The 288,358-nt window shown below is 40.1% G+C and overlaps 2 long non-coding RNA genes across 2 annotated transcripts; both read right to left on the reverse strand.

The window, feature by feature from the left end:
- Nucleotides 1-14,818: 14,818 nt before the first annotated feature.
- LOC130266359 (uncharacterized) lies at nucleotides 14,819-111,559 on the reverse strand. Its single transcript, XR_008842850.1, has 12 exons — nucleotides 110,167-111,559; nucleotides 109,062-109,248; nucleotides 94,171-94,349; nucleotides 89,211-89,389; nucleotides 70,045-70,159; nucleotides 68,563-68,714; nucleotides 63,067-63,240; nucleotides 53,895-54,011; nucleotides 33,827-33,899; nucleotides 31,683-31,824; nucleotides 22,234-22,345; nucleotides 14,819-16,975 (listed from the first exon to the last, which is right to left on the reverse strand). It is a non-coding gene; the product is annotated as an uncharacterized LOC130266359 (long non-coding RNA).
- Nucleotides 111,560-134,320: 22,761 nt separating this feature from the next.
- LOC130266369 (uncharacterized) lies at nucleotides 134,321-220,580 on the reverse strand. The gene is made up of 3 exons (XR_008842859.1): nucleotides 220,527-220,580; nucleotides 180,768-180,905; nucleotides 134,321-134,658 (listed from the first exon to the last, which is right to left on the reverse strand). It is a non-coding gene; the product is annotated as an uncharacterized LOC130266369 (long non-coding RNA).
- Nucleotides 220,581-288,358: the final 67,778 nt, after the last annotated feature.

The following is a 288,358-nucleotide window of genomic DNA, read 5'->3' on the forward strand; positions in this document are numbered from 1 at the left end:
CTTTGCTTGCTTTCCCCCCTCCATGCAGACACAATTATTCAAGAAGCCCATTTGAGTCCTCATTAGACTTCATTCCTGCTCCTCACTGACACAGAACATTTCCCCAGTGAAAATACATTCTTCACTATCAGCATTATGAACATCAAAGCTTTCCTTCCCATTGGGCTAAAAATACATCAGTTATTCCATAAACAAAGGTCATAACCTTGCTAATCAAGTGGTTAACCCAAATATTAAATCCCCTCATGGAGAAAAAACAGTCTTGTTTTTAAGCCCTATAGGATTAAATTTCAAAGCACTGGTTTACACAAAATTTCTCCTAAGCAAAAAACCATTGTCTGGAAGCTGTGGTTAAACCTACTTTTCTTTACAGCTGTGTGAGGTCTTCAGACCACCATTATAGTCTGTTAATGTGACAATGGCAAAGCTGCAGGAGGACTGGAGCAATGGCATCATTATTTTCCAGTTGGAGTTAGAGTAACTCACGCTTATTTCCTGAAGCCAGAGTGAAAATGAATTCAAAGAATTCTGTACATTATAAACAAGTCAATACAGCCATATGAAGAGATGATTTCAGGGGGAAAAAAAAAAAAAAAGCTGTGCTAATACTTTAAATGATCACATTAATTGTGGCATGGTGGGGTAAATTTGAGGTTTCCTTACAGCCAACAAGTGCTGACTTGAGAAGGGCATAGAAACAATGCTATGCTGTTTAATTTTAATATTTCTCATTAAAAACCGATTAAATTATCATAGTTATGTAAAAAAACCTATGTTTGAGCCATTTATATGTTTTCTATTTAATACAAAAAATGTTGCTATATTTTTCATCTAGTAAACTCTGAGAATGGGGTTTTTCTGCTCTCTGTTGAGACTCGTTCAAAATCTCCGTCCTTACCTTCAACGTGCTCTGGCACAAGCCCAAGACACCCAATGGCTTGTCCTGCACAGATGTCAATGTGCATTAACAAAAAAAGATGTGAATTTAGAGTGAATATAACTGGAGCATATATAATTTCTCTATGGACACTCATTTAGGAGTCAGCTGGCCATAATTACCTTAATTCACACTCAAAATGAATTAAACTGAAGTGAACTAATGGTTTATCAACTTGGGAGAGACACTGTACAATAAGCTCGGTGTAAATTCACAATTCATCAGCTGCTGTGCTCTGACTTCCCTTGTGGAAATGCAACGTGCCCTCAAGGTGCCTTTGTATGAGGTAACTTAATTTTTTTAGGGGGAAAAAAAGGCTATATATGGAAGTGTGGGCTGATTGATGGCAGGTGCAGAAGTGATTGGATTTCAATGGTGCTACGCTGGAGAAAAGGTCAGCATACATCATCTGTGCAGTTGAAGTTTCTCTGCCATTTTGGGACCACAATGGCACCTTCTATGCTATGGTGTCTGTTTTGAACTGCAGAAAGCCAAATAGCATTTTTGATGTTTCCATAGCAGAGGTACCTGATGTACCATCAACTCATATTTTTAGTCACTATTCAGAAAATCACCATGGAGGAGTACAGAGAAGCCCTAGCCATTTCTAAATGAAAACAGCCAAAAGCAGCTACATACTGAAATTTACACTGCTACCCAGCTTGATTTAACTTTACTGAGCATCTTGGTATTCATTTCCCCCTAAATTATTTCCCACCTTTCTTTATTCGCTAGCATTTTCTGTTAGCAGAAGCAAGCAGTAAGAAATATAGAGAAATATCCCAACTTGCAGTACTCCTTTAAATGTAACCAGCATCGTCAGGCAGTCTGTGACATTATTATCCAGTTAGGAAAACATCCCTGGCCCCATTCATTCAGCCGTTCCTGCTCATTTTTCCAGGCACAGAACGTCTGTGCCGTAGCAGGCCTTGTCAGATTTGGAGCCCTTCCAGTACCTGATGAGCATATTAACAGTGCTCCCATTCATGGCCCAGAGCCTGCCAGCTCCATCTAATTTTAGGGAAGTTGCTATTTATAGTCGGATGGCTGCGCTGGCTCTGGTAAAAGCCTCACCACTGCTGGGCGTGGGGGGGAATTTTATATTTTTGTGCTGTTTTAGTTGGCACACGCAAAGTTCATGGTTGTAATTTACCCACGTCCAAAATAGTCTGCCATCCTCCCCAAGGAGCAGTGATGCTCTGTGTGAGGATTTACACCAGGAACACTGTGGCACTGTTGGCTGCCTGGTTCTCATCCAGCCCCGTGCTGGCTGTGTCCAGGCACAGGTGACCCAGAAGTCAGACAACAGTACAGAATCACAACGTTTGCTAAATTATTACATGCAGAAAGGTTTCAAGGTCCAAAGGGTGGGAGAGAGGGGGAGAATGTGGGCCCAAATCTCTCTGTGCTGTAACTACTGTAGTACAGGTCAACTGAAGTGAATTCCTTTTGCCTTGTTTCCCAAGAGTACATTAATAGCAGTAGTAAAAATACTCACCTTTGCACCACAGGATTTTATCAGAATTTATTCACTAACTTTGCAAGTAGCGTTAAATGCCAAGAAAAGTTACAGGGAAGAGATTCCCAATGTAGACTTGGTGGCCAAATTCACTAAAATAGGCTGTTATGACTTAGACATTGCATTAACATACCAAGAACTAACACTGCACTGTGTATATATGCACAGGTGTGTGTGTGTGTATGGAAAACTGTGAGAGCTGAGAGGAAATCAGCATTACAGTTCATTTTCTCTTGCAGAAAAACAGCCACATAAAACGTGAGAATTCCAAAATTATTTCATTTAGAAATACAGTGTTCAAATAATTTATAGTCTGGTGCTGTAAAGGTGTATAAGGGCCCTTGGGAAAACACAAGTTGACCTCTTCCTGTTTAAAATATACTTCAATTATGTGTTTTAGTAATTGATAATTTGTTCCCAGTTTTATTGGTATGACAGGATGGTGGTAGAAAAACTGAATTCAATTTTTGTAAATTGAAGTTGGGTTCAGCTCATGTTAAATTTTCAAAACGAATCCTGTCCTCGTAGAGGAAGATTTGAGTCACAGAATTTCACTCAGATTGTAGTGTTTTGGCTTTAAAACACCCAAAGTTGATTGTGTCTACTCTTGTTTGTGTCTACACAGGCCTCTGGTATGGGTAATATCCATTTCCTAGATTTGTAGGAGGTGCTTGCAAGGGTTGTTTGCTCTCTTTCTGATGTAACTGGCTGACATAGAATACATGTTCTGCTCATCCTTCATTCTTGCTGCTATAGACAGGAAGACTTAGAAGCTGGAACAGATACAACTGTGAGAGTAAAAAAATAATCCTTGTACTCATCAATCTTAATTGCATTCTGGTTCCTAGTTAATTTGTGTATCACAACAAGAAAGGAACATTGAACCAGCAGAGATTCTGGTTCAGCTGAAATTCATATTCAGCTTGGCTGGGATTCTGCTGAGGCAGAGCTGAACTGGAACTGAACCAGAAAAGCAGTCAAAGAAAGAAATAATGGCGTAATTCTGTGGCTAATGTGGTCCACAGGACAAAAAGTATTATTTTCTCTATTAATTTGTAGCTGACTGCTGTATGTGATAAAGCCCATGTCCCATGGTCCAGAGGCCATGGGCTGGCAGAGGACTGTCATTTCTCTGACATTCAGAGCCAGAAGTGTGTTTTAGTTGCACAGTAATGCCAGTAAGTGTTCTTCTCTTGCCCTCCTCTCCAGCTGAAAACAGATGTTCCAGGAAAACGAGGGGTTCAGATGTTACTGCAGATGAAAACTGCAGTGCTGCCTAATGAGAATCACAGGTAAAGCTGTAACACAGCTCTGAAAGGACTCTAGATGAACAAATATTTATACTGGTTGAAGCACGAGTTTAAGTCAATGAGGATGTGCCTTGTGTGTTACTGGCAAGGAAACACTGAGAAACCCTTGCAGCTGCAGGAGTATTTGGGGTGTTTTAGGGGTGTAAAATGAGGTGGTGTGAGTCCAGAGGGGCTCAAGCTTCCTGTCACCAGCAGCCCCAAACCCTGCAGGGTGGGTAGAGCACACACACACGTGTCCCACTGAAAGACACAGCAATGATGACATCTCACCTGCATCTCAAAACACATCAGGGACCAGGGGAGGCAGCCCTTGAGCCAGGTGCCCACTCCACAGGTTTTTCCTTGTGCACTCAGACCAAAGGGGCATCTCCTCACAGATAGATTTCCAAATCTATCCACTATTCCACTTCTGAGCCACTTCTGAGAACCTCCTCCATGCACAGCTTTTCACAAAAAAACCCCAACACAATTTGAGGGACTTCTCCTTCCTGCACAGATTGCCAAATCTCCCTCCTTGCACTAAATCAGCCTTTCTGGGTTGCCTGTCTTGTGTGGCATTATGATGCCAATTAAATAATTTATACTGTCATTGCTTGCATTTTACATACCTTTGCAGCCTTCCCGGGAAAAACTGACATGTTATTGCACTTCAATAAATTGTAATTTCTTCCACGTGTTCTTGTGACCCATAGAGACATTGTGCTGTTTTTTCATTGTTATATTCAGGCCCAATGTGGTTTCTCTCCAAAAATGCCTCCAGTGAAACCAAAAACTTCATCACCTGTTGCTCTGCACTGTGTAAGGGAGAGTAAAAAACTGTACATGGTGACCAACCCCAGAAGCTTCTCCTGCCACCACCTGGTGGGTTGGGGTTGGGTTTTGCAAGCACAGAAACTCAATGTCTCCATCCTTCTTCCTGGGTCTTATCTGGCACTGGTACTCCTACTCATCCCAGCCATTTTAGAGCATTGATGAGTTAAATTACAGTGACTTGTGGAATGATTTTGAATTAATCAGCCAGTATAAAATTAGTGGCTTTTCATATACCTGTGGTATTTGAAGAGTTGGTGAATTTTCCTTTATGGAGAACATCTGGGTGGTAGCAAGGCAGAGATTATAACTTCAAGGAAGGCTTTTGCTTATATACTGAAATAGACATTTTCCTCTACAGCTAATATTTGCCTTTTTTAGCTATTCTGAGGTAAAGCAATTGCTTCCATCTTTCCTATCCCCACTCCAACTCTTTATGTTTGAGGTGTATTGTAGTTTAATTGTTCCCAAAGCAAGAGCAGTAAGATCATTCTTCAGTCTGTGCCCCTAGAAAATTTAGACTTTTATAGTAACAGCCTTCTACTCCTTCTTATGGCAGTAATTTTGGGGTCTATAAGCACTGACATCTGTATCCAAAGTAAAAAGAAAATTTGAAATACTGGATGGATCCGTGTCTTCATGTCAAGGAATCCTGACAGCTTTTAATTTCCTTTTGCAAGTTCCTTGCTGCTGCAGGTTCTCTCTGTTGGTATGAGCCAAAACTGTTGAGTTGTTTTGTACTTCCTTGCTGCTTAGGACATTTCTGATCAGTGGCAGCCAGCTGGCCAGTGGCTTTACCTATCCATCTCATATTTCTGAACATTACAGCTGGGCTTCCTAATTTGCTCTGACACTGTAGCTGCCCCAGAGGTTTTATCTCCTCTAGTCTGCATCACCTGTAATTAGTCCTTGGGAAGCCACCTGATGTTAATGTTAATATTTTTAAAAACATCCAGTCCCCATTTAAGACTATTTTGGTGTTTTTGATTTTTGTGTGACTGTCAGAGTTCAGTTTCTTTAGCTGCAACAGTTAATCAGTTTTCAAAATCTTGCCTATTACTTCCATTGGGGAGACTGACAAAGATACCACCTGTACTTTCCTTTATTAGGTAAGGAGAACATCAGTTCTGTAACATTTTTCCCCAACCAGACCTCTTATGCATTTTTTCCATGAGCATCTCACTGTGCCTTTTAAGATTTCATGCTGTGTAATTAATTTCGAATAAACCCTTCCCCTGAAAGGTTAAAATTAAACCAAGCAGCTAAACTACTCACATCAAAGCCAATACAAATAAGCCTCCATTGGGGACTGAAGGAAGTAGTTTTGTAACTCAGATTTTGTGAGGGAAAGGAGCATGAAGTCGAAACAGAAGTATTTAGAAGTGCCGAAAAGGAAAGTAACTTCTTTGAAAGAGCAGCTTTATATTAAGTCAGTAACACTGGCTGTAAAAGAATTGAAACTTTGTATAAAGGCACTATTGTACATGGAAAACTTGCTAAATAAGTAGGAAAAAAGGACGGAAGATGTTAAGGCAGAATCATACAGGGGTTTCATACTAATGTTTCACTGCTTTTGACAGGGAGCTTCACATGCATATCCCAGAATTCTCAGACAAGTCTGGCAGCTGAAGCTCTACCCCAGATTCCCAATGTCTGGAAGCTGAAGTTTTATAGTTGGGATGCATCTGTAGATATAACACTTCCACAGCCATCCATCCCTGCTGTGGCTGAAGATGCCTCAGCCTGATCATTCTCCAGCTTCTCATCAGATCCAGTTGATTTCAGCTTGACATGTTACATTAATCTAGTATTTAATTTTCCATTCTTGCCATCTTTAATAGACACACTGATAGTCCTGCCAGTGCTGAAACATGATCTTCTGAGCAGCTTCCCTGTGTCTCTCCCAAGCCCTCCCTGCCAGCTGCCCTGAACCTCCATCTCCTGTGAATGTTTACACCTGCAAGTCAGTAACTGTTTCTGAAACCCCTTTTCCCCTGACTGTTTTCCACGACTGCCTCTTTTACACGAGGAACTGAAAAGCTTTGACAGCTGCTGAATATTGAATTGCAGGAAATCCTTCTGCTTGGTTTGCAGAATCTCACTCTCAAGAGTTCAGATACTGCCTAAGACAAGCTCTCACTTTGAAGACCAATTCAAGTGGAGTTATTTTAAGCTATCGTATATTCTGTTCACTAGGAGATGTCCTGCTGAGCAGGAGGGATTTGTATTTTGAAAAACTCAAATCAGATTGATCAGGCTCAGCTTCAGACTCTCTCCAGCATCAGATTTCTATCTCCTGACTAAGGCAACTTCTTCCACTAGAGGTTCATTTTGCTCCCAGCTCAACTAATTATTTTTCCAACCTGATCATGTTGCACATATGCAATCTCAGTTGAATTTCCATCACCTGTTGAATCATTCCCTGTGTCCTCCCTTCCTTCTGTTTTTAATTTTCTGTTCTCAGGATTCCCTTCTCCTTCAGGAGAGAATGGACAAGTGCCATTATAAGGGTTTCCTTCTTTTCTTGGCTGGCAGCACCTTTAGCCCACTAAAAATATGCATTAGACACAGTTCAGCATTCAGGGCATTAATTGCAAACACCAACTCATTAGCACACATTCAGGCCTCACTCTGCCTCTAGAAACTCCTGTACATTAGGCAATGCAAATTCCAAACAGATAAACAAATAAATAATAACTTGATAATTCAACCAGAAGGAATGTAAGAAGAGATAGGTATAGGTAGAATTTTCTCCTCAGAATGTCCATTAAATTTTGTTTTGTACAGAATTTTACTATGCTTTGAATATTGGGATTTCTTACATGATTTGAACTAATTTCTCACTGCTTTACTCTCTTTTTTTATTTTTTTTTAATTTTTTTTTTATTAAATAAGAACCTCACAGTAGGACAGTTAATCTCTGCTTCTGAACTTGTTTTGGTATGGAAAGAAATTATTCTGTATAATGAAGGTGAATTTTAGATTTTTTTATCCTTTATTCCAGTACGTGCATGAACATATTGATCAGACCACACCTACTCAGGACTTGTTAGGATGAACCTTTTGGCCACTTTTGGCTCCCCAGCTCAAAAGAGTCATGAGGCAAGTCATCAAAACTACAGTGAAGAAAAAAGGAGGAAGCATGTTCATATTGTACCAGATCTTGCCATATATCAAATTATCAGTGATACAGCTTATTCAAAATACACAAGATGACTGATTTAGATGTTACACTTAAATGTGTGCAGTAGTGTTAGTGCTTCCAAGAGGTACTGGTTTTAATGTCATGATAAATAGCACATATTGTGAGGATATAGGCATGACAAATTCAGTGACCAGCTCAAAAACAGAGAGCTGGGGATCCCAAGGTCACTGGGAGGCCACACATCTCCCCTTCTGGCAGAGTGACATCACTCACCCTATTTGGGATGCCACTTTGGAGGAAACCTGGAACCTCAGCACACCCATAGCTGAGAGCTTCTCAGGAAAAGCTCAGGCTCTGAGGAACTGAACCTGGGAAAGAAATGGCAACAGCAATGGGTGACTAACAAAGCACCAAAACTCCTGCAAATTATTTCCAGCAACTAGTTTAGTAGTTTTAACCATATTGTGTGTTGCAAACTAAAGGGGTGCTGCTTACTTTATACACGTGAGTCCCCTGTGAAATGGGTTAAGAGGAGGCAGTTTTGTGGTGACTGTCAGTGCTGATGTCTGCCTTGCATCTCACAGGAGTCCAGGCTTCTAAAAAAAAGTGCTTCAGATGTGGACTCATGGCCTGTGACATTCCCAAAGAACATCTGGGGACCAGCCTGGTTCAACTCTCCTTGCTCTAGAACGGGCTTACAGTGTGAGCAGCAGCAAAGATCTGGGGAACTGGAGATGATATTGCTCTGGAAGTTTAGAAGAGCAGGTGAACTATTATGCAAACTGTTGTGTGCCTTCCAAAAAGAAACAGATTACCAGCATCCCCCCCAAACGAACCCAACAAAATCCCCACACCATGGAAACTTCACTACAGCCCTAGGCTAGAAAAGAGATAAATTCCTTTCCTCAGATGGAGAAATAATGATAATAAATCTTAATGGAAGAGAGCACACCAGACCTCCTTTTATTAATGGAGAGAATGATTCTGTAGCTGGAGGTGATTACAACCCTTACCCAAGAGAGAAAAGGCTCCTGTTCCTCACTTCTGGTTCAAGACCAGGCTCTCAGTATTAGTCACTGGCTCAGTGGCTGTAATTACAGCTTCCCTCCCCATTGCCAGCTGTTTCACTTTGCAGTTTGAGGCAGTGCTTAAGGCAGGCCATGGTCCTGCAGGTGACTCCCTGCAGCTCTGCCCTTGTGCATCTGCTGCAGGTCTCACATTATCCATCTGCAGGCTAAGGGCAAGGCATGTTTTTCTTATGCACTACAGCTTAGGAACAACTGATGAATATCTAAATAAAGATATAAAGTAGAACAGCTTGCAGCATTGCCTTCCTTATCCCACAGTCCTAGCCATGGAATTGGGCACAGCTTTTGCTCCATGTCTCTGTGAAGGACTCTTAGAAATTATTCTCCTTCAGCACTGGAAACGAGGAGCTCTGCAGGACACCACTGACCCGGAAAACCCTCAGCTGCTGCCACAGCAAGAGATGTCAGCAGACAGAAAGCCTGCCCAGATGAACGTGGGGTTCCTGCCTGCCCTGATGCTGTGTGTCTTTCTGGCACTGTGTCTAAAGTTCATTTAAATCACCAGGGGCATTTTGGGATTTCCTACATGTTCTAAATCGTAATGAAAGACATCCGCTGATGGCAAAGTCTCTGGGCTCAGAGCACTACGTGGGGTAGGGCTGCCTGAGACAGCCCAAATCCACTTGAGACTGAAAAGGTGTGAGCAGTAAATAAAAGGAAATCCTGGATCACCATATAGAGTTCAGCTCCCACACTCTGACCTCCTTTGGTCCCTTCTATATTTTGTTAAGATCATATTTCTTTACGTGCTGCCTGGCTTAAAAGCCGCCATAAATCTGTGCCGTGCCGCAGGAATAACAGGGAAGGCACCGTGTAATACAAGGCGCTCTAATTCCATCCCAGGCGCTCGGAGCGAGCCGTAAATCAGTTTGGAGACGGAGAACTGGGGGGAAGGCGCCCACAGCCCAGCCCCTGCCACTGGAGCCCATCTGCCCTCGGGTGGGGTGAGCACACCTGCCTCAGAAACAAAGGGTTCCGATGTCTCCAGATTTGAACAGTTATCAAACGACTTTAAATGTCTTTGGGGAGAGGCGCACCCACCCGCCCGCGTGGGGATTCCCTGTGGGATGCACGCTGCAGGGAGAGTCGTGTGTGCCCAGCTTTGCCTCCACCTGGCATCACCTGGGGAAACCAAACACCACACCTGGCCGGGCTCACCTGGGCCAAGCCCCTCTCGTGTCCAGGGCAGACAGGGCTCTGGGGCAGGGAAAGCTGCACCAAGAGCGACGGCTGGCTGGGGGTGTGCACCCACACACTCACCCACACCAATGGGGATGTAGCTCCTCCACTGGAAATTCGGCAAGAGCTGGAGCTGGGGATCTACTGCCGTATTCTAGACAGTAAAATCTCTTTTTCTTTGCTCTAGTGGGAAAAAAATTTCAAGTGTGGAAGTTTTCCGAGGGAGATTTGAACTTCCAAACTCAGATGCTAAGTTTTGCTAAGATGCAAGAATAAAAGGTAAATCATTGAATCCTGGGCCATCAGTGGTTTTATTCCACCCATGGCAAAAAGCAAAAGAGGAGAGAAAAAGAAAATACAACCAAAGCTGTGACCATGTTGAAACTTTGGAAGAAAAAGTTGAATAAAAAGGAGGAAAATAGTATGTTGCAAGCATGAGTATCCTATGCCAAACCTCAGCGGAGGTCACTGGAATGAGCCAGCAAGCCAAGCCTAAATAAAAATAGGACCTGTGGGATTCCCCATCTGATTTTCAAATAGTCACTACTATCATCTGTCAAGCTTGCAGGGTAGTTTTTTACCAGATGTGAGAAACACAGTACCAAATCCAGGCTGAAGCCAGAAAGAAGAGTGTATGCTTCCACATGGGAATAATCTGCTCAGGAACGACCATGAAGTCCGAGACTGGACTGAAACCTCCCAGATCCCTGAAGTGTGCTTTAATAATTTCACCACAAGTGAGACGTTTTTGTCACCAAAAGCAAGATGTTCAAAGGACCTGTCTTAATGTGGAAAGGAAGGGTTGAACTGCCTTTTTTGACCAAAGGAAAATGCCAACTTACCATATCAGGAACAATTTTATCTGCAGTTTAGATGTTTACATTAAGAACTGTCTAAGAGTGGTACTTTTATTTGTGTTACTTCAAAGTGCATCAAGTGTTTATCTTCCAAGTGTTAATTAACACCAGAGATTAATGTGTAAACTGCTGCTCACTCTCAGCTGATTGAGAAACATTCTTAACACACTTAGTTTGCTTTATAAAATCTCACTCGAGCCACTTGAGGATGAAAATATTATTGTTTACATTTGTATAAGCAAGCTGGACAGGGAAAACCCAGAGCAAGAGCCTCTGGAACATGAACATGACACATCAGGGAACTCATTTGTGACTGCCTCTTAACCTGGTTCCTTGCTGGGTTTCTCTTGGAGACTAGGTGAGAACTGTATCCCTTAACCAAACAAGTCTTTGTACCATCAAATGCAGCATGACTGCTGCTCATTATTTTTAATTTTACACTTGAGCAATTGAAAGTGTCCATGTGACTTAGGAACGCAGATTTCTTTGAAAACCAGTGGATATTTTGGCTAGGTTTTTTGATACCTTTGTCTTGTTTTCTTAAGCAGTGCTGGTGCTGATCTTTTGGTGAAATCTGAGCATGCATGTTACTGAATCCCAGATCCCCAAAGACATCTTCCCAGGCTCTCATTTCCCAGTTTTTGTAATGGAAGCTAATACCTGGATACCTCCATGGATAACCATCCATGAGTCACATGGATCAGAGCTATGGCAATATACCTTTAAAATGCTAGGTTAATGTTCCTCTTATTCAAGATTAGAGTGCTGCTCTTAGGGCTGGGCCGTTTTGGCCACCAGAATAAGAAAGACCTAAAGCTGTTAGAGAGCATCCAAAGGAGGGACACAAGGATGGTGAAGGATCTGGAGGGGCTATATGAGGAGTGGATGAGGGCACTTGGTCAGTTCAGTTGGAGAAAAGGGGATTAGGGGGGAACCTCATTGCAGTCTGCAGCTTCCTCCTGAAGGGCAACTCTGAGCTCTGCTCTCTGGGACTAGGGACAGGACCTGGGAACGGCTCAGGGTCAGGGGAGGCTCAGACTGGATATCAGGAAAGGTTCTTCCCCCAGAGGGTGTTGGGCACTGCACAGGCTCCCCAGGGAATGGTCACAGCCCCAAGGCTGCCAGAGCTCCAGGAGCGTTTGGACAACGCTCTCAGGGATGCACAGGGTGGGATTGTTGGGGTATCTGTGCAGGGCCAGGAGCAGGACTCAATGATCCTTGTGGATCCCTTCCAACTCAGGATATTCTGTGATTCTGTGAGTCTACTGTTTACCTTCCAGTAAGAGCACAATGCTGGGACCAGTCCCCGTGTGGGAGCCCTTTCTGAGTCCAAAGCTGGGCTTTCTGAATTTCCAAATGAGCACCAGCTCTCTCCCTGCACCCACAACTGCCCCTCCTCTTTAGCAAGGTGGGGTGTGCCATGCCACACCTGTACCAGCATGGACTGGCACACCAGTTACAGTCTTACTGGGCTTTTGGATCCTCCCCCAGTACAAATACCCCTTTCAACTTGCCCTTTCAGCAGAGCACCCAGGAACCCTCCTGTTGGCTTTGCCTCTGCTGCAGCCATGGAGGAAGAGCTCCAGCAGCTGCACTCCAGGGAACATGGGGCAAGGCTGGATGTTCACAGGTGGGGCTGGCAGCTCATGTCATTAGACTAGTAATTGGGGTTGTCTGTAAATGTCTACCTTTGCTTTAGTGTTTTGACAAATGAAGTAAGAATTTTTACACTGGGTAACTGGTTTCAGAGAATAAGTTTTGCACATGTTTGAAAACGTAACAAAACTCTAAGAGCCTTGAAAAGAAGAGGCAGAACTTCACACATCCACACAGTGGAGACCCAAAGTTCAATGGTGGCTTCAGTGTCAGAGAGCTGCTTAATGTCTTTTCTGTGCCTTCTCTCAAAACACCATGCACTTTCTCCAGGGCACAGAGGGATAAGAACTGAAATCCTGGCCTCACAGAGAACCCCACACCCACCAATTTTTACCTAGCTGGTTATAAGCAAATGTACAGGCTTTGTTCCAGCAAGATGTATTAAGCTTCTGCTCTCCAGTGAAAACTTGCTGGCACACTAAATCAAAGAGAAATGTTTAAGCAGACACACACTATATAAAAGTGCACGTCATGATATACATTCCTCATGTGATGTTGTGTGTACTCACGATTTAAGTTCTTTCCTCACACCTGATGTGTGCATGACACCTCAAGAAGTGGTAATGCTGACTGGAGTTTTAAAAAAACCCAGCTGTTCATCCCTTGTGATTCCAGCAGGCCAAGCTGCTGCTTACATTTGGATACAAACATTTTCAGTATGAACTTCTGGGAAATATTCAGTGCCCCTGAGGTGTGCTTTCAAGTTTCTGGTGGAGTGTCATTAGCTGTAATGACAGCCACTGCTAAGGACAGGCCTGATTATCTGCAGGCTCACATGCTGCCAAGGACAGGCACATGGTTTTGCATTTACAGTTGATCCTAGAGAGGTGAACACCGTGGATATTTTTGGCCCTTTATTTTAATGGGATTGCCAGAATGACTAGAATCTGAAAACTCACAGCTCATTACCAAGAGCAAAATGCTGACCCAGGCAGAGCCAGAAGATTTGACAACTACTTCAGAGTTGAGATCTAACAGGCTGCTGTAGAATGTGGACAGCATTTTCCCTCTGTTAACCCCACTGTCCCAGAAAGAACATTCTCTCTATATTTACAGAATGCAAGACTGCAGTCCAGCTTGTTCTGCACCCTGGAGAGCAGCAGGATGCTTTAGGTTACACACCATACAATCACTATCCCAGCTTGTCTCATGTTCACTTGAGGCTGCAAGAAAGAGTTCAGGACCTGCAGTGCTGCATTAAGAGATGCACAGCCAGAGGAATGGAGAAGATTAAAACCAACCAACCACAGTATAGCCTGTTCTCCTGTGGGTGTTTCAGACATGGATCAACTTTTCCCCCTGTACCAACAGCCTTTATCCATCTCTGGGTACCCAAATCAAAAAGCCTTCCAAATCTTTGGTACAGGTATGAACAAAAGGCCCTGTTCAAAGTGTTGAATGACCTCAAACACCACCTGACTCCAGATAATGTGTGCTATTTTTGGACAGAGAGGCAATAAAATGCCCACTTTTGCTGCTGACTGCACCATGAGTTATTCCATTTGCTTTCATTATGCACGTCACAGCTCTCCCAGCTACAGAGATGAGGGGAAAGCTTCTCAGGGAAGGTAGGCTGCCCCTGTGTAGCATGGCAGACAGAAGCACAGGATTACAACTACCTTCAATTTTGACTCCACTCCAGAGTAACAGGCTGCTGTATAATCAAAATACATACTAATGGATATACAAAACCAGTCTGATACCTCTGGTCTCAAGGTAACCTTAAGATTTACATGACTCCTATTTTTGGGTCTATTTTGCATGTGGAAGAACAATTTCTATGTCTACAACCAAACCAAACTGTTGTTATATTCCCCTTCTTCCACAGATTTTTCTTGTAAGACTCTAAAGCTCATATTCTCAAAATACCTTTAATGACCAAACAATTTTTGTCCATAGTTTTTCAGATGTAATTTGTGCTTTTTAGATAGCAGAGAGTTCTTCTGGGGGCTCTAAACATCATTAAATGTGATTGTTATGAGAAACTAAGGGACTAAATAGATGTCTGGTTTAGGTTTTTAATTCTTATTCTTGATTCTCAGTGTTACAGATTTTTACTTGCAATGTAAACCTTACTTGCTGAAGAATGTTGTGTGACTTAGCCCAGTACTATCTGTAAAACACTGCAAGATTCCTGAGGGAGAGGTAAGGTAGAACTAAACCAGGGCATTGTGAGTAAAATTGGTTGCACTCAGATGTCAAGGAAATATAAACTTCCTGAATGCAAGTTTGCAGCATTTTTGGAATCATTTCCCCCCACTAACTTCATCCCACTCAAATGAACCAAAAATGAAACAGATCAAGAGCAGGCAAACTCTGAAATAAATAAAACTTCTTTAATTCAATTTTCATGATAAAGACTTAAAAAAGGTTAATTACTTTGCAGGCAGTTACCAAAAATCTACACTTAAAATCTAAATTTAGAGCTACTAGAGACAGGATAGCAACAACTGTATCTAGACTTACTTTGCTGGTCTCAGAAGCATATCTCAGGAGTGTACTTTAGCTCCTTTCTCTGTGAATTAAGACACTGATGTTGTTATGCTGCCTATCAGGGAAGGCAGTAGGTTGTATAGTTATCTCCTGATTGGGGCAAAATCACTACCCTGAAACCACACAACCTACTACCTCATCCTGTTAGAGCATCACGGGCATCTTCTGAAGGAAACATTTCACCACTTGTAAGTAAATTACCTTCTCAGTCTCCAGCCCACACATTTCTTATCCTTAGAAAGGCCCTGTGTGACCTCTCTGCCTTTCCCCACAGCTGTACCTGGGAGTCAGACAGAACTGGTGGAAGGACTCCAGAGGCAGGAGAACTGCACTAGCAAACACTGTCCCTCCCAGACCAGCAATATGTAATAAAAGTGAGTTAAATCAGTGCCCAAAACTAACTGAAGAGACATCTTACTTAGAATTCAAGAATTTACCAGTTCCAGGGCAGAACTCGAATGACTGAAGCCATCTTCACAGGGTTTTGTCCAGCTCATCCCTTTGTAGTTTCTCAAACAGCCTACACCAAGTGGATTTAAACAGCTGCTGAATCAAAAGTACCATTTTATATTTAATATGAACACAAATGCCAGAAACAAGGGGGAAAAGGATCAGCTGTTTCCAAGTAGCCACTCCCATTGCAGTCCCTGACAGTTCTGTGTGAGCAAATCTACTGTGGATTGGTACTTCTGTGTCCTGGCACTCATATCCCTCCTGCTCTCCAAAAATGCCAGAAGGAAATGGCTTTTGAGCCTGACTGGGAAATACAGGAATTGAAACACTCTAAGGACATCTGTGTACAAGAACCAAACATACAGACAGAGCCAGAGAATGGTACAGTTGAAAAATATCTGCATTGTCTTTCGGAGACATCCAGCGCTGACATCACAGCCACTTCAGGAAAGACAGTAGATTGTATAGTTATCTGACAGGCAGGGCATAGCCCTAAAACTATACAACCTACTACCTCACCCCAAAGGACAGTCACACTCTGATCACAGGAAGCACAGGCTGTATTCCCAGACAGTTGGATTGCTTGGCGACAACCTAGAAGACAAAAAACTCTGGAGACAAATGTTGACAGTCTTGAATTTGAAACAGTTTGCTCTATACCAGTCAACATTCTGCTTAATGAGCCCAGTTCCGTGCTTGAAATGTTTAATAGATTTGCAACGTGTGAAGTCATGTCAGTGACAAGATACACAAAGGAAACAGGATACAGCATTCATTTTTAATAACTGCACTTGTGTACTTCCAGCTCCTACATGACTCTACTTTATCAAACCAGCTTGTCACTTCAGGAAAGGCACCACTATGACTTGGAATGGATGCTGAATTAGAGGGATTGTTTAACATGCTTCCAGATACTCCTTCATTATCCTAACAGGGAAAAGCTGAGGTTCTCTAAGTGAATTTCCCAAGTTCTGCATAAGTAAACCCCAAAGACTGATCAATTAATTTGTCAAGACTGTGAGGAACTGTGGCCTACTCAGCAATACTCCTAACTGAGCAGTAACCCAGCTCTGAACTGATGACCACACTAAACACACCTCACTGTACCACACAGACCTTAGTCAGGGGGATTAGCAGAACTGCCACTACACCATCAGCTTCTGCAGCCTCAAACTTGTACTTGAGTTTGAGGGGGTTGTTATTGGCTGCCACCTGGTTTGATAGACAACAACACTTCCCATTCAGGGCAGATCTAAAGAAGGGGGAATAACTGACATATCAGTCTGTATTAAAATATAAACACTGCTTTAATAAATAAGCAAACTTTTAAAACAAACACCCTACCTTAATCAGTGAACTAACCTTTAAATTAAAGAACACAATAAATGCTGCATCCATCAGCCCCACATGGATCAAGGAGAGTTGTCTCCCTCGGCAAATCCCAGCCTGTGGGCAGCTGGTCACACTGCAGGGGGACAGGGGCATGGAAGCCCTCTGCCCTGGCTTTCAGCATCACTAAAGTGAGGATCTGAAAAGAGAGGAGCAAGACAAAACACACATACCTCAATTGGAATTCACTGCACACTGAAAGAATTGTAAGGTGAGTGAGAGCATGTGCAAAATCAGAGAGCAGCTTCTTTCTCCAGGAGAACCATGCACAGCACCAGCTTTCCCATTCCCTGTTACTACCACAATTACACCACAGCCCATGGGGACCCCAACTGAAAGAGATAGGCAAGAGAAAAGTATAGTGAAAAGAGAAAAACTTTTTATTAGTGACTTGAATGTTAGGAGCATTGCAGAGACAGGCAGATAGAGGTGTCAGGTACTTCAAGGAACAAACACTTTTAAAGAAAGCAGAGAAGGAAGGAGAATGCAGATATCTGACCAAATTTGATATCAGTGTGTTAATCTATAAAGGACAATGTTATACCATCAATGTCAAAGATAATTTCACTGTAGTGGGCTGAGATCACATAGAAAGAAGTCACTGGTTGCTGTTAGCTACACATGGTGCCATTTGTTGGACAAAACAGGACAGGTACAACTCTGACCATGCTGAGATCACTGCAAGGAAGGAAACACTGTCCAGCCCTGTATTTCACCTCTTGGAACCTCAAAGCCCCTGCAGGCCAAAAAGGGTGATATTCTTTCAATACCATATTGAAGGAATACCTTGAGAGAGTTCATTTCATCAATGCAAAAACCCCCCAAAACTGGTACCAGAAACCCTCTGCAAAGTTCTCTATAAAGAACCCCTCTGGAAAGCTCTCCAGCAGAAAGCCCAATAGTCTTCTCTATGTACTTAAGGGTTTTAAATCTCAGAATTTTCTGAGTACCAGCTTTTTGGAATGGTCAGTTACTCTCCCAATAATTCTCTGGAAAAAACCCTACCCTGTACCTCTGTTTTTTAGACAGAATATTAAAAAATAAACAAGTTCTTTATGCATGCAATCAGAGATCTCAGTATTTTTTCTAAGAGCCAAGAATGTGGGGTGGAGCTAAACTTCTGTGCAGTTTCAGCAAGGCTGCATATCTTGTACAGTCACCTCTCAGAATGTTTTCTGTGTAAAATAAACCTTATGCTTATATCAACAGAACAGCATTACATAATATAATTGGAGGAAAGCTAAGTATTGTGTGACTTCAAAGTGTGACTTTTTGTAAACATCTACTTTATAGTGGAAGGATAAAAACAACATAACTTTTCAGAATAGCAACTCTTCATGCTGCATGGTCCAGTGAAACCAGCTCAAAGAACCAGTCTGGCTCTAAAAGAATGCATTCACAGTACTGAAAAGCCCAAGCTACCCCACAGACCCATCCAACTCCAATGGGAGTTTTGGATGAAGAACCTACACTTACTCAGTGACTATAAGAGACAGAAATACAGACTGAAAGAAAAGCAACATTCTGGAGTATATTCTAGGAATTCACACTGCCTGCCTTTCATATATATGGACTTCACTTACACTTTTGAGGGCAATACTAGGTGGGATACTGGAAAATGTTCAACCCTGTTGAAAAAATGGCCAACTTTAATTATTCATTTCTAAAGGATGCTCTTATTTTCTATGATAATGATGTTAGAGATTCTTTTCTCTAGGTGCTGTGGTGATACAACGTATATAATAATATAATATACTATAATGTGATATAATGTTGCCTTAATGTGTATTTTCCCACAAAAGCAGTAGTTTGTTAATTCTTAATGATACTGAGATAATTACTTAGTAATTATTAAAGTACCATAAACTCTGTGTAACACTATTTTCTATAAGATCTGTTATTATGGGTATTAGTAATACTCATTAGCAGACAAAAATAGAAAAGAATGTGCTTTATCCAACACCTAAAATTAATTAGTTTTCTGCTCTCACAAGCTGCCCATTAACTTATTTTAATTGACTAGATCACCAAACAAGGATGAACTTTAAAATACTTAATGAAAGAAAAATGCATGTTCATTTTTTTTCTATGAAGATGACAGGCACAAGAAATTGCTATCTGGCAAGAGTTATGTTTCTAGTTTAACAACTGTTTAATACTAGGAAAAATATGACATTTCCATATTCCAACTCTCACTGAAAAATGTCTTGGAACTGATGTTAATAAGTACCTCAGCAGTCACTTTTCAAAGGGCAGGGGGCCAAGTCTGCTATTTCTGTGATGTTACAGGAAAGACAGTTTTAAAGCAGGGTTGTTATATAACCAAAAGCCTTACTAATCAACAGACTGGGACAGCACAGAACAAGCATTTTGCAGTTTCAAGGTACCTTCCCCAAGACCTCGTGAGGATTTACAAAGGCTCAGCCTCCCTGGCTCCCAGGAAGAAGGAAATGCCCTGGCTGTGTGCTCCTGAAGTGCACTGGGATTACCAGGGAAGAAGAGGGCTTGGAGGCCTCCCAAGGCAGGGACATTCCCCAGCAAGGGCTGGGGTCTGGATGCAGGCCAGACCAGCAGTTTCCAAACTCTCTGTACACAATGAGTGTCTTCTGGCTTCCCAAGTGATGCACAGTCCCCACTCTGCTCCTACAGAATATTTGTTCATGATTAGAAATGTCACTAACATTTTTGGGAAGAGCACTGTGGGGGAAATGGCTGAGGATATGCCAGGGTGGACACTGCAGCCAAGGGAAACCTCCTGACCAAATTCAGCAGGGCTTGGATCAGGCAAGAGAACTGCCACACCCTTCTGGGGCAGGATTGTGGCAAAGCAGTATCGTGGGAGATAACTTTCCTAGAGATTTCAGGTAGAGATTACTTACAGGAGGGAAGGATTCAGTTTCCTTGGATGTATGATACACTCCACACAGTGTATTTTAAAATATATTTTTAACGAAATGCAATGAAAAGGACACACTGCCTTCATACAGCATGCAAACTTCAGGAAGAAAAACACTCTACAAACACAAATGTTGTGACTCCTGTGGAATACAACGTATTCCATCTCACTCATTACTTAAATTACAGCTGCTTCTAAAATGGCAAACTACAGCTCTTTCCCCAGTTGTGAAACTTTCCTGTAATTTAATAATACAGGACAGATTCTGCCAGAACTTCAGGCAGGCACAATGGGAAAAACTCACAGGACCAGACCTCCACAGCCTTCTCCATTCAGAGGAGATGCACAGGATTTTCTAAGGCTCAGTCCAGGAGGGCTCCTCCTCTGCACAGGTGTCTGTCTTGGCTGCAGAGCATTAGCTGTGTCCAGCAGCTTGCTCACATCTTCACCTGGGCATTACTGAGGTCAGGCTGTAACTAGGGGAGCAAATTTATCTCTCTGTCTGTCTGATAAAGCACAAAAGGAGGGTGAACTTTGGCCATGACATTTGCTCATCCATGGTGTTCCTCAGTGCTGGAGCAGTCAGGTGTGCTGTCCTGCCTTGTACAAACCATAGGCACAGTGAAGCATTTTCCTCAGATTCGTCAGGGAGACTTCTTTTAAAAAGGGGAGCAATTCACACACTACTGAGATCAACAGTACATCCTCACTTGGCCTCAGTGGCTTTGAAGGAGGTCCTGATTATCCAATATAGCACAAATTATGAGACACAGAAGTTCAAATGACACTACTGGATGTGGAGCAAGTTTACACATCAAAAAGTATTTAGGGGCCAATGACTATTTTCATTATCTGTTAAAATCAGTTATATAAATTTTGTTCACTCTTTCTTTATTACATAGAACATCACTGGCAGTGCAACATGGCTCTTTATAATAAACAGTTTTATGTATTCAGTGAAGCCATTGTCATTATCAAACTGTTTGCAAGTATTTGGGAAAAAGGAGCAGCTGTGAAATGAGTCAGAACTCTCTTGCTAAATGTCTCTGAGCTCTGCAGTAATTTTTGAATATTTCTGAAGTCTGAACTTTTCATGAATGGGAGGAAATAAAAGAGCAATAGAATGTAAGAACATTTAAATACATCAGTTTAAGTAAGTCCATCTCCCATACTATAGCCTGACTACCAGCCAGACCTGCACGGGAACTTCCTCACTTCTGTGTGGAATGTACTAAAGTCAAGGAAATTCCTCCACAGAAATTACCTTCCAGAAAAGTTTTACAATTATTATCAGAAAATGGGATGTGCTTAATGTCAGCTGCTCTAACTCCTTGACTGGGTGTAGTGAGGTCTGACAAGCAGCAGATCCATGGAGCTGGGGCTGGGTGTGCCCCAAAGGTGTTCTGCATCACCATGGACATATTCTACACGTTGTGTTAGCATTTCATACACCTTCTGTTCTGTGAAATGCCTGGAATGTTAAACATGCTTCAAAATGGACTGCATTAAGGAAAATACTGTTTTCCATCAAAAATTTTTCTTCTCATTTTTCTTGGAGGTGGGATCATGTCTTCTGCTTAGGAAAACTGCAGCACCTACACTGACAAAATAGTTATTTTTCTCTTGCATCTATCTCTGCTTTTTGCTTATGTGCTACTCTGAATGCTAAAAAGCCACAAAAGCTGATATTCCAGAGAGTGATGAAACACTTGATGTCTCAAAGCATCCACAAATACAGAAATTAAATCATGGCTAAGCACTGGCAGCTCTGTATGCTGCACTTATGATCTTAAGCAAATAAACATTTAAGGAGATATATATTTTAAAAAGCAATCTGTGAAAGACACCACAGAACTGTTCAGTGTATTACAAGCTATTAGTTTTGTAGGACTTAAAAGATCTATCTCCTGTTTTCCTGGCATAATCTTTCCATCTGAGCTACTGTACTTGCCCCCAACCCTGTATCCCTGTATCCCTGAGCTCTCCATGGCAGAGATGAGGACCACCAGATCCTAATGTCCAGAAATCAGAGCTGAGGGAAGCTGCAGCCTGTGTGGAAATGGCAAATCCATCAGGTAAATGAGGTACATGTTATGAAAAACAAATGTAACAGATACACTTGCTATCTTACCACGTGTAAAAGCAAAGGTGCAAGGGCTGGATTATCTGGGAAATGAACCCAGCAAGAGGAGATGAAGCTGTGACAAATTAGGGGTTGTTTTTTATTAGAAGAGCAAAGAGAATGTGTCAGGTTTATTTTCCCTTGGAAGATTGAAATAACAAGAGTAAAAGGGGCATAGAACAGCTCTCTTACAGTATTCCCTAAATATTCCTCAGTTATCTCCATGTTCCTGGGAGGACTGTATTCATGCAGATCACACAAAAATGAAATGTTAATGACACCCCCCACAAATATTCACTAATTTTAGGATGTGGAGCAATGGACATTTTGCTTGAAAGAGCTGAGCTCACCTAACTCAGCTGACATCACCTGGACTTACCTTACCATCTCTGAACACAAAACTGGACACTTAAACTGATCACCATCATCTCTGACTTGGTATGTGATGTCCAGCTCTCCAAAACTGCACCTTTCCCACTCCCCCGAAGGCCCTGTGAAAAAAAATAAAAAAATAGGGCACAGTCAATGATGCAGAGAACAATCAGAATCACAGTCTTCCAGTCTCTCCAGCTAAATACTCAGCTATCTCACAAGCAATTATTTGAGTGATATTTTTAATTCTTTTTGGATGGAAAATGCCTTTACTTCACAGGGAATCTTAAATAAGCCATCTGAATTTTAAGCATCTGAAATTTAAGAATTTTAATTTTTTGGCTTTTTAGTATATGCAATTCATACAGTGTCACACCTAACCTATGTGACTCCACTGAGAAAGTGCTGTTTTTTTCAGTTCCTTATAGAAGCTAGGAAAAATTGAACAGAGTCACATCTTATTAAAAAATGTTATTCCCAATCTCAATCCACTAATTCCTTTTTGGGAAAACTGAATTTTCACCCTGAAATGGATTCAGGTCCTTTAAAATTGTTTTTCTTTAAAAAGACATGCAATAAACTAGTATGTGGAAATCCTAACTTAATTAAGCAACAAGAGGGAACGTCTGTCAGCGTAAGCCTCAACAAGAAAATAAAATTCATTTTTCAGATTGCAGCCATGCCAGTAATTATAGTTGGTAGAAAAAATGCCTTTTGGCCTTTCTGCCATAAGGCTTTCATTTTAAATTTTAGCCCTTAGTGAGATCAAGCAGCTGACAAGTAGGAGTGAATGAATTAGGGGTCTGGGAGCCAGGAGTAGGTCAAAGCTCCAAATAAGCTAGTGTTACATGGATTTAACCAAAAATTCTGTATTTACATCAATGTATCCTTACATTTGCCATCACCACAAACAGGATAAAGTTACTTGAGTGCTCATGAAGAAGGAGCTTTATATGATGGCAGGCAAGCAAAATCCATCCTTTACAAGCTCTTCCATTTGTGATGATCACTTTAGAGCCTGCAGCATTTGAAATTGTGGATAACATTGTACAGAAAGCTGCCATGAAATCACTGTTCTGTGTAGCATGTTTGTTTTAAAATATTGTTAAAAGCCTAAAGTTCATTTCTATTTCAGAACAAATGGAGTCTGGACTGCATTTGGGGTTGAGCCAGAGGGCTTGGTTCAACCTGACAGTAAGCCAGCAGAGGCCTGCAAGTCCACATGTATTGACACAGAGAAAGCATGTTACAGGCATTGCATGCCCAAGCTGCAGTTTGTTTCTGGTTACTTTTGGGGAGGGTGTGAGGGTACAGACTTGATCAGACAAGCCCATTTGCAAGAGTAGGTCTTGTCCCTAATCCTGCTAGGCAGTTTTGTGTCCCTATCAGGGCATCTCCATGGCAACACTGCCAATTATGAGCCCCCTGTTCTCCTTTAAGTGACTGTTTTCCTTTGGTCACCAGCACAGATCCCTGTGCACTGCAACAGCTTTGTTATCACCCCAGGATGGGATGCTGTCTCAAGCTGTGTTGTGATTTCAGAAGCATACACTTGTGCTTTGTCATGATGACCCTGCCTCTGCTCTGAGCAGTTATTTTCCATCCGGAGCATTCCAACCACACTGCCAAGAGGTTTGCACACACACTCGCCCAGCCCAGCTCTACATGAGTCTTTAAAAAGCAAAGGAGAACCACTGAAAACTGCCATTTTCACACTGCATATGCTGAGGGGGCAAAGGCTGTTGGTGCATTGGGATGAGTGCTGCCAACATGGCACTTGCTGGCACAAGAGGATTCCTCATGGATTCCAAGCTTGGGGCTTGGGGCTCAGACACACCGAACGCAGCCTGTGCTCAGCTCCACACAACCTTCTCTTTTCCCAGGTGACTGGGGCTCTCCACAGATGGACACCAGTGTAAGTTTTTGTACCTGAGACTAAAGCTTTCCCTGGTTAAACATTCATGAGTGGGCTGAAGTGGCGGCAGAGAGCGAGCAGATCTTTGCCAGAGCTCCAAGGTGTGCTCGACTCTCCATGCCCATTATTCATGATGCTGTTGCTACAGGCCCTAATTTTACATAAATGGAAGTCACAAGAGAACTGTTACAAGCAACAACCAGGAAAAGCACAGGGAAAGAGTGCCTTGTCAGTTGGTATTAAAAGCACAGTTTGGTATTACATTTTCTGATTGTGAAGCCTCTTGGGAGTCAAAATATGCAACACATTTCCTCTGAAGAGTAAGAAGCTGAAACCTAAAATTTTGTAGAGGGTCTTCACAATCAATTTCTTCATGTCCTGTGCACAACTCCATTCCAATTCCCTACATATGAAAAATACATAACCTCTTAGCTCCAAATTCATCTACCTTACAGTTCCATTTAGCTCTTATTTAAAATCTACTAAATTCTATTTTGGCTATCATGTAAGCTATTGTTCTGAGCCTGCTCAGGGATGACAGACTTCAGAATTTAAGATCTGTCGTGCCAGGAGCCAGATTATACTTCTCTGAAGACAGAAACATGCACATTACTAGTATCTACTGAGAAATACAGCAAGCAGACTTGGTGCAACTGAAATAATTGATTTCCTTCCCCTTATCAACACAAAAGATAAGAGCCATATAAAAGTACCTGTTTTTCTACCTCACAGCATTTGTAGCAAACACACTGGACAGTATTTCAATATTCTCCTGTTGCAGAAATAAGCTTTAGGCACAGAATCCATGACATGTAAATTAAGATATACTTCACAACACATATCTTAGTCGTGAAAGTAGGTCATGCATTTAAGGCATTTCTAGACTCTTGATGTAAATATTCTGAAAATATTTTTGTGTGTATAGAATAATATTTTAATTATTTATCAGACTTCATTCTCTAAGAACACAAAAGGAACAGATATTTTGGAGAGTCCTCACAGGGTAGTAAGTACTTCTTTGCAGCCTTTCACAATTTCATGTAGTGCACATTTTGTTCTTAGTGGAACTGCATGCTTGAAGCACACCTCAAAAAAGTTGATGTAGTAGAAAAAGTTATGGTGAGAAGATCCCAGAATGCACAGGTAGGGAGCCTGACTAAACAATACCATGACATTTTCCAGTGCTTACTACCTTGAATTATTTTGGGACTCTTGGAATTTCCTCAAGACTGGTGTTGGGTATTTGCTCACTGCCTATCAGCAAGTTATTCCATGAGCAAAGTTAAAGAGGGGGAAAAAAAAAGAGAAGGAAGTTAGAAAGCAAGACAGTCTATGTGTTTGTGATGTGACTTGAGTTTCCAGGCCAGAACCTTTATCAGGAGAACAAAAAAAAAACCAGAGGCAATTTAAATCAGCACCACTATCAATTTCTCCACTAGGTGTCACAAAATAATCATGCAACCAGACAAAAAGCAATTATATGTAAAATGTGTCAGTGTACTACATCAATGAAGTGCTGCTTTGAAACGAAATCTGTGATAAGAGCAGATGCAGGAAAATGTCATGGATCTCATGAATATGCATAAACTGTCAGGAGTGTATGGGAACCTGAACCATGACACACAAAAGCTGTTGCTAACCATGGTGTATGTCATGTAATGGATTTACATACAAGCATGTAAGTGTTCCATTAAAAAAAAAAAAAAGTCTTCCCAAATCCTAAAAGCAGTATTATCAGTCCTCAGAACTGCAAGATTTATGTTTCTTGCTTTTTAATGCTCCAGTTACTGAAAAAATGTATTGTAACAGATTCTCCACAAATATGCAAAAATTCCTCATGACTATAGGGAAAAAATGCCAAGAAAACAAGTTCTGAAGGCTAAAACATATGAGGAAGAAAAACATAAATATTTTATTAATATTAGTATAAAATCACCACAAATGCCAAACACTGGAATTGGCAATAACATGCGACAGACACTCCTTAGATCCAAACTGTTCTTTTGGAAGGGCAGGGTAGAAAATTACCAAATGGTTCTGTAGCCATTATTTTCCAGAAATGAACCTCTACTGCATGGGCAGTATTTTTGCTCTTAAATATTCGCAGACCATTTAAAATTTGTAATTCCAGGTACGCCTGCACTCATCCAAAACACTGAGTCCACGAAAGGATTAAGGCTGGGCTGTTGAAACAGGCACCTTGGTTTCCAAAATGGTTCTTTAATAACAGCAACTTTTCCTCAGCGTTGCATAAAATTTTTATGGGCCTAGTAGACTCCAGCATGAATTTATCATTATCTGTACTCACACATAATCCAGACAATTAAAAATGCTGTAATCACTAGCATATACAACATTATGAAGTAGAACAGGCTGGTTAGATAAGGAGAGGAAACGTATCCTAGACATTTTTTATCATCCAAACATAACAGTACCAGGGCTCTATATGCTTTGCTGCCAACTGCCATTGCATAAAGCCAGCCTAAGCAATGTCAGAACCCCTTCCCCCTTGAGAGAAAAGCAGTAAAGGAACATATGCCCTACCAGGACATTGTTTGTTTATACTGCAGTTCATATGTTTTATCCTGGCTGTCAAAAACAGGCTTTTTCAGGGTGTAAGCAAGCTACTATGATAAAGTTCAGATTTTTTACAGTCTTTCTCTGTAAGATGAGCTGTCTAAAAGTCAGAGCTGGCCAACATTTTCCAAAGCTTGGAAATACTTTCTCACTTGGTGATTGTAAGGAAGCTTTTCTTCCGTGCAATTTTCCCTCTTTTTTTTCAGCAACTCAGTTATATACTTGTGCTTCCAGGAACACAGGTACAAAGCTGAGAGAAATACCTTTTATTTGTTTGTTTGTTTCCAAAACTAGCATAACTTAATATGTATATGCTAAAGGAGTCTGATGTTGTGAAATACACTTTTGGAAAAACTCAGAGCTTTTCTCTCAAGCTCTCCCCACATTAAAGCCATTACCTGACTTTAAAGAACCCTTCAGTGATGCCCATTCAAGCTGGCAGAATTCAGAGCCTCCTGAGGCCAGTAAGAATTCTGATATTATGTAGCAAAGCTGTGATTTCCTTTTAGGCAGAGCCATACAGAAAAATGCTGAGGTAACTATTCATTACATAAACCCCCAACTCTTTGACACCAGAAGGTGAACGAGCAGATGTACAGTATTATTAATTCCACTTAAAGAACTTAAGTTGCTCCTTTTTGGTCTTCCAGTGGTTCAAGTCTGCAATATTTTTTTTAGTCCTTGTTGTGAAAGAATCAAAGAATGACAGAACCATCCAGGTTGGAAGGGGTCCCTGGAAGCATCGAGTCCAACCTCCTGCTCAAAGCAGGTCTAATTAATCAGGTGCTGAGGCACACATCCAACTGAACCTTGGACACCTCTAAGGAAGGAGAACCCACAAACTCTCTGGGCACCTGCTCCAGCCTTTGACCACTCTTTGATCAAAGGTTTTCCTTGTATCTGACTGGAATTTCCTTTTTTCCAACTTGTGGCTGTCAGCCCTTGTCCTACTGAGAAGAGCCGGGCTGCAGCTCCTCACCCTGTGATCAGGCAGTGCTGGCAGCACTGCAGGGCTCCCCTCTGCCATGCCCTCCCCTGCCTGGGCAGACATAGCTCTCCCAGCTTCTCTGTGCTCACCACAAGGCACTCTGAGCAGCCTGCTGGCACAGGTCACAGCTCATAAGATCTCTTGCTGGTGTCTCTCTTGGCTCCCAAACTGGACACATCATTGATCAGAGGGATGGAGCAGCTCTGCTGGGAGGAAAGGCTGAGGGAATTGGGATTGCTCAGCCTGGAGAAGACAAGCTTTGGGGTGACCTCATTGTCCTAGAACCTGAAGGGAGCCCACAGGAAAGCCAGGGGAAGACTACTTATAATGGCCTGAAAGGGGGAATGGCTTCACAGACCGAGGGCAGGGTTAGATGGGATATTGGGAAGAAATTCTTCCCTCTGAGGGTGGTGAGGCACAGGTTGCCCAGAGAAGCTGTGGCTGCCCCATCCTGGAAGTGCCCAAGCTCAGGCTGGACAGAACTTTGAGCAACCTGGGATAGTGGAAGGTGTCCCTGCCCATGGCAGGGGGTTGGAATGAGATGAGCTTTTAAGGTCCCTCCCACCCCAAACCCTTCTCTGACTCTAAGGCAGTCTCTCCAGTGCTGTGAAGAGGGAGGATCACTGCTCTGAGCTGTGTTTTGCTCATGCAGTCCTGGATGCAGATGGCACATGGCTGGGGAGCATCAACCTGTGCATCAGGACCCTGAGATCCTTTTCTGCAGAGCTGCTTCCTACATGGCTGCCCCCAGCCTGTTTCATTATGATCTTGCTGATGACAGTATTCACACCATTTCTCAAATTATTGATATCAAAAGGTCTCATCTTTTTTTTTTTTTTTTAATTTCATCTACCCTAGGCCTCACTTAGCCTTGAAGTGCCTTGAGTAGAACAGCTTAGGAATGTGAATGTACAGCAAATGTGCTTCCCATTAGCCCTTAATGCCATAAATCTAAAATCCTTGATACTACTGTTAGAGCAGTGCTTCCACTCAAATCTTAAAAGAAGCTTTAGACAGGATAGTAAGATTCAGCAGCCACACAAGACACTTACTGCTGCATAGGACAGGCTTGCAAATGCACATGGATCAGAGGTCCTGCCCTTCTGCATCACTATTTCACTTACAATGGAATAATTTTAAATTACATTAAGAACTATAATCATATTTGACTATCATTTACTTTTTCATACCCTCTGCCACTAGAAATACGCTTGAAGATATCCATCCAGCCCCAAGTGCACTATTCTGGGAAAGTTTCCATTTAGATGAGAACATTTATGCTCATAACTATATGATTTTTTAAAGATTAATTCAATATGAATAACTGGTTCAACTTGGTGTCTGCTCATGAGTGAGCAGTTGGAAGGAACTGGTTAATCATTGTTTGCCATCTGCTTTGGAATATCAGCACTGTACAGAACCTTTTCTGCAGCAAATAAATTAACACAGAGCACTAAAGGAAAATCCTGTTTTCAGCTATGGGGTGTTTTCTAGCACTCCCCATCAGATTTCTTGGCCAAAAATGAAGGCAGTCCCTTTCAGGTATTTGTTGTTCTCTCAGAAAGGCTCAGAATTCTCTAATCTTTCCAGTCCATTTTATTAAAACAAACTCTAAGTTCTTCTGAATAGACAATCCAGCACTTAAACTGCTATACTGAGTCAAAAAGCACATTTGCCTCCTCACAGAAAAACATCAACATGAAAATATAAAATTTCTTGGCTCATCTTCCCCATCTGGTGCAACTGACAAATGCTGTGTCATACTTGGAGAGGGAATGAAATTTCCATTTTTAGATTTTGGACTCCAGGAGTTCCTTAAAAAAAATAATTTGCTTCAAAATGAGGAAAAATAAATGTGAATGATGTAAAAATGTTCCACTTAAGAACAGAAAAATTGATGGGAAAAGGCACTCCCTAAACTGAGGTTTTCTTAAAAAACAGATTCCTAACAAGTGGCAAAAAATATCAGAAGAAATGTTGAGAAATTCTTAATATTGAGAACGCCAAAAATTGCAGTCTTCCAGCAGAAAATCAAAATGTGTTCTTCTAGGCCTTGCAAATACTGAGCTCTCAGTGTATTCAGCCATTCAAAAAACCTGCCAGTGAAAAATATTTTTCCTTTAGAAAACTTTTTAAAACAAACAATAGAGAACTTCTTGCTCCAGCCACACATTTCAGTCATGCTCCTTTTCTTTGCAGATCTCCTGGGGTATTGAATCATGGAATCACAGAATGGTTTGGCTTGGAAGTGACCTCAAAGATCATCCACTTCCAGCCCCTCCCACGGGCAGGAACACCTTCCACTACCCCAGGTTGCTCCAAGCCCCTGTCCAGCCCAGACTTGGACACTTCCAGGGATCCAGGGGCAACCACAGCTTCTCTGGGCAATCTGTGCTAGGGCCTCACCACCTCAGAAGGAAGAATTTCTTCCTAATGTCCAATCTAAATCTACTCTCTGGCAGTGGGAAGCCATTCCCCACTGTCCTGTCACTCCAGGCCTTTATCCAATGCTCCTCTCCAGCTCTCAGAAATCCTTTGGCACTGGAAGGGGCTATAAGGTCTTCCCAGAGCCTTCTCTTCAAGTTGTTTTATCTAATGGCTGGGGAGACCTACTGTTGCAGATTCCTGAGACTTGACAGTTGTTTGCTATGTGAGATAACTGGTACCAATAGAGGTCTTAAAAAGAGATTATCCAGTAAGCCTTTGGAGACTTTAGGGTTCCAGACCTAGTATGGTCTAATGAGCACAACAGGGCTCTCTGACAGTCCTATTGGGATTTTCCCTCTGTTACAGCTGGCAGTAAGAGAAAGATTTAATTAGCACAGAAGAGTTGCATTGCCTTCCAAGTACTCAGCAAAGGATTGCTGGAACAGGAAAGGTGGGAGAGAGGAAGGTCCTTTGGGTATGAAGGAATTTGAGTGAGCTGGATTAATTTACCAACTGTACTGGTATGTATGGACCACGCATTTCTGTCATAACCTTGAGCAAATACTTGGGACAAGTTTTCAGAAAAATAAGCTCAGTTCTTCTGGCTTCTTTAGATGCTGAAATAACTCATCAGACTTTTCAAAGGCAAACTGCAACTCAGTCTCCCTGAAAACATTACAAGCTGACCCACAGTGAAGGCTTTTAAAGATCTACCCCTATCTGTTGAGGTTATACATCTTAAAGGATTCAGAGCTGTGCTTCAATTCCACCCCTGTAAATTACTGTGTTCCTCCTCTATGTGCTGAGGAGAACAAGTTTGTAATGTCCATGAATCAGCTTTGAGAATCTTCAGTGCTATGATCATTTAAGTACCTGGACTGACACAGGGCACCTGTTTCACAGGGACCATCTCCTACTTCTGGCTTTGACAAGAAGGGAATTGTGATTCTACAAACCACAAAGTCATGATCACGAGATGCCAGGGTAGGTTTTTCTAAACTCAGTGACGAGTCTGGCCTTTAGCTATGGGATTGAGGAGGGCACTTTTCACTCCTTCTCTTAACAAGGACAAGTGTCCCTTCTAGCATGTGTCTGTATTGAGTTTAACTGTTTGCTGTGAAGGCTATTGGACAGTACCTCATTATAAAGCAGAGATGTTTAGATCAAGACCTGACTTTCCTTTCTAGATTCAGCAATCCTATCCAGGTTCTTTGACAGCCACAGGATATTTAACCAAACAATTCAGATGCTGGTTTTGAGAGATGAAAACTATGTCAATACAGGCATCTAGTGTATCTTCAGAGTCCTAAATGTGTCTTAAAATACCTTGCATTTACCATAAAGGTCTCTAGCTTGCTTAAAATTTAACTAAAACATTGGACTTGGATGCAGCAGGATTAACGGGCCCACTCAAGACCACACTCCTGGTATTCCAGATCACTCTTGTAGCATTCCCTCAGAAGGAACATAAGTATTTCTTGAATTTACTATTCCAGAATAATTTGCTTCTCATTAAAGTGAGATTAGTACAGGTGAAGACATGAAATACCTGCAAAAGTTCTCTCTTTGATCACTCAGCAGAAGCTGTAGGTCAAAGGCCTCACCAACAGGAATTTCACACAACTGATTCCACATTCTGCAGCTGTTTCTCCTCAGAAAGACCTGTCAGGAAGACCTATCAATAGTTTTTTCTGCAGGCATGAAAGAGCAGAGGGAAAGCAGATTAGTAATGCCAGAATATCACCCTTAAGCTGGCACAGTAAAACATCTCATGTGGGCAAGTACTATCAGCCTGTATCTATGCCAAGACACTGCATTCCTGTAGACACAAGCCAAGACAGACATAAGAAGTCTATACTCCGATTTTTTCCTATGGATACCTCCACAAGAATGTCTTTGGTTGAGGATCATGTATTTTTTATATATATTTTTTCCATAAAAATCAACAGCCTTTCTCTCGTATTCAACTCATTATCGACACTCCCCACTTCGCCACATCAACATTTTATTTGAAGTATCAGTCATAGCATCCCATCAAAATTTAATAGCCACTTTCTATAATTGAAGCATATTAACTCTTGGTTTCACCTATGCTAAGGTTTATCTTTCTCCTTCTTTTAAAATTCTAATGATATTAAAAATACAACACCTTTCTACAGCATGACTCAGAGTTGCATAATATTTCTTTCTTCAGCTCATGGGAAAGGAAAGAGGTACAAGCAAAGGCAGAAGAATTTTCTATCCAAGTCTGTAGCTTTATACTGAATCCTGAGTGTCAAACCAACAGGGCTTTTAAGAAAAATGTCAACAATTGTAACCGTTACATAAGACATAGTTAGAAAAATACTTTGCAAGGAAAAATGACAGTTTTTGTCACTTGAGAAGATGATTTATACTTCAGCTTTAGAATGCAAGCATGTGACCTGACATTTACTAAGAAATCAAAGAGATTTTGAGTAAGATTACAAAAGGCAAAGCACTGATTGCCCTCTACCAGCAGCTCCTCTCTGTACTATAGAAAGATCTGCATAGTCTTCCTCCCAACATTATGCAAAAAAATAGAAAGGGAGGTCACAACAACAGCTCTCCCTGTTGTCACTTTGTGCTGACTTGCTCCAGTTACAAAGGCCATCTGGTGCTGTTTGTGCTGCCTTTGTGCCTTGTGTCTCATGTTGTTCTTTATGGACAAGAAGGATTCACAGGTCACATCAGCTGTGTTTTAAGTTTCTCTGCAAGAGAACTCGATGGCTGGAACTGTGCATATAGAAGGTATAGCTGTTGATAACAGAACATGGTGAAAAGGATACCAGGTGCAGGGGTGTCCATACAGCTCAGGTGAGCTGGGCTTCCTTACTGGTTCTATTATAAGTGGTTACATAAGCCCTTTGGGGCTCAGTTTTACTGCTTGTTAAATGGAGATCATAACTCCCTATCTCACAGTGATACTGTGGGGCTTATTCATTAATGGGTTCAACTCCATGCTGGGCAGATGGTCAATACAAATTTTATGCATCACCAAAGTAACATTTAACCTCAGGACTTAAGTGGCACATAGCCTTGTGCTGGTCTCTGAGCAGTCACTGGATAAATATTAAGCATTCACTTTACTGAAAATATTTGAGAGTCAGGAGTTGTTCGTAGTGCTGATTTTGCATCCCCTAAGTTACAAATTTTCAGGATGACAAATGTAGAAGGACACATTCTTCAAATTCAGTGCAAAACAGGTACTAAGTGCATCTCCTTGTGATGGTAACAAATGAGGAAGAGAAAATGCTAACACTGCTGAACCAAGAGTACAGTGATTTAAATGTGTCCATGAAACAAGCACTTTAAGCCTCCAGAATGACTGTTGACAGTATCTGGAGGGATTTCAGTTTAGTGTTGGGAGAAGGGTTGTTTTTACTGGCCTCAGCCAAAAAACCAATTCATTGAATGTGATTGCCATTTACCTGCAGAAACACAGCTACAATTCAGCACAATAATGAGTTTAAAGGTGCATCTCAAAGATATTTATAACCATATAAATATTTGCTTTGCTTACTGTGGCAATCACACAGAAGAAAAAAGTTTTTTTCCAAACATCATTCTCAAGGTTTCTGAGGACTATTTTTAAACTTTATTGCCACAGGTAATGTACCATGAAGACCTAAGCACCAGCAAGAAATGAATCTCCAGTGTGATTACTATGCATACCTTGTAATTTCCTCTGCACAGATGACCAGTCTTCACTTCTTTCATTTTTAACTTGGTTCCTCAGTAATTCTTTCTGTTTCTGAAGAGAAAGAAAGAAAAAAAAGTTTTATGTGTTATCTTTGTGATGGAAAATGTAAGGAACAGACATACAGATCTTAAATACAGCCTTCCAAAGTCTTTTCTGCAGGTGAGGAATGTGTTTCAGAAGAAGGCCAGTGTCCCACTGCAAACTTATTTTGGAAGCCTTAATTGAGGGTAAGTAGGGCATGAATGGCACTTTGTAGAGGGATGACTTTACCCTCAGGGAAGCACTATGACAAGATTCCTGAGACCAGTCAATTTAACAGCTGCAAACCTTGAAATCTTTGAGTAAAAAAAAGTCTCCTCTACTTTCACAGCCAAGTGGGTTTAAAGAAAAGTTACCAGATAAAAATATTTCAACCTTTACCCCATAATATCAACATTTACCCTGTAACATCATCCTTTTCAGACCATTAAAATTACTATACCAATCACCAGTAGAACATTAATTGTGGTCAGATTAATTGACCAATCATGGACATCAATACATCAGGTATAAATCACTCCTAAAAAGAAGTATTCTGCAGTTTAGTCTCAGCAGCTAGGGCCAATGACATTTTTCATAAAGCATTTGTATCAATAATATCTTTATTTATGCTTTGTAATCATAGCCATGTACAGAAACCATCACCTCATATAAAAATATATAAAATATGGTGAAATAACAGTTCCTAGTTTCTTGCATTGTGATGGTGATAGAACTATGGGGAACATAAAAAACAACTCTGTCATATCCCCACCATGAGAAGGGGAGAGGAGCTGAGATTCACAGATTCCCACAGTGTGGATTAAGGTGAAATAACACTCAAAGTCCAAAATAACACTCAAAGTCCATAATAAGCAACTCTAATGGCACCAATATTATAAAAATGGTGACCCTGTCACAACTATATCCACATAAGCTATGCAGAAACACCAAATTTAGTGGAACAAGTATTCAGCTAACATTAGCCCTCTCAACAATTATATGTATTTACACAGTGCAGGAATGCCACCTGTAATGGAATAAATATTCAGTAAATGTTAACCCTCTCACAAGTAAGACTGACCCTGAAATGGGCTCAAGGGCATAGTACTGATAACACCAAAGTTGTGGGTTCCATCTCTGTCCTCCCTCTGGAACTCTCCCTTAAGGTGCTGACTGAACTCAAGTGCAATTACCTGGGTCTCATCCCTTGCACACTCCATATACATTACTCTGGGTCATTCCAAAGAAATTATGCTGTGATTGTTCTCTCTCTCATCACATCACATAGTATATCTATTCACTTCTTACTGCTTCTACTTTTTTAAAATCTAATTCTGCTGCTGTTTTATGAAGAAAGTTTACTTTTCACCATAACATCCTCAAAATTTTTATATATGTAATAGTCCATTCCAAGTCAATCCTCTTGGAATATTACTTTCCTCCAACAAAAGACTCCTCTCATTTTGGCATTTCTCAGTCCTTAACCACCATAATATCCAAGTGCTTCACAACTCCTTTAAAATGTTACCCCTCCAACCTCACAGGAGAAAAAATACTGCCTTTGTTTACAGAACAGAAGGGTAGAGAGGATACAGGGAGAGGATACAGCTCACTTTTACTATCTCAGTTAAGGTGATAAGATCATACAGAGTGTCCAGATACAGACAGGACCTTCAGATAGAAATCTGCAGTACATCTCAACATACATACCCTTAGGAACCTCTCTTTTCTCTCTCCATAGAAGCAGCTTAGGAATAACAATTACCTACACATGCACCTAAATTAGATCTAAATGCAAGTGAATATTCTCTTCACTGTCAATTCTGAGAGCAAAGTCCTATAAAGACTTAAGCATCCTAAATATTAGGATTGGGTTACCCACTGTGAGATGATACCTGGCCTTGGAATTAAAGGTGGTAAGGAATCAGAGTTGCCCACACAATCTACAAGGAAAGGTAACAGTCTGGTTTTTCTTTTTCAAATCCACCACCTTGGCACTACTTAGTTTTGCTTTAGTGGTCACAGACCACCCCCTCTTCCTCAGCTCTGTAGGTGATGTAATACTTTGCTCTCTATTTAACTCACTCTGAAATGTGCCAGTACATCTGTGTACCATTCTGAACAGCTGAAAGAATTTATTTTAAATTGTCATTCAGTTTATTAATAAAAAAGAAAAATGCATGTGTATATTTTTCCTTAAAATAGAATATAGGTACCGTACAAAAATGTACCCAAAAATAATCTTTAGCCTCAGTCAGACATCTAGCCAATGGGAACCTACAGGCAGAAAAAAGTCCAGACACAAGATGGGATAGAAATGGTACAGATAAAGAAACTCTTCAAACTTGACAGCCTTAAGGCTGTATAAAGAGTATGTGTTGATACAGTGCCACATTGAGATTTTATGGACATGGTTTTCAGACTATTCCATTCTTACAGTAGGCTGCAATCCTGCAGATGTTTAGACATAAAGGACTTTATTCAGTCATGTGAGTGTTTTCATGACTGGGTCTTATTAAATTTCTTCTCCAGAGAGTTCATAAGAAAGCCCTCTCTCTCAGACTGGCTATAGAAGAGCAACAGTTGCTGGATATATTTCTGTTGAAACATGAGAATGCACAACAAGAAACATCATATTAAACTTCCACCCTGACATGCACAATGCCTGTGCTCCAGGGCCTTCAGCAGATATGTTTATGTATTAGTGTGAATGGGGACATTACTGAACATCAGAGATATTGCTCCCAAATGACAAACATGATCTTCTTCAGCAAGAACTGTATTTTAACATTGTGGGTAAAAGCAGAAAGAGGTGAATAGCAGGAGCATGTTAACTACTGTCTTTGAGGCAGCCAAGAGACCCAGTCTGAGAGTCAGAGAATGATAATGCTGGTCTAGAAGAGAGTGTGGAATTTCCTTTGTACTCAATATCTACACACCAAGACAGTCTATGTCTAGTTTTGAACCAGAACCACCAGAGCTGGTTCTTCCTCACTCGTGCAGTGCACCAAAAAAGGGTGCTAATGACAACCTCAGCCTTTCATGGCTGACACTAGAAATCAGTGTACTTGGTTTAACTTAACCTGGGTAAGTACTTTTGAAAGTTAATGTCTTAAGCCACCCTTTACCATGGCAGGTTGCAATCCAGCACAATTGCTGTTTTAACTTATGATTGTTGAAACTGTGCTCTTCCACATCACGACAGTAGTGCAGCATTGAACACCAAATGCTGTAGAACAGACACTTGGGGTCTGCTAACATGGAAAAGTCCCAGTTTATTGTAGAGCAATGCAAGATGTTTCCGTTGTGGGAAGAAAGGAGAAATTATCCTTCTGATTGATTAACATCCCCCATCCCAACAATGTGACTGACTGGAACCCCACTGAAGTAGGACCTCCATGAAATAGCACCACTGATTCCATTTTAGGCTATTAACCGTTTCTGGAATACTTCATATTTGCAAAAGACATCCTAGGTGTAATAACTACAGTTATTTCCTTTGCCCATAAGCTCTACAGCCTGACTGCAACTTCACTAAAACACTTTTGTGCAAAATGCAAATTTTTGTGACATGATGCCACTTCAACTAACAATGGAAGGCAACTTCTACAATCCAAGTCCTCAAAACACCAGAATTACATGCTGAGTTGGAAGGGACCCACAAGGATGATTCAGTCCAATGCCTACAAAGAGTAAAAAAATGTGGTTTATGTTGAAATAATTAAAACAACCAAGTCAAATCAAATCCATTATTGAAAGAAGCAGGTTATTGAAGTTATTAAGAGTAAGTTAGTCATTAATTGCATTTAAAAAGTCTTGTACTTATTGTCACTGAAGACAAATGTCCTTACAAGTAGATTATTTGCAAATGGCTGGAACCCATGGGCTTAGTCTCAGACTTGTCTGGTGTTTTTGCTGTGCCAGTCCCTATGCCCAATATGTGATTGTAGATCCAGCCATACAAATGTAGGCTTTTGCCTAAGACTGCTCTGACCTACAGAGTAGGTCACCTGTAGGTTGCACCTACAGTCCAGGAGGATTTTCCACATGCAGTGACTGAGTTAATCAACCACAACACTTCTGCCTATTTATCCCACACACTTAGCACCTGTATTTTTTTCCATAAGCACAGACTACTAATCACTGCTGGAAACAACACAGTAGGCCAGACAGACCCTTCTCTGGCTCAGAATTCTTATGATTTTTAACTGTTAACTTATGATGTTTTAACTGAGGAGACTGTTCCTCTCAAAGTTTTGTTTAACATACACGCATATCAAAACTGCCACATGCTTCTCAGGCTACATTCACAATCAAATGCTGCAACATGGTCTAGGCAGGAGGAACATCACTCCTGACAGAGAAGTGCTGAAACTGAAGTAGAGCTCATGGAGTTCCTTCAGAGTCTCTGATTCACTGCAGCTCATTGCCACTAGAACTGCAGCCTCCTCTTAGCCATCAATACCTGGTGCTAGGATTCATACCTTACCCAAAATTTCCATTGAAAACTTCTAAAAACAAAACCAAAATGCAGACATTATCAATGAGGCTTTGTGAGAACAATTATGAAAACTCTGAATGCAACAGCAGATGTGCCTGCTTGCAGACATTTCAGCACTCATAGTGTAACAGGAGCCACACAACTACAGGGAGGGTGTTCCCTGGAAACCACCTGTGTGCAGGTAAGAGTACCTGAGGCTCCTCAGGACCTGCTTGGGGGAACAGTATACTTTCCTTAAGAGCTTACTGCTCCTTTACACAAAATATGGCATGGGCTGGAAGTACTGGCAGGAAGTTCCCAAAGTGTTTGTCAGGAAAACCAAGTGAGGTGGCCAGAAAATACATGGCTTACTGGGTATGCTAAGTTTTTGTGCCTCTGCTGAATCAGCAGCGGTGTATGACAATGATTTTGATCCTTTTTTGTTTGTCTTTAACAAGGAAGATATATAACTCTTGACATAAACTATATTGTAGAATGTGCTGAACAAATATTTCATCAAAGGGGAAAAGTTTATCTTAGAATCGTTTTGCTGCTGAATGATTTATTAGAACTCAGAGCCAAAACAGGTAAAAGCCCTAAGGAAGTGCTGGATCTTTCTAATAATTCAACTCTAAGAAGAGTTAAACTCTGCATACTGGAGGGCTGGGGTTTGCTAGGAAGCAGAGTCTTGCAAAACAAATAAAGATTTCCTACACATATGTCAACACAATTCTCTGCATCAATACCTGAAAAAGGAGCAGGCGTTAAAGAAATGCACACTCAAAGCCATGACTAATGAGGATACTTCTTTATCACAAAGTCTGAATTAGCCTGTGAATCTTTCAGACAATCTAAGCTGAAAAATAGCATTTGGCAAGGTCCACTGACATCTGCCACCACTTTCTTTAGGCTCCTGCATTCCCTGAAGGTACCGCCTGCGAGCTGCCCTGCAGTAGCACAGCACAGCAACTGCAGACAGCAGGGAATGCAGACAGACATGCAAAGTGTTTAAAATGGGAAACACAGGCTCTGTGCTGGGGGCTGGTACAACAGGTGTATATATATATATTGGGAGCTCATATTAATGAGGCTTCTGTTACACATGTTAGGGTGGCCGGCAGCCTTTTCAGAAGTAGATGGGTATTTTAGTTAAAGTCAGACACAGTAACCTCGTAGTAACCTCTAGTCTGGCTCACAGCCACAGGGAGGACTCTGAAGGACTGTCCCTTGGTGCTGCATTGATTAGATTTCTTCCCATAATACCCCCAGTGTTTTTGCTCAGTAAACCTTACTAACAACTGAATCAAGAATAAAGACTGAGAGGGGAAATAAAAGCTGATCTCCATGTGAAAATGGGCCATAAAATTAACAAGGTTCTCAGCATCAAGTAATTCTGTCTGCTCTATTGTGGCCAGAAAGTCAGAGCCTGTAAAATACACACGCAAGTACCAGAAGAAAAAACACCCACCCACCCAGCCAACCAAACCAAATCAAACCAAACCCGAAAACAACCTTCCCAAAAAACCCACAAATATCCCCAAAACCTGAAACAAACAAAACTCCCCCCAAACCCAAAACAACCCCAAATAAATATTACCCCACAATTTACACAGCAAGTCAAATATTTAAAGATATAACATTTTAGATATCTAAAAGCTTAACTTCTCCCCAACCACTTAACCATCCTCTTGTATTTTAAACATTTTCCTTTTATTTCCATATATTATACATGCATGAATTTTGGATACCAGTTCTGCTGGCAAACACATTTCCCCAATCTTTTATCATGCTGTAGAAGTGCTAATATACAGGTCTCCTAATTTCTATGTCTTGCAGCATCAACAGTCCACAGAAAGCACCTTTACAAAAGCAAACAAAAAAAGCCACACACTCTTAAATAAAATGTGGATGATAACGTGGGACATGCCGAGCCTACAGGTAATTTTTCCTCTAAGAACATATGGGGAGGTATGATAATCCCAGAACACTTTCTAATCTAGATATTGGACATGGAGAGTGCCCTGTTGTGGATCACCAATATTTTTTGCTAGAATGATCCTTAGTTGCTGAAAAGGAAACCAAACCCCAAATCACTGTCATTGGAAAGACAGCTGTAGCACTGAACATTCCAAATGAACAGCCCATTCCTTTAAGAAAGGAACACCACTTTCTATCAATAATGAATCATCTAGGCTCTGAATAACAATTACAACATTCATGTACTTGGTAATTCATCTAAGAAAAACTATGATCTTTATAACATAAACATAACCTAGTACCAAGTATTATAATTGAAAGGATGAACAGGATTGTCATGACTTTAGCTATCCACACTGCATAGTAACCAATAAAGTAAGCAGACTAAGTATTTTGCAACATCTAGAGTAAGATGGGAACATAACACATAGGGTTGTTTTAATAAGGCATATGGGAATACACAAATAACTCATTCCTACCTTCTGTAATACCACATGCTTTCAGGGCAGTGTGTTCCCTCGAAATGATCAATCTAGATATGAAGATAAGTATGGTGTGTAAAATAATTTTTAAAGGTCTATAGCTGTATCAAGATACCAGACTAAATACTAAGTAATCTATTCACAACTGTGACCTAATAAGTTGGAAGCAAAAGAACCCTTCTTGCTACATGAAAGCAGGTGTCTAATATCAAAGGGAAACAATGGTAAGGACCTTAAAATACTGCCATTTCTTTGAGGTTTTCTCCCTGAGATCCTTCAAATGTATGACTCTGGTAAAGTAATGTCAAGAAGCAGTAATCAGACACAAAACAGCCATGTAAAAAGTCAGCACTACAAGAAGCCTAACACAGCTGATGCTGAATGTTAGCAAACCTTTTTATTCTCGAAACATGGGCACTACGAGTTTTACAATTTTGTTTAAAAAGCTGGTATGACAATTTCTGACCCTTTGCTGTTAACTATGATAAAGGAATGAAAGCTGTCATCCATCTGGCAATAGCTTGTATTCTTACTGTCTTAGGGATATCTAAACACTGGGCAAAATAAATACTTGCAAAACCTTGCAATCTATGTTCAGAAGAGAAAGGCCTTAATTCAAAATAATAATAAAAAAGTCATTTAGAAAAAATAATCTCAAGAACTTAATGAAAGAATATGAGATTTTTCATGGAGATTCTTGATGTCTTTTGGAGCTTAAAACAATTGTGTATATAAATATGGTAAATTTTGCACAAATGGTGCTTCAAATATTGAAATACAACTGAAGTTTTTTCAGTGCCATGCCCTTCCTATATCCAACATCTCCTTTTTAGAAAAGAGTCAGTAGAGAATCAGATATTTAATAATTCCCTGCTGTGGCACTCTGTCCTCGACCACTCAAGCAAGCAATACATGGAACAGCAGGATAAATTCAACATGCACTAACCACAAACCCTATAAGAGATTCTTTCATTTGTGCCATATAATTATAGGGAACGAAACCCATATATACTTATAAATATATCTGACATAAAAATGTGCCATACAAAAGCCTGTATATCAACATCAGAATGAAACACGGAATGGGAGGAGACCTAAAGGACCAGACAAACACAAAATACAAGCCCTCTTTACTGCTACTTAAAAAAAAAGCCCTTTCAGATACTGTCTAATAACCACGCCAAATGATTTAAACAAGTCTTGGCTCAAATATCCTGCTTGCTGGGACAGCTGTCCCTAGGAAGGATGCACTTGCATCTGCAAATCACAAATTCCAGTATTGCTGCTATGAATGCATAAGGTTAGGAAGGACTATCATAACCTGCCTCCTACTTTCAAGGCAGTTATTTTGAATTATTGGAAAAATGCTTATTAATCCCCTAAAGAAGCCAGATTTCAGATACCACACACAAAAAGCTCTTCTGGAAGAGGAAAGTAAACCTTATTAACTCCTAGTTACACCTTCAGAGAACTGAATAGAAATCCAGATGTCCTAACTCGGTAACATATGATCTGTGTCCAGATCATCCGTGCTTTTGGCTCCAATTTTACCTCAACTAAACTTGCTTTCATTCAGCTATTTTTTGTCATATAAATACCTATTTGTGGAGGCTACTGTTAAAGTGAAACCAAAAATCTCTTTCAAAACTTTCTTTTATTTATCTTGGGACAACAAGAATGGTTGAAATTAATTCATAGCTTCTTGGTCCAGTGTAGTGCTCCTACCAGTTTCATGACTGAAAACACTGTTTCTTGCTGGTCCTATATTAAAAAAGCAAATCCTTTGATCAATACAAGACTGAAGGTCACTCTCAGAAAATAAGCAACCTACAAAAAAACTCAAGAGAAAACCCACGTGGAAGTGAAAACAGAGATGATGTAAAGGTTATGCTCTCACTGTAGCTGGTTATTTGTTGGAATATGGTGCTGATACTTTTATATTCAAGTTGTTTTAAAAATCCTCTCAGTTAATATGCTGTTAATATGTCTGAGTTATATATTTCACATTTTTATCACCAGCAACAGTAACAGGTATATTTGCAGCATACTGGAAGAACTTCAAAGTAATTTACAAGCACTAATGATAAGGAAGCATTAATCCTAATTTTGCAGATGAGGAACAGATGTACAAGACACTTGTGCTTTTGTGTGAACCACTGCAGCAGAGGCAGAAACTGAACTTGAATTACCTACAACCTCAATCACCTCTACATGAACAGCTTTCTGAAAAAGCATGGCAGACATGGGACACCTTCCAGAGAAGTAAACAGAGAGGAGCAATTTTCCTTGTAATCCCTTCAAAAGGCAGTACACAACTGCCACTTCAAAAGCCAAAACCAAACCCCCAGAACAAAACAGCACATGCAGTATTTTCAGAGAGAACTTTAGTCAGGAGGGGCAGTTTCTCTGTCTCTGCTCAGTTCATGATGGCAATCCCTGCCTGCTAATCAGTCTTGTTTGGAGGATTTGTTCATTATGTAATTTCAGATATTTCTTGCAGCATTGAGCTTTTACTGTACTTAGATGCTTAAGAAAGAAAGAAAGGAAGAATGACTCTACAGGAGTTTCAGATGCTTTATTTTTACTGGTGTACACATCATTTTCTGAGGTGTTTGGCATTAAGGGTGCAATGCATTAAAATGATTGATTGATTGCATTTTAAAAATAGAAGTACTGTTCTGACACTGGGATTAACTATTATCATTAAGATATGGCAGAATTTAAAAAGCTTTGAATGTACACCCTCCTGTGAATGTAAAGTGCCCTTCCCCAGCCCCCTTGCCCATGTTACACACACAAACCAGAGGATTTCACAGAGAAACAGAGTAAATGCCACTAACTTTGCTCCTTATATGGGTAGTACTGCATCCCTAAGACCACAGGAACAACACCACAGTGTCCCTTCAATTCCTGTCACACATTTTTAGTTTGCTTTCAGCATGTTTGTAGTCTACCCCTTTGCTTTTGTTTTTCCTGAGCAATGTTAAGTGTTGCTCTATGGGAGGAGTTTAATTACATGTCTTTTGAAGGTTCTTATTTTTAAATATCCTGTATTTTCTTGATCAAATCTTGGCTATTGAAGGGCTGCAAATAATATTTGGAATTAATGGCTGTGCTGGATTTGGCTGGGGTAGAGTTAAATTTCTTCCCAGCAGCTGGTAGTGGCAGTGTTTTGCATTTGTGCTGGAACACAGCACAAATGTGTGGTGATAACACAGGGATGTTTTAGTTACTGCTGAGCAGGGCATGCACAGAGCCAGGGACTTTTCTGCTCCTCTCCCACCCCACCAGTGAGGGCCTGGGAGGCACAAGGTGTTGGGAGGGTACACATCCAGGACAGCTGAGCCCAGCTGGCCACAGAGACACGCTGGACCATAAAGTGTCACTGCATTATACAAAGCTGAGAGGAGGAGGAAGGCAGAGACATTTGGAATGATGGTGTTTGTTTTCCCAAGTCACTGTGACCTGTGATGGAGCCTGGCTTCCCTGGGATGGCTGAGCACCTCCCTGCCCAAGTGGCGAACAAATCCTTTGTTTTGCTTTGCTTGTGCACACTCCTTTGCTTTATCTTTTAGTCTTTATCTCATCCCATGATTTTTCTCACTTTCACCCTTCTGATTCTCTGCCCAGAGCCACGGCAGGGAGAGAGCAAGGCTGAGCTGCACCTGGGGTCAAAGCACGAGCGTGCTGTAATGTGGGGGTCCAGGACAGTGTAAGCAGGGTCTGACTCAGAGCTGGGTGAGTGACTGCAGCTACAAGGAGACCCTGCCAGCAGAACATTCGTGCCAATAGAAAAGAACAGTTGATGGCATCTACCCAAGGTCAGCTCCTCAAATTTGGAAGCCTGTGTAAAGTCACTTGTTTAAACGCAGCCAGTCGGCAACAATTAAAACCCTAAACAAAACATGCAGATTTGGTGCTCCTTTTGAAATCTCCCCCACGCCATGCCACTTATTTTCTACTTCTCACAGTCTTAATTATCCAACAATCAGGGCACAAAATGGCAGTGGGAGTGAGGCAGACATTTTGTAACCGTCTCATTGAACAGGACAGTGGGACTGTGCTGAGGGAAAGGCAGGAACCCAAGGGGACGAAAGGAGCATGCAGCTCTATGATGGCCCAGCTTTTATGGCCTTTATCTTATTTTATAGCAAAGTTAAAGCCAAGCAGTGCTGAGGAGCCACCTGACTGCATTTGGCCACTGAGTAGGCAAAAACAGAGACCAGGGCAGCCCTTTCCAGCTGTTTCACTGCAGCAAGGGTAGCTCATCACCCATCTGAGCAGAGACTCTTTTCTGGGAGCCACATGGACTCAGGACCACCCATTGACACTGACTCAGTCACTGTAATCTTAACCACATTCTTCCCTTGAAAGTCCAGACACCAATGTTTTCTATTACAGCCCCAGGAACTTCAGAGTCTTCTGCACAGCTCTGAAAGCACTTGCAACATAACCAGCAAATGAACATTTAAAGAATGGAGCCTACATCTCCACCTCTGCACGTGACTTTTGATTCAAATTTCACCGTCCTGTGTGGAATAAGCCAGGGACAGTTAAAGCTGAACAAAGTAACACCAGAGCTGATAAAAGCTAAAAGCACCAAGAATTAATAAGCACATTTTTTCTTCAAGTGTGTCCATCAGTCTCCTTGTAAAAGTATTAGTACCTGATAGATCCTAAGAAGCAAATATGCAAATCTTCAGGAAAAACTGCAAAACACATGCTAGTCATTAAAGATTTAGGTACCTGCCAAATTACTGGTTTAGAGATTTAGATATTTCACATTGTTTCCTGAGAGGAGAAGAAAACAGAAACCACCTAAAAATAAACCCCAAAACCTACAACTTTCTAATACAGAAAAACTATTGTATAATTAAAAAATGGCTTTGGGGATTTTGTTTGCTTTTTTTAATGACACAGAATAAACAAAGCAGATGAACTACTGGTGTATTTGGAAAGCTGATAGATGTTAAAAAAACCCCAAACCCTGGGATTATATAATGCAAAAAAACCCCATCATCATTAATTTTCATGCAGCTCTGATTTTGAGGGATTTGTAATGTAGAAATGAAACAAAACAGAGATATGTTCCTATACAAAGACATGCTGAATACACAGGATTACACAGGTACACTGAGGCTAGAAGAGTTTAGGCCAAAGCATTTCTGTTCCCTTTACTCCACTCGTGCTCCAGTGTGATACTGCTACTTGATATCCAAAGGAACAGGAAGAGGCAACTGAATGGGAAGGGATGGCCCTCAAAAGCCAAGGACAGGAGATCCTTCCCAGAGTGCAGGTGGTAGAGTGAACCAGCTACCTGAATAATCAGTTGGAAGAAGCTCTTGGAAGAAGCTCTTGGAAGAAGTTGGAAGAAATGGTAGAAAGCCTGACCATGTTAAAAGAAGAACACTCAGCCCCCAGGGACAGCAGGGTAAAATGATCTCAGAAAAGGAAAGAATTCAGCCTATAGTCGACATATGACATGTTTCCCAGTTACCCATCTCTAAAGCCATGGATTTAAAATCAACCTGGATTACAGTTGTCTTTTGCTTTTGTTACAAACCCCCAAAATTGTGGAAAGAATTCTGAGTTTCGTTACGAACTTGAAAGCAGGTCAAAGTTTAGGAAGAATTCCCAATGGGTTGTGATCCTTCAGAGTTAAGATAACTCTAATCTGTGCTGTGAGAAAAGAGCTGTGAATTAACACAAGGCTTTATACTGGAAGTGTGAGAATCTTGTGGCTTGACAAAATTTCCTTGCAAACCCAGGTAAAGTTCAGTGGTTTCTGTGATATTTCACAAAGACTGTCTGGATGCCTTTGAACTTGAAACTCAGAGTGGAATCCAGCAGCTGCAAACTTAGACACAGCAAGACAAAGATTAAGAAAAAAATGTTTGCATGAGCTCCTGGGAAGAATATACTACATTTCACCTGCTGACATTGGAAAAGTAGAAGTCTACACACCCTCCAGTTCCACTTCAATTTAAATAAAGACAGTAGGGAGGGGTGGCAAGGCACATTTGTTACATTTTTTACTTCCGTAAGAGAGGTGGCATGAAGGAAACAAAGAAAAAGTAAAGGACTGAAAAAGAGAAAGGTAAAATGAGATGATTACAGCCAGATGAGAATAAGGATTAAAAACCAACCAGTAAATATTGGGAAAAAGGTTTAGAAATTATACTAAAAATCAGGGAATGGGTATAAAAAGACTATGCATGTTACTTATGGCACATTTCTTTGACATACTTTTTTTCTTAAGTGTAGAAAACTTTTTGAGCAGTAAAGAATTTTGACTCCACTGTTAAATCCCTAGAGAAAGAAATAAAAAATCCTAAGTTCTGTCAACACACTTTTGTTCTCTGGGGTTCCACTTCTTTGGTGAATTACCCCTTAGCCACTTGGAAATGCTGGAAATTATATATGCTGATTCTAGAATAATATCCCCTGCCTCCCCAAGTCTCCAATTATCCTTTAACTAAGCAAACTGTAAGAAAAGTGGCCGTTTGTATAAAATGATCGAGCACATCACCTCGGGGGCACAGCAGCACTCCCACTCTGCTGCCATTTCTGCCTATCTGACTGAGGGAAGTTTGGGAAAGAAGGAGCAGAAAAATATTTTGGTAAGAATCACCAAGTATCACATCTGTTTTTTTAATAATATAGTTCTCTGTCTGGTTTTGACTAATAGAGATCCTAATGGAAGAACTCAATACTTACACAGACTAAAAACTGGGATTGATACAGCTGTGAACATATAATGGCTGCAGTTTTTGATTGCAAACCTGGACCAGAACGCTACAGCAATAAATCACCTGGATAAAATGAACTACAGCAACAAATCCCAGAATACTTCCTTGTTAGTTTAAGAAATACTGGATTCACCATTATGACCTAATATATCTCTTTATATACATTCCTACTTTGTTCATCATTCATGTAAGACCAATTGCCGTGACAATTGAAAGAACTGCTTTACTAAAGGAATGTCCCCCTATATGGTAAATACTGCTGGTTCCTGAGACAAAGAAATCCACCCCACAACTCCAAAGACACAAAATAATACCACACAAAAGAAGCCAAAGGCAGAAAAAAAGAATCCTGCAGACCAAAGGAATTTTGTGGGGAAGGTGGTATTTCTGGCTCACAACGCCAAGCACAAGCTTGCTGCCTTTCATAAGCTTTATTACCAATACCTCCTACTCCTCTAACTAACTATGTCCCCATGACAAACCAATCCAAACCTGTGTCTTCTGACTGGGCTCCAATAAAAGCATAATGATGCATAATTTAAGTATCGCAAAGACACAGCATTAAGTGCTGAGAGCTCTGCACCTGAGAGAAGGAGAAATGTGTGGTGATAAAGGCTCACAAGGGACCCTCTGCACATCTGAGAAAACAACCTCCGAGGAGGGATGTCTCTGCAGGATCAGGTGAGTAACAATCCTGGAGTTCTCTCTTATTTACAGAGACATGGAGATGTATTAGCTGCAGATATAACCAGAGCCTGGTGGGAAATTCTGGGAATCTTTTTTCAGTGCAGTGGAACTGTTTTCCCTGCATACTGCCATTCTTCAGACAGAGACTTCACTACTGTGCACTTTGTGCTGGCCTGGAGGGACTTCTGCCTATATCAAAACATCACCCAGACCACTAAGAGTTAACAGAAAATGTACAAAAGAGAACAATCGCACATTGTCACGGGAGACGAAATTAAATACCCCAACAGACATTCCTGTTCATGTGACATTCTGGCCAACAGCCTCCTCAGATACTGCAGCGATAACAATGCAACTACTTTCATTACTAATGCAAATTCAATGGGAATTTAACGGGGTAAGTAGTTTAAATTAGCATTTTCTTTTAGGAATTCTGGGCTGGCAGTAGTAACATCTGTCTCTCTGAAGTGACAACAGAGAGCTTAAGCTTCAGGTCTGGCTGTTCTGCAACATGAGGCATTGCATTACTAACCCAGAGCTAGGTAATCATTCTCCTGCCAGCATTAATGAGTTTGTTGCTACCTAAGAGTCTTTCAAACTAATGGGCACAGGTAGCACTAATGGCAGAGCAGGAGGCTGGGCCCTAGTCCTGATTCCTTGTGCTGCCACATCCAGGCAGTGCCCTGGGGCCCACTCTGGGTGCATTCTAAGGTGCAATTCTGGCACGGACCTCAACCTAGTTCTTACTTGTGTGACAGTGACTGCCCCCAAACCCAGCCCTGGGCTCCCAGGGTAATTGACAGTGGCACAACCTGGCTGGATCAGCAGCTGCTGTGCTGCATCAACTCCAGTTTCTTCACTGCTTTGCTCATCTCAGCATTGGGACACTTGTCTTTCAAAAAAGGCTCCCAGAGGGCTTGCTGGCTCCCAGGGAAAGCATGCTCCACAGATGGAGAGCTTTCTGTGAGAGGATGAAGCTAAGGTCTCAGGAACCTTTGCATTGGGTCTGTAGTTAACACTTCATGCTTTCTTTTTTCTCCCCGCCATAAAGTATTTCTTTTCTGAAATCCTTTAAGAACTGTGCCATTAACACTGTATTTCTGATTTTACACAGAAGCTGATTTTTGAAGATACTTTGCAGCATAAATTCTGCACAACTTACTCCATATATGTTTTTTAATTTTAAAAGAATCCCTCTCATGCCAAACTACATATTTTTGAGTAGGAATTACCTACTTTAGAATAGATTACAGGTTGATGTTCAAATTTCCATCTTTTATTCCTTTGCAACTGTGAAAGAGTTAATTTCACATCTTAATGGGAGTTTGCCCTTAATAAGAAAGCATTAAAACAAGCCAATAATAATAAGCTAAATGAAGGTCATTCTTTTGCTTTTTGTCAATATTTTCATAGCGACAAATAGATCAAACACAAGATATTTTTTAAGGCTTCCCCCCACCCCCCTTGAAAATCATAAATGCTTTGGTATATTTAATTTCAAAATGAGTTCCCTGTGGATCAGGCTAACACAACAGATTAAGAAAACCTTCCCAAACCATGCTACATCTTAGATGGAAAAGTACAAAAAATGTTATCCCCTGCTCCTTTCTCAACTGTTCCTCTTTCCCCTACACCAAAGGACCAAGCTCTCAATGCTAATCAAATGTTTCTTAGTCCTATTCTGAGGCTTCAAAACACTCTAATACAGATTTTTTTTTCTAAATAAATGAAGGCTTTTAGACTATATTCAGAGGAAAATATTCGAGTGACTGTGTATTTGCTACACCACACTGATATAGCTGCTATATTTAGAGATAGAAAGATCTCCCCTGCAAGATGAAAAACAAAGGGAATACCTGTATTTTGTGAGTCTGCACAAGCACAATTGGTGCCTGTTTGTGAGACACCCAATGGACTGTTACTCTTGCATCTGCATCAGGTTTAAACTCTCCTAAGCAAGGTCAGGAGACAATTTTGCCAATGGAGAGGTGTTTGTAAGACCTGACCAACATTCCCATGCAAGGGCATTGGCCAGACTCCTTTGCAATACTTACTTGTCATAAGGGATTTTATTTGCAGACTGAAATGTCCTTTCTCCTGTCCTTCTGTCCTTACTGGTTACACAATACCAAGGGCTCCTCAGTGAAATGTAGAGCACAGCTGTTCACAGCTGCTTTAGCACATGGACACCAGCCTTGTTACTGGAACAGGTTGGGAATTGGTTCACTGCCCCACTAAATCTGTCTGATGGTAAATCCTGTTCCTGGAAACCGCTTCTGTAGGAACTGCAAGCTCTGGTCCAGCTGTGGGCAGATGTGAGGGCAGCAGAGGCAGGGGTGGCAGGGAGGGCCCTATGGATATGGCTGCACTACAGCCCCAGTGCAGAAGGGTCCTGCCTCCCTTCCTTCTGCAGCTGGAACAGAGAATGGAGACCTACAGCTAGAAGCAAAAAAGACAAAATAAGTTCTCTGTTTGATAAAGCACTAACTCTTCCAGCTGGCTCAGCCAGCTGTGATGTCCTGCCCACCAGAACACCACAGAAGCAGCCTGGGATCACCACTTCCATGGGTGTTGGGTGCCACACTTGGCTCTCATCCAAACAGAAAGCGTCCCCTCTAAAACATTTTTGCAAGAGTGGAAAAGGTAGTGACAAATTACTTACAAATGGCACTGCAAGATTTGACAGTGTCTTTGGAGACAGAGGCCAGTATGCAGCATGAACACATGAAGGCTCAGGAAAGCAAAAGCCTCGGTGCAGCTCTAAAAGACTGTGAATTTCAGCTTTAGCATGGACATGGTTTTGGTTACTTACCACATATTGCAAACAATTGAAGTGGTTTTTTTCTGTGTTTACTTTGGAGCCACCTATTTTTAAGGTCACAGTCCCTGCTGAAGGAGGAAACTGTGTCTCTGAGGTATTGGGAATTAAACAGAGGAAAGAAAAAGGCAAAGAGCAAGTAGCTGCCTTACAGAGAGAACTCAAGTATTTTGTTTCCTTCCTTGTTCAGTCTGTAGTCAAAAAAGAACCTTACAGTAAACACTAACTCATGCTTTTTAAAAAAAGTGAACGTAATTCTGAATTTAAAGGAATTCTTTATTAACTCCTGGAATCTCTTTCTGATAAACTGCAATACAAAGGGAAATTCCCACTTGCAGATATCTACTTGGCTTTTACAGTCTCAGAGCTGATCATTCCCCTCTCTGTGGTGACACATGGTGGCACCTCTATACAGTCAAGTGTTTTGTGCAGGAACTTTTCAGACCTGGAGATACAGATGAGGAGGTGGAGGGGAGACAGCAGATGTTTTGAGAGCCTTGGAAAAGCCAATCAAGACAGAGATCAGATGCTGCAGAGGGCACATATTGTGCTGTGATCACAAACTTTTGTAGCAGGAACCAGAGGAAACCAGTGCCAAAGGGATGGTGCAGGAAAGGATGGGAGTGAGTTGACAGAGAGGCTGCAAAGACAAGGAAGGAATTCCACTCTAGGGAAGAGCAGGACCTACTGTTATCAGATTGCAGCCTGTCCTCTCTCTGGTCCAGGAGGTCACACAACACTTCACCATAACAGAGCTGCCCTCTGTATCTGACACCAAGAATTAACTCTGGAGCCTTAGGTTTTAAATAATGCAGAGAAGGATCAAAGCCAGCAGCTATATGAAAAGAGGCTTCTTTCATAACTTAATTGCTCATTTGCAAAATACCAATGTTATTTATTTAAGTAACTATGACCTTTTTTGGTGCCTTTCTAATGCTCATGCTCATGTGCGGTTGTCAGAAGAAAATCATGATAATAAAACACTAATAATACCTTAGATCAGGACTTGCCCAATTAACTTTGCTGGGATAGCATCCCTATAGAAATGGATCTGCACTGTACCTCTTGAGGCAGGGGTTACAGCTGTTTCCAATTCTGTCCCAGGCTCTGCACTTGCTGAAGACAAATGCATTTGGAACCATTTTGCAGATGCTTTTTTCTCATGCAAGTACCATGAGAAACACACCAAGATTCTGAGAATCCCTTCTTCAGCTGGCCTCTGCTGATCTTGTCATATCCCAAATTATGGTGGATGCCTGTTTCCCCAGATGTAGTGCCAATAAATATTATTTAGAGGTGCAGATATCTTCCATGGCTCTGATTAAACAGTTCAAACACATACATAGAGGAACAGCAGGTGCATACCAGTCCAGAGGACATGTAATGTCAACTAGAATTGGAGCAGTTTCACTGGAACAACATCAGGAAGGCCAGAAAGTGAAAGAAGACTCTTCCATGCCTTGACAGTGGTGCAACACTGGACAACATCTGTTTCTTATGCAGATGTCAGCAGCAAGATACAATGGTTAAAGGAATGTCATTAGTATCTACTTATTACTTGGGCCAAATTGGGATACAGAACAGCAGTTCTTGAATAGTTAAGATGATAAACTCTGGGGAGAAAAATGAGGATGGGGAGGTATATACAAGAGATTTATGAATGGAAAAATAAGAATTTATACAAGTTACTCCTTCAAAAAGGGCATGCTCTGTCTCACACCCAGGTATCACAGTAAGGATATACCTTCTGTTTCAGTTGTTTCTCAAATCTGGGACATTAATAAAAATGGGACAGGAGCCCCTGACAATATAAGATACTTTTCTCTTCAGAAATTTCCTTTTAGACATATGCAATTTACCTTGGGTGATATCTACACATTCATATGGAGCCTCACTTGAGTAGGGTACACACCTGTATTTATTTTCCAGTGACACCAATGAGTTATGCAGCCTTTTTTTTTTTTTTTTTTTTTTTTTAATCACCTGCACAGGTACTCTATAACACACACGTGTTAATGTAAGAAAGCAAAAATACACATCAGAGCTGACTGCTACTGGTGGGAAGGGAAAATGTGTGACTTCTCAACCCCTAGTAAACACATTAGTAGGCTTTAATAAAGTCAAGCAATATTGTTAGCTGTATTAGCACCACTGAAGAATCCTCTAGGTATAAAAGAACCATCCATGCAGAATGATAGCATCAGTATATTTAACAACCAATAGTATTACAGTCATAAGGTTACCATCTTAAAAACCAAGCTTTCAAGGGTTCAAGAAAATAATATTTAAATGTAAATAACATTTACACAGTGAATACATAAGAGTTATATATATTTTTTGGGACTTGTTTTATTTAAATTCTGCTGCAATCAATATGTATTTTGGAAAGCAATGCAAAACCCCTCAAGCAGATGATATTCTTCAGTGTTGTTTGAACATGAGAATATTCCTCTTGATGTGCTAAGGTAATGCATGCTTACCAATAAAGATGTTCTAACTGAAATAGGTGAATTAGTAACTCTGAAAGAAGGTGGAAGTTGCATAGATAGGAAGAGCACTGTATCATACTTGACCAAAACCAGTATGCCACATTGAGGCACTGTGGAGTTTTCCACAAGCTTAGGCTGCAGCAGGATGTTCTAAGCCTTCCTTGTATGGGGGTTTGGTCTTCTAGGTCTCTGAAGGAAGAAACACCTTCCAAAATGTGAACGGTCTGCTGTGCTTTTTAGCAATGTTTCTTGAAAATACACTTCAGGTACAAAGAGCAGAAAAAATCTGTTACCACAAATGATCACTTGCTCAACTTCTTAATGCATGTTGTGTGACTTACCAAAATACATCTGGTTTTGAGTCATACTACATGAAGTCTCCCTCGTTGGCTTTGAGGTCATATCTGGAACAGCCAGTGGTTAACAGATTCTGATTTGCATGTTATCAGCGACACTGAAATAAAGAACAAAATTTTGTTCAGAATTACGTTTATTCTCCATGCCTCAAGGAACACAAGCACTTGTCAAACTTCAGTACTGATGCATTTGAAAATGCCAGGGAACTGTTAAAAGACATCCTGCTCATCAGAAGCCAGTACCAAATGATTCCATGCATGATGGACCTAAGTGAAGGAAATTTTAAAATAAGGTCTCATCTACAAAATCTTCTAACTGCTAACACTTACTGTTCAGCTGATGTCCAAGAGTAAGTCTGGAGCCCATTTTTAGCAGCGTGCTGCTCAAATTATCATCATTGCTTAAAAAAACTGGAAAATTTTCTATTTATGATTCTCAGGATTTTCACTGTGACCATTTAAAAAACTTAAGAAAGAATGCCAGACTTGTATTTACAAACAGCAGAGCTCACACACTCTCATACTGACTGCAATATGCTATTAAAAGCAAAAATCTTCAGCTTATTGTAGCTGAACCTTGTCAGAATGCAATGCAGCAACCCAAAGTACCCATCTCATTTAGCTCCATGGCCTTGATTTTATACATTAATAATCTGATCACTATTTTTACCAAAATCAAAACTGCGTCCATATGAGCTGATATTGGAATAACAAATCTCTGTCACTGCATGGCAATGTCAGAGAACAGTATTCTGGTGGGTTCTGCAACAGTTGTAACTAACACCTTGGGGCTTTCAAAACTGACTGTATTCTCAGCTGCCATAAGGTCCAACAAATTACATGATGCAAAAAAATCCTTTTGCATTGAATGTGAGAGGAGAAGAAGAAAATCATCTACCTGTTGCATTATGCTTTGTTATCTGGAAACAATCCCAAATTGTGTCTCAGGATTGTTCAAAGGTTGTACCAGAGTTTTTCAGAGCATTCCAGATGACATCATTTAGCTGTAAAATCCCATTTTGGATGCAATGTTTGCTATATCTGGAATTACTGCAAGCATCCTAGAAACAAAAGAACACACCATCTTCCTCTGCTAGAAGGTTGCTAAGGAGGAAGTTTTACCTTCAAGAAACCATGACTGCTCTTATTAAGCAGGACATACTATAATTATGGTGTTTTCTGTCATCCTCAGGTCTTATACCACAAGTATCCAACCTGAAAATTGTCACTGGCAAAATGTCTTTTAATCCAGAAGGGAAGTACACCCTTAATGGAATCTGAACTGTGCTTTATTGCTTCTAAAACTTCACAATGTACTGATTCCAAGAAGAGATGGGCCTCCATTTTGGCAAGCAAGGACCAGCTTTTAAACTTATTGTCAGCCTGCAGCAGCTGCTGCATTATTCACATGTTCTTTTACCTTGCTCAAGGTGAAGCTCATTATTCTTTAAGGATTAAAGGAGTTTTTATGGGGCTTGCTAGTAGCCAGGTAGGGGCCAGTCTCTTCTCTTAAGTAACAAGTAACAGGACAAGAAGAAACAGGATCAAGTTGTGCCAGCGGAGGTTTAGGTTGGATAACAGGAAAAATTTCCCCATGGACGATCAAGCATTGGAGCATGCTGCATGGGGTAGTGGTGGAGTTACCATCCCTGGAGGGATTTGGAAGGTGTGTAGATGGGAACATGTTTTAGTGGTTGCCTTGGCAGTGTTTGGTTAATGGTTGGACTTGATATGAGAGGTCTCTTCCAACCTAAAGGACTTTGATTCTGTAACACTATGGCAAAAAAAACCAAAAACTTTTCTTACCACAGAATCACAGAACTAGAGAATCACTAGGTAGGAAGAGACCTTCAAGATCATGGAGTCCAACCCATGCCCTAACACCTCAACTAGACCATGGCACTGAGAGCCACATCCAGTTTTTGAAACACATCCAGGGATGGTGGCTCCACCACCTCCCTGGGCAGACAATTCCAGTACTTCATCACTCTATGAGTAAAAAATTTTTTCCTAATATCCAACCTACATTTCCCTTGATGCAGCTTAAGGCTGTGTCCTCTTGTTCTGTTGGTTGCTGCCTGGTGAAAGAGACCAACCCCCACCTGACTACAAACACCTTTCAGGGAGCTGTAGAGAGAGGTAAGGTCACCCCTGAGTCTCCTTTTCTCCAGGATAAATACCCCCAGCTCCCTCAGTGATTTCGCAGACAGCTTGTGTTCCAAGCCCCTCACCAGCCTCCTTGCCTCCTCTGGATGTGCTCAAGAGTCTCAATGTCCTTCCTAAATTGAGGGGACAGAACTGGACACAGCACTCAAGGTGTGGCCTCACCAGTGCTGAGGACAGAGGAAGAATGAGCTCCCTGCTCCTGCTGGCCACACTGTTCCTGATACAGGCCAGGGGCCATTGGCCTTCTTGGCCACCAGGGCACACTGCTGGCTCATGTTCAGTCAGCTGTACCAGCACCCCCAGGTCCCTTTCTGCCTGGGCTCTGTCCACCCACACTGTCCTCAGCCTATAACACTGCAGGGGGTTACTGTGGCCAAAATGCAGGACTTGACACTTGGATTTATTAAACTTCATTTTACTGGACTCTGCCCATCCATCCAACCAGTCCAGGTCTCTCTGCAGAGCCCTCCTACCTTCCATGATATTGACACATGCTCCCAGCTTAGTGTCATCTGCAAATTTACTAATGAAAAACCTCAATATCCTCATCCATGCCATCAATAAAAATATTGAACAGAACTGGCCCCAGCACAGACCCCTGGGGGACACCACTGGTGACTGATCCCCAGCCAGATGCAGCATTGTTCCACTACTCTCTGGGCCCAGCCACCCAGACAGTCCTTAACCAGCACAGAGTGCTCCTGTCAAGTTGGGCTGCCAGCTTTTCCAGGAGTGTGCTGTGGGAGACAGTGCCAAAGGCCTTGCTAAGTCCAGGCAGACAACATCCACAGTCTTTCCTGCATCCACCAGGTGGATCACTTGGTCATCAAAGGAGACCAGATAGGTCAAACAAGACCTACTCCCCTAAACCCATGTTGGCTGGGTATGACACAGTGGGCATCCTCTAAGTGCTGTGTGGTGGCACTCAGTATAAACTGTTCCATTACCTTACCAGGTACTGAGGTCGGGCTAACTGGCCTGTAATTTCCAGGATCCTCCTTCCCACTTTTCATGAATGGGTGTCACATTGGCCAGCTTCCATTCATCTGGAACCTCACCAGAGAGCCAGGACTGCTGGTATATGATGGAGAGTGGCTTCACAAGCTCATCTGCCAGCTCCCTCATCACCCTGGGGTGGATCCCATCTGGTCCCACAGATTTATGAACATCCAAGCTGCTCAGCAGCTCTCTGACTGACTCCCCTAAATGACAGGGGGACCATTCTGCTCCCTGACACCATCTACCAGCCCAGGAGGACAGCTGAGGATAAGCTCATTGGTCTGTTCCTGTTTGCTGTGCTCCCTAGAGCCCTCTTTTAATCACCCTGACGCTCACTGAAGAAAAACCCTGCCCTACAACTGTGTGGCTAATGAGAAATCATATTCCTGAATTTCTAACGACATAAAGTGGCATTGATATAATAGTCTTATGGCAAGCTAGGGCAAGTAGTCACCAAAACACCAGAAAAAATATGTTCTGACAGCTTAAAATATATTAAAACCATTCGAAATTCAGCTGATTCTACCTCCAAGTCAAAGGGAGCAAACCAGCAGGGAAGGTTCTCAAGTATCATTCATGGTGCAGCTTTCAGTGAGCACCTGTGACTGCAGACACTGAACAGGCACAATCCTCAAAGTGCTGCACAGAGAATGCACAGATGAATGGAAGAATCACACCCCAGGATGTCTGTGTGCCTAAGCAGGCTTGCCACATGCACAGGGAGATGAGGAGAATCCTTGCCTAGGCTGTGGCAGTTGTGACAACACTCACAGTCTGGCTATGAAGAGTAAAACTCTCCACACAGTGCTTTATTGTGATTTAATCTTTAAGAGAGAAGTAGTACTTAATCTTGGTAATGACATTTTCTAGGAACTGCTTCAGAGACATTCTTTCATGTGAGAGACTGAAATGTTAAGGGTTAATGACTCAAATGATGGGCCATTTGCCAAAGCAGCTGGTGCTTTGCTGAGCCCCCCAGCCAGAGGAGAGCAAAGCTTTTGGAAGTGTGGTGGGGAAACCTCTGGTCTGCAGAAACACTGCCCAAGGGCAGAGGGGGTGAGCACCCACCACCTTTTTTTTGCAACAAGCTGGTTTTGAGGAGATAAGGGAAGAGGTCGGTAAGAAGCAGATCCTGTGAGGTGGAATAACGCTCTTCATCATGGCAATGTCCTCCCTTAGAGGAGCAAGCAGCTGAGGTGTAAAACTCCCCGACCCCGAGGAAGGCATTCACACAGAGGCCTCAGAGTTTTCATCCTCCTCTTGGGAGGGCACAACCAGCTCAGCTGCACTGACCTGAGAGGCAGGTTCATATCTTAGAGGGTGTCATAAACCATCAAAGAGCCCTGAAATGTCCCCAGACTTATTTTAGGGCCTTCACCAGAGAACTGTTCATGACCCACAGGGTTGTATCAGACAGTGTAACACTTCCCATGCCCCCAGGGGAGGTACCTGGGCACTCCCACCTGAGCATTGAACCCATTGCACTTTGTGTTTCATGGATCAAGACTGAGACCATCGCCTCAACCAACAGACACTGAAATCGCAACAATCAACTCTTGTCACTGGATCCATGGGTGGTGATACCTTTCCACTATCTACTCTCATCCTTTCTTCTTCTTTCTTTCTTCTCCTTATATGCTTTCTTAAGTGATATCTTTATACTTTTAGATTGCTGTTTTTCTGTAGATACTAACCAAAACAGCTACATACCTCCTTTCCATTGCAAACAAATGGCTCTAAAATAAACTTGCTTTCTGTCTCTCTGTCTCTCTAGAAACACAATGTCACTTCACTCTAATCCACCCCAATGGATCTATAAACAAGAACCTCAGTTACCCCACCTTCAGAGGTGGGTCATAACACTTCCCTCACCAAAATCATTTTTATTGTCATCAGTACAAATTAGGCTCCCAAGTCTTCTTACACACAATGTCAAATTGAACTGATCTAAATCTATTTTCTTTGCTTCAAAGATTTTTCTTCTACAATGGATACATAGGTATTTGTGTAAATCCGTATTCTAAACTGTCTTTATTATTTTAAATAATAGCTAGTAGTTTTAAAGACAAGGTAAAATAAAATACAATAAATTATAACAACCTCTTAAATTATAAATAATAAATTAAAAAGAAAAACAATATTCAGCTTCCACTGTCAAACCTATCATTTCAAGCTGCTCTGCTTCTATAAGGAAATTAAAGTTTTATGCCCCCAGTACTGGGAATCCAATAGGAACCTGATCCTTTGCACATGAAATGCCTGCCTTTGCCTCAAATCTCAAAGCCAGCTCTGTTCTGGTTCTCTCCTTCCCATTCCATCTGTACACTAAGGATTCCTTTCCACTTTCCTTGGCCCATTATAACTGATATACATTTAACTATGCACATACATATCCATAAAATAAATAACACGTTCTTAGTTTTTATCCTCTGAAATATGAATTAAGGAATTGCCTTTGGTGACAGTCTGCTCTTTTGTCTGTACATTACCAGCAAAAGAATAACAGTGCTCAATGGATTTCAATCAAGAATTAACAAGAGAAATGAAAAATATTTTACGCAGTTCCTTTTCTTCATATACACGACTAAACCAAGCGTGTCTTTGCATATTCGTGCAGGCAGACACAGTTTTCATACAATTATAAATAATCACTGACATTATCAGCACAGTAAAAAGTTAGTGGGGAACAAACATATAAAAAATCTTTCTGGTTTTGTTTATTTATCACTATTTCACAGCACTTTTTCCTATCATAAGTCAACCAGTCTGGCATTGCTGAAGGAACCCTTGTCCAAGAACAGCAGGATGAAAAAAAGAAGCCTTGGAATTATTTTTATTAGTTTTTTTATAATTTATTATTTTTCAATAAACTAAAAGCAAACCAAAATGGGGTTCAATACTCACATGACATTTGAAATTTTACTTCCCATATTTTACTGGGGGAAAAAACGGTTAAGCTAAGCACCCCCTGCTTTGGCTCTCCCATTTTGATAATTCCTCACTAGTGTGTGTACCTACAAAAGACTTCATCTGAATTCCAGTTTAATCTCTCCCTTGACTATCCTGGAGGCATTCTGTTTAAACATGTTCTCATTTTCTTCAAGTCATGCTTCTTCCCTGAAGTGCAGTGTGTTGTCCTGAGAGGGTAATACAGGTAACATTTAATACCTAACTGTAAAATAATAATAGCATTTATCAACGCTGAGTTCCACTGGCACTACTAATTCTCACAACATATACCCACATAACTGAGGCCACAAGCTTTGTTACTCCAAAATTCATTTTTAGATCCAGCAGCAGGGAAGGATGGAAACAGAAGTCCCCTTGCATGGAGACCAACAACTAAACCAAATCTCAGTTCTGTTTCTACAGTTCCCCGCAGGATTTTCTCTCACTCTCCCTAAAATACAGTGTTTTTGCAATCACAAGGAAGCAAGAAAAACAAAGAATCCATAAAACACATCTGAATTTCCCTTTCAATGGCAGCTCATTCTCCATTTGTAGTTTTGCACTGAAAATTCATTAATTTAACAACAAAAGAATGGATGATCCACAAAGTCTATGGGGAAGTCTTTAATTTCAGTTTCCTCTGTGTAACTGTTGATAAAAATATCCTCAGAGTACACACTAGACACAAACAGCTCTGCACCTGGCTACAGGGATGAAATATATAAATTAAACAACATATGAACTAATACATACCACTAATGCAGGTACAACCTTAAAAATCACAACTTCTGTCTAAAATACACAGAGTTTCACACTGTACAAAAAGATCACCACCCTTGCTAGTGGAATACACTGCTTTCACCTGAAATATTGCAGCATTTTCTAGATGCCTAGAATCAAGTAGCTGCTTTGCCACAGGCACTCCAACAAATACTATTTCAGTAAGAGTCACTGGGGAAGTCCTCATGTTAAACAGCTTACTGGAGGTCTGACACCCATAAAAAAGACCAAAGAAAGCCTTCCTATAGTTGAACACATATTTGCTTCAAATATTAATATGACGCACAAGAAGAGGGTGACATTTATAAACATCTGAAAACATTCTGGCCATGTGAAAATACTATGCCTGCATTCTACACTTTAAAGTTTTATTTTAAATATTGAAGGATCTAAGCATAAATTCATCAAACTTGTAAGTTTATTTATGTAAGCAGAGAAAACCAGGAAACTAAAAACAACTGCAAAATATTTTCAGTAATTGAAATGAAGTAACTGACATTAAGTAGGGAAGGGAAATCTGTATTTTGTTTTAATATGCAATTTTAATATAACACCTACTTAGGGTGGCATTTGAGAGCTCACATAAATATTTTAACATTCTAAATTGCATCTTTACTGAACTGTACGTAATCACATTCATTATTGCAATTTCCACTGAAACAGAAACCTGGTAAACATACATTTAATCTCAGTATCTCAAAGCACTTACAGAGCTGTACCTTTGCCTGCACTCTATGTCCATCTTCGCTGTGCCCAGGACTATTTCCAAGTGGAAATGACTCCTTAAGCTATAAATGCACAGTAAGATACACAACTGGCTGCATGACTGAAATGGCTTCCGGACAGAGGAGGCAAAATCTGAACTGTCACCTCCAACTCTGTTTCTCAGTGACACGGAGGCAGGCTCCCACAAATAGCTGAAAGTTATATTAAGAGGTTCTGTGATGTCCTGCCAGGGTCTTTACTAGGCTTCTAGAGTACAAAGATCATATATTGTTTATTTATAGATAAGGAGGATACTGCACAACCCATGAGGCTCAGGAAACCTTGTGCTTCTAAGCTAAATAATTCTGTGAAATAATGCAATATACACCACGTTTTGAGAAATTAATTAAAAGGTGTCTCCTTTAACTAATACACAGTTTTGATTTGCGAAGAAAAGACATGTCTAAATCTTAATCAGTTGGGGCAAAGCTTACCTTGGCTTACTATTGAAAAGAAATTTACGAGAGATTCCTCCTCCTTTAGACAGACTGAGCAGCCTCGTGATGAGGATTCCTCTCACTATGTATTTGTAGAGCATTTGGCACAGCTGTATCTTTTGTCTCTACACACAAAACTACTTTCTCCTCTGCATTTGAGGGTTGGACTTGATAATCCTAGAGGTCTTTTCCAACCTAAACAATTCCATGGTTTGTGTAGCAACTGTAGATGTTGTAAGTACAATTCTACGTGTTCACCTTCGGCTGCAGGGCTTGGTTAAGGGTTGATTCTCACCCCAGTCCTGCCAATCACTTGGTCAAATCACTCCTGCCTTGCCTCTGCTCCCCTGGGACCAGGTAGTAGAGTGCTAATGTTTGCCAGACAGCTGTTGTGTGCCTTAATTATCTCCACAAAGAGAAACAGAATTACTGCAAATTCTCGTCCAAGGACATTAAATGCATGCAGTGTCTGTCATTAACATCAGCAAATCAGCCAGTATTTTGAGTGCATACAAACACAGGCTGTTCTCTAACAAATAAACATTTTTTCCTCTTTTCAGTTAAAGAAAGGACTAAAGTAGCCCCCAGTCCTGTAGTGAACCCGGCTTTACCTCCCACTCCTCACTTATTAACAGGCTAGAAAAAGAAAGCATATTGTGCCTCTCTCTCCAGACACTGTTTTTATTTGAACATTTCTGATTTTCAAACCTGACAGAGCCTTTAATAAGACATAATAGGCAAGCTGAATGTCAGTCCCAAGAGTCAGAAAAACACTCCATTTTAACCTGTCTGAAATGCAGCAAACAGCTTCAAGAAAGAAAATGAACAGACAGAATTACCTCAGTATTCTGTGTTAAGACACTTCTACTGTATCAGTCCCAAAAACAGGTGCACACTTGACATATATGGCCTCTGGAAGATGTACAAAGTCACTGATTTTAGAAGTTTATATTCAGGCTTTTTGCTTAGGCTGCATTTGATTAAAAAGTATTTTCCCAATATTATTTGATTATAAAGTATTTTCCCAATTCAATTCAGATATTAACTGATTTCTTACCTTATCTGAAAAATACAGCTAATGGGCTGTTCCTAAGGCAGTGAAGCTGGTCATTGCTGCTCACTCCTGTCCCACAGTGGTGAGGGTTATGGTTTCCTGTGATGATGGGCAGGATCATTTTCTCAGTCTATTGACCCTCACAGTTTCCTTCCAATTTTTGCTCAACAGCAACACCTGTGGGAAAAATAATTCCCTTTTTTTACTGCTTCCAGCATCTCAAGCTACTTTTGACTACTTTTGATGGGCTGCATCTTTAACTGCCATCTATGTACTGTCCATGGCATTTTCTTCCTACACCTGCTATCCTGCTGCCCTTATTCCTCTCCATCCTAATGACTTTTAAGTCATTCTGTTTCTTTCCCCTTTACCCTCTATCTATCAAAAATACTTACAAAAACCCAGAAAGATGTTTTGCCTACACCCTGGGTTAAATGTCAGCATCCACATTTATCTCCTGCAGTAAAACAGATTTTCAAAGCAGCTTCTCTATTTTCCACTGCTAGGTTTTCAAGTGAGCACAGCATCAACCTGTTTCTGCTCCAATTCATATATGGAATACCTTAGGGCCAATACAGTTAAACATTTTTTCAAAGCCCAGTCTTCTGTCCTGCAGTCTAAACAGGACTTCAGAATTTTTGACATTGTGACCCTAATCTTTCAGTGCCCCATTATGTCATATAAAAAAGAAGGTGTTTTGTCTTCTCCCAAGCTTTATATTTTCCTAATGAATTCAGGATGTAAATGGATCAAATATTTTATTAAACACAGGTTATCTTGAATTTTAACCTGGAACTCTTCTCATGTAGAAATACCACTGTTATATTATGTAATGTCATGCATTATATTTATTATATTTATTATATTTATTATATTTTGCCAAAAGAAAAGACTTGACTTTTAAGACAGCTCAGTTTCAGTAAAGACTAAGATTTGCAAGTCCAGTTGCATTAAGAAACCTTCTCAAAATGAAATCTAGTAAGGAAAAATCCCACAGATAGCAAGACCCTAGTGCAATTTAGTTAAAATCAGTCTCTCAATTATTATGATTCTATATGTTTGTTTGGCTGGTCATTTGGTTTTGCAGGAATAATCTTATTAGTCTACAAAACCTGGTGAGCAAAATGTAATCTTAACACTTTTCTCTTTCCATTGTTTTCCATCTGAAGCTCTTGCTGTGTTCTTACTTCATAGAGGGTGCTACAAAGGGAAGACACAGTGGCTCAGGCAGCTGAAGTTACTGCTGTATTTACTAGCCCTTCCCAAGGAGATCTTGTGTCTCAATATGTAAAAACCTGCTGATCCATGTTCTTCCTACCTTCTTTAGATTTCAGTGCTCCTCATGCACCTTTACCTCTCTCTTCCCATTATTTCTCTGTACCATTCATCCCTCTTATCCCTGGCAAGCAGAAACATCCCAGAACACATTGATCTTGACAAGCTCCCAATTAGAATCAGGGCTGTATACAAAATGAACACTACCCAGCACAGGATAGCAAAGTGAAAAGCATATGGTGTTTACCCAGCACACAAACCCCACCATAAGTGTTGTAACAGGATTAAATTTTACAGAGAGGTACCTCCAGAGTACTCAGACTCAGTACCCCAGGGCAACTCAGTGTGAAATACCCAGAGGAGTTAAATGCATGCTCAAATGATTCATTAACTGGAACCCATCAGGGAGTTTTTCTGCTATTACCAAAAATGCCCATGCTTAAAACTTATATGACTGCTAAGACTTAAGTCCTCTTGAAGCACAGATCCTTATATAATAATTATTTCACTCAACTGGCAACCTGGTCCTGGATTACTTAACTGTGCTATAACCATCACACTAACCTAATGCCTAAACACAAATTACATTTCAAAAATACAAACTTAAGAAACCTTTTCTAGTTTCACTGTCAGATTCTATAAGGGATCCTTTCACCTCCAACTAGCACGAGGTAGTTCCAAAACAAACAGAAACGAAGTGGCTCTTCACAAGAGGTGTGTTACACCCTAGGACTCCTTGAGAGGGAGGCTGCAAGGCTCACAGGGAGGTCGGGCAAGTTTACAGAACAGAAATCCACTTCAGTTGCTAATGAGAAATAAACTATGCCTAGCTGCATGTTTCTCTGGGGTGGGGGAGCACCAAGAGATCACTTAACTGAAATATGATCGACAATTTCCTTGTCCTTATACACTTCCTTAGGCATTTGGGTTTGGACAGGGCTGAGGACAGGTGCCAGTCTGAGCAGCTGGACAGTCCTCCTGCTGCGGGATGAGTCCCAGCACCAAGCTCAGATGTTCCAGCCCTTCCTGAAGGGAACTCTCACTCCATGCACACTGCTGTGGAGTGAATGATCAGCAATAATTAAATAAAATGCACAGTGTTACACACTGAGGATTAACCAAATCCTGTTTCAGCCCACGGGCTCAAATTGAGCAAAAAAGTTTCACAATTTTTAAACTTTACCATGCTAAGGAAAAAGCTAGCCCTTTTTTCAATTCCACCCAAAACTAAATAGCTCTAGCTATAGTTAAAGAATAATAGAGGGTTTATGAATTTTTAATGCAGTTCACTTTTATATTCCAAATTAAAGTTCATATATCCAGCCAAGTCAAAACTGCTCTACTGATCACCTCAAGTTCTACTGATCTGGTAGCAAGTTTAGTAACTTTTAATTCAACCTGTCCACCTGTACAGATGAGTCCTTAGTATTCTCAGCTAAATCATGGAGCAAAAATTATTGAATCTGTGAGAAACATACATTTGCATCTTCTCCACTCCTATCAGAATCAGATGTAAGATGAAATTCCACCAGAAAAAATTTTTTCAAGAGGCTGCTAACTGATTCTACAGATTCAGCTAAAGTGCAGAATTCAGTGCATTTCCCCAAACAGATTCTCCTCATCTCTCTGCAGAGGATATAAGAACAAAATTAGAAAAGGGGCAGGGGCCATGGCTACATGGCTAACATAGCAACTTCACAGATTTGTACAGGCCTGTGTGAGCAGCTGAGGTCTCTTTTTCATCTTTCAGGTGAGAAATTTAAAATACTGAATCTTGTAATGGATTATAATTTTGACAACTGAAATTTCACCCAAATATAATTGGCAATCAATTCCACCAATTACAATCCATATAGCTGCCTTGGCTTCAGCTAGCACAAAGGATGTAGTTACTTAGAAACATGCTTTCAGTTTCAGGGATGAAAAGCAAATCTTGATGTTTTAAGAAAATTGTTGAACTGTTTAGATTGAAGGCGAAATTTTTGCCTCCTGTCTTTATTCTAAGCAATGCAACAGTTTTCTTAAACTGCTGAAAAGAGCCCTGCATTACCAACACTGAAAGCAGGCTGATATGATTTAAGCAGGTGAGACTACCCTTGGAGTGTGTGGTCTGCATGTACTATTGCAGGCTCAGGGTCATCCTAACTGCTGTTTCTTTGTTTTTCTAAGTGTAGGGAGAGAAAAGTCTAGACCCTCTGAGGTTTGGGATCTAACCCATCCTTGTATAATTTTTAACACTGATTTTCTCATGGCTTAAATCAATCCTCCCACTATGCACAGGAGGCTACTGGGATGTGTCCTGTGAGCCCCCTTTTTCCCCTAGAAGACTTCTGCCAGATGATGTCATTCTCCACTCATCTTCTCATCCCATCTGTAGGCCAATAAGTCATAAATCTGTCCCTTTTTCATGGCTTGTCTCATTTAATCTCATCCTGTCTCTCGTCTCTTCTTGGGTGTTTTGTTGTCAGTTACGAGTCACTATAACTCAGACTTAATTCACATCTGAAACTTTCTTCCCTCCCCACATTACTGGTCAATAAATGCTACTTAGTTCAAATGAATGCCTTCAGAAAAGGAAAAAAAAAAAAAAAAAAAGGAAGAAGAAGAAAAAAACCCAAATAAACAATTCATGTTTTTGAAATTATCATGAAAACCAAAATTATAGACCACATGCTCAGGAACTATAAAAATAAAGGCTGTCCTTAATTTTTTTCCCCTCCTCGGTGTCATCACTGCATTTAGATTTTACAGCTGACATTTAACTAACCACTCCTCCCTGTTCTTCATTTTGCATCAGGAACTGCTAATGTCTGGGCTGTGTAATAGGTACAAAGCCATAGTTGTGAAACAAAGGCTTTCAAACTTCCCCACCAATTTAATAGCACCCTGCTAACATCAGCACAATGTTAACACCATGGTCACCACTCAGTGCAGAACCAAAGCTCAAAACATGGAACTGACTCTCCTTGCACTGTCTGGATCCATTGCCTTGGTTACCAGACCCAAAAAACATCACATTCTCTATTAGTTACTTGATAATTATTCTTCCTCTGCTCAATGCAGCGTGTTTTGGAATGAGAAGAATCAGGGTTTTGAGAGTTCTGCAAAATTTTATAATCAGGAAAAGTTCCTTCTGAAGTGCCACCATCTTCTAGAAATACTGACCGTAACAAAATACTGATTGCAAGTTTCTCAGGTCTCAAAATTACACAAAATTTGGGAAATGGAAGCACTCCTTCTGTGAAAATAGAACCAAATTAAAAGCTGTATCTCTCAAACACAGCAACACCTTTAAGTAGCTTTGTTATACCTCTAATTTGTTTAGAAAATAGTGTATCAGGGAAGTGTTAGAAACATAAAATATTTGCAAAATTTAATGCAAAAAGCTTTAAGTACATTTTTCCCCAAAGAACGTAAAAAAAATACTTTCTAAAATAGCTTGTTACTCATTGTTACCCAAATCATATACAGACTGAAATCTCTAAGAGGAAAATCTGACTTTTAGAGTTTTCTTATTTTAAGGAACAACCACTGTCTGAAATTCAAAGTCTATTTTCCCCATAATGATGAATTTCCAGAACTTTAGGAAGGTCAGTAATTCTTATCTAAAATGCTGAATGTTTGATTTGATCACCACCAATGGGTACAGACCAAATCCATAATTTCAGTTTACAGAATGTTCTCAGGTACTATTCTTCCCTCTACTGTCAATAAAATTGATGTAAGGCTTGTTTCTCCTGCCTTTAAATGATAACTCTTTTGAAGGAACAACATAACTGAGCGGTAAAACATTTTTTAATGTCAAGTGCACTTATTTTTAAAAGTGTTAAAAGTATAAATTATTTAGATAATATTTAAATTTATCTTCTTACAAGAAAACAGTATCACTCTTCAAAATTGAAAAGAAACCTTTCTTAAGTCTACATCAGGAGATTCTGACAGCAGTTTCCTGCTCTTACAGAGAAAACTATAGTTCTAAAGTGAGACTGAGGATGTTTCTGAAGGCTAATGAGCTGGCTCGAGGTTCTAAAACACTTGGTAGAAAACCAAGAATTTTCACCATTGACTTTGCTTTTTTGGGATTCCATGACAAGCAACTACTTGCATTGGAAGTCCAATGCTGAAAAAAAAAAGTTAAAAAAAAAAAGAAAGAAAAAAGAAAAAAAAGGACAAAATACTGAAAGAAAAAGCAAGGAAAAGTACTAATAATACAAAATACTCTACCATCATTCACTGGTCCCATGTGTTACATCTGAATTATGTGCAGCAAAATCTGGTACTCTGGGATTTACTATCAGTTTTCCATGTAACTTATCTGAAGTTCTCTCAGATGAGGCAAACTGCATGAAGTCCCAGAAGCAGCTGGGTAGCAGAATCTGAAAGAGTACATCAACAGTGTCTATGAATACATTGCCAAAACCACAGAAATGCACACATAAAAAATAACAATGTGAATAAATATCTGGAAGCTCATGAGTGTGCAACTCAGGAAATAAAATAATACCCACAGTGACTTTGCTGTTTACTTGCATCTGCTTTTCAGTCACATATGATATAACATTCAACAAGAGTGGTTTTTCACATATCAGTGATATAACCATTAAATATATACCCTTAGGAGGTACCCTCCTTTTATGGGTTTAAAATACTTAATTATGAACAACAGTTAATTAGAACAGCTTAATTATTGCAATGAACTAACATAAGACTGCAATGACTGTGGAAATAAAATGTTTTCTCTGAATGCACTTTGGTATTAGTGCACTCTGCAAGCACAAGTCTTACCTTTACTCCCATTAGCAGCTCATTTGCTTCCCCCAATTAATCAGCTATGAAGCTATGTACAGCCAACCTCTGCACTTACATCACCATACAAACATGTATGTAATTACTTGCTGCCATTAAGTTGTCACTTTGCACATCCATAGCATGTCTATCATCACCTGCTCACACCGAGCATGGAAAAGGAATCACACAAGTGTTCCCCCTGCCTCAGAGACATGGAACATAGACTCAACAGAGCTGTGCTACTTTCTCCTAAATGCATTAATAAAACAAAAATCTATCTTCCTATTATCTAGAAAATCACATTTCTCTAGATTATTCTTGCTTTCCAACTTGGAAGTCTCATTTCTGCACTGAGAACTGTAAAAGCCTTGTTTTCTTTCAGCTGTATACAGGACATATACACCACCTAAAGCTCACAAAAATCCTTGAGGCTTAGCAAGTGACACAGGACCTCTGGCATCTCTGGGAACCAAAATGAATTTCTTCCTTACTGCAGGCCTAGACCAGGACCTAACTCCTGAGGTCACTGGGAGTGTCATAATGCCTTAGCCCATCAGTAGAGGAGGGGCTGTTCATGCTGCTCCAGTGGATGGCAGAGAAGGATCCTCTTTCTCCACCACTTCTCAGATGGCCATCAGTGCTCTGGGCAGTAACAGATGGTAAAATCTGACCTGCCTAACAGATGTGTTGGACAGCAGCATCAACATGTGTTGAACTTGGAGCTGCAACTCTACCTTTTCAAACCTGGCTCCATCTTCAAGTTGCATGGGAGCATTCTGACTAAACAACTTTCATCTTTCACACAACTTTTCCCTTATCTATGTAATTTTCTCACCCACTATCTGTGAGTTAACGAGAACAAGAACTGCAGAGCACACCATGTGTATGCACCAATTACTGGTGTAGGTTATAAAATACCTGAATACTTTGCAGATTAGTCTCCAGTGGCTCCACTTTGTGTGTTCTGAATTCATTCCGACAGATTATTGCTTCTTCTTTTTAGGGACAGCCTGAGACAGACATGCTGGAACAGCTGAAGAAAAAGCCATTTGAGTTTGAATTTAGTCAGAAAACACAGAAAAAACACAGCAAAAGTAAAAATATCATCATTAAAGTACTGTTAGCCCCCTTCAGTCTATTTGACTGATAAATGTGACATACCCTGCAGAACAGGTAAACAAGCAACAGCAAACAAACCATGTCACTTCACAGGAAAGAATGCAAAATATTTGCACAGTTCCTTTAGCAATTGTTTTGAAGCTCCTGAACAGACCCACCCTCAAGACTACCAGCAGTGATTGAAGCTTTGCTGGATTTAGTGGCTACTTTGCCAACGCTTCTCCTGCTTCCTTTCTTTAGTTGAACCAGAAACATGTTTTAGCTGGGGTACAACATCTGCATACACAGACACATCACTGGCTTAGACCAACTCACCTGGAGTGTGCACATTATAGGAAAGCTACAATCCAAACCTAAGGAAAACTTTCCACCTCTTGGTTACTCAGGAACCGGGGACAGATGATTTCTAATCAAGGCCATATCACTTTCCACAAAAACTGGCATAAGCTGGCATTGAGTAAAGTGATGCTGCACCAGTTCATAAAAGCAGAAAATTTGGGAAAATGCCCGGTGAAATTCCTCTAAATTCATCAGAATAAACACCGGAGAATTGTTTTCTCTCAAGGCCGGTAAGATAATGTGTGTTCTACATTTGTGAAAGACGAATGTACCTGACGTTAACATGAAGATAAATCAACATAAGTACACATATATTGCAACTTCACATAGAGCTGGGTGAGAACAGAAATGTTACAGAATGCCCAGAGTATATTTCATTTCACCTTCTTTGGTGTTTTGTTTGATTCTGCTCATCTTCCAAAACTCCAGGCAGCCCCACCGACCAGTCACTGCCATGGGTCATACCAGGTCTCCTCTAACCCCTGGTTCTCCAGGTCTCTGCCTCTCCTCACCATTCTGTCCATGGCAGATTGATGTGCCACCTCATCACAGGTCAGACAGCAGCACAGAGGTCCAATTAAAATATAGATCCAGTAGCAAAAGACCCACATGCTTGTTTCCAGTTTCAAACGCTTCTTTCTCCTAAGATTTTGCCTTTCTGTGAACATAAGGCTCTACACATCCATTTCAAACAGGTTCTAAAATACATCTACTGTGCATGTAAAGTACTTTCCATAAAGGTATTCTTTCATTAAATATCGCTGAGCTTGGCACTCTTATGAATATTGATGCAAGAGATTTTCAAAACTTGAGGCAATGTGATTTTAGAAGATACAATCTTCCCTAACAGCAATTTCTAAAGATTTTGGATCCCTCTGAAGATTGCTGAACCTGATCACCCCAAATCATTCATTATTTTCCAATATTAAGGTAAGGTACATTGTGAAAAATATACTATTTGGATGAGATTAAATGATTTACACATGAGTAACATCCCTTGGAGTTCAAAACCATGTCATTTCCTGGTAGGCAAATTTTGCCAGTAGCTGCAAGTACATAATCTCCCTATAGTAAACTGTAAGGCTAGAGTGGAAAATGATAGATAAAGTAAACTCTGGGCACTGAGTAACTGCAGGAAGTCTAAAGCTGAGGATCTAATAATTAATCCTACCTCTATCAAGGTGCAACAAGAACAAGCTGAGAAGTGCAAGAATGCCTGAGAAGGCCCCAGGGTCTCTGCAGCTGCAGATGCACCTTATTGTTCTGGAGAATTTTAAGGCTGATCTCACATGGAGGGAAGATGAGACGTTTCTTTTTGCTGCCATGCTGCAGGTGTCTGGAAGGCATATTTACCCACACATTTCCCTTCACACATGGCCAGTGCTGGGTTCCCCTTTTCAGGGCTGCTCAGGCACAGTGAGCAGTAGGTACACAGGGAATAGGGCAGCCAAACCTCTCCTGGCTTGTGGCAGGGAAAGCCCAGGGGAAAACCCTCTTTAAAAAATGAAATGTCTTCCTTGGAGTTCTTCCATTTCTCTGCTTTTCACAAGGAAGTATTCTAGACTTTATGACTTACTGGTGATTATTACACATTCAAACAGCAGCTGATACTTCACACTGCAGATTGAAGGGAACACCCAGGACAAGAAGGTTATCACTCCTTCTCCATGCTCTAACACACACTCAAACAAAACACTACCAAGCTGGAGGGCAGTTGCTCACTTTTTTCTCTGGACTTTTTCTCTAGATTTTTCTGGATGTGTGAGTACCTGAGTAACAAGCTTATGGGACTCCTCCTCCAAAACCAAGACAGTTTCTCTCTGAAATGTGCAAATGATATGGCACCAAGCTCTTTTATTTTACATTTGCATGGTACTATGGACTCTCAGCTTTCTCCTGCTCTGACAGAAACTTCATCATGGGTTGCTTGCACATTCCCACTGAAAGCAAGTGGAATGTTCTCACTGGCTTCAAGGAGAGCCAGAACGGCTTTTGTGTTCCTTGGACAGCATAATATACTATACTTGGTAGATAAAAAACTGTTTGACTAAGAAAAAGGACCCAACATTTCTCTTTTTAGTGCTTCAAGCCTTTTCAATGCCTATGGCCCTCCAGGAAGCTGCACTACTTTAACAGAGCAGTGGAGGAAGAGAAACTGAAAAAAATATAACTGAAATATAAGTAAACGACCTAATCTGCAACATAGATCTGTAGCAAGCCTGGTTTCATTGCCAGTGAAGTCCAAGACAAGTTTCATCTTCACAGCAAGTAGTAGAACATTTTTATTCAGTATTAAAAAGCATGAGCACTTTACAAGTTCATATACTTAAAACATGTTGCCCATAATTGGGTCAAGTGAACATTTATGCCACATGATTTTTCCCCCCAAGTTTCCTAAAGCTCTTGCAAAGTCCAGGGTCTTCTTTTTGCATTTTCTGAGAGAGAAAAAACAGTATAAGAAGCCTGGGTTGCTCACACCTTCCTTTCTCAAGCAGCAGACAAAAGTGTCATTCTTACTTCAAGATTAACTTTTATTACCTGGGATATTATTGTGGCTTTCAAGTCTAAATTAATTCACCCCAATGTCAACTGACAAAGCAAAAGCTGACCTTTCTTTACACAGCCTGCAAAAAAGTATTCCTGGTAGGCTGAAGCACACAGACAGGAACAAATACCTTTATCTGTTCCACAATTTGCACAAACACATTCTTTGCAGCCTGCAGTGCCCACTTGGCAATTCTGAAAATCCAAGCCTTGCTTGGTACCACTGCTATTTTTGCTACAATATTTGCTATTTGACTGGGGGATGAGCTCCACAAAGAATACCACTTAAAAAGAAATTCTCACTCATAAAGCCACTATCCTACTCTGTAGGTCTGTTCTCTGCCAAATGCAACTGGTCCAAGTCTGTCATCATGTGTCCCATCTGCCTTTCCAGTGACCCCGTACCGGCAACCTTATGCAGGTAAATCCCCAAGGAGCTTGTTCCAGGAAGGGCCTCTAATGCTGCATGTGGAGAGGGCAGATGGGATTTGCAGCAAGCCACAGCTTGATCATCCTGAGAAAATGCCACTCCTTAGCCAGACCCCTTCTTTAACTCATGTATGGAGGGCCCAAAAAGCCCCTACAGCAGAGGAACAGCCCTGCTTGGCCTCACAGAGGCTTTAAAGGCTGTGAAAAAAATCAAATGCTACATGAATGACATCCAAGAGTGACAGGTACAGCCTTTGTTTGTGCTGAATGCAGTGATGATGATGATTTGAAAAAGCCAAACTTTACATTAAGAATCTGACTGAAAGGATTTGGACCTGATTAGAGAGTTTAAGCTAGGAGATGTTCCTTACAGTAACCCAATCTAGCTCAATGAGACTGTCTATATCAAATCTATATTGCTATTTTTATTTCCACAGTGGAACTGCACTACCAAACATATTGACCTGAGCTGGCCACAAATGAAAGTGCTGGCAAAAACGATTCTGAAATAATTTTAATTACATAAAATGCCTATGCTGCTCTGGAATGTTCCATCAAGAAACAATTCACGAGGCTCTGCCTAGAAGTTTACTCTTATTACTTACAGGTACAGAAACCAGTACCAGTACCAGGAGGAATCATCTGTATTTTAAATACAGGGGACTGAGGCATAGAAAAAGAGTAATGTCTACCCTCTCCTAAGAAACAGTGCAAAAAACTATGCAAAGTAAATATATTATTTGTGAACTATTACTCATCAGACTTTTATTTTCAGTTAGACGCTTCTTTCCTAATCCTTTTAGGACTACAAGGTCATTAGTTGAATTGCAGACTATGTGTCTTTTTTTCCCCTCTTCCCCTCGGAGCAAGGCCACACCAATCAGCATGTGTTCATCCTGCAGATCAGCCTCTGGGAGCAGTGTGCTTTCCTCAGCAGCTGCATACTGGCTTCATCACTGAGCTCCACTCAGCTGCTCTGTTACTTGCCACTGAAATGCAGCACATCAATCACTTACAGCGCTCACGAGAATTAGCACAACACAAGACTAATTAGAAACTGAACACTGTTATCTGCAATGATTTGGAGATGGAGTAAGCTGATACGTGTTTTAGGAACCTTTCTTGCTGCACAGTAGTTCATGATAACACCCACCTCACAGCCCATTAGCAAATCAAAATATTATACTGTATAAATACTACTCTGCTCTTTTCCTCTTTACAGAAGCCCCAGGTCTCAGAAGCCTCCATTACTGAGCACATGTGACTTGGTTATATTGGAACATCGTAGGAAATGGAAAGCAGCCCTGACTGTCCAAAACCAGCAAAATGAAAGCCAGCATACTGTGTACTTTGGTCCTGTCTCTAGAGAAGTAGCCCCAGCTAGCCTCCAGACATTTTACACTGCAATACCTACTGGCAGAACCAAAGAAACTCTACACTGCATGATGCTGTGCATGTACTGTCAGTCCTGCATGGGGGTGATCCCTTTCACTGGCTCTTTCCTGGAGAAAACAATGTAACCCACTATAAATCCAGACAGCACTACTTCAAGCTTCTACCTGGAATCCAAACACGAGCAGGGGGAAGCCTGGCAAAGAGCTGAAGCCAGAGATGTACATGTTTAACAGCAAGAGAAGGATGTGAAGGGATATGCAGCTGTTTTGCTGCACGGCTTCACCAAGAGGGAACTGCAGAGCACAGACCAGGTTCTCACTTCTAGCTGAGATAAACATTTACAAGCCATTCATTTTAAACAGGAAGGTATAACATTAGGATATGACCTTCATTTCAGCGTGAAGGCAAGCCACCCCAGCTCACTGCACTGCAGACATCCAGGAGAGATCCACACTGTTCCACTGCTCTGTTATTGCAGACGTCCAGGAGAGATCCACACTGCTCCACTGCTCTGTTATTACAGGTGGACTGGATTTCAGATTCAACAAGGAAGGTGCAATTTTATGTCTCTATGGAAAAATCTTTAAAATGCTGGCGGGTAGATGTCTAATGATGCCATACTGGTGCTGCAAAACATCATATGCAGATAAAGCACTGAAGAAAACGTCTGTGTGCCAATGAATGAGCATTTAGGCAAATAATTCTAAACTGTGCATGCAGATTTGGCATCATTATACTACTATTACAGATGCCTACCCTGCTTTTCTTCTTTTAAAAGGATGCAATTCTGATGCTTTATCATTAACTTTCTAGCTGGAAGCTGACTGAACTTGAAAGACAGCAACAAAAGACAGTGGAAGATTAATTTACAGAGAAAATCTGCAAATTTTGAAAAGCCACAATCAAATTGTAGCTTGAAAGATGAAACATAGTTCTTGTTTGTATCACATCCCCCACACTTCCCATATGGATATATATGTGCAGACAACTTTTTTACTGTGGGAAACTATCAGTTATCACTTTAATTGGGAAGTAGATATTTATAGCAATTTCCTATAAAAATGGATGTAGGTCAAAGACTGAAAGGTGGCAAGTTTGGGCTTTTGTATCCCAGCCAGAGACAGTTTAATAGGTGGATCTAATAGGTGCACAAAGCTGAATGCTTCGAAACCTTTGAAAGGGCTATCAGTAAGTTTTCTAGATTAGCTCTTCAACACTGATATTTCCAGAATGACCATTGATTTTTAAACCTTGGCTCACAATCTTAAAAAAAAAATAAATTGTAATATCCATACAAGCCACAATAGAATCTAGTAATTCTGCAGGAAAAAAAAAAAATCCAAAACAAACAAAACTGTACAAATATATTAGATGGAAAATTCTTCCCTGTTGTGAAACTGGCTTATTACTAAAAGCCTTAAGTGGACCCTCAGCCTTAGCTTACAATTCCTCTCAATCAGGAGGAGACAGAGGAACCCTTTAAGAGGTTTAGTTCAGGGGAGAATCAAAGCTCTGGAACGTGCAATTCTGAAAGCTTGAGAATGTTTTTTTTGAAGAAGGACCAGACACAACCATGACTTGGAAATATGAGCTGTACCCAACTGGAAAAGGTCTTTTGCATTATTTAATAACCTGGAAAAATGCTAATGCTGTATTTAATTTTTGAAAACTGCAAACACTCCTCAGTGAAAAGCAAGTATACTACTATACTACTTCTGGTGAGACAGAAGTATGTGTTCTTTGTGAGATTCTAGCATTTTCAGATCGGCCACTCACACAAACGTGATTTTTACTAGAAAGTTTTTTTCCAATCTGGAATACTTTTATTGCCATTGGGTTTTCCTCATAATAATGTGCAAAACAAATATTTTGTGACTCTAGGAACTGCTTCAGACACTGAGACTGGACCACAGTCCATATCCATAATACACTCCACTGATATCTCAGATCCAAAAGCATATATGAACTTGAAAACCAAAGCTAGTGCTACTCTCTCATCAGATATAAAGCAAATAATTAGGAACATGTTTTAGAGCACCTGCTGGCACCCCATTGAAAAATGGGGTACAGATTTTTAACTTCAAACAAAACTCAGTTTTAAAAATTCTAAGTGGGCACAGGAATTAGCTTGGACCTTCTGCTGATTTTCAGTTGACTTCCAACTGAGAACATGCAAGAACTGAAATGACCAGGCCTGCCATGTCCTATCCATGAACTTTTGAAGAGAGAATATTTTATATACAGTTCTAGTAAGGAAAAAAAACAAAAGACAAAAATCCAAATTTTAAGCAATACTCAGTTGTTTGGAACCTATTTGAAAGCATTATGTCAGCAATTATATCAGCATTAACTTATGATCAACAACTCAGGAAAAAGTAAGATGAAAAGATGGAAAGAAAGACTTTGGGAAAGACATAAAACTCACAAAGTTTTCCTTACTTAATTAAAGAACGGTGCTGGCTGGCATTGCCAACGTCTGCAGTGGCTCTGGCCTGTGTCTGAATTTGCTGTAAAATTCTGATTTTAGTTTTGGGGTTTTTTTTTGAAATTTACTGTTCCTATTTAAAGGGGTTTTATTCCTAAGAGATTCATCTTCTGTTTATATGCAGATGAAAATGATCCAACTTGAGATGGTTGGAATCATGAATAGAGCCCAGAGACAGTTAGAAAAGGGGATGCCTCTTTAGTGCAGAAAACTAGTACAGTCCATTTGCAGTTAGACAAATCAGTAGGATCTTAGTGCAAGGTGTATAAAGCTGGATGTTCTTTTCGTTCTAGGCTTGCTTTCAGATTAGAAACATTATGAACTCGTTTTTTCTGAGAATACGTTGCCATAGATCCAGGCCAGTCTGCTCAGGTAGACAGCAGCACAGGGCAAGACTCAGAAATAAGAATTTCAGTAAAGAGTCAAAATACATTTAAAAAGGTATGACTTTTATTTAAAAAAAAAGTTCATATCTACACTACATAATGCATATATGTATGTTTTAGATTGTCCTGTACTTCTGGTAATAACTGTGGTTACTGCACAGAGAGCAGTAATTTGTCCAAACCAAAGCACAAATAATTAAGGCCAGGACTTTGACATCGGATCTGTGTGGGTGGATTTTTGCACCCCCGCGGATTCAAAGGCAGGATCAAAGATTAGGAAAGCCAGAAATACACTCAGAATGTGAATATTGCTCAAGTCCATCACCTGGCATTTCCAGTGCAGGGAAGGGTCTGCTTTCAAGGGCCTGGGACAGACATTTACAGAGTAACAAATGATGGCATTCTTGTCCCACCCTGCCTGTAGAAGCCAATTCCTACCCCATCCACCTCTTCCAGTTGCGAGTTAGAGCTAGGAAAACACAGAGCTGGTGCTTGGAGTTTCACTTCTCCTGACTATTCCAATAAAATAAATTTAGCCTAAAACCCTCCTCTCAAGCTATATATCAAGCTCGTATTACAGGCTTTTTTTTTTTTTTTTTTTTTTTACTTCCTAAAAAATAGTGTTCATTTTTACTGAAATGTTGAGCTGTTCTGAAAGCAATCAGAGAAAAACAACACTGATGGCTGGTGTTTATGGTGTGGGGCAGAGGCAGATCTGCTGCTCCTGCTGAGGAAGTTGTAGATGGCTGTCACACAAAAGGTAACTCGATGCTATCAAATACCCTGGTTTCCCTTCAGAAAAGAGAACTTGTTGCAGTAACATTTCGGAATCTTCATGTAAATCGTCATCAAAATACAGCACCCATTCATATGGAATAAAAGGGAAAATAATATGGCTGACATTAGGGACAGCATCAGCCCAGATTACGTTCCCCACTTGCCTTAATTTGTGGGAGAAATTCAAAGCTTATCAAAAATTCAGCTGATTTCCATGGAAACAGGATTTTAACTTGTGAATCAAAACTCCACGAGGGCCAGAATGCAAAACACAAATTATAAAAATATTTTTCCTCATTGGGATTCTCAAAATAAGAGGCAAATAGTTAAACAGAATAGAAATAATGAATTCACAAGGGACTAATTTTTCATCATCCACACTATCTTTTTCTGTATAGTGCACATCTACCTATATATGCATATGTTTAGAGTATTTAATTAAATGCCCTAATATTAAAATATTAACATATTTTTATGGTTTTAATACCTCTAATAACTTCAAAGCAGAAAGTATGTGGAGAAGACATATCAGTATTTAGTTCAGCATCTCACCAACCAGTCACGATCCGGACTTAAACTTTGCTTAAACTCAGTTTATGGAAACAGCTAAATATATTTTTACTGAGTATCCCAGTGGAAACATTATCAATAGCATTCTCTGCTTCAGAATTATCACTTCACCTGAATACTCACAAAAAATGGACAATTATTCCCCTGGAACTCGTTGGGAGTATATGATTTCTCTAAGCAAACAAGGCTCACTGTTGTACTTTTGTCTTTGAAGTAACTCAGGTTCTTGCAATAAATACTTACAGTAACATTTCACATTGGCAGTGACAAAGCAATGTAAGAACTAGATTATTTTGTATTTTTCAGTATTTCAGTGCAGGAGGTTTTACAGTCCTCTTTCAGTTTACACAATTTTTCATAATCTACAAAACAAACATAAAATGCAAATATCCAGTTCAACCCAAAGATACAGAGCAGCATGTGGTGTTCTGCATTATAACAAAACTGCTGAATTTTTTAACATCTGACTGTCTAGGAAGAGCCTTTTCAGATCACATAACTTGGAGAAATTTTAAATTCTCTATAAAGAGAATGTAAAGTGTTAAGGCTCTGACACAGCTCAGAATTTAAATTTGTGAAAATAAGAGAAAAAGTTTAGCAACATGGTTTTTCAGCTCTTAAAATAGTGAATAGATTCCCTTCCAAACTGAAGAGTAACAAAAAAACCCCCCCAAAAAACAAAAAAACCCAAAAACGAAACAAAACAAAAACCCCCCAAAACACCCCCCACAAAAAACAAAAACAAAAACAAACAAAAACAAAAAAAAGCCCCAAAAACCCACCAAAAAAAACCAAAACCAAAACCAAAACAAACAAACAAAAATAAAACAAACACCAAAAAAGGATTTAATTTTGTTTAAATTAATAGGAATCCTTCCATTCCATCCTATGACACATAGGTGGTGGTTTGTTAATTTGTTTTTTTTCTTCCAAATATCTTTACTATTTGATGAGATCTTCAAGATATCTGAATATTTATCCACGAATTTTTCAGCTTTATGCCCGATTTTCTTTTTTAATAAATAGCATGCACTGCAGATACATATTGAAATATATAAGAATACTTCAGAATTGTGTATTTTTTCTGCTGGGGTTTATTTATTCTTTCTACATAAGCCTGTGTTTAAGAAACCTTCAAAGCATTTCCAAAATACAACAGTAATGTTACACATAACTTTTCAAGTCAAGGAATCATGGTTTCCTAAAGATAGCTTCTAATGAAAGCCAGGGTTTTTTTTCCATCACCTTTACTGATGCAATTATATTTAATCACTGTTAAGAATCAAGATTTTTAGCAGCTAGATGAAGTATACTGGATTAGCTTAATAGCCATATCTTTCTCAGACTTTCTAAAACCTGTTTTTCTTTCCACTGAAGCAGAGAGCGAGAGGATTGGAAACTTCCAGTGATTCTTTTGTAGGCTAAAGTGGTTTAACTCTGCTCATATAAGAAGACAACTCTAATTCTCACGGGTCAAGAAAGAGAATAAACAAAAACTACATTCCCTCTCTACATTAGCCAGAAGCACATATTGTCAGAAAGAAAAAAGGACAGAAAACATTAGCTGCTGTACCAAAAATATACAGGCATAAAATAAAATCCTTCAGGAAATTTGAGACCCAAATCTTTTCAAAGTTTTATGAAAAGGAGAGCCTATGCATCTAGAGCTAAACTGGATGAATCCATCACTTGACTCAATACCCCAAGGAAAATGTGGCACGTAGTATATTAAGTTAATAAAAAACAAACAAATGTACAGCTAATAAGTCTGAAAATTCAAACCTTAAGTTCCTCATTATAAAAGCCACAAGTGACTTTCTAAGCAGGACTACCCAAACCACTATGCTGAGTCCCCAGGGACAATCAGTTTTCCTTCTCATCTTCTTTGCTGCTTTTGTACTGATGTATAAAAGTTCAGTTGTCTGGGGCTCAACCACTTTCAGGCAGCTTTGAGCAGTCACCAGCCTAGTGATGAGATGACCATACGTGATGAAAGGACAAGGTTAACTCACAGTTTCGGAGTTAGTGTTTTGTTGTTTCATGTGCCACATGATGAATAACAACATGAGAGGCCCCTATTCTTCTGAAATATAATTGGCTTTTCTTTAGAGAACGGCGTAGAGAAACACAAAAAACCGGGGTAACATTCAGGTCACGCTCAGACAGATTGACTTCCTGGTGCCTCCTTCAAACCTTATCTTCCTCCTTCTCTCTCGGAAATGCAAATGGATCACCCCAACTTTCCTTCTGACAGTTGTGCTTTCCATGCAAACATTTGGTGACAAACTCGACTGCTAACCCAGAAACCCATAAAGGCAGCTCTTTGATCCTGTTTTCCTTCAGACATGCTGAGCTCCAGAACAGCCTGTTGCTATGTCCACCACACCGATGCCCCATCACTGCCTTGCGGTTTTCTCCTGCCTCCTGCATCCCTGCCAAGGAAGGGAGAGCCTGCTCAGCCAGACACAGCACCACTGCACACTGCTGAATGGAAGCCTCGTGGCTCCCTTCCCACCAGTCCCAAATCCTACTTCACTTCTGTGCATTGGTCATAGGTTCATCCCTCTCTTCCCCCTCTCCTGGACTCTGCAGCATCCTGCAAAAGTGGCTGTTGTTTTGCTCTTTTTCCTGGACAGTTCAGCTGCTCTTATTCTTTGATTCATTCCTTTAGGGTTAAATGTTTTTTCTCAGCAATTCCTCCTGTAAACTGGAATCACATGTCCCACAAATGATCCTGTCTCTAATTAGGAGATCTTTTATGTCTCTAACGTACATGTGCACGCCAGAATTTTCCACCACACAATGCAAGCATCTATCCTCTTCTCTGCTTCTCGCTTTTGGGATTTAGAGAAAAGTATCCCTCTGCTACCTCCTGTACATTTTCCTCAAATATTTTTCCCAGCTGTTCCAGGGTTTGTGTATTCATTCCTGGCAATTTTATTTCACTCTTTCATTTTATCTGGTGAAAGCATAAGAAAGCTCTACCTTCACTTTGTCATTTTTATCCCCTTTGTCAGGCTCATACACAGACACAGCTCTTCCACATGGGTCTGAAATCTTGGTCCAGGAGTTTTGCATTCTGAGGGGTCTGGTTCCTTGCAGAAGGTTACTCTGCCTACTTCTAGGTGACCTTAGTTTTTTTTCTCTGTGTGGATCTCTCAGCCTGCCTGATGGTAACCACACTTCCATGCACACCATGCTAGATAAATAACATGAGGGCTCCATATTTTTGCAGCGAATTTTAATATGGGTATTCAGAGAGCTTTACTACCTGTAACATATGGATATCTCAGTTGGGTACAAAAACAGTAAAGTATCCAGTGTTTCAAACTATGCTCCTCTTTCTAAGTTCCAGTTGGGCTCCCACAGTCACTGTGACAAGAGTTTGCTCTCACAAGTTTGGCAGACACTTCCAAATCTCTTCACCTCTGTCCTGCCTAAGTAGTGAATTTCTTTTCCTGGACTTCTACCAGCCAAGTTTAAGAAAACAACAATATTCTCTAATGGTAGATGTCTTACAAAGAAGTAATAGTGTCCTTCAGTCCCAACTGCAGATAAACATTCTTGGTTGAGAAATTCTGGAGGCAATGCTTGATCCCAACAAACTTCCTGGCAAAACAACTTCTCTCTTCTGGAGCACAGCTACTTGACTCTGCAGCAGACACAACCTGTCTCTGCACTAATTCATGCCTCTAAGAGCTTCTAAGCTCCATAAGCTGAAGGGAACTTATGTTTTAATCATGTACATAAGCTCTGACAAATAGTCAGAGGCTGTGCTCTGGGAAGATGCTCAACCCCACAGGAGCAGAGCACCCCATGTCCTTGATGCTGGGAGGGGGCTTGGAAGGTGGGACCTCCTCACTGTCCCAGGCTGAGTCTCCAGCACAGATACACCTGCCTGAGGCATCCTGGTGCTCTCTGACCCTGCACCCTCAACTCAGGGCTGGAGGAAGGATTCCCAGTACAGGTGGCACATCCAGGCAGGTCCAGGAGGCTGCCACAAATGCTTCATTTGGCCACAAATACCACCAAGCCACACCAGCTAATGACACTCACATCCAGGAGAGCGAAGTGCTGGGATTCAATTTGCTGCCGTCCCTCTTGAAGCCTCAGAGAGAGCAAATTTTAAGAGCTGAGCTCTAAGATTTGGGACTGGTGCTGGCCTTTCTTTTTGCAAATGCAGTTTTAAGGCTCGATTTAATTGTTGCTAAAAATAAGGTAATAGAAGGGTTCCGGTCTTGCACTATAATGAACTACAGGCTCAATTGTTTGAAGAAGGAAAATTGCATTGATGAGACTGGATCAAAGACAAACAAAAAAATCAGTTATTTCCTCTTGAGGGTAAAAAATTTGGGAGGCTCACGCTTTTTCAAGCAGCCCTTACTGTGGTTTAGAGGCAGAGAGATCTTGTAGTCAGATTTGATTTATTAACAAAACAACAAGTAAAAAAAAAAGAGAAGTGGCACATGAAGACTCCAGTGTCAGAGAAGACTCAAAGAAAACCAAATGTAGCAGTTCCTATTACAAAGTGGAACATGTGCCCAAGCTCGCTTTGTTTCAGAAATGAGCTGCAATGCAGACAAGGGAATGGCATTTGTAACAGCTACAACTGCCTGCCATCCCCAGGCAGGAAACCTCCTGCTAAACTTCAGAGGCACCACCATTTTTAATTCCTTGCCAACATATACACTTGTCATGACTGTTGGGATGCCAACCATTTCATGACAGAATCCAAACAGCAAGAATTTTTAATCCAGGGAATACTCAAAGCAAGTTATGTCAGTTGCTATGCCTCATTCCAGAGTCTGAGAATAATACATGGCACAGCCATTACAATTAAATCTACATGCACATAAAATTATTTAGTCTTTCATGCCTTTTTTAAATGATTGTTTAATGAAGTTTACTATATCTGAATTTTGTGGACACAGTATTTCCTTACTAAAAAATTATTCCTGAAATTTAAAAAAAAAAAAAAAAAAAAAAAAAAAAGAAAGAAAGAGCAGAGAGGGTGGTAATTGCTCAAATCCAGGCTGTATGAAACCAGCTTTATACATGCATACATCAACCAGCTCAGGATACCTAAACTTGCCTGTGATTTGTGAAGCTCTTCAAAGACACCTGAGTGGTCACATGGTACTGACTGATCATGTCAGGCTGCTACACCATATCTAGAAATGGGAGAAAGATACACTGTACTTTCATTAAACTACTATCCTACAAGCAGTATTTGTAGTAATGCTGCATAACTTATGAATTTAGGGCAGTCTGTGTGGCAGAGACCAGCAGCTCCACATTTACACTGAAAACACCATGTCCTTAAAATTTACTTTTCAACAACAGTGTGCATTCACAGAGCACAAGCAGTTCCCTCCCATTAAAAACAAACAAAAAAAAAAAAAAAAAAAAAAAAAAAAAAAAACCAAAAAATTAAAACGTCAACCAAATATAAGAATCATATCCTGAGTATTGCATGCCTAGGTTTGATCAAAGAATACCAGATATTATTGCAAAAGGGCTCTGCTACCTTCCTTTAGCATTCCAGCTTTTCCTATTCTGCTGCCTGTCTCAAGAATAGATACAATCCCCTGACAGACACATTGGGCTAGAAGTGCCAGAAGTCTTTGAAAATGTGAGACAAGGGAGACAAAGACCACAGAACTGGTTGAGTTTTACTCAGCATCTGAACTGGGTTTCTTAAAAAGCCAGTGTCCTCCATCTCAGTCCACCTGAAGACAGAGAAGGGACAGGAAAAGGGGGAATGACTTCACACTGACAGAGGGCAGGGTTAGATGGGATATTGGTAAGAAATTATTCCCTGTAAGGATGGTGAGGCCCTGGCACAGGTTGCCCAGAGAAATTGTGGCTGCCCCATTCCTGCAAGTGTCAAAGGCCAGGCTGGATGAGGCTTGGAGGAACCTGGGACAGTGGAAAGTGTCCCTGCCCATGGCATGAGAATGAAACTGGATGGTCTTTAAGGTCCTTTCCAACACAACCCACTCCATGGTTCTGGGATCCTGTGGTTCAATCTAAAGGAAAATTTAAAGACTGACCAGAGGTGTCCTGAAACTGCCGTGTTAAAAACAGCACACCTTTTCCCAGCTAGTGTAACAGGCACTGGCTCCAGTTCCAAGCAATGTGGGCCTGTGGTTCATCTCCTGGGACTTCTTCAACCTGCTAGCCATGGGATGTCCAGGAGTGGGCACTCACCATACCTGATGAGGATACAGGCATTTCCAGAAACTCCCCTTCCACCCAGAGCAGGTTTGTAAAGTAGGTGGGGAAACCTACCCATCTCATTTCATCACTTACAGAGAAATTATGCCTCTAGGTGCTTTAAATACAGGAATATCAACTTATTTGATGTCTTTCTATCTATCTATCTATCTATCTATCTATCTATCTATCTATCTGTCTATCTATCTCTCTCTCTCAGTTCTGCTTTAGTTGGGTATGGAGTTTCCAGGGATAAGAATTCACAAATGTTAATCACTGTTTATTTAAAAATTTGGTTTAAGTGATTACTAATATAAGCAAGTTTTTGGAAATAGCAAAATAATATTATGAGACTACGAAAGTACCTGGTTACCTGTGTAGTAATTAAAAAATATTACATTTAAGAAAAATTAAGAACATAAGACATATACCAAAGTCTTCAATAAAGATCATGGTTTGCCCAGAATACTCTAAATTAACATTACTCCTGTTCTACCTCTCTCCTGGTTACCCAAAGAGTTTAAGCATTCTCTTATGCTACTTCTTGCCAGTTCTTTTTATTCCTTAAAATCTTAAAATAATATTTCTTTTTTTCCCACTGTTTGATAGAGCTTTTTCTCACAGGACCTCCTGCACAGGAATCCTGTACAGAGACAAAGAGCCACATACTGAAAACCACTGCTGCGTTTAACTAAAGCTGTCGGCGCTTTTTAAAGCCCATCAGAAACAGGACTGAATTCTAAAGAACATACACTCATCTCGTGATCATTTTTCAGCTGGAGATTGAATCAGCCAGCTGACTGCACAAATGAAGATTTTCTTTAGAGAAGAAAACGGTTATAGTTAAAGCACAAAGTTCTCAGAATTTAAAAGACGCCAAAGGAAAGGCTGTCCTCTGCTCAGGAAAAGCAAACTGTTATGACTGAACTTGCCTATGGCAGCAAATCTGAATAATATACTCAGCACTGAAAGTTCACCCCAAATATTTTAAATTTGGCAATATTCTAAGGAACAGAAAACAACAGTGAGAGGCAATCAGGCTCTCTCACAAGTAACTTCCCTTCTTTTACTATTCTCATTTTAGTTGGAGAAAGTCAATACCTTTACAATTATCTAACTTTTGGATATGTATTAATCTTTATGTTACATACTGGATTTCTACCTCAGCACATTCCTTCTCTGGGAAAAAACAAAGAAAAAAGGATTATCAGTCATTTCCTGAGGGCTGGAAAGAAATCCAGCTTGAAAGACTGGCAAGAGCAGTTTAATATTGGAGCAACTGCACTGCCCATTCTCTGTATTCATTGCTCACCACCTCAGTGAAGATCATTTGTGTACAAGGGCATCTGCTTTTCACAGGCGGGTCTGACAAGCCCAAATTATTCCATTTCTTGTGGAATTACAAAGAAAACTGCAGCTGAGAAAGAAATAATCCCACACAACCAAACCTCTTTATTCACCTGAACACGTCCAAATTAACTTCCAAGCAATTTAGTAAGCATGGAAGTCAGCCTTTCCTCTCAGCTATTATTTATTGCACACACTGATTACAAATTTATTTTAATTATTTGTGACAATATCATTGGGTATTACCTGATTTTATTGTTAACTGGGTTTCTTCCTCAAAAAATGAACTTCACCCTCCAGAGACTTTAATCTTAACAAGACTTCATACATTAGAGTTCTTGGAATAGACCACTTCCTTAAAAATACATGAGGATCAAGTTTTAGAAGATTTTAATTTCATTTCTGATCTTGCAATTTATTCTGAGGTCTAGTCCTAAAGAGGTACATGTATTACTAGACTTAGATATGTCAGAGGTAGCAGTAATAACTCACTGTTTTCTTTATAAGAACAACCACCTCTCAACCAGACTGATATTTTTTCCTTTCTCTCCATTTTTAAAAAGAAGATTCTTATGATATTTGTGTTTTAAATTCAATGTAAAATATATAGACACACAGATCTCAGGTTTTAAACACTGCTGTCACTAACTAAAGACATAAACCAAGACAAAAATCATCAAACCGGTAACATTTCCTCAACAGAGGTCATACCTCTAGATAATTATTAAAGGCCTCAAAACTCCTGAGCCCCAAGTACCTTTTCATCAGATACACAGCCCCAAACTCGTGATCCCAGGAATTGCAGAGATAAATGGTCTACACAGCCAATTAACACAAGCTGGTTTTGATCAAACTGTGAGAGGAATCAAATCATAGATTCTCTAAGGGGCCTCAGAGAAACTCTGTTGTGACAACTCTCACACCAGTGACCCTCCAAGACTGACATTTCAACTCATCTCAATTGCCTCAGAGCTGACATAAAAAATGTACAACCCCTGAAGTTAAAAGGTCTGCCACATACAGGGCTCTGCCCTCAGACACAGGCAACCCAAACCACTTTACATATTTATATACATGTATGCATGAACACACAGGTTTCCTATGCAAAACAAAATAATATCATTCTGTGCCAGGATTCCTGGGCAGCTTTTTCATGTGCTTGATGTAATCCCCAGTTGGGCCATGCAGGCTCCAGATCAGCATGATGGATTCCTCAGCCAAATGGTAATTTACAGTAGTCATTTCCAGAAATAGGACACTGATGTAATGGTTACACAAGTCTTTGCCTGTGTTCATTAATACCTCTGGTGTTCTGGGGTGCACAGTGTGGTACTTGTGTCCAGCTAGCGTTCTTATCTACAGCATTTGGAGTGATAGCAAAGAGAGAAAACAAGCATGCTTTTCCTTTATTGCAGAGGCACAGATGATGGGAGGATAGAGCATAAGCAGATTCAATAAATAAATAAACAAATGAATCTGCATGCTGCTGATTCCCCCACATTTATTACTGTGCATTCTACCACAAATATTCTCTTTGATTCTTACAAGAAAGATGAGCTCCAAAGGCTGCAATAACGCTTATGCCCATTTCTGTCTTATTTATAAACTTGTCTGTCTATACACAAATGAAAAATAATGTCTGTTTGTAGGTCCAGGCCAAATTCCTGAGGCTACAAAGTGAGCATTCCATTATTTGTCCTTTGTCATAAGCAGCATTTTATACTGCCCTGGATGTGAACACCTGCAACAGTAACAACTGTGCCCAAAACGAACTTTGTTTAGAAAACAAAGTTTCTGGAATGTGTTTTAGTTACATATTTGACCTAAAACAAGCCAGAGAAAAAAACTCTTGTATAAGAGAACATACTGATAGCCTCTGGAAAATGCTCTTTATATAAAATCCTATGACTACAATCACAGAGAAGGGATCATGATGACACCCCAGCTGCCTATTCTACATTGACAGAGAAATAAGGAAATACACTGCAAGAGTTTAATTCACAGAACGTAAGATAATGGTCATCACTACAGAACACAAACCAAAAGCACTAAGGACAAGCAATGGCATAAACTGCACAAAGTGCAAATATTGCAGCTATTTCTCAGGAGCTAAGCAAGACAAAATACATTGTCCTACTCAGTGGTTCCTACTTTCCCTAACACTTATTTTTCATAGTTAAACACTGCTGTACTTTGACATATATTTTCAAAAGAATAAAGAAAACATAATACATTCTTTCATTTTTTAATACTAAGCAATTTCTTTATATATATGTATATTTATATATATTTAATTCAAGTTGTTCTTTCTGCTTTGATTATTTAAATAAATATTGCATTGAAATTTTCTAACAATGCCATTGCTCCCACAGACAAGGGTCAACGCACAAACAGGATACTCTGCCCTAGAATTATACCTTCACACTTTGCACCAGCTTCTACATTGCAACTAAGTTGTTCTTTATTTTTAATATTACCTTAAGCTTCAGAAGATCTGCAGGAGTCCTGCAGACAGTGGGATGGTGAACTTCTGCTTGGCCACTTTCAACATGCATTTTGAATGTGGTTCAGATGAGTAAGAGCTTTTCCAGTGCTAAAATAATTTCTTCTGTAAATTTTACACTCCTGACAGGGTGACTACATCCAGGCTGATATGCTGCAAAAATAATAAAAATAAAAACTTTCACCACCCAGAAACAGGCAAATATGTATCAACTTAAGCAGTAAATGTCTGTAAGTAAATGTAAGGGTTTTCTTTTCTCTGCTTTTGTAACTCTGGGGCAGGATATCAATTAGCTGTAAGAGAAAGACTGCCTGCACAGTGCGTTTAGGTCTTGAACACACAAAGAGGTATGTAGACCAGTGAGAGTAAAGAAGTCAGAGTTTTGCAAAAACAACCTTTTTTTTTAACTGGGTCCTATGTTGGAGTTGTAAGCAGGGAAGAACAAGAAATTTTTTGTGTATATTTTAAATTCGCAAGGGCAGCGATTCTCAAACAATCCCCAGACAAGGAGTTTGTTCTTTTTGTGCCGCTCGCGGCTCCTCTCTCTCAACCCATGAGCTTCCCGACGGCACTGCACGGAGTGGTGCTCTTTGTCAGGACACTGTCCTGTGCCACCAGGAAAAGCAGCAGCTCTCCAGCTGCTCCCTGCACAGGCTGGGGAAGCAGAGCAGTTCCCTGCACTGGGACAAGGGACAGAGCAGTGCTTTGATCTGCACACTGCGTGCATTTCAGTGCAGCAGGAAGGACCCGCACCTGCTCTTTGACTTCCACGTCACACAGCCCATAAAATGACAGAGCAAACCTGACCCAGTGAACTGGCCGGTGTAGGGGTGACATCACGGCCTCCCAAGCATCTTGTGGAATATTTATCACCAAGTTTTTCTGGCTGGCAGAGTAGCCATGGTACAGGCTGAGGTGGCAGCTCACTTGGTAATTGCACAGGCTGTAAACTCACCCTGGAGACTTCCTCAGGACAACTGTGTCCCATGTCCAAGCTGGAGATGGAACCGACATTGCAAGCTTAAATCTAAGATAAAACTCATCAGTGGCTGCAGAATTTCTACTCTCTCCCAGCAGCCAAAGGCCTCCTCTGCACAGCTCAGCTCGGCACAAGCCTGTCCTGCACCCGGTGCTGCACGAGGGACCCGTTGTGGATGTGCCAGCCTGGCCCTGGGTGAGCCACACCTCACAGAGGCAGGAATTCCTTCTGCCCTGCTCACACGATGCTTGCAGGCACCTCAAAGACTCCTTAAGCAGTACTGGAGCATCTTTAGTTGTTATCACAGTGCAAGTTTTACCTGTAAAAATGCATGTCCCACACTGGATAAATATGTAATATAAACAACCCCACTCCGTATCTCGTTAATAAAATTAAATGTATTTTTGTATTTACATTTAATAAAACATATTAAATACTTAATGTAACTGTACCCATGTACAATACACAAATTCACAGATTTCTACAGCAACACATATGCTGTTGGATTCATCAAGCAATTTCTATAGGGACAGGGTGATTAATTTCAATCCATACTACTAAACATGTGTCTCAGAGCATTAATGTATACTTTAATTACTGTGCTAAGCAGACGAGCACATAAGAGCAGCTATCATTTCAGAACTTTACAGACGTGGTTCACTATTTGAAAAAACCCCTCTTACATGAACATTTGCTTTACAAAAGCAGCAGACTCTTGATCTTATTGATGTTGCTTTACTTTAAAATCAAATCACAAATTCATGATGCTCAGTATTGTTCTTAAAGTCTTGGGTTCTGCAGTTATGCAATTACATGACACCTAACAATGTTTAAGATTAAGTATCTCTAACTTTTGTGTTTTATGCTTAAAACCTATATCTCAGCAGCTCAAAAACCACTCTTCAAAGAAACTCTACAGTGCTTTAACATCTTCTAGCATTTAAACTATGACATGATTTTCAAATCCAAGTTAATATTTTTCTATAATACCTGAAATTAGCAATTAATCCAGGAATTTGCTGTGAAGGCCAAGGCCAGCCAACAACATCAGCTCCTGGCACTGCTTCCAGCTGATGGTCAGCAAAAATACCCACACCCCTTAAGGGGGCTGGACAAGAGTGATGTGTTTCTCAAGGAGCCACCCGCCTGTCCTGGTGCCAGCAGCCCATGGGACAGCATGGGTCAGCCCCAGCACTGTCTCCAGAGGCCACTCCTCAGCCTGCTGAGCGATACTGCTGTGTAGGCAGGATGAGAGAGACCCCCAGCATGACCATCAGCCCTGTGAGAAGGGGCTAAGGGACCTAAGCAGGCTCTGCTGACAGCCTCTCCACACCCAACAGGGGCTAGCAGAAGCCAGAGCTAGGTTACTCACAGAGGGGCGTGGTGGGAGATCAAGAGACAACAGACAGAATTTGAAATACGAAAGGTTCAAGTTAGAAACAATGGAAAACCTTTCTGCCATGAAGTCAGTCGAGCAGTGGAAGGGGCTGCACAGAGATGCTGTGCAGTCTCCATGCTTGGAGGCTTTCATGACCTAACTGAATAAAACCTAGAGCCACCTGGTCTCAGCTGGCCCAGCTTTGAGCAGGTGGCTGGACTAGATGCCTCCCAAGGTCCTTCCACTCTGAAGGATGAACCAATCACTGCCCTGTGCTGCTGACCACTGCTGCCTAACTGGAATGTTCTCTGGAGCTCATCTCTTCTCAAAAGATTTTATTTGCTTTGTTCACTTCCCAGAGACCCTTATTCTTGACACCCTTCAGGCCCTGGACAAGTGTCTTATCTGACACTCGTGGGACTTCTTTCCCTCTGATAGCCAAGAGCTTCAGACAATTGAACACCAAAGAATTTTAGCAAATACTCTACAGTTCATGAGTTGGTTTTGGACTTAATTGCTTCTATACAATGAGTAACAACACACACACACGCACACACCAACACGCAGCATTTAACATGTACAACAAAGTAGTGAAATACCTGTTAAAAATTTTTGCTCATCATAACAAAATCCAATTTAGTTTAGGACGTTTTTTCTTATCTTTTAAAACATACAATTCCATATCTCATCTTGACATATCTTTTCTCACTGGGGTAAAAACCACTGCTGAAACTGTCGATATAAATGTATTTCCATTACATTCCTCCCGCATATGTTCTACATTTTCAGCTCCCAAAGCACAGTGGAGATCAGGAAGAGCCCTGCTGCAGCTTCCATGCAGAACAGAAACCCAGAGCCCACTGGCAGCCTGGCCCATGAAGCAGATTTCCACACATGGACCTGTTTTTATGGCTACTGGAATGCAGAGCATAACACCACCAATACAACCAAACAAGGGAACTAAGAAGCAGTGGTGTTGAGCTATCTAGAACCCAAACTATCTGACATTTTGAAAACGCTTCTCAGGCTCTTACATGAGGTCCTGGGGACATTTTGGTACACAGACTTTACTGCTGAAGTCTGAAAATAGGACAGAGGGAACTCACTGAAACAAATCTTACAAGTGGTTTGAAATACACAGATGTAACAGGTGACGCCAAAACAGCTCACACACACAGTTAGCACAAATCCACCACACTCTTATTAGAAACCTACCTTCCTAAAACAACTGCTTTAGTTCCTGGAATGCTTCTGCTTAATTTCTTTGTTTTGTCCAGCTGGGCCCTAACTCCATTTTGCCAATGTGTATAATTTCCCCTTAGAAAATATCACATGGACAAATCAGGTTCCAGCCTCTGGAACCAAGATATTACTGATCTCCATAAGCTATTAAGGGGTTTCAAATTATGGCAAACAAATCCCTCAAGGCTCACTTAGAAAAAAATATAAAAACACAGGTCTAAGCTTGCCAGACTGTCTGCCTCTCACATTCACAGAAACCCGCCTCAGAAGAAAAAAAATCTTTATTATGTATGAGGTACAGACCATCTGCGATGGGCTTTGAGAGCCAACTTAAAAGTGGGGGGGAGGAGAGTGTTCCCAACTGCATTCACAGTCAGTGAAGAGCTTGAGACTCAGCAGCTGTCTGTGAGCAGGGAAGAGGTGGTGGGTCAGGATGAATGAGGCTGCACAAGACCTGCCAGGGTCAAGGATGGAAAGGCACATTGTTACACACAAACTGTGTGTAAAGGCATATGGAGAACAGCAGCAAGAACCAAGAAAACCTCGTGGAGACAGTAAGATCATCCCATAAACAAGGTATTCTAGGAATGCTGCTTCCCTGTCAGTGTAGAAAAGTAAGGGATGATAATGTTATTCCTGTGGTTGTTAACACAGACCACTGAACGCCTCATGCCATGGGAAGTAAGAATGGCAAGAGCTGTAAACTGGTAGCAGCAAAGAATATGGGAAGGCTTTCTTTTTCATCCTTTCTTTTAGAGAATTATGCACATCTTTCCATATCAGTCTTCAAAATTTTCATAATTCTTTTGACACCTCTTTTCACTTCTCCCCTACACCTATCTGTATTAGCCATTTACTGTTACGCATACCATACAGCTTAATAATGTTTCATTTCTGAAAAGGAAAAAATTACTTTTTTAAAAATTTTAACCACCAAAGCTAGAATTAGATTTAACCCTCCCTGCCCAAAAAACCCCAAATCCCATGAGAACATTTTCTAACATCTGGCAGATTGCTAAACCTTTGTGTGTTTGCAGCTCAACAAACAGGACAGTTCCTTCGGCTGCAAATGAACTGTGAACATGTAGATATAAGTAAACCCTTACAAGTGACTGTTGCTGATTCTGTAAGTAAGCAAATCTATTAACATCTCTACTCAAGCCAAAATCATCACAAGTATTTGTCCTGTTTCATAAAATTTTGCTGGCTTTTTAAACACTACAAATTAAATCCTGCATTCACTGATATTCCTGGCTAAAACTCACTCATGCCTGTGGGGCCAGGCTGTCACCTGGAATGTGAGTGTGTGTATGGGCTGATCCTGTAAATACTTACCAGTGGTGGAAGGGGCACTGGTGAATCTCGCTGTCACACACCAAAGTCCCTTTTCCCAGCAGTCTGTTCCACCTGGCTGCTGGAGATGAGGGCTCTCCATGCTGAATCCACGGGTTCAGACCTCGGGTGCTGCAGCAGCTCCGCAGTGAGTGACGCCCTTCTGAGGGCCAGAGCTGGACCTGTGGGTTTGCAAAGAGGCAGCTCAGGTGCAGGTTCTGCTGAGGAAGCACTAATCCCCAGGGAAAGGGTGGGGTGGGGAGTTTGGGGCAATAGGAACTCAAAGCAGCTTCCAGGAAGCTTGCCAGAGGTTGTCTGCCAGCAGCCCAGCTTTGCTCCTACACAGAGCCCGCACATGCTGGAGCCTTCAGCAACATCCTGCACAGGAGGCCGAGGCCTGGTGAAAACAGGCACCTTCCAAATGGGCATGAGGACATCACTCTCACTTTGCTCAAGCACTACAAAGACCGGGAGAAACAGTGCAGGAGTGCTGTGCTTAAATTTGCTCATTTATTTAAAATAAGGTCAATTCTGCATACCTGTGCAGAATTCTGTAGAATATGTAAATCTGTAGAAAATCTGGAGAGAATTTTCTGGCTATGCTCCTGCAACTCCACACTGGTCTGCACACACTACACATCAATTCAGATGAGCCCTTGCTGCAAGAATGCCTTTTTACCCACCTATCTAGGAATATGGTTATGCCTAAGCAGGGAATTTTAAGTTGTTTCCCAGACTATTCCTGAATCCAACTGCAACCTGTTTATTTTGACCTCAGTTCTTAGAAACTGTTGATGCCACGGTAGAAATATGCTGTGTGTTCCAACAGGCAACAAACAGTCCTAATGAGAGCACACTCCATCTGTGCTGCCAGCGCACACAGCCTCAGCCTATAGCTCGGATACGCTGGAGCGAAGCGCGCAGGGACGAGCTCGTGCTGCAAGGGACGTCCTGGCACAGCAGAGCTCCCCGAAACAGGCCTCTGGGAGAGTCCCGAGGCAGCCAGGGTAGGCACCAGCAGCACTTGAGCTCTCCCCTCCCTGTTCTGAGTTTGTAGAGTACAAGCTTTCACGTTTTTTAAACGTTTTAAAACTATAAAGTAAAGAAAGCTGACTTAGAAACCAGTGCCCAGTGCTCTCAAAAGGTAGGAGTTAAAGCGCGCAGAACATATGGCACTATTTACAGCCGGCTCGCACACTGAATTCTAGGGAATTTTCCATCAACCTCGTACTCTGCAAAAGGTACATTACAGAAAAATGCATGTGGGGATCCTTTAATTTCTCTTGCATCTTCTCTTACAAGATGCAGCTGGGGAGCAACACCCACTGGTATTGGTAGCATGAAACGGCAATCCTTTCCTGTTACCGAGGTCTGGTACAAATTACCATGGATTTAGAGGCACTATATTAAAGACAGTGCTGATTTGTTTCTAAATTTGTATCTTGATTAAACTGTCAGGCTATAGCACAAATGCAGATCTCACCTGACTTTAAAATTCTACAACAATAAATTATCCAAGAAGTGCAGCACAATTTGAAAATACTTATAAATGGATCAATACTATGCTTTATGTTTAGATTTTACATCTTGGTCATGCCAAATCAAATGGAATAGAAGTAGCACTTTACATTCAAACTGTAAACTCAGTGTGCTCCAAATGAAACTGTATGTGAGGGGAGACTGTGAAGCAAGATTTTAAAAGCCAACAAGGTGGCCAACAGAATAACAACTGCATTATTATTTTCAGAATTATTTCTAAGGGCGTTGCGGTAGTAAAAAAAAACAGATATAAAGGGCCAAAACTCCTATTCTCAGGAACTCCCATGCAAACTTGCATAGGTCAGAGCAGTGTTTTTCAGCATTTACCCCTGTAAACAGAGCAGAATTTGGTCTCATCTGTTAAAGCAAAGTCATTTACTCTGGAATAGTTTCAATGATACCGAATATACTTTTACTATCCTGAATTTCGGCATCTAAGATTAGTGCTGTAAACACACATAGGCATTGCGGTCTAATGAAAGAAAAAGTCAACACAAATACAGTGCAGCAAAAGTGAGAACAGCCATGCAGAACTTCCAAAAAGTAGCTAAGGAATTAAACTACTGTTATTAAAGCTACTGCTATTGAACTAGGGCTGTTAGAATTTTCACAGTTTATTGAACCTTTCTGCATAATGCAAATATTATAAAACAGATCAGTTTTCCATCATGATCACGAGCCATTGTTGCTCCTAAAGGTTTTGCTTTTTTAACTGATGTTTTTCTATGTTTGAACACAATTTTTCTACTTGCTTTTACATGATATCCATGTAAGAAAACAGCTATTCTAAATTAACACACACCCTTCCAGAGAGGGAATATATGATAAAAGTATTGCATAGTGAAGTTCAGGCATATTTTTGTACTCTCAAAAGAGGGTAATTGATCTTCCCCTCTCCCCAGTTTCAAATGTGGAACTTGGCTGCTATGAGTTCTTTCCCACACAAATCAAGCCCTAGCTCTTTTGAATTGAAACAATATGGGATGATTATTGTGGGAAATTTTTTACTGTTACTGTAATTTAAAACTTTCTGTACCCAATTTTGCATTTTCTATAAATCAAAAAACCCATTTCACTTAGGGCTACAATTAAACAGAGGAAATCAAAGACTAACTTCTAAGCAAGTCTTGCTATTAATCATAGGACAAACTAGTTGTACAACTACTTTTACTGCAATTCCTTTCTGCCTGAGAAATACATTTTCATCTGAAGCTTGAGTTCTTTAGAGGAGACTGTGCCACAGATGAGACAAATTAAATAGAGGTACAGGAGAGCACCATGTGCTGTTGAAGATGAGCCTGCCTAGCAGTCCAGCACCAGCACAGGGCTACTGCAGAGACAATTACTTGGGGTCTGACACTGCCATTCCAGAAGCTGCCATGCTTCCTCCTTCACCAGGAGCAGCCACGGAGTCACATCTGTTGCTTTACAGACCTGAAGTGAAATCAGCATCTTTCTCCTTTTAAAAGAAAAAATTACAAAAGCAGTGGATTTCAACACTGAAGTTCATATTGAAAACAGGACACGCAAGAGCAAAATTAAAATCGGAGTGCAAAATGAAACCGTGTGGAATATGGAAACATAGGTAATCTGTTTTTTCAAACTGGAAATCAGATGATGTATTTTTCTTTTCTAAAAGAAAAAAATGCATATTGATTGCTAGACAAAATAAAACAGGAATTCTCAAATCAACAGAAACATGTTCCACCCAGCTGTCTTTATTTTTTTCTCTCTCCTTCTCAAAGAGAAATTTTCATATCATTTCTTTCTTTCATATATTTTAGGGAGAGTTTAATGCCTCATGGTGTTAGTCTTTGCAAAACTCCTACAGAGGTACAAGTCATACAAGTCATCGCATTATTTACAGCAGTACATCTAAAATAAGGGATACTAGAAACTTATTCGTAAAATATATGCTCAAAACAAAAATTGGCTTCCAGTTAAATAGCCTGCAATGTGCATATCCCATGCTAAAGAGGAGCCTTTTATCAATTGCAAAGCAAAATTCAAATGCATCTCGTAAAAAATTCCACTTTTTAAAATCAGACACAAAGAAAACAGCTGTGAGAAGTTTGAGGAGTTAGGAAGGGCTTCTTATACAAACAAAACAAAACTTCCCAACACTGACTTACGACTCTAATGTGATTCAAAAAGACATGAATGGAAATGGCTTCACCTCTGAGCAGAATTTCAAAAGTAAATTACTTACTGAGGCTATAGATTGAAACATTGTTTTACCATTGATTTTCTTTCTAACTAAGATCTCTCACTTTAAACTCTCATCATCTCTGACAATGAACTCCTGCAGCAATCAACATATCTGCTTCTCAAAAAGTGCACTGAAACCATGTCAGTCTGGCTGTGGCACCAGGAGCTCCCAGGCCTTTGCTTCAGGAAGCTGAAATCTGCTCATCCCTTTGAGTACACCTTTCACTGAGGACAACAGGGAGGTGCTTCTGCCTTCCTCCGATCTGGGTATCACTCAAAGGCAGGCACTGACCATGCAGGAGGTGCACGAGCAAAACAATGCCTGCAAACACAGCTTTGCCTACCAGGGATGTTGGAAAGACTGGATGTCGACTTAAAGAAAAAAGAAAGAAAGAGTAGGGAAAATCCAAAAAATCAAACACAGAAGTTTGGAAGTCTCATGCAAGGAGCATTAAAAAGACGCAGAGCACTCACTTCATGTAGATAACTACAAACCCTGCCCAACTCCATAGTCCAGAATGGAACTTCTACACCTTCCCTTATTCTGTTTAGGTTTATGACATTAATTTCTCCCCTTTGATTTCAACTGATATTGCAAACAAGGGAGTGGACCTGCCTGCCCTGGCCAACTTACACTCCCCTGGTACTCAGGACATCCATATGCAGGTGAGCCTGGAAGTGGGAATGAGAGTTCAGGACCACAAGTCATCAAAAGCACTCCTGAGCCAGCTGGAGAGACCAAAATAAACACCAGCACCACAACCGAGGGGCCCAGCAGCACTCACTCGAAGATTTTCAGAGCCATTAATAATCAGACTATAAAGTTGCCAAACTGGGCAGAGGAATACTAGGAAACATTTCAGAGAAGTCTGGCTGCAGGACTCCTGTATTCCTACCTTTTGCTCAAAGCACTGGTTTGCCAGACAGCACCAACAGCTGTGGGTGAGGGGGATGCCATTGAAAAGTGGAGAGGACATGGAGCCAGAACACAGAGAGTCCCAGTCTGGGACTGTATGTGGGTGCACAGGTCAGTCCTGTACATAAGCACCCGCAGGATTTGGTTTTCACTGGCACATTTATTAAAAATGCAGGGAAAAACTAAACCCAAACAGCTTTTCCAGCGTTTCTGAAACACCCTGGCCTGCTGGAGCCATCCACATGGTGCAAACAGTGTGGCTCTGTGCACTCAGCTGCTCCCTGTTGAGCCCCCCGTGTGTGTCTGTGGCACTCCAGGGTGGCCATGCTCTTGGGGAATGGACACAGGACACAGAGTGACCCAGACATCTGCTGCTCCAGCCACTGCAGTGCCACAGTGCCAGTTTGGACAAACCTGCCTTCTGGCTCCCAGAAACCAAGCTCCTAGTGCAAACAGAGGAGAGGTTGCTGCAAAGAGAAAAAAATCCTAAACTCAATTACATTTAGGCAAGCAGTAGGATAAAAAGGAATAGAATTATCAGAGAAGGGAAAAAAAAAAAAAAGAGCCAGCAAACAAAACATGTAAAATATGCTTGTGTCTTTATTTTTAAAATTTGCCTCCCAGCTTTCTGTTCTCCAGGGAACACATAAATTGTTATGATTTGTAAATTCTAGTTTTCATGGTTTTAGCATGCTGTTTGGGGGGATTGTTTTGTTTCATGGATTTTTTAAAGCAATGATCTACCTAACCTCCCCAAATAATTTTAAAATACTATCAACATACCAGATTTTAATTACTTGCACAGCAGAATCCTAAACTGGAAGGATAAGAGACCAGGCAATTTCACAGCATTTTCTCCCAAGCAGTTCTGATCCGACCTGGACTTTGACTTTGGGTATATTGATGCAGATGCTGAGGGGGTTAGTCTCTCCTATTATTTATCAATGCATAAAACAGAGTGATTAATTTACAAGACAGTGGTGATGAAAGAAACCTCATGGCAAGCAATACATTCCTTTCCACTTTAGTAAGGAATACCAGTGAATTTTGGGAGGCAAGGCCCAGGCTCACTATGAGGAAAAACTCCATTCAAAGGCAGCCAAGGCCTAGAACAGCAGCTACACCCCAGATCTAGACTACAAGATGCCCCTTGTGCAAGAGCAGTGCTGCACCCCTCAAATTCTGCAAGCTCTGCATTCTGAGCAACTCTCCCTTCCCAGATCAGTGCTCTGTGCTGTGCATTTGCTGTACATGGTTTATTCGGACATCAGCTGTTTCTCACAGCAGAAACCTCATGGGCAACACCAGATTTATCTCCAAGTTAAAAGGGGAGGTGATTAGGCATGGAAAGAGTTGAGGAAACTAGAAGAGGTGCTTACTCTTATACTCAAGGCTGAATGAAAAAGAATCTCCCAACTTCTCACTCACTTTTCCAGATAAAGGCACCACAATTCCCATTTCATCAAGGCTTCATTTCTGAACAATAGCATGTCTAGATGAATATTTTACAAATTAAAGGATATTACAAGAAAAGATAGAAGAATGACTGAATAAACTGTGTGATCAAAATAATCTGCAGTCCCAGAAGTGTTAATTATTCTTTGTACTTTGAAATACTTTGTATTTCTTCTGGTGGCTTCTACAGTAGCAGCTCATGGTACATGACAGGGAAAAGCTGGGGGCTATATAAGTGGGCCTTAAACTTTATGTAGGCCTTGAACTAGCCATCAGCACGAAGGTGAAATCCACTCTGTGAAGAGTGGTTTTATTTTTTTAAATTGCATTAGAAGCAATACCCACACGACAGCCACTGGTCACCTGTGGAAACTATTTTGTCCTGAGTGCTCTACAGAAACGTTCACACAGAGCCAAAACAATGAAAATGCTGCAAATGCACTGCCAAAGTGGTTTTTCAGCTTGATCTCTTAAGTGTTAACTGAACTGTAAGACTTTTCTATTTGTTCTTCCACTACTTGCAACCTTAAAACTTACATACACAGTTAAGGTGTAGGCCTAGTTTATCACAGATTAATGTTGAGGAGAGGTCTTTAGCACTTTCTGCTGAACCTTCAATTGTTCTTCCATTTAATGTTTTAGGTTAGATTGTATCTCAGGAGGAACATACCGATGACAAGGAAAGTTACAAAGTTCAGGAACTGGGTTCAGGTGCACTTACCCCCTTTTTCCAGATGAAATTCAACCCACCACCAGGCCTGTGTGGACTCTGTGTCGTATTCAGCTTGGCATGCACCAAAAGTTAAAAAGCTTGCAGCAATTATTTCAACAATGATGGAATTTTAGTGTTTCTGTGTCCAGCCCAGAACCTTATATGGGTGCAAACCAATCATATCCAACTGACACTGTAAAGAAATCTATTTTGGGAAGAGAATTATGCTCATACTCCAAGTTCCTTCCAACTTGATAAAACTGATTGCAAGACATGGCCCGCAGTGCCATGGACCAAAGACCTGCACCAGCAAGGACATACATACATGTATGGTACCTTCCACAAACATGAAGGTCTCCTTAGAAAATAACACTTATTCCATGTTCACTCCTGATTTCCACTCTTGGCCTGCTCCTTACAACAGGTACAACCACCTTCCAGTTGGCTTTCCTGTCCCAAATAAGCCCTGTCCTCGACACTCCTTGCTCCCAGCTGGCTGCACCTGCAGCCATGTGCTATTCCTTAACAGATTTCAATTAATTAATTAAATAGAAATCTTTAATCTTCTCTTAAGCAACACTGTTGAGTTTTGATTCCTGAAAGCATTTTGAGAAAAACAAAATGCAAGCACCAGACAGATACCATTTTTATGCTGTTAAATACCACCCTCAAAACCATTTTTTGTTACAGAGAAGTAATCACTACTCTAAGTGCTAAACAGCATCTTAAATGTATACATGTGAATATTGTACATGCAGCTTCACTTTCGTTTACACCAAACAGGAGTGCATTCATACAAAAAATACTCAGATTTCATACATGAGACATATACATAGTAGAGTAGGTTATACTTTAAATGAAATAATTTTATAGAGACATTCAAAGATACCAATAAGACAGTAGAAATAATTGTTTTAGTATAATTTAAAATGTAAATGTCATGTAATATGTAATTTAAATGTAAATCTGCACCTTAAACCTTCAATCCATCAATGTAAATCTCCATTTAAGAAACAAAATTTCCATGTGATCATGTTAATTCCTCCTTCTATAATAATTATAGAATGAGAAACATATAACCTTCAATTAAAAACTGGTAACTAGCTATCTTTATAACAGATTGAGTTGAAAAACTGCTTTTATAAAACGGTTACTAATAAAAACAAATTTTAAAATGTTAATTATTTATTCACATAATAACTAAGCAATCAAAAAAACCCCTGTATGTCACACTGCATTAAACCAAAACTAAACCTTATGATGAACCCCTGCAGCAAAATTATATATGTGCTCTGGGCCTGTAACAGAGTTTCCATCTATTTTGGGATGTGATCAATTCCCTCCGTGCACCCCGCAATTCATAAATGCTCGCTGGAGTAGGAAGGTGCTGTGTCCCCTAAAACCAGAAAGCAGGACTGACACTCCTTGGGTTAAACTGGATAGAGCAAGAAGGTACAAAAGCTCACTGCCCAAATCTGAAGGTTGTGCAGAATGTAGCGTTCTTTAAATGCACTTTAAGAGTCATTTGAGTTCAGGCTTCCTGCATAAGGTTTTTAAATTAGTGTTAGCTGAGTTTGAGAGTACAATCCAAAACCCTCTGATACCTGTGGGAGACTTTCCACTGACTCATGACTGGATATACTATTTTGTTTCCTATGGACAAATTAGACAATACATCTCGTCTGCCAAAGGTAACAAAGCCATCATGAGAACTCGCCTTTCCTTAAAAAAAAAAAGAAAAAAAAAAAAGAAAAAGAAAGAAAAAGAAAAAGGGAAAAAAAAAAAAAAAAAAAAAAAGAAAAAAATCTGCAACCAGAAAGAAAAATAAATATATACATAAAAAAGAAGAAAATAAAGAATGATTTATCAAAGAGAAAAATCTTTTAAAAATGATACTTGCTATATATACAAATATAGAAGTAAATATACCAGAGCTCTTTGTGTTTGGGTAGCAAAACAAATGCAGCGATCAAAATCTCTTGGATGCAACAAAATAGCTTTCCTAGCCTTTTGCAGACTGCATTTCAATAAAAAGCAACAGCAGCTCTGAAAAGATTGCCAATGCATTTAGAAGTCCATGTCAAAGCTTTGTGTTCACCAACACAGAACTGCCTGAACTGAAACAACTGTCCATCTGAGACACTGTCAATATTTGTAGCTGCTTTATGGTTATTACATCCTGCAGATGAAAATGTAAATGAACTCTCCCACAGAACAAGCCCTCCTCGATCACCTATGCTGCTGTGATTCCATGAGACCAGTTACAGTGAGCAATGCTTTAGAAATAATAATATAACTTTGTGTCAAAAACCAGCATCTGCTGATCACTTTTACAGGCCCCTCGAACTGACTCCTCTCCAAGGAATTAACTCCAGTGTAAAACACCTTGGCCTAGCAGAGCTGTGAAAAACAAAAATGCTCTCCTCTCACATATTTCTTTAAGCTACTCAGTTCAGCATTAAAATAATAGACTTGATGTTGCTGCTACTTCTTTTCTAGCTTCTGAGATCAACTGTTTGCAGGGTACTTTCCTACTTCTGAAATTACATAAAATGAGAAAAAAAATCAGAGAAAAATAAAGAAAACGAGACCAGTCTAAATAGTACTATTTTTTCTAATATGGCACTCCAAAAATATTTGCCTCTATAGTTATAAAACCATGTGAACTCTTTTATTATTGAAATTGTAGCTGCCCTCTCCTCTGGAAATGTCTGCTTACATTGACAAAAGAACTACAGGAGCTGAATGAATGCCACAGCAAACATATCTTTGTGAAGGTATCTGAATAAATGGGCAACATGCTAAGTGTCCCTCAGATTTAAAGTGTGGCAAAATATCAGTCAGCAATTCAAATGCAATCAATCAAGGGCTGTAGAAAATGATGACTTAATTAATATTTGATAAAGGTTTATTGGTTATTATAATAATAAATTCATTTTTCCTTAGATCCTCCTCCTTCCCCTTTGCAAAATATTCAATCGGTATGCAAAGCAATTTACTTTTCTATTTGTGCTTTACACATTTGAAAAAAAGCAAATCACTTTGAAACTCCACACAGATTGGACAGGAGCTAAATGTTTTCCTTGGCAGATAACAGGATACGACGGTTGAGGTTAATTTAAATTTACGTGTGTAAAAATAAGCAGGCATTGCCATCTCAAATCTATAGACTCCTTCCAAAAAGGCTGCCCTAATTTAAATAAAGAATGCATAAGGTAATGCATCAGCTACATACCAAATATTGACCCAACATTCCCTCCTTTTTATTCATAGAACACTCATTTGGAGCACTAGTGAGATAAAGCTCTTCGGAGTGCCATCCTGGCCCCCCCCTTTTTTTTTTAAAGCAAAACAACAAAACGTGATTCATGCTTAGATATGTATTTTGGAGCATCATGCCTAGACAATTTTTTATAAGAGTTTTGTAAAGTTTTGTGGAAGACCCTGAAAACCACTGTAGCAGTCAGAATCTTTATTTGAAACTATTATGTATATAGTCTTAATCTAAATCCCATTTGAAGTCGGTGGAAAAACCCCCGTCGCCTTCAGAGGCCTTTGGATCAGATCCTTTGTTTCCAGAGGTACAGAACAGCAAATTTCAAAATATGCAAGAACGAGGAGTATACAACTACTAAATAAATGCTAACACTAATCTGTGAAAAAAGACAGTTTTTATAAAGGGCAATTCAAAATGATGAGATCTCATATTTGATAGTATATTTTTTTAAAAGACAAGCTGCAAAGGGCTTGATCCTGGGCATTTTATTCCTACATATCCCTCTACAACTGAACACATCTTAAACAGAATTACATTCTATTTTAGAGATCATAAGTCAAATTTAAATAGAATTGGAGATTTAAAATATCCTCTGTGAGTGCAGAGAAATACCTGTGGACAGATTTCTGCCCCATTCCTAAGAGAATCACAGGCTGGTTCGATCTCTGGTGAGAAGTTACAGGCCAGAATTATTAGCGACTCCACAAATGTGCACACAGACTACGTTAGTGAGTATCTGGTGGAGGGGGACTGCTTCAAAGCCCATCAAACTCAGCTCAATAGAATTCAATGTATTGTGGCTCAGGTATGGAGTCAGATGCATAAGCAAGTACAGATCTGCACAGCCCAGCACAGTTTACAGCAGATAAACTCAGGACTTGCAGAAGTACGTGTGCACTTCCAAACATCTACCCATCCATTTTCTATCTACTGGGATCACTGCTGGGGAATGTCTATTGTGCTGGCTACAGGGATTCCAACTTTTTGTCTTCTGGCTGCAAACGTGAGTCTAGCTAGCTGCACGCATACTGAATAAATGAACACTTATCTCTGCAACAATCAAACGCGCTGGGCGAGCACATGCCGCACGAACACGCATGCGGCTATGAAGGAACACGCTCCACAGTGTGTCTTATTTGAGAAACAAAAGACATGCAATCATATTTTTAAATTATTTCCCCCCGCTTCTCGGACAGGTACAGGCGCCATAAATCAGCATTAGAACTGTGGCAGCATGGCTTTGTTGTGCATCTCAGACCTGCACAAGCACCACCACGGTGGGGGGAGGAGGGAGGGCTGATTACTGGCACCTGCTTCAAGCTGCGAGGGACTGATGCAGTTAGCAGGAAAAATGCCTAATTAGAGCACATTTCCATTTTCCTGAGGGAAGGTGTCACCATCACAGGCCTGCCCCTGCCCTGAGCACCCATGTGCACGGCAGACTCTGAGCACCAAGGCCCTGCCAAGGTTTATGGAACATGTGGCACACGGACGGAGGCTGAGTGCAGCACAGAACCCATTCTGCTCGCAGGGGAGCTGATGAAGCACTGAGTGGATGTGAATTACATATCCCGCCCCCCCCTTCCCCCCAAAAAAATCTGTTGTTTTTTTTTCCCAGTGAAGAAAACTGGATGAAGTAAGGCATTTCTTCCACTCCTTTTATTTTTCCTTAGCTGGTACAAAAGGTGTATGAATACTTGGTGCGTACTGTGAGAAGACAGTGCTGTACCCATAGAGCCACACAAAAATACAATCCAGCCTCACAGTCCTACTCATCTCACATATTCAACAAAGACGAGAACCCCGGATTGCACCCGCATCTCAAAGACCTAACTCCCGCTCCATTCTCTTTCCCTTTCTCCTTTCCACCTCCTCCTCCCTTTTCCCTCCCCTTTACCCACAATAAAATCTTTCTTACCCTAAACCAAACCTGGCAACGTTCATCTGGACAAAATTACAATTAATTTTAAGAAGTTGAGCCAGACGGCCCACTTGCTGTCTCTGGCAGTAAGGATCCCACGGCAGCCCGCCTGCCTGCAGGTCCTGTTCCTGTGGGATCACTGCTGTGCCATGCTCAGAGCACGGCTCTGCCCAGCACCCCGCACCCCTCCCAGGCCTAGAACACACGGACCTTGCCCTTGTGTCCCCTCGTCCTCCACATTAGTAGGTAAAAGCCAGATTTTCAGCCAAGATAGGTGGGAGGTTAAGAAGAGACAGTTCGTTTATCAGCAACTCCTTAAATTTTCTTTTGGAGGACAAAACTGCATTTTGAGGATTGAGATGAGTGAGATACACTCATTTTGCCCTCAACTTGCTCTATCCTAGATTATTTTCCCTTACTTATTACCTGAAAATATGCAAAACTTTGTAATTATTATCTGAAAATATGCCAAACTTCATCCTAGCCAGCTATAAAAAATCTTTTAATTAAGCCAAGTATTGTCTATGCTTTTCATTTTTCATTCCACGCACCAAACATTTTGTACGAGAATCTTGGCACTCTAACACAAAACACTTTCAAAATGTAAATGCTCCAGCTCACATGCATAATTTCTGAAGACATTCATCTGAGGGCTGAATAGTTCCATCAGCAGTTATATTTCAAGTTACAGACTAAAAATAAGTTTAAATTTAAACCCTGAAAATTGCCAATCTAATGAACAGATTTTAATCCCTCTTCAATTAACATGCACGTGGTCTTTATACACTGCTATGTTAATTTTCAGCATACTTACAGAAACCCTCACTGTGAAATAAACCAGGCAATTCTGCTTCTTTTATTTTCAGAGGTAATTTCTAGCAAGCCTCCACAAAATAATGAGCTAATAAGTGAGAAACAATTTCATATTCCTTTAAGCTAGCCCTCATCAACAAAACAGCCCCAACCTAAGGATAAAAAAAAAAAAAGTCTTCTTTAGAGGAATAGCATAATTAGAAGCAATATCCGCTGTGTACTCTGAAATTTCTCAGTGAGAAGTGTTCAGCAGTAGTCTGTGAACCCTCAACTAATATTTTATTTGCATTGTACTCTGTAGCTGCTACAGGCCTCTAAAAACTACTTTAAATAAATTAATTTTAGCTATCACTAAGCCATATGCTCCTAAATTCCTTTCTTAATCTACACAGTTCACTAAAACATTCTCTAGTTACTTTGAGCATGATCAGCCAATAAATACTGTTTTACTACTTACAGTTATGAGTTGTATTTCAGTTTATGCTGCCATAAAACACTTCTAATGCAATGCCAATACTGAGATGGTTTTGATACAATGCTGTCAAATGGCCTGAATTTAAAACTATTTTTGTATAAGTCTCTAGGTATTTTCAAATTACTTTGGGTTTGGTTTTTTTTTTTTGGGGGGTGCCTTATTTGTTTGATTTGGGGTTTTGGTGGTTTTTTTATTTTTTGGTTTTCTTTTCTTTTTTTTTTTTTTTTTTTTTTTTTTTTTTAGAGAAAACCCCCAAACTTATTTGTATTTGGTCAGTTATTTACTTTAAATCCTAGACATAAATAAAATTAACAGGAAAATATTAAAAATTTTTATACGCGACTCCCATTTTTTCCTGGTACAGAAAAAGCCTTTTGGTTTAGAAATATATACAAAAGGACGAGTTTCCTCATAAAATGTCCTAAAATATATTTAATTTTCAGATACTTTAATTTCCACATAGATTAGTCTGTATAAAGAATTGAAAATACCTATTATCATAAGTCTGGCAATTTGACAGTAGTAATAAATCCTAAGTGTTTAACCGTCTGTCAAAATTGCGCCTAACTCAGTACATCTCTATCCACATGCTACTTTGGTCTATAAATGGCATTACTCTAATATTTAAGTATTCTACTTAAAATAAATTCCTTCATTAACACCCGAAGAGAGAGTGGGAGTGTGCGTGAGCATATGCCAGGGCGCACACGTAAAAGATAAAAAGAAAACACACTTTTGGCGCTTATGGACCTTTAAAGGCCTTGAAAAATAGAATTTTAAAAATACATTATAAAAATGGTTATTAGAAACAAATCCTGAACAATTCCAGGTAGTAAAAAATTTAAACATGAATGCTGAAAATATTTACGTTCAAATTCACGTTGCTAAGAAAATTAGGAGATGTAATTGTGATGAGATACAATGACTGAAGAGCATCAGATAGTTACCTGCAAAGCCAGGAGTTGAGCAATGTCACCAGGTCCCTTCTCTCGTATGTGTCCCTACAAATAAACCCCATGCACTGGCTGGTGGCTACGATACAGCTGCTCTGCACAGGGATGCTTAATAACGCTTCACACAGACTGAAATATTAAATAAATGTAAGAAACTTGCACCGCCCAACTTTGTTTCTTCTCTTAAGCTCCCTTCTATTTTTATTTTTTAGAAGGGAAGGGGGAAGCGCCATTCAGGAAAGCAGCTATATTGTGCTCAATGAAGGCAGGACTGGCACAAGTCCTAGAACATTTGCATTCAGAAATAAAAGCTGTGATCGACCTTTGTCTGCTAAGAAAATGAAGCTTGCTGGTTTTAAACAGGCTAGCGAAGGGAGGGGCAGACTCGATAGAGAGAGAAGAGAACCTAAAAAACAGCAACAATAGCAAATATTAGTCTATCACATCCTTAATATGCAGCAAAGCGATCCTCCCGAATGAGCCTGGACCTCGCCGGGCTGATAACGCACTCCTGGTTAATCATAAATTATCAGGCAGACGCGAGCCAATGTGCCGATCCCCACGTAGTTCCCGAAACTTGATTTTCCCACTTGGCATCCCCCGCGCTCCGGCGGGAGCAGCTTACCCTGGCAGGGCGGGACGGGGCCCGGGAGCCGCCGATGGATGCGGCGCTGGGTGTTCCCCTCGCAGCTCCGCAGTCCCCGGGAAGGCGGGCGGGAGGCTCCGGGCGAGGCGGCGCATCTGCGCGGCCGGGCAGGCCCGGGAGGCGGCCTCGCCCCGCGCCGCACCGGCCCCGCCGGCAACAATGGGCGCTGCGAGGGGTGGCAGGGACGGCGGCGAAGGGAAGGGAGCGGAGCAGGCAGAAGGGAAGGGAGAAGAGAGGGGAGGGAGCGAGGGAGGGAGCGAGTGGGGGAGAGACGGAGGGAAAGAGGAGGGGAGGGGAAAAAAGAGAAGCGTGTTAAGCTTGTCTGGTAGTTAACAAGTCTTGAATGAAGAATGTTAGCAAACAGACAAACAGCATGTCTGATGCATGCTAATAGTCCTGGCTTCACCACTGACAATATGAATAATTCAGTAGAAAGGAGGGAAAAGAAGAAGCGGTTGGGGGGGGGGGGGTGAAGAAAGATTAAAAAAAAAAAAAAAAAAGGCATCCTCCCTTCACGCTCCCAAACGTCTGCAGAGGAGACGGGAATAAAAAGTGTGCCGCAACTTTCTCCTTCCCACCCATCGCACAGAAAATATTCAGCAAAAAGGCCTGTCGGGCACCAGCCCTTTCGCCAGCCCTGCCTCTCGGAGATTTTCTATTCCTATTTTTGTTGCCTATTAATTTCCACCCCCCCCTCCCTCTTTACCGCCTATTTTACTTCTTTTGTCTGGGAGCTGGCACCTGTCCCAGAGACGGCATTTTACTGCACATCCCCTTTTCCCTCCTCAGCAGAGAAAAGGGCGGGGGGGAAGGTCTGCAAGGACGAAACTGCCTGTGCACCCCCTGCCTCCCCAGACATCCCCCCCGTATTTCCTTTTCAGCCATGGTCCAATTACAAGGGGTTTGGAGGGATATCACACGCCCTATTTCACATGGCGCAGATACCTACAGCCATTAAAAATATATTTCTATGAAAAGAGAAAGGCAGAGAAAGCAAGAGGCTTGTTCCCTGAGCAGCACTGTGCACTGGGACTCCGGGGAGGAAAACCACCAGGAAAAGCCCTTATCCTCAGAGCACACAAACCTGCAAAGCCCGAATCATTGCTCAGGCAAAGGAATCCATTTCCTTAACAGAGGGAAAAGGGAGTGAGGGAAAGGGATGAGCGAAGGGGCGAGCCCTCGGCGCTTTGCCCTCTGCATTGGGATGTACAGCGCAGGAAAGGCGAGAACCAGCCCCGCTCGGGAACGCTGGGAGAGGAGGGCTCAGGCAAGCAGAAGAAAAAGAAGATCCTATTTGCAGCATTTTTAAAAGTTCTGCTCTGGCAAAGGCCGTCTGAAGGGGAGGCCCTTGCAGCAGGAATGCGAGCAGCAGCCGCCTTTCCAGAGTCCAGCCTCCTTCTTGTGAGCGACTGGAGCAGTCTGGCGGAGGAGGAGAAGAAGGAGGAGGAGGAGGAGGAGGACGTGAGCCAGCGAAACGCAGCAGGCTGGAGCTGATGATGAAAGCGGCACGGCCCTGCGCGGACAGGCTCCGTTCCATCCCCCGCAGCCACGGGCACACGGACACGCACCGAGCCCGGCCCCGCTGCGACCCCGGCGGGTACCCCGCGGGCCGGGGGCTGCGATGGGGACGGCGCCGCCGGGAGGGGACCGGGAGACAGGCAGCGATGGGAGGAAAGGCGCTGCGCTGGAATGTAAATGCACCCACGCTATGGCAATATGCTTGACAGGGCAGTGCGGCTAATGAAGCTTTTAATTGGGGGAGGTGGGGGTGTGTGTGGGGGGGTGGTTTCTACGGAAATATCTCCCGGGATTAAACGGAGAGAAGAGGCTCCTCTCTGCATTCACACACCTACATTGCTCTGCGTAACACAGCGGTCCGCAAGGACCACGAACTACAGCGCACACACACACACACACAAAACCAACCCAAACCTACCGAGCTGAAAATGGCTATTTGAAAAAGTAAATACTATATGTGACAGAAAAACTTCGTGATTTTGTTTTCTCATGCCCTTACTTCCAAACCAGCTGCACAGCCAAACTCAGGCTGCTTGGCCCTTATAACTCTCTTGGCACCGAGTCAAAAGCTGATAAGCATTTGGGCGAGACAGCTCAACTGCTGTGCTGGAAGAAAAACAGCTGCCATGATTGCTGTTTGATTGAGAGCGCTCGCACACACTCACAAAAAACATACCAGGCTGCAAGGACGGGCCACAAATGCCTGAGGATTCAGCTTCAGAAGATCAACATACGTTTCCTTAAAAAAAAAAAAAAAAATTTATATAGTTTTGCCTCCATACAACCTCCCCTTCTTTAAAGAAAACGTGCTGCGTGGACTTGCTTTTCTTCTTCCCATCCCCCCTCCATAACCTCAAGCAAACTCAAGGAATTGTGCCAAAAGTCCCGTTGCTAGTTACCAAGTGCATTTTTTTAAACGTCCCTTTGATACTTCTTTCCCGCCTGCTTGCCATGGAATATGCAAGTAAGATAATATTTCCATTACTTACAAGAAGTAATTAAAAAAGAACTTCTAGCTCAGCGTTCCTTTCCCTCTTTCTCTCTTAAGGGGCAAGAGGAGGGAAGCAAGGGGGAGAAGGATGTTTTTTCTCTTTGCGGAGTCCAACATTTGGCTTTTTCCATTTGTGGCAGATCACTGTAACGCTATTGTAAAACAACTTCCTGCCCCTTTTGGCTCACGTTCCAGAAGCTGCTAGGCTAAGTTCATAGCACAAACTTTTTTCCCCCTTGCCGAAGAAGAGAGACAAAAAAAAATCCTGCAAATTATTTTCCCCCTTTTCTGGCTAATGGACTCACAAGGTGAATTTATTGCAGCTCTTTAAGAATGTTACACAAGAGACGTCGGTATCCCAGCTGGATAATTCATAAGATGAAAAGGTGGGGTCATTATAAATATATGTCTGTGTGTGTCTGTGTGTGCCTGCATTTTAATTCTGTCATTTTGAATTGTAAGTCTCAGTACCATCAGGTGGATAATGAGCTAAGCTGCTTCATCTGCCATACTAATTTGTATATCTATCATAGCACAGATCATTGGCTCAGTACATACAGCCTCCTACTTTCCAATTGCTTTTGTGTGCTCTAAGGTGACCTGCATCTCTCTTGTCTCCCTCCTCTCCTCTAAATGCTCAGCCTCATGAAAATACCCACTGGAAGCTCCCAAACTCTCTCTGCTAGAAACGGGAGATGTTGCAGTCTCTCTGCTATAAGCCAAAAAGGAAAACTAAGGCCTCCACAAGTTGCTCTCTCACGGTCTCTCCCTCCCTCCCTCCCTCTGTTTCTCTCATAGCAACAGCATTTCTTGGTGCGCCTGCTTTGGCATACATCAGCATTTCCACCGTCCAAGTGTCCTTTTGCGTCACATCTCGCCATTTCATTCAGCCAATGAAATCTCCTTCTTGCAATAAAAATATATAGACTTTTTCTGTTATTGGTATATTCAAAATTTTTTTTCATGTGCTTTCCTAACAAAAAACGTTGTCAAGCATTTGATTTGCCCTGCTGTTGGGGGGGGGGGTTGTGGGGGGGTGGAGGGTGGAGAGGGGGAGGAGACTGTACAAGATTCAACCTTGAAGAGTCTTCTTTGTGGAAAATATGTTACCGTAAAAAAAAAGGGATTACATAGTTACTTAAAGAAAGTCATAGTTGTCCCTCTCATTTACTACTGATTTTGCTTATGCTATCATTGCTTTCCTGATGTACTTTTAAATCAGGCAGGCAGCTTCAACTGATTGAAAAAGTCAATACCATATATGTCTAAGTTTGTAAAATATTCTTCAGGAAAAAGAATATATTAATTCATAATTTATTCCACTAAATATTGATCGTGAGGTGATAGGAAAAACTGCAATGTAAAAAGAAAACCCATAGACATAGGTTTCTATCCCATCCAGAGTGGCTGCTCTCCAACGCACTATCCTGCAAAATGGAGAGGAGGGTCTCAGAGTAGGAGGTTCTTTCCAAGATATATTTCCCTCTTCCATAACCTCACCAGCGCAGCATTTCAGTGCCCAGCTGTGGTAATGATGGACAAAGGCTCCGTTCTACGCCCCAGGTATCCTGGCTGGCGAGGCAGCTGTGGAGCTGCACGCCCTGTGCCTGGCACGGCCAGCCCTGCCCAGGCTGGAACAGCAGCCTGGCCTCGGAGCGCAGCTCTGGCCCCAGGCCTGACACCGAGCGAGCCCTGCTCTCAAAATGCACAGTCCCAGCCAGGTCCAGAGGGCACAGGGTGGCACATGTGGGTTTCTCGGAGCTGCCTGGCCGTGCCGCAGCTCCAACAACTCCTGCCGTGGCAAATCCAGGGAACCTCTGTTACCCATTTCCATCCAGCCTCAGATCTCCAGAAAATGTTCAACCACCAGCCTTCTGAGGAGAATACACATTTCTTCTGTAAGCAAAATAGATGTTTTATGGTTTTCCCTTACCAACTTTTTTTTTTTTTTTTTAATGGTGTGAAACCACAAAATGTTTCTAATATTTATTTTTAGGGGAATTATACTAAAAGCATACTAGAGACTATCAGGACACAGTTGACAATATATTTAAACAGTAACTTTCCCACAAATATTTATTTCAGTAAAATGGCACCTAGTAATTCTGACCTCTTCTAATAACTGGTCTCTATTGCATATAGACTGTAGATGCAGACAATGTGCATAAATTCTGGGTGGTTAAAAAGTAAAAGCAAAATTTCTGGATAACAGCCTTAGCAGCAAACAGCCATTATATCCAGCTAAAACTCTTATCATTTTGCTTTAAAATAATGGTATGACATTCCTGATAATATTTATTTTAACAGAACATGCACAGATGAGAACATTAACCCTGCACAAAAAAAAAAAGAGATTACACATGATAGTGCAGTCAACAACTTTTAATGCCAATGAAATATGAAAGACAGACCTATTGTTTAGGGAAGGATCAGACTTAAATAGACAAATTGCTTAGTTCAGAGTGTTTTACTTGTATTGAATCAGCTTCTGAATGACTTTCCCCCTTTTTTCTCAAATGTGATTTTTAGCTCTCTATTTATTTTTATGCTTTCTATAAAAAATATAGGTCGTCTTCTTCTTTACTCTCCATACCTGCCTCTTCCTTTCTCATTATTTGTTAATGCCTTTTGCCTGCTCCTAATGGGGATAATTCTGGTGCATTTGGAGGGTTAAAAGTGCCTTGCCTTTACACAATTATGGCTCGTATTCATCCACCCAAAGCTACCCTCCCTGAAGGAGACACATAAATGCATTCTGTCTGTCACCACAGTCGTGAAGTAAGATTGAAAGTTGTCTAACTTTAGGTTACCGCAGTACTAAAAAACTAGGGGTTTGGGAAACAGGAAAACAATTACCTCAAGCCCAACTTGTAAGCTTCACTTAACAGAAATGGAATTTAAAAAAGGGACGTGGAAAAATTATTTAAGATTCATCATGTCTGAATAAATTCAAATTATGCAAATAGTAGTAAGCCAGTATTTTCACACCAAAGTTTATACTATTACAGAATTTGATATCTCCTTTCTTTTCCTTTATCACAAGTTCTGTCTATTAGAAACTCATTATAAATACTCCTACTGAACACTAATTAATTTACTTGTATTTTAACTCTGAGTGGCATCTCTTGTTCTTTCCTCTCAGTTTGGTATGATAGAGACATACACATTGAGGTCACCTCTAAGGAGACCATGATTTTTTTGCTCTCCAGATAATACAGCTCATTTGCAATACAGGGTGGTTTGTAATCTAACAGCCTTCAGAAATATTTAATACAAGATGATCAGGTACATATTTAGGTTTGTTTTTTTAATAATCAAATTAAACATATTTCTTTTTTTTTTTTTTTTTAAGATTAAGTTATCCAGAAAAGTATAAATTCCTCCTTTTTATTTTATTGTATCATTAAAATATTTCCAGTGCAGATTATTTAAAAAAATCACCAAGAATAATTTTACTTAACATTTAGACAGCTTTTGTTTCTAAAGGCACTCTCTAGGAATTAAAAATAATTAAAATCTATCTAGAAAAGCAAAGCAGTCTTGTGCACCATTCCCTGAAAGGACCAGGCTGGGGATTACAGGGGTGCACACTTCAGAGAAAGGACAGCAATTACACATAGTGCCATTGTGCAGGTCACTTAGGAAAGTTCCATTTATTGCTGGATAACTTGCATTAATTCCAAAGGATCAGTGGCCTATTAAATTATGGGCGAAAACACTGAAATACCAAACAGACAATTCTGAAATTATCTAAACTGTAAAAGCAAACTGAATGAGGATGTATTTCTACACCCTTCCCCTCAAAATATAATGAAGCATTTTGCAAAAACACTTCCTCCAGTACACTGTACTTTAACAATAGTGTTGCACAGAAAACTTGGCATTAAACTGGTATCAACAAAATTGAAACTCTGGCAGTAGGACAAGAGGTTTATTTTTTTAATTTTTCTTTTTCATCAAGAAAGAAGGCGTTAAAGGGAGTGGTTGCATCAGCAGGTTTTTAAGGGTGCTACCGACCACAATTTTGTTTATCTTGCAACATTTTTCCCCTGTTTTTTTTATTTTTTTTTTTTCCTTGCCTTTGGACCGCAGGTGAGCGGCGGCCCTTGGCCGCACGGAGCAGAGGCTGGTCCCAGGCGGCATTCCCGACAGCCGGGCTGTCCCGCCCGGAATGCGGAGAGAGCCCGGAGCAGCCAGCCCTCCCTCCATCCCAGGGCACCTCTGCTCACAACACGGTGCCTCGCACAAACAGCTGCTGGAGAGCTAAAAAAAGATCTATACCTGCATCTATATATCTAGGAAAAAAGGAGTGAGGAAAAAGAAAGGAAAAGTAACACACCGGGGAAAAAAAAAAAAAAAAAAAGAAAATGTTTGGTTTCAGAGAATGATAAGCCTGCAAAAATAAGCAAATATACATGATGAAATCTTCACTGAAAACTTGCAATTTCTCACATCTAAAAAGGGCTTAAAATCCCTTTACATTATAAATTACTTAAAGGTTTTTTAAACTACCCAAGACCTGTCCAGTGACGAAGTTCTTTTGTATCTAGGTTTTAATTACACCAGAGTGCAACAATCCTGAACAAAGCCAATTGCAATGCACAAAAAATTTACATACAGCACAAATTCCTTTGTGGATTTTTTGGTAGTGAAATGTTAGCAAAAATGAAAAATTTGCATAAACTTTAATAAAAAAAAAAGGGACTTCCATTACAGTATCACTTTCATAGCATAGCTGCAATTTCTTACTACACAGAGACAATCTAAAATGGTTGTAGATACAGAATTCTGTTTGTGAGCTGAGGGTTAGTATCAGATGTATTTATGTGACCAACTTCAGCTCTACAGTTCAAGTTGCCATTTCTTTTGAGCCCATTAAAGGTAAAATATATTGTGCATAAGGGGCACCTTAGATTGGCTATCCAAAGGATAACTGGAATCTCACACAATAACAGTACACTGGCACTGGTAAATTTAAATCCCTCTCCAGGAAAAAACACCCCTCCTAGCACTAACGATATTGACACATTATTGTTACAATCAAATACAGTATCAAGAGAATAATAAAACTACTGAAAGTATTCATGTATTTATCCAGCCAGATAAATACAGACTTCTACACTCCTGGTATAAGCTACAGGTATAATATATATAATTATGAGAAGAAGACAGTACTTTATAGAATTTGTGTTCCATGAATGGCATCATTTGAGCTTTTTTCTGTGTGTCATGTCACACCTATTGCAGTTGTCACACGTGCATTATTAAATTTCATGTATTTCAAAGGGATGCCTGAAGTTATAAACTCATCTTTAACACGATTCTGCTACGTCCCAGTTTTAGTGAACAAAATGTCCTGCACACATGCTAAGGTTTTATAACTAAAGGTCTTTTCTTTCCCTGTGGACAGAAAGGGCCAGTTCCAAGGCTTGGGATGAGGCTGTGCTCCTCCTGGGCTGTCACTCCACACTGGAGTGTAAAATGGATTTTAGAAAAGAGGGTCATTTTGGTATTGCCAGCAAAACAGAAATTCAGTGCAAAAAGTATTTCCGCCCCCTAATTTCCCGCTTTGCTGTTTCAAAGATGAACCAGCATCTACATGATTAAATGTATGCCAAAATTTAATAAAGGTGTTTTTACTGAAGATTATTACCAACACAAGAGCCCTTATAAGGAAAAGACCAAATTAAGTTTTTGCTATGTTGTCTACACTAATAAAGTGCAGCATGAATACTAAAACTGGCTTTGCAAAAAAAGAAAAAGGTGGGGGGGAGTTGTGAAATTGTGAAAACCTTATTCCAGACTTATTCAGCAAACTGTTTTCCAGTTTATCCCTAGGGATATCTGTGACTAATCCATGGAAATTTCAAGTTTCAAATTTAGCATTTTTTTCTTAGGGCCTAAAAGCGTTTTACTGAATATTTTAGATGGCTGATCAAAGCACTGACATATTAAAAGGTCAACTCTTAAATGTATATTCCCAGAAAAAGTTACAACAGTAATAGAAGGCAATGAATATTTTTGATCCACCAAAATTTTCAAGAAAACTGTACAGCTTTTTTCCTAATGCAAACAAGTAACTTAGTAAGAAAACTGTAGAGGGAGAAAAACCCGGACCTTTTGTCTCTTGGCAACAGAAGAATGTGACTGGGTTTGACGTGGAGAAGTCTCCCCAACTCAATTAGAAATACAGCTGCTTTCTAAAAAAATTTTAAAAATCAAATACCAAAATTAAAGTTGATGTCTGAAGCTCATATTACTTCTGTCATTTATCTGCAATAAAATTAAACAATTCCACCATCCCCCAGCAATCATTTCAACAATATCACATACTCTGTCTCTTCTGTACATGGGTACAGTATGGGACACCTGGATACAGGGTGTATGTATGCAGTTACAGTCTCATGCTACCACAGTCCAGTAAGTGTAAATACTACCAGAATAAGACTCTAAATTAATATTGTTTGTGTAATTCTGCACAATAGAAATGATAATATTTTTATAATGCAGCCTATAAGATTACTAATGAAAGGTTACATTTGAATTACGGCAGGAAAATCAATGGAAGGCACAGTTCAGGACCATTATTTTTCTAGTTATATAAATAAATGCAACATTTTAAAAACCTTAACACAACTTAAAAACAGAGTAAGAACTACATGAAAGAAAGATTGTAATAACACTACACCAGCAGGAATTTCATCCCTCGGTGTTACCGTAACAACTCATCCCTCCGTCCAGAGAACAAGGCTCTCCCTGCTCTGGGACTGCCTGGATCCAGGACCTGGAAGCACGAGGGAGACTGACATAAACACCAGGGATTTCACTGAATAAAGCACTGCATGCACAGACCAAAATGTTCCAGTCTTCAGCTGGCAGTGCCCTGAGTGCTCACCTCAGAGGGGAAAGCAAAACGTACTTCAGGCTCATTGTGGGGACAAGAAAAATCAGTTTTACTTTAAAACTGCACTTACATGACTGTTTTTGTAGCAAATGGGGATCCCATGCTCACAGTAAAACATTTCTATAGGAGTATGACATTTACGGTATTATTGTTCATGTTTTACTGGCTAAAACACTAAGCAGTCTAAGAAAATTATTGGAAATCTATTAGAAAAGGCCCTTTTGTGACTGAACTACTGCACAATTCTACCTCACCTTTGCCTTTTCCTAACAGAGAACACCATTTTGAGGCTGTCATGCATTTTTCCTTCCAAAGGGGTTAACGCCAGTGGAAAATGCAAGGATCCCCTTACCACAGAAAAACTGAGCAGTGCAGTTTCCCAGAGAAGCTGCCTTTTTATTTTCACAGGTGCAACTGACGTCTGTCTTGTATTTTCTGCTCACCCAAGTATTAATTTAAAAACCACACACACATGGATGTATGATATGTAGCTATCTGCATCCAGGTAGCTTTTTTACACTTTCACATACTTATTTTTTTCTCAAGTATTTAATGGAAAGAGGCAGAAGAATAGATTTTGACATAAGACAAATAACGAAAATAAGCATTCGCTTCAAATGAATTTTGCTGAATTACACTAGGCCTGAATATATATCCTAGAATTTAGAAAAACGTTTGTCTTCAAAAAGTAAAGAACAGGCTTTGTAATTTCCATAGCACACCTAAAACCTGACCAAATCTCATGTTCTACAGGACTATTTTTTAAATTTTTCATGTTTTCCCACCTTAAACTTATATATTTCAATGGTCCAGAGAATCAAGGAAATCAACAGGGAAACAGAAATGGTTTCATATTAAAAGCAATGCAGACAAGTGTACACCAGTTGCTAAAGAGAGAAGGCTGTTAAATATGAACGGTTCTTACTTGGTTTTCACTGCAGGGGTCACATTTGGAAACAATTTTGATACCAAAATTAGAAGCTCATGTTTTAATTTGAGCAACATCTTTGTCTAGGAAATGAGAGAAATCTTACCCACCATTAAACTTTACCAGGTACACTAGCTAGAAAAATCAGTGCCAGAAATAGTAATGCTGAGGAATCAAGTTCACATAGTAAAACAGACTATTCTCTGCTCATTCTATCAATCTAAACCTTGCCACAGATAAAGCTCTTTTTAAACAGTAAAAAAAAACAAAAACAAAAAACAGACTAAACAAAAAACAATGCTGTGAGGTTTGAGTCAGGAACATTCAAAGCAAAAGTATTCCAAAAGGTTTCCTTCACTAAGGGTCTTTCAGAAGAGGCACTTCTACAATGGCATCCTAAATTATCATACTGCATGCTGAAATGTTTAACACACTCTGAAAAAAATTAGTTTTCCCTTTCATCAAGCACCTCCTTATAGTTATAGTAAGGTTCCAGTATCTTTCTAAAGAAAAAGAAGTATTTCAAAATTTGAATATTGGCCGAGTTCTTTTGAACTCCACGCTGCTATCCACATTTTAAAATTCTACTACAGCTCATTAACTCCAAAGAAAGCACAACCATATCAATGCTTTAAGGCAAGGAAAAAAACCCCAAAATAATGCAAATAGCATTGCCTTGAGACTCCTTTTAGTCTCTAGAATCTCACATGTAACAGAAAAGCAATACTAGTACTGAAAAAAAATTATGAAAGGAGATGGACTTCGTATTTTTGTTAGTAAACATATTAATTATAACTAAGTAACATGAGGGAGTAGCAGACTTATGTCAATCAGACAATATTATTTTTAGTGGAAAACAGGTAAATATAAATTTCCACTCTATCTTCCAATAAAAAATCTCAAGGTAGTGGACTTTGTGAATTTGCTGCAACAAGTAAGAGACACAGAAGAGCTGGTTTCAGTATTGCTGCAGTCAGCATTGCTGCTCACATTTGGTTCAGCTCTGAATGTAAGTTTTCACTCAAAAGGCACGATGGCTCAGCTGCTTGGCCACTTCTTTGTTAAAAGAGCTCATTCTGCTGTATTACAGAATGTACTTTTAAGTCTAGAAGTAGATTATTAAAAGTGTTTGTTTAAATAACTCAACTGCAAGGAAACTTAAAGAGGGACATAACATTTTACTCAAAATGACTGAGTGCAAAGATACATTTTTACCTTAATGCTATTCATGTTGACAGCCACATAAGTCTCAAAGTTTACTATTGTAGTGTTATTTATTTTTGTAATGGCAACATTATAAGCTCCCCCCAATACACTCAGATCCCTTGTGCTCAGTTTTAACCCTGCTGTGTTTTACACAAATTTGCTGTCATCAGCAATTAGGGCTTTTTTAGTTTGGCTTTTTTTTTTTTTTTTGATAGAAGGAAGAAATGTGGAAAAGCCGTATGCTGACTGAACTTATGTGTTTATAGTTTAATTATTTTTTTGATCAAAAATTGGATTTCACAGATTTTACTGCTGAGCAAAAAGAGCATACAGATGAGAAAGAACCAACTTTAGATAAAAGGTGGTGGTTTTCTGTAGCATGTCTTCCAAATAATTTCTCTCAGCTTCCATGTTTATATACATTCCCTAGTCACAGCAACTAAAAATGAGATGCATCACATTCTGCCATCAGTTACTTTCAAAGCCAAGGAGAAAAAAAAAAAAGAAAAAAAAAATCCCAGCCTTTTTGCATAAAATTAGTGATAAAGCTGAGGAAGTTCTAGTTCTCTTGGCTCAGTACCCCGTGCTTGCCATGCTTGGCCTCACAGGGCCCTGTGTGTGCACTGCTGTAACACACAGAAGTTAAGGAAAAGGTGCTGAATACAATCTTCTGGGACACAGCACCATGTTTCCTGACAGGCTGAGAAACAAGGCTCGTTCTGAGACCTCAGAGGCCCAAGTTCCATGCTGCAATTGTCATGTGCTTTCTCACTTTCTCTTAAGGGAAGAAATCGCTATTTTTCACTAGTCTGTGATTCTTCCCTTGGAAGAATCCAGTCAGGGATTTAAAAAAAAAATAAATTTAAAGGCTAAAAAGTGAGCAATTGAATTACAGGGGGAAGACCCAAGCAATATATTTAGTTCAACGAGGTTTTAATTGCCATGGCCACTGGTAATTAAAGAGCTAATACGTCCTCTTGGAAATGGTTTGACTTTTCCTGTCTGCGAGCGCGGCACCCTCGGAGGTTCGGCTGAGGCAAACCTGATACTCTGCCATTCTCCGCCAGCACGTGCCGAAATTAGTTCTCCATTTTGTGGTGGCCCTCGGAGAGCAATTCCCATTGAGAAGTGAACAAAGGCCGTGACCCCCGGGTCAGAGTGTAATGCAGGAAGCATGACCTCCCCTTTGTTCAGAACAGCTCTGTTTACTCTGCCTAAGTAAAGATCACCAATACATTAACTAAAGAGGATTAAAAAGGTCATATCCCCAGGGATGGAGCTCACGCAAGTGGCAACTCTCTTCAGTCACTAAATCACTGGACTTCCCCACCTACTCCCCCTTCAAAAAAGAGACACCTCAAGCTGTCATGGCTCAGTGGCACATTATTTTCAGAGCAAAAGTCTCTAAAAATTCATGTTTCAGAACTGGCTTAATTTCTGCAGAGCTAGCCAGCTGCTTGAAATTTATTTTTAAAGTTATCAAAATATTCTAAGTGATAACTTAGCATCTCATTACAGTTTTTTTTTTAATTTTGTATCTCCTTTTGAAAAATTCTGAGTTGATTTATAAAATTGATTGGATCTTAAAGTGGCTATTAAAAAGTGTAAGTAACTATTATAAATAAAATTCTTAAAATATCCTGTAGTCTGTGGATGGACAGAGAAGTTGTCTGCTGCTGTAGACAATTGCTAACTCCAAGATGGCTCACTTGCAAAGAGGAGAACAAGGAAAATAAATTGAAAATATGCTGCCTATAAAATTTCACTTATGCTGATTGCTAAACTTTATCAAGCTAAATAAGCACTTATTTTGGCTGTTAAGATTTCTCTTACCAACTTCTCATAATATCTTAGAACATCATTATTAATATGGATATTAAGAGAAGCATCTCTTGAAACAGCTGAAGTAATATTGCATTGGTAACATACAGCTAGACAGCATCTTTGAGTGTTTTCTTTCCATTCTCATCTCCAATCCACTGGCCTGCTGAATGATCCCAAATTGCCTTGTACCTTGGTTTCCTCATCAGTGATGATGTGGCTCACTGGGATGCAGATGTTACCATCAGTTAGACAGCCATGATAGAAGGAAAAGAACACATAGAAGGAGAGTGGTCCGGACTAAGATATTTTCACTTCTTTCTCCTCAGGCAGAAGCACCTCTGATTAAGCTGAACATTATGTTAGAGCTTCCAGAAGACAATAATAGGAATCAGGCCAGGCGAGGGTTTGATTAAAGTCTTTGGTGCAGGGAGCTCAGCTCCAGTCAAATCCCACACAGGGTAAATGAGTAAATCAGCACGAGATCACCCATCACCAGCAATTTGGAGAAGAGGACCAGGAGTGGCCAAAACTCCAAAAATCAAGGTCCTAGAATCCCACAATACATGAAGCATACAGGGGGAGGGCTGACAGGGGCTTCCATTCTCAGATACTTTGTGCAAAATATCTACTTTTGGATCCATAACAATAAGTTCACCTTTGTAGTTTCTAGCAGCATGAACTACTGACGTGCAGCAAGCTGGGATCTCATCATACCCAGCCTGCACTGGCCCTTCTTCACCCACCACAGTTCCTGCTCCTGTGGTTTCTGATCTTTTCTCTCCCCAGTAGCAGGAGTCAGAAACTTCTAACACAGCCAAGAGCAAAGAAGGAATTTCCAACATGTCCAAACCGTGTGTCTGCACTCTGATGAGTGGCATTCCTGCTGCAGGTGGGTGAACAACTGGCACTTGGGGTAACTCTCACCTGTCCAGTTCTGTGCCTGAAACAACCAAGCCTAGTAATCAATTTTCCTGTGACTACTATTCCCTGAAATCTGATATGATAGTACTGGGCTTTTTATTACATATCAGGAGTCAAGGAGAGAAAGTTGAGTCACAAAGCCTTGACAACAGGTTTAGAAAGGGTTGTGTCCAGGACAAAGCAAAAATGTACAGCAGGTATTTAAAATAATGTTGTGTGTTCATCAGATCTTCACACCAATTCCAACGAAACACTCTGCTTTTTGGCACAAAAAATTATGCAGAAATAATATATCCATCAGGAAAAAAAGGGTAACAAAATCTCTAGACACAGAAGGAGCAGGTGGGCAAGAGTACTGAGCAAAGCTTTGTATCAAGCTGAAGCAAAGGGGTACCTTTTCCAAAAAGCACTGGACTGAAACAACCAGAACAAAGAATATACTTAGACATTAAGATTTAAAAATGGATTGGGAGCATAAGGACTGAACCAGTGGCATAAGGACAATTTATTGACATACATTAGAAGCAGGAAGACTGCACAACAATTGTCTGGCAAGTCTGTAATAGTACTGGGAAACAAAGAGACTGAAGAAAGAGGACAAAACACACCACAGAAAAAATAATGGCTGATTATGACCTTGAGCTATTCAGTTATGCAAAAGAGGAACTCTGCCTTTTCTCACCCTCTATGACCATACTAACATTTCTTGTTAGCTGGGTTCCTAATCTGGGATATTAATAAAAAAATACCCAGCAGAAAGCCCTAGTCTTTTCTTTTTCAGTTCTCTTTCACTTTCACACCAGCCAATAGCATTCTCCCTTCAAGATGGGAAGCAAAAATAACACTCAGGAAAGTGAGGAAATGAGACGCCTCTTCTCTCGAACAGGCCAACAGAGGAAACATGATTCAGCAACACAAAATCCTTGTATTGTCCATCTTTTGGGGGGATGGAGCAATCTTGACCTCACTTCATATTCTAAGACATGCTTCTTCTCTATCTCCTGATGCCCAGAAATCCAGACAGACCAAAAGGTACCTTTTAGGCTAAGAAGAAGTTTTTAGGCTTCATACAGATGGAAAAATCTATGATATTCAAGTCACAAAATTGTCCCCTATGGTCCTTTCAAATATCAAATCCCATTAATCAATTCTTTTGCAAGTAAAGGCTAAAAGAACAGCAGACAGCAAAACAGAAAGTGCTGAAATAGAGGGATAAATTAAAGGCAAGCCATTCTGAGGACACACACAGCCTTTCGGAACCAGCCAAAGGTTGGAGGCAGGGCTTCCAGCAAAAATCTGCACTCTTCTATCTGGAATGAAAGGACAGCAGTCCTCAAAAATAGCCACAAATGATGATCCAGATTACATGCCAATGAATTCCGTGATTTAGTAAACCGTCTGGAAGGCTACTTTAAAAGATTATAACTTTAATGCCTGAGCAGGGATTACATAATGGGGAGAAAAACAACACTGATAACATAACAAAAAATATGTCCTTTTAAACTTTGAGTGCATCCTCAGAATTCATTATTATTTATTTGGGCTTTCAAAAGGGTTTTGACAATGTGACCCATGAAGAAAACACAATAGTCATGACTGGAAGTTGGAATCATAATTAAAAACAAGCTAAGGAGCCAAAAATAAAACATACGAATGAAAAGACACTTTGACAAGAGAAATGTTAAAAGTTGAATGCAGAGGCCATTCTGCTATCAGTTTTTAACTTTAGTTCACATTTAGAAAGAGTGGCAAAAATGACAAGCAAGAGAAGAGTACTGAGGCTACTGAAGGGTTTAACCAAGCTGAGTGAACTTGAAACACAATAAGTACTTTTTTTTTTTTTTTTTTTTAATAATTGGTAAGGAGATCATACTGCAACATTCTCCAAGGGGAGGACCTGGGTGCCATGATAACAAATCAACAGAAACTTTCAGGGATATGCAATAATCAGGTAAGTCAAACAGGAAAACAGAGTCCTGTATTGAAAACATTATCCTTCTAATATCTGCCTGCTAAGGAAACAGCTTCCTGGGGAATGCCAATGAGCTACAGAAGTAACAGGAGTGCAAGGGCAGGTGTCTACAACAATGTCACTTTTAAGAGACTGTCATATATGAAAACACAAAGTGATCAAACTACTTTTGTCAGTGAGCACATGAGCAACAGGGAACACAAGAGAGATACAAAGTCTTAAAGTCAGGATCTGTAGTTCAACTTTCTCACCCGCTTCCAGTCTTGGAAGGGAAATGATTCAGCTAAATTCAATAAACAGTAAATTCAAACTATGGGAATATATTATTTTTCAACGTGCAGCCTGAGCATGTGAAAATCAATGCCTTGTTAAGGGACATCAGCAGGAATCAGGAAGAATGATTCTAACCATAGCCTACAGAAATACAGCATTGGATGGGACTGTTTGCTGGAAAGACCACATGGACCTTTGTGCAAAGCCAAGAGACCTGCATGCTCCACTTTCTGATGAGGACAGGGTACTCCAAAAGGATCTGATGCTGGCCACCTTCACTCTCTGACTTAATCTCTCTTAATCAATCCTTTATAAAAAATGCCAGGGTAGACTTGGCATTAATTACATCATGAGCCTGTTCCAGTGCAGCAATTTCTACTTTTGTTTTCTGTGGCCAAAAGAAATGGCAAAAAAACCAGACAAGCTCACTTTATCTAATGCAAAATGCCTCATCCTCTAAGCTAGCTATGGTGCCTGTCAATGCATCATTCAAACATTACAAAAACACGTAAAAACATGCATGTTTACTTTGCCACCTGCTCTTCCCCCTGCCACCACAAATAATTAGCAAGAACCTGAATTGTAGGACTTGGTTTTACTATATAAATGTTGCATATAGTGCTCTTCTTTGTAACATATAAATCCATTTTCTTTCTTTAATCTTACTATCTTTTTTCCCATCCATGCATCGTTATTTGCAAAACCCATTTAATAATTACAAGAGAGTCCAAGTTGTGTGTCAGATCCTGGGATATTGCCACTCATATGGTGGTTTGCTACACTCAGCCTTTGGTCTTGTGGCTAACAATTCACCCAAGCTGTGAGAATACCTCACCACAACCCACACACTGCCGCTCTTCAAAGGAAGACAAGGATACGTAATTAAGAGATGATGAGCTCAAATATAAGACATGAGATGTGGGAGCAGATTCTGTAACCACACCGGTGAGTGGTTTTGCTACTGAAGTTTCATCAGCTCTGTCTTCACTTATGGTCTCAGTAGAACTCACATGTTTTCAAACTATACTGGCAGCAGCAAAGGGAAAAAAAAAAAAAAAGGAATGCTTAAACTGTACCACTGCATAAAAATAATTTTAACATCAACTGGTCAGATCCAAAATTGTAAATCAGCATTATTAACAAACTGCCCTTGTAACAAATGGGGCCTATGTCTCAGAAAAATAAGCAAACCAGCATCCAGTTTTGCTAAAAATACAGTCAAAATTTCATCCCACAAGAACTGTAACCTGAAAATATTCTCAGTCTAATTTCAAGACTTTATGATGGTGTAATTGTGGCCATAATATAAACAGCTATAGACAGAAGCATCTGTGTGTATATGTGCCAGCTCAGGGACTAAAGGCACAATGCAGAGTGGAAACGAAAATTCAGATGTGGGTACAGATCCACTCCAGCAGGCACAGGATCAGTCCCTCACTGGCTATTCAGAATAAACAAAACATCAAACCACTCTTCCTACTACTCTACAGAGCTGAAAGAAGTTTTTGTTGTTGTCATGACTGATTAAGGAAAGAGTTGAATAGTCTGGAGTGGAACAAGATGTGAATAAAGCTACCAAACTCCAGTGAGGACCACTGATCACCTTCAGAAACAGGCATAAGAAATGGCAGGATTACATGCTCGCCTGTTTTCTGATTAACAGCAACAAAAAGAAGAATTCAGTTTTACCTATGAGAAGTCTTTGTTTTGTGCCGATGCAGGACTACATCTCTACAAGCCAGGGAGCCTTTGAAGGGCCAGAGCCTCCCAGTGGCAGCCACACCCTCCTCTTCCTCATTTCTTTCTACTGACCATTAAATACTTTCCAAGCCAGGCACTGAAAAAAATAACCCAAAACAAACCCCATATTTTTAATGGACATCAGATACCATGTTGCTGATTTAATTAGGCAGATAATAAACAAATAAATATATTTGCACACACACACATATTTGTATTTTCTGTTTCATTTCAAACAAATTTGGTAGGCCTGATTTGAATATCTATTTAAACCACAGGAGAAAAAAATAATGAAAATGTGTTCTATGCTGACAGCAGAACTAAGCCCTCTGGCTATCTCTTTTTAGAGTTTTGTATGACATGTCCATTGGTACTGGAAAAATTCACAGAACTGGGGCTTTTCAGGAATCTTTAGATGAACTTATATACTTTGCAGCAGTAAGATGTCAGCACAAAGCAAAATGAAAGAGACATCCCAGAACTTGTCTCTTCAGGAATTCTATAGATTTGACACTTAGGCAGATCTACGGCTTTATATTAAAAAAGAAAGAAAGGAAAAAAAAAAGTTAAAAAAAAAAAAAAGAAAAAAAGAAAGGAATACTTTCCTGGCTCATGTACCACTCAAACTCTCCCAGGCAATAACGATGCTTCATTGCAAGCATCAGACAACATGTCCTTACTCTTATTATATTTCACAGAATTTATTTTATCCATAATTCGGCAGTACACAGAACTATCTGGAAACTGATTGTTGCTATAAACTGTTTTGCATATTATGTCATCTTCTGGCTTTAATTCATTATTTAAACAACACTGTAGTTATACTACTTTTAATATTCTATTTAACCAGAAAATAGTCAGTTCAAAGTGAGAAAGCAAACTTCCCCCCATCTCAAAAAAAACCTACTTATTTTCAAATAACCAGGTCCAGCATTCAATAACAAAGCAGAAATACAATATTCAGGGTTCAGTAACTTAAGCTCATTTTTTTTTGCAAATAACTGCACAAAGATACTTTTGTTTAACTATCATTAGGACTGTGAAATTTCTATTAAATTAAGCTGCTTTTTAATTTAAATTTAGAATTACATTTATAACCTGTATCCACAGATTCACGCTATTATTCTTGCTGAAAAAACTAATTAGTATTAAAATAAGAACAGAGGTTATGTTGAGATGTGTGTTGGGGGATGGCAACATACCTTACAGGTAGTATATAAAATAATGCCAAATCCAAAATTAGTTTTTAAGACCAGCATCTTCTACATATTTATTCATGTAAGTTGTACACCCACAGAAAAAACACTGCTATAAGTAATTGATACACTTCACTACCAGTCGAGGTGTTTGCAGTTTCATACAGTCCTACATACTAACAGGTTTCCAATATACAATTCTGAATTCTCAAAGCCTGCATAATGTTGTATTTGCACATACAGTAAAATATGTACAACTGACAGAGTACATCAATACTGAAGTCTTTCAGACACAATTATTCCCAAAGAAATCTTTGTTCTCTATACTGCAGAATATTAGGTAAGACTGTCATTTATACAAGAGTGCTCCACTACACCACTGACTTCTAAATCCAAATACACAATAAGGGAAAATGCTAGCACATTAGTATTTTACTGGCCCACAAATTCCAACCCTTCCAAGCCCTCCCATCCATGTATTCCATATCAGAAAAGCACACTTACTCCAGACTGTCTGCATTCTTATTTACGGAGGTGCTCTGCAATAAAGGAAGTGAACAGAAATCCAAGGGTTAACAGAAGAAACAAAACCAAACCAAACCCTAAACCAAAGCAACAAATCCCACCATCAAAATGCCCAGCCATGCTGCAGTCCTTGCAAGAAAAGGAAAATGTTCAGCAGACAAGTGCCTAACAAAAAGCAAACACAGAATTTAGTGCCGCTATTGCCTGGATACCAGTTTGGGATTTAGGCAGCCTTGGATTACAAGGACTATTCCCTTGAAAATCCAGCCCACAGTTCCTGCACTGTTTTCTACAAATACCACATCCAAACTGTGACTAAACACCTCATTATGCTTCTCTGGCACTGTCTGAAGCACACATATTGTACAATTTTCTGGGGCACCTAAAAGCAGAGGGAAAAAAGTGTCTGGTTTTTACTAACCGTAATGAAATGATAAACAAGTTCCCTGCAAAAGCTTGCATGATCAGTCAATCTTCTTTCCCCCCCACCCCTTTTGTCCTGTGTAGGCAACAGGTGACAAAATACATCCCCAGTCTTCAGCTTTACAAATAAGATAATGTATGTAGACTATGAGACATCTGCACTGTAATATAGTCTTTTAAAATAAATTTAAATTGAATGAAGAGACTTAACGAGGCCTCCACATTGGCTTCAGAAGTAAATGCTTTTCTTAATATTTATTTGTAGAGGTTTCATTTAAAGAAAATACAGTCCTCACAATTACAAACAATAACTAGCGACTTAAAGTAACAATCATATTGACAGATCTTAAAAGAGAAAATCCAAACTGCATTTTAAAAGGGACTAAATGCCTCCAATATTTCAGTACAATCTCTTTTTCCTTTTCTTGCTAATTGATCTTAAATATGTAGATGAATTATGAGCCAATAGCCTCCAATTTTCTTAGCTCTAACTCCGGACAAACATTATATTCTGATTTATGAACATCTGAAATATTTAATTTGCTGTTCATGGCATTTAAGCAGTTAATCTAATTTATGGGAAATAAGGATTCTACATTAAAGACTCCTTCTACTTTCTCCTTTAAGCTTCACCAATTCAAAAGCCTTTTCCCCATCCTTTATTATTAAGGAATAGTGTCCCTTTGTGCACTGGACATACTATGGTAGTTCAGGAGGCCGTGGCAGTTACATGGTTCCTTTGCCAGTCCCCATATTGCTCATTAAATAATTTTACTCCCATATATACACACGCAGCTGGTAAAAGGATGACTTTGCTGCATTCAGCTACATCTACACTTCCAGAATGAGCCTCGAAATAAAAAAAAAAAAAAATCACGGTTATAGAAATGATCAGCTCCCATCAGTGTACACTTCCCGAGTCTCTCAAAGCTCATGCTCATGCAAAGCTGTGATAGAGCAGTACACCTGTGTCTCTTCTGGCTAAAAATCCACAATAGGCTAAAAACATTTCAGCTCTGTTAATACCCACTTCTCAGTCCATAATTAAATAGACTCTTTCTTTAAAGAAAGGAGTCCCTAAAATATTTTACACGCTTACAAACAGTTTTCTATTTCTGAAAGCTTTGCAATTTCTTCCCTTTGCAAAAATTCAGCTGTGCAGCACCAGCGAAGAGCTCCGGGTACAGCAGATGGTTAAAATTCTGCATGATTTTTAAGAGCCCAAGAGAAAGCACTGCCTTTTTTCGGGGGAGGGCGGGGGTGGAGGAGAGGAGAGAAAAAAAGCTGAGAACAGCAATTTGCAGCCCTTTTTTTTTTTTTTTTTCCTTGACAGCAGCAAGCCCCGCCTCAGTCTGGCCCTTCCTCCCAACCTCTGCTAACCTAAAAACCAGCGCCACCCTGGCAGCGGGCCAGGGATTCAAAAGTAAACATTATCCTCCTGCCATTTTCCAGTGCTGTTTATCATATCCTGATCCCCCTTTTTAATTTTTTTCTTTTCTTACCCCCCTCCCCCCCGCCGCCTCCCCTTCGCCATTGCTGAACTCCCCGTCCGTGCGCCCGCTGGAGTCCCGCGGCGCTGCCCGGCCCTGCCGGAGCTCCGAGCGCGGCTGCGGCCGTGCGCACCTTCCGCGGCTGTCCCGTGGGACGGCCGCCCGTCGCCCGCTCCCCGCACTCGCCTCTCCCAGCGCCGCAGCCGCCGGCACCAACGCGGCTTTTGCCTCCGCGGCTTTCCCGTTCTCTTATTTAATTGTGAGGGGAGTGCTTAAAGACCAGAGCCGTCCACGAGCGGCCGGGAGGGCGCCGTACGGCGCTGCACCTGACTCTTTGTTATCCTCACCGCTCATCCCCGCTCCCTTCCGCTCCGCGCTTCCTCCTCCCACCTTGGGCTGCTCCTCGTTTACCGAGGCTCCGTAAAAAAACCAACGCGACTAATTGAAGCAGCTGCCCGTTAGGGGTTTTTACCTAGTCGTGCACTGCATGGTGTGGATAGCGGGCATACCGGCAGGAGGAGGAAAGGAGATTAAAAAAAAAAAAAAAGAAACCCACCGTCCACCCAAAAAACAGAGGGGTGGGTGGAGTGAAAATAAATAAGAAATAAATGCGTAAGGAGAGCGGGGTGGTGCCGCGGGAGCCCCCGAGCCGCCGCCGAGGCTGGGGAGGAGCGGGAGCGGGGCCGGGCGAGCACGGCCATGTTGTGCGCGGGGTCAGCGCGGGGCACTGCGCGGTGCGGCGGAGCGCTGCATCGGCGGGGACTCGTGTTATTGCCCTCTCAAATCCTCCACCCCTGCACATTCCCGCTCGGCAGAGCTGGATCTGGGGGTTATTTGTACTATTTCCCTTTAAATCCAACCCCCCGTTCCCCCTCCTGGCAGGGAACGGCTGGCAGGCTTTGCCCGCGCCCCCTGCTTTCCCCTCTCCGGGCACAGCGCAGGGACACGGCGCAGCGCGGCTCAGCCGCAAGGTCATGCGCCAGCGGCCCGACGAACAAAAGCCCTTCCCTCGTTATTTATTTATGGATTTGGGGCGTGTTCCCGGTGAGGAGGAGCCTTTGTGCGCGCAGGTTTCACACCCACCGGGGCGCAGCGGCCGCGACTCGTCCCGAGGCGCCGCGGGACAGCCCGCGGGCTCATTAATAATTGCTGGCCATCTCCATATTGAAATCGCGGAGCAGCGCATGATTAATTAAGGAGGGAAAAAAGAAAGGGGCGAGTGAGGGAGGCCCGCGCGGGCCCGGCCGCGTTAACCCCTTCGCGCCCGGGAGCTCGCCGGGAATATTAATTAATTCTGCTGTTTGCGCGTCGTTAGGCGACCACGTGAGGCCTCTGGCACAGAGCCGCCGACTAATGAACAGAATTTCCTGCAATCCGCTCATCATCAGCTCTTCTTTTGGGAAAAAACCCTATAAAAAAAAAAAAGTGTAAATCTTATCGCGATTGTAAATTAATGTATTCCCATCCAGTGAGGTTAAAAGAGTATTTACAAGGTTATTTATATAAAGAGATATTACAATTAAAATCCCACGAAGTGTGTAATTTAAACTCATCCGAGTACTCCTATAATGAAAGTATTTCCCACTGCAATGCTGTGATTAACTCGCACGCGGCATCGCAGATCCTCAGACAGAAATGGGAGTAATAAATACGCTCTATACAGTAATCAAAATATTTAACAACTGTTTTTCAGAGCGCTCCAACGTCTGACGGTTGTGTCTCCCGCGAGGGCTCGGTCACCCGGCTCCCCCTGTCCCAGGGCCGGGGTTTGTCTCGGGCAGAGCCGGGCGGTCCGAGCGCTCCCGGAGGCGCTGGCTGGGAAGTGAAGCTGCGAAGCTCCAGCACAGCGCCCGCTGCTCGGCGGGGCCGCGCCCGCGCCCGAGGGGCCCTGGCTCGGGGCACGCGCGTGCTCAGGGGCCCGGGGGCGCGCACAAAGGCGCGTGCACGCGCAGGCCGGACCCGCGCTCCCGCGGCGCTGCGCGAGACCCCTACCCCGGCAAACTTCCCTTCCCTTCCCTTCCCTTCCCTTCCCTTCCCTTCCCTTCCCTTCCCTTCCCTTCCCTTCCCTTCCCTTCCCTTCCCTTCCCTTCCCTTCCCTTCCCTTCCCTTCCCTTCCCTTCCCTTCCCTTCCCTTCCCTTCCCTGTCCCAACTTGCCTTCTTAACTTCTTTTGTAATCCTTCCCTTGTTTTACATCCAGCTGCTCCAAAATTTCACCTGTGACTGTCTTGCCATTTATTCCCATTTAATCTTTACTTATCATCACTTACAGTCTCTTCTGCAGACGAACCCTTTATTTGGCTGGGGGTGTGTGCACTAAACTAAAGCACCCTCTTTTCTGAAGGCAAGCATACATTCATTTGACTTATTAACCACCCCCTGCCCTCCCCCCTCTCCCCTTTTTTTGCAGACTATGAATTCTGGCTGTCACCTGCTGGGTGGCTCCAGCAAGTCCAATTGATCCAGGCACGAATCAGGCCAGGTATGCTCCATCTCCTCAGCATGCTCAGTCTGCAGCATGGTACTAAATTCATCCTGAGCAGCTATAATCTCACTGGCACTAATCAGCACATCCATCGACATTCTGCCCAACAACAGAAATGACAGGCTGCAGACACAAATTCCTTTATAGAGCCCCACTTTTAGGACCTGCTAGTTAATAACTTGTCTTAAGAATTTTCCCCATCTGCATATTAACAGATGTGTGTTTTTCAGACTCCTCCCCTTTCCTCTAAAGCATTTGGTGACTCGGAGAGCTGATCAGGGATGACAAAGTTTTGTACTTTTTCTTCCTACTACTGACATTCTATAAAAGTTTTTACTGGCTATAATCTGTTTATCCTTTTAATAGGTGAAACCACATTGGGCAGCTCAACGAAGTCATACTGTGACTACGACTGTCAGGAACATTTTCATCCCTTCACACATCAGTATAAAGCATACTCTGCTGTGCAACATGAAGAACAACTTGTTACACCTGAAAGTTTTGCATTTGAATTGGCATCCAATAAAAAAGCAAAGTGCAGACCAAGCAAACCACAGCCCATAAAGTCTTGAAAAGGCAGGCCCCAGTTCTTTAGATACATGTTTGGCTTCAGAGGCTAGAGAATTCTTTGGAGGATATAATCCTTTAGCTACAAAAATACTAATAGTTACTTAAGTCAAAGTGAGTAAAAGCCTTCTCCTTTCTTCCAAAGTAAAAACATGCTTTTAAAATAATTAAAGGTATACTGAGAGTATTCAAGATGGGAAAAGTAAGTAACAATTTTAGCATATTTTTTCTTTACATGTTCAATTACAAAATTCCCAGTATTTTGAAGCCTATGGGAATTGCTAGTGATTCCAAACTCCACATGCTGGTTTGATATTCTGTCTCTACGGTTTGTAGCTCAAAGGAGTATGAGGAAGCAGCATGGTTATATATTATTAAATTCTAATGAAAAAAATACTCCCTTAAAATTCTTCATTGCTTTAATAAATGATCCAAAAAATGAGAGGTGGGGCTGGCATAACTGCCAGGTGGAATGATTGCCAGATGCCTTCTATTGGAAGACTACATTTTCAGTTGGTTAAAGAGTTTGCCAAGCTTCAACTGTTTGGCTGAAACCAGGTGTGCGCCTCGGGGATGACTTGTTTGAAAATCTTCAGCCAAACATCTCAGGCCTTTCTGAAAAGGAGCATATCAAAGACTGTTTGGACATGCTGCCAAATGATGGAAACCTCTTTGAGAAGCTCCTGCTTGCCCATGTTTGGAGCAGGGGTTAGGATGGGAATGGCTTGGTAAGGAGGTGGAGTTTGCTGCTTCACTCTGGCCAGGCTGCCAAGGTGAGAAAGCCTCAGCTTGTGTACACCAGCCAGGGGCTTCCTGAGGTTTGACAGAGAAAATCTGAAAGCCCTCACTTTCACAAACCATGCTGCTGGGGAGATGGAGACAGACCTGCCTGACACCAGAGCTCTGTCCTTCTGTCTGGGATGGTGGAACTGTCTGCCTGGGCACCACAAAACCACCATCCTCTGCTCTTAATGATTCTCCTGTGGCATCCAGACAGCCCAGTGCAAGTTGCTTGATTTCAGTACAGAAAAACTAAAACTTTTAAACCAGAATAGAAGGAAAAGAAGGGAGAAGGGTGTTGGTAAAGTGATGGAGACTGGTGCAAGGGAGGCAAGCTGTGTGCAGAAGGTGGGAATAGACTCTTTCTGAACAGGGAAGCTAAAACTGCAAAAAGAAACTGGGTGTTTTGGCTGGGGAGGCAAATGGGAGCAGGTAGAGAATAGAGTGCTGACAAGGCAGGGCATTGTCAAGGGAAAAGAGGGAATCACCAACGACTGTGTTGTTTATGGAGATGCTTGAAATAGAGAATTTTCTTATTGCCATCAGATGGCTCAAGTACCACTCTGGGATGGTTTGGAATTTTCAACTCCTCCTGATGACTCATTTGGATCTTAGCAGACTGCTACAGGATAAAATCTCTGTTCATGCCATTTGCTATTAACCCCCTCACCTAACTTGCAAAAAACAACTTGCTCAAGCATGTGCACTGACACACAGACACATGCACACACATGTCAAAACTATATTGAAACAAGGGTTAATCTTGTTCAAAGAGGATTAAAGTGTATAGAATCAAGTAGAGAAAAACAGGGATAAAATCTGCTGTGAAGCAAGCAGCATTTCTTGTATACAGCCCTTGTTTGTATGGTACAATTCTCACTCATGGGCCTTCCCTCTTTCCTGCTGGGGCCCAGCTTCAGGAACTGGATGAAACAAAACAATGCCAATATTGGTGGCTACCCTATTTTATACTCTCCTCACCAACAAGGTGCAGTGCCATGTCTTGTTTGCTGGATGCTTCTCAAACTACCCATCAGAGTCTGAATGACAAGGTTTTCCTGTGGCACTATTTACCACTTGGTCCTTGGACGCTTCTCAGAGATCCTCTAATTCATATTCATGGTAATCCCATGAGCTAAAGGAGAGATACTACCCTCATTTTAAGAGTAATATTTTGGCACAAGTACCCCCTCCACCCTGGGAGTCCAAACTCCTGATAAAGCACCGCAGATACTGGCACTGTGTGCTGGAAGCAGCCTTCCCCTGGATCCCACTGGCAGGGGCAAACCCTTGTCAGAGTTCACAACCAAGGAACATGTGAGGAACCAACATTAACCGACTTATAATTTCAGTGTGTTAAAAACAAAAAGTCAAACATCTGCCCTCGTGGGTTTCTGCCAAATACACGCCCTTTGTTCCATACAAGGCACAGTTCTAAAGCAAAAACTACCAGGCACTAGGAGATTAGGGAGCATTTCCCATTATCCCAGGTTAATAAAACTGGTTTTCTCAGCATTATAGTGCTAGAACACAAAATAAAATCAGTTTTAAAACCCGTTTTCTACCCCTTAATATCTTCTTTTTAAGTATTAAGATTGGGGAAGGTTTGACTCATACATTTTGTACAGTTGGCAATTCCAGCAATGCTTTGAGGGGGTGTAATGGGCTGCTGAGCATTGCTGGTTTGTTTCCAAGCAGACACAGCGGGCACTAGCTGAGCTCCTGTAACTAGTGACAGCTCAGGGTCCACATGGGCTCTCCTGCATGTGCTGAACTGAGGGCAAAGACTACCAAGTGACCACTGAAATCACCTGACAGGCCAAAGTCAGGTTTCCTTTTCCTTTGACACAAAAGACTGGGAGGCTGCAGGGAATGCACATTCCTTTCACGCTGCCTGAGGCAGGAAGATCCATGTCAGGGCAGCAGGGAAGGACACAGTGCATTTACTGGCTGTCTGAGTTTGTGGTTATTTTGGATTATTGTTCCAGTAACACTTTTTTTCAGCTTCTTCTGAATTTTCATCCTTCTTGAGTATTTTCAGTGTTTTTAATGTGCCTAGAGCTGAAACTCATAACTCAAAGAAACCTGTAATAAAATAAATGCTTGTGCTAACTTTTACAGGAGCCTTCAGACACCTCTGGAAACAAACCTGTGAACGGGATAAATCCAGAAATCACAGGCAACACGCCTTGCACAGTTAAACAGGAGAGTATTTAGGAAGAAAATAGTTTTTCAAGGTGAATGAGTCTGGCAAGAACTCACTGCAAAGAGATTGCACCATGAATTCCTTCTTGAACAGCACAGGAGATTTAGAGCCCCAAAGGGCAGCTGAGTCTTTGGCACAATAAGCTTCTATATTGCATCATAATGATGCCAACAGCAACGACCTTGCACTAAGTGTGGTCAGATGCCACCTTCCAGGATGACACACGGTATGTTTTGGTGAAGAGCAAACAGTTGCCTGAATATATGCTAGACACAAATTACTGAAACTCTGATAAGGGGCAACATGTTGTTATTTCAGACACAAAGAGCAGCATCTTCCCAATGGAATGGTGGTGGCCTTTTGGGGTGAAATATTCTTGGAACACTGTTAATAAGTTGAAACCAGCCTCTCTCAGGGCAAGCTTGACCAAGGCTGAAGAAATGATTCCAGGAGAAAAACAGTTTAAATACTCCAAACAAAATCTATAAAGGATTTGAATATTATTTTGAAGGCATTCTTCTGATCTGGAGAAAGGAAAATTCAAGTTTCTCCTTATAAAGTATTTTTTCCATTCTTGCCTCAGTTCAGGACTTCTATTTCATGAGAAATATACTTATAAAAAGCTGCTATAATCACATTCTGGAATCCTAAATTACCTAGGTAGAAGAAATGTCCTAAGTCAACTGGAACTGTTGGCTAATATGTGAGCATTTTCAATGAAAAAAAAAACAACAAAAACAAACAGAAGAACCTGAATGTGAAAGCAGCTCTTTCATTTTCCTACAGAATGATGGATTGCTTCTGATAAAATCTGTGATTTACAGAAATCTGTTTTTTTGGAGAAGGTACAACTCATCCCCTTGTACCTTCATAATTAATAGAAAAATGAACCTGGTAAGTGATTTATTGATGAAAATGTAGGGAAACTAAGAGTTAAACTTCCTATGTTCACAATGGACACTGTTAATTTTGAAAGAAAAGGCAAGTGGATAAAAAAAGGAGCTTAGGAGATGAGAAAGTACTGCAGCATCTTTCTTAATGTAGTTTCCAACACTCAGCTGCAGGTAATCCTCTGCACAAAAGCCATACTCTTCTTATGTAAACCTTGTAACAGCAGTATTCATATCTTCCAGAACAAGACATACACTCTTAGAAAGTAAGGCTGATACCAAGTAGAAAAATAATGCAAGAAGTGGGATAAACCCCCAGACTGTTAAATGACTCTGTTAAATGGATTAAAAAAGTCAAAATCAACCACCCCCAAGTGTAAGCCAACCTAGCCAAGTGTTCTTTCCTAGCTCTGGTTTCTTTATGTCACAACAAACATGGATTTTGGTTGATGAATTTACTTGTAGCATAGGACAGTAGGACAAGCCAGGTTTCTGCATTTTCTCGTATGACATTAGTTTCCTCCCCATAAACCATGCACTCAAAGACACCTTCCATGGATTTTTTAAAGTTTCAATAGATTAAATTTTGAATTGTTTTAAAGTATAGAGTGAAAAATGAGCTGGAGTCGTGAAATCAGGGTTAATTCAATTGCACTTTTAAGGGTATCCTGACATTAGAAAAAGTGGCCAAGTACATTCTGCCTGCTTGTTTTGATACAGATATATCTGTCAGGAATTCGTGCAAAAGCTTGTATGGGACTCCCAGGATTGTGTGTTTTGTAAAATAAATCTGTATTGGTCTTCTCCCAGTTTAAATACACTTGTGACTAAATCTCTCACATGGAGACAGAGATCTGCTAAATCAAAGTATGTTTCCAGGAGCTGTAAGTTATTAAATTTACATACAAAATCTAACAGGTGATGGAAAAAAAAAAATCAAAGATTACTTGAACTCTACTGTAATACACTCCTACCATTAGATCTTATTTTATTGAATGATTCATGCCTTATTGGGTTTTCTAGATTTGCTTTTAAATTTCTGCCTTGCTATTTTAAGATGCATTATCTTTAATCCAAAAATTGCCATCCTATCTAAACCTATTTAGAATTTTCTATGATTGAATCTCATTGAATGAAGATTAGTGAGAATTGTGGCTCTTTCACAGCACAGTCTGAGGGAACCCACCAAACACAGCTTGGCATAACCCAAAAATGCCTTGCCCACCTTTACATTTTATAGCATCAAGATGGGAAGCTATAAAATGGGAGGGATATTTTTCCTTAACTGAGGAAAACCAATGGGAGACACACTGATTTGTGTTCAGCATGTTCCTCACAGCAGAAAGCCTTGCAGTTTTCATACATTCATGCATTATTTGCTCCACATGCAGAACACAGGACTTGTTGCTTCTGTCGAGATGCTGACAGAGACCCAGATCTCAGGGTGAGAGGGAGCTCAAACCAGGACATGCCTGAACCACAGACCAGTTCCTCTGGAACTTGACTGCTTTGCAGGAAATTCTCTGAGTTGGAGCCACCACAGAAGGCTCGAAAATCCGTCTACACATGCAATTAGCAGAAAATGAATAGAAAATTGGCATTATTTGGGGAAGACCAGGGCAAGAACTGAAAAAAAAGTCCATTGAAGCTTTTATAGCCCATACTTTCTGTTCACTTCAGACAAAAACCCACTCCTCATTGAAAAACTCCTAGAAATTATTTCCTTGGTCATTTAAAGAACCTGGAGCATACTGAGTAGTTTGAAGTTATCCGAATTCCTGAACTTCGAGGTGGCAGCAGTGGACAGGGACTCTGAACTTGGGCCTGACCATGTTGAGTGCTTAGCAAAAACAAGGACTTTGATTCTAATGCCTTTTGAGCAACAGCCCTTTTTGCAAATTAAGTAAAAATCTCACATATTTGTAATATACAATCTCAAATTTTAATTGCAGAAATAGCATTTTAAAAGTTATTCCTCTGCAGAGTAGTTAACAAGTATCAATTAAAAAAACTCGCACTAACTTCATCACCTTATTAACTAAAACATTTTTCTTAAAAAAATACATATAACAATTCAATCTGATTTTCACCCCAAAGTTCTGAGTTAGTGCATGATTATTTCTAATGGAAAATCTCAGTATGCCTTTTCTGCAGTGAAAATGCTTTAAAAATAAAACTTTTAAAAAGTATCTTTTCTTACATTGCTAATTCCCCATAATTAAAAAAAAATCAACTTCTTATGCTCACCATGCTGAGTTCAGCATTTTATGAATAGAAAAGTTTAAGATTAAAAAAATCCATGTGCATGGGTTTGTTTAATAAAAGTACTTCAGTTATTGGTCAGTTATTCAGTTACATCAGGGTACATGGTAAGCAAGTCTGCATTCCTTTGAAACAACAGCTTCTGTTTTTGAGGTGTATTTTAGTGGCAAAAGAATATTAATTGCACGATGAGTTGCTGATTTATTGAACTATAGAGGATACAGCCTCAGACACTACCTGAACTGCTTCCAACCTGAACTGAGCAGGCTGATGCTTTGCCAGTATTTCAAAGTATGTTTGGCTGAATAAGTGTGTTTTCAACCTTACAATGGGGTGTAATATACCTCTTCCCTTGATCAGCACTTCATGGGAGCTTTGGTACAAAAAGACCCAAAGTTATACATGGGGGAAAACAGGCATAAATGAACATAAAATAAAAAAGTCTCTAAAATATTTTCTACCCTTCAGCACCCTCCCTAATAAACGGCACAGGAGAACCTGATGTCATGAGGAGTGTGAGAGTCCCTTGGGAGTTTCAGGTGACTTCCTCTTCCTCTTCTCTTTCCCCTTCCCTTTCCCTTTCCCTTCCCCTTGCTGAGCTCTTGCACCACTCCATAGGCTGTGTGCCATTTAGGATGTTTTCTTTCACCTGAAGTGACCTCAGTGGCTCAAGCAGCACCTGAGGAACGGCTCCATCCCCTCTGCCAACCACTCCAATACCAGGAGCAGGATGGAGAGAGGGGCTGGCCCCAACTCTACCCAGGGGCACCCTGCCAGAGCAGCCCACCACACTATGAGGACACTGCACCAACCACCTGAGGCTCAATAGGATACCCAGGGCTGCCAAGAGGATACAGGGAAAACGTGTGTCAGGATGAGAATGTCATGGGGCCACAGGTCTGATCTTTTCCCCACTCACAGACCTTAAACCTCAGGACTTGAAAAGACTCAGGATTTGTGCTGGTTTTGGCTGGTAATTAAATTTCCTCCCAGCAGCTGGTAGTGGCAGTGTTTTGCATTTGTGCTGGAACAGTGCTGATAACACAGGCATGTTTTAGTTACTGCTGAGCAGGGCATGCACACAGCCAGGGACTTTTCTGCTCCTCTCCCACCCCACCAGTGAGGGCCTGGGGGGCACAAGGTGTTGGGAGGGTACACATCCAGGACAGCTGAGCCCAGCTGGCCACAGGGACATCCCAGACCATATAGCATCATTCCAGTATACAAAGCTGGGGGGAGAGGAGGAGGAAGGAAGTGCTATTTGGAGTGATGGTGTTTGTTTTCCCAAGTCACTGTGACCTGTGATGGAGCCTGGCTTTCCTGGGATGGCTGAGCACCTGCCTGTCCAAGGGAAATGGGGAGTGAATCCTTTGTTTTGCCTTGCTTGTGCACACGCTTTTGCTTTCCCTATTAAAATGTGTTCATCTCATGAATTTTTTCCCTTTTTCTCACTTTTTTTTTCTGATTCTCTCCTGGCATGAGGGAGCGAGCGGCTGCATGGGACTGAGTTTCTACCTGGGCTTAAACCATGACAGAGTTTCTCACACAATAAAACCCTTGTTCAACTGCAGAGGGAAAGGCTACGAAAGTGACAAAGCAGAATCCATATGAAGCAAACTACAGAAGAAGCTTCCCCACCCTTCTTTTTCCAGGTTTCAGAGGAGGTCCTCTGCTGGGCTGGTCTAAGCACTGGTAACTCAATGAGGATCAGGCTGTTTCACATCACCCTGGGACCTGGGCTGTGCAGGGACAAGGCTGGAGGCAAATACCCCTCTGAGGACAAGTCTGATACAGTCTGGTTATCTTGCTGGAGGGAAGATAGTGACCAGGCTTGAGCTGTCATTCAGTTTAAACATCTGGTATAGAAAAGCAGAGCACGTGGTTCAGGACTGCAAGCTCATACTTGTTTCTAAGTCATCATCAGCCAATACCTAGTTCCAAGCTCCGTGGTGAATATTTGAGCACTTTCACAGATATTGTGCAAAAGAAAGGAACTTTTTAATTAAAAAATGGCTGTGTGTATCAATTGTGGAGTAAACATCTTCAACAAAAACCTGGCCAAGGCAGTGGTCAAGGTATGAAAGACTGAATGAAATGCAGAAATGTATGAAAGTGCAGTGCATTATTTTCAACTTCTAGCCACTATTTTTTATAAAATGGGTTTCTTTGTCATTAATTATTTGTTACCTGCTCTCCAGAATTTACTAATGATACTCATTAGTACTACAGGAGAACTTGAGATCTCTTCTGAATTTTAGGGCACTGCTGTGGTACACTGTGCACTTTGGAAAAAGTACAGATATTAATGAGGAGAAATACAATACAGGGAAAGGCTGGGAGTAAGCGCAGTGGTTTGGGGGATGTGTTGAATCTTTGGGGAAGAAGGAGAGGCTAAGAAATAAATTTAAATGCTGCCTTTAAAACAAGCTTAGTAACTCAATGTGGAAATAAAGTAGTATCTCTGACTTCCGAAGTCCCTTTAATTCAAGAGGTCTGTGATTTAGTGTTACCTGTTGTTATTTCAACCTTAAAGTATCAAATATTGGCAAATATTATATAAATGGGGGAGGAAGGAGAAGAGAGCTATAACAACCATACAGCTAATCAAAGAGTGCTCCCTGAAAATATGAAGATTTTGTTTTTAAAATATAAGTCAAAACTAATCACAAGATCAGTGCTTGAACACAACATAAAATAAAATCAGTTTGAAAAACTATTTTCTATCCTTTAATATCTTCTTTTTAAGTAAGTATGGTGCTTTCAGCACAGTTGGGCAAATAATGCCCTTTTATGTTGATTGTGTGAGGCTGATATTTAGAGTTATCACTGTATCAGTTGCATTGGCTTGGGATGATCAGGAACAATTAAAATGTTTCATTTGAAAGAAAACATGCAACTCTTTATTTATTATTTAACTAATGGGAAGGGCTTTCATCTATAAGTGTCCATCTATAATATAGGAAGGAAAATGCAGTACTGTGGTTTTTTTCATATATCAGATGATTTTCTTATCAGCAAGGGCTGAATGTAACCAGTTATAAATTGACAAAAACAGCTTTTGAAAGGTACTGCAGTATTTTCCAAGTGACAGAAAGTCTCTGAAAAAAACCATATTATGCCTCAAACACCCCCTCCCCAAAATACAATATTGTAAATAAATAGCATTATTTCAGACAAGGAAGTTATGATGTTGAACCTGCAAAGATGTCTGTTTTCTGCCTTTAATGATACGTAGAAGGTCTGCCATGGAGCTTTCTCCACCTGCTCGGGCCCATGAAAGTCCTTGAGGCTTTAGCCAGAGTATCCTCAGCCAGAAGGATTAGACTGTCAGTGACTACTTAGCTACTAACCAAGCTTTCTCCCACCTCACTTTTTGGTCAGCTCAGGCTCGCTCTCCTTGCTCTCTGGTGTACCCAAAACTATGGAACTAGAGTCAATTTTTATGCAGGTCATTCTGTCTATGTCCTGCAACCCATTACCTTATCATGTGTCATGTCTTTCTGAGGTAGCAACTTACTTACAGTGTTAATTTGCACAATTTTACATTAGAAGAGTTCCTGCTAATGGAATGATGCCCTAAACTCCACAGAATGGAGTTCCCTAAGCCTCTGGTTTCTTTATCTTCTTGGGAGGCTGAACCAGGGGTGACACCTCTATAGCTGAGCCATTTCAAACTCCTTTCCCACTTGCCCTCTGCTAAGCAGAACTCAGATGTACTGAAGGGTGGTGGCCTTCATGCCCAATTCACATGGAATTTTTGCAGAGCAGCATGCTAGTGACAGATCCATCAAGCATTGCTTCTGAAGAGCAGCTCCCAGTCTTCCCTGCCAACTACTAGTTGGAAGGCAGAAATTAGCCAAGATATAGAAGTTTTAAGGCATATCAAGAGGCTAAAAGCACAGTGCATATTTGTAGCTTTCCATTCAGGGTGCAGATTTACCAACTTTGAAGTGCCAGAGGATGTTTATTGTGTGTATTTTCTATAAAATAACATTACTAAAGCATCTGCTTTGAGAAGGCTGCAAAGGCCATCAGCAGAGGATAGCACAGGTTCTTTATACAGCCATAAAGTTTTCCAATACACTTGCTGATGAATTTGCCTGAACTCCATCATTATATCCAAAGACAGTAGCCAGCAGCTATTCAGAAGTGCTCAGAAAATGTAGCAGTTAGCAAGTGAATTCATTTTTCTGTTTTAAAATTCCTTCAAGAACTAATAAACTACAAAAACAATAGAACCTTTGACACTCTTACTCAGACCAATGTTTGGGTATCTGTCATGCTTCAGTGAAGTGTGACAGCATCTTTCACTGGCCCCTGCAGCTGGGAAATACTTGGATGGACATGCTGTCTGTAGAGGCAGGTGGAGAACTTCCCTGCAGGATTGGGAGCACACAGTTTCCACAGCTTTCCCCTGCCAGTACCAGAACTCCAGGAGTGCAGCTGGTCCTCACTCACTGCCAGTGGGAATTATACCTGTGAAATGATCTTCCAGATACTTAAACCCATTTAACTACAAGGCACTAGTAGATTTATGAGTCATCTTGAGTTATGCAATGCTGACAGAAATACTGATAAAACCTACTTTAGTCTCAACATTTTAACACCAGTTACTTTGGTTACCAAAGGTTTTGCTGTGCAAAGATCAGAGTGCTAGTAAGTGTTAAACTCCCTAAAAATATTTTACATGTTTCTTATGCAATGAAAAGCTACAATTTTCCAAAGTCTGGTATCTCAACACTTACATAGACTTGAAGCTGTAACCTGCACTCAAGTGAGTGCCACCTGAGGACTTCCTATTCTGCCAGAATTCTGCTACTCTGCCAAATTACCTGATCCTCAAACTTTGCCACTGATTCTAGACTGAATACTGCAACTACTGTATTTCTTTATTTAGGAAAAAAACCCATATTTGTGGTAAATAATTACTTTTCTGTTAGATTCCTGCCCTTCTGAGGAAACAGAAAATTTTTCAAGTTAGAGAAAGTAATAAAAGAGCTAGATTAATGCAAAAATGCATGAAAAGCAGTTTCTCTGGCTGATATCACTATTAAACAACAATACATCTATAGCATACACATAATACCAGTATTTACACCTGGAAGCTTGTATAAAGAAAGCATGTTCATCAGAAAAAAGAACAACTACATTTGGTTCTTGGTCTTGGTTCATTTTTGCATTGTTTAGAAGTACATGTTTTTAGGTGAAGCATTGTAAAATGCATTTGAGAGCAAATTATTCACTTGTATTTCTTGTGCAACTTAGAATTTTCTAGCATCAGATGCACACAGAGAAAGAAAGAGTGACTGCAAAACCAGAGTCATCACCATTAAAAATAAATGAAATGCAGTATTAATCTTCCATGGCAATTATTCTTTGAGTGATCCCTCTACACTACAGGATGTGCCTAGCTAGAGCTTTCCCTCCAGCAGCAGCCCTCTGACCTCACCAAGGGAAGAGAACACTCCCCACAAGACATGCCAGAAGGAGCCTAACCAAGCATGGCATCTCCCCCTTCAGACATCCAAAATTTACACAGAGTGGTCAGACCTGGCCACATTCCAGGCTAACATTCCCTGCAAAGTAAAAATCCTTTGGTTATGTCAAAAAAATCCCAGAGGGACTATATACAACACCTAACTCAGTTGCATGTTGGACAAATACAAGTCCACTAAACGCAGCAAGTGCAAATCTCCCTTCTAAGAAAAACCAATTTATATATGAAATGTATATGGCTGGCAATCCCCTCACTGTTTTTCCCACAAATTTCTATGCCATTCTTTTTTTTACTCATTCTCAGCCTGTGGTTGCACCGTCTCACAGGTCAGCTCTAAGTGTCAAAGCTGGTGCTAATGTGGTGACACTAGGAAGGGCATGGAGGGGTCAGGGTGACCTTGATACAAGGAAAGAAACAATTTTTCTCCTGTGTCTCACCAGTTTCCTACCCTGAGTTCATCTCCAGCTCTGAGTGCCAGAACAGTGCACTGGGACAGGAGAACCATGGTCACAATTAAACCCACTTCTGTTTAGGTTTGGTATTGCAAAGGGTGCAGAATATCCCCTTCTTACAGGGGGCAACTGCTGTGAAATACTGCACAACAATATTGGCAAGGGAGATATTCCTTACATGGCACAGACCTGGGGTTCCTGTGCTCCTTCCACTATCTCTGGAAGGGCCAAGGAGTTCAAAATGTCCTTTGTCAGGTGCACCTGTTCTGTGTGTGCCTTTGACTTGAACTTCAGTGTAGGGACAAACAAATGGAGCAATCAAAAGGAGTTCTGTCCTTCATCCCAATCCTCAAAGAACCCTTGCTCAAAGAACTACTTGTGCTCACACTAGAAATATCCTTAAACTCCTGTGTGTAGCAGAAATGAAAAGGATTATCAGGCAGTGCCATGATTCCTGCCTTAATATAATTAAACTAATTTCAAGTAGTGTTGTATAAAGTAACCCATCTGCTTAGACATTTCATTGTGCAGTTAGTCCACATGGATGTGCACCAAGCAGTGAAGTACTATTCAAAATTCTATAGAAGTTTATGTTTTAGATTGCTAAATGCTTTCTAAAGAGTATTTTAAACTTAATTGGTTATGTTCCTAAAAACTTTCATTGCAAAAACTAAAATCAGCATCTACTTTTCTGATAACCTGAATTCAATGAGAGAAACTGTTCAGAAGTGTTTCCTAATTTAATGGATCAATGAAAAAAAACTGAGATAAAATAACAGCACGGGGGAAAATGAGGAGTAAAGCTATGCTTAGTGGGACAGTGCGTTTTTGTGCTGAGGCTCACGGGACAGAAAGAATAACCAGAACTTTTCATAATGAGAAATGGTCACCATTATAAGGGGATTCTTCATTACATCAGGCATGTTCTTGGCTTTTCCAATACCATTTTCTCAGTATGAGTGAAGATTACATATATGTGTCCTGAAGCAGGGGATGGAAGGGGGTGCATTAAAGTCAATAAGAGCAAAACTTTTTTTCTGATCTTTCAAAGATTTGGCAGGAGGAAAACACGGGTCCTTCACAGGGATCCAAATTCTGTTTGTTAACTGAATTGGTCCTTTCAGTTTCCCACTATGCCTTAGTCAGAGCAAGAGGTGAACAGAGATGAGGCTTCCCAACAACTGACTCCAATAGTCTCTCTCTCCCTCCTCTACCCTTCATCACAGAATACTCCTGGCACTGATCAGCCTTTGCAAACTCTAGTTCTTGGGCACACGGCTTGGTTTCAGACTTCAGTTGGGGAGGAAAGGCAAAGAACACAGTATAGAAAGATGATCCTGGGATCAGCCAACATCCATGTCAGCGAGCTGCCACTGCCACATCCCCAGAGGCAGACCCTGACAGGCTGTCAGCTCCTGGGGCACAGAGGAGGAGGGAGGACAAGCTGCCTTGTAGAGAAAAACTTAAGCACCAGGTGAGAAAATCCCATGTCCTTTTTCCACCTTAAAATAAAGCAATTCTCCAAGGCTGATTTATGATTTTTTCTCTCTAGAAAACTGCAAACTCTAAACAACTTTATCCATGGGGTTTCTCACACTGCACACACCTAATTAAAGGATTTGTCATCATCCAGAATTACTGTGATATGTCAGTAGTCTGCTTGCTCCTCTTCTGTGGCACTGAAATCTCAATAAGCAATTTCTGCATTTTCCCTTCACTATTCAAAACCAATTCCACAAAACCAAACCAAACCCAAAAATCCACCTATTGATCATGGCTGCAACCACCAAAAAATCCAGTGCAGTCCAGGACTAACAAGGGCATGCATCCAAGCTGTGCCTGCAACTTTGGCTTTCACTCAGGAGTGATCCAAGGGGTTTAGGAGCTGGTGGAAACCACACCAATAAAAGCACAAAGTAACGTAACAGCTGCGTTTCTGGCATTAGCGTTTGTATAAATACAGCATCTTCACACTAGGTCAGAAAACAGTGTGTATTTTTATAAAAATAAATCTGTTTTCTATAGCAAGCAAACCATTAGAGACTCTTCAGTTTGTGTGCTTCTCACTTCCTTAAAATTCCAGAAACAATGGAAGAGCACATGCGGATGTATACACACACACACACACACACACACACACACACACACACACACACATCAAGTAGAAGTAAAATGTCAAAAAATGATTAATGTAGTTTATTTGATATACTACAAAAGAATTATTCACTTTGAAGAATAAAATAATTGCCAAAAAGAAAGCTATTTTAAGTGCATTCTCTACCAAAACACTCAACAGGGTTTGAGAGAAAAATATAAGAGAAATTGTTTTTATTCTAAAATCAGAATAGGTACTTGTTTACAATGTAGCTGAGATGCTTTGTTGTTCTTCATCTGTTTTCAGAGCTAGCTACAAAGAAGCTTCCCATAGGCTACATCACATCTATGATTATGAAGATACTAAAATCCCAGAAAGAGACTTATCAAATTCCCCTTTGATAACACTGAATGCTTTACAGACAGATCACTACCCACCTGCATCCAGAACTCAATGCTAAAGAAAATAATTTGTGAATGAAAGAGCTATTTTGTCTCATGCAAAGTGCTTTATGCCTTGCAAATTGTTGGGAAAAAACAGGTAAATCCTCCACTCCCCAACCCTGTTGTAACTCTAATATAATTGAATACAGGTGCTAAAACCATACTATTTTTGTATCCAAGAGTCATAACTGAGAGGCTTGTAAGTATGAAGCATGTGAGCAAGTTAGAAAAAATATTTCATTCAGATAAAAGGCAGCAGCTAAACACCTGGAAATTGCATTTCCTGGCGTCTTTGTCCATACCCAAACCTTAGCAGTGCCTGCAGGTCGTGGGATTCAGCCTATGCTTTCACTGGGTGGATGGCCCTCACCCAATTACTGTATTAAATATTTATTTGTCCATTTTGAAGCTAAGACTCACATTAGATTTCAGAGCATGACTACATTTGCTATCAGGTTATCATTGCTGCTTTACTAAATATTAAAGCCATGGAGCAGTATGTCTCCAACTGTGGAAAACATTCTTAATAAATCAATCATGGTTGCATTTTAAAAATTATTTTATGAGTGGTAAAATATTTTAATTAATAGAACAGTCAAAACTGACTGAAATATTTATTTACTAAAACATACTGAACTGCTTTTTTTAAAGTAAAAAACCCTCCAACCAAACCATGACATATTCTTCTCAGACTAATTTCCAGTGACTAACAATTTTATGCTGTTTGCAACACATTAGTAGTTGTGTAGGCTGAAAAAGGAGGTTCATAAGTAACTTTTTTTTTTTTTTTGTGATTAATTGTATTCTAACTGTGGAGTCTTTTTCAATTATTCCAGACTATCTTCCCCTCAATACTTTATGTGGTTTTTTAAAATGTTTCTTTTAGGAGCTACTTCTTTCCTGAAAGGTTTAATATTTTGTAAACATTCCCATGTAAAGCATGCTTCTGCTCTCTGCATGTGTCTCACCCAAGATGGCATTTAAAATAACGTTCCCAACTGGATTTCTAAGGGTCAGATGCAACTTGGCAAGGCAGAGACAATGAACTGATTATACCTTTGCGTTTGGTTTGGGGCAATTGTTTGCAGCCAGTGCAGCTGAAGAGTTAAAGCCATGTGCTGAATTTAAATCTATAAACATGAACGATGGTGCCAACTTGGCAGAATCCTGCATTCAAAAGGGTCGGGGCTCCCTGGCTGCCCCAATGGAGCAGGAGGAGGGGGAGCTGCTGCCTCCCCAGGCTGCACATGTGACGCCCCCAAACAGCCCCAAACAGAGAGGAAGACTCTTTACAACAGAACAAGAAAGGTCACAGTTTGCATTTCAATGAGCATATTAAAAGGAGATCTGGCATTATTTTATTCCTTCATAAGAAAATTCTCAGATCTCAAGCTACAGCTATAAAGATAAGTGGTTTTTGTAACTGAGTTAACATCAGTCCAACTCAAGCGGGGCTTAGGGGTTTCAGGGTAATGGGCTACAGTGAGCCAGCCTGGAAATGAGATGTCAGCTCCCAGCAAAACTGCAATAGTATCCTGCACAATGCGTTCAGACACACCATTTAAAATTCAAAATGCAGCTTGGAAGGAATCGAATTACAGCAGATAAATCTATATTTCATTTTAAGAACTGCAAAAGGCCATACCTTCTCTAAAACTAGAGAATGAAAAACAAAGCTAAGGAAATGCTTTCTTTTTAAGTATGTTTTTTAAGCTTTGATTGCAAGCTCTCAAAAATCAGGCTGCTGGTGATACTCCAAAGTTTTCAGGAGGTATCTTTATGAGTGTACATTAAAGATATATGAATGGCTTTCAATTTTCTGGATCCTAAAAGATGCCAACTCTTTGTCAGTCTGTACACGAATGAAGGTCTCCACACCATCTCTGCATCTAACCAACCAGGAAACATTTCAGGATGTAACCCAAACATACCTAAATAGAAAGAAAAAAGAGCACCCAAACCCAAACCAGAAGGGAGATTAAGCTAATGCAATGTTTTCTGTTAAAGGACAAATGTCATCTTTTATTCAGCTGGAGTCTTTTTCACAGAAGAGAAAAACCCGGCAGCACTCCAGTGCAGTGGTGAGCAGTGCCCTCTCACTGCCTCCAGCCGCACGGACATTTGATTTGCTGCTGATTAGTGTGGGCAAAAGAGGGGGGGAAAGCTGGCATCAAGTCACATCCTCCATCTTAGTCCCAGCTGGTACCAAGCTCCGAAGAAACAAAGCGACTTCAGACTGTGCGATCATATATTCATGACCAAGAAGAAATATAAAAACCAGCACGTTTAAATTCCTGACAACCATAGAAGAATAGTGCATTGGCATGTTGAATTTTTCCAGCCAGCCTTTGCTGACCTATAAACCTTTGTGACTGGAACAAATGCAAATAGAGCTGACTTGCCTCCCAAACTACTGAAGGGTATTCAAGCCGAGTTGTGTCTAACAGGCTAACAATAACCCACTGTCCCACCCATGCAAAACACACAGTCTGGGAAAAACAGCTTTAGAAAAGCACTTGACGGAGACATAAAGTGCAAACTATGCCAGAAAAAAAAGAGACATTTTTTTTTTTTTTATACTTCACCTAAAATTCCACAATATAAAGTAATATGGAGTAAAATTATCTTATTATTAAAATAAGAGCACACAGTTTTAAAAACAGGCTGGAAATTAGCAGCTGAAAAAATCAGGGGCTGCACTGTCTGAAGTCCCATCCGCTTCAGCTACCAAATTTCATGCCCTGAAACAAACTTAGAGTAAATTAAAAACCTAAAAAATGGTTGTATGCTAACCAATTGCATACTAGAACTGAACTACAGTACACTTCAGGAAAAGTGTATTCAGAGTAAAGGGTCTGCTTGACTACAAACATTCCTGGGTATTTCTCTTTAAATCATCACTATTCCTGTGTTTTTACTTAGTGAAGGGAGATAACTGATGGTATTGACTACTGCAGCTTCCATACGGGCCCAAAAAAAGCTTCAGTCAAGGAAGATCCAAGCCATACAGTAACTCAACAAAATATTTTCCAATCAGAGAAAGGAAAAAAGGTACCACTGCAGGGCATCTCCTCAGTGAAAAACAAGTAATTTCTCTTCATGAGGGAGCTAAAACACGGAAGTGGGTGGCTCTTTCCCCAAGTATTTGCATGCCCTTGCTATCCTTGTTTTTGACTGAGTACAGGTCAGTGACTGAATGGAACCAAGCAGCCTTCCCTTGGTCCACCTTCACCAGAGGCCAGTAATTGCAGCCTAAGTGCCTGTGCAGATAGAAAGGGCTGAACAAGAGCAGAGGAATGCAGGGGGAATATGGTGCTACCTCAGTCCTCCTGCTGTGCTAGGCAGAGCCACTAAGGATGGAGTCTGGCCCTAGACTTCAGCCTGAGCACTTGCACCTTTATCAGATAAATTTGTCTATCTAATGTATCCTCCCTTAATTCAGGTATTCATCCATCCATGTAATTCCCTGAAGCTGTGGATGTAAGCAGTGAAAAAAAGGGGCACCCCATGATGAGCACTCAGATCACCAGCTGACTGTGCTGGAAGCCTGGGTTGAGCAAATTCCTGATCTGGAATCAAGATTTAGTCCCCAGATCTCACCTTCCTAAAACAGAAAGAATCCAGGTCAGAGCATCAGTCCTACAAGCAGCTGCCATTAGTCTTTTTGCATTCAGCAAACTACTTGCGTGTCTAAAATTGATTGTGTGCAAATGCTTGGATTCTGAGCATGACAGATACATTTTTGAAACTTTTTCAACATCTGGCTTTTAAGAACAGAGTGTTAAGGAAAGCTGAGAAGATTTGTCTCAAGTTTCCATTAAAGCGCATATGACATACAACCATTTCATAAACATTCCCCCATTGCTTCATAAAAAAAAAAAAAAAAAAAAAAAGCAGAGGGAATTGGCAGCCAGAATAGCTTAAAAGATACCACAAAAAGAGAAGCTCACATTTCCATCACCTGGGAGAAAAAGGTAAGGCAGAACCCTTGTAACAGGCTACTGAATTTGCACAGGAAGAGGGAAGTCTCTTCTGGACTGACAAACGTCAATGTATGTGCACACTGGGAGGTTTAAAGCAAAGTCTGGCTGCATGTGGAATCACTTCAGAATCACTGACTTACATGCAGTGACAGATGCAAAAGATGCCCAAAATTAGTAATGTATCTGTGGGGAATCTCCAGCAATGAACTCAAAAACCTGCCATTTTGGCACGTTCCTTACGAAAGGAGATTCGTAACCCCAACTCTCTTGGACATCCAGGAGATTTGGGCTTGCAGCAGCCCACAGAGTGTTTAGGCTGGAATGCATCCCATGAGTAGCAGCTGCCTATGTTAGGAACTGAGCGTGACTTGCCTTTTGAGCTGCTTGTGCAGCCATAAGAACAAGAAATGACGACAGGAGTTGTCTTCTGAGGTGATAGAAGGCATTCTCCACCTCTAGAGCCATTACAAGAGGATCCTTGATATCCTTGATTACCTCAAAAGACAAGATGTAACATGCAGAGGCTGAAGCTTTCAATGCACAGTGTTTTATTATAAAACAAAAACACATGCCAAAAACAAATTAAATTCCATTATGATGAAATTGAAGATGGTGAAACAAAGCAGATATTTCATTGAAACTCACTGATGGTCATCTCTTCCTCGCATTGCTGCATAAATTTTGCATCCTCTAATTGTATTTTGTTTTTAAATACTTTTTCAGTGGCATTGGTATTGATCCTAATTTGTCTGAATTTGCAGCATCTATAGGCATTGTGGGGTTAAAGCCTGTAGAAAGACAAAGATGAGAATATGAAAGGCCTGCTCTTCCTTCGATTTTCTCAATCCATGTTTGCTAAAGGTGTTAGTGTTGCAGTGTCAGCAATATTCTGCCAAGTGATGAAACCAAGGATGAAGAATGAAGCCAAATTACCATTATTCTAACTTAGAAACAACTGATAGTTCTGCAAGAACATAAAGATGTATAAAAAAGTCTTCTTTTTATTTAATGTAATGCAGCAAATTTATTTTGTGGACTAAAAGGAGTTTACCTCTGAAGTGTACATTAAATTGCACAGATTTTATGGACTTGCTTTAACATGAAAAACAACTATGCTTTTTCTTTTTTAAAAGTCTTTTCCTGCTACAGTTCCAAGAACTTGAAGGGTCACATGAGTTTCAAAAGCATTAACTTACCTAAAACTTTCATCTTATCCTTGCAAACCTTTGAAATATGGAAGCAGGCAAAGCACAGCTGAAAGGTGAGCTCCCAGCTGTGGCACTGCTCCGGTAAAGGGCTGCAGGATGTATCACACATTTGTTAGAGGCCTTTCAGAAATGCACAGGCTCTGTTTACTCAAACCAATGAAATCTGACACAGAAAAGTCTGCATCAGTCTCTCTTAGGTCAGTGCACTGCTCCACGCACCTCCTGGCTCTCAGTTCATATCACCTCCTCCATCCAGTCATTCATAGGACTGTTTGCTGTAGGGTAGAACACATTTTCCCAAAGGTCTGCTCCACTGAACAGCTCCATGACTGATTACAAGTAAAGCTAATGAAGTAGTGGTAGACACCACAGTTCTCTTCATTCTATTTTTTCACGTCCCTGTTCTTTTCGGAAAAACGCTGAAAATTCTTACTAATGCCAAAGGCAGACATGACAAAGCCATTTAGTCTTTGATGACCAGTGACCAACCTGTGGCCCACAGGGGATAATGAACACCCAGCCAGAAGGGCATGAACTTACATGACACTTCACATGTGTGTCATGTCTTACATGAAGCTAAAGAGTGGGGGGAAAAAAAGGCCTTCACAGCTTTTTTTTTTTTTTTTTGAAACAGCAGAATTTTTCAGTGATCCCTTTCGCTCTTCTGCAAGAAGGATACCTGAGTAGGTGTTTTGGTCAATTGAACTTTAAATTCAGACTAAACAGCCTTTTCAGTCCAAGGGTCTCTTGATTAAGTTTCTTCATATGAGATTGGGAAATCATGAAGTAGAGGTTAGATGCATTACAGAAAGATATTAATCAAAATGCTTCAACAAGCCAGGAAGGCCACAGATGAAACAAATGCAAACCCAGCACTAGCAGAAAGACACTCACACAGGGAGCTTTACACATACTGTAAGCTCAAGAATGAACTCAGAAAATCACCTTTTAGGTCCACTGTCCTGAAACTCTTGGCTTTCTATTCCTAGTGGTTTTCTATTCCTAGCAGGCTGTTGCTGTTTTTGAATCCCAAAAGCAGCACAGATTTTCCACCCATCACTGTATGAAGATGGCCCAGGGTTTCCTTCTGCCATTCCCTTCTGCAGCATTCTCAAGGGTGAAACTGGGCCCCTAATCACAAGACCAGCAGAGGTGGCTGCTTTCCTCAGCAGCACTTCATTCTAGAAATGCTAAAGGACGGAGGCTTGAAAAAAACATTTCTGGAGAATTACATTTGCTGTTGGCAAGGCAAGCCAAAGTTGGTTTGGGCTAATAAGCCAAATGGTTATCAGACGAACAAATCAAAACCACACACCTATGGACACCTCTTTTACTAACTCACAGCTACACCACTACCACCATGTCTTGGTTATACACAATAGAACAGCCCTAAGACCTTAATACAATTCCTGCCCTTGACTCAAATTGGGGGGTGGGAAAAATTTTTGCACTTCTGATCAGATCATCAAAATTTATACCTTTGATAGTTCTAACATGTTGTAGTAAAAATCTTGGCTTTGACTTCTTTTTGTTTTGCATTTGATGAAACTTGGCTTTTGCTGTGTCACAGACAGTGTTTTCTTTGAAGAAAAGTTAAATTGGTTAATTTTTTAGCTTAATTTAGGGCACTAATTTCCAGGAAAGTATTTTCTCAGTTAGATTTGCTAATATTTTTCTAAGAACATATTTGTTCTTTATAGTATTTTACACAGCATTTCCCTTGGGCAATTTGTTCTTCTTTTGTAAGGCAAAGGGGACAATACAAATCTTTGGAAAAAAATGAATTGATGCATCACCCCAGGATAATGGTACAGCTCATTCTTATCTCCAACCCAACAGCACAGGCGACAGCACAGAAATCCTTCACTGTTTCCATCAGGTCACAGGTGACCTAAAGCATCTTCCTCCAGACTGAACTTTCTTCTGTGCCAAATATAACATAAGCAACCTTCATCAGTCAACCCAAAGGTCAGTTTTGGGAAAGGTGCTGCCATGCAGACTTGTGAGTGCTGCACAAGCCCCAGACCCATTACAGTAAGGTACCAAACTGTGTTTACCTATTCATAGTACACTAGTGCCACCAGTGCCTACTTGAATCACATGACTGTGGGAGAGTAGATACTAAAATAGTTTATACTGAGAAAGCTAATGGATTTTGAGGAATAGTGTGTTGTCCTATTACAGGGGCATTGGTTCAAGTTTTGCTGTTGGCTTAGTGAAAGTAGGATCCAGCCTCTTAATTTCTGGCCTCCACTGTAAATCATGAATTATATATCAGAGCTTTAGGAACTTGAAAAAAGTGTTAAGGGATTTGGACAATTAGCATGAGACTCACTTGTGTGTGACTAGGGAGACAAGTATTTTTGATTATTCACTCAATTAATTGAAGCTGTTTCTTGTGTTCTGATGCTTTCTACAATATTCCCATAAGTTCATGACTGAGGTAAAAGACTCTTATTTTTAGAAACATGATCAAACCCTGCGTAAGCAGCGCACTGTCTGTCACAGCACAAAGTGGGAAGCACACAAGGTTGTATGCTCAGTTGTACAAAAGGGTTGCCTGGCCAAACCATTTGGAATGGATCATTAGGAAGTCTCCAAATGCTGCACTGAACAGCCAAGCAACACAATCCCCCTGATTGTTCTGCACGGGGCAGTGTGAGCCTGCCTGTGAGGTGGGGGCAGTTCCCACGCCTGCCCTGGGCTGTGCTAAATCACCTCTGTCCTTCCATGTCCCCAAGCTTGGGCTCTGTCACCGTGTGCTGAGGACACCCTGATAGTGGGGGGAGAGGGGGGCATGCATTTCATATGCCTCATTGCCCTGGCAGACGTGGCTATTAATAAAATTCTGTAAATCAGCCTCACTTTTAAGAGAAGCATTTTCACTTCCAAGCTGTTCACTCACAGATGACAATAAAGAATAAATTTTTGTTACTTTTTCTGAGATTGTGGCAGATCACACTGGAAACAACCAAAACCAGGAGAAAAGTAAAAGAATTCACATAGTGACCCAAATTAAATCCCTGAATAAATACATGGAATTATGTCCTTCCTTATTCCAAGAATCAATTCTATTCATCCAAGAATCAATTTATTTCCTTACTGCTAATACTAGGAAGAGCACAAAATATACACATGTGCTCTACACAACCTTCTTGACTGTTTTATATTCAGACTTCCAGACATTCATACTTTTATTTAGTCCCAAAATGAATCTACCTACATAGCTGTTTTTTTGAGGAAACTAAAATATTGGCATGCCCTTGCTGTAGATAATCTTCTGGATGGTTTCAACTGCTGACTTCTTCTCTGTGCCTTTTAGCTTAACATTTCTGTACACTTCACTAAGACCATTTTAAAATAAGACATTAGCTAAACTGAGAACTACAGGGATGAACAGAGAGCTTCCACATTAAACACTCCAGTACCCTCAAAAATTACAGGAGTCTCAAAAATCATTCTATGTTGATGTGAACATGTTTTCTTCAACAATTTTCTTTTGTGGGAAGTTTATTAATCCTTTCCTTGATTATTTTTTGTGTAACACAATGGCAACAGAGCCTTGCCTTCTTTCCGCAGCCTGATTATCTTAGTTCATTTCTCCATTCTGCTTTCTACAGAGTGATTTCATGCTACTCCATTTATGTTTTCTTGTGTTTTCACTTCTAGCACAAATATACAAAATACATGGATATATGAGGTAATTCATAGTCATGCTTCAGGAGCATCATAACAAGCTTTGGAGGAGACTTTGAGTTTCTATATCTGAACTGACTGCATCTATATATCGAGTCCACGTGTGCTGGAAAGAGGTTTCTAAACATAATTCTTCTCATCTATCTAGACCATGTATCAGGCACCTACATAACAACAGCTTAATAGTGAGAGAACACACACAAAAAAGAATCCTATTCATTCTGAAGGAGTGTTTAGAATAAACCAGCACAGTACTCTACCCTTCCTTCATTCATAGCAGGTCCTTGTGTTGTGAAAGAAAGATGGGTAACTTTACCTCACATGAGAAAATGACAATAGGTGTGTCACAGGGCAAATACAGTTTCATTGTATTCTACTCACTAACTACAGGTTCAATCTGAAGGCATTGTGATAGCCCTATATTACACAAACAGACACACACACATACATATAAATAAAATATTCTACTTGTGAGCTTCATTCTTTGGTCCAAATTTCAAGATGAAAATAAATACATGAAGGAGGTAAATGTCTAACATCCTTCCACAGCGTAATTTCTTACTGCAAATCCCAGCATTAATTTATGCTAGAAATATTTCTATCTGCCCTTTTTTTGAAACATGGAATGCACTTTATTATATCAATGCTCTTTTTGTCAGGCCACGCTCCCTTGGGTAGGAGGGGCTGTTTCCCAACACAACAGGCAACTCAAGAATTTGGAGCTCTATGCTCTTAAGTGGAGTAGACATTGCCAAGCCCTCTAGGGTCACATTTTTTTAAGGAGATCATCTTTCTTAGTCAGGGCTGGCTTTGCAAAGCACCCAGCTCTCACAGAAACAGAGTGGCCAAAGTCCTAAAACACAGAGCTTCTGGGTGTTGATCTGTTTTGCAACTCTCATTCCAGCTCCAGTTTTGAATACTATAGATACTGAGCTCTTGCTTTTTTGGCCTTAGCATACAAACACCATCAAATTTCAGAAAGCTGTTATGTAGGTGAGGGCAAATCATGTGGGACTAAACACTCTGGTGGAAAAAACCAGCGGAAATGAGCCCTTGGTGAGCTGGAGTGTCAAGAGCCCAGCTGTTACTGTCAGATGAGAAGGCATCCTGATTTATCTACAGAACATAATATATCACAGTGAAGACATAGACCAATGTGCTATACAAACTGTGTTTGTAGTGGCAGAAATTATTTACCAGTTTTGTAAAATCCTCCAAGGACAACTTCTGCCTTTCCTAATGCAGAGGGGAATACAGAGTTAACTATAACACCAGCTGCCTTAGCCATGTATTTCTTTGCATTTATTACTCTCATTCTATGGAACTACAGTACTTTTTTTTTTTTTTTTTTTTTAACTCAAAAAGCAGATTTAAAGGATCTGTATTAATCTGTGACTTCTGTTGCAGTTTTCATAAGCAGCCACAACAAACACCAGCACTATACTTAAGTAACATAAGTAACATGCATTAAGGGATTTACCAGACTGTCCTTGGAACGTAATGAAATTTGGTTTGACTTGGAGAAGAAACCTCACAACTCCAACACTTGTAACATTTAAAATGCATTGTAAAAGACACCATCAAATGCCAAAACCATTTGATGCATGGAGAGTTATTCAGTACTTACATAGAATATGAAGCATAAGAAAATGTAGGTAGTACAAGTACTCATGGGGTCTTGGGAAAACAAAAGATGCAGTCTTATGAGAAAAGACAAATTTTTCATATTTATTCCTCTGAAACTGCCTCTTGGAAAATAATTCAGATACAAACCAAAAGGTATCAAAATGTATTTAGCACAGTATATGTAGACTAGTGTGTATATCTCAATATATGTATTCTGATACTGAAGTTGAGCAGCCATTTCTTAAATATTCTTACCTGAGTGTCCTTTTGCCTCACTTACACTTCTCGGGTTTTTCCCCCAATTTTACAATACAGACATCTGAGTAAGGGGGAAAACATTGTTTCACATTATCGTTAATGGAACAATAATTTGATGAAAGTTTGCTAAATAAAATGACAAGATTGTTACTTCTCCAGAGGCAGTTCTGTTCCTACAGATCATCTTCCTGCTGTCCTTGTGCCATGTGACTGGAATTCCAAGGTTAAGAGACTTCAGATTATTTTACTGTCTGAACTTTGGGATAGCTTCCTGTGCATTTCTGAAGAGTTCCATAGGCCAAAATCCTCTGCTGTACAACACGAGAAAAGCTGCTACAAGACAGCTTGAGAAGCTGTTACAAAACACAAGAGAAGCTTTCTCATTCCTGCTGCCTTAGTATAAAACTCCACATACAACTGACTTCTTAGTTAAGACACTTAAGAAAACCATTAACCTCTGCACTGCATTGTCATCCATATATCAGTTATTCATTTTTATCCCTTTACTTTCAATTAAGCAGGTAAAAAAATTGCCCTCATGACAAATGCTATGCATATTTATTATCCCATGTATTTATAAATTTTTTCATTGCTCTTTGTGCTTAAAAATGGAAGAGAAGTAATTTGTACACCAAGTTTTACCTGCACACTAAATATCCTGCAGTATTCACACAGAAAGGAGATGCTGTGGTAGAACACCTTTATCTCTACCCTGCTAAGCATGAGACCTTGAAACTGTAAGGCCCAGAGCAACACACATCATCAGAACTGAATGCCAATAAAACAGCAACACCACACCTGACATCACTATATCTTCTGCATATACACTGAAAATACCATAAGCTTTGATACTTTTCCTCTCTTACACTGTGTTAAGTCCTTCTCCAAAACTTCAAAGTGAAAGGAAAACAGAAACAATACAGTAAAAAATTGCTAGCTATAACCCAGTATAGCTTTTTTTAATGTGCAAACTCATGATTTGAATACTGTTCTCTGAACTGTACCAGCTAACAGGTCTCATGTGCCCCCCAAACTCATCCTTTTTTCTCTCCAGCAGGAGACTTGTTCCATGCAGAACTTACAACATGCCACTGCATCACTGACTGTTGTGGACTCCTGGGCATTGGGCCAAAATAGTTTGGGGGAGAAATTCCACATATGCAAAGGGGGGAAAAAATGAAATAGGTTCCTGGCAGAGACAGAGATGTACGTGTGTTTTGTTAATAGTAGCTTTAAGCTACAAAAAGAGATTACAAGAGTTCTTTCAGAGATTCTGTATTGATGAACCAGCTACACAGTCCATGGCAAATCATGGCTTATTTATGGATATTGGTGTGTACACACATACACACACATGAGGACACTACATGCCCTCACCTCAGAATGAACTGGCATTGCAGAACTACTGAAAAAACAGGATGATCCTGTTACTGTGGCTCAAGAAATATGTGTTCCCTTCTCCTGCCAGTGAAACCTTGCCTTGGGGACAAAGCCTGATAATATTCAGTGAGTGTTACTTCTAAGGGCCTTAGCCAGATATCACCAAATTGTATTTCTTAATTTAATCCTACCATCTTCATGCCCACATCATCTACTACTACAAGTAAGCTGGTCAGCCAAACCTGATGAGCTTCTTCTATTCACTTAAGAGGAAGATTCAGGCAAAATCATGACCACTAGGGAATACCATGGGAATTTGCCACAAGCATTTCTGTCAATCATAAAACTCAGACAAATACTGAAAGGGTAAAAAAAGATGGAAAAGTTTTAAAGCTGTGATCATTCTTTTTTCTGTTTATGGAGTACCTAGCACAATAAAATAATGCCTCCTTATCAATATGACAAATAGAGAAATAGCTCTAAAATCCCTTCTGGACTATGATGGAAAGTTATGCTTCTGCACGTTAGGCTGTACTATTGTGGGAGTAGCAAAACCAGAATACAGGAAGAAGAACAGTTTTGTTTCAGATTTTTATTTGGAAATATTTAAATTAGAAAAATGTAAGGGAAATGTAAGGGACAGTTTTAAGAATAATTTTTAATTTCAATTTACTAAATGTCCATTATTCTGGCACCTTGTTTTCAAAGGCAATCTAACAAGTCACAGCTGATAAAATTAAATTAATTATCAGTACCATCAGGGATGGTAGTTTTCTGTTAGATGGGCAGATCTTATTGTGCCAATACTCACTGCAAGTGGGTCTCTGAAATCACACCTCTGGCTCACAACATTCTGTGAGGCTGATCAAAATCTTGTATTATTTTGATTTTCCAACAGTTACACCCTTTGATTCCACTGTGGGACTGGAAACATTTACATAATAAAACAGAGAGTGAGAAAAGGCTGCCCTAATGTACTGATTCCTGTCCATGGAGCAGTGTGGCTATCACAACAGCCTGTCCCTAGCACTTAGGCTCTCAGAAGAGTGGGAAACAACTTTAAGAGGGGGCCTAAAGGTTCTGAACACACACCTGAGATATTGTTCCAGCCAGAAAACGCAGTCTTTTGACATTGAAATGCAAGGAAAGAGCAATGTTCTACTCAAAACAGTGGGTGAGAGAAAAAGAGTTGACAAAATGCTCAAACTGAGTAAAATGACAAATATATTTGCTGTGTTCTCTGCTCCACATACCCTTAGAACCACCCACTGAAACAGAATAGACATGTCATGGAAGAAAAGAAAGAGCCAGAAGAGACCAGTTAAATCAGTTACAGAAAGAATCACAAAAGATTTCAGGTGAAATAAAAATTTTAAATATAAAAAATATAGAGTTACCTAATTCAAATCTACCTTCTCAAAAACTTTCTTACTCCCAGTGAGGAGGAACAACAATCCCATCTGTACCTTCCTGCCTCATGTGTGTAACATGCTTCCACTCAGCTTGCTTTACCTATGGGTGATATCAGACCATGTCAAAAGCAAATGCTGGGATTCCCTGACTTGCCTGATATTGTGGTAAATTGTTCTCCAGTCCTAACCAAATTTAAAAGTATTTCCTAATACTGAAAAAAATATATTGAGTCTTCTTGATTATCACCACAACAGAAGTCATGTTCTGGAAAGGGTATGTGCCAAAGGCATATATAAAGTTGGAAAAAAGGACCTCTTCTAATCCATTCTTTAGTTTAAAAAGACTACTAAAAACATATTTTCTCAAAGTACTATAGAATACACTTTAAAAATGGCAATAAAAAGAATTTGCCTTAGGTGAAAGTTCTTACATGGTTACTGTTCATTAACTTCAGTTTAATAAGTGCTCCCACAAGAAAGGCCCTGCTGGGCTGGATCTGCACAAGTTTGGCACAGAATATTGTACTAAAGAATTTAAGGATGGCAAGTGTAGAAACACCAAATAAAAGGTTTGTATTTGGGAGTCTGCTGAGTAATAATTAATAAAATAATAATAATAATAAATACAGTTCTGTGAGTCAGGAGCCCCTTTGAGAGCATGATTTTGCCCAACATCTTTTGATAATATACTGTGGGAGGAGCTAAGAAAAAGGAAGATAGTGGTTAGCAGGTGAGGGAACAGGAGGGAGGAAATGTTTAAGCCAGTCTCTGCTGGCAGTTAGCAGGTAGGTATGTCTGCAGAGGTCAGTGTTTCAGTGCACATGTGAAAGGGCAGTTGTGTCATGCACTGCTGTCACTTCTGACTTAGTGGTCTAATACCTGGCCCATGTTTCAAAAGCAGTTGAATCTCCTACAGAGTATATAGAGATTTTTTTCAAATGTATGCTAAAGCCAATTGTCACATCTCAACCTTTTGCTCAGAAAGATGGATTTTGTCAAGTAGGCCAGAAAAGTCTATTTATAATGTTTATTTCATGAACCTAATGTTAAATAGAAGGAGTTCTGCCATAATGCCGAGCCTCTATCATTCAGGCCAGGTAGGTGCAGGTGCACTGGAGGTGAGAGCTACTTCTTTGCTTCGCTACGAGGTGGGAGCAGCCCCTCTGCTGCTCAGCAAGCATGCTCCTTATTGCCATTGTGCTGACTGTTGTCAGATTTCCAGAGGGAACAGGTCTCTCTGGAGAACTTTGTAAAGTGCTGCCTCACAGCTAGTCTGTCATAGATGAATCCTGTTCAACAGTACCCTGTTTGCATGGAATGCAAATAGGTTCAAACAGTTATTATTAAAAAAAATAATCCAGTGTATCTACAAATTTGATTTCCTTCTTAGCTGAAACATAAGACATTCAAATTAAAAGGTCATGAGCTCCTCTTCATATCACTTTTCCAGAACAGAAGAGAAATGAAATGGCCTCAGGCTTTGGCCAGAAGGGAGCAACAGAAGGGGGAAAGAAATTTATTTGTTCAAATACACCATTTATCATGCTTTAATTAAATACAGCTCAGGAATTTCCCGAGTTGTACAGGGAGGACCAGTGTGCTTGTTATGGACATTTAGGATTCACAGCCACAGTACTGTATCTTTTTAACAGCACAGCATTCCCTAAAAAGGCGCCTAAATTAACCCCCAGGTGCTGACAATGACTGTTGCTTCACCTCAGTTTGCATCAGCCTGCTCTGTCCCACCTAATGGTCTCAGTCTATAACATCATCTATGCTCTGCCCTGGACTTCCCAGTCATTTCAGTTGTCCTCAAGCTGCTTATTGCCTAAATTTTGATCTTCATGAAACACGGAGAAAATATTCTTTGTCACCAAGACGTGTGAATGCAATAAATGACCAGTCTGTAACCCCTCCATGCTCAGGTCATGTACAATTGCAAAGATTCTCTGCTGGATTAAACCCAGCAGCTCAACAGCTCTGCTCTCAAGAAAGAAGGGAGGCAGTAGTAACTGGCAAGATCCAAGCCTCTGCAATTATTCTCTTCTTTCCAGTTTGTAGGAAAAGCAGAGAGAGGGACTGGCTTCTAAGAGTCATGGAGACATTTTCATAAAGAGACAGATTAATGATAGTCTCTCCAGTAATTGCCATCAGGGAAGTTGGGAGCTGTGGGCGCTGCAAACTCCATGTATTCTCTCAGACTCTTTTCCTCAAGCTGTCCACACAGCCATTCCACTGGCTTATGTGTGCCTGGACCTTTTTCATGTGCCAGCTGGTATTTACCCCCTGTGTGACACACTGTAGATAAACTGACACAGACTATGCCCTCTCCCCACTTTCACACAGATTACAGACACTTATGCAAATAAACAAACAAAATCATGCTATGCAAGTGATGTTCCTCTTCTTTAAGCACTGCATTTCTACTCTCACCAGTTCTCTCTTCTAGAAGAGGACTGTAATAAAAATTATAAATAAATAAATAAAACCACAGAGGGGGTTAAAAATATTTCAGTAGTTGGTATATTTATTCAATACTCTGTTTCTAATAAGCTTTTTTACATACTGAACTGTGATGTAATTTCAGTTTCTGTCTCCATAATATTGTGTTTCCATAGTTCAGGTTAAATTTTTCTAGAGGTTAATTGGAATCTTTGCTTAGCAAGAAAGTGTGGATTGGCCAAAGTCCTGAGTGCTAGGAACTGCAGTATGCAGGGACCTCCAGCTCTGCTGCAGCACCTCATTCTTACTGCCCTGTGCAATCTTCTCCTCCCTACAGCAGGAATGTTTTTAAACTTGAGCTCTTCATTTCCAGTTCCAGTGTCGAGGGACTAAATTTGAAAGAGCTTTGGCCTTCATTAGCAAATCATCAGTACTAACAAAACCACAAGCAACAAAAAAAGCACATCAGCATGCTTTTCAACATCGGCACTGGCTGACGTCTCCTCCTTCACTGAGCTTTTTGTGTTTTGGAGGATTTTTTGTTGTTGGTTCTTTAATCAGTGAAACTAGACTATTGAGCTTTGGGAAGGAAAAGAGAGCCAGTCCTTTCATTTTATAATTAGTGGAAATTCAGTAGGAGCATTAACAGCTGTCTCTTTCAAAGACGCGCTCAGCATCATCTATGCAGGAGTTAGAGCACAGACTGGGGAGAAATAGTAGCAACAACATGTCTCACATCCACACTGGTGACACACTGGCCATCGGTTCTGACTAAAGGACAGCCCCAGCTTGTCGTTTGGACAGGCTAAGGGCTTTGTTTGGCTCTTTGCGAGGACATAACTTTTCATTTTTTACTTTCTGATTAACAATGTGGAGGAGAGAATGCATGAGAGAAGCAGACAGAAAGACAGACAGAGTGTCCCACATGATGAGATCAATTAGGCAATCATTTTGGACATGTTCAGACAAAGAAGGTGGTCTCCTTGGAAACTGCAATCACATGCACACACACTCAGAATAACTTCTCCCACATTCTATTCTCTGCTTAGTACAACAAACTTGGATGTAAGCTCCGAGGGACAATCGCACATCCAGTGTTGACAGACTTGTCAGCATTTCCAATGCCACAGAACAGGCCCCCTGCTCTCCTCACCGACAAATTTACCAAAGGCTGAAATATTACAAAGTGCATCAGGAGGGTGACAAGGAGGGGCTAGGCAGAGCTACTAATGTTTAAAGACGAAAATTGCAACATTTTGGAAAGCAAAATGGTATAAAAATACCTCTTAAAATCTTGAAAGGCTTCAGAAAACTCTCAAACATCAAATCAAACAGTAGGAGAAAGTTACATGTCCGAAATGAAATAGTAAGTTTATGACTGTGACAAAGAAAAAACCCAGATACTTAGTAATTTTTTTTTAACTTGAAAGATAAAGGAAAAAATTTATATCCACATGTTCAAAAAAATTTCCTCAGACTCCACTGTTCTTATTTAGCAAAGTATTTTACTACTGAGACAAAGAAAGCCCCACCACTTTCTGCAAGAGATATAATCTTTAATGTTTTGAGCAGTAAAGTCAGACATTACAAAAACAGTCCTTAATTCTTGCACTGACAAATGGTGGCCGTTTGAAACAGAGGAGAGCAGGATTAAAGTACATTTTCAAGAAAGTACAATTATATAAGGTTAGACTCTCCCAAAATCAACGTTTCTGAGTCTTCTGTAACATTAGAAGACATCCTCGAGTTTTTACCATATTAAACAACCTTTGTTGTACTCATTTCTTTGCATTAAAACTCTCACTAGAGTGTAATATATCTCAATTAGTATGAAAGGGACATGGTATAGGGTACTGAGACCAAACACAAGCTGCCACACAGTTTAATGCAACAACAGGTGAAATATCTACCATTGTAATACAGCTTCAATAAACCCCAAAATAAACTTCACTTCTTCAGGCAAAAAGACAAAATTTTGTAATTGTAAGCTTTAAAACCAAGCAGTGCCAACATAAGCAGTGAGAGAGTCAACTAAACCTGGAAGAGATTAGAGCTCCTGTTTCACCCTGTACAAAAGTTCAACATTGGAACTCCCTGGAACTCCTACGAGAAAAACTTAAAAATTAATGCAAAATAAGATGGTCTGACACACACACACACAGGACTCCAACTCAACCAGCAGAGACCAAACCTGCCTGAGTAGCTCTGAACTCATCAGCTCATTGTTAACACTGGGACTAACAATGAAGGAAGATGATTTACTTCCACACTCTGCAGCAGTAATTACTCTGGTAAGGACATTCCTTTTCCAAATGGACCTCCAGATGCCAAACTAAGTTTTTCCTTTGCTATCTGAAAGCAAATGCAAATTGCAGCAGAATAAATTATCACAAATGTTTAAAAATTACAAAATATAGAGAAAACTGAACCAAATTGAAATTTTGAGCTAAACCTGTGCTTTGCAATCTGTAGATCTAATGGAAAAGTTTACATAGGATTATCTCCCTATTTTGATTCCCAAGGAAAAGGAGGAAGCCACACTTATCCTCTCCTTCTGCAGAACAGCTTTTTGCAAAAGGTATGTATTACAACTTCTTTCTGAACCTTAGCCTAAGACTCCTTGTGAGCACATTCTTCTTACAAGAAACTAAATCAAGCTGCAAAAGCTCTACTTCTCTACAGATTCAGCTTCATGACTTCACCTGCTGAGTTTTGAAGCTACAACAGATCCTACCTCTAAACTGCAAGGGAACAGGATTAAGAGCTGAAATCCTAAGTTCATAAAACTACAAAAGAAGCATTTTCATCCAAATAAAAAAGGTCCAGGGTTCCTACTGACTTCAGTAGGAACCTTTTGGGCTTCTGAGATACCCCAGTCCCTGAGCCAGCCTTTGCCTATGTCTTCACAATGCATATTATTTGTAATCTCAGAATTAGTACAGGGCATTGCTGTGTAAGGATACACTGAAGGAGATTCTTGGACCAGTTTTACATAGCCAGCTCTGCCAGCAGAAGATAAAATTGCATGGTGGATCTTGAAAATCAGAGCTCTGTGTGCTTTTAATAATGAAAATCTCAGAAGGTGAACTACTAAATTATTATTTTCAAAATTCATAATTGTAGGCATTTTATTCTTTCGCCCTGATTTCACAGAAACATTTTTCATATAGAATGGTGGAAATAAAATCTAAAAATTACAGCATTCCCTTAAATCTCTCCAGTGCAGCTGGTCATGTGAAGGATTTGAGTTTTACACAAAGGTGACCCACCCATTTCAGAGATGCCTTGATTCAATCTGCTGCCCAGATCAGAAATGCTCACAGAAGAGGCACCTGGGCAGCCAGATGTACCAAGGGCATTTTCAGCATTCTGCTTGGCAATCCCCTGCCTTATATAAATACAGGAGGGGAACATTTTGAGTCTCAATCTTTGCACAGGGATGATCCACAGTGAAAGAAAGTGTCTCCACCTCAGGGGCTGATGCATCCCCATGGAAGCTCTCTCTTCCATCACCTTAGATGGAAATCTGGGCTGCCAGGTTTCTTCACACTTCCCATTCTCCTCTAAATGGCTGACTCACAGAGATTAAAACATGACATGGACACTGTGGTGGGATCACTACTTCTTCTTAATCACAGACATGTGGAGAAGAGTGAAATGGGCTTAGCAGTCTGTCTGTGTTGCAAAAGAGTCAATTTGATGCTTGCTTGGACAACCCTCCTGGAGCTTGTGATGAGTCTGTGATGAGTCACCTGGACATGGTTCACTCCTATCCTCTAGTACAAGCCTGCTAAGAATTTAGCAGGTAACCTGAGCAGGTTGCTTTCTTCTGCTTTCATTTTCTTGGACAGAAAAAAATCAAGTGTACCCTGGTTTATGTCAAAAAAGTATTTTGTGTTGCTTCCCAGATAAGGAAAATTGAAGGTGCCTAATTCTGGATTGCTGAGATTGTGTTCAGTGAAGGCTACAGGAAAAAACCCCAAATTGCATGTTTCAGTGAGCACATGATCAGGCAAAGAGACCTTCTAAGGTAGCATATCAAACTAGAAATATATGAGGGGCAATTTTTCTTGTAAAAAAGATAAGCTGAGAGTTAAATAACACACTGTCAGTTTTTAGTTACAGAAAGCCACTTAACAATGCACTCAAACAGATAAAGAGATGGGAGCTGAATTCCAGAAGAGTTGTTCTCCTTTCCTTTTAAAGATAGAGAAAAAAATACACCTAAAATTAAGGAAAGCACATCTGAACGAAACCAGAATTCTATACACGTTACTAAATTTTAGAATCATCACAGCAATCCCACACACAAAACATGTTGGTATTTTCCATTCTACATTGGCAAAAGGGCACTTTTTGCTACATTTTTCCATTTAAAAATTTTTAAAAATTAATTTCTAAATTTAGAAATACATAAAATTACTAAAAGATGCAGATTTTGAAAAAGAAGCACAAGTTAAAATATATAAATCAGAAGAGCAATTGAGGGAGGGAGGAAGAGAGGAAGGGAAGGACGCCCTTTGGCCTCATCATAAGACAGGATCCATTCTTCTCCCCTGTGAGAAAGTTGGTGAAGCTTTGCCCAAGGCATGTATGTGTGTTGAACATGCCCTGTGGTGTAGAAACAGGCTCCAGGTTTAAACCCTCTGCCATATGAACCTCTTTGTTACAGCATTCTTGGTAAGCTCGAGTATTACACAACAACTCAGGAGGTTTCAGGCAACATCTCCCCAGCACAGAGAAAGAATGATAAAGTAGAATTCCTTTCCAGCTGTGTACAGCTGTGCACATTTCAACCAGTAATCACAGAATCAAAGTATAACTGAGTTTGGGAGGGACCTCAGGAGGTCTCAAATCCCACCTCCAGCTTCATGCAGGCACAGCTATTAGTTTAGATGAAGTTGCCCACAGCTTCATCTGGGTGGGTTGTGAAATTCTTCAAATGTGGGGATTCCACAGCCACTCTGGGCAACCTATTCCATTTCCTGCTTGATTGACTTCATGAAAGATTTCTTCCTTACATCCAGTCTGAACCTCTTGTTTCAATTTATGTTCATTGTCTCTGTATCCTCTCATTTTTCACTGCTGGGACTCCATCATCTCAATAACCTCCTTTGGAAACTGGAAGGCTGTCTTAAATCCCCCTTTCTTCCAAAGCTTTTTTTTAAAAAGGGGGTTAACAGAATCAGCTCCCTCAGCCTCCCCTCCTAAAAAAGCTGTAGCCCCCTGACAACTGTGGTGGCCCTTTGCTGAACAATCTAGTTTATCAATGCCTTTCTCCCACCGAAGGGTCCCAAACTGCCTGGAACTCTCTAGATGAGGTTTGCAGAACTGTATGTCAGAGGTATAATCTCCTGTCTCAGCCTCCTGACTGTGCTCCTGTCAGTGCAGCCTGTGTCACAGCAGCCCAGGATGCTGCTGGCCATGCTCACTGCCATGGCACAGGGCTGGCTCCTGCTCAGCTCTCTGCCAATACCCCTGGGCTGTCCCTGCACAGTTGCTCCCCAGCCTCCATCACTGTAGGAGGATTCTTCCCTCCCAAGCACATGACACTGTATTTACTCCTACAGAATTTTCTAGGGTTCCCAGTGGCCCATCCCTCCATCCTGTCTAGGTCCCTCTGAGCAGCAACCCTGTCCTCTATCAGTAGATGCCTCCAATTTAGTGTCATCTAAACTTCATGAGCACACCTCTATCACCTCCTCCAGGGCTGAAAGTGTCACACAGGACAAAAAAAAACAACTCTGTAGTGTTTCCCCTGCCACAGACCTCAGCTAGAGCATGAGCCATTAATCACAACTGTCTAAGCCAGACCAGCCAACCACTAATTATGCATTTATTTGTCCACCCATCCAAATTCTAAATTGGACACAAGCATATTTGTATATCTTGCCCAAAAACTCTTGCTGAAGTTAAGATAAATGACATCTACTGCTGTCCCTCATCCACAGCCTCATCCAGCTGTTTCATCCTAGAAGGCAATGAGTATAACCTTGGTAAATCCATACTGATTTTTTCCAGCCATCATTTCCTCCCTCCAAACGGATTCTTTCTGTTTATTATTCACTCAGTGGCCCATATCCACAAGTTGGGTGTATGCAGAAGGTACCAGCTCAGGCTTTGCCACCAAACCACCACAGAGGCTGCATCACAAAATACTCTCAACTCTCAAGCAGAGCCTGCTCACCTGCACTGTGCAAAGCTCTGCTGCTCTGCATTTGCCACAACATTCAGCCCCAGCCACAAAGGAGACTGTGTGCCTATATGGACAGATGTGTACATAAAGCCAGACCAGCCAGTTGCTTTTCACTCTCACTTGTCAAAATTCAGTATTCACGAAAGAGCCTTTCAGACTGCAGGCAATTCTGCTTGGCTGAGGTATTTTAAAGATACTACTGCCCTATTAATCTAATTGGAGAAAAAAAGTAAGACAAAGAAACTATTTCCTGTTGCTTCCAAAACACTAAATATCAACCGAGTCTAACATGTATATACTATATATACAATACACACTGCAACTCTGAGGAAAATATTCCATTATATATGATGTTAACCACCAATGTGAATGTGGTGGTCCTGCTACAGAATAACTGATGAATAATGAAATCTCTCAAAACTAAAATGCATGGCCACAAGATGTATGTGCTTTTAGGATGATTTCTATATAAAATAATGCATTTATTTAATCAAAATTAATTTCTACAGCCCTTTTCCTCAGAGGGATACTGCCTCAGATGAAAAGCAACACATTCAACCTTCATTTAGCAAGGCTAATACCTGCATGCTCTTGAGACTGCATTCTTATTTCTCCTGGTAGGTTCTGTATAAATTTGTAATAGAGACCATCTGATAAGCATTTTCCAAGACTGCTTCTTCCACGTGAACAGAAATAAATTCTCAGCATCTGGATGTCATGGCATGAAGATGGTAATTGAAACCCTTGCTCAGTACAGTGAAGTATCTAGAGACAGCACTACATAATGGAAACTTTCAGCAGAAGCATGAAATTCCACAGTCTCCTGCAGCACATCTGAGCAGGATAAAAGCTGCTGCCAGAAAAGACAAACTGACCATACCATGGGCAATGCAGTATAAAGCCAGAGAAAGCTGACCTTACTAAACATACAAAGCTTTTCCAAATGTCTGACACTATCCGTAGGCTCTAAGTTGCCTTTTTTCCAGTTTAAATTTATAAAATCACTGTTGCATTGATAAATGAATAATTAAAATAATTAATTCTCCTACCTGCATCACCCTTAAGTAATAGGGAAATTAGAAGGACTACTTTTTGGGACATTCACTGTGGTGTCTGCTCTCCTGACTTGAAGAAAACTGCATCTGGGAGTGAATAGTCTTGAAGCCCCTTTATAAATTACAGTCAGAGTAATGCAATTTTTTACAAACAGGTAAAGGCTAATAAATTTTGATGCTGCAAACCTACAAAAGACTGACATGAACCTAATTCTAGCCTTCTACCTTATCTTCTTTTTCTCCTATATAACCTATATAATTTGGGACACCAGCTGCATTGTGATCAATGGCTATGGTTTGAGTTTACAATTTTGGATTGCCTTTCCACTTGAAAGAAAAAAATAGTGCAGAGTTGATACATAACATAAAGGAGTTTTATGACAACTGAAAGAATTACTACAGAATCTAACTGAGATATAGCAGTATGTGCTGCTGTATACACCCTGTTTTTCCAGAAGATTTTTTTAAAACAAAGGTTTTATTAAATTCCACTTACATCAGTGACAAGTCAACTTCAGACAAAGTTACACTTAGAAAAATGTGTACTATTTAAATGTATTATCGGAAGTCCTCTTCTGATGTACTGTAGGTGTGTTTACATTCCCATCATAAAAATTTGCTATAGGAAGATCGGGAAATAAACTACAATAAGACAGTATTATCTATCTATCAATTTAAGCAAAATTTTTCACTGCTATTTGACAAGAATGCCTTTCCAAAGCTTGATTGTTAACAGACTCCTCGAAAAAAATTGTTTCATAAATAATATCAAACATTTCAAGTTGCAAGTGCTGAAAACATGTGTTTACTTTCTGAGAAACTTCCAAATGGGAAATGAAAACAGGAAATAAAGGCATCTGATTGTTAAAGAATGGAGGGATTTAGGTAATTTTAAAAAGAATAGTTCAAACAAACCAAGAACAAACCCAGTTTAACAGAAGCCCTTCTATTCTCATAAAATCAGAGAATTTCAACCATGACGATTTTTTCCTACACACACAAACACACACCCCATTCCAATATGGAGAAAGTTTCTGAGATCCTAAATTGCTCAAGTATCTCCACAGACAGCCTCTCTGATCAAAACTTCACAGAAAACTGCAGTAACATTTCCCAACCTCTGCTGAGAATAAGGAAGACAATTTATACTAGAGTGCAAGACACCAGCTTAGAAAGAGCCTATTCTACTAATGTTTGCTGTGCATCACAGAGCACTCTCCATGTCCAAAATTTAGTGCTACTGCCAAGGGTTTATTGCAGACAACAGTTCTGAAGTCAAACATTGCCTAAACTCCTGTAATTGTAGGCACATCTCCTATTTGCAGAACTGGTCATGAGCAACTGGCATTTGTACTCCTTTCTAAAGCCAAAAGTAATCTGGTCAGAAAATGGTCATGGGCAAAACAGGCAAGTGAAAGGCACAGTGCAAACTTCCCTCCAGCAGCAGTAGGACAGCAGCCACACAGCAGAGCAATGTGCAGGAGAAACAGCAGGAAGGCTGGAAGCAATGCTACAGGTGCAATCAAACCCCTACCCACTTAGTAACTACAGCTACACAGTGAAAGGTTTAGAAATATGTTGTCCCTCTCTCAGGACCACAACTGCTTCTGCTGATGTGCAGATCTTTGTTCCTACCTACTGGCACATAGGAGAATTCTTCACTAAAGGAGAGCTGCTGTACTGATAACTGAAGTGAAGCCCCATCGCTCTGAGATGCCATCAGCTCCATCTCAGGGACTGTAAATGCTTCTGACCACACTCACAGCAGGGCCACTGAGTGGGAAACACACTGAAATGAGTTTTCAGCTTTCACCCATTGCTATACAAAATCTCTTTCACACACAGGAAAAGCCAAGGCACTGTTTTACTCCTAGGACATTGCAGCAGCCTCTGCTTGTCCTGGCAAAGCTATATCTTTCAAGAAACAACTGAAAGGATTACGGTTTCAGCTTGGCAGTGATTTTATATTGAGATATTGCTTCAACCTCACAGATGAGGTTAATGAGGTGAACAAATCATAATCTATATAGCCCTAAGACACCACTTTTAACCTCTTTTAGCTCTTAAAGTAAGCTTCCCAGTGACTCTCAGTTAAAAGGCTTGTCCCCCCAAGTCATCCACACTAAAAAGAAAAGCATCCAGGCCATGTTCACTTCAACTGAGCATGGGCACTGTTCTCACAATCACAGACGTTTACCACAAGCTGTAATTTGCTTTGTGTTATTATTAAATACCAGTGCTGCTTAAAAATCCAACACCTCACAGCCTGTCTCTACTCTTCCAACTACAACTGCTGAAGCTAACTCACATGTTAATTTCTAACATAACAATGACTGTTATACTTTCCCCTCAAGTGCTAAAAGATGCTTTAGTGTCCACAAAAGGTGTGGACAGAAAAAATGAAATACAGGATGAAACAGTCTACAAACACAAGGAATATTGATTTGGAAATCCTGGTAACTGGTGTATACCTAGAAACACTTGTTAGAGCAAATGTTGAGTTCAGGTCTAGTGACAGTCATTTTTGCTCATGAGGAGCCATCATGTAATACTGTAGTTTCATCCTAAATTGCCTGAGAACTTCTAGCCATGAGATTCCAATGAGTATAAACTAGTTATTAAAAAACCCTCTCCCTTTTTGAGACAGCTCAAATAATGGTTTCACTTAGTGCCTCTCCCCTGGCTACCACAAAGAATTGATTGGATATTTTTGAAAACTGTAAAATTTTCAGTTTGGGAGAAAAAGTGTGTAAGTATAGAGAGGTCAACTGGTTTCTCACTATTCTGAATTTAAGCCTCCTCTTACTGCAAATATGTATCAGGTAGTGACATACATTATCAGCCTGAATCAGACTGAAGAATTCTCTAATATACATTTTTACAATCACAGCCTTTGAAAGCACAGGAAAGTTTGGAATCCCACAGCTCTGTTTAACTTACAATTTCTTTGCTGGTTTCCTACACCCTGTATACACTGCACAAAAAGGTACCTAAACATGTGTGTTTGCTTTCCAGCTGTTCTGTATTCAAACCTTGTCAGGCACAATACATATAAGGAACTCCACCAGTGTGTACTTTGAATGCTATCCCACACTGCAAGCAATTTGCTGTCTCAGAAATACATTCTAATTTTCTCTTAGTATTACAGAATCATATATATCTACACAAATGTGAGAGTAGAACTGAACAATATTTTCTTTCACCCTTTATTATCATACTTTCAGTATGATGTTTCCCTCACATCTCTATGAATAAGATGAATATTCACTCACAATGAATATTCACTCAAAGACTTACTGGAGAAAAGGAAATAGAAAATAATTTGGGGATTGCAGAATGCACAGGATGAGCCCTAGAACTCTCTGACAAACATGAATCTTAAGATTACCTTTTCATTTCCTGCACTGAAGAGAGTAAAATAACCATGGAATAAATGAAAGACTTTTTTTTTAAAAATATAGCCCACTTGATGAGGTATTGCAAAATCACAACTCATTTTTCTCTTATCTTTAAATATGGTCTTTAACTGAGTAATTATTTGTCATGTAGGCCACATGTGGATGAGGAGCTGGATAGACTTTTGTGTTGGTTAAATTATAAATAACCCCACACAAACACTGCTTTACTAGACCAACAGAAGTACAGACTCCTAAGGGGAGAAAAAAAGAAAAAATGGCAAACTCTTGCTTCCTGTTATGTTTCATATTATCTTTCAGAAGTTCAGCAGCAAAGAGCTACCATGAAACAAGCCAGAGTATTTAATGAGACAGCAACTGGCAAATAACACATTTCATGGGACAAGTTGTACTTCTTCTTCAAGCTAGTCAATAAATTATATTTAATGCATAAAAAGAACTGCCTATAGCTCTTTAAATAAATATTAAATGACAGGCAAAAAGAAGGAATGTATTAATTTGGGAAAAAAATTTACTGCTTATGCCTCAGAAATTACTTTAAAAACTAAACTAATTGGAGTCAAAGAGGCAAAGAGAGTGTCTTCACTTCACCTGAAAGGTAAGGGAAATTTGATAAACTAGTATTTATAAGAAAAATATCTTACACTGGTTTCTGTAACTGCAGTTGAAGGCTTATTTCAAATAGAGTAAAACCAACAAAAAAACTTGTTCCTAAAATTTAAAAATTTCTAAATTAGTATCTGTGAGATTTTTTATTTAAATGCCCAAAAAGATTGTTCTGTCTGTATTTCTGCATCAAAATATTTCTTATCTGCTAATGGTGTAATTGAACAACATCCTTAGCTTCATTCTTCCTCCTGTACCTAGGCACCCACATCTACTGCCCCAATTTCTGTCCATCTTTATATTAATGGTTCACAGCTGTAGCTTTGTATGCTTTCCCTGCAGTCTTCCTTCAGTTCCAGATTATCATACATCACTTAGGGCCCGTCTCATGCATCACCTGACTGCTCATGTGACTCTCCAAGGCAAAGAACAACTCTGTTCCCAGCTCATGGGCATCAATGTTCCTCTCCTCCAGTGGTGCCACCAAACTGCTATTTCAATCCAACATTTGATACCTTCTTCCTACTCCCTACATATAATGATCTCAGTAATTTGGTTTCTTTTCTAGGCTCTTCCACATATTTCCAGGTTTAAATTTATATTTTACCAGCTAATATGCAGGCCTGCATTTGGTCAAGGTGCTCTTTAGGAAATCATGGCACTCAACCCCTGCACCACAGTCCCTTTGCACATGGCAGCTAAAGGGTTTTTTTCCTTTTCCACCCACAACCCACATTTCAGTCCTTCCTGTTTCATCTTCTGGCCCAAAGTACATTTAGTGTTCAGTTCAAGCAACTGAATAAATTCATCACAGGTAAAGACCAAAGTCTTAATTCTTAAAACTACTACCTTGAATTTTCTACTTGTCTTTTATTATATATCCATGTAAAATGGAAAACAAAACTATGCCTCTTTTTTTCCCCCTAGCAATGTTCCTTTTCCTACATTCATTTGTAAGGTATCTTATTTATGGCCATTCCTACTTGCAGCTCTAACAAACCCATTGCTATTTGTGTCTCTACAAGACCATTATGATTTATAATTTTGATGTACTTTTATATTTTGTTTTTCTAAATGCTGATTCTTCTAGGTTCTCTTGCTCCTCAAGCTGAGCACTGAAAAAAATCTGCCAAACAAAAATGAACCTGTCCCTGGACAAATTACTCTTGCAGCTTTGAGGCTGTATTCAGAAATGTAGCTAGCTGAGCTAATGACTTTGCCCCTAGGAAGGTGTGGTCATCAGCATTCATATAATATTAGTATTCAACACATTCCTGAGCGATCTCATCCTTCTACCAACCCCAGGGTATCACTGTTTCTCCACTTCTGCAGCACTCAATCTCTCTGAATTGGCCTGCAGGCATTACTGTACTAGCCTGGAGTTTAAGCCTTTACAAATCCTCTACCTATATACAGAAATATTGGTGCATACAGCCTGTGTGTGAAAGCAGTCACAGAGGTGTTCAGCCTCTATACATTCTCATGGACATAAAGCACAGCTCAAGTAGAAAATTTGATGGTGTCTGTGACTGGTTTGATTGGTTTGGAAAATAAGGCAGTTTTACCTTATCTGAAGAAGTATTTACCATGGACTCCCTCTTACAGATTTGTTTTACCCAAATACCTGCACTGATTATTGAAAACCACCAACAAAGGTCCAGCTAAGATCAAAGAAAACCTTTAGATGGAGTCCAAAGTAACAAATGCCCATCTTCAGGAGTCAGTGCATGTCAGACATACTCACACAGCCATGCCAGCTGCATGAGGATCTATGCTCTCCCTTAGCACTACTTGCATTGTAAGAAGTGGTGCTTGCATAGGATCTCCACGTTCACGCTGCTCACTTCTAAGGTGAAATGTAACACTTGCGTTGGCATTAGACAGTTCATGCCACAGAAAGCATTCATGTCCAACTGCCAGGAAAAGCAGGAAGGCAGAATATGCTGATTACTGCAGGAGCAGTAGCCTTGCTTTGTGAGCTTTATCCACACGGTCTCCAACTACAGAAATATCAAGGAGTTCCATGCACAACAAGGTGCCCCATCACTGTGCCTATGTGATACAGAACCACTGATATGGTTAAAGATATGGGAAAATGCCCAACAACACCCTGAAAACCATGCTGAGAGATACTGATGTAGAACTCCTACACTGGCCCAATCACAATATGCCTATCCTGTGCTAGGGGGGCCACAATAGAAAGATGCTGTCTGTGCAAATACTAAACAATGAACGCCTTTGCTTTAAAAATATCAGTATGGGTTTGTTTCTTAAATTACCTGATAAATTGCAGTGGTCATAGGTTCTGGCATTTTTCTCAACTAAAATCTGGACCTGAATTTTAAGTTCACTTATGTTTCTAGAGAGCTTTAACAACACTGGCTGGAATAATGTTTAGGTTCATGGTATGATGAATATTACATATTTGGTTCAAGTTATGGTTTATTTAGCATATATCCTATTTGGAATTAGGAGTTTGAAACAAGTTCCCAAAGCACTGTAGGCAGCTGAATTTCACACATCTGTCCAGGGGATGTGTGCCTTTATAAAGGATTTGTCTGATTTGTACTTATACTGCAGAACTTTATTGAGACTCTGATGTCCTTCATCAGATTTAACCCAATTTCAACATATTTAACATTGAGGCAACTCCCTGAATCCAACCTGCAGACAATTCCTTCCAGGACTGTTTCCATTATTTCCAGGGTGGCATATAAGAAACAGGAAGGGGATGATAAAGACAGAAACATCTGTAAAGCACCTGTTATATACTGCCATTTGTATTAGCTTTTTAAGTCCAGTTGTAGTCCTGGAAATCACAGACTGAAGCTTTAATGCTGCAAAACTGCTAAGGCAGTGGTACAGAAACTGTACTGCCTTGCCAAAATCACCCATTTCTTCCAATATTTAAGCAAATACAGAATAGGATTTACTGTCATAGGGTGACTAGACTAAATGCAGCAAACTGAAGGAAAACATACAGGAAAACTTACAAGCTTTCTACAAGGAACAAATTTCTAAGCTTTAGGAGAGACAAACACCACCAGCACATAGGGGGCCTGGAAGTACAGATTAATTAACACTTCTGCAAACTTCTTTTCCCCAAAGGCCCAAGACAAAAAGCATACCTACAGAGTCAGCTTGATCCTAAAGAAGCCTGTATGAATGTAGTACAAAAGCAAAGTTAGGTTCAGTGACTAATCCTAGTCCTTAGCCAGACAATTACAGAGACAACAAAAAAGCTCACCACATTTAGTAAAGCAATAGTCTTGCAGAATGAAAATGAGCAACACTCATTTTGTCCCCTATACATTTCATAATTCTTTTAAAAGTGCCAGGGAACAGCCAGGTCCCTTGGTTTTGTCAGGTAACACATTTGCTGTGGAATCCTCATTAAGGAGAGGTGGTACTGCTGATTGCTGATGGGACTATCCTTATCAGGATACCTGCCAGGCATGTTTCAAAGATGCAGTGTTTTCTAAACTTCTAAATCCTTTCTTTTGTTATTCAAAAGATAAATAGGGCTAAATCCAAATATTTAAACAGTACTCATTTCTTTTCTTACATCTAAGTTTTGCAATTAGCAGCTAGGCAGCACTTAGACTGGCATAAGTTACCAATGGTGGGAGGAACAACCCCTTCCTGACACCACCTTCCACTAGCTTTGGAATTCACTGAAAAGTAGGCTCAGGTCTGTGCCAACAGGGGCAGCTGGGTGAGGAAAACAAAGGTGCCCTTCAGATCTGAACTTGGCAAAACAGTGAGCAGAAGAGCTTCAGTAAGTTCCTACATACAGGACAGATGGTCTTAAAGCCCACAAGCTTGAACTTTGGCAGAATAAATACTCTCAAGTGTTGCTTAGGAGAGAGATTGCATGGAGTCAAATTATGCTAGAGTGCACACTTAAAATTTGAAGACATGGGATGGAGATCCAGTGTCTCGGTTGCCCGAATCACGGCCCACTTAGTTTACTAGGATAAATAAAAGCATTGTTTTCCAGATGCATTGGGATGTTGGTGCCTGGTTCCTCAGCAGAAGAGAGGAAGCTGATGTTGGAGAACCAACAGTGAAGGAATCCAGTTTCAGCCACTCAGCAGAATGCAAAAGGACACCTAAGAAAATCATATACAGCCTCTGTCAAGGTCCAATACAGGTTACAGTCTCTCAAAGCAATTCAGGGGACAGTACGTGCATGTACACCTAGTTTCAAGAGAAAATGACTACTTGGGCATGGCTGCTACTCTGTTCTTGCCTGAAGTAAATGTTCTGAGATGCACAAAATACCCCACGAGTTTTCTCAGGTGAAAACAGAGCTTGTTTTACTTATTCAGAAGGTGAAGGGCTTAAAGGGACATACAAACGCCTTGCGCAGGGCAGATACCATCTCTCTCCACAGCCATAAGAATGGTGCAAAGGTAAGACAGGTTACTGAAGCAACACAAAACTTCAGCAAAATCACCTGTGCCACCTCCAAAAAACTGAGACAACCTAAGGCCACCTCATACTGTAAACTTGGGTTCTCCTGTCTGCATTAAAAAAGTTATTTGAATGAGTGGTTGATAGAAATTAGGACATCTATCACCTTCAAGAGAAGCCTAATGGATATTCCTGGTCCGTGCAGCAGGAAAGAAGAGCCTCCTACCCATCTCTGTGTAAAGTATCTACCCGTGTCTGTTCAGATGTGATGGCTGAGTACCAAAGAACAGATGAGCATATAAAAATAAATCTCTTCATATTCAGCACTTTGGATCCTAAAGCATTGATGAGTGACACCTGCTTGTTCTAAAGCAATAAAAAACCTTCCAAAGTTTAATGACTTACCAGAATTTCAAGGTTGTGAAAAAACTTGAACTGTGTCCTTCTGGGCACATCAGCCACAAACAGCAAACTGGGAATTCTTACGGTGAGTGCAGTGCTGAAAGTGCATGCAGTGGTTTTCACATTGAACCCTTCTCTGACCTGTAAGAAAAGCAATCTGTAAGTCCTTCAGAGAAAGAAAAGCAGACAGACATAGGGAAAGGAATGAATTAAACACACAGTTCCCAGGATGCCCTGTTTAGCCATTCTTTACACTATTAAAACACCTTGGAAAGAATTGGCACTCTCCTGTATGGTAGAGAAACAGCCTTGTAGTTACTGCCTTTCTTCAGAACAGCAGCTGGGGCTGCAGAAAAAGGAACAGCCTCAGCTCTTGAGCTGGTATTTTACTAAAAGGAAAAATAATCACAAACTGAAGTGGTACAGGGACTGCACTGAATAACCAGACTGCTGACTCCAATTGCAGATTTCTAAGGCTACTAAGAGGTACAAAAGTTGCCTTAAGACCATGACTGAAGCAAAATGCTACATACCCACACTGATTTTAGAACGGGAAGTTCTAATGCCCATGAATAATCTGACCAGAATTTTTACCCAGGAAAGAAAATAATCACAGACAGACTGTGGCAGAAGTTTGAGAGTTACAATTTATGTGGCAGCAGTACTGCCACAACCAGGGATCAGAGTCATGTGGCCCTAGATGGAATCACAGGTAACCACTGCCTTCAGCAGCTACAGAGTCACTCTCTAATGCAGTGGGGAGAGAGAGGATTTACCATGGTTCTCGCTGCTCTCTTTGGAATACAGTGACATTTTGCCTATGGAAAATAAAATATCCATACTAGTTGAGATTTTTTTTTCTTTTTGGCCCTTTCAAAGGGATATAAACAGGTGGAGTTCTCTCCCTGTCTTTCCAAAAGAAAAACAAAAAACCAACACAAAAAAACCCCCAACAACCACCAAAAAAAAAAAAAAAAAAAAGAAAAAATCAAACCCACACACACATACATACACAAAGAAAACACCAAACCAAAATAATTTAGTACCGAATTTAATGCACAGAACTGCAACTTCACTTCTACTCTTAAACAATTTAAAACGTGAGTAATACTAGATCTGCCATTCTAGTCATCTATTTTGCTTTGCATCTATTAAACCTTACCTATGGGAAGCATCTCTCAACCCACCTGGAAGTATGGAACTTATTGCTTAGTACTCTAAAGTAATTTATATCAGTTTGTATAATCTCCATACCAGCTCAGCTGCTTTGACATCACGAACAAATGGACTGAGTCAGATTGATTTTTGCAATCCACCAGATGCTTTTTTGCAGAAGAAACAGGATTTATACAATCCATCCACTAAAACTCTTAAATAAAAAGTTATTTTAGCCCCCCTTCCCCAAAGTTAAAAAGGAGAAAGAAAAAGTAGGCACTTCTAGAAGGAAAACTTTAATGCACATTACTTGTTCCCAGCCTTCTCTTTTCTCCCAAACAAGTCTCACACTTTCCCCCTCCTATTCAAACACCTAATTCCTTTGCTTTACTGGTACAGAATTATAAAAGTGCCACTGCATGAGATGCAAAGAGAAGCATAAACCAAACGAATTTATATATATATATTACATTCAGGCCAACATAATAAAAAATAGACATTATTTTTTCAGTTTGCCTTTTCACTTAGCTGAATACTTTAAAGAATGCTACCAGCTCTCCTTACCCATTTCCCTCCCCTGGCTTTTGGTGGCTTACCAAAAGCCAAATGATCAAATGTGGTCAAATGATCACTATCACTTGACTCATAATGAAACTATTTGATGGGTTGTTATTAAATTATTCAATTACATTACATGATATAAACACTTCTGTAATTTTCAGTCTCTGTCTAATTCCAACAGGTTCCTGCTATTGAAAAGGACAGAAGATGCAAGTGGTTCGCCTAAGAATCGTGTCATTTCTTCAGTAAGAAATTTCATGGCAGTTCAAGGCTGTAAATATAGCATATATTCACAGGAAGCATAGGAAAACAGAAAAAGTAACATGGACATCAGATCTAACTCTTAGATGCTGGAGACAGTGTGTCCCCACATCTTCACTTCTTTGTGCACATTTTTCACTGCTACACTACAATCCAATTAATATTTCAGAGAAAATGAGTATTAGCATATGGAAAAATCAGAGAGCTTTAAACAATTAGCTATGATGGGTTTTTTCAATCCATGTACTTAAATATTAGATTTTACTGACAGAAGCATAACAAAAATGTTTTGCCCATGTATTCACAGTAAATAAACATATAAAGTCCAATCCAGCTCCTGTTGATGTCAGTGAATAATTTGCCTTTCTGTTCCTGGGGACTAGGATGAAAGCAGACTTGTCTATGCTCTCAGTTGTACCAATCACTTAAGGTGTCCTTGGAACAATGTTAGCAAAATTTCTGCAAATACCTACTTTAGTTTTGCTGAGGTTAAAATTACGTTTATTGTGTTTAGCTTATATCAACTAAATTAACTAAGCTACACTGAACAAAAAACCCCATTAACATAAGATCAAACACCCAGAGAATTAACCTATTTGTTTTTCTTTGTCATGTAGTTACCCTGGAATAGCAATTTTGACAAACACTCTTTTGTGGACAAGGTCTTAGAATCCTTTTTAGACCAAAGCAAAAGAGGTCAGTTGGAAACTGGGAGACCAGTGTTTCTTAACACCACATGAGGCTTGACCAAGCCATTTTGATGTCAGTGCAACAATTACTGAAAAAAAACAGAAGTCAGAATGATTCAACAAATTAGAAATTGTTTGGAAGTGAAGACCACAACAATTATCAGTTAACAGCAATGCAACACTTTCTTATTCCTAGTACAAAGGATTTGATTCTCACACAAGTTCCTGCTGAAGAATAAGAATGGAAATGAAAGAAAGAACCTTGAAACCTTCACCAGTCTGGGAAGGAAAAATCCTTCTCATGGAAAAGAGTAAAGGACAATAGAGCAATTACATTTTAACAGAAATGCCACTGCTCTGAAGGCAAACCTCAAACCGTGACTACCAGCCCATATCTTAAAGCACCTACAATACTGCAGGAGTGCCTCTGGAAGAAAAGCCAAGGTGTGAAAAAACAGAAGTCAATAATGTAGTTACAAAGCTCATCTGACTTACCAAGTTTAATATTCAAAAAGAGGGGAAAATTAAATCTTTATGCAGAAATGCTTTACTGTTTTGTGGCTTTTATTATCCTAGTACATACACATACACATTTAATCAATGTCTGAGGCTCCACACTGCACTCTTGAAAACCAGGATCGATACCCAGACAAGCTATCACATAGAGTAAGGTAAAGGAAAGATTTAAGAGACTAAATTTTTTGCATTTTTTTTTTTTTTTCAGACTCATAGTTTAAATCTTATTCAGCTTTCTGCTATCCCTTGCTCCTTTTCTAATGATACAAGGGGCAAGCTCAATGAAATGAAATTTTACACTCAAATAAAAACCCTGACATAATAGGCACACATGTTTTTTTATTTCTCCTTTAAGTCTGGCATACTTTTTATTCTCAGATTTGTAAGCAGATCATTTTCATGTTAGTCATCAGTGAAGGAACCTCCCAAACTATTTTCAGGAACACAGAAAAAAACTTCTTGCTCAATTTCTTCCTCTTGACTCAAGTTTGTTCATCCTCTACTGACTTCTGCTTCCTACAAAGCAAAACCAAAAGCTCCCAAGCTTACTGAATCATTGTAATTGTTCAGGAGTTAGACAGTTTAGCTATTTAGTGCTCTGGTGATCTATTTTGCCATTGGAATCCCTGAATGCTTTTGTTTTCTCCCATCCTCTGCCTGCCATATAAATAGGGCTTCTGTCTACCCAGCAGCCCCCATGCAATGCTGATGTCTCGTTTACTGCAGCCATAACCTCTTCTTCACAGCGACCTCACAGTAATAACAGCTTTTGTTCTCACGTGAGATTAGCTGACATAAGGTACTCTAGCAAAGTATTTCTTTGTTGCAAATTTTTGGATGAAAAAAATATATGTGGAATGTTTTTAAGCACTTCAGTTACAGAAGACTTTGAATTAGCTGTTTGGTTTCATTGTTTTAATGTGCAGGGGAGACAGACATGAGTAAATTAGTTCTGACAAGACCTTTGATGAATGTTTAATTAGATAATACACATTCAGACTTTTATTGAAAAGTGTACCAAGATTATACAGATGTGATGGTCATTTTACATACTATTATCATGCTCTTCTCCAGTCTTAAATCCCCCTAATTTTCTGTCCTCTTTCTCTTTGACCATTCCCACTGCCAAAGCCAGTATCAATTAAAAGAGAACAGCTTCTGCTCTTCACCCACAAACAGTCCTAAGGGTAAAAACAGTCCTTTTGAGCTGCTGAAGGCTACTGCCAATCTTCTATTTCCCATTTCCACTTTCTGTTTCCTCTTGTCTTCTTGGGCAGTACAAAGGAAGAGAAGCATTTCAGTTGATGGCTTGTTTTGCGGGTATTTCAACTTTGGCTCTTATCCTGAAAGACTAAGTTCTATCCCTTTCTCTTTGCCTGACAGAAAACAGGGTTCAAGTATATCAGCGTGATATCAAGGCAAATGCATGATTGTTCCATTAGAAAAATGCTCTGGCCCCTGGCACAACACAGGAGATGAGGAGAGAAGGGAATATGCACCTAGTAAGATTACAGTTACCGAAAAAAGAGCCACTTGGAAAGCCAGAAATAACACCTATTAAAAGCAGAAGTTTGCCTTAAAAAGCAAACCAGTTCCAGCAAGTGAATCCATGACCACAGGTCTCTGTTTATGCTATAGTTTGCATACTTTATCACTCATTGGTTACGTTCATGCTCATCGATCTGCATTTCCACAGTCTGATGATTTGGACACTTCCCTAGGAAACAGGAGACCCAGGTGAAAATCTCCCTTTAGTCCAATTCTCCAGAAAGACTTCCAGCTGCCTGAATACCTGACCAACAAGCTCTTTGTGGATAGATCCTACTTTCTTTTCTCACCCTGCTGAAAATCTTCAGAAGTTCCTTTTTACACACTGATATTCAGACAATTCAAGAGACAAAACTTGAGCTTACTTTGATCATAAATGCAGCCCAGTGCCATACTAAACACTGCACAGCACCACTGCCTTGGAACAGCAATGCCACGCAATCTCACTTTCAAGCACCTAATTCAAGACACAACACAAACTACTAGCAAGTCTCAAATCTTCAGCACATCATGCATTTTTTCCCAACAAATTTGCACGGCTCTATAAACCCACTTGGCACAACAGTGGCATGCTTTTTCTTCTCCTTTGACCTTGTGGATAGAACATCCTCTTGCATCTCTTCAAGGTTGAGAACAGAAATTCCCCACGTACATTGCTTTTTCCCCATCCATGAAAAGAAAAAAGTGAGAAGGATCTTCAGGTTCCTTTGTCCATCAGAGCATGACAAGATGGGCTAAAACACTTTGCTTTTATTACATGGCACATGGTTTCAAATTGATGCATCTCTGAGTTCACAGCTCTCAGAATTTCTGTCTCAGGGCTCTCAGCAGATATGCAGGAGTATTACTACACTTCTAAACTTATCTAGTTTATGTTTTCAAGCTCATCTTTTACAGAGAGAATAGCAAACACAATATACAGGTATTTCTAGTGAAAATGGAGAACTATGTATCCACCACATGAATGTAGACACTGGCTATATAGGTATACACCAATATTATCAATATTTCCTAGAATAACAGAATACTTTGGGTTGGGAGGGACCTTAAAGGTCATGTGCCCTGCCATGGGCAACAAAAACTTCCACCAGATAAGGCTGCCCCAAGCTCCATCCAATATTTAATTCAGCCTTTGTTATACAGCACAGAGTTAGTATAAAATAGATTGAAATTTTGCCAGGGAAATAAATTGAAAATTTGGGTATCTAAGGGTCTTTGCAATCTGGAGATCAAATACACAAATATTAACTTCTTTACTACTGCTTGTGGGGGTTTTTTTCTACTTCTGCAAAATTGTGAACACCTACAGCTGTTTGACAAAATGTATCAATTATTATCACACACCTAACGCATATATATACAGTTGCAACTTTGTCTTTTTATTTTTGAGCATTTTCCACTTTTTAGAACCTTTTGTAAGCTGTCCCCAGTGGTGGATTTTCTCCATCTATATTTTTAATTTTTTCCATACTACTGTATTGGAATAAATTAGTTTACTGCATTGTAATAAAAATATCTATTATTTACTTTTCATGAATGAAGTAGAACTGAAAACAAAAAATGCCCTACATACTGCATATTTTGATCTCCTCCTATGCTAAACAGAGGGAAGAAATGCAAAATTAGCTTTCATTAACTCCTTTGAAATAAGAGGGGATGCCTCAAAGATTGACAGATCAGTATCAGTTTTCACATTACTTGTCATAGTCGTCTGTCATTTTTGGCCCAATGAAAGAGCAGCTCCAGGAACTCTAGTTTTAGCATTTACAAGTGCACTGCATTCACTTTATAGGAGTTCACTTTATAGAGCCACTGTGGACATTAAAAAACTCTAACTTCCAGGAAGAAAACTTAGGATTAAGACTTGCAACTGGATGAAATTCTTCTATGAAAGGCAGTTAATATATGATGCCAAGATTTCAGATGGTTTAAACAAAATTCTAGTAGAAGTCTTCAGTATTTAGACAGTCAGGAATTTGTATTTTGAAGGAATTACACTGAAAGCAAGACCTAAATGGCATAGAAGAGATTGATATTTAAACCTGCCACCTCAAAGAACAACCAACCAAATTATTTTCCATTCAGTCAGGGAAGTTTAGCAAGTAACAACTGAACTTAAATCAGATCCTTCTGTCTAAGACATTGTTCTCATATGTGGTTTTAAGAACTCAACTGACAGCACGTTAACCTTAATTATTCCTTGTTTAGCTTGCAACATTTAAATAACACATCTGTTTCTACAGATACAACATCTTCATACGCCCTCCCCCGCCCCCAGCTTGGGAGGAAGAAGGGCATTTGTCTACTAATTTTTCTCTGTAAGTGGGAAATGTTATTCATCACATAGAACATGGATGCAATTAAGTAACCACACTGAGAGCTGCTGCTCTGTTTCTTAAAGCATCAAGTTAACTTGAGCTGACTTTGTCCTCACCAAAGCAGGATGGTTCCTTTGCCCAGGCTGGTGAAGCTCAGCTGGAATGCTGAGCCTGGTCACGCTCATAGAACGGATGGAGTTGAGCAAGAATGCAGGAGGAGAAAGGAATGATGAGCTCCTGACAAAACATGGCCAAGGAAGAGAAATCAGGGACTTGGGCATCTTCATCCTATGGGGAGAAGACTAAGGAGGCATCCTTACAACTGCATATCCAGCTGAAGATGGGTGCTAACGGGGTGTCACTCACAATTTTGCCATGCCACACACTAGGGGCTCCCCTGTGGAGTTCGTGGGATTAACATTTGTGAAGGAAACATTTGCTTGGCTTGGCCTTGCAGAAGCTTGCTAAGCACAAAGGAGGATATGCAGGTTACCTAATCAGCCTGTGAATGCACATTATGGGGATTTTTATTAAACAGGTTAAGAAGTATCTCTCAGGAATAACATATGTACTGGGCATTCATGTCCAGTCAGAGCAGGAAGAGTCAAGATTATACAGTATGGTTGTTATTATTTCTACATGCTTTATTTCCTTTTAAAGATTTGTTGGTTTTTTTTTCCCTTTCTTCTTCTAAAGGTTTTTTTACAGTTCAGGAATTTAAAAATACTGACTGTGGCCAAAAGAAATTTCCCTCTTAGAACAGGAAGGTCATATGTAAAGTTATTTTTTTCCTCTCAGACATAAATTAATTTGGCTACAAACTAAATTAAATGTAAAACTGGTCCTTGAAGAAATCCAATAGTTTTATTCCTATGACCCCCAGCTGAAAGCAGGCTCATTAGACTTATCACAGAGTTAAAACTCACTGAAGTCTTACATACCAACTTTACTCAAACTGACCATGCAGGCTTTGTGGGTTTGATACTATTCTTTAAAATAAATGCTTCTTTTTCTCATTTAGCTGAATTGTTCTTCCCTAGAGACTTTCATTCCAAACTGTCAGCTACAGAAATGGCTGTTATTTCTATGGACTTCCAGGATATCAAGACATTACCTACTATTAAATTACTGCGCTAAGAACCAAAGTTCCCTAGTCACAACAGAAATGGGATGCAGACTGATCACAAACACAAGCCCTTGTCCCTCCCTGTGTCACCTCAATCTACATGGACAATGTTCCAGAGTCAATGTTAGTACATAAAGTTTCAGGAATTTATCACTTCAAGAATTTCACTTTAAGCAAAGGCAAACAGCAGTGCTGTTTCCACAAAAGACAATAGAAAATCTACTGAAAAAGACACTTCACATGAAGAAAATGTGCAGAAGCTTCTTGAAAAAAAAAATCCAGTTAAGAGAAAAAAATAGAGTCAACAACCTTGAGTTCTGTAATGAGAAAACCAATTCTTCAAACATATGATCACCTAGCACTGAAGAAGAATAAAAGAGGATATGGCCAACAAATAGAACAATAATTGATGCTACAGAGGAAGAACACTGATAGGTGCAACAAGAGAAGTGGGAAGACAAAGTTCTGAGTATGTACCCTGTGAAACTTGTGTGTAGTGTTCAGAGGAACACATAAAGAACAATATGAGACAGAAGACTCTCAGTGACCTTTATCTATCTTTTGAGTTGTTCAGATTTCTGAGGAGTTTCACTGCAATTCTAAAATCTTTCAGTACTGGAAATCCTATTCATTGCAGTACTTAAAATAACTGTAATATTTTGTGGCCTGGAGTCACTGATAACTGTTCTCATCTTTAATTCTCTTTAAATGTGGATTTTGCCAAGAATATTGACCAGCACAATTAAAAAAATCACTTCAGGGGAAGTTACTACTTAAAATGCTGTTCTTGGCCTCAGCTAACCACAAGGTTCTGCATGATCATAGCTACAGACTATTACATAACACTGGACTGTTTTCCTTCTCAGAGAGGCCCCAAGGTGTGGTAGTAGGCTACAGCTTTCTACCTAGAAACCTCATATGCTGGATAATACAGAGCACTCTGACCCTCTTGGAGGCAGTGTGTTTCATGCAGTGTAAAACCCTCCCTGGACTTCAGCCAGATGCTGCACTCATTGGGGTCTGTCCCAGCTTCTCCAGGCTGAGGGGCATTTCCAACAGCTGCTGCACATCCCTGCAGGCTGGTACTGCAGGGGCAGGGCACAGACATTGTGCACCACAGTCTCAGAGTATCTGCAAGTGATATATATATTTATATATTGCATTTATATGTGATAAATATGCTTATGATATTTATATACTACTACTATACTATTCCACTCTAGCTTTCTAAAAGCAATGACAAGAGGTTTTGCAAATGCTTGAAGTACTTTCTCCTCAAAGATAGAAAAGTATTATGTATTAAAATTGCATGTCCTATATATTTACAATATCCTTGCTGTGAGTTTGAAATAAGCACAAGAATCCTGTGCAGTCACTGGAAAACCTGTGAGAAGACATTCCCTGGGTCCTACACTGTGCTCCTGGAATCCTGGTGTCACTGGATTGTAGCCAATGCACAATTCAAAGAACAAAATCAAGCAATACCCTTCTGTTCAAGAAGTTGTACAAGCATGCCAGAAAAGCCTGGTTTGCCTTCTGGATCATGACTTTGCACAAGGACATACTGCAAACCTGCCAGATATTATAGAAATTCACCAAACCTAAAACTGCTTCACCTATTTTCAAACTCAGAACTGCTGAGCTTTGTCCCACCAGTATTTTGTGGTACAGACAATTACAAATTTACATGTAAGAAGACAGTAAAACTCAGGCAAGTCAGGAAGACCAAGAAAACCCCCTAAAAATCACAGTTAATTTTTCTCCTCTGCTCTGCTCTGATATATTTAATGGCATTAGCTTGTATTTAATCCATACTAATAGAGCAGAAAGCAGTTTACTGTCTGAGACAGACAAGGATTGGATTAACTCATTTCATTTAGAAGCAAAATTAAAAATTAAAAAAAGAAATTAAATTTAAATTGCTGTAAAATTCTGAGTTCTAGCTTAGGTGTCTCAGGCCTGGTAGGAAGTACACTACTTTCTACCTAATCTAACTCAATTCCACTCCACCCTCTATGCATATTTAAATGAAAACATGCCTCATCCTCACTAGAATTTGAAAGCTTGCTGACATATGCACGTGGACACAGTTCCTTATCTTTCCCAACTACACTTCTCATGTGGTCCTGGTGCCCTTACACACAGAAGGTGAGGCTGATGGGTGGAGAGAAGGAGGCATAGAAAAACCTCTAAAATATCTTCTGTTTTTGAAAGAAGAGGCTATTTCCCTGGGAAAGTGAGGAACTTTTGGCTTAATCAGATTTTCACAGATTGCTGTATTTGGAGGAAAACCAACCGTACTCATCAGAGATTCACCATCTCAGGTTATCTAGCTGAATTTCAGTATATATATATTTAATATATATATATTAAATGCTACTTTTCTAGAAATGAGGAACAGGGAAGAAAAGACATTGTGTGGTGCCCTGCAAGTTTTCCTAGCAGGAGAATAGGCTTTCTGTATTACCCATAAATGATAAAACGATAGGCAGTCACACAGGTTATTCCAAACCACTGTTGATAAAACCTTTATATCTCTTTATATCTTTCTGCACCAGGGCTATGCCATAAAGCAGAAGGTATGTTCTGTCACAGGAAAGTTCCCATCCCAAAATGACTATTCCTGCCCTTGGCAAGCTTTTCACTCAGTGTTGGATACAACTATAATTTCTGTTATTCTTCTATAAAGAGAAAGCACTGGTAATCTTTGCAAAGGCAAACTTTCACCAACTTCCCTCCACTAAAAATCCACAACATCCCCCACCAACACAAAAACCCTAACAGTTTAATATTTTTAAAGGCACTTTTAAAATAGTTAATTAACTATTGCATGTGTTTAAAAAAAATAAGTTTTTCTCCAAGAGAGGAGTGGGAGCTACCAATATCAGCATCTTTTGTTCTCCATACTTTTGTCAAGTGGGTAATTTAGTGCATTATTTGAATGGAAACTTTCTCTGTGCTGTTTCTTCTGACCAGAGAAGTCAGTGTGCCAGTTCTGTAGTTTCTTTTCCATTAGAACAGTATGGATCTTCCATGTCAACATGAATCAGTCAAGTCAAGTGAACTGGGAGCTATCTCCCCATATCAGACTGTAACAAGAGATTAGGACAGAGGGTGTTAACTTGCTGCTGCCTTGGAACTTTAACCCAGCCTGGAGTTTTACTAAGCCTGCCTTATGGACGTGGGAAATGCAGCAAGTTTCAGTGTGTTCCATGCCCAACTGGTCTTTGCAATTTGCATGAACCCATAAGAAAGTAAATTATATTTTGCAATGTTACTATTGAAGGTATTTTATGGTATAACGTATAAGGTATTATGCTATTACATATTGCATTCAGACACTCCCAAATTTTGGCAAGGTTTCTGATTCACATTTAGGAATCACAGACATGATCCACTTAAGCAAAGGAAGTGTGAACTTAGTTTTTATGCTTTGCCTGTCAATTCTGCCAGCCCAAGCCCATAGCCACCTTTCTGAGAACTACCAAAATCTAGAGATACAGAATGCTGATCCCTCACAGAATGTTCCTTCCAGCGTCCTTTTACACTTATATTTGTCTGAGACAAACACTCAACAGACACTGTCTCTCTAACTGCATTTTCCAGTACACTCCAACTGTTCCAGCATTTGCAATTTGCAGCCTGAAATGACCATTTCAGGGGGTGAGCAAAGAAGGTCAAGACCACAGGGACATTTCCCCATGATTGTCCAATGCCTGCCTCACTGGGCACACTGTCTGCAGTAACGATCATGCTGCAAATGTAATGCACCTGCTCCCAAGCTGGAGAGTGTTTCTAGAACAGGTAAGGCAGCACAGGGGATGGTATAATGAAGGACCACATTTTGTTCTTAATATCTATTAGCTGTCTCACAACACCATCAGATAGCTTAAACTGAAGCGACTGTGATCTTAAGGTAAATCCTGAACAGGGCAAACAGGGCTCAGGTGAGTTTTGAGTAGTTCTCTGAATGATCTCCCACTCCTTAACTCCATAAAAGCATTACACATTACTAAGTTGCACTGTTATGGATCTGCTATAGTATTTCATTCTCCCATGTGGTACAAAGGAACGGCTATGAAACACCACCTTCATAGGTCTGGACTATGAAGCAACAGGTGTACTGTTTGCATTGCAGAATTCTGTCTCAAAAATCCACCAGGCTGTTGGCTGATGTCAATACTGACTATTCAGGCACTGAAAAGATGTTTCAGGGAGATGGATCAGCCTTTCAGGAACTTTGCATTTATTAGCTGCCGAAGTCATTAGTTATGGAAGTTACTGGTTACTCAAGACTCCAGCCACCAAGAGCTACACTCTGGCATGTCAAAATCCCATTGCCAGTAATGCTCAGAGATCAGATGGCCCAGGAAACAGAACCACGGATGTTACAGGAACTGAAGGAAAACACAGCAGCTCGGTCTGTGACACAGCTGACCTATGCAGAACACATTGCAAAACATTTCCATGGGGTACGCCAGCGTGGCAGTGGCAGTGAAGTGTACTCAGCCCTGACACTGATGCCATGCAAGTCAAGCAGTGGGACTGAACTGCACTGGACCAATAATTCGATTACATCACTGAAGACACAGATGGATGAGGACGCAATGTACCATTTATCACTTCTCTGGAGACTTGGAGTGCAAATGAGATCACTGATTACATCCAGACTGGAGACACCGAGGCAGAAGGGCAGTGCAAACATCTGTAAACTGAACAGCTCCAGGCAAAAAATTTCTGTGTTGGACACTGGGGCTCATCACCCAAAATCATATTTGGTTGGCAAATGACACAGGCTGCCAGACAACCAGATGCACGTGTTTAAAACAGGGTTTTACAAAGGGTTTCTTTTTGGTGTTTTAAAATATTTTGTTTTCAAGGGTACAAATTCTTAAATGAAGAAATGTTTACCTACAGGTATTTCACTTACAGACAGTAGAAGAAGTCATTGTCATTATGCCCTTTACAAGGAAGGTGAAAAGGAGTAACAGAGAAGTGATTTGGTATTTCCCCAACCAGGTAGCAACAATGCCAGGAAGAGAACCTGGTCATCTGCTTTGCCTGCCTGTTATGGAACTGCAAAGGACCCGAAATAGAAACACCACAGTGGCAAATAAAAACAGATGACTGGAGGTTTAGCAAGAGCACAAACCTGCCAGAGCCACAGACTATTTTTTAAGCCTAAATTTCTTTCTATGCAGGGATATAAAACCAAACTACCACCTACAGATCAAATAAGCTTGATTCCACCACATTACAACTACATCATCACTTTATGTGACAAATTAATGTGACACGTTACAGCAGTTTCACACAAGTAAGGGCTTCTCAGTTGTATCCAAATGCCAATTGCCTTTGTGTGCATCTATTACTTAGCAATGAGGTATTTTTCTGCAGCACCTCTTAGGAGACTGACAGGGAGGAGAAGAATCCTAGTTAAAAATTAGGTAACACTGAATTCCAAATACTATGTTAAAATAAAGCTTCATGCTCATGGTAACTGGCTACTAGCTTTGGGGAAGTATATGAGTCACTCTGAAACAAAGAAGAGACAGGTAGGAGATCAATATTTCTTGAGAGGAAGAAGAGAATTGAGGGAGCAATAAGGAGATTCTAATACCTTGAAAGATCTTCAATTTTTCTCTTAAATCTGGACTTTTGCTTCAAAACATGAAACTCAGAAGTGCAACATGGTCTAAGTTTAATTCAAGGATGCTTTGTTTTGTGCAAAACTGTCTTGCCTATATAATTTTAAAAGCCTTTTTTTTTAATAGCCAACAGCAACTGCCAATTGCCTAAGTCACAGAGACTTAACAGCAAGAAGATATTAAGTACAACAAATTTCCTCCATGTACTGCTTCCTCTACTCCTGCGAAGTGGAAAGTGCAAGTACAGCAGGAGTGGTACAAAAAAAATCGTAACAATGAAACCAATCCCTCCTCACAGAGTATTTGAGATAGTCATGTGCAGCTCAGAGCAGAGGGTGGTATTCCAATAAGCAGCCCAGAGGCTGTTACTGACACACCTCCTGTCCATCCCTGCACAGCTGATGGCTGGGTCACAGACCAAGTGCCACACGGGCACTTCAAGGACAAAATTCCTGTTTTAGGAGTGCCCATTCTTATATATTTTAGAGCTACAAGCTCCAAGGTCATGTGAGTTCACCACTTGGGCCACCAACCCTCAGCGATTACACTCCACACCAGTGGTTCTGCTGACACCAGCAGAGCCATTTGCACAACTGATTAATCAGGCAGATCAAAAGGGAAGAAACATTCAAATTAAGAACGTGTAAAACAAGTTATGTAGAGACACCCAATGTAAAGCTTTATGCTGAAAAACTCATCATTTAAAAGCATAATATAGTGGGATTTGCAACCAAAGGGAACTGATCAATGCTTTAGCACTGATACTAAGCTTCTGGCTGTTTCTAGCTAGGAAATGGGAGCGGGGGAGAGAAAGAGGGAAAGAGAGGCTTTAAAAATCTGTCACAAATATTTATGCAAAATGTGTTAGTGAACTACACGGGACTTTGGCCTATTCCAGACACCCAGAGAGCAATGCAGGAAATTCCATATTCCACTAAGGGAGGATAAAACATTTCAGTAATTTTTTTTCCCTTTCTCCCCCTTCTGCTGTAGGGGCAGCTATGTAAAACTCCTATTTGTAATGTTAGAGGAAATGTCAGGGAGAAATGCCAATTGAGAGGGAACGAGATAGTGAACTCTTCTTTTATCAAACTGATGTTACATACATGCATGGGTAGGTAAAAAAAAATAAATTAAAATAATAAAAAATGCAGAGATTCACCAAGCTCTGGCCTCGCCAGCACAACAGGCAGGACGTTCCCAGTGTCTGCCCTCCTCAGGACACTGACAGCTGGAGCGAGTGACACCACTGCATTGAGACACCTGGGTCCTGCAAAAGGAACTGCTCAGGAAAAAGATGATTAAAGGATTCAATTCCATGATTTTTCCCCTGGACTGATTTTCAAAGATAATGTTCTCATTTTTTATTCTTTAGAGTATAAGGCAAGGCTCTCTTTTCTTGTAAGAACATAACAGTTTTCCTGTATTTTGCTTTAGAGCAAACCACTTTATCTCTTGTACAACAAAATGCATTGTATTGGAAATTAAAATGGCATCATATGATGTGTCTAATCCATCAGTCCTTTTTCCATTAGTCAGCTTGTCTAAATATTGAAAAGTTGAGCAGTGGAAGGCTTTTCTATACTCTGCAAACAGAAAGGTTTGAGATAAATTTCTTCATAAGCTACACCAAAAGAAGTATTCCCAAAAGCAGTATCTACTGGTCCAATTTCAGAAATACACTTCATAACACCTGCAGAATTATAAGCATTTTTTGCATTATTACTTACATATTTTTACTACCAAATGCCTTCAAGATAAACACGGAGAAATAAACAACTTTATTTCTTCATTTTGTTTTGATAAAAATAATGAGAAAGCAACTTAAGCACACTTAAGGAACAATGAAGCAGTTGAGAATGTTCAGTAGATGTATATGTGACATAGAAAGTGTACTTAAAACTTTTCATAATGCTTTCATATTTCAACAGTTACACTTGTAAAAATAACAGCAAATTTCAGAAAAAGCTACCAGAGAATATTACATTAAAAAAAAAACCCAAAAAACCCAAAACAACCCCCCCCGCCCCCCCAGTAATAAAACAATAGACTGAGCCCTTAAAAATGACACAGTTCAATTTGAAGAAAAAAAACACCTAACCCTCCTAATTCAGATTAAATAACAGAAGAGTTTGTGGTATCTCCTGCTTTCAAATTCCAAAAAATACACATTCTCTCTGAAACAGTAAATACTTTGCCAGCTGTATCCTGCTGCCTTTAGTCATATGTAATCACATATTATCTTCACAGAATATTCTAGTGCAGTCAATGGCATTCTGAGGGGTCACAGGACTCAGGATGGGCACGTGTAAATTACCTGTTCCTCTGGAGGTGGGAGAAAGGCCCTTGGAGTGTTAACAGCAGTCTTTATAGGAAATTTTATTATTAATTTCAATAATTAATTGGATAGTTAATTTCAATAAATAATCGGATACAATTCAGCAATACTTCATTGTGTGTATCAAGAAATTACAAATGTAAATCAACACAGACATTCAAAGCCTTTGCTGGACAGACTCATTTCAAAAGACATGGTCCTTGTGCCAGAGACTGGGAGAAATTTATTAAATAAACAACAGAATGTAACACAATTTTCAGAAAAGTCTTAAAATGAAACTAAAATCCTTCCAAATTCTGATCTCACAACTATGGCATTTTCTTAATTGCATGAGAATTACTTCAAGATCTAAAAAATATACAAGAAAATCAAGCTAGTGCTTTAGCAAGCACTTAAAAATTCTGTTTTCTATTTCTAATCACATTGTCACCTATTACATATACTAAAAATCTGCATCTATCTATTCATGTGCATTTTACTTAATACATTATTTCACTGCCTCATTTCATTGCATGGATGTTTACATCTACATATATAAAAATGGATACGGATTAGAAAAAAACCCAAAACTCACTCCCAGCTTAAATTTTTCGACTGTATAACTTAGCCTACTATCCCTGTCACTATTTACAGCATAATAAAAACATGCCCATAAAAAAAAAAAGAACACTGCTGCAGCTCAGCAATGTTATAAAAAAGTCCCTACCTTCAAATAATTTTGATATACTAATACTGCCATACAATATCTTTAGGTCTTTTTCCACCTGCCTTTTCTATCATAAAATTTCCAAAATGGAGGAATAAGCACAGATCAAGCCTGCTGCTTGCAATATTAAAGCTGATTACTGGGCAGAACTCAAGAGAAAAGGAATTTATTCGGGTTGGAAGCATTAAAAGCAATTCAGACTTTCTGGATTACATCATTGGAAGCAGTATGTCATTTGTTCCAATTGATGCCATTTGCTCACAGAAAGCCAGTATTTCACAAAGCACCTTAGAATATTTATACTTTCCTTCTTCCTGACACTGTGATCACTCACTTCCAGCTGACACATGGAGCACGTCGGAAAGGCAAAGCAGAAGAATTGTCTGACAAACACATTTTACCCCAACCAAACTAACCGTAACAGATGTAGTGCTGCATCAAACAGAGTTTTAAGCATCCCCTTGTAACTAAAAACGTCAAAAGAATTCCCCCCATTCTGGTCATACAATGACCTTGGATAACTTAGAGCTGTTGTGGGATTTGGAACTCTTTTCCCAAATGGATGTGAGATGAGGTAATGCCATTCAAACAGGGCTGTGCACTGAAACGTTACATGCAGAGCTCAAACTTCTTGGCCCCAGTTCCAGCCTTGCAATTACAGTTAACTGGGTCAATGGAATTTCTCAACTTCCACTTCTGGTTTCTTCGCTTCTAGATTTCAAGAGTGCCAGTTCCATATGGATAATAAACTAAGGGATGGTATTTCAAATTAACACCACAAAAGCACCGGCCTGCAAGGAGTACAGATTTGTGCTGCTGACCCACACCATGCACTGCAGGATGAGACTGTGCTGTGTGAGGGCAAGGCCAAGCCCTGCCTGTGTCACCACAGCAAGAACACGGCCACCCAGCTGCAGGGGAGGGTTTTAATTACCAAGGGATACTCCTTTTAAAAAGTGCTTCAACAATAGGCTCTGTCTGAAGCACAGCATAATCACTTTTAAAAATTGACTCAATAAACACATTTTTAAATTGAGGTCAATTAAAATCAAGCAACTTCATTCTATGTCCTTAGAACTGAATGAAGTTGTGAAAAAATATTTTCTAGATGATTTAACCTGTGAAAAATAATACCATGCATTTTAAAATCTCTGGAATAACACTGGCACAATGAACGCAAGTGTTAATTAATACATGCAGAAGCTGAGTGTGTGTTAAGTGAAACAGAGGGGGTTTGGTACCTGCCTCAATCCATTTACCCCCACAAATACATCATGTTAAGCTTCTAAAATCTTCTAACACTGAACTCTCAGTAAGCAAGAATTCACCAAGGCATAAACTTGTGCCACACCAATCAAACATCATCAAATATCCATAAAAAAATCTCACAGAGCTCTACAGATATCTGTAGCTGTATAGATACAATAAAGTAAGTTTCCTACTGTTTTTCTTTTTTTTTCTTTTTTTTTTTTTTTTTGTTTTTTTGTTTTGTTTTGTTTTGTTTTTTATTTCAAGAAAGCAATACAGAAAAATTACCAGCCAACTAGCAGAAGGCTAAACATGGAGACCAAGGTTTAAACAAATTGCTGAGTATTTGTTCTTTTAATTTTAAATGCATACCACTTGTTTCTAAAATATCCACGTCAAAATAAAATTAAAGACAAATTCAAAAAGAAAAGAGAATCACAGAAGCAATTATGTTCCCCCTTAACCTCTTCATCTTGATAATTTTTTTGTCTATGCCTCAAATCCTGTTCACAATTTTTAAATGGGACTGTGAAATGGCATGTCTGGCAACAGCATAAATCACCAGTGCAGTATAAATAACAGCATATGCACACCCCATGAAAAGGCACACACTCATGGTTTCAATCCTGTGTCTTCTTCAATAAGAACAAAAGTTCGAGGGAGAGAACACCCTACAGTATGCAGAACGACACCATAAGTATGTAGAACATGGACAGTGCTGCAGATGCTCCCTAAGCTGCAGATGGTACTAAAGCAGATTTTAAGATAAAGATGAAAATTAAACCTCCTAAAGTACTCCTCCTTGCTCCTCTTCTGAGAACACACACATCCCCCCATGACACACACCACTAAGGAAAAAGCAACACCAAATATGTTCACAGCATATAAGTTATTTGCAATTTCTCTCTCTGGATGACCAAATATTAACAAAGATCTGTGCAGGGAGACCCAGCTGCAAGGTTTTACTTCTTTTCTGAACTGCACATAAACTGACAGCCCCAATTACAATTAATATTTCTCCACTTTGCTGTAGTGATTTCTTTCAGCAGGACATCAGAACTCACAATCCTTCATAACATACAACTACCAGAACATTGGAAGTATTGCAGACAAACACTAGTGTAAGTATACCCAGCCATAAACTTTCTGCAAAGCTTCCACAGAAGGCGGTGTTCACAGTAATAGAGTGAAGACTTTTGGAGCCCGAGGCTGTGTCTAGAAGGCAGGAGCGGCAGGACAGGCAGGCTCTGGGCCATCCCTCCCCTCACTGTGCCACCCCTGTCTCACAGCCTGGCTCAGCCCTAGATCACTCCCTGGATCACACCTGCCTTACCCCTGTCTCAGCTCTTGTCCCCCCTGTCTCGCACCCGGATCAGCCCCTGGGTCCCCCCTCTCACACCTGTCTCACCCCCGGATCCCCCCGGATCCTCCCGATCCAGCCCTGCCCGCGGGCCTTGTTTCCCTGTGCTGCCACCTGCCGGCCGCGCCTGGCCCTGCAGCGCCCGCTCCCGCAAAAACCTCGGCCCCCGCAGGAACCCCGTCTCCGCAAAAACCGCGGCTCCCGCAGGAACCGCGGCTCCCGCAAATCCGCGGTACCCGCAAAAATCGCGGCTCCCGCAGGAACTCCGGCTCCGCAAAAATCTCGGCCCCCGCAGGAACCGCGGCTCCCGCAAATCCGCGGTACCCGCAAAAATCGCGGCTCCCGCAGGAACTCCGGCTCCGCAAAAACCGCGGCTCCCGCAGGAACCTCGGCCCCCGCAGGATCTCGGGCTCCGCAAAAACCGCTGCTCCCGCAAATCCGCGGGCTCCGCAAAAACCGCGGCTCCCGCAGGAACCTCGGCTCCCGCGTCCTGCTCAACCCACTTAGAGATCAACACGACTTTTCTTGCCCTGGAAAAACTGTGCCTCGAGATGCTGCCCGTGGCTATATGGCATCTCATAGTTGTGTCTTTCTTTTCACATTGCAGGTTTTTTCCCAGATCCTTGAGACTGAAAAAAAAAAACGTTTTCCAGCATCAGTAAAACTTTCTGAATCTCTTATTCATTCTTGTCAAACAACACTGTGTCTTGAAGTTTATATGCAACCACTTCTGCATGAAGTTTTTCTGCATTTCCTGATAAAACTCAGAAGGGCAATAGAATGTTATCCCATGACCTAAGAGCATAATAAATAAAATGCAATGTTACTTAGTTCAAAACAAGCTTAGTATGCAATATTTTTACTCAAACTAGTTTTTAATTAACATTTTACTTTAATGCTACATTCTACTTCAAGGGGTTTCTCCACCCCAAAAACCTGGTGGGATGGACAGCCTGTCTGGAGTGGATTTATACCAAACACACACAGCAAGGAGCAACAACCAGGAGGAGCTAGAAGTCACTGCGCAGGAGACAAACTCGGGCAAGAGCTACCCTCCCAGAGACATGGTGGGATGACTGGCACACCAGGAGAGCTGCAATGGGAGGCTACAAACTCTTCATGGGGTTCAGGCAAGGAAGGGGGGTGGGGGTGGGGCAGCCCTGTGTGACTGGGAGTTTGGATTGTCTGGATCTTACTGATGGCAGTGACAGAGATGATTGTTTATGGTTTTTTCAGCTAATGCCAACAAGGCAGGTATACTGGTGGGAGTCTGCTACACTCAACCAGGAAAAAGAGCTTGATGAAATATTCTATTATATTATAACGTTAGAATAAAAACATTCTCTAGGAAAAGAAGTCTCAGGATCGCTACCATTGCTCTCATAGAGACCTTAAACTTACCAGATGCTGGAAATTCAACATGGACAGAAACAGTCCAGGAGATTCCTGGAGTTTTCAATTCTCAGAGAAGGAAGCAAAGAGATTAGCAGGAGTGCCACCTTAGATGGCTGGATGGCAGATTTTGGCCAGCTTAGGAGGTGGGCCAACAGCCTTCCTGGGTAGGCAGTCCTGAAGGACAAAGGAGTCCAGGCAGGCTGGACACTTTTCATGAAAGAAATCCTAAAGCAGTTTGTCCCCATGTGCCCAAAGACAAGGCAGCAGTGAAGACCAGCCTGGTTAACAGGGAGCTTTGTCTGGAGCTCAGGGTGCAAGAGGAAAATGTATGGCCTTTGGAAGAAGAGAGAGGCAGCTCAGTAACTGCAAAGATGTCATGAGGTCGTGCAGGGAGAATATCAGAAGGGCCAAAGCCCAGCTAGAACTTCATGTCTTATTTCCACAGATAACAAAAAACTATTTCTATTAATGAATTAGCAACAAAAGGAGGGACGAGGAGAATCTTCATCCTTTACTGTCCTATAGTGACAAAGAATGAGGAAAATGTCTTTTCTGCCTCAGAACGGTAAGACCAGTTGTTCTCTGGGCACCCAGCCACGTGAGCTGGAAGACAGTGACAGGGAGCAGAATGAAGTTGAAATAATCCAGAGGGAAATATTTTATCAGTGCTGCACAAATCCATGGGGCCAGATGGGATCCACCCAAGGGTACTGAGGGAGCTGGTAGCAGTGCTCATGCAGCCACTTTCCATCATTTCCTGGCTCACTGGTGAGGTCCCAGGTGAAGGGAAATGTGACACTGCTGTAAAAAGGGCTGGAAAGAGGATCCAGGGAACTCCAGGCCTGTCAGCCTGACCTTGGTGCTAGGAAAGGTCATGGAGCAAATCCTCTTGAGTGCCATCATGAACACATGCTGGACAACCAGGGCATCAGCCCAGCCAGCCAGGGTTTGTGACAGGCAGGTCCTGCTTGACCCACCTAGGACAGAGTGACCCCCTCAGTGGATGTGTCTGCCTGGACTTTAGGAAAGCCTTTGATACTTTTCCACAGCATTTTCCTCATGGCTTGGACAGGGACACACACTGTTCACTGGGTAAAAGACTGGCTGGACATCTGGGCCAAGAGAGTGGTGGGGAATGGAGCTACATCCAGCTGGGGCTGGATTACACTGACTGAGCTCTTCAAGGACCATGTATTTATTTAGCTTTCATTTTGCCTTTTCATTGGCAGGGCTGTTCTGTAGCAGTAAGACTGAAACTTTGCAGACATTAACTTACTTTTTTCAAAGCACAGGTGCACATAAATGAACTGCCATGTCTTGTGCTGCAAAAATACACTTGCAGTCCCCTCACAGTCTCACTGCTCTGGCTAAGCACATGAGAAACTGAGTTCTCTAAAACTCCACAGACCACAGACAGACACCAGGAAATTAATCTGTATTTCTGTCCTTTTTTTGAGTTGTGAGGCTGATAGAGTTTTCTGACAGACTGTCTTTAAATCACTGACTGCAGTGAAGAAAGAAATAAAGTGGAAATTAAAACCCACCAGAGAGCCAGCCCTATTAGCCCAATTTCTTTATCAGGACCAATGAATATATTTTAGACCCATCTTACAGTTTGTGAAAACTTTGTATACACAAAATACATATGTGCATGTATCTTCTCATATACCTCTGGCATACAGGAATACTCTCAAGTCATTAAAATTCATCCTGTAGGAGAAAGTGAGTAGGACTAATGGTACAGACAGGCAGTCAGTGCTGGAGGAGCAGAAGGAAAAAAAACATGAAATAAAAACCTAGAATTGCAGTGGAGTTGTGAGGTACACTAAGAGTAAGACATAATTTTCAAGAGCACTGTAGCAGGAACAAGATTTGAACAATAATCTCTTTGAAATGCTGGAGCAGAACAGCTGGTTTTGATGCACAGGAGCCATGACAGAGCCAAGCAAAGGATGCAAAGTTCAGACAAAACCGTCCATGAGGAGTCTACATCCCGACTCATGGCAGAATCATGACTGCATCCTCAGGTATATGATCAGATTTCAGGGAAAAGAATTGAAAAAAGGATTGCTGAATGTTTCATTGTGTTCAATGACTGTGCACTCCTGCAAATTCATCCTACTGCATTAGTATTTCAGTCCTTCAGCAAATGCTTCACAAAGCAAACGCCTTTAAAGAAAGTCAGGTAAGGACTCCATCAAATTCTCAGGGCTCCAGAACAAACACTTTAAAAGGGGTATGATAATAAAATCAAGAAAGACTTGGGAAACATTATTTTCAGTGCATTTACAGTCTCAGAAACTAGTTATTTAATACAGTACTATTTAAATTTGCTTTGATGTTTGCCTATTTTACTTTACAGAAATATAATAATCTATGGGACTAAAATAAGAAAGCATCCCTTTTTTTTTTTTTTTCCCTTTTTAAACATAAATCAAACAATAGATGAAGGAGAAGCTTACACAACATGCAGCCAGCTGAACACCAAAGCAAGTTAGTAACTTGTATGATTATCAAGAGAACAACATCATATTGACTTCATGGGTATTTAAGCTCAAGAGTCCTTGACTCTGACATAGGATTTCTTCTTAAAGACTTATACACACTAGTCCAATAATTTAATTGAATCATGCAACTTATCCCAACAGCATTCTGAACCACCTTTCAAGAGAAACTACTCTTGTTTTGAAGGCAAACATGGCAAAATACTGAAGGTATGGCAATGTGAAACATACACGTGCAAGCATGAACAAACACAAAGGAATGAACAGGGACACACAGCCTTTTCCCTGTTTCAGGCAGTAAGATTATTGTGAGCTACACCAGGAGCAAGAGTTTTGTAGGTGCCAACATGTGATTAACACGCACGCATCCCACTGTACTTCAAAATTCCCCATGCCCAGTATTGAGACAAGCAGCTTTTTAAACTGAAGCAGAGTTTATGCAGACCAGATGCAACCATAAAAATACAAACCACTTGAACCTTAATAAAATACACAGTAATGGAAATGTTGTAAAACAGATACTAAACCCATAAAATATTAACAAGCTTAATCAAAATGAACCAGAGTCAAAACCACTAAGTCCAGCCATCATTTACAGAAAGACAACAAACACCAGATGTATTCTGATTTGGGGCAAGAGGAGAAAAAAACCCTCCAAACCTGTTTTCAGCATCGTAGCAATCTACAAGACAAAATACACAGAGCCTTTAATGTTTCACTGACTTGAAAAGTTACAGGTCTGTTACTAAAACTCACTCAGTCACATCTCATAATCTATTCTGTAAAAGACACATCTGGTATGTGTTAATAATATACAAAATGAGGGCAGTTGGTATTTTTCTCCCCTCAATCCTTTCTTTAATGCTATTTTCTGAATTAGCAAAACTCTTCCAAATAAGCAAATCCACTTTAATGCAAATCTATAAAATCCTAAATATTTTTTTTAAGACGTAGGTCCTTATAACTTAGTATTTTTTACATATATATGAGGTTATGTGTTGGTCATAAAAAGTAGTATCTATGTGAAGAGGTCTCAAAATGAAGAAACATATATTTTTGTGTATATATATATATATATATATATATATCTCACATATAACTATTCAAATGTCACAAACCAAGAAAACGCCTCCGATATTCCTCCTGAAAATGATCAGCCACATCTAAACATTTTACCTCAGTATTTTCCTTTTTGCATGAATGCAGTTCCCTGTTTACCCAACTTTCTGAACCACTTCAGTTCCTTCAAGGCAAACACTACATTCCTTGCTATGTTTGATACTGGTATGATGCTGTGATTGCAAATACCACGGGTTTATAGTTTATAAAGTTTATTAACCATTATTATATGGGGCAATTGCAGTAATCAACTCTATACTGGTTTTGAAAGCAGCAGAAAGATATTTTTGCAGTTATAGATTATCAAGTTTAGGATTCAATTCTCTGAGGTGACTGCTGTGCTTGCACAGATTCAGGCAAGTTAGCAGAGATTCATGCACATGTGGATCAAAACCTCTAATTCTTTCCAGTCCAAACATTTTAAAAACCTAAAAAATTATAAACCAAACTTGAAAACATTCATTGCCAGATCCTTTGTTTCTGGTTTTGGTTTTTTTTTTTTTTGGGGGGGGGGCGGGTTTTGTTGTTTGTTTTTTGGGTTTTTTTTAATAAGTCTTCGCAATCATTTTCCTGGGTGGGAAATGATTTTTTTCTTTTCTGCAATAAAAGTGAAGATCTGTGTCTCAGTAAGTAACTGTAGCTTCAGGAAAACCACCAAGTATCATGAGACAGACATGAAAATCACAAAGAACTGGCAGGAATTTCCTAGTGCAGGATTGAAGTGTGAGACTGCCAAAGGAACTGAATTACCTAGCAGCCAAGTGGCTCACGCAGTTTTCTAAAAGCAAACAGAATTGCATTCCAGATCATCACATAAAATGAATGATGTGGGGAGGTTTTGGCTACTTGGGCCGGGAGGAGAAAAAATTAAGGATTAATAGCGTGAAGAATTGCCATGGATTTTCCCAGGAGACTGTGGGATCTCACTCATTACAAGTTTTAATGAATAGGTTAGACAGGCATCTGTTGGGAATGAAGTGAGTACAGTTTATCCTCTCTCCAGGCAAAGGAGTGGCCAACATAACATCTGGGGGGCTCTTTGAATCCTACTTTCTGTGATGCTATACTCTGCAAATGGAGAATGGAAAAACACTTTCCAAACAGTATTCAATTCTTGCAGTAGCCTTGAAAAGGAGAACAGGGCACTGAAAGCTTGGAAGGTCCAAACTGGATGTTCTTTACCTGATACAGCTATTCTATAGCTCAGTGAATATTATTTCATGCATTGCTTGAGAAATCTCCAAATACAACTACTGCTGACAGATTTAAAATTTTCCTACTCTGAATTCCCTGAAAGCTACGGTTTTTCTTTTTTTCTTTTCTTTTTCCTTTTCCCTGGAAAGGAAATTCCTTTATTCTCTTTAAGGATACACAGAGGCAAGAACATATTTCAAAATATGTCCTGATCTGTTCCCCACCAGGTATCACCCTGTAAATCTCCCCAAACACATTTGTTACAGTCAGGTAATACTCCTGACAAACTGATCTTTAATGACTGCTCTAAGCAGTTACATCTTGAACTGAGTGGATACATACTGTCACTTGATATTCAAGGTATCAATCCTAATTTTATTTATGTGAACACACATATGTGTATGTGTGGGAAAATCCTCTCTAGGGAGAAAGAGAGATCATAGCAAATGTGCCTAACATCACAGCAAATTAGGGGATCCACTCAGGAGAGGCACTTTCTCGCTGGAATTGATGGGGCTGTAGTCATTTAGACGAAGGCTGCCCCTGACCCTGATTCTGACCTATCTTTCTGGAAATTGTTACTTTAAGCCCGGTTACCCTCTGTTTAGTGAGAACAAGACCCAAGCTCACGTGCAGACACGGAGGTGGGGTGGAACATGGCAGGCTCATGCGGCACAGAGCCAAGCGGAGAGCTGGCAGCCAGGGATTTCTCCAGGGCCATTGCCAAACTCCAGCCATATTTTAGAGGCCTTGAAGTAGCCAAAGCTGAACTCGCAGTGAAACACTGAATGTGAAAACAGAAGGGCCAAACTTCTCCCAGAATCCAGCCCTGGGAAGCAGATCAGAGCCTGAATGAACGGATACATAGGTATACGATGCATCCAAAGGCTTCCATCTAGCCAGGTGCAGCTGCACAGGGAACGGGGGCATGAGCCATGCTCTCCCTTCTCCCATAGGCACAGCAGGCTGGTCCAAAGCCACATCATCCCTTGGACTGGCCACAGCCTTGCCTCACAGCCCTCAGTCAGAGATGGCCACTGCCCTTGCCACCTTGGCACCCAGGGGCAGCACTGCTGGAGTCACCTCCAAACTGGACACCTGGCACTCTGGAGCAAACACAGTATCTAAGCAAGTTACAGTCTCCTATAATGAGTTTTATTCTTTGAGATTTTAAATCTGATCTAAACTTGCAGTAGAGAGCATTTATACTGCACATGTCCCATATGGTTTCCTTTGTTTGCTTAAGTAACTACATAGTTAAGCATGAGGAGACACATCCTGAGCTGCAGAAAACTGAGCAGTGGCACCGCACACCAGTGAACCACCAACCACTTGCATTTTCTAAACTTCATCCTGTGTTTCAAAAATATTCTCTGCACATCTGAATTCAAGAACATCTTTAGGTAATGTGCAGACATTGTTTGAAAGGGAATTTTTTTTTCCTTTGTAAGATTTCACTGCATTGTGAATGTTGCTAAATTCTTATACTGAAGAAAGTGAAAAAACCCTCCCAGTTCACCTTCTCCACACCACTAATAATTTATGTATTTTTTTATTATGTCTGTCCTTACTTATGTCCTGCCTCATATAATTAATCTCTTTCATTCCTGTATGCCCTCATTTAGGAGCTTCTCTTCACTTTCAATTAATTATTATGTTTAAAATAAAAATGTTCTTTTTCCAGGTAACTTTTCTGACAAAGTATCTACTATGACAGAGTAGGTCACATACTATATAATGCAAATTAAGGACAGAAAAACATTAGAGTATTTCTTAAATCCTTATTAAAAAAAAAAAAAAAAAAAAAAAAAAAGGAAGTTTCTTTCCTTATTTCCACCTCAGCCCCAACTCTCCATTGCTGTCTTCTGTTTCAGTGTTTGGGAACACTATCCTCAGCTCTCAAGTCCTATAGCACCTGCCTACCCTCCTTTCTCGAAGCTCTCCAGTTAGGAACCTACTAGGCAAACTTCTAGATTGCATTTTTTTACATGCACTTTTAAACTTATTCCCCAGGTTTTGCCAGCAAATCAGTTTAACAAAATGATTTGTCATCTCATATTTCAAAGGAAGAGCCTGTCATGCAGGAACCCATCCTACTTTTCATGTTCATCATCTGCACTAAATACTTTTCAATCTGCAAACCACTGGAAAATAGTTTTCTATCCGGGTGTATTGGAAGACAATAGGTATCTTGGCCATCTTTTCACATAGTATTCTTTTTTAAATTATGAATTTCATTTGAACCTCACAAACTAAAAATATTTGTATTTCTTTCAACTACAGAGCTGCTGCTGAAAAACTCTGAAAAAACTGAACCTCACAAACTAAAAATATTTGTATTTCTTTCAACTATAGATCTGCTGCTGAAAAACTTTGAAAAAATTCACTCCTGCTTTGAAGTTTAAAATCAGCTTTTAAAAATCTTGAATATGATTTTTTATTAATGGTAATAATCAAACTACTCATGTGCAGAAGTATGTTCTAAAATCCAGATGTGGGCATGTAAATCCATAAGGGAATGTTCACCATCTCTTCACTTCACAACACAGCTGCTGTAATTAAAATAATTACAAAATCTTTCATAAAGTTATCTTAACCTGTACTGGTTCCTTCCATATATAAAAGAAGGCCAGTGACCTAACAACTAACTTCAAATGGTTTGATTAAATGTAGAAAACTTAAATGTAACATCATCAAATTAACATTTTTTTTTAAAAAAAGACCTCATGACTAGGGAAGAAAAAGAATTTATTTTCCATAGTCTAAACACAACTGCTTTTCAGCTGGGCTATTAAAAATAGTCTGTTTCCAGACACATATTAAATAATGCTAAAATTAATCTGAGGCAAATAAAATCTTCAAAACAGTACTTCTAGATCTATAACAAGAAGAATTTAGTTTAAATTCTCTTTAAAATAACCCATTAATTTCATACAGTCAGTATAAAAACCTGCAGACTAAATATATTTCCTTTATAAATTCAATGCTCCCATATGAGCCATAGACAGGGACACATTTATAAATCCTTCACAACCTCTTTTTACAACACTTTTACTTTTTGTTCATGCAGGTGACATTACCCATTTAGCCTCATTTTAAGCACTATTTCTTTCATACAGTGAATTGCTGGGCTAGATCCTTCTGGTTCTGAAAGAGTCAACTGAAAAGCAGATATTCCTCAGATTCCCCCCTGCCAAGAGTCATTAAATACACAGAACCTGTGTCTCTGGACAGAGAAACAAGAATGGGACAGAAAGCACAGTAGTGGCCATAGTCAGTGTCATGGAATCAGTAAGGGCACAAGGAGATCCCAACACCTGTCCATACAACCAGCACGGTACAAACCCATCTCTATCCACATCTGGTTTAAGAGCAATAGTTAGATTTGCAATTTTTCCACCTCAACTCATGTAAAAATGGTGGCTTATAAGACAGTAAGCAATATTGACCATTTAAAACGTGCAATGCAAAATACAGCATGCTCCTTCCATAAGCTTCCCTGAGCCTTGACACCATGGCTTGTTCTATGTGTCACACTCTGAACAAGCTGAAGTGGTGTTTTGCCAGGAGCAGTGCCTTTAGTGCAGACAGCAGAAAGTCAGCATGACAGGCTGCCTTAACCAGGAGCAAAAGAGATTGAGACAGGAAGGATCCTCTCATTTCTGGCCCCTTTTATAGTGCTGTTGAGACACTTCATGGTCTTCTCTTCCTAGGATAATTGCGAAGTAAGGAATGATTATCGTTGCTATTCTACAAATAAAAGAGTGGCTATGGGGCTATATTTTAAAGGCACTTAGGTGCCTAAGGATGCAGATAGGCACCTACTGGTATTTAGCTCTTAACCTAATTAGCAGATTCAGTTGCAAATTCTAGCCTTGGGCATCAGTATTTGAAAGCTGTGCTATCTATTGAATCACCAGGAATATCATTACAGCTGTCCTGAGTTTCATGTTTGGTACTTATGTGTAACTTTAGCTAAATGGGAGAAGAGGAGAATATTCCAAAACTGAGGAGAATAGACTTAAAGTGAACAGGTATGAACAATTTGCACCAAAACACATAACATTGGCATTGGAGTTATACCAAGACAGGATATTAAATACTGTAATTCAGATAGTTTAGCTGCCTGGCATTTATCTTTTAACCACATATTACTTCTGTTATATTATAGTTTCTGATTTCATTCTGAACTTCTAGCTCATAATGCTCCAGCCTAGGACAAGCAAATATCCACTTTCATTTCACTCTCAGTTAAGTATTTGTTATTTAATCCTTTTATATTCTGTCTTTATGTGAAGTTAAAAATAAATGGTTAACTGCATTAGGCTGCACACCACAAACAGTCTGTATGTCTATATAGCTACAAAATTCTCTGTTAACAAATTGCGTGCTATGTCAAATTAAATGGGTTAGAAATGTGCAAAACAGCTCCCAGTGCAGCGCTGCATGGAGAGGAATTGTCAAATAATTACCTTAAATGAACTTAGAAACATTAATATTTCAAACGTCCCAAATCAAAATGATTAAAAGGCTCTTATTCTTCTACTTTTACAGGACAGTGTACTGTCACAAACCATATAAGATCTGTATTTATGTCACTTCAAAAATAAAATCAAACCAAGTGCTTCCCACTTTGGTTTGCTTCACAGCTTCTATAGAATGTTCAGTGTCATCAAACAAGGATCACTTGGACTAAATGACAGTTAAGCTTCCTTTGTGACAGAAGTATGAACTAACTCTTATTCTGCTACACCAGGTGCCATGACACAATATCCACTGGCTGCAGTGCACAGTTCTCCTTGGTGCCACACACTTGCTAGAGCTGGCACCATTTTCCCTTCTGCTGGGCAAGCTAAGAGCACAAGTCTCTGCACTTCAAACTGATCCCTGTGGAGGTAAGGAGGCACCATGCTGGATTTCATCCATCACGAACCAGCCACTGAAATGCACAAGAAAATGTAATGCTGCCTTTTAGTATAAACATGAATAAAAGCTAACACTGACTTTAATACTGAATGCCTATTACCAATGAATAAGGATTTTTCCATTCAATTTAAGTTTAGATTGACCAGTTATTGGTCAACCAGTTTCAATAGTCATTTAAAATAGGCAGGTGTCTGTCTTCTTTTGAACTTCACAATCACAATCTAATCCATTAAAATAAAGCTAGTAAGAAAGAAAAGCAATGCTTTCACAGAAGACAGCCATTGCAGGTTTCTGCTGTCAGACTATAATACTTGAGCTTTATTTGATGTGCATGTTTGGATAAGCAAACAACATCAGAGAGAGATACTACGACTTAGCTTTTTCTTTCTGTGCCTTTTAAGTCTTATGGATATTAAGCTTTTCAAAACAGTTCTCTTATCCAAAAGTTAAGCTCCATGGCTATTCCACCTAAGCCCTGGTAAAAGGGATTCCCATCTAAGACATAAAGCTACTGTTATCCTGGGGAACTTTTCATTAGGTCTCCTGACAAGACCCTTTTCTCCAGAACTTTGCAATCTGGTAACACTGGAACAATGCCTCTGATTTATCCAGCTCTTCCCTCTGCAGCTTACAAACAGCCTTACAAACAGATATTGCTGCCCCATGCAGGGCCATCTGGGTCAATTCTTGGGCTGCATCTTCAGACATGTTAAAGGATTAGTCTAATTGCCAGACCTTTCAGGTGACCTTAGAAGCTTTTACCTGGAGTTACATACTCCACTTTTAGAGTTCTCATCAGACACAACTCCTATCATCATCTCCTTCAAGCCATGTCTCAGCAGCCAACACCTGTCTCTCCAAGAACATCACAGAACAGGCAAGACATCCAGTCCTCTTATTTACTGGACCACTCACGCTACCAGAGGAAAATACCAAGTGTGAGAGAAATCTCTCAAGGTACGAGAGAAAGTATCAAGGCAAATGCCCAATGACACTGGGGCAGGCCTCCCTCTTGCTATGAGAAGAGGATTTATTGAAGCCTGTAGTCACTGCATGGGCACTTGCTCTGCTGTTTACATGTACACACAGGTAAACACAATCTCCTTTTCCTTAGGAGAAAACTGCTGGGCCTTCTTGCCTCAAAACTGCTGCCTGCACCCAGCACTGCCATGTCACACAAATCTGCTTGCACGCCACCTGTATCTGAGCCCAGAGCAAAGACAAAAAGCATCTCCATGTGTTGTATGAGTCACCTTTACATGCATTACCTTATGATATTTTGTTTCTAGCAGGCATAAAACCCAGCTGTGCTTGTTACCTGCTTGGCATGTCTCTTTTCCCATCACCTGCAAATCAGCAGGGTTCAGTTGAGTTGGCACCTCTATTTTTTGATTAGACAACAAAGAGTCCTGACCAAAGTCAGTCTGTACAAAGACTCCTTTTGACTGGAGTCACTCCAGAAGAAGCAGGATATTCTTTGTAAGATAAGAGAAGTGACAGAGAGAAGTCTTCCTGGCTCTAAGACAGCAGAACACTCAAATACAGACCATCTTGATTTACTGTTAGATTGGTCTTTGAACTGACAGTGCTGACAGAGCAAAATTTTTTAAAAAAACTTCTCTTGAACAGGAGCAACCAAAATGTGGCAGAGAATTGTGTGTAAAGAATAAAACACAGGCCAGACTAAGTCTATGCAATCTCTCATAGAGCTGTCTGATTTTTTCTTTCTGCCTCATGATTTACAACATCACGAACTGCGAAGCAGACATCACAACAACAAAGTTTGACGTTAAATGACTTTTCCAGTTCCCCTTATCTACCCTTGTAGTGAAAAGGCCATGTATGTCTGTCACACAGCATGTTTCCCTCTCACAGGATTTCCAGAAACCAGCCTGGAACACAAGCTTTAAAGCAGGAGAACAGTGGCCAGGCAGCAGGTGCTCAGACGCACTCACAATATTCTGCTATTGCTCTGCTGCAGCCTCCACAGTACAGAGGGAGGGAGGACTTTGTGGATTGCTCCTGTACTTGCTTTTTGTCATTAAGTTTCTGAGTGCAACCACCTAAAGTTTTTTCACACAGAGTCTCAGACAGAGTCTCAGACAGGTGTTGAATGGTCACAGAGACCTTGGAATACTGCATATTTCCTTCATGGCCTGCTGAGCAGAGCATGATGGAAAATATTTTTGCTTATTGAGTTTTTGAGAATAGCAAAGATGTCTACACTCAGTAAGCTTTTAATTTCTGATAGGAATAAAATGCACTGCATTTGTTGACAGGACCTACCAACTTTCCATGAACTATAAAAACCACCTTTGCTCCTAAAATGAGCTGCTGATGATAGAGTTGTCTGCTTCATTTGCTCACTATACAATATACATTGTTGAATAGTACATTTTTCTGGGAGCTACAGCTGGCAGTGATAAAAATGCCTCTTTGCTTTGTACCCAAGTACTGCAGTTTGAGTCAGATGGATACTCTGGGGAAAGGTGTAAGGTACAGGAATCTTTCCTTTTCCGAGTCACACAGACTGTTCAATGGATGAAACGCTGTAGAGTGCAGGTGAAACAGGAGGGAGAATGACAAACACAGCATGCAGACACGCCACACCATAAAAAAACTCAGGAATTCCAGGCCCCAGGAGTGAGGGAAAGTCTGATTTTTTCTCTGAGGACCCTTCATGGTCATGTCAAAATCATAATAACCCAGAAAGCCATTGGAAGTTCTGAATGGACAAAAATTGGAGGCAGGAGACTTTCACTGACATCTTAAATGAAGTGGAAATGTCTTTCCAAACCATTTCTTTTTATCCAGTCTCAACCTGGAGACCTCAACAGTTTCATAGCTTTGTATGAAAACAACTTATGGTTTTAGGTTGTCTCCAAATGATAGGAATTTGGGATGCAGTTGTGAGATTTAAAATGTGAGCACATTTTAAAAGAAAGATGCAGAAAGATACACTCTGCAGCCCTGACTGACACAAGTTTTCCTTGACAACTTCTTAAAGAAAAATGACAGCCAGTGCCCGGGTCTCACTGTCAGAGACATTTCTGAGACAGCAATTGATTGTTCTTCATCTTAGACTAAGCAAAATGTTCATTTAAGATAATTACAGCTAAACATGAAAACAAGTGTAATTCTGCCAGCCTGCATTATCCCACACAGAGGGCAATAGGGTGGGATATTTAGTCACAGCATTTTGATTGAGCATTGACAGCAAAGATGGAAATGAAACACCAAAATGGAGATCTGGTATTGTAATGCCACAGTTCCAGAGATACATAAGAAGCTTCAAGGTTGTGAACAAGTTCCATGTTATTATCATTTCCTATTCTGGCTCTTCAGTGGCTGAATTGAGCATTAAACCAAGCTAATAACCCTGTGAGACTGACTCTCAGAAATGGCAGCTGGTGACAGAAGGCACTGGGGGAGTGCAGACAGGATATTGCTACCAGAGGCAGACAGGTGCAGGCATCATCCTGAACTCCTTATTCTTTGGGGTGTGTGGCAGATGTGGAGTTGCTCAGTAGTTATTTAAGAATACAATACAATAATTTAGGCATCAGAAAGGTTTTTTTCTACAGCTGTGGTTGTTTCATTCAGTCACAGTCTGTCTGGTCAAGTAGGCAGGAAGGAAAAGCTTGGCAAAATAAGTGACACTTCTTTAAGAGTTAAAAGTCAGTGCCAAAAAGAGGTAGCCAAAAAGAGGTATAGGTTTCTTTTCCAGCAACCTATAAAACCAGCTCTGGACAGAAAAAGCACACAAATACTGCAGGATATTAAGAATGAAGATCAGCCCCAACAAAAAGAGTCTCATTCTCTTAAAACTGTGCTTTATTTACTAATAGGAGAAAGTAATTATTAAGTAATATTATTTAAGCAAATTCTAAATTACGTAATTCCCTCCTTCCCCTGCTGCTGTATAAAATACTTCATGTCAAACATGGCTTCTTCAAACACAGTATACCACAAAGTGCAGATTCCACAAAAGAACTGTAAGTAACTAACAGCAGCCAGACAGATCAGATAGCAGATCTGATGTAGAGAATTGAAATTCTGCTTTGAGGTATAAAATAGTCACATCTTCTCCACTGAGACTTAGATTCATGCAGTTGGCTTTCAGCCAGCAGTTCTCTACAATTAAATGTAGATAATATGTGACTGCAATGCACCCTTTACATTCTCTAAAACCACGTTTGAAACATGGATGGTTAGGAATAGGAGAGAACCTGAAGATTCTACTGTGGTGGCATCAAACTGGGCCCAGCAGTCAAAGGAATCCCACTGACAAAACCCATATTTTTGGTGCAGATTAGCACTGTGGTCCATTTTCCTGACTTTTCCAGAGTTCACCTTTCTCTCAGTTGGTGAGAGTGTTAATGTAAGATAAAAACTCACGAGAGCATGAAATAGCAGAGTTATGAAGACTAATGCACACAACAAGTTCTCTTCATTGAAGACAGACAGCACCTTTACAGGTATTCACTTTGAGGCACCAGTAACATCATTTTGTCTTTTGAAAATTCCCACTGTGTTTAATTTCTTTGCTCACTGTGAACTTTATCCTAATGGACTTAAAAGAGTTACACAGTCCACAAGATCTAGGTGAAATTTCTTCTTTTAGAGAGATTAACAAAAATGGAAGCAGTCAGTCCTCTCCCTATGATAAGCACTCCTTGACAAGGACTCTTCTCCTCAGACCTCATGAACCTGTAATGCAGTACAAAGCCCAACTAAACGTCTCCTTACTTTCCCAGGCTGATCAAAATGCAGCTCCTGGAAGCTTCTTTCTAAAGCCCCAGATAAGAAACTTACTTTAACCAAACTCAAAAATGCTGATGGAAGTCATTCAGCTAATGCAGAACAAAGTTAAAAACCAGGCAAAAATGGACATAAACTATCATTACCTGGCTGCAAAAAGACCTTTCCTCTGCAGTGAGGCACTGCTAGGAAGGTGCACCATGTCTGGAGGGAAATCACACACAGAGTTTTATTAAAAATTACAGCCAAATACAGATGGCAAAAAATGCAATTAGCTGGAACTCCCTAAACAACAGGGACAATGCTTTCGGAATAGCACAAAGTAAGTTACCTAAAAACAAGAACCCCTGGCTAACAAATGTGGTCATTCAAAAAACTACACTGAAGGGTAAAGGAAACAATGCTGGTGTCAATTATCTCCTTTATGCTTAGGTTCAGGCAGGCCCCTTAGGAAATTTTGACATTGCAAGGCAAGACAGAATAATGGACATACCCTTTGTTTTTGCCACCTACTATTTTAATGCAGGCATCGTTTTAATGAAAAGAATATGCATTCTTCTATACATGACTTCACCCTGAGCCTGCCATTTTATTCACATTAAGTTCATAAATGTATGCTACAGCAGATTCTAATGCACCTTCTGCCACTACACATAGCCTCTTTACTTAAAATCAGCTCCTGCTTTTCCATGAGTTAGTCTGGGATAAGGCTTACTTTCTGATACGCTGTGCAGGACAACAGCTGGGAAGACGTTACCACATGTTTCCTTTTTCTACTGGTTAAGTATTACAGGAGTTTATGCAATACATATTCTGAGAGAACTCACAGATCTCTAACATTTAACAAGGAAAATTCCTTTCTCATATTCATTAAGGTCTCTATCAGGATACAGTAGCTGGGTAATGGCTGAATTCTTCTCCATGTGTTTACCTAGCCTGTCAAGGTAACAGTCCATGGTAACTTTTTCACAGATGAGATAATGAGGTGTCAAAATATGAAGTCTGCACCACCTGAGTGTACAAAGAACATAAAGGAGGCCTTTCTCACATTCCTTCTCCTCCAACAAAGAAGTTCCAGCTTTTGATTTTTTGCTAAGTCCCTCCACCAGCACAAGACTTGCCACCAATGGCCGTGGGTGAGCACACAGCTGTGGGTTTCAGCTGATGAATGGCCTGGAGTTCATTTGAAATGGGAAAAAAATAGGGAGCTAATTTTGATAAGATAAAGAGTTTAAAGGTCTCAGGAGCAAGAAAAGAATGTAAGCAAAGAGACAGGAATGAGACAAGGAAATTATTATGAATGTTCTGAAAAAGAAAATACAAAGCACCTCAGGAAGAGGAAAGTTATGTGAGAGTGAAAACAGGGGAGGAAGAAAGGAACGCACTGGCAAAAAACACTGGAACAGACTTCTGAAAAAGCACAGCAAAGGAAAAACAATGTAAGTTTAGAGCTCTCCTTCTTAGATGAACATTCTATTCCTTCTACTATTAACATTTTAGTATTTTCTCATTGGCTGCAGAAGAATTCTTAAAGTTCTTCGAGCCTGCCACTATGACATGACATAGAGTAAATAGGAGGGAGAATCTTCCAACAGTGACAGGATCAATATCACAGCTTATGATCATATTCTATCAACAGCTTAAAAAAGCCTTTACCATGTCTTTCTTTTGACTTGCTAAAAACCAAACAAATGAAAACCAGCACTTGTCCTAAAAAGGTAAAACCTACAAACAGCAGCAGCAGCAGCCCATTAAATTGTATGTGGCTGAGAAAATGTCCAGAGATTGGGAAAAATCAGGTCATCTTCAATTTACCAGTTCACTGGTCTCTAGGTGTCAACACTTCTGACATGTTTATTGAGCCAATAATCAGTCTTACAACCCATTAGCTAGATCTCTTCAAATTTCTTGTGCTGAAATGTATAATTAATAGTGTCTGGTTGTTACATTATTTGTTCTGCAGTCGCAAGAGCCAATCTATTTCTGTGTTCTAGTTAGCTAGCCTGGGAATGTCTGTATATGTTGTTCATCTAATGCTAAGTAATTGAGTTAGTGGCATTTAGAGGCACACAGAAGACTCTTGTAACCAAAAAAATCTGTTCCTGTAAGTACTTTAAAACAGCTGACCTCAATGCAAGCAATTGCATGAGTTCAAAAGAAAACAGAGTAAGAGAAGGCTATCTGGAAATTCTAACCACCTTGTCATCTTCTCACAATTCTTCATGTTATGGTAACTGTCCAAGAAATACATGATGAAAATCAGGCAAATGCAAATAGGAGTGTGGTATATTCTAAACCCATGTCAATATCCTAGCTACTGAGCTGGAATTCCAAATAGCCCAACCCTGTGACCTCGGGGCTCAGAGTGCTCCCTGAGTTACTCAATTCAATAGGAACCATTGCTACCAACTTCATTATCCATGGGATCAAGACAACACTCATCCTGCTTTTGGAAAAGGCTTTGGTCTTCTCCTGGAGTAAGAACAGCACGGTATCCTTGACAATGGAGTCAGTCTATGAGCACCTGAGCACTTCCAGAAACCCTTCCTACCAGACAGTGACTCCCAGTGCAAATCCTACACCACCCTACAGACATAACTCCAAAATCAGTCATGGATAGCAGTACAGTTTGGAATACAAAAGGGATGCCTACACTTCAAGGCTGAATACATGCCAATACATACAACCAATATGAATTCCATCACCACAGAAACCAGGCACTCTTGAAACATGAAACATGTCCAAACATTTACTTGATCTTATAAGCATACATATGTAGATTTCAAGTACAAGCAAAATCTGCATTTTGCACTGCTGCTATTCTTCCAGCTGGGGAAAACAACTGAGGATAAACCAGGAAAAATATGAGAATACAGATTAAAAAAAGTAGAGAACATGGTTTTGGATTATATGATGTAAGTACAAGCAATTTTACTAAGCTTTACATGTTATTAAAACAACAAAGTGGAAGTGTAACTGAGAGTCTGAGCCTAAAAATTATCAAAGTAGGATTCATTATGTGGATCAGCCAAAAGCTGGGCACATAAATTCTCCTTTATACTTAGGCAACTATTCCAAGCCAGCCATTCCAAAGACAACCTCATTATGCCTATGGACAGCACCTGCTATAGGATGGCCCATGGAGGAACCAAACTCTCAGCAGGCTAAAGCTACACAACAGGAACCTGAGGGTTGCTATTGCTATGGCTCCCCTGATTTTCCACATGACTGCAAGGACCCAGCAAAAGCCCCCAGTCAGTCCAAGGCATCTGGGGTAGCCACATTCCAAACTCTGACTTGCTGATCACCAGACCCAGCCTTTCTCAAAAATCTTGTACTAAAAAATACAGAAAATATATTTTTACTAATATTGCTCTTTGCAGAGCTCTAGGACTATGAAAGCTGACCATTTTTTTAACAAAATGAGAGTGAAGTTTAATTTATTAATGTATGCTTTTTTTTCTGGTTTAACATTAAAAATATTTTATCCTCTTCATCTGGTTTAAAAATGAAGACGAAAAAGGTGGATGAGAGTCTAAAAAACAACTTCTGCACATACTCTAGGATGTTAATCAAAATTGTTGGTTTGTTGTTCAGGCACATAATTTTAGAAAGGGATATTCATGGAAAAAATTCAACCGGGAGAAAAACATGACGATAAAAGTTCTGAAAAAAATGTAGTTTGTGAAAAAGATGTTTCACGTCTTCGTTACAAAGGAAACGAAGCATAAGAAAGACAGAAATGTTATATTACATTATATTTTTTAATACACTGCATGCAAAATAGTTCTGTTAAATGAAGCATTAAAAAAACAGAAAAAGAAAAAAGAGATAATACTTCACTGTCACTCCAACAAAAGCTGATGCATAATTAGAGAAAAGGCATAAGACATTAATTTCATGGCAAAAGAAGAAAATAATGCAACAAAAAAGTCTGTAGGCATGTGTGTGAATGTTAGCCAGTTCCTCCAGCTAGCTCAAATTTGTATCTGCGTGAATTTGCAGAGCCCTTGCTCTCTACAATAAAACAAATGTTTGAGGCACCTTTCTCTCCTTTTTTTTCCCTGTATCCACTGAATTAAATTGTAATAGATTATTTTTTAAAATAAAATTCAGATTCTCATCTAGCTTTCTAAGTAATTAACTCTTTCCCAAGCCAAATTATAATGCTATAGCAAGTGTATTGGGCATATAAGCAGGTTTATACATCAGCTCTTGGAAAGGCCATTCAGTGCCAGGTTAGAGACAAGCCCTGGATGACACTGCTCCAGGACTGGCACATCCAGCAAGGGCTGGACACACCCTTCTGGCAGAAATGGTAGTGTCACACTGACCCTGGTCTAAGGGGACAAGAGGCTCTGAGACAGATGTGTGGGATATGGAATGTACCTGCCATCACGGTGAAATCCAGGCACAGCTTCCTGGCATTCACATGGCACTGACCAGTCCTCATTTGGGGCCTAAGAAACACAAGCAAACAGCAAAAACTGCCATCAGGATCCCCATTTGCAGTGTTTGAACACAAAGAGCCCTTTCCCTATCACCCTGCAATCACCTGCCCCTAGGGGCTCTTTGTCACAGGCTGTTCCATGGCAGGAAGGGCAAGAGCCTGCAGACCTCCCCTGGGCTTGTCCAGTGCAACAGTGAGATCTGGGAACAGGAATGAAGCCTCCATGTGACTGAAGCATCCTGCCAAACACCATCTATCACCCTGGCACATGTTGCCATGTATTTTTGTATAATACTCAATAAAGAGTTTCTAGCCAATATATCCATCTGTCATGGAAGGGAAAATAATCCCATACAAATAAGACAAGCAAAATATGCTTCCAAAGCAATAATAAATTTGGGGTTCTGTAACTATGACATTTGAAGTTTTATGAATATTTAAACTAAAAATAACTTCTTGTTATGCATTATCAAGTGAGGTTAAATATTTAATGAGCAGCTTTTGCAAAAAATTGTAAGTCTCTCTAAAGATTAGAGCAAATTATACAAAGTTTAAGATACTTTAAAATGAAGGTTATGTTGAAAGTAGTTATTTAAAAAGAAAAACAGTCCTAAATACAAAAACTCAGAACTTGAAAATGCCTTACATGTATTATACTAAATATTATAATTTAATCCTGACCTAGGAGATGAAAAGCTATTGCCACAAAATTTATCTGTGGTGGCAAACCTTCAGATCCAAAGTCAGAGTTGTTCTCAGACAATGGAGTGGAATGAAAGGCACTGGCTGGGGCCTGGACAATCTGCTCATGACAGCCAAAGAACCCATTTGCTACAAACACCTTCCTTCCTCTGCTGCTGAACATACTGGTCACTGTTTAACTTGGGCCTCAAACTCCTGGGAATTTAAACAATATACAACCAATATTTAAGTAATTTTAAATAAAAATAATGGAAGACTACTCGAATTTATGGAGTGAACACTTAAGATTGCTGAATTTGCTCGAAGTTTTTTTATTTATTTTACTGAATTCAAGCTCTAAACCAAAATGTTTTGATTACAGAAGACACACTTGAATTGGCAAAAGGCACTTAGACTTCACCTGTGAAAAGTACTGTGAGCCCAAGTAAAGATGTTACTTTATCTTCCAAGGGACAATGAACTTGTAGTCAATTCAGAGGTGAAAAATATACACTGAAGGAGTATTTTTACATTTAATAAAGATATGTATCTTGTAAAATTAAATATCTAAACCAAATTCTTAAATATTGATCTTATATAAGAAAAACTTAAAAGTTAATACTAAAATGATACTACATCTAAATGAAACCCTCTGTAAATACTTGTACTATTATAAGTCATAAATAATATATGCCCTGTATTAACTTTGTACAGACTAGTGAGATATTTGCAGGATAATGAGTTCTTTTCAGTGTACTAAAATGCAGTGGACTAATTCTCTCTTTTGGATGTTATACCATACCAAACAGGAGTTGTAGAATACATTTTTACTCACCTGAAAATCTCTAAGAATCTCTCATTGCCACTTGCAGTCATTCTCCACCACAAAGTTAATTAGAAAGTGCTAGCTTACATTTCACTTATTTTTAATTAAAGAAAATAAATTATATTTCCTAGGCAGGTCAACACAAAAGAAAATTCTAAAGTTAACAGCTATTATAGTTTAACCTGTCAAGCAAAAACACTTTGTAAATGGCAAACACCCCCTTCTGATATCCATGTGATACAAACAAAGACATCTATATATCTTGAATAAACCATGAGAATGCTGATGGAATTAGAATGGCTCCAGGGTACCACCAGAAATCCATTCTAGGTGGCTCATGCTACACAAGCTGTATAAATCTGAATGAAAAACCTTGAGTGAGTTGACAGCTCATATTCAGATGCAACATCTCATGTTTCTGTTTATATGCCCACTGCTCCTTGTCCTGTCTGGGTGCTGAAGAGAATCTGGTCCCATCCTCTTGACACCTACCTTTCAGACACTTTTATGCATTCATAAAGATCCCCTCTCATTTGTCTCTTCTCCAGGATAAAAAAGCCGAGCTCATTTCTCATTTCTCTTATCTATTGTTTTACTGAAAAATAAAGTGTAAAGGAATTGTTGAAAGTAATTATGGAAAAAATCCTGACCTGTGAAATGGGCTGGTGAAAGAGATTCAATACTACCTAAAAGCCTTTTGCTAGAATACTCAAAAATCTCCCAAGGGTCTGTGAGAGAAGTGCCTACAGACTGCAAACCTTTTGGAAGAAAATGCATGGACTTGTGTCAAGAATAAACTGCACAAAGGCCCCGAAAGAAAGGGAAGGAAGTCCTCTTCATGCATTTTGAGTTTCCACTTCTACACTGTAAAAAAACACTACTGGTTCACCCTGCTGCCATGAAAACTGCACTGGGCAGCTCTGATTATAAAAGATAAAGGAAAAGTTGAATTCTACTTGTTTTCACCTGATCTAAAGAGAAGCCTTGCTCTGGCACTCAAAACAATCCATCACTATAATTCCACAAAAATAAGCTTCAAGAATCCTTTGTAAACCTTGTCACCATTTCCTCATATTATATTTTAAGTGTGAAAAACACAAAATTAAGGAAGTTACTTCAAATGTGATACAGGAAAAAGTGAAAGGATAGAATGAACATTATAAAAAACAAGATAGCTTAATAAGAGGCAATTTACGTGGCCTGTTTAATTGCTGAGTTTGGGGCACTGCTATCAGTTTATTGTACAGTTAAATCAGTTAATCAGATTATTAACAGTTAAAGCCACCTGTATATAAAAAAGCATGTTCAGCAGCACAAAATGGATACATAGCTAACACACAGAAACCTGGCTGGTCCTGCCTTTGCATTACAGTCTCTAAGCATGGACGACCCCACATGAAGGAAATATTTCCAGACTTGTCTGAAAGCAGACATGGAATACCCAGCGTGGCAGGGTACTCATATTCCCAGTAGGAATACTCTGCCCAGTGCACAGTCACACCATGACCTGTGTACCTGTTTCACCTTTCTCATATGACACACAACAGAATACAGTTATTCCTACATGCTAACTTCAAAAAAACCCAAAAAACGCCCAACCTCAAGGCTCTCTAATCTCTACAAAGTAAAACTGTGGGCTTTCAACAGGATTCACGTTCATGGTGTTAAAAGACAAAACAAAAACGTTCAAACTGGGCTTTGGCATTTTCTTTCACGAGGCTTAGAAGAGCTCAATATAAATGAAAACGGGTTTTATTTGCAACGGCCACAGAAAGTTTTGCTCCAAAAAACTCACAGTTGTGTGCATGTAGGGGTCTTTGTCTCTTTGCCTCTCATACAGTGGATAAACTGCTCAGAATTCAGATTGCTATAGAGAAATTACAGCCTCTGTAATTGCTATCAAGGTTAATGGGAGAAGGGTAAGTGCTTAAGCGATGGATGTATAATTTACATCATTCTGGAGCAATGTTATATGAATTTTCAACTTGTTTATTCAAATGCTGCAGTTGTGAAAAAATAAGTTATCGCCTGAGCCTATTCAACAAAAATTTCTGTCTTCAAATGCATATGCTGCCTTTTTTTTTAACCATCTACAGCAAGATTTAGAAGAACTGGATTTCAAAAAAACAAAATTAAGGTCAAATGACATCACTTTCCCTTTCAAAATATGAACAATGCCAAGATGCTCCAGGTCAAAAATGACAAAAATGTAGAACCATAAATAGTAACTTTATTTCCTTACAATTTGGGGGTATGCTTTTTGTGCAATTAGGTAACTATTGTTAACATTCATTGAATTAAGCTGAAACATCTCAATTCCAATATACAATATGCAAAGTTCAGTCTCTGGACTACATCTGTTACCAAAATGCTGCTAAGAGAAAGCAGATTTGTTTAGGTTAGCCAAGAATGTGTTCCCAGTGGGTTTTAGTTACAAGGATGCATAGGAAGTGAAAAGATAGATATCTGTGATGAGGAATTTTGACCCAAATGTACTTTATGTACTTTAAATTGCTTTATTTATCATTCCTATTTAACACCTCCTTAAAGCCACTTGGCACAGTTCTGAGATCAAAGTGACATTTTGCTAAAGAGCAAAATTGATGCATAGTTCTTTAACCAAACCAGAAGACACTACTCTTGATGATAGGAGAAATGCAAAAATACCAAATTCACCTCCTTTCTTTGTTTTCCTTCACACCTCTAATGAGAAAGCACACAGCAGTGGACTATGCTAAACTTATCATAAGGAAAGAAGGGAAAGAAGAGGAAGTTACTGAATGTGCTCATAGCTTTGACCTGAGAAAACAAATCAGCCTGTTATTCTGAAGGTATTTATTTTACCCTAAGAAAATAACATATTCTCCACACACCAAATATGACATTACCTTCCTCAGAAAAAGATGTCTTGTCAAGCTTGCCAAGAAATCTGTTTCAGCTCATGTACCTGACTATCTATTAGGAGCAAGACTGACTCCTCCTAAGTCACTGAAATACCACAGTATTATTATATATTTGGTAAGATCATATTTTATGCAGCTTTTCTGCATCAAAATTTGGACTCAGACAAGTGCCTTGGTTAAAAATACTTGGACAAACCAGTGCAAGTACCAAGGGGCATTAGAAGGTGACGTAAAAATTCTGACCAAGAGTGCTGCAATGCCAGAGGATGTAATAGAGGAAGGCAAAGGCCATCTAAACTGCAGAACAACACTACCAAGCAGATATTATGTCATACTCTATCTGTTTATACTGTAAGAGAAGTGCAAAGCAAGGACCAATTTCTTTTTAAGGGCATATCACAGAATCTCTGAGTTGGAAGGGACCTTTTGAGATTACCTGTTTAAGCAGGGTCATCTAAGCCAGGCTAAGCACAACCATGTCAAGTCTTGTCCCGACTCTCTCCACAACCTCTCTGGGCAGCCTGCTTTTATTTTTTGAGTACCCTTGCAAGAGTAAACTTCTATTTCTTTCTTGTGTTTAGATGGAATTTCATGGTTTTTTGGTTTTTGTGGGTTTGTTTTGTTTTGTTTTGGTGTGTGTGGGTGGGTGTGTGCTTCTTGCCTGTCCCTGGGCACTACCAAGAAAAAGTGCACTACCAAGAAGAGCCTGGCTTCCTCATCTTCATCTCCTGAATAAACACCTCTGGTACTTATACACATTGATAAGACCAGAGCCCTCCGAATTCCAGACCTTACCTAGGCTGAAGAGTCTCAACTCTCAATCTCTCTCCAGAGGAAAGATACTCCAGTGCCTTAGTCATTTTCATGGCTCCTCACCGGATTCATGCCAGTATGTCCAAGCTTCTCTTGTACTTGAAACCCCAGAACAGGACCCAGCACCCTAGAGTAGTCTCACCAGGGCTCAACCTGCTATCCATGCTCTTCCTAATGCAGACCAAGTTGCTTTGGCCTTCCTATTCCAACTGTGTGTTCCTGACTCGTGATCAGCTTGGTGACCACCAGGATCCCAAGGTCCTTCTCTGCAGAGCTGCTTTTGAGCATACACTGGTTTGCTCCTCCCCAGGTACAGGACTTTTTATTTCCCCTCACAGAATAGATGTTCTCTGCCATTTCCCCAGCATGTCCACGTCCCTCTGGGTGGCGGCACAAGCTACTGGCACATCAGCCATTCCTCACAGCCTTGTATCATTTACAAACTTGATGAGGGTGTGCACTGTCCCACCAGGTCATTAATGAAGATGTTAATTACTGTGTTGGCCACAGTACAGATCCCTGAGATGCCGCACTAGCGACTTCTGCCATTCATCACAACTGCCTGGGCCCAGCCATTCTCAATCCCTCTCAGTGTCCATTTACCCCACCCTTATTTCCTCAGCTGGTTTATTACAGTTAGCGTTGAAAGCCTTACTGAAGCCAAACTAAGCAGAATACATTGCTCTCATCCACCATACTAGTCATCTCATTATAGAAATCCATCTGACTTCTTAAGCATGATTTCCTTTTCATAAAACCAGGATGAAAACTTCTAATCATCTTCTTGTCCTTGACACTTCTGGAAATCCTTTCTAGGATTAGTTACTCCAGTAATTTGATACCTCCTGAGGGGAGGCTAACCAGCCCACAGTTTCGCTTCTCAAAGACACCTGCTTTACCAGTCTTCAGAAACCTATCCTGAATACAGGAACCTTTCAGAGATAATTGAGATCAGCCTTGCAATGACACCAGCCAGCTCCCACAGAACTTATGGATGTGATCCCTTGGGCCCCATGGACTTACAGATGTCCAGTTTGTTCAAGTTTTCCTTACCTGATCCTCCTCCACCAAGAGTGAATCTTTGTTGCTTCATACTTCTCTCTGGGTCTCAGGGACTTGGGTTTCCTTATCTTGTTATTGGGGGATCTGAACATATTGACCAAAACCAAAGCACTTCCACATCAAATCCTAATCCCAGCTCCTCCCAACAAAAAACTGCACATGAACAATATTTTCTCCTGGTACCTCTTTATATGTAGTTATTTTAAGTTAGGAACTCCTACTGCAGTTCATGACAATAAGATGATGTACAGGAAAAGAAAAATCAATGGAAAATTTACAGAAGCGCAATTCCATTGACTGAACTATTCAAAAATAAAACCAAACAAAACCCATTCCAGCTTAAAACACAAGGCAGAGAAACATGATGCTTCTCTAGAAAACTTATATTGATTTTAGATAAGCTTTAAAGTAGTCAACTATAATAATTTCTTCTAACAGCGATATAAATAAGTACTATCCTTTCTCATGAGAGGCTTTTGACTGTTCTGTAGGATTCTTCCTTAATGTAGAATGAAGGCACAAACAGATACAAAGTAATTTAAAGACTACAAATTAAAACATATTAAAAATACCATTGTGGTGAGACTTATGTGAAGTCCACCATAAAAAGCACTCTGCCAAACTGGCAGAATAAAATCTGTGCCCTTGAGATCAATCCAGTTCAATCAAGTTCATTAATGTAAACCTAACAGTAAGTCAAGCCTGTACATATCTTTATTTCCGTGCCACACTTCTTCCTTCCACATGTGCTTAAGTTGCATTATATTTCATTGTAGCTGTGAAAGGGGCTGAAATGGAACTGCATTTCTCAAAAATGTGATTGCAAACCTGTGTGAGAGATGACCTGGGTTTAAGATTTTATGTGGCACATTTGGCCATTCACATCCAGGACAAAAAAGGAGAGAATGAATACATTGGTACAGATGTGGACTGTACACAGGGACAGAGTGAAAGACTGAGACTCGACTGATACTGCAATCAGCCCGTTTCCTGGGGCCAGCTGGCAAACATCATTTCATGTACCACTGATGGGAAGCACAAACACATTCTACAGACATCTGCACCTCCATTCTGTGGTTGCTAACACCAGGTCTAATGAAGGCTTGGAAAATACCTTCAGGGGTATTGCCAGGTAAGTTTCTGACAGTGCATCTGCACGATCATGACAACACTCCTAATAACTTAGTGACACCAGAAATTCTGCCATGCCAGACTTTGGTTAAGGACAAACTTTGGTGCAAGGAGGCTGCACTGAATTATATACATGCACCTGAAGTACCAGAAGTGCTCTTTCACACATGGACAAATATTGTCTGTTGAGGACAAAAGAAAGTGCAGATCCAAAATCTGTGTGCCAGACACACTGGAAAACTGAATAAATATATGGAGAGAGGATGGGGGGTGGGGAAAACACACTCAACCCAAAACAAAAAACACAAGCCCACACAGTGACCAGCTGCAACAAGCCAACAAATACCTCAATGAGAAGCAACAGCTGGAAATAGTCAATTCCAGGACCTACTGCAGACAGAAGCAGAGATCCCAAAAATGTAACAGGCCTAGACGGAAGTGACAAGAAAATATGTTTTACAAAAATCAGCATGCAGAATGGCACTGTTTTTCAATGTGCAGAGAACCAAACCACTAAATTATTTTTATTCTTCTTTTTCCATAAATCTTAAAGTTGTTCTAACCACCTCTTCCCCTTCCTTCCCCAGATTCCAACACTGTGATGTTGCAGTTAAGGAAATAGAAGTTTCTTCAATGTCCTTTGCTACAAATCTCTGTACTCAAATTTTGTGACGAGTGTTTGCAACCCATCTAAAAAGTTCAGAATTATGTCATTAATCAACATAATATCTACAGAAAAAAAAACAACATTTTCCATCATAAAATAATTCACACATTTGCCTTCATTTTGTATTAACTACCAGAGAATAATATAGAGATATGAGATATCAGTGTTACTTGTTTTCTCTATTTGTCATCTCATGTTTTTATGAAGTATTTTATGAAATACCCACCAGGTATAAGGTCATGGTCTAAACAAAACCAAATTACAAATCTAGTTACAGCAGCATTCCTCATGACAATTTGCAGATTCCCAGCATTACTCTGCATTTCTCTTGTATCAAAATGCACCTGCAACATATGCAAATCTGTTTTGTCAGTCCTCTTTGGGGATGAAGAGGAACTCGAAGTTTACTGACAAAATGGAAAGATGGTATTGAAGGAAGCCAGAGAGACATGGGCAGAACAGAATCTCCAAGCAGAGAGCAGTAACATTGGATAGGAAACATAGGGAATGGCAGATCTTGCTGGTGGCCTTAAGTGGGAAAACCTAAAGTAGAAAGAGCTCAGCTAACCTCCACTTAGCTGTAAAGATGCACTTCTGCTCTGCTTGGTCTGTGTGTGGCTAGGAAGACTTGTTAACTCCCTGCAGCATGTTTGGACATGTTAATCACTTTGAGATCAAAATAATAATCCTGGCTTTCCTATGCAGTGGTAAAATACAGCATTAATAGGATTTTCAACTACTAATAACATGGTATGACTCATTAAGTGCTGTTTTAGTACCATTCTACCATACACATAAAGGGGGGAATAGTGACTCCATTCCAACTTGAAAGACTGACAGCTATTTAAAGGGGGGAGGCAACATACAGACACCAATTCAGTGGTGCTGAACCTGCTTACTCTAGACCTGAATCTGACCCAAAATACCAAACTAGAGGAGAACAAATATGCTCTTTGCAAATCCCTCTGTTAAAAACGGTGAATACAATAAAGTTGAAATAAGAATCATTACTTCTGATAATTACATTGCTAGCTTCACACTTATGTTTTTTTAATTGAGGCTTAGAAATCATCACAAAATAAATACATGATACATTTTCTTCCTTGTGTACATAAACCTCAACATCCAGTACATCTTTGATTTCATCTTTAGCCACAGACAATGGAAAGGTTCAACAAAGTAAAGTGACTTGATTGTGCTTTAACTTCAAATCTCTGACAAAACCTGGACTGCTGAACTACCCACTATCTACCTTCTCCAAAAGCTCAGTTACGCTTCCCCGAAGCCTTGCTCAGACACTGTGAGTTACCAGAAGTTACTTAAACTCATGCCAGCTAACCAAAGGAAGTGCAGCACTATTTTATTTATCAGGTGTACCAGAGCAGCTCCAAGTGGAAGAATTCAGTATCATCATTCAATTTGTGCTCAATGTAAACAACAACTCCAGCTCCCCAGAGCTCCGACACTCGCCCCATCCAGGGAAAACAGGAGACTCTCCGTGGCTCCTACAGCCCCAGTGACCAGGGCACACATTAGAAGTCCACCTGCAGGCTATACAGGAGGCTCCAGTCATAGACAGCCTCGAGTTGGGATGACACCAACAACAAACATGAAACCTTTTCTCTCTGCAGCATGAAAACAACAGACGTACGAGCTATCAAAAGGGGAGAAACTTGCACAGTCTGAAGCAAATTTCACACAATTTCATAACATAACAGAGAATCTTCAATTTCAGATACATTTAAGGCAGAGAAAATAATCACTGTTACACATGTAGTTTGATGACAATTAGCTCAAATATGTCTTAAAAAAGCACACGGTTGCTCAGTCAAAAAAACCCCACAGCCAATGAGATGCAGAGTGTAGAAGCATACAGAGAGCTTTGCTTGGAGTGGCCATGTATCCATTGCAGAGAGGACACCTGTCAGTGTAATCTGACATCAGATTAGACAAACATTTTATCTTAATAGGAACTCCTTCCACCATAGAAGTTAATCTTGTCTTTTGTGATACTGCTCTAATTCAAAAGAGAGACAGCCATTCTGACACCCTCTCCTCTCCAGGAGGTTTTCACAGAGATTCATGTTCTCAGTGAGCCAGAAGTTACATGGGATCTGAAAGCCATTTTCTGATTTTCCTACCTATCTACCTGCATTACCTCTCCTTATTACTTCAATCATGGTAAATTCAGGATGTGATACACAATTTACCAACTCTTTCAAGGAGTCTTAGCAAATCCACTTACAAAAAAAAAAAAAAAAAGAAAAGGCAGGGGGACAGAAAAGCAAATTTTGCTTCCTTAAGTCCTTTGATTTCCACACATATTCAGATATGGGTTGATACAAAGCTCTATGCTTTACAGCTGACTTTATAACTTACTTATTGCAGCAGTAAGTGATTTTAGGCATTCACTGTGCCTGTTATTTCTGTAATTTTCAAACAAAATCTGCCTTTGCCTACAAGCACAGAGCCTGCCTTTACTTACAAGTCTCTTAAATGAGGATTCTGTTAAGAGTCTCACTGAAATGAGCCTTAAAGACTGCTACAAAATACCTGTTAAGAGTCACTCAGAAATGAGTCTCTCTTTGTACTTCTGGAAGAAGAAATCTGCCTTCAAGAAATGTAAAGGGAAAGGTGGCAAACTGAGTAGATCCCTAGCAAAGAGGAATTATGATTCTATACCATTACAGTGGGAAAAAAATAGCTTCATTTATGCAGTAGATTGAGAAGTACAGAGAATAATTAGTCTGATAGTGTGAGAAAACAACATGCACGATATAGTTGCTGTGACTCTTCCAAGGAGGAAAGTCAGAGAGCACAAGGAAGAAGAAATTAAATGGGAAGGCAAAAGAAGAAACACAGGCACCTGGAGAACAATAATGCAAAGAAAAGAGACAGAGGCATCTCAACGCACACATAGTGAGAAAAAAAATGGCGAAGGATGCAGAAAAGGTATCCAGGGAACTAGATCTGGTAAGCAGAGGTCTTGTGCCAGATTTTCTTTCAGGATTACAGATAAGCATTGATACTGCTTGCTGCCTCATATGCAAGATTTAAAGATACATTTTTTTACAGAACCTGAGACAATTCTCACTAATTTTTTTAATTTCAGAGTAACCTTAAATGATCAACTGACTTTGCTTTTGTCAGTGTACAACATGCCACAATTGAAATAAATGCATCTTGAAAGGACAGCTTTTCAATACCATTAAACAACATATTAGGGGATGGCAGAAGGCAGAACTTACATTGACAGGACTGCACCCGAGTAACAAGTGAAGCACATAAACCATTTGGCTGCAACTACAGAAAGAAATTTAGCCACTGGAATTCCATGTTGATTTTCTGCTTTCTTGGAGAAGAGGGTCATGAAAACCTGCTACTGACATAGCAAACACAAAAGAGCATCTGTCAAAATACTGCTTTCTGATCTTAAACTGGCAGGGTTGCAAAGAAGGACTCTGCTTTTAACTAAACAATGACAAAAAAATAAATTAATGCTTTCGTCATTTTTTAGCAGCAAATGTTAGTATTTCTAACTTAGCAATTTCTGTGCACAAAGTGGAGCAAAGACAATCAAATTGATGATCTAGCTGTACTGCAGCTTCTTTGGGCCAGTATCAGCAGTTTTGAGTGGTCATGTGAAAATGCATCCTCTTCTTGTCTCAGCTGGAAATGAGACACAAGTCACACACAATCAATTTACCATGCACAGGATAAGAGCAAAGGGTATAGGATATAGTAAATGAGGCAATATCTGTAATTTAGTTTTAGGGAAATGCACAGAAATGTTTGTGTGGGAAATATTAAACCTTCATGACTGATATTAATGTAAATGGGACTGTTATAGAGCACTTTGGCCAATTTTCCGAACATAAAAATTAAATTTTTTTTTTTTAGAGTTGCAAAATATGCAAAGATTTACAGCAGATTCCAGCACAGTTACTGCATAAAATAAACCAAACAGGTTGTAGACTGGACTTGGTTTTAAACCTGATTACAGCTCACACACTGAAACAAACAAAAAAGCTGAAAAATTTAGCTCCTGAATCCCATACTGCATGGACTGAGCTCTTCCTGTTTTGCATGACTATTGAGCATCAGGAGTTAGTACCTATAATTACTTAGGGAAATTAAATTAAATATACTACCCCAAGATGCCATTTCAATAGTATCTATTGTGTCATTTTTTTCCTAAGTAATCTTGGAGTGTAAATACTTAGAATGCAACATTGAGATGGGAAGGTTCCAAGCTGTTTGCAGAATGTAGGCAGACACAAAGAATTCTGTTCTTCACAACTCTCCTGGCTCAGAAAGGTCAATTAGACACTTGCTAGTGGGAAAGGCATCCTGTAAAGTCATGGTTTGGTAAGAGAATACAGTTAGGCTTGTAGGTTTTGGAAAGCAAAATACTGAAAGTCTGTGTTGGCCATTTTGGTTTATCAATCCAAAATTACTAAAGATCTTGTTTGCTAAACAGGAAAACCAACAGCTCTTTTCCCTTGCTTTACCTTGGGTTTCTGGGGTTTTAGTTTTGCTAACTATTGGTCTTGATTATGCTTTTATACTGTTTCCTATGATTGGTGACCTCCAATACACAATATTTTCTATTTTTTTTTAATTTTATGCCAAATTTCAATTAATAAGTAAAGCAATTTAACACAAGAGAAAATACTTTTTAGTGATCTCAAACTTTTCAGACAAAAACTTTTGTGTAAAACGCAGGCCAACCCAAATGCAAGTGAAATTACTCCTTCAGTTCATTGGTGTTTCCATAATCAGAACAGTGATTTTATAGACATATTTAGAAAACTAATATAAATGGTCACAAACATCAAAGCAAATTCTCAGGTTTTACTTAGGCAAATGCCAGCTGATTCTTCAGGTCATGGTTACCTAGTTGTAATTAGAAATACCTGTGGCAAAGGCCACACTGAATGCCCCACTGACCAAGTTTTCACTGTAGGAGAATACACATAATAAAATATTGTGTATAATCTTAGTATATGGTGATACATATCTGTTTATAACAAGCAATATAAAAAGGATCAAGTAGGATTTGTGATAAGGACTTATGCGTAACACTTTTTAGATACTATGGCATCACTATTAATTCTAAACCTCTTGATGTAGTTAACCTGATTTATAAGAGTATCACGTTCCCACCTGGGCACAAGAGAAAACAGAATACTGAACATTACCCCTAACACCCTTCCAAAAGGCACCATCCAGCGTTTCACTGAAGATCTTAAATTCTAATAACACAAAATCCCAGCCATTAAAAGCCTTCACACATGAACATATCAATTTACTGTTTCAACAAAAAGCTTCTAACTCAGAGCTGCAGCTCTCCTGAATAAATTGATTCTTTGTTTTACTCTGTCCCCACCTAGGCAATAAGAGATACTAGAACTGAATATAAGGAATATCATTATTAACAGACTGCATTAATTATTCTGCAAAACAAAGAACACTCAAGACTTTACAACGGACCCAAATGTCCATTGTGTCAATGGCAGCCAGTACATAAACATTGCTGCCACAGTAGGAACTTAAAATTCCTTCTATGTAAATTAACAAAATTCCTTCAATTTGTTACTTAATGGAACAGCTAACATGGCAAACCTGCTGTCTAACCACAATAAAAATTCCAGTGAATCCTCCATTACTGTTCCAGTAGGTATGCAAAAGAACTGTATCAGCCAAACTTTAAATTAAATCTATAATGCAAGACATTATAGAAAAAAAATCATTTCAGTTTGTATAAAGCATCCAGCATTGAAAGAATACTGAACACAATGTGCCTACTCTCAGCTAAAATACAGAAAAAAAAAAAGCTAAATTCACTGCCTGAATTCTCCATGTCCCCACATGGTTTCACCACTGCTGCATTTCCTTTACAGCCAAGAGATGAGTGCAGGAATAGCTGAGTATTCAGACGGCTGCAACAGTGAGGTCTGGAATTCCAGTCACTCGATTAGATCTGAGCAAAGCCCCATTATCTTATGCAACTCTTGTTTCTTGGATTACATCACACATTTACTTCATGTAAGATTCAGATTATTTTAAGTACAGAATTAATCTTTTCAGATTCAAGTCTGAGCCGGCAGTCCAAACGAGCAGGGTGTTTTGGCTGCTTCTCCACTAGGTGGTTTAAGGAATATACCTCTTCCATGGAAAGCGGGGGTTTGTACTGGGGACACCAGTAAGAAATGTGATCTCTCCATGGAAAGGTGTAAGACATAGCTGAAGCCATAAATCATTAGCTGTTTTGAAGGCCATCAAACATCCAGCCTCAGCAGGGAAAAAACAGCTCTTCCAACAGGTACTTCTAAAAGACCTTTTCCCACAGGATCTGCCGCAGCTATTTAGGGCAGCCACTAGATCCTATAACATCTCCTCTGTCTTTGGATCACTAATTTTTATTTTTTAAAAATTCTCTCCAGACTCAGCGCCCCACAACAGCACAGGAATGACACAACCTGTCTCTGCAAAACAGGACTTTAATCAACTCAGCAGAGGCAAGAGCAGTACAATGTAAACCCTCCTAGGGGAGGGCTGTACTGCCTCTGACAAAGATAAAGCAGTTCTTTCCTTTATTCAAACACTTCCTTTTTGCAAACTTCTTTTAAAAACTTGCAGAGTTGGACAATCCTCTGACGATTTCATTTTATCAGGGACAGACCAAGCTTCTCCTTCCCTCATATGGTACTCCACAAATTCTTCCAACAATCCCTATGATTCTCACTCTCACCCATTATGTTTGTCTGCACTTCTGATGCCTCAGGGCTGCACAGGGCCTGGGACAGCCTATAGAGAAGGTCTTGTGTAAAAAAACTACAGTATCTAACTGGGCATCCCTTGTCAAACCTGGCAACAGTTCAGAGGTTATTAGCCAGGTCATGAAAGACAGACATGGGACAACTGAGTAATTCTCATCTCCTTAGGAAATCCAGCTGAAGCAAAAATGTGGGATACTAGTAAAGTTCTTCTCTGAAAAATCTAAGTCTGAAGTCTAACACAACAGAACAGCACTCTTTAGTCCGAAAGTCTGAGAGAGAGCTACCACAAAGTTTCTGTGGTTCATGGAAGGTGAAACATGTTAAAACTCTGTTTTTATGCATTTATGAAAGCAGTCAGAAATCATTGGCCAAAAAGGTTCTAAATATAAAAGACATGTTTTAGACAATGGAATGGCTAACTGAACATTACAGGTGAAAACTTTACTAGACCAACCCTAATGTGGAAAAGTATGCATTTTAGGCAAAATCATAAATACTAACCTGCATGAATGAAATGTAGAACTACTAATTTAAAAAAATATATAAATCTGAATTACTAGTACCATTTTATTTGTTTCCCGTTGTGTTTCTTGGTTGACTTGCAGTCCCAGATAGGGTCTGATCCAGTAAATGTTTCCAGATGTAAGGCTTGTATTTAGTACTCCACCTAGAAGTAAATCTTATTCCCACTACTTACTGTTTGTATAACCCTTCAGAGTTCAGCCTAAAGTAAAAGGGAAGGGTGGGGGGGAAGTAAAATATAAGTCCATATCCATTGGAAAGTTAACAACTTCCTTATTCCCTATAAAAAGAAGGGAACACAGACATAGGCCATCAATCAAGATCAACCATTTTAGTAAGATAAAACTCCCACTGATTTCCATGGAACACAGGACCTCCCCCAGCCATTGCCAACCAGACTCAGAGCCACCCAGGAAGGAGAGCGTGGAGCAGACAGCGACAATCTCCTGACCCTTCCCACTGCTCTGAGAAACAGCAGCTTCCCCAGGGCATCACCTACACTCAAGACAGTCCAACGGGACAAAGAGAAGCTGTTACTCAAATGCCCAGGCCACAGACAAAGGAGAGCAAGTCCCCTCCCTGCAGCACTCCAGCACTGCCCGACACCACCCAGCCCTCGCAGCCCAGGGCACATCGGATCCCTTCCCAAACCATCTAGAAGCCTTTGGGACGTCAACTCAGTGACTCCAGGCTTTCCTACCACTTCTTAACCCTCCTTGGAACTCAGGCTACAACCCAGCAAGACATGGAAATGCTAAAACCCACTTTCAGAAAAATCCTGCAATCAGGTCTATGATGATGACAGCTCTCCTGTGTTCCACTGCATGCCAAGATAAGAAATCAAATGAACCCTTTCAACATTGGCAAGAAGCCATAATGGGATCTCTTAACTTTCTGCAAAAACAGAAATAACTTCTACTTATATCCAGGAATCCAGTGCTTCTCAGGTAATTTACCTGTCCCAGACAAACACAAATAATTATACACACTACAAACTGCCTGTGAAAGTATGTTCAGAGATTTTGGAAGAATGTTCTTTGTGTTCTTTCCTGTTCCTTGCAACAGCATAACTGACTTTTTTTGAGCTACATCTTTTTGCCTCTTTTGAAGAAAAGAAATAAAGTATTTTTTCCTACAAATAATTTTAAAGTTGCTTTATTAATGTAAACTTCAGAAATAAGAAAATAAAAGTCAAAGTAATAGAACATTCCAGACAGTTTATTAAATAAAATACAGCAGCACCTCTTGGGTGCTGGAAGCATTCATGCTTCAGCCTGATGCCTTTACAGCAGCCCCGTCATGTGTTAATGATTACATATATTCGTTCACTACCAAAAATAGTTTCCTCTAGAATTATGCACAAAGAACATTTGTCCACAGTGAATTTCAAGCTTGGCTAGTCTGCTTGGGTTACAGTTACTCCTAATTTTACAGTGGCAAAAATCCAGAAGTCTGCTTTATGCTAGCAGTTTATCTTTTATGTCAGAATACGTCCTCCACTCACTCAAAAGTTAGGAAAGTAGCAGGACCTAAAAACTGAGATCTTTACTGATGGAGTTATCACAATACACAGATTACCATAACAAAATCCCAGTTATCTTATCTGGAAAAGCATTTCTCTCTCTCCTCCACCCCAAACCCCCTCTAATTTTGGTCTCTTTGGGAAACCACAAGTAGGATCTTCCTGATCAATTTCAAATGCCTTAGAGAATCAGTACATGCTATCAAGACCCAAACATTTGCAAGCTTAGTTTACAAGCTACAAAACCAGTAGAAAAGGAAACATACAAAAAAAAAAAATGTATATTTTTAATATGTCCACTCTTTTACAAAATATGAGTGCTGGAGTGGCGGGGGAAAGCAGCTGCACATTTTTCCAAGTTCAGACATATATTACTTAAGGTGTAAAACATTTTGCCTATATTTTTAGCTAGCCACATAGAAGCCTCTCGAAGATTTCTCCTGTGCTGCTTTGAAGCCATCTATTCTCCCCCTTCCCCCTCCTTTTTTTTTTTTTGGATTCAGAGAAAAATTGCTCCATTCCTGCTTGGAATCCAAAGGAGAACAGGAAGTAACGTCTGAGCTCCATAGAGATTCATTTTTATTTGCTTACAGGACGTGGCGGATTCAAAAACTGGCTTCATTTTCCAGTATCCTTAAAGGACCTGACTTTTTTTTTTTTCTTTTTGGCAGGGAGCATGGTTGGAACTTCAAGTTCAGCCAAAATAGACAATAAAACAGTAAGAAGGCACAGTGCCAAAAATGCAAAGGCAGCAGCGTCCAGAGCATAATTCCACCCTTTTTTCTCTTCCCCCCACCAATGATTTACAGAGGAAAACGTAAAAAACAGAAAACCTTCTTTGTCCTAAAATGAACTCATATTTTAACAGCCTACAAACATCTCAGACCCACTGGAGGCAAGCTAAAGAATGATATTCCTCATTTAAGATGACAGATTTTTTTTTAAATCCATATGTTTTATTGTTATGTTCTTTTGAATATCCTACTTTGTTCTCCTTCTTGGGAGAAAACATTTGTATGAGTAACAACATGTGGAACCTCTCACACAACACAATATGAAATTTGGTACAAGAGTAGCCTCCTTTTTTTTTCCTCCTAGCTCATGATACGCATTTTTAGACATTATTCTCACTAGAAGCATGCCTGTGTTAGCCTCTAAGCCAAGACAGTCCCAATTAATTAAAAAATCTCATTTGCTGTAGCAAAAATGATTTTTTTTTCTTTTTGGGAGGGTCTAAGCTGCAAATAATGCTATGAAAATGATGTGCAGCAACCAATAAATAAGTAAAGCTTCTTTGTGAGGATATGTGCAAATGTTTCCTCACATTTTCAACAGGAAGCTAGGCAGGATGAGTCTGGGGGAAGGTCTGGAAACTGTATAGCAAAATTGGAGGGAAAGACAAAAATAGATTTTAAAGAGGATATTGTCTTCCTTACTGCATTAATCGTTGTTTGGAATTAGAGGCTAACTATTCAGTGTTTCCTTTCCATCGTATAAAATTGAACCTATATAATTTGCAGAAAATATCCAGAAGCCACACAATGTCTTCTATTTATTAAAAAGAATCAAAGAACTACCTCTGGGGAAGCTTGTGCCTAACTTGGAAACCGAAAATGGCAGAGTAGAGGCCAGTTGCTTTAAGTAAGAAGTGCAAAGTGCACCTGAAAAATATTTACTTTTTCCTTCTAAAGAGAGGAAAGAAAAAATAACTATGACATGTGCATTAAAAACAATTAAACTGCTGGTTGAAGACAAAAGGGTAAACTTTCTGGCAGGGTGCAAAGTCTTTTTGCAAAGCATCTGTGAGGCCAAACACTAGAAATGTGTGTGACTGTAAGGAAAAAGACAAAAGACCATCAAATCACCCAGAATTTAAACAGATGGTTTTCCAAGGAACTGTGGTATGAGATCACTGTGGAACAGGTGAGGCAAAATGGCACAGCAAACTGAGCTAGGGAAAATACAGCTCTCCCAGCAGGATTAGTAGGAGCACAGTACAATCAGCAGTGGGGGGTAAAAGGGGAAAAAAAAAATCCAACTTCTGAGTTAAGTTTCTTGACTGTGGCATTTCAGGTTGCCCCATTCAGAGAAGAAAATGCAGTAGGTACAGTAAATTTAAATATAAAACAGATGGTCTCTGCACAAACTTCTGCTGATCCTGGAAACAGAAAAAGGCAACACAAAACAAAACCTCCCAAAAACTTCACACACCATGCAGACAATCAGGAAAATAGACCCAGAAAGGATTAAACTATTGGCTGCTACAGGTATTCTTTACCAAATCTCTGCAATTTTAAAATGATGAATGATAGCTTGCCTATTTGAAAGTTACAATAAACAAGTATTTGCATCAGAGATGTATCACAGCGAAAACCACATGACATTACTAAAGCAAACACCGCACAGCATTTTGGATTAATGTGGCCTCCTAGAAAAAAGGAAAAAAAGCCACAATCGAAAATAACAATATAGCTGCTACAAATATACACACTAGGATGCCTATGTTTCTAGTGGAAAAATTAGGTTTTTGATTATGGATGGCCTGGACAGAAAGCTCAACTTCATCTGAATCTTTATGTCCCTTGTGAAAATTCAATTTCCAGTCCATTTTGTATCCATCCTACACAGAAGGTGCAGCTTGCTGGCTGGCTGAAGGGACCTGTAGGGGTGTGTTTGGAAAATGCACTAAGCAGCACAATTCCCAACTGGTCCAGCATCTCTCCCTGCCTCCCAGCATGGCTTGGTGCTGTGACACCTGACACCCTAGGACTCAGTGCTGCACTGACCAACATGCACTGATTTGAGACTATTCCCAACTGTTTTGCATCCATTTGTCTCCAAGACTGACTCCTTGTACCAAAGAGAGCACATAAGAGCAGTTTAAATTTTCAAACACTTTCTGTGTGAATTTTTTTTTTAGATTGTCAACTTACATTCCAAACTTCACTCAAAACTGAACTCCACTTTACCCCACAGCTAAAAAAGTCAGTCTGCAGTTGTAGCCTGAAATCATACACCAAAAACAACAACCATTTGTACAATAAAATCAGTGTGACTCCTCAGGACACTAAAGATGCACTGGGGTACTTTGGAGGGAGTGGAACGATATTGTTGCAATATGCTCCAATGATATCAATATTGTTTGGGTCTGTAAATGCGAACAATGATTACATCCAAAGAACCTGGAGATGGGTGCTCAAAGTCAGGGCTTTTCGTAGTTGGGGTTTGGTGTTGATTGCAGGTGAGCTGGGGGACAGTGTTTGGTTCTTTGTTTTGCTGATTCCTTAAGTATGTACAAACTCGAGTGGGACAGATAGCACACTGGAATTTGTCCACTGCTTCTGCAGTGATGTCAGGTGGATGGGCTCATCTCAATTCCAGAAGCAGCTAAGTACAACGGGAGCTGATTTTAGAGCTGAATAATTTTCAGTCTAACAGGACTCACTCAGCATTAAGAGAGACCCTGTGTGTGTTTATTTACTGGTACCACGTTCTCTGTTAACGACCCAAGAAGAAAAAAAGCCCATCCCCACATGCTCTTTATCAGCCTCAGGAACACACTGTTCGAACGACAGCAGAATGGTTAAGTGGCCTAGTCGGCCTAAAACCAAGAAAGAGAGCTAAGACCAGAGGAACAGGAACCAAGCCAATTGTCTAGACAGCAGGCAAAAAAACATGCTGGCTAAATTTAATCAGCTGCCTCCTTTATTTTGTAAAGTGAATGGGTAGATTAGAGACAGGGTGACACATAATTTGTGATTGAAATTGCTTGTTTAATCATAATTTTAAAAGAGATGAACTTATCCCAGTTCCATATCCATCATTCTTATATGTACACATAAACCAAGAGCCATCTTCACAATAAACAGCAGCTGGTGAAAGCCTCCAGCTTCAGCAGTGGCTCTGCACTCTCTGTATCTTTATAGACTCTTTCGCTCATCCCCTCACTTGCCTTGACAAGAGAAAAAGAAGCCCTTTTTCAATCTACCATAAGTTTTCTGCTCTTCACAGAGGGTCTTTCAAGATTCAGACTGGCAGCTTCTTTCTTGAGAAGGGGCAAAGTTGGCAAAGGACAAATAACATGATTTATAACATCTACTGACTAGGACCCACTGCCCAGACTGTGGTACAGAACAGCTGACAGGATAGTGAACAATAGTTCTTATTAGAAGTCTGCTATTTAAACCCAGTAACTATATCCAAAATTTGATCCAAAGCCCTTAGAGGAAACATGGTGAAATTCTAAAGCATTAGGGGAGGTGGGGGACAGGCATGGGGAAAAATCTTCCTTTAGTGGCATAGAAGTCTATAAGTCTTAACACCCAATTTAACCTTGCTCCGAAATTAAGGGTGGAATTTGTGGTTACAAACCTCATGCAGTACATCACCACTGGGATAGAAAACAGAAAAAAAAAAAAGAACATTAGAAACATTCACAGCTTAAGCAGAAAACTATCAATCCCAAACTGGTGTTAATGTAATTTCTTAAGTTGCGCCTCTCACCACCATTCTGTCTTAAATGACTGAGATGTGAGAAAAAGCAAAATGAGTTAGTATGATTATCTCTAGTCATTTTTAATCAGTAACACAGCCACTGAAAATCCTGGTGGAAATTTTAATGAACATCTGAATATTAACCAATATTGTTGTTTAAAGTTTCTGCTCCTTACATACTTTGATTACATTGCTTACGGCAGCAAAAATAACTTTCAAGCAATTGTATACAGAATTGACAAAGTGTTGCTTAAATCTAATTTTAAAAGTATCAAATGAAATATTTAATGCTGAAATAGTCAACCTTGTGAAATTAGTAACTCTCTTTGATTTGGGTTTTGGTGTTTTTTTTAAGAAAAGGTTGAATTACTTTATATTACTTTCTCAGGTTGAAGTAAAATAGTGTATTATGACCCTTTTTAAAAACAGAATGGTTTCAATGAACATCCGGTGTGAGGATACTGTAAAAAGTTAAAAGCTTTACAGTTCTTTTAATCTAAAGCAAAATCACTAAAACATATTTAGAATAAATTTAAAATATATTTAGACTAAAAAGAGTACTCCCATGGATATGCTGGGCAGTGCTTTCTGAGACACTCCAGTGAGTTACAGCAAGCTTATTAATTTCAACAGCAATAGCTAAAATGCAGAATATACACAGAAAACATATTCAAGTTCATAATCACAACCATTGATGTTAAAAATCCTATCTCCTGCACTTAGACTCAGAGAACATATACACGCCATAAAATTCACACTGCAGTTTAAATAACCCCTATTTCACAGGATGTCAGAAGTGACAGACCAAGTTATTTATAAGCTTTTGATCATGTCTGTAAAAAACCCAACAAACTCCAAAAAATTGCATCTGATTTACAGATAATCATGATCAAAGAGATTACATTTAAGTGAATGGCTATGATCACAGCAGGTTCCCATAATCACCTCACAGTATAAAATACTGAAAAATAAACACTTTCCTGCTCACCAAAGGAAAGCATGGATATAATTTATTAAGTCAACAAATTACCTCTTAAAAATGTCTGCTAACACATAACTACAATATGCCCATAACAATAAACACATATATCTCTTCTTTATAGATACACACAAACACCCACAATTTAATTTTTTTAATACGTGCAACTATTTAAAGGTGAAAAAAACCTGAGAAGAATCAGCAAGTGAACCTATATGGAATCAATAAACTACTATTGGATTCACCTACAAAATACAACACTGCAGATTATTTTCAGTCAATCTGCAAGCTTTCTAATATCTTCCACATCAGGGTTTCTTGGGGTTCCATGCACATGCATAAAAGCACACAGCACACAGCAGAACAGCACTAGAGGCAAGACAGGCTTAGTGTAAAAAAATTTAAAAATTAAAATCCTATATTTGCACTGGGCAAGATCATGTTCCTCAGTGCCCTGCAGAGCTGCTGTGACTGTCACCCCTCAAAACAGACAATTGTGGGTAAACCAAACCACTACAGGGCACAGATTTCAGTCCATAATCAAAGCATATAGGATCTAAAATACAGCCCTCAAAGAGGACAGATTTCAGCCTTTCTTTACTGCCTTAGATATACAGAGAAACAGGCAGAAGGCACATGCTGTGAGCCCTGAAACTGTGAAACATGACGAAGATGGAAGACAAAATTCACATGCTCATGAGAGAGCAAGCACCTATGCTAGCAACTTTCTGATATCCATAAATGCATGCAATAGAACAGATGTTAAAAAATATAAGGAAAAAGATACAAAGCAATAAAAAGTGACCTGGTTTTAGCAAACTGGTATGTATTTGATTCCAGGGTTAAAAGTTAAATGAACAGACACATCCTGGCAAAAGGCCAGCTCCTAACAGAACACAAACCTCGTAAGATTTGAGTTCTGGTTTTGATTTCAAACCCATGAACTTTAAGTGGATTTGAAATCACGCAAAACATGCTCACCCATTGCTATTCATAACAGGAAAGACAGACAAACAAGCTCTTATTGGGGCACAGATCACCCTGTGGCTCCCCAACCTAAAGCTGGCGGAGCAGAGCCCGTGCATCCCGCTTGGAGACAGCACAAAGGGGTTACCCGCAGCTGGCAGTGCCCCTCCTGGGACTGCTGAGCGACCCAAAAGCTCTCTTTTGTCTGGGCTTTGCTGCTGTTGTTGTTGCTAGGTTTACAAGAAAAGGTTTCTATTCAAGGAAGCAAAGAAGGGGGGACTGGGGAACCTCCTGCAGCATTTCAATGGCCTGGCCGGAGCTGTACCCATGCACAGCGGTGAAGCTACAGTGCCCACAGGCTGAAAAAATAGGAGGACAAACCTCCAGAGATCAGTAGAGGCAACCAGGTGTAACTGGGAAAGGAGAACAGCATTCGAGGCACACTGACATTTCTTTTTCACACCTGCAGAGAAGCTGCTGTGTCTGCAATCTCACTTGTTTTTTTCCAGTCTCAGGCATACAGCACAAACTTTTAATTTTTTTTTTTTTTTTTTTAATTATTATATGTAAAAATCCATTTATGTTTGGAAGTCTAGAACAGTCTTCAAAACTGAACGGTAAGCATCCCACTAGCTCTGACTCTTGACACCTGTGCAACAACTGCACCATTTTTCTCTTCGATAACTCACCCTTCACCTGAAAGGGCATATCCTAATTCTGTCCTAAGAGAATGTGTTACCACCATGCTTGACTTGGAATTAACTGTGAAAAGGAGACAGGAAGAAGATCCTGCTGCAGTTGGAACACGCTACAGCCCGATGTTCTGTGTTATCCATACCTGGTCTCTTGGTATTGGTCTCTAGAATACTTGGGAGGTTTAGGTTGGTTATCAGGGAAAGGTTCTTTCCCCAAAGGGTGTCAGGCACTGAACAGGTTCCCCAGGGAATCATCATGGCCCTAAGGCTGCCAGAGCTCCAGGAGTGTTTGGACAATGCTGTCAGGGATGCACAGGGTGGGATTGTTGGGGTGTCTGTGCAGGGCCAAGAGCTGAACTCAATGATCCTGGTGAGTCCCTTAGAATTCCATGAACATTGCACCCCTCTCTGGAATAGCCAGTGTTCCGAAAGAGTAAAGCAATGGTGCAGACTGGTTACTGCTGTCAGCAGAGAATACCAGAACTGTTAATGACAAAGAGGAGCAAGGAACTCATTCTTCAGCTTTTTCTCCTTTCCAGCAAGTTCAGTCAGAGCAAATTCTTTGGCAAAAAAAGGTAACAAAAAGATCCAAGAAATCAAACATAAAGCTGGTAATCTGCCGAGAGGGGAAGAGCTGAGGGAAGAGAACTGGCAGGCTTTATTATTAAGCACACTTTGTGTTATCCAACAGATCCAAGAGTAACATACAGCAACTGGACTCTGTACAAGAAACCTATTATACTGCCTGCTCTCAAGTTAAGGATATTGCTGATTTCAGAAATATCAGAATGCCTAACTCTGGATGCCTCAGGAATAAACAAGAATAAATTTGTATTCTACTATGCTTGAAACAGACCTAGTCAAAATTTTTCCATGAAAGCTGTTCATTAGCAATGAACCAGGTTTTCAATAAAGCCTTTTCTTCTCTTTTGGTGAAAAGTGTCTGCTTTTGGATGCTTTCCTGAGATTCTTAGCAATCCAGCTAAGAAGCTGGGACCCTGGAGCAAGTAAGCTTATTTTTACAATGAAAATCTGAAGTTTTCAATTTTTCATTTTAAAGCTGCAATCCTCTTTGGTGGGAAACTTTTTCTGGGCATTTCCATGCAGGGAATCCCTTTAGATTCCACAATTCTGGTACATTTTAGATTTTAGAGGACTGAACCATTCTTTTTTTGCAGTTTTAGTTTTCCTTTAAGTAGAACTCGAAGGAAAATACTGATTCATGAGATCACAGTCGATCCTGACCTTGATCAGAGCTAGGGACCTTTAGGACTCGTGGACCTGCAGCACTAGCCCCTGACCTTTCTGTTTGAATAGATTATACTAAAATAATATTAATTTTAAAAAAGTTAACACAGCTTAATTGCTCCACTATTAAAGTCAAGAAAGTCTTAAATTAAGGCCTTCTAGCCTGAAAAGCTTCTTTGTGTAATTTTTAAAAGCCTACTTTTCCCTATTTCATCAGGGAACAAGTGCTCCCAGACAGAAACCACAGTACCAATCTTTAATCAGGACAATGTGTTTATGGCAAAAGTGATAATTCCCTGGAAAAAAACTGTCTCATAACTGAAGCTCTCCACAAAATTAGCAAATTAGCAAAATAACTTAGAACCAAGCAAATTGCTTTAGACTTGATAATCAGTACCTAGGAAATCTACATGCAAAGAATTTATTTTCTTTTAAACCTTTAACATAAATACAGCAAGATTCAATGGTAAATATGAAGCAAGCCATGTTAAATTCAACAACAAAGTTTTTTTTAAAGCAATGGGTACCTATTTTTTTACATTTTTAATGAAATTAGCTGTCCTTAAATGTTAAAGAATCTGAATAATTACAAATATTTAGATTAATATTCTTCCTTGGAGAATGCTTTCAAGACACTGATCAATAGATTCCTAAGATTAAGTTAAGAACTACATTAATAATAAGCACTTTCTATCCGTTACACATAATTTCTCTTTATACACAGAGAGTGTAAAGATTTTTCTTTTTCTGTCTTCCTTCCCCAAACTTACAAATCAGCAAGTCTGGTCACAGTAACAACTGCAGAACAGCGACTGAGCCTGTGCAATGTGCCTGATATTTGGATTAGAGCATTAATTCTGCTAGTTAGCCACAGCAGTGCACTCTTTTAAGATACTTTTGATACTGAGTCAATAGTTTTGTGCTATTATATGTAGTCACAATGCCTTGATGGGATTTCTTTTAAGACTGCAATCTTGTTCTGTGAGACAGCACTGATTAATTTCAAAAGAATTCATACAATCAGGTCTGCTTGGCTGTGCTACAGAAACCAGAACCTAGAGGGCCAGTGAGTAGTACCTAATCAGGGTGATATGCATTATGTATAGTTAAAAATGGATAACCACACTGGCTCCATAGTCAGGAAACTTTTCCAAATGCCTTTTCTGTCCCATAAAACCATCTGTGGGTTTCCAAATTTGCAGTTGAATACTAACGGAGATGCATGAGCAACCCACTTCTCGTGGAAGAAAAAGAATTAAGCATCTTTTTGACTCCATATCTACTAATGAAGATGAATGCCATCCTGCATAGCAGAAGATTCCTTAAGGCATCACTTCTGCATCATAAAACATGTATACAACTAAAACTGTGCAGAAACTGGAGAATTAGAAGACCAGGTAGCAACTCTGTTTCATACCACATTAAAATATCAAATGTTCTAGCAAAACCTACAAAGACCTAATATCTTCCCTTTGATAAAAACCCAACTTTTTCAGTCTTCTCAACTTCTAGCATTTTACGTACAGCACTAATCTTAGGGGAACAATAAAATGAATTTAAATTTGAACAATACAGAAGTCAAATGAGAAAGCAAATCACTCAGTTTTATAACTGATGGTCATTCCAATTGGAAAAATAACCATATTATTTTCCCCTCATTTATTTTAGGAGAAGTACAATACATTGCAAACATTATTCCTGGAGAATCAAAAAATTAGGACTGACATACAAATATTTCATAGGAGAAGAGTTGGATGCAGGGGAATGTCCAACACAGCTCAGAAGGCAAAGCCATTAAATCCAGCTTACAAGAATCACGTGTCTGGAATTAAAAGTACAGCATTTCAGCATGTTTTTTACTAAAGCAAAAAAAAAAAAAAATCTCAACTCTCCATCACTTTTCCAGACATTGAAAAAATATACCATAGAAGATGCTGAGAAACACTATAGTTGGAATTGCAATGTGTGCAGTTTGTGATGAAAGCCTGTGCAATGTTTATTAGAGGCCACTCAAAGTGTCTCTCATTTCCCTGCCTTTGTCCTTCACACTTCACTATCACAGGGAAGTGGACAAACAAGTTTATATGTAGACATTACTCCATACAGCTACAGTGCATGTTTTAATGCAGCATTTGGTGCCCAGCACATGCTCCTCAAAGACATTCTTGCCACCTCCAGGAACTTTTGCGTATCTTTAATTGTTGATAGAATAAATAAAAATTATTATTCATTATTAATAATGTGGGTAGAGATCAGTTAGAGCAAACACAGTTCTAACTTTTCTTATGTGCCAGCAAAATAAGTAACAGTGCTATCTGCTACTTCAGCATCTTAAAGTTGTTTTTACACTTCTGAAAGGTTACAGAATGAGAGCAAACTCAAAGAAGTTGTATTTTGGTATTCATAGTGTATTCCTTAGAAGCCAACACACCCTCAGCTTCCATATCCATTTCAACACTTCAACACTTCTGTAGTTCCAATGCAAAAAAGATGCCTGGGAATGGAGTAGCTGTACCTACTTTATCTCTCTTCATATGCTTCTTCCCAGTATCACCAGAAGCGTATAGATAACTCAATTTCTATCCAAGCTATGCAAGCAGAGGGCAGCCTTCACTCTTGGCACAGTACTCAAATATGATGTTTTTATAACCTCCATAAGCTGTCTCACTTCTCCAAAGTGAAGAATGTTATATAAACAAGACAACTGAGAGCTGGATTACAGCAGAATGTTATCAGTATATATTGTATAGCAATCATTCATTGTCAGGTATGACATTCTTACTGAAAGGATTTTTTAAAGTTTAATTTAAGGGTACTATAGCAAATGAGTCAAAACAATGAAACTGAAGTCAACTTGTGCTGAGAACGACGGGGCACAGATGGTGGAGCAATGATATACAATGAAAGCAACTACTTTAAACTTATCAGAGTGATAATTCCAAAAAGTTTAGAATAATTTTTCATGTCTTAACCCTGAAATGTAGGAACATCTTTTGTATATTGTGTGGAACCAAGCAGTGTTTGTTGTTTGCATGTAGGGAGGCTGAGCTAATAATGATGTGATACCATGGCCACATGTAGGCTCCAGATTGCCAACATGTGCAGCTGAGGCTTGCTTGCTGAACTAGCTCCTGAAAAGTGTCAATACATCCATATTTACATTCCACTTCCAGGATAATTTTGTTGTTGCACAAGAAAACCAGTGATAAATTAACACATGACAGAATTTAGGCTTAAATATGCATTAAAATACCATTCACAATCAAAATATTGCAAAAGGAGTACACTGTGAGTCTTCATAATGGTAAGACTCAGCAAACTATGTCTCTCTTTTAAAATGTCTTACTGAAAACATTAAAGCTCATCAAGACAAACCAGGCTGGAGCAGCCACACAGAAGCTGTGTTTGCAGAGTACAAGGGTGGGGGCCTTCAGCAAAGTTAAAGCCAAACCAAACTAGAACAAAACTGACAGTGAGGTCAGTCAGTAAGCACGGAACTCCAAAAGGCTGTGGCCAAGAGCATGCTTGACCATACCCTATGTCACAAAGGTAAGCTCCATTGGAAGAGCCTTCCTTTCCTCCACTATGGAGAAGGTTTAGTGGAAACTCCAAGGATTTTAAAAGAAACTTTTTACATTTGCCCCAATACACAAACTGGCATCCAGCTAAATTCTGAACAAAGGTACCAACAAGTAAGAAAAATCAATACTTGCCTCATTTTCCCTCATTTATTAGAGGAAATCAAGAAAAGACAGACACTTTCTTTAGAACCAAAGGGAGGCATGTGACTAATAAACAGACCAGCAAACCAGCAGCTGGATCTCTGATGCACATTCCATTGTCTCAGCCTGCTCCAAGCCCATGTTCATGTCATAGGCATGCAGGTACAGGTGGCACTGACAGGAGGCAGACTGCTGCTGTGTTGTGCTCACACACAGCACTGGGTGACTTCCTTTTAGTTACAAGCCAACCAATATTCAGTAGACAGCTTTTTTTTCTACTAAGTTCTTGTGTATTATGTTAAAATACCAGCAAATATAAAGGAATAAAAAGAGAAACAACTATGTGAGCTGTTTACATTTTGAAATTTAATTTTTAAGTCAGAAGTTTCCCTCTTCCCTTGTCGCTTTAAAGTATCTTGGACAAAAATTTAAGGTTTATTTTACTAGAAATAGTAGCAGACTAGAATAAAAGAATCGTCCAATCTTGCTCAGCTGCACACAGTTTCTCCCTACCCTAGCAGAAATAACTTATGCTAGTAGTAATACACTTCATCAAATTTCAGCCAAAGAAATGGACTTGTGAATCGGTTGTTTTATGAAAGACAAAATATTATTTGGTAGAATTATAGTAACAAGCCACAATGGAGGTTCTGGTAACGCTGTTATCTGAAAACAAGAGACTTTTTCTAAAAAAATAAGGACACAAACCAACCAGTGTTTCTCTTACCTGAGCTGCACCTCTCAATGAACTAACAGGAAGATTCAAAGGGTGGGAGTCATAAACAGGTAGGAAAAAACTTAATTAAAATATTAGGCTATTAAAAAATAACAAGAAAAACAATAAAACCAAATGGCCCTGATTTACAGCTGGAAGCAGCTCATTTCCTCCAGGGGAGTCAGCAGCAGCTGTAATTACCTGCTGCATGGATTTAAGCTGGCTGGGGAACTACCACTCCCTTCAGCTTCTAGCAGCACTCTGCTGCTCCTGGCTAATGCACAGAGTGTTTACACCTACAGATGATCACTGCAGCTGATTTTCATGCCCTTTTCCACCCAGCAACCCAAGGAACTTAGCTGCTGCCAGCAATTAAAGTAGTATTTTTTATTTAGGAAGTGCATATAAAGAGAAGGATAAGCCCAAACAGTGCTCACATTTGCAGGAAGTCTCAGAAACACTCATCTACCCTATCCACTACTTCATCTGTGTTAATTCAGACAATTTGATCGGCCTGACACTAGGGCCGTGATATTTTTCAAAGTTTATTAAAAAACTTTCATACCTAGATGTAATAGAGGCATAAAATAAGTCAGGGCCAGAAATCACACAGATATTCATTCAAACACTAGTTACAGAAGACTTAAGTTTCAAACTGCTTTACTTTGTTGTACCCTGATCTAGTGAAAACATCATGTCTCTCTCCTCCAGCCACTGCTGTTTCCAAGTAAACATCCAAATCCCAAAGGTGGTATAACACAGCCACACAGTAGGTTCATGGGGCACTCCTGGAAGATTTCCCTAAGGCACACAGGTCACAGGATTAGAAAAACCATTAAGCACCTGAAAATGTCCTCTCCACCCATACTAAAATCTGGCTTAGTTTATTGAAATGGAAAAAAGGTTCTGGCTGGCTGTGTCAGGTTTCCCATGCAGAGTTGTACATTTTCAGATGTCTGGTTATGTAATGGGGAATCCTTCCCTTTGGTAAATTATAATATCCCCACCTTAATAGAATAAAAGTATATGCAGCAGTAAGCCCCTTCTGGGGCAGTGGGCACTTTATGCTGTCTAGTTACACTGTAGGTCTTTTTTATCATACTGTGCATTTATCAAGGTTTCATTCTATACAGAGGCAGAGTCTTCTTCCTCTCTGCCCACTCTAATTTCCTTCCTTGAGACTCACATTTACTTTGTAAAAAAATCTAAATATGTATTTCTGATGCAGAATATGAAGTTAACTATACTCTCTGATAAGCCTATATTTTATTCCCAGCTATTTTATTCCCCAGCTCCTCTGCAAGCAATTTTCTCCCAATCCCATCCTTATCCTGCATTCTTAAAAAAAAAACAACAACAAAAAAAAAACCAAACCAAAACAACCCCAACAAAACAAATTCCCCCTTCCCCCCCTTTTTTTTCCCACAGGATCTCTTAACCATGTAGTGGTTATTTGGATTTTGGTTTTTTTCTATGAACAAAGAAACATAGCATCAGTCTGATGATTCCCACTTCTTCTGTGAGCTTCACATCACTTACACACTGGAAACCAGAGCATTTAAAAGCAAGCATCAACTATGATGATGAAAATTCTGAAAGTCTAGTCAAAAGAATAATGACCAGGCAAATTTATTTTTAAAAACTGCTAGCTATTTTCAGGTAATTTAATTTTACAATGTTACCTATTGCTTTTGGAAAGTATATATAATGTATTTTGAAATGTAGATTTCAAAATAGGCAGCCCTGTTCTCCAAACTGCCATGGGAGAAGGAGGCACTGCATGGCTACAGCCCCTCAGCTGCTGCAGGTCTCAGTCCCATGCACCAGTGTCTACCTTCACTGACATTTACTTGACTTTTTTAACAGCAATTTTGTCAAAAAATCCTACATGGAGACAAGATTTCATTTAACTACCTCCCTGCAAGTAGAGGGTCAGCATTCAGACTGTCCTGTGCTGGGTGTTTTGTGAAAGGAGAGCTGAGGTGGCCTTTGCTGAAGCAGCTCTAGCAGGGCCAGTCAACTCAAATTAGACTTTATAGACAGTATCATGCTTATATGTGACCAAGTCAGAGATTATGTACAAATTTAAATTAACTGAACCAGCAATGTTTGACCATGAGATTCAGAAAACATGTGCAAAGCAGCCTCAGCTTACTTCTGAGTCACATTTCAAGCCTTTAAATACTTAGCACTACAGCAAAACCATTTTAAAGTTGTATGTACACAACATATACATCACTACTACTAATGTAAATATGAACAGAGGTTCACCAGCACTCTACACAGGAATCAAATATCCAGAAGTTTATGAAGTTTTACAAACTACTAAGTTGCCTTAACTTCACATCCACTTCTCCATTACCCGAGTAAATAAAGACTTGGTCAAACAGAGGGATAGAAACCATAAAGGCCCCTTCAGCAACAGGTGTCAGCAGGAGCTAGGGAGAGATCACTACTGAGCCCTAGTGAGTATCTTTTATTGTCGAACCTATTCTATGAGAAGGGAAAACAGATCAAAATCAGCCTCCAAAATGCAAGGTAAAATCCTAGTTAAAAAAAAAAAAAAAAAAAAAAAAAAGGAAAGAAAAATTAATTACTCAAAAAGTAATCACTCCTAGACTGCTGGCAGCTACTTGAGAGAGTTACAAATGTATTCGGATTTATTAATTCAAAGGGCTGCCTGAAGAGGGAGAAACTATGAAAAAAAGTGAAATACCACTGATAATTAATTCACCTCCTTGTTCCCTCTGCTCCCTGTCCCTGCCAAGTTAAAGCTCAGAAAGAAAGCCCTACTTCTGATCAACTCATATAACCTTAACTTACAAAGCAGCTAACTAGTACATCCAGAAGGAAAGAATGGCTGCTGCCTGTCAAACTTATCTCTCCCGAATTTCACAGTAAAAGATGCTAACATACACCTATCCCATCAAATCTGGCTCAGTCACCCGCACACCATCACAGACAGCTCCTTCACGCTCCCAGCACCACCAGCAAAGCCTTCCCCACACACCTTCCCAGGCACCTGGCGCCTTCCCGGGAGAGCCCGAGCACGGGGCCGGGCAGCACCCACCTGCCGCTGCCCTTCTCCGGGGTCCTGACCGAGGGGGCATTTTTGTGTTTGTGGTTCGGAGACGGCTCTCCGAGATCCCTCCGGCCCGGCTCCGCCGACATCCCCCGCCTCAGGCGGCTCCAGCCGGACAGTGCGGCCCTTCCCCGCCTTGGCGGCCGCCTCACCCCCTCCCGCTGCCGGGGACCTGCCGGTCCGCCCGCGGATCCCCCAGGACACGGCGCTTCCCTCACGCCCGGCTCCGGACCCGCCTCACCGCCTTCCCCTGGGCAGCGCCGGCCGTCCCGGGGAGCGCCGCGGGCCCCGCTCCTGCCGGCCCGGAGGGCGGGCGCTTGTGCCCGGGCAGGGCTGAGCCCGGTCCCGGCCGGCGGCAGCGAGCGGCGCCGGGCACCTGCGGCGGGCTCGGGCGGGAGCCGCGGTCCCGCCCGAGGGAGGGAAGCAGCGGCGGGCAGAGGCGGCCCGAGCGGCGCTCCCGGCCGGCCCAGCCCGAGCGGCGCTCCCGGCCGGCCCAGCCCGAGCGGCGCTCCCGGCCCGCCCGGCCCGCGGGCAGCCAGCGGGGCCGGGCAGAGCCACCGCAGCGCAGCACTCGTCCGCGAAGGTGGCATTTCATCATTTCATTTCGTTTCATTTCATTTCATTTCATTTCATTTCATTTCATTTCATTTCATTTCATTTCATGATAGTTTGGGTGTTTTGCTTTGTTTGCGTTTTTTGTTCTGCTTTGTATTTTGCACGCTGAAGGGGCTACGGAAGCCTCTTAATGTATTTCCTACTAAAGCAATGGCACTCATCCGACAAAGCGCTGTGTTTGTGCAGCGCCTTTATTCCCAGAGCAGCTCGCAGAGCGCGGCCCTGGCTGCGGGCGCCGTGTCCTGCGGTGCCGTTCCCGGACTCCCGGAATTGCCGGGATCCAGCTGCTCGCCCGTGGCTCAGCCCCGACTCACACGCACTCCTTACACAGGTGGAGTGGTTTGTTCCGCAGCCCTGGTCCAACTTGGGGGGAAAAACCCCAGGATTAAAGAGGAAAGGCAAGCAACTACTTGATACCTCAGTTCTCAGTGCATCATATTAAAGGATTACGAAAGTTACTCAAAGCTCCGTAAAGATGACGAGTGATAGCATTTTGCTGTGCATTTTCAATCACCTTTTGCATCCAGTCCCAAGTAGGTGAAATGATGCACCTTGCATCTTCAACCCTACACATCTATCAATAGTTTCCTCTAAAACTGTAAAAACTTGAGTTTTTACAAATCATTGGACTTGGAATGAAACCCAGATAGCAATTGTTAAAAGTAATAAATAAATAAAAAAAAAAAGTATTTTTCAAAATATCGATTTTGTAAACTAGGAGAAAAAAGTATTAAAACAGCAATTTGGGATTTTTTAGAGATTTTTCACATACATTGAACTTCTAAAAGAATTTATCTGAAAGTAAAGGAAAAACAAACTTTAAAAGACTGTGGAGGTTACACTTCATGAATTGGGGCCAGTTGCAGCTTGTTATCCTTGTAACTCCCTGCCATATTCCAAACCATGATGGTCTGGGTGAAATGTAGCTCGTGCCTCCATAAATCAAACTTCAGTCTCTGTTTTCAGTTAAATTATGTGATTTCCTACTTATTTTATTAAGTAAGTAATTTATTAAGTAATTAATTCAACCTCTCAGTATCTATTTTCGAGTGGTTAAGTGCTAGGAGTAAAACCCTTCAGTGTACAGGGGAAATTTCATTCCCAATTCACAAGGTAAAAGTGTTCAAGTGGGTTTAGGTATCTACATATGGACAGAACTGTATAAGCAAAACTTTCACTTCTGGCTGGGAAACACTGAAAAAAACAAAGATCTCTTTTAAGTATAAATATGATAAAAATTTTATAGACATCATAAATGTATTGGAAATATTTTGTGTTAAAGATACTAGTGTTTACTTTCAGCTAATTAGATACTAGTGCACATTAGGTGTAAAAATAAAAATAAGAATTAGTCACCACTTGCATATCAGTATTAAAACCTATGATACTCAATTGTTGTATTTTAGGACTCTTATCTTGCCAAAGAAGAAGCTTAAAAGCATTAGTGTCAAATAAGTATGATTTCCACATACCATTACCTCTTTTTAACCAACCTTGTTTGCTCTGCCATGTGTTGTGGAAAGGTCTGATCTTTTATAGTCATGTTCATCATCACTCTTAAAAGTGTCTCCTTTCCTATATTCAGTTTGTCTCCTCCTCTCTTTGCCTGTTGAAAGTAGTATGTATATAAGCCTCTGGAAGGCTTTTCCTGACTGGAGAAATGGGATATTAGGCATTTGTTTGAAGAAATTAATATGGTAAACAACAAAATTCTGCTAACACCCTTCCAATAGTGAGGTGCAATCTAATTTAGCAAAAATTGGCTGAAGCATTAAAACATGGTTTAGCTGAGTAATTACTTACTTATACATAAATTGTGTAGCTTGAATTTCATAGTAAAATGTTAAGCTGTGAGCACACATTCTTGCTACTTTTTTATACTAGTTCTAGATGGTTATCCATGCATTACAGCAAATAGAAAACCATATGGTTAAAATGAAATTTCAGTTTCTCATTTCTCATTTCATCACTACTTTTTAAGGTTTCTTTAGGCTTGACCTTTTATGTGTTTATATCCCACATAAAGGATTTATTTGTGATTTTTTTCAAATGTAAGAATAAGTTCAGTATAGCTTTTGTTGAATCATGCACGTTAGTAGTTTGCGTTTTTATATCTCAAAGTTAGATCAATGAACAGGACATGTTTTCAACCTGTAGTAGGAAAGAAAATACTACATCAAGTTAGCTAAGAATTTTTTGAGTTAAGTGTAGCTTCCTAACCAATACTGGAGTGTTCAGTTTCCCACCAATAACTTGTGTGACAGCATTGCTTAAAAAATTAATTGAAAAAGTTCATGACACTGACAGAAGCAAATCTTCCATTCTGAAACCGTGTAAAAAAAAAAAAATCTTAAACCAGCACACTTTTTCTTTATTTTTAATGAAGTTGCATACATGGCAGATACATTGAGAAAAAAACCCCAAACTTAGAAAGCAACTGGAATCTTGATTAGGGTGCCAGTTAAACTGGCAGGCTTGGACCAAATCAATATTGTTTCAGTTGTTTCCTAAGGCTGGAAAACCAGACTGTAACTGTTGTAACCAAGCTAGATAAGCACGAGCTGTTGGCACAGCCTTCATTGTACTTATAAAATAGGAGCCAAGAGCAAAATTTTTGGAGGATCAGCTGGAAATGATGACCATAGTGGAATTTCACAAGGAGAAACATAAGAAATATGCATTGTGTCATGCCAAAACTGTATTGCCATACTTAAAGCTTGCTATTGAAAAGCAGTAATTTAGGCAACGAGAATTACATAGGTGAATGTATAGGTTATAATAATTTTCCATTTTTTTCCCTTCAAATTAAAACAAAAAATTCAGATCCAAACAACAGATCTAAAGCTAAAATAGATAATGGCAATGAGATCTGACACCTTATGTCATACAGGATTAACTTCTCATCACAGACACATAGTTTTTGTTGATGAAAAGCAAATGTGTGGAAGCAGACATCAGCACCTCCCGTTGCAATTAGGAGCTGGCAACCAGGGCATCATGTATTGCAGTTCTGGTCTATTTGCTGCTCATTTGTACTTTTTCTGACACCCCACTGCACAAAAGTCACTGACTGTGGGTGAGTAACAGTTACACACAATTCAGGACTACTTGGAATGGGACAAGGAAACAGGTTCAGAGAGAGCAGGAACTTGTTTACCTGGCTGCTCTTAGAAACACTGACTAGAAAGGTGCCCATACCAAGGATTTAGACACCTGACAGCTGGCAGCAGGAAAGTCCCAAAGTGGTTTTGAGTCTGGGCTGTGATGTTCTCTTTCAAAGACAAAAGAAAGTGTTGTGGACCAAGCCAAGAGAGAAACAGGTTTTACCTTTTTAACTCCATCCTGCAGAGAATTTATTTTATCATATGTTCCTTTAAAATAAAAACAGTTGCTCTCTTGCCACCGACTAGAATACAGAGTTCTTTCTCTGGGCCCTAAACATCATGTTAAGAGGTCAGTCTCAGTCTTGGGTTTTCTATCTCTGCTCCAGATAGCCCCTGATTCCTTACATATCTGCCAGCATTTCCAAGGAAACTAAGCAAGCAGAATGCTGCAAATTTCTGAAGCAGCAATCAGGGCAAATTCTGCATTTGTACTGAACTTGACCTGATGTCACCCAATACTGCAAAATGGCCTAGAAAATTCTTGGGGTTTCTGCCTGTTTTTTCCTGAGTTGCTGTCAATTTCTGAAGGAGTAACAGAATCCTCACCTACGATTTTTGGAAAGGATCAGTTCCTAATCCCCAAAATTATCAAGAAGAACAGAATGCAGCCTGTTTATACAATTTCTTAACTTTCCTCAGAGTTCCTGCAGCTATGTGTACGCTTTGCTTCTCCCTTAGGGCCATTGGCAAGCTGAGCCAAGCAGATGGATTTTTGTCACTCTGAAGAAAACCTATGGATACCAAGGGGCTCCAGCAGGTTATGAGGGTCTTCGTGACTAGGGTCACAGCTCCAGCCTGACTACCTAGACTTGCCCAGCTCTGCTTCCATTCATCCTCACAGGCTTGCATCACTTTGAAATGCAAATAACAGCAAATCTCTATCTGAGATCTTGAGAGCTTTATAATTAACCCTATATTTTAATCCTTGGTCCAAGTTGGCAGTGTGAAAAATATATCAGTAAAGTCCACAATATATCAAGATTCTTGGAGACAAAATCAGAACTTAATTTTATTTTTTTAAAAGCCACCTACCATTGCAAATGAGTAAATAGTAACATTAAATAGAAGTTATCCTAAACTTGATCTCTACAAAAATTAGAAGCATCAGTATTCTAGCCTGCAGCAGTCATCAACTTTTACATATCTGGCTTGACTCACAACAGTCAGCACTAAAGCAAGGATAATGGGATACACTTCAACATTCCACGTGTTATGGGAGGGACCAGAATATTGTGACCCTCTATTTGGGAGTTCTGAGATTAAAAATACACCAAAATCATCAGATTTTCTAACTGCTGCATCAGTTAGAAAGATCTGCATGATTTTCATCAGTCTGCTATGGAATCAAGGGGAGCCAGATTAAAACAAAGCACGAGTATGACTAAAATCATACAGACAGGTTTATTTTTAATGCAAGAGGACAAATATATAGTGACCATTGGCCAGTAGTTGTTCATCTCACACACATATTGAAATGTCTCAATTATTAATATAATATCTCACAGGTCCAACTCAAGTACAAGTTTCAGCTCTTGAGGAAATCACCAATGAACAGGAAAATGATGAAATCGCTGTTTAGAGAATCGAAAATCAAAAATTTGAGATAGATTTAAAAGATTGAACGTTGCTTAAATATTACATTGAAAGCATGCACGGGTAGGTATTAAAATGGCAGTTTGGCTTCTATACCATGGCTTAAACCAGTCATCACAGGAGTTGTCAGCAATATTTTTTATTTGCTAGAGCACATTCTTCATCATGTTGTGGCAAATAATGTACTTTCAGGTTTTATGTTGTCTCCACAAACAGGAACAGTCTAAACACAGCCATGTTTATAAAATTATTTAGCACTCTTCTTAGAATTGAGGCATTTTAAAGTGCCACAACAGTGTTACTCACATGCAATAAGTTTTAAAAACGTGGTGTTTTTAACCTGGAAGTATTATTTTAATGGCTGAACAACAAGGAGGGTTCATGGAAAGAAGGAGCTGACTGTACTTTACTGATACAGCATCAATCAACAATTCCCACCAAATTATACTGTCCTTGGCCTGCTGCACAAGGCTGAATCTTCTGCAAACATAATCCAGACACCTGTGGGAGAGATCCATAGTGAAAATGGTGGAAAACACCAATTTAGTAGGTTTTATTTAGTGGTAGCATATTTCACTACTTTAGAAAACACAAGTGCTTTATACAGGTGACTTGAGCAGGTAAGCACATTGTCAAAACTTGTTTCAAGAATATATATTTTTTAATAATACACTACTCTATAATAACCTACAATAGTAACTCAAACTGATATTATCTAGAAAATGTAAGATCTAATATAATTCAATTAAATACCAATCTGGCAATTTTTATGCAAATTACTTTACTCCATCCTGCACGTTCCTTTATCTCTGGAGATCATTCTCAATTTCCTTTTCTGTAGCTTTTCTAGCACTACACTGCATTTTGTTAATATCACCACTGAAGCTGAAGACAATATTTCAACTCTTAAGCCTACCAGAAAATTATAGATAGATTTATACTGGCTTTAGTCACATAACTGTGCTTTCCAATGATTTTTCAAAGCACTTTCCCATAAAGACTAGAAAGTTCAGACAGGGCACCAGCATTTTTGGGCTATTCTGAATTTCAAACTTGTTGTTGAGTCTATTAATAACCTTTGAAGAAGAATGTTCATTAGAAGGAAGGCTGATATTGCATCCTAGATTGCCAAACTCTTCCCATTTTAAGTCCCAGTTGCTTATAACTTGGCCAAACACTAAATGCTTGGGTTGAAATTTTCCATGCCATGTCTGTGTCTCAATCTGAGATATGTTGGAAAATTTAATCTAAAATAAATATAATGGTTTCCAAGAATGACTGTTGGAGAAAAACATTCTATTTTGCTGGGGGAGGGGGGAAGGGAGAGAATGGGGAAAAAAATCAAGAGATATTTTTACTGCAGAGCCCATTTGTTCTGATTCCCTGCCCTGAAATTGGCAGGAAGGGATAATTTTGTTTAGAATTACACTATTTTTTGCTTTCCCTGTGAAAATAAACTGAGTATGGACTACTTACAAGCCTTTGAAAAATTGCTGCCTATGTGAATTTACTGCGACCTGGGATGAGAAAGAACTGCCTTATGGGCTGAGATCAGTCCCATGCAATTCTGACAGTTACAATAGATGCCCAGAAGCTCCACAGACAATCCTGGCAGGTGCTCCTGCAAGCCCTTGGCCCCCAGACACTCTCTTGTCTTGCTCTGTTACACTGAAAACACAAAAACATGAGGTGAAACCCATTACGCTGGTTCAGTTCAAGAAAGAAGCAGAAGAAGCTGGAGATAGGTGGGATGGAATTGCTAATAGAGTAATTAAATAGCATTTCAAGGTGACCTAAGGAACAGACAAACTGCAGGGGAAGGCAATGGCACTTTGCAATTTGATGTGGGGTTAGATTCCTCTTGCCCCAAATCTGGAGTGGAGTTCCAGCAGCAAATTCATTGGCAATTACATCCACACTGACATTTCCATCTCTGGCTTGGGCATTCCTAGGGTGAGTTTGTAAACAGAAGACATGGTATCAGTGTCCAGTACTTTAGTGACCTGCTGCTGCCAATACACTGGAGGAAATTGGTTAATTCAGGAATCAGAAGGACAAGACCTAGCCCTGCAGCAGCAGCTGCAATGCCTACAGGGAAAGGGAGTCAATGGGAAGAGAAACCTGGATTAGACTGGTAGTGTTTGAGTCTGTAGGGACAAGGGAAGACTGCAATGCTCCACAAACCTCACATAGCACACATGTGGCATCTCCAACTTAGATGATTTCAAGAGGCAAGGCTGTCCTGCCATCAGTCTTTCAAATGTGCAGGGATATTCATCTTCATAAGCCATGAGAGAAAAGATGGGCAGAATTGCCAGATTCGTGACGGGCAACAAACTTTGTGTTGGGGTCAGTCATGAAGAATGCACAAAATCCCAGCTTACCTGAACCTGGTTTTTGAATTGTGTAAGTTGCAGTTGCTTCCTATTTTGGTGTTTTAGCTGGCTTCGTTCCCATATTCCAGAAAGTTCTGTCACAGCCATTATGGCTTTTCAATCCCTTTTGTGCTTAGCAGCCTCTGGTGTCTTCACAGGGGCAGCATACAGTCAGAATCACTCTGACAGAGTCCAGAGCATTACTGTTCTCCTTCAAAGGCCTCTGGTGCAGATGGAAAGCCTTTTTAGATACCTGGCTGCCATCACCGATGATATTCAGAAACTGAAGGTGTCTAGGGTGTCATGATAAAAGAAAACTGTGAATGGAGAGATGTAGTTTGTAGGCCTTGTGTTCAGGGCAAAGCCACAGAGCTTACTGTGGAGAAGTGATGGAAATTAGAGGATAAATGACTATATCTGCTTCTGCTATAGAAGTCCTGTGGGGTGGGGGGGAAAAATCTTTTCCACAGCTAGACACCTAACCATGTGATGCTTCTTTTCTGACTGGACATTCAAGATCATCATCTGAGGGGTAGCAGAGCTGTCACAGCTGGGGCTGCAGTAATTGGGATTTGCAGCTTAGGCATATAAAGTGCAATAGTAAGATGAATGAGCTCTTGAAGCTCGGGGACCTTAAATTCAGCCTCTGACATTTGTGAATGTTTTTAGCCTCAGGTAATCCCTATGAAAGACAAGCAAGTTGTTTGGCAGACTAACCAGTTTAAGGAAGACCATGGAAGAGTGACTGTTGTAAAGGAGGGATACTTGTTGTTACCTGTGACTGTCACCCATTGTTACTTAGGGTAACAAACTTGGGTGTGAGTGAATGAAAGCACCTTCAAAATCTATCTTCTCAAAGTAACAGCATATATCACAAAAAAAAAAAAAAAAAAGCCCCAAACTCCCAACCATAAAACCCACACCAGAGTAATAAACTGAAGAAAGGAGAAAAAACATTTTACTACATATCCCATGAAATGCTGCCTCAAAAATAGTTTGTTATCACTTCCTTCAAAAGCTATCCTGCATAAAAAGGAAAGAGTGGAGTATTTCTTAGTATGGCAGCAATAACAGTGTTTCATATATCAGAGCATCTTTGAAAATCATCCCAATTTTACTTTGCATTATGGATAGATACACCTATCTTTTCATCTGGAAGAACTGTCAGTGAATCATACAGGTTATTGCACTTCTCCTATAATCATTAGGAGTAGAATTAGAATTTTTCAATTGAACAAACACAATTCTCAGTCATGTCAATCTTGATGCTTAAAAGAAGAGTTAAGCATAAATTAGGCAACAATATTTAAAAGTGGTTTTCTTTCCTGCTCGACTAGCTTAAAACGAACAATCTAATTTTATTCTTTTTTCTCCTCACATAAGTCCATGAAAGATCTACACAATTTAAGCATTGCATATTCTTTGTTTTGCATGTGAACAATTTGAAACAAATATTTTTTATTTACTGAACAAAATGCACTGAAATAGAGGAGAAAGGGCTCAGTGCCATTGAGAACCCTGTCCTTATATCTCTTTCATACAAGGGCTTTACTGACCTGTGAAAAAGTTATTAACTCTCTAGGAGTAATAGGTTCATAAACTAACAAATGCTTTAGTAATTTAGGATACATATATGACCACAATATAAACAAATCCTTAGTTTAAAAACTAGAGGTTCTATGGTCAGGCACTTCAGTAATTCAAAGCACTAGTGATTTATCAATGCAGGAGAATTCTCTCTGGTGGCATAGCCAGAACCACTTGATGAAAGTTTCTGTTCCACAAAGGAAATGCTCAATCAGTCATCGTGCCTGAGCTAACTTTGAGGCTAACTTCATCTCCTGAGTGTCTCAAGTAAGAGCTTGATCTCTCAAATTCATATTGCACAATTCTTTGCACTGATTTTGCTTGTTTAAAAATTAAGAGGGAAATTGGCAACAACTACAGTGCATGTACACTTTGTTAAATGCTTAAGGAACCCTAACATGGTTAAGCCTCTTTAATGAGAAAGAAGAAATCTTAACTATGCTAAGACACTGTAGATGCTTAAGTCTCCTTAGGAATTTAGAGTAGCCCAGCCATGTTAAGGCACTAAGAGCTTAAAGAAACATTAATTGGTTAATAAGCCATAAATTCTTAACCAATCTTAAAAGAGTTAGGTGCCCTAATCCCAAATGCTTGATTCTTTTATCCAGTCAAAACAATCAATGAGATCAAATTGTGAGCCTCTGAAGTTCAGTATAACTTTCCTTTGTATTGCTGGACTGAAGTCTGCAACCAAAGTCTGAATCCATGCTCAACCAAACCTTCATGGCCAGGGACTTCAGCCTGCTTGGAATTAATATCTCTTTGCCCTGTGGATGAATTTGTACTAAGAGTTGAGTTCTAAACACTGGTTACCTGAAATGTTATCCAAACCTCTTTTCTCAATTTTTTTCTGCTGATATTTTATAGTAGTAAAAGTAATTTACTGACCCTTGCTGGTTGAATACCATTAGGCCAAAAACTGAGTAGAATATTGTTTAAACAGGGCAGTTATATACAAACAGACATCTCTGACTGTGGGGTCAGTAAGCCAAAGAGAATGTGAAGATTAAGACAATGTTTCAAGAAAATTTATAGAATTAAACTAGCCAGACTAATTGAAAATATTATGTCTCAATTGTATGTGTGTGTATATATATATGTGTGTGCGTGTGTCTGTGTGTCTGTGTGTGTATGAAAAAAATAAACATATTTATTAGAAAGCAGTGACTTCCTTGCAATTTTAATAATTGTTTCAGGATGAAGGAAGCTTTTAAAATCACCTAATAAATTTGGGTAGGCTGATCCTATACACTGCTGCTTTACTGGTAGTGACAGATTCCCCTCATATACATAAGCATTTTATTAAAGGCAGTGCTGCTTATAAATTTTTTGACTTCTTGTAGAAAATTAGCTTATGGCTAGTAAGAGATGGTCATGAATAATAGTGAATTATGGACACTACTCATGGCTCCTTGGTATAGAGGGGTTTTACACACAAGGCCCTACATTTGTTGACAATGTCTCAGAGCTGTGGCTCTATCGCCAGTAAAAGATTAAACTGCATTTTTGCAGTTTTGAAGTGAATCAGAGGGCTTTATGGAAGAGCAGTTACACTTCTTATGAACCTCTAAACTAGGAATTTGCTGTTTCTTTTTGTGTGCTATGGAAGCAGTTCATAGCCAGGTATGGCGGGACATAATGCAGGGGAGAAAACAGACAATGAATGAAAAAAACCCAAACTATCAGGTTTGGTGCCACTGAAAGAAGATACAGTAGACAGTTGTAAGGCTTTAAAGAAAAAAAGATTAAGAAAGTCATGTAACATTAACCCTGTTTAATGCAATTCTCAACTAAAGAGTTGTAAGTACATGGACAAGGGAATGAGAGTGTGTCCAGAAAGGAATTTGCTTCAGGGGTCACACTGAGAGTTCACAATAAGGGAGAAAGCCAAGGAGGGCACTTACCAAACACTGAACATCCTGGATGACACATTATCATAGCATGCAGGTTTTTGACCTGCTGAAGTGGCTCCACATGGCCTCAGAGCTTTCTGGCATTACCAACTGCAAGTGCTGAAAAGTGCCAGTCAGTCCTCAAAATAAAATTACTTTAAAATAGTTCTATTTGCAGAAATAAACATCTTACATGCTTTGTTGATTACTATCTCTGTGTTTAGAAACAAGCCAAAGTTTGGTTCCACTTTTTTTTTTTTTCTCTACAAGCTCTAAATTAGAAATTGTAATTAGAAATTCGTTGTTTGAACAGGCGGCATTTCCCTCTTCTATCACTCTAGTGAAAGGGCTGGGACAAACCTGCAGCTTCCATGAGCTAATCTGTTTAGCTCTGCCCTGTTCCAGTCAGTTTTACTGTAACAAACTGTAATTATGGCCTTCATTTAATGTTTGCTCTTGCCTGAGTGTAACTCAGCTTAATAGTGCAATTGTTGTGGATTTAACGAACTGCTCCAACAAGACTGGTCTGAGGCTGCCGGAGGCAAGGCAAGAATCATTACTACTCTTTATTATACATAAAATTCATAACTGAAATATTGCTTCTTTTCATCCAGCAACTTATTATGCCTGAAACTTTGAAGTCTAAGAAGGCATTGCAAGTCATACAATACCCACCCGTTACAAGTTTCCTGGATTTTGAACAAAAACGTTTAGGTATTTAAAAATTGCAGAGCAAATCTCTGTTAAACAGCATAAATACCTTTGAAAAAAGGTTGTTTTCCCAAAGGCTAACCCTCTCTAAATAGCTTGTAAAAGTGCTTATTTTATTTTATCTATCTCTGGTATTTTTGCAGGACCATTTATGCTTTTTTAGGTATGAGAACAGACTAATTCTCCAACCTTTATTGTTGCTGTAATTAGATTAAACTGTTTCCAAAACTCAAGCTATTGAAGTTCTATGTATTGTAAACATAAATGTCACATACACACAGAGACATATCTACATACATTTGTAGATTCTCTTGGCTGGCATGAGCAAAAAGGTAAAAAGATAAAAAAAGATGGAGAATAAACTGTCAAGAAGATTCTCTGGTAAGAGGTTGTCTGAGCCATCAGCTGCCCAGCACACCCAGGCAGGTTCCTACTCATCCTTGCTCCAGCCTGTTTGGTTTGAGCAGACTCAGATTCCTGGTTGCTAATCCTTTCTACCCAATTTTGCCACATTATGCTTTATCTGTGCACTCACTTTTCCCTAAAAAAAATTGCTAAAAGCTAAAGCTAAACTGATTCTAAGCTAAAAGCTAAACTGATGCTCAGGAATTTTTTCTGGTTTGGTTTGTTTCAGTTTGTTTCTTTGGCTCCTTGTGGCATCAATTTTAAGTCACATTTCCTTCAACCTTTGTATGATTATTGCCACTACAGAGACTTCTGGACAGTGAACAACTGCAGCTGTTACAGTGTTTTTCCTGGAGCTTTGGGGAAAAGATTGAAGAGAAACAGATCCTAGTGTACTGGAATCTTTTCCTTCCATCATACTCTACTAAAGGAATAGCATCTCCTAGATATATTTGACACCACACTTGCACACTGAACCCTGGTGAGTTTGGGTATTTGTAGCTAACAAAAAGGGTTGAGCCCTGATATTTCCTTATTGTCAAAGCTGAATTAGTTGTTTAATGGTAGGAGCTACTCAACAGGTGCCAACGCTGAAACTGGTAGGAGTCTGTGAATGTTATTTTGTTAAAATAAATTGCTAACCCTGTGCATTTAGCAAATTGCAATTAAGTGTCTGAGAGTGGCTGGGCTAGAAACCCACTATGCATTTATTTTCTGTTTGCACTCAGCAGGTCTCATTTAGGTCATTCTTGTTGCCTGTATTCAGCAACAAGAGACAAATAAAGAGCTTCTTTCTTTTCAGAAAGGTCGCAGTTAGTGTTTCTGCTTCTGATACAAAAAGTTGTACGGTGAAATCTTGATCCATTTCCTTATTTTGACAGCTTTTATACCTCCCCATGGCTGTTTATAAAAGAAAGGTGGGAATTCTTTTCATGGTGTGGTGACTTTTCCCAGCTATTTGCTAGTTATCTGATACCACAAGGAAAATAATTAATGGATAGTGTAGAGATCTAATGAATTTGAATGCATACTTACATTCTAATGAAGTCTTAAGTCTTAGTGCACAGTTGAGTACTTGGCTGTGTGTAGAAGAAATAATATAATTTTTAAAAGCATGCAAGCTTCAAACTTAATCGATGTCAGATGGAATCTCTGGAAAGATGTACATATTTTATCAGATATATTGCTTTACTTAAGAGTTGCATTTAATTCCCAATTTACCCGTTTGCAACTTATCTTCTTCTTTCCCCCATTCTACATATCTACAGAGAGGGAGCAATCTTTGATAAACGTATATAATGAAGTTTGCAAGACTTTTCTAGTGGCAGGTATGCTTTTTGTTTTCTGTAACCTCAAACAATGCTAGCCTGTTGTATTTTTTCCTAGCAGACTTAGGTGAAATAAACAAACTTCCATTTGTGCAATTTGCACAAGCAAAAGGCAAATGGAGTTAATTTTAAAATCACACGCTGGTGCTGAAATGAGTGAGCAGTATTGCCCTGTTCCAAGGATGCCAAAACAAATTAATGATAGCACAGAGCAGTACACTGCAGGGTCCATGGGATGGGCCCCCTTTGCTTTCTTCCCCAGCCTTTCTCCAGTGAGGATTTACCTTTCTGGGCCATGATGGTGCTGAGGCTGTGCCCCATCTCTGAGCTACTTTTTCACAGCATCTGGAAGAGGGAATCACCACACACAAGCCTGTGAGCTGCTCATTAGGCCCCCAACCTTTAAATTGGGGAAATGGGTTCAGGTGATCTTGCTTAAATTAAATCCTTATTTTTCAATGCCATTAACATTTAGAAACTCTTGCATAAACCATAGTTCAGATGATTACAGACCAGAGTGGCTCATCTTTGCTCCCCAGTAAGACTATTCTACACCAATATTGAAGGAGTTGGAGTAGGAGAAAACTGGGTCTGGAAGGGAAGAAATTGCACATATGAGGACTCTAAGTCTATCATTCTACATCAGCTTTAACCTATGGTAGAATTTTATATAATGAAAATTCAAAACCCAAAGATAAAACCCTAGCAGCATCTCTTTTTAGCTAAATCGGTGTTTTCATGTCTAGAAGTTCAGAATCATTCAACTGCCTTTTCACAGGTGTATATGTGTATGGCCATACATTCTTCTTTGTCAGCTTCCAGTAAGAGTACGGAGCCAGAGACAAATGGGAGTGTCACCTACAGTCAGGGCTGCAAAAAACCAACTAAAATAAATAACTAAAAAATAACTAACTAAATAAATAAATAAGACCCACCAAATCAAACCCACCCCACCAAAACACCTTTTCAAAAGTGAGGTTGTCATGAATGTGGCAAGTGAGACCTTTAAAGTCTTTTCAGCTGCGCTGGAGGTGTGGAAAACAATCCGTTTAAGACAATATTCCAGACAAAGACTTTGTGGTGACGCGGGGGTTAATTACAAACAACAGAGCTTCATTATCCATGCCAGAATGTTGTGTTCTCACACAAAAGGCTCTCTCACTTGTTAAATGTCTAGCCTAGACTATCAGAAATTGCATTACACTTGCTGCCCCTCCCCTTATTCCCGGACTTTCTTACTCTGGCCTTTTTTTTCCCCCTTCCTCCCATCTCTATTGAAAGACAGTAATTAAACACTAAAGCCTCTCAGTTTCTGCAGCACTGCGGGGGAACTCCTCCCTGTAATAAGCACCAATTACGGGCTGCGACTGCAGCTGATGAAGGATTATCCTCTCACTGAGCTACGGCAAGCTCTAGAGTATAATCTTCAATTAGTTCAATTCATGGAGCACACTGGCAGGCAGGCCACTACGTTTCCCACGACTTACACAAACAGCCTTTCTTTGACACCCCCCAACTCTGCACAGATGGTCCCAGCACTGTCTGTTGCAAAGTTCAGTGCATCTGGCCCCTAAACCCACCTAATGCAGGCAGCAAAACAAAGCCTGGGACTCAAGTGCCCTACAGTACCTATTTGTTTCAGTAGCAGCAGGCTGGCCTTTTTTTTTTTTTTTTTTTTTTTTTTTTTTTGTTTAATTAAAGAAAGAGAAATTATTCAAGGAGTCAGAAAACAGGTGGATAAACAAAAAACAACCAACAATCTTCTGGACTGACACTATAAATCACTTCTAGTCATCTTAGCTCTGCTTGAATTTTTAATGACCCAGTCTTACAATAATGTAAATAATAGGGCTGCAACAGCTAAGAGATAGGGAGAGCAAAATTAAAAGTCTATGTTTTAGCTCTTTTTCTTCCTGCTCAGGTATTGCAGAGATCCTCGAAAAGTAGTTGGTTTTGGGTTTTTTACAGTGTGTCTGTTCACTACTTGGAACAAAGAGTTTTGTGAACCCAGATTTACCCTGGGCTTTGACTTCTTGCTTCTGCATACGAATATTTTATAAGGCCTACGTATCAACTTTCTTTAATTGCTGAACCTAAGAATAAATACAGTGATATTCCAAAGCAGGTAGACTTTAATTAATTGCCAGTCTACCTTCATCTATATTTTTGATACTGGAAGACTTTGCTGTATGACTACTAAACATAATAATTAAATAGACTAAAATAGATTAGTTCCACTGACATCATCAGCTTGCACACTGACTAATTCTGTTGCCACTGCCTTTGCTTCAGAGGAGCTGCCAGGACCAGAAGGCACAATGTAACTAAAGGCACAATGCCCAGAGCTCCTGCTTTTGTGGCCTGGTACATACATCCCAGGGATGCAGTTTTCACTGCTGCCTCCACGTGGCTGCCTCAGCAGAAGAGAACAGGATTTTTTCCAAAATCAGGTCATGTCCTCACCTGTAGAGAGGTTGTACAATCTTGCAGGATGACTTACAGCAGATAATTACCCATGTTCATTTGCTTAGGGAATATAGGCTCTTAGAGTCCTCAGATCTGGAAAAATACACCTGTATGTATGGAAGTGTTTCTGGTTGGTTTTTTTTTTCAACTATATTGATTTGGATTTAATAAAAGATATCATTTTAATGCACAAAGCTTGCCTCAGTAACATTCTTGTATTGTCATTTATATAATCCTGCTGAAATACCACTTTATGCACTTCAATCATGAAAAAACCCAAGCGAGACAAAACCACCACATTTGTTTTAGCTAAGCTATTTATTTCAGTCTGGAAAAAAAGGCCAAAAGTAAACTGTAGGTCTAGTTTGTGAAATACCAACCTTCAAATAAATGCTCTCTAGCTGTTCTTCCCTGTTTCACTGCTCAAACTGTTCAACTTATACAGTGTTGTATGTATTTTCAGAGAGAATAAAATTAAAAAACAAACAACTGCCCCCCCCCAAAAAAATTTAAAAAACAAACCCAACAACAACAAACAAACAAACAAACAAACAAACAAAAACAACCAAAATCAGCCATCACCTAAGGAGCACTGAAGTTGTATTTGCAGCAATTCAGACTTTTAGCCTTCAAGTGCCCCAGGCTGGTACTGTGTAAACACAATCTCCAGACTGAGGCAGGATACTAATAAAGAGGATCTTGGAGAGAATGGCCTTCCTATTTCCTAAAAACCCAAGAGTAGAAGGAATCAATGTTGTAGATTTCTAATATCTGGGGAGTGACTGAGTGATGAAATCAAGCAAATGTAAAAGAAAAATAGTCCATAAATCTGGCTTCCCTTTCTGCTGGGAACCCAGAAGGGAAAAAACCCCAAACCCTTAGTGAACAATGGGCTGCTCTCACTTGCCATGTGGAAGGTTTTTAAGTGTGAGGCCTTGTATGCATGTTTATCTCCCACATCTGGTTGTTGAAATGGGCACTTAGTTTTATTGCAGTCATGAGGCTGTCTTCAGTACTGCTATAAACACCCAACTGTAGGATTTGATCAGATTTAAGTGTCATTTTTAAACTGTATTTACCATGGCCCCTGGTTTAAAACCATGGAAGATGGGGTTTTTTATAACTCAATTGACAGACAGGGAACTGAGCCTAAAATCACACTAACCTTACAAACCTGGCCTCTGAATTCCTGCACTGACCATCTGAGCAGTTTAAAGGTGAAACTGTCTGATGACAATTATGTCTCAAGAGCACTCTGCATCTGAATTCTCTGACTTTGGCCATCTACTTTTGTCTTCTCCTTCCATAATTTCTCTGACATGGAGCCACTGATTTGGCTCACACTACAGCCAAATAACCCACAAAACAAAATGGGGCTCGTGCTCGCCTTTGTCCACGGGGCACTATCATCACAGAGAAGCACAGAGGCAATTACAAATACGAGAAAAGCTTCCCTCAAATTGCTGTGACCTCTGAACTTTGAGGGAACAGAGAACAAACTGAGGAAAATCAGTGAGAAGAGTCAAGTGACCACCTAATTGTTGATCCTTGTCACTTACAGCTGGGGTGGGCAGCAGGTCATGACCATCATATGGTGCAAGTTTTGCCTCTGCTGCATGGTGAAAAGAACATGAGTATTACAGCTCCATTTTGCACTCAGGGGAAGAAAAAAGTAAAAAAGGAAGGTGAAAATTACCAGGCCCATAACAAATTTTTTTTTTAATTGTAAAGAACTGAACAGAACTTCAAAAGGGTGTATCAGAATCTCAAGCTGGGAGAGATGCATAAGGATCATCAAGTCCAGCATCCTGAGAACATAACTTCTGGCCTGAAAAATTTACAGAGCTTTCTGTAATGGTACATGTAAAAGGTGGAAACTGGAGAATATTCATATGAAAAGAAGATGACATCAGGATTTGCTGGGAACACTTTGGATAACTGGTTAATGTTTATCTAACTAGAATGAAAGGAGCAGTGCAAATGTAAGCAATTGTGGCAGTGCCTTCACTGAGGGATCGTATCTTGGCTTCATTTTCCTCAGTGATCTAATTTAGTTTAAATTTCTAGTTTGGGCTCTAGACCCTGTCAAGTGCCATATTCAGATAGCAGGAACTCTGCTTCACCTCATAAATCACCCATAGATGTTTTTATATGTGTAGATACATTTATTGACATGTATTTAACAAATCTGTTGACAGTCTATGGCTGCTGCCTGTGAACTGCCACGAGCAGCACGGGGGATGAAGCACAGGAACAGGAGGTCTGTGTGCCATTGCAGGGCTGCAGTCTCCCTGGGATCACAGGGACATGGTGGGATAGCTCAAACAGCAGTGGCAATGGCTGGATACAGGCTCTGTGGGAAGGACAGGCTGGGAGGATGAGGAAGGGGAGCTGCTCAGTACACAGGAGAGCAGCAGGAATGTGGGGAGCTGTGCCTGGGACAGGGAGCCAGTGGCAGCTTTGGCGTCAGGGTTATGGGGCAGACGAGCACAGAAGTGGAGGTGGGTGTTTGCTGGGGTCTGCCTGGTCAAGGAAAGCCAATTTCAGACTGCTTCACATCCACATGCCCTGGTCCTTGTGAGAGACTCGAACCTCCCCTGGATGGGATGAAAGGCAACACAGCAGGACACAAAAGCAGCACTACTGGAGCTGATCCTTACAAGAAGGGTCCTGCAAGGAAGGAGAAGGCTTGGGGCAGCAAACAGCAAAGTGTTTGTTTGTTTAGAGCACAAATCAGCAAAGAACAGCAAGTTTCAGGGATCTGATCACCTACTCAAGGTTAGGAGCATGCTTAAAAGCTTTCCTGGATCAGAGCCATTATTGGCCATTAATATATACACTGGGAAAAAATCATGCCAAATAGGTTATAACGCATCTAGAGAGCAAATTGAGCCTTGAACACTGCACATGCTTTATTGTGCTCTGACCTGATGAAGCACACACAATTACTGTGTATGCTTTAAATGTGCCATATTTCATGTAAATGCCATTAACAGGAGGCAAACTGGACAAAGAATTGTGTCATACCTTTTAATTGAGAACAGGAGGGTTTAAGATTAAAAATCTCCTTGGATAGCACCAGTCATGTCCCTTTATAAATTGCTGAGTTTGTTAAAGGACAGCTTTCTCCTAGGAAATATAAATAAAGCCTGATCTGTTATTACCAAAAATATTTGTAAGACATTAACAAAGTTTGCAACCAGCATTATTAACTGCACAGTAACAGGGGTTTTATTCATCAGGATGAGCATGTAATTTATTCCATGTAAAATTCGTTATCACAAATATCAAACATGCTGTGGATAATAAATGACCAAGCAGAAATAAAACAAAAAGAGCTTTGTTTCAAGACACAAAAGCAAATTGACCCTTTTGATTTATTTGTTTTTCTAAAGAAAGGAAATGCTCATTTAGCAGATTAAAAATGAAATAGGGAAGTTGAACAACAAAAATCTTGATGAAGACAGTACTTGTTAGAACTGTATGGAAAGATAACAAGTGATTATAACAGAAAATGTGAACAGTCCAATAAAACACAAGTATGATCAAAGTTGTGAAAAAAGCAATTAAGCTGTTTTGACACTTGACTGATGAGTTGAATGTGTGCATGGATTTGAGGCATTTAAACTACGTTCTTGAACAATTCTGTTTACAGGGCACCTACTAGCATAGTTTTCTTTCATCTTGCCATATAAAGAAAAAAGGAAAATATTTCAAGAAATTGTCACTGGATAAATCAGATTTATTTGCTACTCTATATTAGACTATGGGCACTATATCTAGGAATAACACCTTTAAGTTACTGAATAAATGGAAGATTTCTGTAAACACAGGGTAGAAAAGTAGTTCCAGAGCTTATACAATTTCTTTCTGGAGAAATGTCTTTATGTAAATAACTGAGTTGTTCAATATGCAAGCCTATCAAGGTGATTGGAAGCTTTGTTCTTTCCAGGCTACAGGGAAAATGTAGAAATACAGTTTATTAGCACTTAAATCCAAGACAAAATTGGATCTTGAAGGCTTTTTAAAGCTCAGTACAATTCAATAACAGTTTAAATGAGACTAGCATTAGACCAGAAATTTGTTAGACAGTAGTTTGAGACGTCCCCTTTAAAAGAAGAACTGTAAGGTATCAGAGGACAGTTGTTCCTAATTGTTACCACATTTTTGATGCAAGAGCCTAACTACAGGAGTCAAAGGCAGTTTTTTCATTGATTTCAGTGAATTCAGGAGTTCATATCTATAATTTCTACTCTCAAATGCGCTTTCTTTTTTTTTTTTTAAGTTACTATGGGAGGTGCTTGACAGGAAATATAAACAGATTGTAGCACTAAGAGCTAGATATGACTTTTTCAATGTTTTTGCAAGTGTAAGGCAGGGCTTCAGCTGTAGAAATTTCATGGGAAACTCTGAACAAAGCATGGTATTCTCTGCCACGGCAGAGGCAGCTCTGCACTGGCTGAGCCCCATTACACTGAGGACAGAACAGAAATACCTCTGTCACCAACAGGCAAGCAGATGTGGCACTACAGAGGTCAGCTTTGAATACAAAACTCCTAAATACACTGTGCTGGAGAGCTTGTGCTTTGAAACACAGGAAGATGACAAAAATTCCAAAGAAAAACCCCATCAAACCCCACCAGCAAATACAGTCCAGTGGCCCTATTCTTGTTTGCTTGTTGTCTCCAAATGAGTGAAATAGCAGTGGAAAAATAAGATTTCCTTTGTGGAAAGCAAGTGGGAAAAGTCTAGGAAAAGGTTGGTGTCCTGCATTTTCACCTATACCACTGCAGACTGCCTTATGCTCTCACTGCTTCTTCACACTCAGGAGTGGTGGAAAAAGGCCAAAAGAGACAAGTATGGCTCAGGCTGGTTTGCCCTGATACCATGCAAAAAAGAGTCTGCAAAATAGAGCAGTATGGAAATGGGCAACCTTGTTCCTAGACACTCTGGTTTTGAGTGAGGGCTTAAGGACAGTCAACTATGACCTGACAAGATGAGAACATTAATACATCCAACTTAGTTAAAGCAGGTGCTGAAAAACCTGAGTCAAAACCTGCATGGTTCCTCTTAGAGGCTGCATCACCACAGCTGAAGTCTCAGCTCTTCAGAATGACAGCCAGAGCACACTGAGACAAAAGAAGAGAGACAGGTAGGAAAAAACAAGCCACAAGGCACCACTGAGGCACAAGAACTGCTGTTCCATGCAGCCATACAACTCAAATATCCCACTGTAAGCCTTGGAAACAGGGAGTTGTAGATACAAGTGCAGACTTGACAGTTTGGAAGGAAACCAAAGGCTGAATTACCCTTGGATAGAACTGTCAGGGCTCTCACAGCTCCTGAAGCCTAAAAGACTCCAGGGCCTGTTCTGCTGCTGTTTGTGCCACAGAGATCTTGGCTTTGGGTGTCACATCAGTCACCACAGCACTCTCAGCTTGCACACAGATGGGCAAGCCTCACACTAATTCTTAGTGAGGTGAGGAGAATGGTGCCTCCCAGAAGGGTCTGTTTCCAGGTGAACCAGTTACAAAGATTCTTGGTTTGAAAAGCTCCTGCCCTGTGTAAAACATTTCACAGTGAGAGCTGCAAAGAGGGGCTTTACAGGACAAACCCCAAAGTATTTCTGACACATCAATTCACACAGCTTGGGTAAATAACTTGGGTGAATACAACTCTCCTGCACTTCAGCCTTTTGGGGCAGAGGGTTGGGTATCACTGTTTGCCCTCCCCCTCCTGGTCAGTCTCAATTGGCAGCTGCCCAGTTCACTTCTCTTACTCTCTTCTCCCCTCAATCATGCATCTCCTGACAGCTCCCCTTCACAATTTCCTCCCCTTCCCCTTTTCCTTTCATGCCTTGTCATGTTCTCCAGCCTGCCTCTTCCTCTTCACATCCTGCAGCACATATGTGAGTCTCCATCTCTGTCCTCCAGAAGGGCTTCCTAATTTCTCATAAGGTCCTGGCTAACTTCCCAAAACACTGCTTCTACTTACTGCTCCTGCCAGTATCCCAATAATTTCATACCCACACCACCCTGCCTGGCCCCCTGTCAGGAGAAGCACACTACCTCATTTCTCAACAGCAAGCAGCTCACCTGCATCCTTTTACAAACAACTCTTGCCAATCCTAGACTTTAAGCAATCCTCATAGTAGCTTGGAATACAGAGGTTTTCCAGAAAACAAACAAAAAGCCATTGTAGAACCTCTTTTTTATTATTTCTGGGTTTTCTTGAGCCTCATCTTGAATTTTTCAAACTCTCTCCAAAACATAAGCATAAGAATGCTTTTATTTGTTAAAAATGCAATATTTTTTTTTTCATACAGAGTTAATTGGCATTTCCAATACTAATATCAAAAATAACTAAAAACATTATAACTCAGAAAAAGAAATTGCCTTTTTATTCTGCTGGGATAGAACCTGAGTTCTGCCAACAGAATAAGTACAAATGTTGACAACCCAATACTATTACCTATCTTTGTCTTCTTGCACCATATCTTAAATTGGGGTTAAACAGTGCCCCAGAGTTTAGAGGAACAAATCTGTGAGTATGAGATCCACCATTTTTATTATGAAAAAGGGTAGTGAAAACTTTGGATTATGCTGCTTCAAAAGATCAAAGTTCCAAGTTAGTCTCAAGCACTTGTTAGTGGCAAGAACTGAAGGGAACAGCTTTGGTAGGAGTGCATAGTACTTCTGTTCTTCTTTATTGCATCACAACTGATATAATTATTCTGGTACAAATCATACACAAACAGAAGTTATCCTACTGGGTTATAGACAAATAATTCCTCCAAAGCATGGTTACACTGCTTACTCATCTGCTGCAATGCAAATAGAAGTCCTTAAGCTAAAAACATTTGAAACACAAGCTGCTAAGAATTTAGCTGAGCTTTTCTACCTTGATTTGCTTATCACTTTTTATATCAGATGATTTGAGGCCTTTGTAACTTTCTAGCAGTCACAGTGGAGAATACTCAACATGGGGATCAGACCTATCCTGTTCCACTGGCAAATAATGGCAACATGCTGAGAAATATGTAATTGCATTTACTATGTGATAATCCCTTTAGACGCTCTGTCTAGGGTGATATCCCTTTTAATAAAGTTGTGGCAAGGGAAGAAGCCTATTCTGTGGATGAGAAGCTGACAGGAAAAGGATAAATCACACTCATGTCCTTATTATGCAGCTCTTGAAGGACTAATCAGACCTGGGGCTGAAGGGATTGTGTTGGGGTATCAGTCATGGGTCACTGCTCACCTGGGTCCTGGTTCCTTTCTCTTTAATGCCAACAATAAAACTTCCCTATGTGCCACTGAGAGCAGATCCAGGCCTAAGTGTACAGAAATTAAAGAGGTGTTAGATTGCATTGGACACTGCTTTATGTGTTGGGCTTGGAAAAGTTTAAAAGCAAACCAGTTGAGGTTTGGACTGAAAAGTTTCACTGAAGCAACAAGGTGGATCTCTCTGTTCTTGCCAGAAGCATGCAGAGACAGAAACACAGAACTGAACAGCAGTGATACATAGTATTGTTACTATAGAAGTAGGTTGTGTTAATAACTGGGTCATTACAGCCCTTTCTGCAGCAGGTAAAAATGGGAGGGAAACACCAGCACTGCAGATTTTTCTGTTATCCCAGCACGAGTGTTTGCCATGAAATCACTGGAACTTCAGAGCTGGCTTTGGTAAGTAGTGCAAATGTAACAAAAAGGCAACTGCAGAAAGACTTAATTTAATGTTAACAACAGTGTGACACGGGAGCTTGTTTGGGAGGGGAGAAATCAAAGCTGTGTTTTGTGAAAATACAGAGTTCTATCATCAACAGGGGGTGTAGGGACAAGTATTTTGGATTCAAACTAGAAGTTCTTAAGGCAGAAGTGAGGAGGACAGAGTCATCTGGTTTCTTTAACTGACCACAAGTTGACTATGAATTGCTGATAGGATGCAGCTATGGAAAGATATATTGAAATTCATTACTGTTTCCCTGAAAAAGAATTATGGAATTTATTACAAAGGTACTCATGAGACTTCGTGCATGAGAATATCTGAGTGCTGTTCTGGTCATAGAGAGATGAAAACCAGAAAACATGTTACCAGAGGAATAGAAAGACTGGAAAACAGCTTGACTTACTTAGCTTAGGATTAAATAAGACTCAACGGGGAGTCTAAAATACTACAATTGCCCAAAATCAATAATAGGGAAGGAGAAGGATTATTTAAGTGGAAAAACAATGTCAGACCAGTACAAAGTGATGTAAAATAGGAATTAAAGCAGACTCAAAATCAGAAAGATTCTGGCTCAGCCACTTCTTGAGACACAAAGAGAAAAATGTTTCTGCTTTTAGGGGGTGAGTTGAGTTTATATCAGATTGGCCTTAGGCTTAGGTAACTTTGTTAGTTATATGTTTCTAAAAGGGGCAAATTTAAAGAGATTAGAGCTAATGAGTAATAAAAAAATTGCCTGGAAAACAGTATTTTAAGAAAGCTACATGGTTGCATTGAGACAATGCAAAGCACTTGTCCTGGACTTTGGCATTTGAGAACTTCCTAACCATAAATCTCCAAAGTATGGTTTCAAAGTTGAGCATACAGTTGAGTTTGTATAGTTTTGATGAAAGACAGCAATAAACTAACTAATAGAATATGAAAAACACGTGGGTGATGGTTTATCTGATAGACAGAAAGCATAAGGTAAATTCAGACAGCAAAACACATTTTTACTGGAGTTTAATAGTGTTGTTTTGGAATAGGACTGAAATTTTGTAGTTTTAGTTTCATAACACTGCCCAGCTGGAATTTCCATTTCCAGTTATTATAATACAAGGCTTTACAGTGGTATTTTAACTGTTCATTTTAGATGGTTTTCACACGGAGAAGTTTACTTGAATACCAGATATACTGTAAACATACTGAACATCTGGTAATTAAGTATAGTGCACAGTAATCTCCATAAAGCCCATATCTGTGGTGAAATCTTTTTAATAAATAGTTGATAATGGAATGAAGCTATTAAAAGAATTACAGCACACATGGTCAAGTACATCCATTATTAATCCCATAGCATGAATAAAAGCTTTTAACTGTCCATTTTACCAAGAATCCTTAAGATGGGCCTGTCCTGAAATGAGTTTCAGCATAGAAATATCCATTTGCAATAGAAAAAAAGAGAGACTACATCATTCCAGTAAATCACTTTTATAACTATTCAACTTCCCAGTGAGTTTTGTACTCTTCTCAAACTGTTCATACCCCATTTCATGAGAGCACAACATCCATAGTCTTCCCTAAGGCATCCAGGACTCCAGTGGGATGGGTGGGTCACTTCTGTGTTACCCTTCTTTTAAGAAATATTTCACCTTGCAGCAGTTTGTGTGCATCATTGTGGGCATCTGCAGAGGTTTTCTTGACCAAGGGGAGAAGACATCTGAATTTATACAAGCAATTATCTCTCCTGGGTTAAGATTTGTTCTTAAGATGACTCTGGCATTCTGTTGATGAGGATTCATTTATTCATTTTGAACAAACTGGAGGTTCCAGTCTTTAAGCAGAATTCACTGACACTTCACAATTTTCAAAAGCAAGTCATGATGTCACCATCCCTTAAGACCTACATTTGATTTCAAGAAACACTCATCAGAACAAAACAGTTTTGTTCATCCCCTTCTACCAAAGTCTGCTTAAAATAAAGATCCTCACTTCTTTTTAATAACAGTGGTTTTTTCCCTTGCATTTGATCAGCAATTCTTATTCCTAAATGGAGGCTAAGTTCAGTATCCACCTTGAGCTACCAAGTTTGAAAGCTGCCATGTCTTCAGATTCATAGGAGCAGTCTGTTTATACTACTGGGTATTTTCCAACATCAGCTTTTCCAACTACTATTTAAGGCTTTCTGTACTTTTCCCAGAAGTATTGGTACATTGTTTAAATCACTGGTGTGACTCATTAGCTTATTCTGTATTTCAGCCAATTAAGTCCCTCTACCTTACAATCCTCTCTATCCTTTTTTTTCCCAAAAAAACAGTGTCAAGACACCTTGTGGAGTTGTTGATAGTTGTCAAGCCAAATGTGAATTCACAGCAGCAGATGTCAATGCCATACAGCCCAAGATACCCACATCACAGGAACTGCTGCCATGGCACCACCTCCCCATGTACATCCAGTTTCCAGCAGCAAATCATTCCACTTCCCTTTTGTTTCATCTAGCTCTGGACAGGAGGCTGAATAAAATCAGTGACAGCAGTATTCTGTTAATGATGTTTATCAGGACACCCCCTTGCAGCTGGTCACCTCTGATACAAGTGGGATCAAACAGGTGACTTAATTCCTGCTGTCAGGATTTCTGCCTGCCCCTTCTTTGCAAGGTGCCCATAATCCAGTTTGACACTGCATTCCACTCTCCACACTTCACACGTGCACAAAAGCACGAGCCCTGTTTCCAGGGAGCCTCAGAGCTCCTTTCAGCAGCCTGAGTCTGTTTTTAACACTGACACCTTCCAGGGAAAGGCAGCAACACTGGCCCAGGCTTTTGTAGCAAATAAACCACCAACATCAAAGCATAGGCATATTTTTCAAATACACTAAATAATGACAAGTTTTGATAAATTCAGCAGGTATTCACCAAATTTGATCAAAACCAACACGGGAGTCCAACTATGTTCACAAGAACTGCTCTTGGTGAACTTTGAACCTCCTCAGTCCTTCCCCCTCCTCCATAAAACCTCCCTGTCTTTCATGTGGTGATCTATCCAGCTGCACAAACACAGCACAAGTTGCCACAAACCTGGAATTGTTTGGCAAGCAGTTTATACAGGGAGAATGACAGAAAAGGTATTTCATGAAGGCTTCAAACTCCAAAGAGTTCAGTCCATCCTTGCCTCTGCTTGAGCAGACGTGTCTGGCAAACCATCTTGGAAGCTCAGGGAAGGTGGAGCAGGTGCTAAGCTCTTAAAATGAACAGGAATTTTAGTAGCTGCATGAGAATAGTGCAGCATAATCTGTTATTTCACCACAAATTCCAGAGCTGTAATGGGCTTTTTGGCACAAAAATATCACAGAGGTTCTCTTCAGTGTGTTTTTTTACTATTTGGCATGCTTCTTCTTCTCCTTTAACTTTTAGGGGCTTCTCTCCAACAATAAGGGGGGGAAAAAGAAAGGACAAAACTTGGAAAGAAAGCTAAATACAGTATTATTAGAATGTGAATATATTCAGGGAGCAATCCCAAAATATTATGAACTTTTGGTGCCAACTTCTATCTTTGATTTCTAACACTCAGTCATTACTCTTCTGAATAGAAGAAATGTTTTTTCCCTTTTTGTTTTGGAATATTTTGATGAGAAGAACTTTCACAAAAATGTGCATATTCAAAGGACTCAGATTAAGAAGACTTCTTACTAGAAAAATGGACTCTCATTTTCTGAAAATCTGTAGCCACTAACACCAATTAAAGTTTCAAGTGCCATTTGAAAAAAAGAGAATTACCACAAAGCAAACCTGGATTTAGAGAGTTGTCAGAATCACTGAATATATCTGAAAGATATATGGTTCTGAGTCCATTAAAATCTGAATCATATCCATAAAAAAGCCTTCCTATTCTATTATGTGGGCTGCACATACAGGACTAAAAATCTAGGAGGCAGGAATGGAGAATTTTTTGTTTTCTGTTAAAACTCTTCCCAGTTTTGCTGTTTGGGTCTTTAGTCCACAGTTACATAAATATATTGGATAGTCATATTAACTGTGTTTGGAACTATGGGAACAAACATATGGTAGAACAGCACAGGATGAATCCTGATTTGTAAATCTACTACTTCAGGCTTTATTAACTGGAAACCTTCCTGGAAGCAGTGGGAAAAAAAACTAGAGTGTGATAAGTCTAAGAAAATAATATCATACAAATTCCCATAGCTTCTGGCCAAAAGTCAAGAGTGAATTATTCACTGATCTAGTCAATGAGCATCTTCACTAGAAAAGCTCAGAAGAAGCTAGAGAAAAAAAATGAGTTAAAAATTCCTTGTGAAAAGACTACTCCTTTGAAAAGTAAAGACTGTTTTCCACTTCTGTTCTTGCCAGCAAGATCTACCAGAAAAGACAGAGATATGATGTGTGCTCATCCTGGGGATACTTGGATCTCACTCCCTACTCCAGGATAAAGATCTGTTATGAACCACCAAGACTCAAACAGAAGTACTTCCTCAAGCAGAAATAAACAGCTCAAGGACAATTTACAATTTTTGACTGTGCCTGAACATTGGTGACCAGGACAGGTCTACTAAAGGAGAATTCACAGGAATTTTCCAGGTGGTAACTATGGGAGATCAAGGCCCAGTCTACCTATCTACTCACTGTCCCAGGACCTGACAATAAAGCAATTCTGGCTTTGGTCTCCTGTTGTCAGATAAAAAGGTGTAACAGCCTACATGACATTATTAATTTTTCTGCTATTAATGCCTTACCAGCTCAAATTTGTTCCTGAAATGTTGACATTACCAAGTAAGCCTTGGCTGCCAGATCAGTTACCTGCTGGCAGCACTCCTGATCTTACAGGGGGTCTGGTACCTGCTGTCCTGCAGCAGCACAGTGACACAGCTTCCACATTCTGCTGCCTGCCTAATTCCATAGAAAAGTGATAAGGTGCTCATGTCTGACTCAGATTCACTTTCCACTCTGGCCCACTGTCAGGCCAAGCTGATGAACCCAGAGTGATGTGGGATACAGGTTATTAAGGGACCCTTGCAGCCAGATCACCCCAAACTGCTCATGCCTGGAACTCAGGAACTCCCAGCTGAACCAGAACATACCCAGCAAGCCTTTTTATTCTGTGATACTTCACAGTTTGATGCCAAGCTACCAAATGAACTTTTGGGCAAAATAACCAAGACTGCCCTTAGCTTTCCTCACCAAGCACAGTAAAGTTGCCACCTGACATGCCCATTGCTGCACTTTGGGGTACTTAGGACAGGGAGGGGGAAAGTATTAAGAAAGTAGTTTGCTTTGATCCATCCTAATTAAGTGTGTCTGTGACTGAGGAGTTTTGATACATATGCCATCTAATACTGCTTAAACAGGAAATCCAAAAGAATTACACTAATGCTAAACCTATCCAACTGCACATGCTGCCCACACAAACTGAAGAGCTGAGTCTTCCCAGCATTATTACTTTACTTCAGAAGTAACACCCATGTTCTTGTTGCTGCACCATTCCCTGAGTTATGAATAAAGTCTGCACACTGAACTACTAGCCTAGATCTGAAAAAGAAAAAAACACACTCATCATTTACAGCATTCTTCTACCACGACATTTCCATTCTGCAAGGATTCTTGAAGGCAACTTACTGCACAATTAAAGCTTGCTGAGCAATGGAGACATTTGTTTCCTTCTGTACTACCAGCTGTTTTTACATTGTATTGACCTTCAAGTTGATCTGGGCCTCCCAAGTTCTGAAAGAATTTAACTTCTCTATGGAAGATGTCAGTAAACAAAATCCACCACCTGAGCATTAAGACACACCTTGAAAGGACCTAAAGGTTGCTGCCTTCCTACATCAAGCACATCTACTTGTTAGAGACAGCAAAGTGAGTTTGCTGAGCTGCAAGCAGAGAGAACTTGAGCAGTTAAGGGAACACCTCACAGGAGGCTTTTCAGGTGAAATACCCCCTGCTGCAATAAGGAACTTCACAGCTTCCTCACAAGGACAGCTGTCATACATTATATTTCAGTATGGCACTTTTCATAGATGAAAGCTTCAGCAAAGATGCAGGATGAATGTGGATACAGGATTGTCATAGCTCTACTAGCTGTGAGCTAAGGGGAAGAGGAATGAGACAAAAAGCAGGCACTAGGCATACAGCCCTAAATGAAAGGTTACTTCAAATAACTCTCCTAAAGAAGGCGTGGAGTTGATTATTTAAGAAATTCTGTAGCACTATCTCCAAGTCAGTTTTTTTCTGAAGAGATTAAGACAGCAGGCCAGATTTCAATTTACTGTGAACAGTTGCTTGGATGAATTCTAATCATGTTTTTAACCAATCCAGGCTCTAATCTGCAAGGGATTTTCGTTTCTAGGAGTGGTGAGAGTGCATGGACAAGAACTGCATGGGTTAGTGCACTTTCTCTAGGTAAGCAACACCCTGCCGTGTGTAAAAAATTCTTTATAGAGAAATATTTGGACACTACAATAAAGGTGCAAGGGACAACTGAAATATATGCACCCAGAACTATGACCCCAATGGAAAGGATTTTCCTCAGTTTAAATTAAAATGCTGCCTTTTCACACGAAGACCTACTATCAAGCATTTTTCTTACTGCAGTTTAGCAATTCCTCTGCATTGACACCTCTGCTTTCAGACAATGGGATTTGAACTGAACAGGCCACATATCTCAAAGTACAATTAACTTCCTTTTATCACCTTCCCCTTTGAGGAATCTAGGCATCTATATTAAAACAAAATAGCAACAATGTCCTAAACCCTAAACTAGGGTGTTACTCTGTAGCATCTTATGCAAAACCAGAACAAAGAATGTCTCTTTGAGAAGGCTCTTTTTAAAGCATGCAGTTTAAGAAGATTATTCCATTGAAGCTAAAACTTTCAAATTAATTCATCCCACAGCAAACAGGAAGGCATGGGGGTCAAACATGGAGAGGCTGCAGCCAAATTAGCATTTCACAACTGATTTTATCTTGCTCCTCTGTCACCAGCTCATGAGCACAGTGAAACTTGAGTTATCACTGCCTTTAACCTGCCAGTAGAGGAGCAGAAATCCCCAACTGCAATAGTACAGAGGCTGACCACAATCACTATCCATTTCTAAGCATTACTTACAATGTCCAGGCAGCCTCCCTGGCCCAGGTCATCATGGAACAGTCACTTGCACTTCCCTTTATGTCAAAAGCTTCAGGGCATTGCAGCAACAGCCAAGGTTTGGTTTTTTTGTTTTTGTTTATTTTTTTTTTCCTAGAATTTAAGTTGGCTTTTTGGTACTTTTCATATCTGGCTTCAGGATTTGATTAAATTAGATTCCAGTTGTAGATTGGAAGGGGTTGCCCAGGGAGGTGGTGGAGTCCCCATCCCTGGAGGTGTCCAAGCACTCAGTGCTCTGAGCTGGTTGACAAGGTGGGAATCAGTCACAGCTGGACTCAATGATGTTGGAGGTCTTTTCTAACCTAAATGATTCTCTAATTCTATATGTGGTCATTCTCTTTTTGTTGAGGACATCAAGGGACCGATGGCTGGTGGCCCTCTCACCTAACTGTAATTAGGAAATCAGTTGATGATAATTAAACCCGGTCATTTTCCCCCTTTTCTCAAGCATCTGAGACAGCAAGTAATTGACTGAGGGCTTTGCAGCTCCACTTTCACAAGGTTTGTCCAGGGAAAGGCAAAATAGGTCTCCTCACCCTCTCTCTAGCCATTTACTTGGCTAGAAGTGATGTTGTACATAGTCCTTGCAGGCTTTAGGCTGCCACACCATCACTCCCAGGGCACATGAGCTGCTCAGCACACAAGGAGCACTGCTGTGCCCTGCACTTCAGGTTTGACTCCCCATGTCCTGGGTGGCCTTCCTGCTAATAATGCAAAGTGACTTTTGACAGGGCTGCATTTCAGCAGGACACACAGCTTAGCAATCCAGGCTGACAGGTGGTGCATTGTTGGGTGATTGCCATGTGCCTCAGGTGGCAGCAAGAGGCCAAAGCACTGGTGACTTCAGCCACCCAGCAAGAACCATAATCACCCTGCCATGCACAGTTTGGGTCTGCATCCTGGTGGGAACATCAGGCAAGTAATCAGCCATCTGCACTTAAAGGGTGTTATGGGAATAAACACTATTGTTAAATAGTTCATTCAGAGACAGTCCATAAATCAGAGAAGATTCTGAATGATGTCCTTTTTTTCTGTTGTGCCTCTCCACAAACTGTGTTTGTCTATTGACACGATTAACAAGAAACACTCTTCTCTCTTCCCTGCAAAAAACAAAAGGGTGTCACGTGTTTCATTCCACCCAAAAAAAAAAACCCCAAACACAGAACACCTCCATGCTGTCCTTAGAAGCATGAGTCATGGGAACCCAGGACTCCTAGGGGAGCAAGTCACCTGCTGAGGGTGACCCCAGCACGGCAGGGAGCAGGGCTGGGGCAGTGTCTCAGCTCAGCAGAGATGATGAGCTGGCCAGGGCTCCAGAGAGCTCCATCAGCACCTGGGTGGAACAAGCCTGGAAACAAGGCTACCTATAACACTGCCCCAGCCAGGAAAAATTACCAGAGACACGCCAGGGCACAGAGGTACCCAAGGCACAGCTTTAGTATCCATACAGAAAGGACACTCAGGAAACTGGGGCAGCAGGAGCCAGAGCAAAAAGACAGCACTGTGGGTTTTCTACATGAGAGAAATGAATCTCTGAAGCTGAGCCTAAATAGGGCTCCTGGAGCAGGAGGTGGAGTTTGCACAGGTGGAGACTCCAGTGTGCCTGTTCAGGGCAGCCAGTGCCCTTAGTTCCAGGCACGGCTAAGGCAGCTGCTCTGACACAGCAGAGGCAATAACCTCGTGTGCCTAATGACCATTCCTTTGTGAAGGAGAGCCAGGTCTCAGCCTTCTGCTTGGCCCTCTTAAAGGTAAAAGCTCCAGAAACAGTCCTGAAACAGCTTCTAAATTAGCTGCAGTAACTCAAATTTTTTTTTTTTTTTTTTTTTTTTTTTTTTTTTTTTTTTTTTTGCTTCAAAAAAGACATGAGCAATAGGTCTGCAATAGAACTGCTTTAGAGCAGTATTACAGGCAGCTTTCCATCCCTCCGAAGACAGCCATCCCTCTTCTGTGGTTCAGAGAGCACTCCAGGATTTGGGCTTGGGACTCTTTCTGTGGTGTGATTACAAAGTGTCTGTAAGGTGCTGTAAGGGCTGAGGAAGCTAGTGAAGTCTTTAAATAAACAGTAAAAATAGCATGCACTCTGAGGAGGTATTATTAAAAGAGTGTATGCCTCCTTTCTAGATGTAGTAGGCTGTGTATGAGAGTTACCACACTATTCATAGAAGTATGTGAAACCACAGTTAGCTCAGGAGGATCAGGAGAACCCTCCTAAAAGGACCCCTATGGAATTGGGTGATGTGGGACAACCCACTAAAACAGCCCCTCAAAAGATTCCCCTTCTGCATGCACTTTTGGAAACAGCTGCAACAATTTCCTTACTGTGAGTGAATTTAGACCTTTAAACCCTTTTTTTCTGCTCTGTGCTGAGATTTCCTCAATTCCAAGTTGAGCTAGGCTGGGTGTCCTGTCTCTGTAAAAGCCAGCTCAAAGCTGCTGACCCTTATTGTCTGCCTCACACGTAGGTATGGGAACTGAGCACTCAGAAACCTTGTTCCTACATAATCATCTTGCATGCAGCCAACACTCCCACCCTGACACCCCAGAGGAAACAAGAGCAGTATCATCGTGGCTGCTTAGTCAGGCACACCAGCGTGCTGCAAGCAGCTGACAGATGCTGCTAGAAACTCAATTAATTACCCACCAGGCAGGCTGTCCTGCTGAAGAGATGGTGTTAACATTGTTTAAAGTGTGGCCTCAGTGACCCCCTAGTGCAGAATACCTGTGTCCTGGGAGCAGAGTCCAGCGAGTGTCTGTGTGGGCACCCTGCCATGGGAGCAGATGGGCAGCCAGGAGCCCTCCACCTGTGTCTGCTCAGTGCAGACACTTGGAGCAACACCAGCAATGGGAATTGTCCAAATGTCCCTTCACCCCAAGTGCCTAAATCAAAGCTTTGTGTGTGAGTGCATTTAGGGATAATCACAGATTTAAAACCCGACTTCTCTGTCTCTTTCATCCCTACCAATACACCTTTGGCAATGAGAAATAGCAAAAACACAAACTTCTCCAGGAAGTAGACTATTTTTTTTTTCAATTTCTAATCTTGGCTGTGTTTGCAATGAGGCAGATGCTGGTCAATGCCCATGATATCCAGTGCTCAGGAAAGAGTGAGGAGTTTGCCCTTCCATAGAATCCAGGAAAACAGGAGTTTTGGGGAATGAGAAGGGTGCTCTTGATGTCCTGAGCTGTCAAAGGGCACTATGCTAAACTCTGAAAAGCATTTCTTCTGTTACAGAAACTCATTGCTGTGAGAAGAACAGGGCTTTCTCTTCAAGGGAGTGCTAAAGTTCTCCAGGACTTTCCCTTGCAGTCCTGCTAATTGTCTCGATTAGATTTCTGATCATACAAATCATGTTTTAAGTTCATCTCCCAACAGTGAAGCTGAAGGAATAGCTTTGCTACACAGATGGGCACCCAGGGAGGTGTGGAGAAGGCAATAAGGCCTGTTAGCAGATAGGGGCAGGATGGGGCTGTGTCACTGTTCTCCTCCAGGAGACTCCTTGGTGGCATTGTGCAGTGGCTGCTCTTCCAGTGTGCTCCTGCAAACACATTCCTAGAGGTTCTTCCTCCCCCATATTCAGGACCACGTGCAGCTCTGAATCTACACTTTGGCTAAGCAAACACATACACATACAGAAAATTAGCTTCCACCTGCATTGGGCCCCGTGGAATTTTCCAGGAAACCTGGCCAGAGTTTTGTGTTTCTAATAAAACCAAAACGGTTTTTAAATCCAGCTTCAAGCTTCATTGCAAATATTTCTCACAGCCCTCTGTAGCAGGAATAATTACTGTCCTTATTTATCGGGTAGATTATACAAATCCCCTAGTAAGTAAATTGTAGGATTAAGGTTAATGTGCTAGATTAAGCTGACAGATTTATTTACTTCCTCCGAGAAGGAAAGACGAAAGGATGATGACCTATCATGTGTATTAATTCAACATTTAACCCTGCCACAGCTCCAGTGATT

Source organism: Oenanthe melanoleuca, chromosome 1A (assembly GCF_029582105.1).
Source record: "Oenanthe melanoleuca isolate GR-GAL-2019-014 chromosome 1A, OMel1.0, whole genome shotgun sequence".
Classification (NCBI taxonomy): Eukaryota; Metazoa; Chordata; class Aves; order Passeriformes; family Muscicapidae; genus Oenanthe; species Oenanthe melanoleuca.